Source organism: Urocitellus parryii, chromosome 8 (assembly GCF_045843805.1).
Source record: "Urocitellus parryii isolate mUroPar1 chromosome 8, mUroPar1.hap1, whole genome shotgun sequence".
NCBI lineage: Eukaryota > Metazoa > Chordata > Mammalia > Rodentia > Sciuridae > Urocitellus > Urocitellus parryii.
In genome coordinates, this window is record NC_135538.1 from 71,980,511 (window position 1) to 72,256,915 (window position 276,405).

General features: G+C 35.5%; 5 protein-coding genes and 1 pseudogene across 9 annotated transcripts; 3 read left to right on the forward strand and 3 right to left on the reverse strand.

Annotated features, from left to right (window-relative positions):
* Positions 1 to 35,561: 35,561 nt before the first annotated feature.
* On the forward strand, positions 35,562 to 55,755 carry Akirin2 (akirin 2). Its single transcript, XM_026411429.2, has 5 exons — positions 35,562 to 35,822; positions 49,644 to 49,787; positions 51,593 to 51,742; positions 52,716 to 52,787; positions 53,053 to 55,755. Exons 1-5 carry the CDS (start codon positions 35,588 to 35,590, stop codon positions 53,061 to 53,063), a joined length of 612 nt encoding a protein of 203 aa, XP_026267214.1. The 5' UTR covers positions 35,562 to 35,587; the 3' UTR covers positions 53,064 to 55,755.
* Positions 55,756 to 57,274: 1,519 nt separating this feature from the next.
* Orc3 (origin recognition complex subunit 3) lies at positions 57,275 to 112,588 on the reverse strand. Of its 3 annotated transcripts, none has more exons than XM_026411407.2 (20): positions 112,515 to 112,588; positions 109,040 to 109,094; positions 103,278 to 103,375; positions 100,803 to 100,947; positions 97,887 to 97,991; positions 96,771 to 96,922; positions 95,415 to 95,545; positions 93,072 to 93,231; positions 91,414 to 91,527; positions 87,784 to 87,917; positions 87,266 to 87,329; positions 77,431 to 77,547; positions 76,494 to 76,573; positions 68,468 to 68,601; positions 65,562 to 65,641; positions 64,379 to 64,479; positions 60,331 to 60,472; positions 59,390 to 59,506; positions 58,569 to 58,648; positions 57,275 to 57,602 (listed from the first exon to the last, which is right to left on the reverse strand). In XM_026411407.2, exons 1-20 carry the CDS (start codon positions 112,536 to 112,538, stop codon positions 57,497 to 57,499), a joined length of 2,139 nt encoding a protein of 712 aa, XP_026267192.1. In that variant the 5' UTR covers positions 112,539 to 112,588; the 3' UTR covers positions 57,275 to 57,496. The 3 variants fall into 3 exon arrangements, with proteins under 3 accessions (XP_026267192.1, XP_026267184.1, XP_026267178.1); XM_026411399.2 differs by having other exon boundaries at positions 57,276 to 57,602; positions 65,562 to 65,638; positions 95,415 to 95,548; XM_026411393.2 differs by having other exon boundaries at positions 57,276 to 57,602; positions 95,415 to 95,548.
* Positions 112,589 to 112,709: 121 nt separating this feature from the next.
* Positions 112,710 to 173,735, forward strand: Rars2 (arginyl-tRNA synthetase 2, mitochondrial). 2 transcript variants are annotated; one of them, XM_026411364.2, is made up of 20 exons: positions 112,710 to 112,757; positions 128,561 to 128,634; positions 133,713 to 133,815; positions 135,295 to 135,378; positions 137,817 to 137,914; positions 144,199 to 144,254; positions 147,353 to 147,436; positions 151,303 to 151,379; positions 158,545 to 158,703; positions 160,012 to 160,118; positions 163,904 to 163,999; positions 166,424 to 166,484; positions 168,017 to 168,093; positions 168,550 to 168,674; positions 169,243 to 169,310; positions 169,393 to 169,502; positions 169,971 to 170,066; positions 170,927 to 171,001; positions 172,698 to 172,761; positions 173,415 to 173,735. In XM_026411364.2, exons 1-20 carry the CDS (start codon positions 112,722 to 112,724, stop codon positions 173,499 to 173,501), a joined length of 1,737 nt encoding a protein of 578 aa, XP_026267149.1. In that variant the 5' UTR covers positions 112,710 to 112,721; the 3' UTR covers positions 173,502 to 173,735. The 2 variants fall into 2 exon arrangements, with proteins under 2 accessions (XP_026267149.1, XP_026267160.1); XM_026411375.1 differs by lacking the exon at positions 170,927 to 171,001.
* A 1,316-nt stretch (positions 173,736 to 175,051) lies between these two features.
* Positions 175,052 to 206,052, reverse strand: Slc35a1 (solute carrier family 35 member A1). 2 transcript variants are annotated; one of them, XM_026411304.2, is made up of 8 exons: positions 205,989 to 206,052; positions 201,527 to 201,704; positions 185,051 to 185,210; positions 184,716 to 184,868; positions 181,010 to 181,076; positions 178,898 to 179,074; positions 178,327 to 178,461; positions 175,052 to 175,919 (listed from the first exon to the last, which is right to left on the reverse strand). In XM_026411304.2, exons 1-8 carry the CDS (start codon positions 206,002 to 206,004, stop codon positions 175,792 to 175,794), a joined length of 1,014 nt encoding a protein of 337 aa, XP_026267089.1. In that variant the 5' UTR covers positions 206,005 to 206,052; the 3' UTR covers positions 175,052 to 175,791. The 2 variants fall into 2 exon arrangements, with proteins under 2 accessions (XP_026267089.1, XP_026267096.1); XM_026411311.1 differs by lacking the exons at positions 201,527 to 201,704; positions 205,989 to 206,052 and adding an exon at positions 190,372 to 190,455.
* Positions 206,053 to 213,150: 7,098 nt separating this feature from the next.
* On the reverse strand, positions 213,151 to 249,927 carry Cfap206 (cilia and flagella associated protein 206). The gene is made up of 12 exons (XM_026411233.2): positions 249,820 to 249,927; positions 248,790 to 248,873; positions 242,251 to 242,341; positions 240,345 to 240,533; positions 239,583 to 239,741; positions 237,988 to 238,196; positions 231,841 to 231,960; positions 230,577 to 230,775; positions 229,809 to 229,949; positions 226,412 to 226,605; positions 217,089 to 217,232; positions 213,151 to 213,381 (listed from the first exon to the last, which is right to left on the reverse strand). The coding sequence occupies exons 1-12, from the start codon at positions 249,925 to 249,927 to the stop codon at positions 213,151 to 213,153; spliced, it is 1,869 nt and encodes a 622-aa protein (XP_026267018.1).
* LOC113198022 (S-adenosylmethionine decarboxylase proenzyme pseudogene) lies at positions 221,781 to 222,449 on the forward strand (annotated as a pseudogene).
* Positions 249,928 to 276,405: the final 26,478 nt, after the last annotated feature.

Below are 276,405 nucleotides of genomic sequence, written 5' to 3' on the forward strand. Positions count from 1 at the left end.
GGTTGGAGAGAGAAAGGAGAGGAGTTGATATGTATTTGATTTTTCCTTTGGGGCAGAAAGTGGCCCTCTAATATGCTGCCTAAGCTATTTTGCTGGGAGTGTTTCTGCTGTTTTCCTTTAATTTTAACGTGCAGTTATTTTGATTCTTTATGAGAAACCATCAGAAAGAATTTCCTTGTCCAGGAGTAGGGGACAGAGGGGCAGGTCCTGTTCCAACCTCTACTTACTTCTCTCCCACTTCTCCTACCCTGGGCCTGTCATGGATTCAGCACTGATCATACTCCTTCTTCCACACCCAAAGAAATCTGTAACAGAAGACTTCTGAGAATATCAAAAGCCTTCTGGGCATAAGAATCAAGGTCTATCTAGGCCTTTCACTCACCCTGAAAAAGCTACCTAAATTGAGAACATTCTAGAAACTAAGACCAAGGAAATATGAAAGGAAATATGGCTTCTCATTTTTAGTGGAAAAATTGAAGCAAGATTTGCTCAAGTTCTGTCCGGTGAATGCTAAAGGGAGCCTCACATTGTGAGCTCCATCATCCCCCAAAGAATAAGAAAGTGAAGTTAGTCAATCCCAAAAAAACAAATGCCAAATGTTTTCTCTGATATAAGGAGGCTGATTCAGCTAATCCCAAAAAAACAAATGCCAAATGTTTTTCTCTGATATAAGGAGGCTGATTCATAGTCGGGTAGGGAGGGGGCATGGGAGGAGTAGAGGAACTCTAGATAGGGCAGAGGAGTGGGAGGGGAAGGAAGGGAACATGGGATTAGAAATGATGGTGGAATGTGATGGACATCATTATCCAAAGTACATGTATGAAGAAATGAATTGGTGAGAGTATACTTTGTATACAACCAAAGATATGAAAAATTGTGCTTTATATGTGTAATAAAATTTGCAATGCATTCCACTGTCATATATAAATTTAAAAAAATTAATTAAAAAAAAGAAAGCAGAAGCAGAACAAAACAAAAGATTCCTATACTTCAGAGGCCTTTCTCAACACAGAATGTCTGATGCATAGTGAACTGAGGTTATCTTCATTAGAGTTGCACAGAACTGGGGTAGCCAGCAAATGTTCTGACTACCAAAGAATCTGGAGATAGTTTTGAACTCCAAAGTGCCCTCCCTTGTTTAATTCTTAGGAAAAGATATTGACACTATAGCACAGAGTATTGTCTTTGTTGCTATGAGGACTTTAGAAAGAGAGATGAGTAATATAGTCTTGTTTTTGGAGTTTATCTTCTAGTTGGAAGGTGTGTGTGTGTGTGTGTGTGTGTGTGTGTGTGTGTGTAAAATGCAAAGAATAAATCAAGAACATGTTGGGGTTCTCAAAAACCTGTTATGGGAGTAGTGTCTGTGGTATTTTGAAAATTTTATTTAATACTTATTTTTTAGTTTTCAGCAGACACAACATCTTTGTTTGTATGTGGTACTGAGGATCGAACCTGGGCCGCACGCATGCCAGGCGAGCGCACTACAGCTTGAGCCACATCCCCAGCCCTGAAAATTTTATTAATGAGTAGATTAAAGATACAAATGATTATAAACATACTCTCTTGATCAGAAGGAGATTCCAGTCTAGTGAGAAAGCTAGATAAACTGAACACAATGAACAAGACAGGAGTCATAAGAGATGGAACACTGAGAAAACAGAATAACTAGCTCTTCTCAGGAAATTCCAGGACACTTCCACATTTGAACTGGGTCACCAAATGTGGTAGTTTTCAAATATATCACAAATTCTGGACACTCCTGCTTTCAACTTCCGTCCCTTCAAGTGTGGGCTGGGCTTAGTCACTTATCTCCTAATGACACTAATAGAATATTGTAGAAGTAACAGTGTGTGTTAGTTCCAAGACTTATCAATAGCATTGTGGCTTCCTCCTTACTCTCTTCCTTGATTATTCATTCAGAGGGAAGCCAGCTGCCCTGTTCTGTGAACTCTCAAGAAGCTCCTTGAAGAGAACCATGTGGCAGTTATTGAGGAACCCAGGTCTCCTGCCAACAGCCATGTGTGTAGCCATCTTGGAAGTGACTCCTCTAGTTTCATCTTCTGATGTCTGCAAGCCAGCCAACATCTTGACTGCAACTGCATGAGAGACCTTGAACCAGAACCACACAGCATAGCCACTCCAGACTCCCTGACTATGAGATGATAAAGGTTTATGGTTGGTTTTGGTCATTTTTCGAATAATTTGTTATGCGGCAGTAGATTTCTGATACACAAACTGATGAGTATCAGTTTGCCATTTTGGCAGGAGGGAAGGATCTAACTAAAGAACTTTTAGTTAGAACTAAAAGTGAATGGTTAAGTGTAACTGGAGTGTAAGATATGTAGTTGTGGTGCCTAAGCTTTTACTGTATTGGCGATTGCCCTCAGGCTTCTTAAAAGTGGAATATTTTTAAATAAATAAATATTATTAAATCTGGTTTCCCATGGCATTCAGAAAAAAATAAATAAATTCCTTGACATGGCCTAAAAGCTAATTCTCTAACTTGCCTTGAGCCACAGTGCCCCTAGGATGCTACACCTAAATCAAACTGGTTTTCTTCTGATCCTTTGTTCCCACCAGAAATTTTGTGCACAGTGTCTTCTGCCTAGAGTGATCTTCTCTTCACCTTTCTTCCAACTGTTTCCTTCTCTTGCAGGGTTCAGCCTGACTGTATCTCCAAGGAGACCCCCTCCAGGAAGACCCCTTTCCTGGCTGGCACACGTATTTGTTGTTGTTTTGCAGCCTTTGTGTGTTTCCTCCACAGGAGGAATTACTCTGCAAAGTTATAGTAGGTGCCTGTTTGCATGTTGTTGTCTGTCTTCCCCTCCAAAGAGTACCTTCCATTATGCTAGGGACCACATTGAACTTGTATATGGTAGCATCTCCTATTCTTGGCATGGTGCCTGGCATACAGTAGGTACTCAATAAATATTTATTGTGACTCTTTGCTCTTTCCTCCTCTGTAGTGAAACCGTTGTAGTATTCCCATTTTAAGTCTATTTGCCTTTGTTATCCCCATCTCAGAGAGAAGAAAATGAGGTGAAATTCTACAACAAGTACTGAAAATCTGGTCTGTTCAGTCTTGTGGAACTTTATATTTTATATTATTTGATGATCACCTCTTTCATGTTTGAATAATAATTTGTTTATAGGATAGAGAAAGCATTAGGAAACACCCTGTCCAGCTCATAGAACATATCTCCCTTCCCTGCCTCCACTCTCAGAAAACTTTTTAATGAAAAAATATTTAAAATATACTGAACAATAGAAAGAAGAGTACAGTGAGCATCCATTTCCAATAAATCAGGATATTATCTTAGGTAACACAATACCGTTATCACACCTAACAAAATTTGAGTCATTCCTATTATCATCTAATATCCAGTTTCCTCTTTGAATTTATTTTATATCTGGTTTGTTAAAAGCAGGAACCAAACAAGAAATACACATTGCATCTTGGCATAAGGATCCCATGTCTCTTCAAATATAAAACAGTCTCTTTCTTTCTCCTTCCTTTTTATATGACTTTGATTGGTTGAGAAGTATGGATCAGATGCCTTATAGAATGTCCCAACCGCTAGATTTGTGTGATTGTTTCCTTCTGGAACTGCTTCATGTGTTCTTTGATTCTCTATATTTCTTATAAACTAAAATGTGGATATAAAAGTTTGATTAGATGTAGATAAAACATTTTGGCAGCAATACTTCACAGATAAAGGCCTATACTTCATATTACTTCATATCAAGTGATATATAATTTATTCTAGAGTCTCATTATTAGTGATACCCAAACTGGTCACTGGGCTTGGGTGGTGACCCCCAGATTTCACCATTGTAAAATTCTGCTTTTCCCCCTTGTGAATGGCAAGGCACCTAAGGAGTGATCTTTTGGTGTCATGCAAATATACAATGGACTTTGTTCCCATTTTGCAGGATACCCAAAGTCTGGAAGCATGTCATGTGTGGGAATGCAGGTAGGCGAGGGACAGCAGAGCCCAGGCTTCCTTGTGGTACTGTTCACTTCTTTGTCCATTCCAGCTGTGCCATGCTGGCCATGAGGCCTACATGTGCTCAGCAAGTGATCACTTGGACTTGACCTATATCAATAAATTCACAGTAGGAAGAGGCATGGGATACAAGAAACTTTATTAAAAACAACTTTCCTTTTAATACCACTAGAAGGTTATATATTAGGAAATTTAAAGGGACCCAAGACTTAAAGATACAATGCTCAGGGAAAAACACAGTAGACTAAATTGTACATAAACTATGATTAAAATAAAACACAATATAATTCAGGGGGAAAAAACAGAAAATACATCTGTTAATGACATTTGTGATGGGAAAATGAGAATTTTTCAATTTTCTGTAATACAGTATTGTTGTGTTACTTTACAATAAAATAATACATTTGTAAATAAAGAAGTAAAAGACAAGTAAGATGATATGTGAAGAAAAACAATCATGAATAACAATGTGAACCAAAAGCATCAGAGATGAAACGAATTCAAATTTTGTAACTCAATACTTTTTACATTGATGTTTGTAAGGCAAATTTAAAATGTCATCACATTCCATCCATGAGTACTTCAGCATACATCACTGAAATGTGAAAAAAGATCATTTTTCTACAGAGCTAAAATAAGATTGTCTAGCTGAACAAAATTATGGTGAACTTTTTACTATCACCTAATTTTTTTCTTCCTTCCTTCCTTCCTTCCTTCCTTCCTTCCTTCCTTCCTTCTTTCCTTCCTTTCTTTCTTTCTTTTTGGCACTGGGGATTAAACCCTGGGGAGCTTTACCACTGAGCCACATTCCCAGCCCTATTTTTATATTTTATTTAGAAACAGTGTCCCATGGAGTTGCTTAGAGCCTCAGTAAATTGCTGAGACTGGCTTTAAACTCATGATCCTCCTGCCTCTGCCTCACAAGCTTCTGGGATTATAGGCACACACCACTATGCTGGACTATCCTCTAATATTTAGCCTACATTCAAAGTTTCTTCCAATTATTCCTCTAATGTCTTTTATACCTGGTTTTCTAAAATGAGATCTAAACCAGAGAAATGGGTTTTCAAATGATCAAACAAAAAACTTGAAAATAGTATATTACTTTAGATACAGACTGTTTTTTCTTAATTTCTATCTTATCCAAAAAGATATATTGAAAAAGAAATAATTGTTTGCTGTCATTGCAGTAAATGGATGTCTCATGAATTTGCAAGCTCTCTCAGTTCTAAAATTTACAATCACTGCTAACATTTACACCCTCACAGTTCTCAAGTCCTCTTTAGCAAGAAATAAATCTTAAAATCTTTATAAGTTTTAACGTACTTATTCATCAATTGAACGCCAGGGGTGAATCTTGCCAGTGACCCAGAAGCAAAAGCAGAATCAGGTCCTCAGAAGCCAGTATCGCCTCAGCAGAAGAAGCAAAGCTAAGCAGGTGCAGTGGAACATACCTGTAATCCCAACTACTCCTGAGACAGAGGCAGGAGAGTCACAAGTTTGAGGCAAACCTCTGCAATTTAGCAAGACTCTGCCAAAATAAAAAATAGCAAAGGCTGGGGATGTGGCTCAGTGGTGCAACATCACTAGGTAGATGGCAATAGGATGTTATAATGACACTTTAAAGTTTCCACTTGGAGTCTGTTAATTTTTCCAAAAGCACAAAAAAAGTATACATTTGTTTAACTGTTCCCTACCCAGATAAAAGTAAAAGAGGATAAACAAGTAAAAGAGGATAAACCAAGACATGAAATCATATATCTTTCATCCTTCTGTACCCCACAGATTCAGGTTTTTTTAAAAAATAATAAGCAGGGCTGGGGATGTGGCTCAAGCGGTAGCGCGCTAGCCTGGCATGCGTGCGGCCCGGGTTCGATCCTCAGCACCACATACAAACAAAGATGTTGTGTCCGCCGAGAACTAAGAAAAAATAAATAAATATTAAAAAATAAATAAATAAAGTGACACTTATCTTTAAAAAATAAATAAATAAAAAAAATAATAAGCAGCTATTTTATTTTTCTTCTAAATACTTCATATGAATGGCAAAAATAAGAAATTTATGTTTTTTGTTTTCATTTATTATTTTTATTTGGACAACATATATACATATGTACAAGATACCTACTGTCAGAATCCTCTTTTATAATTTCATTTGGTTTGCAAAAACAGGATAGTAAAATAATTTAGGTAGAAATTCATGTTTTAAATTAAACTTTCATTAAATACTAGAACATGTGTTATTTGAAAGAAGCAAGGAAATTTGTTCATAATTTCTTGTTTGTTTGTTTGTTTGTTTTGGTCTAAATATTGATCATTTGCTTGATCAATAAAATTGAAATATGTCATAATAATAGCTCCCCTTTATACTGAATCTTAAATCTGAGACCATAAAAATTTTTGTAAGTATTATCTACTTGCAAATAATAATGATCATTTTAAGAGCAGAAAAACTAAGAGGAGAAAATCACCTGCATACCCAAAATTACATGTGTCAAGAATAAAATCAATGGGGCTGGGAATGTGGCTAAGCAGTAGCGCGCTAGCCTGGCATGTGTGCGGCCTGGGGTTCGATCCTCAGCACCACATACAAACAAAGATGTGTCTGCTGAAAACTAAAAAATAAATATTAAAAATTCTCTCTCTCTCTCTCTCTCTCTCTCTCTCTCTCTCTCTCTCTCTCTTTAAAAAAAAAAAGAATAAAATCAAGAGTAAAATTTGGCCTAATCAAATTTTACTCTTTGACTTGATCAAAGTTCAAATATTGACAAATGGTCTTATTCTTAGACCCACAGTATTGCCCAAGAACATTTTGGATCCTCTAACACAAAAGCAATGAGTTCTGACTAGATATGTAGATTATTATTTTTTCTGTAACTTTATCATTCAGATATGAATCAATGGCATGGTTTATATGTGTGTTTATTATATCTTTTACTTTTTAGTAATTAGGCACACTTAAGGGACAGAAGAGTCTGGGTAATCAGTAACCCAGGAGAAATAGATATTGATAATTTATTATTCTTTTTTCATAAAGGTTATACATATTTGTTGTTGAAATTCTGAAAACCCAGAAAACACACACACACACACACACACACACACACAAAAGCAAATACAAATTACCTGTCCTACTTCCCTCTTCTAAATCTAGTTACCAGTATCAATTTTTATTTGCCTTACTAAACTTCTTGTCATGCATATGCTGCCCAGCTGTCATCTGGAATCTCCCTGGCCCTAAAGATGAAGACAAATTTGGCTCAAATCTATTTCTTGCATGTGAAAAGTCCTATAACTTCTTAAACCTTTCTGCAATTTCCTTTGAGCCTGGAAGCAGGTAGGAAGGAGGGAAATTTGAAGAGAACTATCACATGACCCCTCTAACTCTGAATTCTAGTTTTTTGTCTCTGCTAATTCCCTGTTCTCTGCTCAGGCAGTCCCTCTGTGGTTTATAAACACACACACACTAAATGGGAGGCCCTTCTGGGCCAGACTTTACTGAAATTTTGAGATCTAAGAAGATGAGAGAGTGATAGGGGTTTACTTCACTGCAATATACAGGACTTTCAATTATTTAATGTTTCTATTCTTAAACTCTATTAGCTTTTAACAATGTGAAGGTCAGCCACATGCCATTTTCCTGGGCTGTTTCTGCATCTTTACGGACCTGCCCAGAATTCACTCTACAGCTCTATTCCAAAAAACAACTCTTTCCATTTTATAATACTAAGCTATTCAGTTTTATCTATATCTCTAATCTAGAGTCTAAGGACAGAGAGCCTAGATTAAGATCCTGTGTTATGTCTTTAGGCAAATAAACTCTCAAAGCCTCAGCTTTCTCATTTGTAAAGTATTGATAGACCCTCTTTGTAGGCAAGCATTTAGTCATCAACTGGCACATTTAACAAACACAAGCTACTTTCACTTTTGAAAGACTATTTCCTCTGGCTGTATGAAGCCTGGAGAACCTATATTGACCTCTCCCGCACCCCTTCCCAGTGCCCAGAAGACTTACCTAAAGGAAGGATAAGACTTGGAGATAAAGAATACTTCTGATACTGGCACACCCCTCAGCAGCAATGTAATCAGGGACGGTCATGGGCAGGCTGTGTAGATGATTTCTCAAGAAGCTAACCCTGAGATGGAGTTTGTGGTGAAAAGGTTTCTTAGAAATCAATATCTGGGGGCTGGGGTTGTGGCTCAATTGGTAGCGCACTCGCCTAGAGTGTGTGAGGCACTGGGTTCGGTTCTCAGCACCACATAAATGTGAAATAAAGATACTGTGTCCACCTAAAAACTAAAGAAATAAATATTTAAATTAAAAAAAAAGAAATCAATAGATGTGGAAGGAAGCAAAATAGGGCTGAAACAATCAGTCATCCTGGTTTGCATGGAAGGGTTTCCTGGGTTGGAAACATTCAGTGCTAAAATTGGGAAAGTCCTGGGTAAACACAGACAGTGGTCACCCCAGCTGAGGCAGATGGTGAAATGTGATATAGCCTCCTCAAAGCTCCAGCTAAGGGGCTGGGATTGTGGCTCAGCGGTAGAGCACTCGCCTAGCACAGTGGAACCCAGGTTCGATCTTCAGCAACACATAAAAATAAAGGCATTGTGTTGTGTCCATCTACAAAAAAGATATTCTCTCTCTCTCTCTCTCTCTCTCTCTCTCTCTCTCTCTCTCTCTCAAAATAAAATAAAATAAAATAAAAAGTTCCTGCTAACCAGGCAGGGAGCTCTACTAAGGCTGTTACCCACCTGAACTATCCTATGTTGAGCTGAGATGACTGGGCCTTTATACCTTGCCTATGTCACCCAATGCAGGCTGCCCTGGAAAGACCATAACCATGAGTCAAACAGCTGAGGCAGACCCTGAAGGAGCTGACAGATGGAGGCATGGAGGCAGCTGAGCAGAAGGGTTTTTGAAGGAGGAATGTGGACAGTTCATCTCTGTGTCTATTGCAAACACAATCTTGTGCCTCAGTTTCCTTATCTGCAAAATGAGGGCAATGGTAAATGCATAGTATGGTTTTGAGGATTAAATGAGTCAATATTTATAAAACAATTAGAGTAAGCAGCAAACCCTAAGAATTAATATTTTACCAAATCAAGTGAACTGCTGGTATTTACTGTCAGATCCGAAATTCTTAGCCTTTGGTCTCCTTCATCAAATCACCACAGTAGTGTTCACTGTCACCTCAATCTGGTTGTAATGCACATGACTAGTCTGAAGACTAGTTTAAACTAACTGAATTTGACCACATATTTGTTAATTGGTTATAGCCCAGAAACTGGGCTGGTGGGGGCCATTTTCCATTATCTTTTTACTCTGATTTTTTAATGAGCTAGGAGACCTTCTCAACTTCCCATGCTACAATGTTTCTACTAGTAGACAATGGAAAAGATGAAGTGACAAGAAAAGTGACATAAAAATCAGTACACAAGGAAGAAATTCTAAGTTAAAAGTAGCTTTCCTGTGCATATGCACGAACGCACACACAAATTTAAGTATGAGAATTTGGAAGCAAGAGAGGAAACCATAAATGGAAGAATGACTAAGGATCAGTTTTAGCCTGGGTAGCTTTGGGATTATGAAGCTGATGATATAAAAGATCTTCACCCTGACTTCCCTTTCCTCCAAAATAAACGCTGACGTATAATCCCATCAGTTGACCACTGGCTTGCTTGTTCCTCCATTCTGAAGAAGCTAAAGCTGCTAAAAGTCATATGAATCACTTTATGAGCAAGAGCAGGAAATAGCACTCAGTTAAATTTTGGAGTATGGGATGTTGTTAGTATGCAAATACTTCCCTGCCCCATGAGCTGGACACAAATTACTTTTTATAGTAGCCTTTGGCTTTTCATTTACCTAGGAGGGAGTATGACGTAGCAGGGTTCCACACCCTCTTTTACCTGCATGATGTCCCTATGTGTCATCCAAACAGATGCTACTTAGAACAAGAGGATGGGTTATTTACTACCTCATCTCATCCAAAGAACTTAAACAAGTAAACAAACCAAAAAAAAAAAAAAAAGCCAATTTTACATACCATTTTAAAAAAACATCTAGATCTCGTTCAGCTTGTTCTGTTGAATTCCAAGCATTATCTGTCTAGGTTCCTTTGCCCAAACTGTTGGCACAAAAGGTGCAATTTTATCCTCGAAGCAGGGTGTTCCTCGGGCACTGAGCCAGTGTAGTTGGCTCATTCACTTCCTTTGCTGCTGAGTTTCTTCAGGGCTTTCTGCACATCAGAGGCTGATTACACAATAATTCAGGAGGCGAATATAAGCATTGCTTCTACTCTGACATTGGCTGCTCACCTCTTTCTGACCAAAACTGGTTTACTTCACCAAGGAAGCCACAGAATTTCCTTTATCTGAGATCCTTTCTAATTTTGTAATTACCACATTGGAGGTCTAAAGTACAAAGAAAGACTTCCTGCCCCCTCTGCAGGAAAAAATAACTGGGACTTTTGCAGTTTCTACTGGGGAACCAGGGCTGTCATGCATTGCTGCTTTTATAGTTTGTTTTTGGGTTTGTTTGATTTTTGTTTGTTTGTTTTGCAGTGCTGGGAATGAAACCCAGGGTCTTGCACATGTTAAGTATGTGCTCTACTACTGAGCTACACCCCAGCCCTTATTTTTTGTTTGATTTCTACTATTCATGCTGCTGAGCTTTTTTTGGCTCCAGTGGCCCAACTGAGCTCTGTCCCCTGGACAGGCATATACATGTATTTCTTTAGTGGAGGTGTTGTTGTGTATGACTGACACTTTCTCATCTTCCTGGTTCTTCTCAAGGACCACAGCATGCATTTCCTCTTCTAAAATTTTTGATCTGAGGCTCCTGGCCCAGGCCTGGGATGCCCACTCTGCCTCTTTCTCCAGGAATCACACAGAGGACCTTGATCTCAGATCCTAGCCATCTACACAAACCATTCCCAGGTATCTTGAAGGTCACATTCTTTTGTACCATGAAGAGATGCTAAGCTAGACTGCCTGTCCTTACAGGCAACTCCACAGAGACTTGGGGCTCTAACCCCAACAGTAATGGGCCAAGAGGGAACAGTTACATGCGGAATTTACATGCAGAATTATAGTACAGAAAGGCTTCCAGAAACCAGAGAGAGGAGAGTCAGGTTCAGCCCTCCCCTTTCCATCATGTGACCTGGAGATCCTCTTACCCACTAGAGGGGGACCTGGCCCAGGTTTCTCATTCAAGGACACAGGAAATAAAATGAGTAGGCTGGTGTTTGAGCAATTGATTCACTCACCTTTTTAGAATGCAAAGGACTCAAGATTAAGTTTTAGTCTTTCCATACACTTTGTACTCTATCCTTCCACTCTGCTGATAAAAATGGGGAAAATGAAAAAGAAAGCACAATATCTGGGGAAAATCTTTTATGTGCTCAGACTCAAATTTTATTTTGTGCACAGTAACCAAAATTGAATCTTATCTCAGAACTACTTGAGCTTTATAATTAATGCATGTTTAAAGTTTGATTATACAAGTAACAATGGAGTTTTTATATCCCCCCAAAAATAATTGGATAGATTTAGTATCTTTTCTCCTCACTATCTCTTTCATTCAGTTTCCATTTTCAATATAACCACCACTACCATGATCCTGCAATCTATTTCATATACATAAAAATGTGTTGGTTTATTTCATACACAGTTAAATATTTCAAATTAGTATATATATATATATATATATATATATATATATATATATATATATATCCCTTTGGATGTTTTGAACAATTGTTTGTCAGAAGATGAAAAGGGGGTAGACCCTTCGTCACAGTGCTGGAAGCAGATACTGATGGAGGGACCACCTTCTCCCTAAAAGCCCAATTATCCCTTGCATCCATTCTGAGTCATATGTCTCCTCTGTATCTCTTGCTATCTATCCTCACATAGCTTCCTTTCCTACCCCAGCCTCAAAATATCTCTCTTTTCTCCTCTAGGATTCCATTAGAGATAGGAGGAGCAAACTGAGAATCCCACGATGCTTCTTCAACAACCTAATCTCCCCAGAATGCATCTTTGGCTTGAAATCCAACTTAAGTGCTTACTGCTCCCTTGAAATGTCTCTTCCCTGTAAATCCTTTTGGGTCACTTTGGCAGCTTGTGAAATTTCTCCCTCAGAACATTCCTAGATGTCCCTGTCACTTCCACCACTCATCCCTTTCTTTGTCCTTTGATGAATTTTGAAAAAGATATAGGAGTTTTGCTACTCAGAAGCAAACTGTGTTTCCCAAAGGAACCATAATACAGATCCAAAAACAATGGAAATTTTGTCTCTAAAGACCTCTGAGGCATATCTGGTAATATTTTCTAGAGGAGAGATGTTTGAATGCTATTTGCAGAACTCAATCTGTGGGAATAATATTGCTTTATGATCTTTTATGAACCATAAGCTAGAATTGTTAAAATAACTACAGGTGGACAGATGCCAAATGGCAAAGCAGGGTGGAAAGTAGTGGTAAGAAGGGATTTTTACTGCTCCATTTACTCACAGAAAAACTCCACCCAATAATCTCTGCAAAGCAAGACTATAATATATTGAATCCTCCGTTGATCTCTAAAATCTTGGGCTTCTGAGTTAGGGTGAGTAAAATGTCCTGATTAAAGTCATTAAAATAAACACTGGTACAAGTGCCTAGGGAAAACTGGCAATGGTACTGCTGAGAAAGTCCCTAATTGTTCCATTTTCCTGAGACTCCATGCTTACGCTGACATTCTGGATCTTCTTGCTATAGAAGTTACCTGTATGAATACCCTGGGGTGTAGAGGAAGAAGATATGTGTAAGGAAACCTTCTGGCAAAGACAGGCTGCATCAGCATAGATTTCACAGGACAAACTGTGTTAAGCTATACTTCTCTACTTGTTGAAAAATACCATATGACAGTAACTGTGGAATCTTGAAAATAAAAATAAGGCTTCAAAAGTCTATTAGCTTGATTCTAAACTGTTCCCACCCTGAGGACACAGATAGGACAAGACTTGAATGATGAACTGGTTGAGTGAAGTCTATTTGCAGATATCTATTTGCATGAGTTGATTTGCATCAGGGGAGAAGGGAGGAGAGCCTCCTCCCTTGGAGAAAGAATCAGGAAATGGAAAAGACAGACAGCATCCTATTTGATCCCTCAGCTCTGTCCAATGTCTGAGACCTCAAAAGAGATGGGCTTTATGCAATCACTAAAGGAAGCCTAGGCCCATTTGTCCTACAGGTATCTTTATAAAGATAACTGTAGGACAAATGGGCCTAGGCTGAGGCACTGTGGGCCCAGGGGTGAGAGAATTTAAACACTGGGAGGCAATGGTGTCAATCTCATCATGCTTGGCACTGACCTAGGTACTGAGCCAACACCCAGCAAATGGATTCTTAGGTCATAGCCAATAGCACAGGAAGCAATAGAGAGGAACATGAGAACTGTTTCTGAGCACATAAGAGACAACTCTGGAGATTCTGGGAGAGACTTTGGCATTATGTAGACAGGAGAAAGAGCCAGTAAAACTTAGGATTTGTTATTAATGTGACCCTACTTACAACATTAGGCTGGTGAACAAGAAAAATAAATCAATTCTAAGTCCTTCAACCGAATATTAAATCATGAAAATAGGCATATTACTCAAGATTTTTAGTTGTAGACAACATAATCCATTCTCACTAGTTTAAAAATAAATGAATGTATTAAAGGGTGCCAGTATGTAGACTGTCTACAATTGATAGAGATTCATGCTCTAAGGCTATTTGGCAAGATGTTATATCCAAACCTTGCTGTTGGAAGGTTGGAGCATCACCTACACCAGCCTTGTGGCTATACCAATAACTACCCACCCCAACCCCTGCAAAGGATACCAACATTGCCAATTCTGTACCTGTGGCAAGTTTCACAGCTTCACCAGAAAACAGACTCTGCTTGACACCTGCTTTATTTTCCATGTCGCAGTCCTGCATGGCTGCATCTGAGCGGAAACTAGGTCACACATTTGTACCCTGGTTGCAAAAAAGACCCAAACAAAGTTCTCGTTTTACCCTGAGAAGGCAGGACTCACAGGTTCCCTTCATTTGGGAAGGACTTCCAAGAGATGATGAGTGACTATGAATATAACAAATGTCTACTGGGATGGCTATGAAATAATCAGGCAACCCAACACTTGCACTACAAGAGACAAGTGTTTAACTCCTTGCTGGTCAAGGAGACTTATAATTGGGACAGAAAATAGACCAAAAAAGGACTCCTCTGTAATAAAATAAAGTCTTCAGGTAGCACTCAATATATAAATTGCTTTTCCCCATCCTGAACACAAAGAGAGATATTCTTTGTGTCTCTCTAACCTCAATCTTCCAGGGTGTACCCAGGATCCTGGCAGCAGTTATTAGCACTGGGGAAAGACACATCCCCACCTTGTCATGGATTTGGGAAAATGTAGACAGAAAAAAAAATAAGGAAAACAACCTATTTGTTAAAGTGTGTGTACCACAAAACAAAAGATCTTCATACCAGACTTTAAATAAATGCAGATAGACAGAATGAGAACTCTCCCTAATCAGGAGGTCACATCAGTTGGGAGTGCCCAGGACCAGCAAAAAAGTAGATCTGCACAGAGCACAGAATCAAAGCTAAGAGGGGGAAAACGTGGATCTGAATGAGGACAGCAACTTTTCCCTAGCCAAAAATCATCAAAAACAGACATGCCCAATAGATTTTATCCTAGATACCAGATCTATGGATTAGTTGTGGCTACTTTCATTATCTTGCTGAGGACTACCAAGAAAACAAGTCCTTATGTAAACCCTTTTTCACATGATTGATATTTATAATTCTATGTTCCATTTTTCCCCTTATTTATTGAATCATAAACATCTTTTCATGTTGTTTAATCTTTTTATCTTGTGTGTTGTAGTGAGGTGGTTTGGGTTTTTAATCCACAGGGGGGGCCTACCACTGAGTTCCCAGTTCTTTTTTTTTTTTAATTTTTTTAAAATTTTAAGATATGGTCTCACTAATTTGCTGAGGCTGACCTTGAACTTGTGATCCTCCTGTCTCAGCCTTTCAAGGCAGTGGAGTTACAGGTGTGAGCTGGATAATTAGTGGAGAGAATGCAGAAAGTCATTCATCCTGTTTTGGGTTTTGAGATAAGACTTCAGTTTCCAAAAACATCATAAGAGTAGAAAGTTTTTCCACCCCAGAATATATTCAGTATGGATTGGGAAGTGTCTCAGGAAGAACAGGGAAGTTTGGAATGGAATTCCACTTAGGTTGAATAAGAAGAGGGTTAGTTGAAAGGCGGAGGTTATTATGGGGTTACAGTAAGCCAGTGCAGGAGATACAGCTGCTGGACATTATGGAACAAAGAAGTCCGCCCCTCCACTTTCTCCCCCTCTTTTTTCTCCCCCTCTTTTTCTTCTCCTCTTTCCTCTGTTTTTTTAAGGTGCATGGTTCTCTCTGTCTCTGGCATCTGTCTGCTCCATCCTTGTGCTTTAGTTCACAGACTGACTTTTTCTGCTGATTCATGGTTTCTCAGCTTCCCCTCTCTCGGGCTAGCAAGAGGTTTTGGCCTGCTGTGACAAGCCAGCTGGGCATGACCTTGCAGCTTGGCTGCTCACATTTAAATGACTCAGCCTCTTTGTCCCTATTCCAAATTCCTGGGAGAAAATGTGATCAACTGAGCTAAGGTCAGATGCCTACCCTTAGGTCAGTCACTGAGACTGTTAGGGCACAGTCACACAGTATGAAATACTGTTCCTCCTAGGGTTGGGAGGGTCTCTGAGGTGGAATGTGGGTAGAGAAGACGGAATGTTTGGCATCTTTGAGGCAGATATAAGGCTGAGAGAAGCTTGCCAATTGTGATAAAAAAGAGCATGGGGTTTGGAGTAAAAAAAAAAAAAAACTGCCATTTTTTTGACATGATACTGTAGACATCATTCCTAATCTCTCAAAGACTCATTTCCTCATATATAACCAGAGAGAGTTGAACAAGATGATCTCCCAATTCTCAGAGTCTATGATTGTTTTCATCTTGAGAATCTCATAATATAAGGAATGACCAACTTTAATATCAACAATTTGGCAGTTTTTATATAAACAATCATTCAAAAAATGATCTTTGCAATAAGTCCAGTGGAGTATTATCCCCAACCTTATCATTACTGTAAGCATTTTTGGAAGGCTTGTTAGATGAGCTAGCAATGCTGGAGTCCCCAGTTAGGCATTCAGCAAATATTTCTTGCTTTGGGGGGAATCCTAACAGAAAAGGAAAATAGACCAAGTACTGAAAGACTTTGCCTGTCCAGGTATTAGAGGCTTGACAAAGTAAGATGGTGAATAACTGCTTCAGTTCTAGTAGAAAATTCACTCAATGATCATGTTGCTGGTGAACAATATTCCAAAATCACTATTGGTAAACTGCCTGCTGCAAATGAAGATAAAAGACTATGTTAATTGGAATTGCTTTCTGCTTGTGCCAAATTAATACAGCTATCCTGTAGTATGTGAAATTGAGGAAATCTTGTAAAGTTGCCTACGTAGCAAGATTAATATTGCCCCTATTGAAATCCATTATGTTATCGAACACTTAGCATGATCCTATCAAGAAAAGAAGTATTCAAAGGAAAACACTTAAAAATAATAATAATTCCAGAGAGAATTTCAATTCCCCCAACCAATTTGAGTTTCTTAAAAAGAAAAAAAAAAGCCGTGAGGATCCACACAAACATGATTAACAGCAAATGTGTTTTGGAATTAACCCAGCCACCTCCAATTTTCCCAGTTTTGCCTCCAATTCTTCCTATATCAACCCCTCACTGGACTATACTCCTCAACTCCTATCATTTACCTGCCTCCTCTTTTCATATTTATATATAAACATGTATTATTTCTATATTTGAGCAGAAGTGTTCAACTCAACTTAATAGATTTCTATACTAGACGAGGAGGGTGCTTGGAGTTGTGAGAGCCAAATTCTTCAAGTGGGTTAGTTCTAATGTATTCTGTAGTGGAGCTGGTTTTTCTCTTGTCCACCCCTCAAGAACTCCTAATAACCCCAGGCCCTGGGCAGGGCAGCCTGTGTTGCCACCTTCTATGCTTGTGTGCCACTGGGAAAATGCTGGAATTTTTGTTGACCCTCTTTAATTTTAAAATATCAAATATTTCCCTTTAATATATGAAATTTATATTCTTTCTCACCCTCCAAAATAGAATGCCTTGTTACTTTTTTTCTGATTATGAAAACAATTCATACTTTTTTTAAAAATTTCAAACAATCCCTAGAAGAAAACCAAATGCTCAATGAATACCTGAAAAGATTCTGATCTTCACTAATAGTCAAAGAAATGCAAATTAACACAAAAATGTGAAGTGGTAATTTGTGGGGGGAGAGGGAATTAGATTGGCAATTATAAAAAAATAAAGATCATTGCAAGAAATGGAAATGGATACAGTAGGAAGTGAAAACTTTTCATAATTCCCAGAAACCACAGTTATCAGTTTGATATCTTCCAGATATATATCTACACAAAGGCAAATATATATATATATATAAATAAAATACTGCAAATATTGTGTGTATAGTATATAACAATTTGGTCATACTATCCACTATTTTTTTTAACTGTATGGATCTTAGGTAATCTTACATATGGATCCTTCTCATCCCTTTTAATGTTCCCTCTGCATTCTTTGCACCAAAATCTCCACCCTCCACCAAAGGACATTTATAATATTAAAAGTTTTTTTAAATACTAAAAATATTGCAATAAACACTCATGTACATATATGCTTTACATGTTCTAATGTTTCCTTAGGATAAATTCTTATAAGTAAAATTGTTAGGTTAAAGTTTATGCACATTTAAAATATCAAAACATGATGCCTAATAATGTACCAGAAAAAGTCATATCATTTTATATTCTCAGAGTTTCTTGCAATTATCTTTATTTTTTTTTATGATTGCCAATCTAGTTCCCTCTCCCCCCACAAATTACCACTTCACATTTTTGTGTTTATTTGCATTTCTTTGAATATTAGTGAAGATCAGAATCTTTTCAGGTATTCATTGGGCATTTGGTTCTCTTCTAGGAATTGTTTGAACCTGTGTGTCTCTACTGCTCCTCTCTGTTTCATGCCCCAACCCCTGTACATACACATCTTTGATCCTGAGAATATCAGGGCCAAGTACAGGACAGGAACCTTTTAAGTAAATTCCCTCTCCTGGGACTTTGGATTTCAGAACAAGGCTCTCTGCTCTGTTGCATTTAAATTAGAAAATTATGCAGAACCCTGCTGGGTCAGCCATTTTTGGGCACCCACATCATAAAGAAGAGAAAGTAGGGATTCCATCTCTTGGGTCCTCTTCTTCCTCCTGGGAGAAGTCTTTTCTACTGTCATTTAATAAAGCTTCTACTTTCCACTCTAAACTTGTCTCAGCATGCTTCTCTGGTGTTATACTTCAGCATTGGGGAAGCAAGGACTCGTCACCGATCAACAGCGGTAACAGATTGTAGGTTCCCCATCTTGGAGGTTCCCCACCGAGATCTACACCCAGACCACCTATCACTCAAATGGCTCTCCAGCCTGTTACTTCTCAATTGGACTTCTATCATGGGTCACTCGATAGACCCGATTTTTAAAAAGGGGGACTCCAAAACTGCTTGCTCAACACTGTCCCTTTTTTATGCTCGAATTTGGGGCCCCCAAAAGACCACCAGAGACCAAGATTGATGTAAGCAGCAAAGAGGTGTTTATTGTGAGCTAGCTTGGTCCTCTGCGCGCACACAGCAACTGGTGATGCTGAGAGGTCCCGAGCCCAGGGTTTGCAGCAGTTTTATACACTCTTTGGGGAAGGCAGGGACTTCACATACATCATAGCATCTCTTTGCAAATCACACACTGCGGGAAAATCATAAAACAATTCTAAAACATGATTAGCACATTCACTGGCGGGAACAAGTTGGGTAGGGGTGATTGGTTAGCACAAGAGAGGGATTCATTTGAACAGAGTGGTTTAAGCCATGAGGGGTGTTTGTGCTGAACTACATGGTTTCCCAACATGTTATCAACCACCATAAACTACTGGAAGGGTCATCTGGCATCCCAGGTATTTTCCCTGTCTCATGCTGATTGGTGGCTGCTAGGGGGTTGCTATGGGTCCCCACCTAGCCTGACTGAGTCAGGGCCACCTGGCCCAGCAGATCTCTCCTGTTATTTGTAGATAAACAACTCAGCAGGGTGGGTATGTGCCTAGGAGTGTTCTGTGGGTCTTTCCAAGGACAAGGGTCACGCCCCCTTTCTTGGACAGGCTTTGCTCTGAGGTAGAGGCTGGTTTTTCACTTTCAGCTGGAAAAAGCCAGAATGGTCATTGCCCCCTTTCCTTACAGCAGTAAGGAGTTCCCAAAATTAGAGGGGGGAATTAAGCCAGATTTACAGATAGGTAGTTAGTGTAGTTAGGTAAATCAGGTCTAACATCCAGTAAAATCAAGAATGAAGGCCATTGTTGGGAATGGAGTCCTGGAAAGAAGAGGAAAGAGGGAATTGAAAATGTCCCCAAGGCCCCGGAGCCCATCCCAAGGAAATGTTAATGAAGCAGCTTTCAGCAAACAAGGAGATGCTAATCCTAAAGCCCAACCAGCCCAGATTACTCCTTTGCCCCACCTGTCCTCCACCCTTTGGGCCTTCCCACCTACATTCCACCACTGCAAGATAACAGAACAAGGACAGGAATGCTGGGAAAGCTGAAAGTAGACCTTAGCTACAAAAGAGGGAAGACCTGGGATTCCACCTCTTGAGTCTCCTTCTTCCTCCGGGGAGAAGTCTTTTCTACTGTCCTTTAATAAAGCTTCTACTTTGCACTCTAAAAAAAAAAAAAAAAAAGAAGAAGAAGAAGAAGAAGAGGAGGAGGAGGAAGTAGATGTATAGAGAGGAAAGAAGCAGACATACCTTGGAAGCAGAAGAGATGAATCCCTGTGACCTTGATCACTGAAGAGAAACCAGCCTCTACCTCAGAGCAAAGCCTGTCCAAGGAAGGGGGTGTGACCCTTGTCCTTGGAAAGACTCACAGAGCACTCCTAGGCACATACCCACCCTGCTGAGTTGTTTATCTACAAATAACCTGAGAGAACTGCAGCACCAGGTGCCCTTGACTCAGGCTAAGTGAGGACCCCTGGCAACCCCCTAGCAGCCACCAATCAGCATGAGTCAGGGAAAATACCTGGGATGCCAGATGACCCTCCCAGTAGTTTATGGTGTTTGATAACTTGTTGGGAAACCATGTAGTTCAGCACAAACACCCCTCATGGCTTAAACCACTCTGTTCAAATGAATCCCCCTCTTGTACTAACCGATCACCCCTACCCAAATTGTTCCCGCCAGTCCTACCCAACTTGTTCCCGCCAGTGAATGTGCTAATCATGTTTTAGAGTTGTTTTATGATTTTCCCGAAGTGTGTGATAATTTTCTAAGAGATGCTATGATGTATGTGAAGTCCCTGCCTTCCCCAAAGAGTGTATAAAACTGCTGCAAACCCTGGGCTGGGGGCCTCTCAGCATCACCAGTTGCTGTGTGCGCACAGAGGACCTAGCTAGCTCGCAATAAACACCTCTTTGCTGCTTACATCAATCTTGGTCTCTGGTGGTCTTTTGGGGGTCCTGAAATCAAGCATAACACTGACTATCCACCAGACCTGTGAGAAAGCTCTGTATCTTGAAATTAGTTTGATTGAATTTCTGTTAAGATAAAGTAACATCACAAATTATTCTCCATGAGAATATTGACATGTGTGTTGGTGGGAGCAGGGGACAGGGGGATAGACTTGAAAGAATACTGGGATCTTAATTTTCTTCTGTCCTGGTTCCTAAACCCAAAGGAGTTATAAGAAATCTATGGGGCTGAGGTTGTGGCTCAGTGGTAGAGCGTTTGCCTAGCATTTATGAGACCCTGGGTTCGATTCTCAGCACCACATGAAAATATATAAAAATAAAGTCCATCAACAACTAAAAAAAAAGAAAGAAAGAAATCGCTCCCGAGCTTGGAAGGAATCTGAACAAAAGGTGCACAATGGGCCAAGTGTGTCTTTGCTCCACTAGTCCTTTGGTTTATTTTTTGAGGATTCCTCATCCAGGCAGACACTCACCCCTGCTACACAATCTCTGCAAGTCCTATCTCAGTATTGACCACTTTACCATAGTAATGGTTCCCTTTATTGAGCACTTACTGGGTACCTGCTAAGTGCTTTGCATACAAGAAATTATTGAACCAAATGTATATCATTGCTTAACTTAGCAAAAGAGGAAATGATAGCTTACGGAGGTTTAGTAAATTTCCCCCAAAACAGTTAGCTAAGAAAGTGGTGGAACAGGATTTTGGTTTCCACTGTCTAAATCTGCTGTACCTTCTGCTCCCCTGGCTGGCCTGGCTTAGCTGTTACAACACAGAATTTAGGATTCTGTGATTTCTGGAGAAGATCTGTGGTCTCCAAGATCATGGTTCCAGGCCTCTTCTGACTGCCACCTTCAAATCTTTGTCCTTCTCAGAACAACAGACCATTCATAGCCCCAAAGCTGGCAGCCTTTTGGGCTAAGTACAAGGAGTCCTCACTGCCCTTCCCCACATGAGGTGTATGGTGAGAACTTTTGCTGAATAAGTGAACTCTGAGGGCTACACAGGCTGCATCCTGAAGATGGGTTGGGGTCAGTCACCAAAGTTGTCCTCAGTCACCTCCCAACACTAGGCTGGTCCCTGAGACACAGGCTTCCCACTCCTTCCAGGTCTGTCTCTTTTATAAAAATGGGACAAAGGGCACTCATTTGCTCTTCCTATTAGCCCTAAGAGTTAGATACTGTAAACATCTCCATTTCACACATAAGTGAAATGGAGACCTAGATTAGCTGATATATTCAAGGTCTCATAGTGAGAAGTACCCCAGATTCCAATCCAAATGTCAAAGATGCCTTTGAATAGTTAATGAAAGCTGAGATTTGCTCCTCACAAAAAGTCACACATTTACAATTTTATATAGTTTCAGGGTTTCATCCTAAGGAATCCCTCTAGCACAGGTCAAGGGCTTTGTATTATAGGGATCCGAAAAGTCTGTTGTTTACAGGGACAGAGCAAGAAATGTTGAAGTGTGATGGAGCAGTAAGCCATGGAGAGTGCTTTTCTTTCCCAAAAGCATGCTGATGAAAACAACCAACCAAAGCAAATCCCCTCTGCAGGGCCAAGAAAACTCACTTGGGGCTGAACTGGATCTCAATACAATCCATAGCAACATCTGCTAGATGGTAGCACTGCTCCTTATTTGCTGTAGATCCAACAGACATTCCCCATGCTCCTAATATTTAAGAAAAGGTGTGTTGAACTGCTCTCCCAGTTCAGGGTGGATTTAGAGCCGATTCTATTCCAACTCTCCTCTTATAGGGTCTAGAGAAGCTGCCCGCTAGCCTCCTGCCACCCCTCCATCCAGGACCAGGACCCCAGCCTCCCATCTTTGGATTAAAACTGTCTGAAGATGTTCTGAGGGTGCAGCTGTTCAGATTGGATGAATCAATGGTACACCTCATGATATGGAGAGGGACTAGCTGACTCTCAGGGAGTTGATGCAGTTTCCAGTTCCTGCCTGGCTCCAAGGCATTGGAAGTTGCCCTGCTATGACTGAGCAGGGCCTAGTTTCTGTCTTCCTGGCCCCTTCAGCCCAGCTGTCTCTTTTCTGATTCCCTCTTATCTTTGTTCTTGCCCATGCCCACCCTTAGATGATAGGAATATTTTTCTAGTCCTTAGACAGCTGCCCCATCCCAGTATTGCCGATATTTTTTCTCAGTGGCACTTGCTTTATTTTCTTATTACTGCTTCAAAACAACTAGCATTATTTCCTTAATAGGTTTAGGCTTTTGGGAAATACAAAAGCTAAACACCGTTTCTCATTTCCACTAACATCCCTCCCCTGAAGCAATGAAGCTCCAGGATTACTCAGTGGAATAGAAGAAGATAGGGAGGAGAAGGGTGAAATGTGGGGAGAAAAAAGTTGCCACTAATAAATACTTTTTTCCCACATATTTTCCATCTTAAGATCCCTTTAAACTTTTTTTTTTTAAATTTGAAAGTAGCTTTTATTATTTTTTGACACATTATAATTGTATATAGTCACAAATACACAGTGATGTCACAATACATGTAATCAGTGTGGAATGATGGAATCAAGCTAATATACCCACCTTCTCAAACAGTTCTCATTTATTTCTCCATATAACTTAAACTTTGTTTACAACAAAGATAATCCCAAAGAGCTTGTTTATGTGGATTTTATATATATATGTGTGTGTGTGTGTGTGTGTTTATTGTTTTAGAAATTAAAATGGGCAAATGTTTAAAATGTTTATTAATTCATTAAAAATAATAAAGACATCGTGTGCTAATATAAATCATGTATTTTTTTTTTTAAAGAGAGTGAGAGAGGAGAGAGAGAGATAGATAGATAGAGAATTTTTAATATTTATTTTTTAGTTCTCGGCGGACACAACATCTTTGTTTGTATGTGGTACTGAGGATCGAACCCGGGCCGCACGCATGCCAGGCGAGCGCGCTACCGCTTGAGCCACATCCCCAGCCCAAATCATGTATTTTTTATTTTGAAAAGCTGTATTTTCCAAAACAAACAAAAAAGGAGTCAGTGAAAATAATGGCATTTTTTGTGTTTCTGTAAATCTTTTTAATATTTGACACAAGAGAAGGCAGCTGGATTCTCATAATTACTTCTGTAATCAGTATGTTGTGACATCACGTGCCATGTAACTTCTGGAGACTTCCCTGTATAGTTGGGAGTAAACAAGAGTGAAGGAAACAACATCTTAGTGTTTGATGAAACTACCTTTCCTGGAGGACTGCCTGAAAGGACCACACTTTAGAGAACTGTTGTTTCAGATTATGAAGTACAGTCAGTGTTAATCCTGGGAGGAAATATACTGGCCATCATCTAAAAGAGACCGAAGACACAGGGCTTAAGGGCACTAGTTTTTGTTTTTGTTTTTTCCTAAGTTTAAATCCCTGCTCCTCAACTTTCCAGAGTTGGGAAGGTTACTGAAATTTTCTAAAATTTAGATCTTGTACCAACAAGTAGAGAATAGTAGCTATTTTACTGTGTTACTCAGAATATAATGAAATACTTTCTGAACTTCATTAGTTTTAACTTTTGCCAAGTCCATGTTAGATCCAATCCTATCCTATCCTATTATTTTCTTTGCATCTCCCCAGATCTTTCTTTTTTTTTGGGGGGGGGAATGAGGGGATTGAACCCAGGGGTGCTTAACTTCTGAACTATATCAAACTATATCCCCAGTTCTTTTTATTTATTTTGAGACAAGATCTTGCTAAGTCACTGAGGTTGCGCTCAAACTTACCATCCTTCTGTCTCAGCCTCCTGAGTCAATGGGATCACAGGTGTGTACCACCACATTCGGTGCTCTTTTTAAAGTTAAATGTTTCAAAAGAAAACTTTATCTATTATAAATGGAAAATTACTTGTCCTAATTAAGGTACAATAAAAAATTTAAAAGAAAACTTAAAAGAACAAAACCCTGTTGCAAAGAGAAGTAAATCAATGTTAGAAAACCATTCAAGAACTGCACCTAAGGGAGATTGTCTACCAGATATAATCAGAAGGGGTCATGAGACTGGAAGAAGGAATAACTTTCTCACTATGTTATGCAATTGACTTCTGCCTTGCCCAGGCACCACTAACCCATTTCCTGTATTACTGCACACGTAGGAGACACTGAGATTATGCATGCACTTAGCTCAATGCCTGATACACAATGAGGACTCTACAATGTAGCTTTTGTCATCTTTTCTAATTTTTCCTTTTCTTTTCCCACAGGGGAAAATTACTCACCTAAATTACTCACCTAAGCCCATAGTCATTTGGTGGAGAACTATGACTGCATTGAGTGTTTTATGTCCCCAGCAGGGCCTCTGAACTGGGCTCTGCCACTTAGAACTGCATGATCTCTCTGTGCCTCAGTGTTCTCATCAGTAATATGGTGATAAAATAGTAGCTAATTCACAAGGTAAGAATAAATGGCTTAGAACCTGTAAAGCGCTTAGAATAGTGCCTGGCACATAGTCAACATTCTATATGTATTAGCTAATTAAACCTAGTTTGTATTAGCTTAATAGTATTCTTTCTTTTTCACCATGCTGGGTATGACAACAGTAGTCATCAACAAGTAGGTGAGTGAGAAAAGTTTTTAATCAAACTATCGAGGTCAAGAAACAGTTCCTTTCACCCCATCCAGATTAACCTGTATCTTTGTAAATAAAACAAAAATGAATTACTAATAAAAAGGGAAAATACAGAATACAAGATGACATTTAAAAATTGTTAAATTCAATAGACATATATTTCAATAGATCTAATCAGAGGGGAAAACATAAATTATAAAATTGTATACTCATTGCTTATTAAAGCCTGAGTGCAGGCAATTAATAAAGTCTTGCTTCACTACTTTTTTGTTGTTCTGCATTTATGACGAAACAAAAAGGAATGAAATAGCAATTCTCCATATCAAATGCAAGTGTGCACACTTGAAACAAACACCTTGTATTTTAATATCTCAAATTTTTCATGTTACAACTGAGCTTGCTTTTTACTTGTTAATTTATCCAATCTAGATTGGATAGGTGACAGAATTACTAACAGGGGATCATGCACATCTAAACAGCTGTTATGTTTTAATAACATTCTAATAGAGAAACCAGTAACAACAGCGGTAGGAGGATAAGAAAGGAAGAAAATAAATTAATTTCTGCAAGATTCAGATATTCATTTTCAACTTTTATCTAAAACACAGCATGTGATATTATACATTCCGCATTCATTTTCAATCCTTTAACAGTAGCCAGTACCAAAATTGATCTATAGCTAAATTTGAATTATCTTTGATAAGCAAATTAACAAGTGGAATTCTGGATTTTACAGTGTCCCAGTTGACAAATTTGACCTTAAATATTTGTACATTATTCTACTGCTACTGTGAAGTTCATTTCACATGTGACTTACCCATTCTAGTTCAACACCTGAACCATATCTGTTCAACAGGACTAGTCTGCTGGTGATGCCTTTTCATGTATGACTTTCAAATTTCTATTAAGTGTCTAAACTATCATTGTGGATTTATCTGTGTATTTGGGAACAAATCCACACAGATTACATTTTGAATACCATTAATACAGAGCACAGTACTGGAATGATGAGCTGCATAATTTTAGCTGGGTGGCAAGTGACACTCCAGGTTTCATCAAGACTATTTCCAATTCTGAAGAAAGTAGCTGTCTGCCATTCGAACATTTGCATCTTAGGTGAGAAATTTTTGAAAGGAAAACATCCTTTGCAATAAAGGCTTATTACAAGGCTTATCGAAAATGAGGGAAAATACAGAATACAAAGGAAACTGGTTCAGAATTAGTTCTTTCCTCTCAACCTGCAAAGCCATGGCCTTCTGTTCATGCCCACTGACTTGTACAATAATTTTTTTTTTCACTCACCTGTGAGTGCCTGCCAGAAGGGGTAGGCCCAGGTAGAGTTTATCTGTAACTGGAGCACCTACCACAGAGGTGTCCAGAGAAGTGGGCATATAATAAATACCCAACAAATATTTATTAGGTGAGCCATTTCTAAGAAGCTTAGCTTTCTTAAATCTTTGTTTGAGCACTGTGGAAAGATAGCCATGAGGGAAAGAAGGAACTGTTCAGCAGTTACTACTTCCCTGAGTTATAATTTCTTAAGACATAAACACAACATTCAGTTGTGTTGTTTCCTTTTAAACCCATTCTGAACTCTACTCTTGCAGGGTAGAATATTTATAGACAGAAATTCACTGGGCACAGTACACACACCTGCAATTCCAGCTCAGGAGGCTGAGGCAGGAGAATCTTAAATTCAAGGCCAGCTTCAGCAATTTAGTGAGAGACTCTGTCTCAGATAAAAAATAAAAAGGGCTGAGGATATAGCTCAGTGGTAACATGCCTTTGGGTTAAATCCTCAGTAGACCCCCCACCAAAACAAAATCCACCAGATATTGTCATTGACCCAGGTAAACATTTTTAGATTTTTCTGGACTCCTTTCCTTTATTCTACTTTCTTTCTAACACAGGGGGCATCTTAGTATCACTGAGACCTCAGGGAGGGCTTGGCATACACACCTGAGGACCATGGCAGAGTGTCATTAGCACATCTACCAAGGAAATGCTACCTAAGGAAACTAGAATATAACTTCTTAAATTAAATATAGTATGAATCACCTGGGGGATCTAGTTAAACTACAGCTTTGGATTCAGTAGCTCCACATGCCACTACCAGGTGGTGCCAATGCTTATGTTCCATGGGCCACATTTTGAAGAACAAGAAATAAAGAGGAATGAAAAGAACCTGAATTTCTGTCTATTTAAATGCTTGTTAGCAAACAAGTAAAGGATGTGGTTAATATAATTTAGCAATTGTTCTTGTATTGACTTGTAAATAAGTGCTAGCTGTTTGTAGACACAGTAAAAAAACTATTTAGGAAACTAATAAAGGTAATATGGACTGTATGTCATCCCACAAAACTCGATAGGAACTCATAATTGACTAAGACAGAAACATGTCTTTTAAAGCATGGTACTCAAATACCAGGTTCCATGGAGGAACAAAACACAGCGAAGCAGTCATAGGTGACATTCTTTTGTGGTGTCTGGAGCATATATTGAGATTTTCCTTTATGGACTACTTGTTCCCTTATGCTTTGTGAAATTTAAATTTATCCATCTCTTTTCTTTCAAGTTTCTTTGTTGTCCAAATCAATAGTGTGGAACACACATTTGGAATTTTATAAACTTAGGTAATAGTCACAACTCTGACCCATTTTAGACTATGTGACCTCAAGCATGACCCACAAGTTCAGTAGTAAAATGGGATTGACACTACTATCTTATAGGAATTTTATTAGGATATACTAAGAAAGTACCTGGGTCATGGATGAATCTCTATAATTAATGACTTTAATTCCCCCAAAATATAACCACCTTGGTTCTAACCCACCTACGTAAGTGAAATGTAAAGAGACACACTCTATAACCCAACTTGACTGATTTGAAACCTAGGTGTTCTCTGAGTTTGTACTCTAAAGTTATTTGTGTGCATATCTCCTCCACCAGACCATAAGCTTCCTTGAAATGGAAAAGTGTCTTTTTTCCTCCTGCTAGGCTTTGTGTTGCAAAACAGGATTTTAGACATAGTATAGTACTCCATACATGGTTGTTCTAACAAGGAAGACCACCCTAAGAGTTTAAAATGGTTTTTATGTGTACCACAACCTCATCTTTCATGTTACTATTCATATACCAAAATAAGCTGCCAACACACTAGCTTAACTAACCTGACCACTTTTGTAATTTAAAGGTAGAGTGTATTTTAGGAGTCAGAAATCAAACTGTAATCCTGATGTTAAGAGAAAATTCAAGTTGGGCCAATCGATTCTCTCTTCAATGAATAACTATGGCCTTTGTTCCAAAAGTGTCCTGTTTGTGTCAAAAGCATCCTGATCTTTGGATTAACCATGATCAAAATAATAAAGAAGAATTTCTAATTAGAATTGGAATGACAACTGGTGAATGGCTGGGAGTACCATTTTTGACAGTTTCAGTCTGAACCCTCATTCCTCTTTGTGAAGACATTTATGGGAAGAAGTCTTTGAAACAATGCAATAGAAGATAATGAGGAACCACCCTAGAAATGCAATCAGAAGTGAGAGTTAAGTTTATTACCCAGGAGTAAGAAAAGTCGATGTCACAGTAGCAGTCTACTTGGGAGTATAGGCACAGAGAGATGTGTGTGGAAGGGGACAGATGGCTCAGAAAATAGACCACAGCAGCCAAAATTGGCCACTGGCAGTCTGATGGACAAGAAGGTCCTCCTGAGATTCTTCCACTACTTCAGGCTTGGGATAATTTTGGAGTTCTTAGCATGAAAAATGACAGCATCATTTACTACAGGTTTGCTATATTGGGCACTATGGTGAGATGTACTGGTTTTGATGGTAATTGGTATGGCTTCTTTTCCCCCAGAAAAAAAAAAAATCCACATTATTATGATAAATGGAATTTTGAAAAAGAATCTTCAGGCAAATGTAAGGTAGAAAGTAAGCTTCTTTGAAGGTCAGAAGTATATCTTGTTCCCACAGACCCACTCCATGTCCCACTGCTCAAAGACAAATGCTGTAAGTATTTGCAGTAAGTATCTCCTTTAAGTCTAAGATGGGCACAAGTTCTTGGACTTAACTGGCCACCAAGAATAATTGCAGGAAACAAGTTTCAGATAAAATCAAGCAGTTTCTTGGGCACCCAGTGAAGTCCTACCTAGTCTTACACAGGCCTGGAGGGTTGCAAGTGACCAACAATTGGTCCCAGGGTAATGCTTGTTATCAGTTGGTAGGGTTGGAAAGCTCCTGCGGCTTCTTCCTCCATTTCCTTCACACTGCACACCTGCTGGCCCTTATAACAATGGGCTTGTAGGAAGAAGCCCCACACTGGGGAAGTGTAGGCATCATCTCTCTCCAAAAGTCTCATCAGAGAAGGTTCAAGGTGACATCATGGAAGCACAGGATCAAAGGCACAAGAGGGAACGAGAGCCTGACACAGACAGTGACACCAACTCTGAGTCGGGCCTGGACATAATCAGGACAATGGAACTGACACCTGCAGCAGAAGGTGTGAAGGCATTCTAGAACTAAATGATTGAATGGGGGCTAGGGGCAACCTTCAGGGCTTAAGATGCCACCAATGGCAAGATGGTGTGTTAAACTTTTTATCAAATTTTTGCTGTTTATTTTATGCCTGGCACTTGGCAGTGAATAGAAAATGAATGGTCCAAACTATTTCATATAACTTTCCAAACACCTGAAACTTTTGATTCCCTTGATCTTATATATGATCAATGTGATAATTTCCAATATATTTCCAATATATTTGTTAGATACTTCCAATATATTATTAGATACTTCCAATATATTTGTTAGATACTTGATGTGCTGCACTCCAAACCTAGTCTGTACTTTTCTTGATAACTTGGGGTCACCATCTTGTGTTCCTTATTTGACAGATAAAATGAAAGACACTGAGTAAACTTTGAATTTCAGCTAAACACAGTATGTGTGACATACTATACTATCAAATTATTCCTTGTTTATCTGAAATTCAAATTTAACTGGGCATCTTATTTTTACTTGTTAAATCTGGCAACCCTACCATTATTAAACAGTGATAATTGAGTTGCAGTTGAGATATGGTAGCAATATTTGTCCTGGAATCCTGTAGTTATTTTTTAATCACTTTCCTTGGTATCCAAAAATTGTATTGCTTGTTGAAGCTAGTGTGTTTTCAATTCCTGTTTCCTTTTCCTTCTATTTGATACTTCTAATGGATTTGGGCTGGGAAATAAGATCCTTAAACACTACTGATTTTCTGTAAAGAGTAGTTTCTGAGCAAGGCTTCAGGTACTTGAGGGTACACACTTAAGTATGCAAATTTTAAAGCAAGAACTTCTTAAAAATCTTGGTGTGTCCAGAGACTAATCAGTGGCTTCTTTCAAAGTCCCCTAAGATAAGTGAATCTCAGCTTATTTGCTGGAGTGCATTGTTCTCTTATATAAGGAGAAATCAGTCTCTGATGTAAAAGAGATTAAAACTATACAGGAGAATTTTCACTTATGTTTTTTACCCTTGCATAGGATTCTAGATGTTGTTCCTGAAAATTTTTAGAAAGAATGAGGCAGATTCTGATCCAGCTTGATCATAGGTAACCTTGCCTTGAGTCTCGGGACTGCACAAACAAGGTGACCTCTTGAAATCACTAGCAGAACACAGATGGTCTTTGACTTATGATGGTTCAAGTCACAAGTTTTAAACTTTAAAAAGGTGGTGTAAAAATTATATGCATTCAGTACAAATTGTTCTCTGAATTTTGATTGTTAATTTTACCCCCAACTAGTGATATGCAATAGAATACTAGCCAGCCACACATCAGGAAGGAAAACAAATGATACTCTACAGTGTACTGTATGGCGAGCTATGATGTTAGGTAGGTTAGAATGTATTAAATACATGTTCTACTTAAGATATTTTTACCTTATGGTGAGTTTATTATGATGTAGTCCCACCGTAAATCAAGGAACATGTGTATACAGTTCTGATTACTCTATGATCTAACAATCAACTCAAAACAATGAATACATCCAAAATGATGAAAACAAAAATTAACCAGCATCATATCTATAACATAAAATTCTGTATATTCCAAATATGATGCTTAGAAGAAATTTAGGCCAGACGGCAAATCATATGCAGAAGGAATTACAATGTCTTTTCTTCTCTAACTGCAGTCATTTACACAATCATTAAACAAAATTTTCTGTCCTAGGCAATCTTGTTTTGAATATAGATTTTTAAGTGGTTCCTGAATTAGATTGCTGTTCCTATTACTGAACCTATAATTACTCAAACTCAGCATGAAAAGTCAGCAAACACCTCTCTGTATTTTATGTATTTCTTTAATCCTTGTCATCATAAAAATTGTTTAAAAATGATTTATGGTGGGAAGAGGATCTTTAGGCTTAGGATGATAATACTTGGTGCTACTCAGCTATGTTTACTTTTATAGGCTTTAGTCAAAGAAGAATTAATCAGAATCAGATACTGGGGAATAACTTGGGAGATTTAAGAAAAGTCTAATACCAAGCAAAGATCAGTGTCTAGGTAAAACAGTTTGATTTTCTTTGGAGACTTTTGATAGTGTATGAAACAGAAAAATACCCGATGGTGGCAAAACCCTTCTAAATATTTCAAGTCTTTAAAACTTTCCTTTTACTCACAACAAGAGCAATTCTGATCTGTGTAGGTCACCAATAACTGCACTATATATTTAGATTCATGTGACCTGATTTAATTTACTAATGTGTGAAATGTAGTTTTCTTTTTCCCCTTCATCCACAAATAAAAATCCACTTATAAGTTGTTAAAAACTAGTTTTCAAATATTATTTTTATTTTCAATTTTAACGTAAGAAATATTTTTGTAGGTTTTATTTATCCTCTAACAGCTTTCTTGTACCCCTAAAAGCAGACACACACACACACACACACACACACACACACACACACAATATTTTTGGTACTGGGGATTGAACCCAGGGTGCTCTAGCACTGAGCTGCATCCCCAATTCTGCTATATACCCTATTTTTTTTTTTTTTAATATTGAGAAGGGTCTAGCTAAGTTGCCCAGGCTGGTCTCAAATTTGTAATCCTCCTGCCTCAGCCTCCCACCTCACTGGTATTACAGGCATACACCACCAGGCCTGATATAGTAGATACCTACCTTAAATGATAAGGATAATGGGGGCTAGCTATTAAGAGGAAGATGTAGCCAAAAAAAAAATGCTTAAGAAATATTTAGTGGATATTTACTGAAGTTTGCAAAGTTTTATGCTATTGGTAGGAGCAAACAGTGGTGGGAGAGGCAGATCCATCAACAGAGAATAATTTGGCAATGTGGTGAGGATAATAATGAAGATATTGAGATAAGTGTGTCTTTATGAATCTATAAAACCAACTCTGGAGGAGTTAATGCCTAGGCTGGATGTAAAGGCTAAGCAGTCAGGCAGTAAGTGTGGAACAGATAGTCTGAGCAAAGAGAAAGAAGTCAGGGAAGGGTCCATCTTGTACTCTTATTTTGTGAAGTAGCCTGTATAGTTCTTGGTAGAAGGAGAGGTGCCCCAGCCCTGTCAGTGTTAAATCTTGACAGCCTTTTGCAGATCTGCTGTGCAGTAGTGACCCCACAAGCAGTTATTATGACTAAACTGTCAAGTTTTCCAGATATCCCCATTAGCATTAAATGCACTTTTTCTTAATTTCCTAGGCAGTCTAGCGTATTTCAAATGATAATCACAGTCCCCCTAAATTAGCTTCCACAGCTGCCATAACAAAGAACTACAAACTGGTTGAGTTAAACTACAGAAATTTACTGGCTCCCAGTTCTGGAGAATAGAATTCTAAGACCATGGTATCATCAGGGTTGGTTCCTCCTGAGGGCTGTGAGGAAGAATCCATTCCATGTCTCTCTCTTGGTTCTAATGGCTTGTTGACAGTCTTTGGCTTTTGGTTGATCTCTGCCTTCATGTTCATATGGCATTCTGCCTGTCTTTTCCCACATTTCCCCTTTGTCCACATTTAAAAGGCTAACAGTCATATGGACTAAGGATCCATTCAACTCCAGTATGACCTCATCTTAAATAACTACTTTTTACTTTCCAAAGTTACATTCAACACAGTTCAACTTATAACACCCACCCCCAATCTAATTTTTTTTTTTTTTGATACTGGGGATTGAACCAAGTTTGATACTGGGGATTGATACTGGGGATTGAACTCAATTTACCATTGAGCTACATCACTCATTCATTTAATTATTTTATATTGAGACACAGTGTTGTGTGTCTCACTATGTTGCTCAGGCTGACCTCAAACTTCTGATCCTCCTGTCTCAGCCTCTGGAGTTGCTGAAATTACAGGTCTGTGCCACTACACTTGTCTTTTCTAATGTAAATTCTATCATGTAAAGTCAAATCCTAATTTCAGAAAATACTTAGATAAACAAATATTTTCTACTCATCTTTAAAATATGTATATTCTATTAATTTCACAGTATCATGGGTTTTATGAGTGTTTAGTAAAAGTTTACTTAATAGATGTCTTAGTTATTATTTCATTAAATGCTGGTCTTTGTAAAGACATTTTTTTTCAAACAGTATTATATCCTAAATTAAAATTATCGTGGCTTAGTTGTTGACACAGTGTGATCAAAACTTCTCATGGCTGAGGTATTTATTGGACAATTCTATAAAGTGAGAATATATTCAATTACTGTTCAAAACTGGTTACAAAGTGTACAAAATGGCTACAAAACATCTGTTGATTACTGAACAAAGGACAAGAGTAAATGAGCATTGGAAGTCAGTATTTGTTATTTATAATCATTTGATAATATGGCATTCACATAGTTTCGTATAGACTGCTGACAGAGACCATGGTAGAGGTCAATACAGTTTCTACATAAACCACTTTTTAAATTAATGCTGAACTCAATTCTTAGTTTAGGTACTTGATTAAAAATACAATTTTAAGAAATATCTTCCTCCTCTGTTTACACAATGGGTCCAATATCAATTACCTAGGCATATCCTTATGTATTCGGATATATATTATTTACTGTGCACAAGATATACACCAAATTTAACAGAGTTAATGCATTTACGGGTATCCCTTGCTTTTTACCCAGAGGAAATAATTTGGCTCTGTACTTTGTTCAAATCCTATTCATTTACAGAAACAAAGCTGGCTTTGCAGAATTAAATGTGTCGGCAAGCAGCTACTGAGAAGGGCAAAGCACAGAGTTCAGTCAAGGATAATGCAATCTGACACTAATTTGTTCTGTCTCATAATTTCAAATAGATGTTATAATCTGCATCATTTTCTGTCACTTCGATGTGACAAGTTTTGTTTTGGGCACTTTTGATACTGAAAGTAATCTCTCTTGAACTACTAGGTTGGCTGTTTTCTATGTCTCCCTTGTTAAACCACTGTGGGAGCAACTATGCCCGGAGTCTTACAGGTATCTTAAGTGGCTTAACTAGATTTCCTACTGGTTAGCTTCCCTTTCCCTCTCGCCGTCTCAGAGCCTTTTCTTTTTTCTCTTTAGCTCAGTTCCTTTTACTCTTTGGCTGTGTAGGGGATTTAAATTCCAACCCGGAACTCGGAATCGCTCTCCTTGCCCGACGGGAGTCGTAGTTTCTGTGACTCCTCCCTTACCATCTTTCACGCCGATTCCTCCCCACAGAGTAAAACCACAACTCCCAGAATGCACCCTCGAGTGGGCCCGCCTCTATGCGCAGGCGCCCTGAGGCCGCAGGATTTGAATCGGCGGCGTTGTTATTGACGCCATATTGGGGCCGGCGGCGGGTGGAAGAGTCGTACGGTGGAGGGGGAAGCGGTTGGACGTGTTCGTTTGAGCTCCTGCTGCCGCAGCCACCTCGCAATCCCTCCCCATCGGCCGCCGTTCCGAAGCTTCTGAACGTACTAGGGTCTATTGGAAACCGCGTTCCAGCCTCACACCCCTCTGGGCTGGTATCTACTTCTGAAGGAAGCCGGTCTCGGCGCAGGAGCGCCTCTGGCGCGGCGCAAAGCTCGAACGGACGGCTGGGGCAGCCGGAGCCTCTTCCCGGGGAGCGGTGCCTGAGGAGGCGGAAGAGCCCCCCTGACGCGGCTGGCGTGCGTGCCGCCACCGCCCCTCGCGTTCTCGCCCGGACCGGCCCTGGCCACTGCCCCTGCCGCGGAGGCAGCGGCGGCGGCGGCACCTCTTTACTCGGCCGGCGCTCCAACACCCACCTGGCTCCTCCCGATCCCGTCGGCTAGGCTCTCTTAGAGTCCCCGGTCTTCCCCCCCTTCCCTCGCCCTCCCCCTCCCCGACCCCACCCGAGCCGGGCGCCTCAGCTGCCTCCGGCCATGGCGTGCGGAGCCACTCTGAAAAGGACTCTGGATTTCGACCCGCTGCTGAGCCCGGCTTCCCCGAAGCGGAGGCGATGTACGCCATTGTCGGCGCCCACCTCGGCCGCTGCTTCCCCGTCGTCGGCGGCTGCAGCCACCGCCGCCTCCTTCTCGGCTGCGGCCGCCTCGCCGCAGAAGTATCTCCGAATGGAGCCGTCCCCCTTCGGCGATGTCTCCTCCCGCCTCACCACAGGTGGGACTGGGCCGGGTGGCTGCCAGGGTGGGCTTGGGGGCGCATGATGAAGCGGGTGGGGTGGGTGCTGGACTGTGGCCCTCGTTCTTAAATAAGTCGGGCGACCACATACATTTCTTTTAATTAGCCCCCAGAGGTATGGAGGCATAATGGACATGGCCTGATGTTAAGGGAGGGTAGTCGGGAGGTTGAGTGGGTAGGGGCCGTGTCGTGCCGGTATTGTGGAGAAGAGGAAGATCCTTTTCTTTGGGCGGAATCACTGGAATTGAGTGTTTCCGTAGTAAGTAGCTACCCAGCGGAAACGATCAGAGAGGTCGATATTACTCATAAATCAGGCGAGAGAAAGGTCACATTTCACCCGAATCTCGATGTCTGTTGGCCTGAATCAATTGGTTGCAGCTATTAACTCTGGGACTGGGTGGTTTGAGGCGAGACGGCAGCCCCTCCTCCAGTTCAGACATGGCTGATTTTAGTATAGAGGGGGTGGGGGGTGGGGATGGATGTCACTGGGGCGAGATCTAGGCCTGTCATTAATCACCCACAAGAACGCCACTTTGGCTGAGTCAAGACCTGTTTCCCTAGCAGGGTCAACAACAAAGAAAATGCTCTTCCCGAGTACTGTAATGTGATCACACTGGGTCTAGACCTTGGGAAATCTTGAACTTTTAGTGAAATACAAATTGTATTGAAAATTGGGGCTGAGTAGTTGCTTTTCCTTAGAAATGCCTTAATTTCTACTCAAAAAGTATGTTTAGAAAATAACTTAGCCTTAAAAATGAAAATAAAAACCTAAGATTCCAAGGGACTCCAGACTTATTTGCTTTTCATCTTGAAACATTTCCTGAAAGTGACTATGAGGAATGCCTTTGGCTGCTTTTTACAGCAAGTGTATGACCGGTTTTTTTTTTTTTTTTTTTGTACTTTGAATTCTGTGTGCCCCTGGCACAGTCCTAGGATAGGCTTTTGTGGACTTGAAGTGTAAATCCGTTTCCTTTGTGTGTAGCATTCAAAGGTTTTGTGTGTGAGCCTGTGGTAATATCACCCTTAGACAAAGCCTTTTCTTGGCTTGATTTTAAATGTCTTGTTATCATTAGCTTTTTAAAAAAGATGGAAATTATCTCTATATTTTGCAACTTGTATTTGGAATTGACTCTACTAAATGGGTTTTCTTAATGTCACTTTTTAAGATACCCTTTCCCAAATCCATGGAGAAACCTCAAATACCTAGATTACTATTTTTGCAATTAAATATTTGATCTGACTTTATGCTCTTTTAGAGTTGTAGCCACAGAATTTTATTTAATGAGGATACCTAAACTGTCTTTTATGTGAAGGCATTCACATAGGCATTGTTAGGCATTACTTAAAAACAAGAGAACCACCATTGACAAGAATGAGTTCCTTGTTGACATTTTGATTGTCTTTAGTGAAATATCTTGAAAATTGAAACATCATGGTATCTATACTTAACTACTAATAAAGCCATTTCAAAGTAGCTGGAATAAACCAGCAATAAATTTAACTGGAGGTAGTGGATTAATACAGTCTTAGGTTTGTGAGTTAAAAAATAACTAAATGCTGTTTAGTCCAGCATATAAACACCAGGGAGCTGTATAACATGTTCCCTCACTTTAATGGGAACTTAGAATTGTGATTCTTTTGCAAATTAGTCATTTCAGTGATATATTTGTAGCATTGATTAATACATTGGGCTCCTCATTATCTCAAATTTCAAATGAGTGAGCTGCAGTAGTAAAAATCAGAATAATTGCTATTGTTAAAGCCAGCTGATTCAAATTCACATTCAATTTCTGAAATGTTCTTATATTTTAATTTTCAAGGTGTTTTTTGACATCAATGTTGGAAGTTTGTTCATACCCTGGAGCCTAAAATCACATCCTAATTGATTTTTATTGAGTTTGCTAAAAATTATTTAGCTATTTCAGCTAATTGGAATATTAACTTATAATGTTGACTGGAGAAAAAGTTAAATTTGCTGAAGTTCTGATTTGCTAAATGTTAATTTTTTACTGTAATTTACGACACTGAAAAAAGGTGTCTTTTATGACCAGTTTGGGGTATGCTTCTGTCTTGTAATAATGTCATAATGGGAACTGTAGTATTATTCAGGTGTCCCAGAGCTTTCCCAGTTTTCCTGTTTCCAAACTTGAAAATAATTTTTTTCCAAGCACCCAACTTTTAGATTTTTATTTCAACAGTGGTGATTCCTAAAAAAAAAAACTTTGAGTGAATGCCCATCTTTAGCTGAAATAAATAGAACTAGGATTGGAAGTAGACAAGGCTTACTAAATTCAGATTGACAGATTGCTAGAATTGTTTTTTTTCACTTCAGTTTTCAGTGTAATTTAAATAAATTTAGAACTAGAGAACACATATATAGTATACAGTTTATCATCGTTCTCCTAAGGATACTTCCATACCAGTTATTTCTCATGGTGAAGCTTAAGTTATGATATGGGTTATTAGTAGTTTCAGGAACTGGGACATCTGCTTTAAACCCTAGTTATTATTCTAGTTATTATTTTAGTCATTCCAGGAAGGTGATTCCAAGTTTGACTTAATGACTGTTTTTATTTGTCAATATTTTTCAAACTGTTGAAATTTAATAACTGGGAAAAAAAGAATAGTGGAGCTGAAGGAAGTCAAGCTTGCTTTCTTATCCTCAAGACTTAGAGCTTTTATTGTCTTAATTAACACTGTGGGGTTTTTGTAGGAGCCCCTTACAGCATGTCTCAAACCTGTTTTTGGGACACCTGAGTTTACTAATTCAAAAGTACAGTCTAGGACAGGATCAACAAACTGGCTTTGCTTTTGTATTAGCTTGGGAACTAAGAACATTTTTAGTATTTTTTAAATAGTTGGAAAATTATTTTGTGATGCAGAAAGTGATAAAAATCAAATAGTGTCTATAAATAAAAATTTTTTTTTTTAATTTATTTTTTAGTTCTCGGCAGACACAACATCTTTGTTGGTATGTGGTGCTGAGGATCGAACCCGGGCCGCACGCATGCCAGGCGAGCGCGCTACCGCTTGAGCCACATCCCCAGCCCCTATAAATAAAAATTTTATTAGACACAGCTATGCTCGTTATTTTATGAAGTTCTGTTCATTGCAGATGATAATGGCAGGATAGAGTAGTGACATTATTTTGCCCTAGAGCTTTGAATTTGTTGACCGATCCTTTACAGGAAAAGTTTGTGTACTCTGGTTTAGGGTGTTAGCAGTGAGGCTTATAATACTCCTGTGTGTGTAAAGGAAAAAGAGGATGATGAGTGAAGATGGGTAGGGGGAGAGAAGCATTAAATATGGTTGCAGAAGTGAATGCCTCCCAAAACTTTTACTTCTGTTGAGTTCAGTGTAATTTAAATAAATTTAGAACTAGACAAGTTGAAAAGAAATTCAAAGTGTTCTATCCTTTTCTATTGGTTTTTGAAACATCTATATTATTATCATTTAGCCAAGATTGTCATGACATTCTCAAGAAGTTATTTTCATAAAACCAAAATATTATGCAACATTACAAGAGACTGTCAGTCAAATCCAACACATTGTTTTCATAATTGTGCAGTGAATTAATGGTCTGGTGAAGACAGCCTTCTGTAGATGTGTCAACTTCTTTCTCAGTTTGTTAGGCACATTAATACACATTGTTTATGGCTTGGTACCATTGCTCTAGTTTGTCTTAGGAATTGAGTTGGATGAAGAGTTAAATTCCTTTGTGAGAACTCATTGTATTTGCTGGAAACTTGCCATTAAAAATGGAAACTACAGCTTGTGAATGGGGAAGAGTTTACAGGAACATAGATTGTTCACTAGACATTGATTGCTTGCCTGCAAACAGAGACACCAGCTGGTTTAAATGAAATATAAATGGTTCTAGGCAAACAAATGAGATGTCTGTTGGAGGAGGCAACATCTCACTTCAGATGTCATTTATTTGAGCCAGAAGTGGTTTTTTTTTTTTTTTTAATATTTTGTGGTTATTTAGACAGCAGTTAACTTCTAATTTTTTAGTGGATTTGACAAATAAATGTTTTTAATGATCTTTGAATTATGGATTTTTAAACCTAATATTTTGTTTATGACTATATATGTAACTGCAGTTATTTCATAGTTCTACAAATTATGCCTTTAAGAATCCAAATTGGAATTGGGCTGTAGTTCAGCAGTACAGCAAGCTAGCATGCATGAAAACAATGACATGGTTTTTATCCTCAATACTGCAAAGTAGAAGAAAAAAAGAATCCTTTATGACCATTAAACAGTATAGTTATATTCATTTTGGGGGGGAGATGGAAGGTAGAAAAATGAAGCCAAACTTGAGCACAGAAAGTGGTTGTGGTATTTGACCTTCTAGCCCTAGAAAAGCAGCATAGAATAAATATACTTCTAGTTTTGTAGTTCAGAGGTTAGCTCCCTCTTTAGGTATGGATGCTATCAGCTCAGAACTACAGAAACATAATCTGAGATGTAAAGGAGAATAACTTCTTGTTATTGAATGGCTTTATAGGAAAAATAGGCTAAATATACTGAATATTACTCATATACGTCTTTCCTACTAAGTGTTGAGATGTAGGGATAAAAACACTTTAGTTTTGAAAGACTGAAAATAGAGAGATTAAGGGGAAGTGTCCAGTTTTGAGTATTTTTGCTATCTAAAAGAGAAGTTTTCTCCTACAAGAATGCAGAATAATAGCATGAGTTGAGTTTGCACCTTTTAGATAGTTGGTTCATGAAAATAGTAATGGCATTGGGGGTGGGTATTTAAAGTCCCTTATAACTGAATTTGGTAATTAGCAATTTGTGATTCTTGGAGCCCTTACCATTAACATTGTGCCTAATACAGATGACTCACAGAATGTTCTCTATGCATATGTGAATTTCTTGCCTTTGAGAAGATAACCTACTTTTTAAAAAGTATGAATGGGAAATACTTATTTAAATCTGTATGTACCAGCCTGGCATTTGTAGATATAACTAATTATAAATAGTGTAAAAATGGCCTCAGAGTTATTCTTATCTGTCATAATGTTTATCACAAATAAAACTTCAAAATGTTGAATTTTTTGAGTTATTCAGACCTTGGCATTTCCTAAGGCTCTTTGAGGTGCTAAAGTTTTGGGGAGGGGGGTTCAGTTTTGCGCATTAGTTCTGTATCACTTTTTTCTTTTTAGAACTTTTTTTTTAAGCACTTGAAATATACTTGTCAGTATTTTTTCTAGATGCTAAACATAAGACTGCCTGCATTCCAATATTATAAATAGTTTACAAAAATTTTACCATTATTATAGATTTGCTCATTTAAAGAAACATTTTCAAAACTTTACAGAATTTTGTGGAGAAAACATTTTGTAATGAAGTTCTAAGATATTTTATTTCTAAAAGAATTGAAAAAGATGAAATGGTATTGCAACTACATTAAACAGGGAATCCTTGAGATAATTTAAAATTCTAGTGTATGTTCCTTTGTTAATTTTGATATTTATTTTAGGATTGTTGTCAGATTTTTACAGTAAAATAGACTTTGTAATCTTGGGAAGGTAGAATTTTTAAGAGTGTGGTAGTGGTTGTGGTATTTGACCTTCTAGCCCTAGAAAAGCAGCATAGAATAAATATGCGTCTAGTTTTGTAGTATAGCTTACTTCTGTCTTTTCCTTTAAAAGTTGAGTAAGTCAGTTTTTTATCTGTGAGATGTCATGGGCAAATCATACTGAGATATACTAGTGCTTTGGAACATTGTGATTTTTATCAAAATTCTTTTCGTTAGAATTTGGGATTTAATTACATTCCTAGGTCTCATGTACTTCATTTTTTTTCCACTGTATTTAAAAATCTAAATTTCTCCTCTAATAAGTCACTTTTTCAAGTTCATCAGAATCCCTTTTGTGGTCTAAATTCTGTGCTGGCTAATCAAAGAACTATGTCTCTTGGGGCTGATAAATTGGCCATTATTGATGAATTCCATCCATAGGCTGGCTAAGCTTGAATAAAAAGTAACAAAGATTTTTTTTTAAAGGTGTTAAAGCTTGTTTATATTCTGACCTTGGCATTCATTTTCATTTTTGTTAAGGTTTATTCTTACAAAACTCCCTCCCAAAAAAGTCAAACGGAAGGGGAGAAAGGGACTTAGAAGAGTTAGTTTTTGTTTTTGTGTTTAAAATAAGACGGTGTTATTAAACTGACTTAGCAACTGAAGAATAGAATATGAAGTGGGATTTGAAGAAAGTCTATTTATCAAACATTACTGTTCCTGAAATTGCTTTTTAATTGTTAATAGGGGATTGTCTTGTTCTTAATGCTAAGATATAATTTTCTGGAAGAACTTTTTTATGATTTTTTAAAAAAATTGGCGCATTATGGTGGTACATAATGGTGGGATCTGTTGTTAGTACGTGTGCAAATATAACAATATAATTTGGCCAGTATTATTCCTGAGTATTTCCCCTTTCCTACTCCCTCTCCATGGTCCCTATCCTATACTGATTTCCTTTTGATTTTCATGAAGTCCCCTCTCCCCACCTTTCTTTTCCTTTTTCTTCTCTACCTCTGGAAGTACTTTTCTCAGTGTTAAAATTGGTTTAAAAGTGTGGGAGATTTTAGTTGCTATGCCAGGATTGGGGAATCTGGTGCTCATTGTAACAGCCTCCAGTGGCCCAAGGTAGATAATAGTACATTATCAGAGGCTGGCATTATAACGCCTTGTACATGTGTGGCAATGCTGACCTCATTTAGAATAATTCTTAACATTTAAAACAATAAGACATTCTCATAGGAGCTAAATACCTGTAGTAAGAGAAGATAGTGTAGAGCCACTTTAGCCATCCCTTAATATAAATTTAAATTTCTGGATGTAAAATGAAGATTTCTTACCTGTTTTGCTATAGCCAGTGATCATTGTTTCAGGGCTCTAGATGGAAATTATGCTCTATTATGTTTATTACCTTCTTGATAAGCAAACTGTTTGAAGTTTCAGGGTGTGAAAGAATTACTATGTAGTTGTTACCCCTCTGTTCTGACATCTGCTTTTTAAAAGTCAGTTTCCTCATTGTAATATATTGTAATTTTAGGTGCTTATGGAATACTGTAGTATTACGCTATTATACTGTAGTTTTACAGTACTAGAGAGCAATAGATATTAACAGCTTGTGTCCTGAAGTCAGAACCTTATCGACACTAACTTTTTAGAAACAAGACATTGAAGCAGAGTCTCATTTTTCTCATAAAAATATACACACCTGCCTCATTGAGTGAGGAAATAGTCAAAATAGAACAACCTCAAATGGAACTTTTAACATTGTCCCACAGTACCACATTTCAGTTAAATAACCTTGTCCTTAATAGAGGCCATCAAATTTTTAAGTTTCCCAATACCTATACTCTGACATTTGTGCCTATCCTATTTTTATTTTAGTTATCATTGAAGGTTAAAGGAAATGATGAAAGCCCTTTACACATTAAGGGAAGGATTCCCCCCCTCTCCAAAGGAACTTTATCCTCTTTATTATTTTTTTTTTTCTCAACTGGATCTTTGCTTTTGAAATGAAATATTCTCAGGCCTCCCTTTGGAAAATAAGTAAAACATCATCTTCCTCCTGCTGTCTTCCAGATTCCTCCACTTTAAAACCAAATTAAAAGAGCTTTCAAGTCACCTGCTTCTATTTCTCTGGTAATCAACTAATGCATTTGTGCTTCAGACAGCTCTTGTCAAGTCACCAGTGAATTCCATGGCACTTAGTTCTCTTGTTTGACCTTTTTTTAAATAGTATTCACCCTGTTGACATGCTCCTTTTTTTTCTTCTGTGTTCACAGTTTTCTTCCACCTCTCTGGCTGCTCTGTCTGTCTTCATCTGGCCATTAAATTTAGGAGTTCTTTAGTTTCAGGTTCAGTTCCATGCCTATCTTAATAGCTCCCTTGACACACATGATGCACAATAATTTATACCTTTAGTTCAGAGCATTTCTTTTTAGTTCTAGCCATGGGGAATTTGGACCTTTTATTGTCAGATTTTCCCAGTAGCCCCCCACCTCCCACCCGAAATCAGAATTTTTGTAAAATCTGTTGACTTTTGGCAATACTAGGGATCAGACCCTGGCCTTATACATGGTAGTTAAGCACTCAACGACTAAGCCACATCCCCAGCCCACAAATCTGTTGACTTTTAAAAGCTTACAAGTAATTTATAAAGTACATGGGATAAACAAAAGATGCCAGTGGGATTCCAATCAATTCCAACACAAGTTGTAATAGAAAAGTAAACACGTTTGTTAATCACCATAGTGATTGAATTTTAGAAAGAAAGTATGTTAGGAGAGATGACAGAAGCAGAATATATAGTGTCGTAGTAAATCTAGTAGGTCTATTCAATTTAAATTAATTTGCAGATTTTCCTAGATATGTCTAACTTAGAACTTACAAAACCATTCAGGTGAGGGTGATAAAATGAATTGAGCTCATTGGCTTAGGTATTTTTGTAATTATTCCAGCTGTCAATGCTTTCCTTCCCCTCCATTCACTAGTAAGAACTACCTTTTTTTTTTTTTTTTAAGTCACATTAAAAGAGTTACTTTAAACAAGGACTAGACACTAAAGTACCCATACATAGTTCCACACAAGTAATATAAATCAGTGATGGAAACTAGGTGGGTATTAGCAAATTCCAGTCTTGCTATGGACCAGCAGCTCTGCCCATCAGAATCTACATTTTAAGAAGATTACCCAATGTGGCCATAAATTCACACCTGTTTTTTTTTTTTTAAGTATTCAAGTTAAACAGGGCTTGATTTGGTCTGCAAGTCACCCATTTATAAATTCTGGTTTCCAGGTATACTCAATTTTGGTGGGTGTCGGGGTAGGCTGGGTAGTGCCCTAGCAAGTCATGATAGGAAGTGGGTTTGTACTTCAGCTTGATTGTGCTGCTCTAGAGTCTCAAAGAATTTGTTCTCTCAGTCTTTGCAGACTGGCTGAGATTCTAAATTTACATTATATTTTACTTTACAAGGTGTTCATTTTCTTACAGTAGGAAGAAAAATTATACTCACTACAAGGTCACAGTATACTATTTCATTGATACTAAATAGCCAGTGATAATTTATTTGACATAAGTGATTGGACTTGTCAGAATCCTATAGATAAATCTAAGTTACTTTGCCTTCATGCCTCAGGTGGGGTAGTAGGGTAAGAGCTGGACCTCTTGCTTCTGAACCAAATGGAACCAAATGTTTTCTGTAGCATGCGCACTTTGGGTTTTGAATTTTGGATGGTTCAATATCCTTTCTTTTCCCTGTTCACAGACTTAAAATCTCTTAGCTTGTAAGCTATTTGAGAAGATACCTGTAAGTAGTAAGATTCATGCTAATTTAGATAGCGGTTAAAATTTTAGCTGTACATTGACTATGTGATGTTAGAATTTGGTTCCAGATCCAAGAATATAAGAATTGCTTTAGTTTCTAAACAGATGTTCCTGGGAAAATAGCTGGTATTTGAAGGTGTATCTCCATAGTAACCTCCAATGTATATGTTTTTAATTTACAAAGTGGACACGACAATGTATAATATGCATTTCAAAACCACAGATTTGTTCTATTACTGTATTTGAAACAATTTCTTAGTTTTTGGTCTTAATATGGCTACTGTAGATTTTCTGAACTTAATTGTGTACAGATTTTTCTTATCATTTGTATCCCTATTTAGAAATGACAAACTTTCAGGACCTTTTTTTTTTTTTTTAGTTTTTTTTTTTAATGTTTTGTTTTTGAGGAGGGGCCTAGATACCCATTTTTACCCCAAAGATACTTCCTAGAGAAATAAATGCCAATCAAAGTGATATAAAAGGTTATCTCATACATATAAACTTAAAACTGCTCATGAAACATTAATGTTTGAGCTAGTAATGTCAGTGGGAAATTAAAGCTTTATGGGTCTGGAGCACAAATGAATTTCACATATTTTTTTTTTTTTTTAAATTCATGGATCCTAGAAAGGTATTTGTCACTTCTCTCTTCCCCAATTTGTGGTACTCCTTTAAACATATTTTTAGTTGGTTGTCTGTCCAAGCTCCTTGCCTTGAACAGTCCCATCTTGATACTGTTTTTCTTATTCTCATCAATTCAGCTGTTCAATTTTTTTTTTTAAATCCCATAACTACTTTCTCATGTTTGATTGTCAAATCTTATTCATTGTATCCAGGGATTTTAAGGCATCAGTGGAAACTAAAAAGAGGCTTTTGGGGGGTGAGTGTGTACCAGGGGTTGAACTCAGAGGCACACAACCACTGAGCCACATCCCCAGCCCTGTTTTGTACCTTATATTTAGTCACAGGTCTCACTAAGTTGATTGGTGCCTTGCTGTTGCTGAGGCTGGCTTTTGAACTCCTGCCTCAGCTGCTGAGACTATAGATTTGTGTCACTGTGCCCACCTGAGGCCCCACCTCCATTCACCTAAATTAAAATATATATATATATTGCAAAGGAATAAGTGCTGACTCATTGATATGACTTACCTATTACGGAGGGGACTTTTATTAGCAATCTTAGCAGCATTTACTAGATTGATGGATGAAAATCCCAGGGTCAGAATTTGCTGCTCTTTTACTTAACAGTTTAGAATAAAAGAGTAAGGTTTTTGAGATTTTAGCAGCTAATAATGCAAATGAAGCTTTGCCTTTTTTTAAATGGACTGTGTGTTGGCAACACAGTGTCAAATGTTGCATATTCTTAGAATATAATACTTAGAGTATGTAAATGTGCATAAACTTGCTAGTTTGATAAGAGATGGCTTGAGAGAACTTTTGGAGTGATGGATCTAAATAGCTTAAGTAGACAAGTATGGAAGGCATTCATCAAGCTGGTCTAGTAGCACCTGATGTCAAATATCTAGGTTTGGCCTATCAATATGAGTTGTAAAATACTGAATCTGGGAACATTTCTTGAGTTAATCATCTTTAAAACAGTTTAAACCCTTGAACTGTGAGCTTGAGGCTTGTAGTTAGCTGTTTGTGACTTGTGCTACTGAGATCTTGGCCAAGTTAAAACGGACAATTTTTCTGCATAACACTGTAGATCACGTTACCAGTATTAGAACATTTGAGGGCACAGTGTGGCTTAGATGACATAGTTGCATCATATTAGATGTGAAAAGCAGTACAGGCAGGCAGTAGCATTCAAAGTTCTTCAACTCTTTAACTGACAGTATCAAGTGTTGGCAAGGATGTAGAGCAGCTGGAACTCTTAATACAGTTAAGGTGGTAGGAATGCAAAGTGGTAAAATCACTCTGGAAAACATTTTGGTAGTTTCTTACAAACTAAAACCATTTGCTTATGAAGTCAATCCCATTCCTAGGTATTTACCTAAGAAAAATTAAAATATGTTCACCCTAAGACTGGTACGTGAATATTCATAATGGCCCTAAATTGAAAAGAATCCAAATGTCCTTTAATGGAATAAATTAGTACATACATGTATACGCCACAAAATAAAAAGAAATTACTGATTCATTCAACATAATACTTAATACAATGTAAAATCTATGTAAATAGTTGTTAGGTTATGTTTTTTATTTTTATTTTATTTTTTATTTTTTTTAGAGAGAAAATTTTTTAATATTTATTTTTTAGTTTTCGGCGGGCACAACATCTTTCTATGTGGTGCTGAGGATCGAACCAGGGCCGCACGCAAGCCAGGCGAGTGCGCTACCGCTTGAGCCACATCCCCAGCCCCCGGTTATGTTTTTTTAGAGAATAATGACAAGGAAAATGTACTACCTGTACAGCTTTATTTTTTAAAAATACTTTGCTCTCTGGTTGTTTAAATCTACAGATACAGAAGCCATGGATACAGAGGGTCAGCTGTAATAACAAGTTCAGTGTTGGCAAATGGTGGTTGTGTGTGTGTGTGGGTGGGGGAGGGTGTGAGATTAACTGCAAAGGAGGAGCCTGAGAAAACTTTTGGAGTGATGAAGGTTGTGATGGTTCCAAGACTGTATGTACTTTGTCTGAACTCAATCATACATTTAAATTGGTGAATTCTGTCATTTGTAAATTATACCTTAAAATTCTTGTTAGTGATGTCAGTTAAGTATCAGGTGATGTGGAGGTTTACAAAGATAAATTTCCAAAAAATTTACTGTATCGAAATCCTGGGTTTGTTGCAGACATTCTTTCCATATATTTTAGTTGTGCTTTCATTGATTTGGGTGTGAAGCCAGCAGCAAGGGAAGACTGAAGTAATCTGAGAATGGCTGTGTAATAATCAGTGAATATATACATATGTATGTGTCACACAAAAGGTAGATGTTGAAGTCAAGTTATTCTGAGCTAGTAGCTCCTTAAGTCTTTGGTTGTGAATAAAATTTAAGATGCACTGAATGATATATTTGATCAGGATGTTAGTACTAGCTTTGAACAGAAAGTGATAAGTGAGTGAAACTTGCTGCTTGTCATTATCAGAGATCAAAATATCACCTTTAAAACCTTTTAGAATATTATTACTGAAAGGAGTTCTGTTGTTTAAAAAAGTATTTATGCTTGCCCTGATTAATAAAGTATGTTGTATTAGTTTTATTGACACCTCTGATGAATATTAGGAAACCCATTTATATCTGGGTAAACTTATCATTCAATAGAGAGTAATTTTAATTCACACTGGTTAACTTCATTTTAAAATTATGAACTATTTCACCTAAATGGAAGACTGAAAGTAACATAACCCATATTCAACAAAATGTGAACACCTTAAAAAAATGTTAAATACTAAAGCCAACACAACCAAACTGAAGCTAAATCATTCCAATGTGTGCTTTTGTATTTAAACCACAAATTCATGTACAAACATTTTGTTTACAAAGTTAACTTATCTTTTGCAGCTTTTTTTTCCAGTTAAAATAATGCTTTAGGGAAGTTTTCATGTTTTAAAGCTTCACTGTACAATCAAATATTAAAAGTTATACTGTACTATGAACTTTTTATTAAGTTGTTGCAATTTCATTTTTGCTTAATCTTGTTTTGGATTAGGATTAGTAAGCATAGATAATTTATTAATTTGGGAGCAGTGGGGGTAGTGGAAACCTTAGGAACTTTTTGGAGAGGCCAAATGGTACCTATTTTGAATTAGAACTCTTTCTGAAATAAATCATACTGACTTAAAGACACACAGGACAAATTTTACCTATTTTAATGGCTGTGATTAAATATAACTGCATTGTGGTATAGTAGTACTTATTTATTAGGAGAGCCTGTTATACTCTACAAATGTTTTCCCCCAGAGATTGAGAGTGTTTTATTTACTGTTAATGCTGGAATATTCGTAGGTTCTTCCCAGCTTAATATTAATGGCCATAACTATTTTATATATGATGATATTTTAGTACCCACCTACTGTTACTTCTCACCAGTGTGTGTTGAGTATACAGAATCCTCCCTCTTTTAATTATTTATGGGCTTGGCAGTATATCTTCATTTAATAGTGCTAAATGTGATGAATAAATGAGCTTGAATTTGGTACTCTTAAGAATGTTTTTGTATTCCCTGACCATTATTTGGAATAGAAACTTTTTTTTTTTTTGCTAGTCAGTGTTCAAAGAAGTATTTCTGTTGAATAGCTGAATTCCAGGTGATGTGTATATGTGAGGTTTTTGAGCAAGTGTCTCAACATGTGCTGAAACGAATACCTCCAAAAATATCAGTTTTCTGTAATATCTGAATGGAATATTTGGATAGATTGGACCTACTAAATAATTGTTAGAAAGCTGACCTTTCTTTAACTTCAAAGTTTTTATCTTGCCAAATTTTAACTCTTTCTTTTAGAACAAATTCTGTACAACATAAAACAAGAGTATAAACGCATGCAGAAGAGAAGACATTTAGAAACTAGTTTCCAACAGACAGATCCAGGTTGTAGTTCTGATGCACAGCCACATGCATTTCTCCTCAGTGGACCAGCTTCACCAGGTAACAATAAACTTTAATACGTGAAAATAAATATTATTCACTATGGGGAAAGTTTAATCCAAAATCAAGCTCCTTTCTCCCCCAAGATTAATAATGTGTGTATATGCATGTGTGTAATGAATAATATCTTAAAAATATGGTACAAAATAAGTAATCACAACCTGGATTCCCACTAACCAAAGACAATCACCTAGCCTCCATTTTAAAGAAAATTTAACAGTATAGCCTATGCTTTATTAGGTAACTTGCATGGCGGATGCTCTGCCCTTTTATGGTTTTCCTTGATTACTTAACTGTCAATTACGAAGTTCTGTTAATAGGATTTAAAGAAATAACCCTGTATACATAATTGTCATACATTTGTTTTATTGGGATGGATTCCTGAAGGTGAATTCTTAACATATCTTGTTAGAGGGACTTATTTATTTGCAGATAAGCTTTATTTTTTAAAGGCAGAAAAAATAAGGGCTGTTTGAAGTATATAGGGGAAGCTGAAGCTTTTTGGCTGAAAGGGAGCCATCAAAAGTGGCTCTTCGAACATTCAAAGCCATAAAATAATCAAATAGAATTAGACCAGGAAAGCTGAAATTAAATATGGTAGTAACACCTCCCCGCCCCCCAGTATTGGGGACCAGATGTGAGTGGGTGAATCCCCAGGGTAAGAGGAGGTGAGGGTGGGACCTAGACTGTATCAACAAGAGACCAAGATCATTATCATTTCATTGTCAATTTACTTCTTAGATGATCAGTTAACAGGCAGCCTTCACAAAGGGGGAATTTGAAAGTAAGATAGTAATTATGAACTAAAGTTGGTATACTTTACTCTGGTAATAGATATGGGTGTAATAAATATAGTTAACTAACTGGTCCTAGCCATGCAGGTTGTAAGGAGCAAGAGAATTGAGAGGAATAGGAGGCACTGGGGGCACACAAAGCAAGATGAAAACAGTTGACAGCAGATGTGTGTGTGCTTGTGTGTTTATAAAGTACTTGCAATGATGTAACAGATGGCCATTGTAAACCTGAGTTCTCAAAAAGATAAATGTCAATACTTTTAAGCTGGGAGTAATGTTTTTGGAAGATCAAAGTGCCTTAAGTGATTCTTGAAGAGGAATGCATTTCTGAAGAAATTCTTTATATGAAGTATTTCACTCTCTGATAATGCCATATCTAGATTCCAGAATGTTCTCTAGAGTAAATTTCTATAAAGGGGATCATGCTGTACTTTAAAAAAAAATTATAAAGGATTTATTGTGCCAATAAAAAAATCTTTTTTTAAATGATGGGAAAACCCCTCTAAATTAGAGGAGTTTGGAAAATGAGGGTAGTACTTGTATAAAAATGGTGGAATAATCCCCAATTTCTTGTAAGACACTTACTAAATGTCTTTTTAAGTATGTAATTATTTGTTAACTCTTAATATAAAATTAAGTTGGTCATTATTTCTTTTTGGAAAGTTTGTAATCTGTTCACTAAAACCCTTTATAGTAGGATATGTGCTAGAATGGAGTTAAGTTTTATAATGGGACTCACCCGTCACTGTAATGTTTTAAAGCTTTGTTCACTCATCTGAGAATTTTCTTCTTATATTTTATTACCTCATGCTGTTTGTAGAGTCTCAAGCTGATAGAATTATTATTGCTTTTAAACCTGTTAGACTGCTTGGGAAATCCTATGCTAAAAACTGATTTTAAAATAGGATTTAATATCACTATCAAAAAATCTAGATGAAATCTCTTTAGATAGAAGATGCGTACTATCATGGCCCTAAATCATCAGGTGTTTTTTGTTCACATTGTATATAGGGACTTCATCTGCAACATCCTCACCATTAAAAAAAGAACAGCCCTTATTTACTCTAAGGCAGGTTGGGATGATCTGCGAACGTTTGTTGAAAGAACGCGAAGAGAAAGTTCGAGAGGAGTATGAAGAAATATTGAACACAAAACTTGCAGGTAACACATGAGTTTTAGAGTATCTCAGAAGCTCATTGTAAGCAGTGCATTATTTCCCATGTGTACATTGTATCAGTTAAATTACACTGTTCTGTACACTGGTACACCTGTTTTCTGGGAACAAGGAATTTCATTTTAATAAAGGACATCAACTGCCTTCTAGCTATGTACCACTTTAGTGACCTCAGGAAAGAGTTTTGTAGATTAGCAACAGTATTAGTGATTTTATATTTTTCTTTTCACATACGAATCCTGTGCTATTACTATTTGTTTAGTTGTGGATTTTTGGATTTATATCTTTCACAATAACTTTGTATATTTTTTTTAAAGAGAATTTTTTAATATTTATTTTTTTAGTTTCTGGTGGACACAACATTTTTATTTTTATGTGGTGCTGAGGATCAAACCTAGCGCCCCGCGCATGCCAGGTGAGCGCGCTACTGCTTGAGCCTCATCCCCAGCCCCAATAACTTTTTTTTTTTTTTAAGACAGGGAGGGAGGGAGAGAGGGAGGGAGGGAGAGAGAGAGAGAGAATTATTTTTTAGTTCTTGGCAGACACAACATCTTTGTATGTGGTGCTGAGGATTGAACCTGGGCCGCACGCATACCAGGCGAGGGCGCTACCGCTTGAGCCACATCCCCAGCCCCCCAATAACTTTGTTATCAATGTAAATATTTGAAATATCTAAATCGTGCAGCTTTTTAATGTATGGTAATTTGATCATAATGTTTCTAACTTTAAGCTCCAGATTTTTATTATAGCTATTAATTTGCTCATAATAATTTTTTTCTTGAGATCTGATTAAAAACATAGTTTTTTGGTTAGGCTTTGTTCACATATTTCCTCTCACTGTAATAAATTGCTGTTCATAGACAACTTAAAATAAAACTTAGATATTTTCTACTTGAAGAGTTATCTGATTTTATTAGGCCATTTTCAAGTCATGTGATGGACATGTCCCTTTATTTATAGAACAGTATGATGCATTTGTGAAGTTTACACATGATCAGATAATGCGACGATATGGAGAACAGCCTGCTAGTTGTAAGTACTTGCCTTTGAATTATAAATCGAAAACAAAAACATCTATTAAAGAGAAAATAATTATTTTTGTATTCAAGAATACACTTTTAACAGAAAATGATGGAGAAAAAGCCTGGAAGGAATAAGCACAAAACTTTTGTAAGGCTTACTTAATTATCTAGGGGCAGTATCTGGAACGAATATCTAATGTATTTTAATTTTGGTATGAAAATATTTAAATTTTGACCTGTTCTTTGCACTAATTTTCCTTTTCTCCCCTTTCTAGATGTTTCATGAATCAAGTTTTCTGCAATTGTGGGCTGCCTTATTTCTTGTTGAGTTGTTGCAGAAGGTCCCAATTTCGACATGCAACAATGCCAATATTCCCTGTGAATGCAGGTTATGTCAAGCTTTCGTCAGTGGCAACCACTCTTAGGCAGCAGCAACTGGTTTTGGAAATTTCCCTGATGTCAGTAACACCTGGATGTGGACCTTTGCTACCTGTATTAATACCAGTGGCCTCACTTTGCTGTATCATTACAATTTGGCTTCTCATATTAATATGTTTGAAAAGGATTAAAGCTGGTATTCTAGAACATGCCCTTCGTTGGTTGTGTAAATAAAACTGTAGAATGACACTTCAGATGAAGTTAGTGTGATTTTAATTGTGCACTACAACCAAACTGTAACCAGTTATTAATAATTTAGAATGTAATCCCAGGACAATATTGAGCAAATAGCCTACAGTACTTCCTGTCAAATAGTGAAGGAGGAGGGCATTTCTGTATTCCAGGACTTCTTGGGGTTTCAGAATGGGTTTATATGATTTTTCTTTTCCCTTTTTTTTTTTGGTAGTTTTATTTATTCTATCAGTCTTTTTAACAAATGTTTATTGCTGCATTTTTTTTCCAGTGTATCATTGTTTTACTGCCCTTGTAGTACTGGAATTTAGTTGGAAGAATAAAACATTTACTTCTATCCTGCTTGTTTTTTAAATGTACAAATGGGTAGTATTTGAATAAAGCCAGTGTTTTAAATGTAAGCATTTTCCAGGAGTCAATTAAGTAAATTTTTCTGGTAAGATTTAAAATTTGAGTGCTATTTCAAAAAGTTGCGTTCTGATTCTAAATTACTTCTGTAACTTGTAACATTTTCTGCATAATAATATATTACCTCATAGATAGAGGTAATAATATATAAGAGCTCTAGAATTTTTACCTAAAAGGCATCAATAGAATCCAATTTTAAGGACTTGATATTTGATGTGCAAGAAAGCATGACTCAGCAAATTTAACTCACTTTCCCTGAGTGGCTTCTAGACACAGCTTTCTTTCAATAAGTGAGCAAAAAAATGCTTCAGTGAATTTGTTGAAAACTAACAGCATATTTCCGCTGATTACCCAAATCCTAAATATACTGAAACATAAACCTTTATAAGTGATTCAGTTAGTAGAACAAGGGAAAAGTTTTTTCTTTATAATTTTAGCAATTTCACCAATTCTTCGAGACTCTTAAAAGGTAATGGCTCAGTACTACGATTCTCAATCTCAGCATTACTGACAATTTTGGCCAGATCATTCTTGGGATTGTACCTGTGTTCTGCAGGGAGTTTAACAAACAACATCCCCGGCCTCGACCACTGGATGCCAGTTACCCTCCTCAAGTTGTGACGACCATATGTCTCATTACTAAGTCCCAGCCAAGAAGTACCAGTTTAGTGGGTAACATTTTTAGGAGAGTGCAAACAGTAAGTTAAAATATGGAGGAATGGGAATACAGTGAATGTAAACATGCTTTAACAAACCTTGTTAACCTTAGGACAAAACTGGATATTCTTTTGTTAAATAAGCATTTGTGAATTTTCACTGATTAAAAATTTGTTAACAGCTGGGTTTTATGTTTGGAAGGCAAAATCAGCTGAAAGGGAAAAAAATGCTGGCAATCTGAAAAGTCATAAGAGTTTCAATTTTCGATATAACTTCATTAAACTTTCCTTCACAGCTAAATTTCTGCATTATTATCTTACCAAAAAGTTCTATCTTACATTTAAAATAAATAGTAGTCTAAGAGAATTCAAGAAAGTTAATGTACAGGATTCTTGGACTTAAAATTATGTGGACTCAGTAGTTGATTTACTTACTATAGTCCATATACCAATTTATCTCAGTGAAAAGAACTGTAATTAGCTACCTAGGGATTCTTAATTCCCAAAGAGACCCGAAATTCCTCATAATAAGTAGTCACATAATTCAGTGTACTATGTCATTATTTTAGTAAAAGGCAGTTATGATATAGAGCTGTACTTGCCTTACTGTGTTGAGTGAATGTGGTTAACAAGGGTACAAATAAGGTAGAATTATTTGTATTGTTGAGGAAAAATAGGCATTTGAAAAAAATATCGGAGGTTTAAAATATCAAGACTTTGACATGACTAATGAACATGATTTCTAAACAGACAGTGATTGAATTTACTACCTGAAGAGCTTTCTTCGTAAGGCTCCACCCCTAGAAACTGCATTAGAAGACCTAGGAAAGGAAGACCACTGGAATCGGTAAAATACATTTTACAGATATGATCCAAGCAGCTAGAGTTCCACTATTCTGCTCTAGTATTAATAAGTGAATATTCTGCTAAAGCCGAATTTTGTCCCTGTCTACTCTGTGATGCATTAGTACTATGTAAGAATTACATACACACTTGCATCACATACAAACTCACATCTCATTCAAAGACACAGTTCCAGCTATCTTCTCTCCTGCATCCGTTTTCTCTCTTGTAGATCATTCCCAAATAAAGAAAATGTTATTAAAAACCTTTTGATCCTATATTCCTCATCCAGCTATTACTCTTTACTGTTACTAAACTGAACTCAAAAGTTTTTCTAAACATCCTCCGATTTACTGCCTCTCTCCGCTTTCACCAACTTTTTTTAGTAGGGAAAAGCTCAAACACAGAAAAGTTGAAAGAATAGTCTGCTGACGTGTAAAAGTTATTAAAAATGCATCTCATAAAAACGTACTTCTACACAAATAAACTTGATACCATTACCCTATTTGAAATACTTATAACATCATATCCACATTGAGGTTCTCCCATTTGTCATAAGTTTTTTTATTAGTCCGTTCACCCTTGGGATTCAATCAAGAGTCTAACTGGGAAGACAGTCCCTTTTTGGATATTTGTGCTACCACTGATTTACTCTAGGCATCTGAAATAACTGTAGGCTAGAAGTTGGGCCTAAAAATTTTAATTTTCAGGTTAAAACTTCTGTGTCAGAACAAAGGTTGATACTATACAATGTATGGCCTTTCCAGGATTAGTGTCAATTTTGGACACAATCTGATCTGATAGGTGATGCCTATATTTAAGTCACTGAAGATTTTTGAAGTCTGATCATAAACAGCATTCAACCTTGAAACTCTTCAGTTGGCTTGTAAGATATTACACTTGCCGGATTTTCCTCTATTGGCTGCTGCTGCTCAGTCTTCTTTTGCCCACTCTTAATTTCCCTAAACATTAATAAATTCATAGGCATGTCCCAGAGCTTGACTATGGATTTATTACCTCAACATGGTTCAGTGCATGATATACATTTAGATTGCATGAATTCAGTAAGTGCATAGCAAAATTAAAGTAGGGTTACTTTTTCATCTCAGGAAATCTGTGCTTTCAGACAGATGTGAATTTGTTAGTCTTAAGACTAGTAATTTTATACTGTAAGATGAGTTTTAAAGTTTTCTAAATTTCATCTGGTGCTCATCTGTCATCTGAAAGCTGCAGGAAACCATACTGTACATATTAATGATGTCCTCATTAATACAACATGGGAGTACTGGGAAACCTGCCTCATGGCTGATGGCCTCAAAGAGGCAATAGATGAAAAATCCTTAAAATCATTTGTACATTGTTTACCTAGATTTTTACTACCCATTGTTTAAAAACAATAAAAAAATGTAGTTGAGGGCTCTTTGGAGGAAAATGACTAGAATATCAGAAAAAGCCTGGGTTAGTTATTGCTTAAAGATAAATCATAGAAACTCAATCTTGATTATCTTCATCATGTCCATTTGTTGGAGAATCTGCTTCATGCCCTGCTTCCAGGATTTTGATAAGTATTTTTTTTTTTTTTTTTTTTAGTTTACACTTTGTATATCACAAGTTCGTAACTTTCAAGTTGACAGTACTGTTATACCTATGCATAAGTGTTTACATTTTGCTGAAAAAGTTTTGGCACCTGAGGTGAAGACAGTAAGATACTATCCTGATCAATGCTACTATGGTAATGAATGGTCTTTCTAAAGATAAGAAACAAACTTGCAGGATATTTATGTTATGACTTACTGTACAATATACCAGTGAGGAAAGCCAATGCAAGAAATAGAGGAACAAGGTACATTTGTAATGTATACCAATTACAAATACTTTACATTACTGGATAAAGAAATTTATTCTATTTAGACAGCATAAGTCCAAGAATGATTTGGTTTAGTGATTTTGTACAATAATAATTCATGAGAGGTTTTAGTTATAATGCAAGCATGTTTATTTGTTAGATTCTAAAATATTACAAAGATTCTTTGATATAAACCTGCTTGAGATTAAAATTCTACTTTCTGGTTAAACACCAAAAGGGAGGGCTACACATTGTCTCTAATGGCATGTAAATATGACTAGTAGTCTCCTTCTTCCCTTAAGGTACACGATACAACTGGCTTCATTCATTAGCATTCTAACAGCCTCCCCATGTTAGCCTTGCTACATGGTCAGTCTTCTGTTTGGTAGGTTTTATAAATCCTAAAAGTTCTAGTTCAGAAACAGCTCTAATAAACCGAGCACTGCAAATTCTAGCTAAGGAAATTGGCCATGTTCTATTTTTGACAAAAAGGTTAAAATTTCAATGTTAAAATATTAGTTTGCAAACTAATACATAGCTGAAAAACATTCTTCCTAAATTACACTATAAATCTTACTGGAAAACATTACATGTAATTACAATCTATTGTCAATAAGACATTAATGGAAAGCACCCAAATCTAATTTTTCACATAGTATAAAAATTGCTACTTACTCCAGGGTGCGGTGGCGCACACCTGTAATCCCAGTGGCTCAGGAGGCTGAGACAGGAGGATCACAAGTTCAAAGTCAGCCTCAGCAACAGCAAGGCACTAAGCGGCTCAGTGAGACCCTGTCTCTAATAAAAATACAAAATAGGGCTGGGGATATGGCTCAGTGGATGAGTGCCCCTGAGTTCAGTCCCTGGTACCCCCCCCCCCCAAAAAAAAAAATTGCTACTCCCCACAACTTCTAAAAGTACAATAGAAAAGTAGAAAATTCATTGGGGCTGGGGATGAGGCTCAAGCGGTAGCACGCTTGCCTAGCATGCGTGGGGCGCTGGGTTCGATCCTCAGCACTACATAAAAATAAAATAAAGATGTTGTGTCCACTAAAAAACTAAAAAATATTAAAAAAATTCTCTCTTAAAATTCAATAATTATGGTTTCTTTTTTTGGTAAACTTTGAAATAACATAAATTTGACACCAAATAATATGGGTTTGACCTCATTGTAGATTAAATTCAGAATATTTACAAATTTAAGTTATTATTAGAATGGTATGGTTAATATTAACATGTCCTTATGAATCTACAATATAGACCTGGAGAAACTAAACTTTATTTTTTGAGGCTGGGGATTAAACTCTTGTCCTCTTGCATGCTAAACTCATGTTTTACCTCTAAGCCTGAGAAACTATGAACTTACACTCTGTAGCTGGACATTGTGGAATTGATTTTAAAAGGATACTGGATAATTTCATTCATCTCTTCTGTAGTTGCAGAATTTGATTCCATCTTTTCAGCAGCTGTCACAACTGTTGCAAAAGCCTTTTGAGTACATAAGACAGAAGAAAATAAAAATCTCCACAGTTGCCAAATATCTTTTACTACACTTCCTTTGATGGTACTATAATTAAGCCAGGCTTAATAATACTGTTGCTGCTGCTAATAGCTAGCACATTTCTTTTTTCTTTAAACCAAATTTCAGATTTTCAGAATTATACTCCATGATCATTTTAAATCAGTTATACATTAAAAGAGTACAAGGTAATGACTCCTTAATAATTTTGTTTCTGAGAACTAAGAAGTAGGCAAAGCAAAACAAGAAACAAAGCAAATTAATGTTAAAAGGCAGAATCCTGTATCCTCTTCTCAACCCCGCCAAGTATTCCTTATATTTCCTGATTGCTAAATCTATTGCACAATCATTCCAATTTTTTTTCATGAAAGTAAGGAAATGCTAGTTTAATACTATATTTTGTGGAATACCATAGAACTGACCTAACTGCTTAGCTTTGCTTAAATGCTAAGTACTAAGGTTAGATCACATACTTATTTTGACCTGGCATGAATATAGAATTGGCTTCATTTGAAGAATGAAGGATCAGAGAGCAGGAGATTTGGAGTGAGGATTGCTGATCGGCTATTTCCTAAAGAACTTTTGAAGTATGAGGCAATTTATGCTTTCCAAAAAAAACCAAGGCATTAAAAAAGGTAAAAGATGAGCTTGAAAGTATAAAAATATTCTATATATTCTATATACAGGTTTCTCTTTTCTCTCTGACCTACCTCTGACCAGTCCACAAGGTTGATTAGCCTGCTACACTCCAGGTGCAGTTTATAAGCTATGCAGATATCAGGGGCAATATTTGGAATGCAGCCTTCTTCACTTTTCAGAGCTTCATTCTAAAAAATAAGTGAAGTAAGGTAACCGCCTTTAAGAAAGGATAAATAACAAAATCTGATTACTAGTAAACTCCTCCTAACTTAAATTCAGTAAATTAGTAAGTAGAATCTTGGTTTTCTTTATTTAGTGAATGAACTCTTCAATAATTGTTAGCTAGTTCTTATTTAGGTTCAGGTCTTGGTCTAATACCTCCAACTCCTAGTTACTAGAGAAACAGTCCCAGGATGAGTACAAGCACATTTTTTACTTTAATCTTAAGTTATTTTTCAAGACCACAGTGCATTTCTAACTGTATAAAGTTTAAAGAACTCTGGGAATATTTATTAAAATGACTCTCAATATTTGCAATTAGCTTAATTCTAGCAATTTTTACATTATATTAATAAATATCAACATTTCACTACTACGGATATAAGTCATCTCTCAAAAGACAGTTCTCAACAATGCATATCATTCTGTAGAAACCACCTGTTTTTTCAACATATTTGAAATTATGGTTCTTTATTAAGAAACAAAGTCTCACATACATGAGCTGCACAGGATAGCCTACCTTCCCAAATGCTACTGAAATAATACTTTTCTTTTGTGAGCTACTACTAGCAAAGAAGATAAACTTTGTAAGTTTTACATTTGTGATTTATGTATCAAAAATAATTGATTATTATTGTTCTTTAAATATGAAATTATCCAAGCTTTCTACTACCACCAACCCTGAGCTTCTTATTCTCTGCTCATTAAAACAGAACTGAAAACTTGCAATATTTTTGTGGCAATGAAGCCTTGGCCTAAGCTCAGCTGTGAGAGATCAGAATCTGCTTCTTACCTTTATATAAAAATAAGGATCATTCAGTGCAGTGTGGAGGGCGATACGTGGAGCAGCATTTAAGTGCTCACGAAGAGTGTGGGCAGCACTGAAGTACACCACCTCGTGCAGAGGCTGAGTCTCAGGAGGCAGAAGGTATTCTCTGAAACATTCCAGTCAGGTTATCAGCTTTTAGGTTAGCATAGGTTTATTTTTAATAACAGTTTTGTCAATCCTCTATGAAGGGACTGAACAATTTATTAAAAAGCAAAATCAACAGCAAAAGAAACAAAATTCAAGTATTGGATCCAGGGCAAAAATCCATATAATACTTTTAAACACTACTTCTAGATTGTTTACAGTACAAGAAACTACATATCTCAGTTCTGAATTAAATCTTCAGAAACAAATGAGCATATATTACATTTCTTCTCACTTTAAAGTGGAATTTCTTAAAATATTAACAAATTTCTTAAATTAAAAATTATTCAGAAAACTGAGGTATCCATTCTCTAACACAGCAAGCATTTGGCTTTTTTGGCAATGTTATACAAAGCCTCAAGCCTGGAATTAATTTGAGGAAATTCATTTTGGATCACAAAAAATATTTTAGTTGATATCTTTTAAGGAAAGAGTTACTGTAAATATACTATGATTAGTTTTTACTTTAGCATCAGTAAAGGCTGCTAAAATTTTAGTTTCAGTGTGTTAAAAAACTTCAATAAGATATCAATTGTTAAAAAAGCCACATTATCTCAGAATTCTTTAATTTTTCACTTACAAGCTATATGGAAAATCAATTTTAATAAAATCTAAACTTTAAAAATAAGGCATTAAAAGGTTTACTTTGAATGTATGAGCCTAGGCCAGACACAATGGTGCAAACCTGTAATCCCAGTGGCTCAGGATGCTGAGGCAAGAGGATCTCAAGTTCAAAGCCAGCCTCAGCAAAAGTGAGGTGCTAAGCAACTCAGTGAGAATCTGTCTCAAAATAAAATACAAAATAGGGCCGGGCATGTGGCTCAGTGATCAAATGCCCCTGAGTTTAATACCCGGCCCTGGTACCTCTCCCCCAAAAAGTATGAGCCTATCAGCTGGTCTGTGACATGACAGTAACATTATTCTTAGGTGGCCTGGAGAGTAGTGAACTGGAATGGAGGTTTGGCATACACAATCGAAAACAGTAATAAGTTACAAACTAGATTAGTTAACTCACATGCCTTCATAATGAAGATTCCCAGGGCTTAATTCAGTCCTGAGCTTAAAGTCTGTTAGCCACATTACAGACTGTGTCAGCTCTTTTCCAATTAGTGTAGGCAGAGCAAATCAAGCAGCTACCCTAGTTCAGCCACAGGAGATGTTATTTCTCCTCTCCTGGAATAATGAAATAATTTCTCTTCTTCCTAACTTTCTGTCCTCCTTTTGGAAAAGTTACCACACTTCCTAGAAAAGCCTTCTATACTTGCTCTACTCTGGTTAGATCAGTGGTTTTGAAAAAAGATAGGAAGCAAAAGGACATTCAACATGCACATCATTCCTCACCATCTCTCTCCTCCTTTATCAAGAGCTCCTGACCTACTCATTCCATTTCTAGGTGCTGTTCCTTCTCCAGAGTCCACTGGAACAAAACCCATTTGCAAAGAGTATGATTTTGACTTGATCCTCACTAAAGACTAACATTTTTACTATCTCAATTACTCAAGACTGAGTTAAATTCGCTGAGAAAATGACTTCTGTGATGCTGACTGCCTCCTTGGATGGCTAGTTACCAATTTGTAATTACTGGCCATATAAACTCTTCCTATACCAATTTCATACAGTTATTCCCAAACATTATCATGGCTATCACTAAAAGACCTTGCTGAAGTTCTGCTAAGTAATAAAGACTGGATATTTAACAAGGCAATTGGATAGAGATAATTATAGAAACTCAAATTACTGTCTTACATTTGTATTTCCATTCCTTTTCCTGTCTTCAAGTAATGTTTAAAAACTCAGACAAATACCAAGTCAAAACACCTTTTCGAGATTCTCAAAGAATCTCCATCAAAAGGAAAATAAAGTATCTGCTTTATTTTGTTTCCACTAGGTTACATTCATTGAATAATAGTAATACACCAGCACCATACACAGGAATTTTTGTCCAATTGTATACCTGGGGATTGGCATAAAAATGCCATTGCTTGGGCAACTGATTTGATAAGAAAGAAGCAATGAATCTGGCACCAGAGTACTTTGTGATGTTCATCTGGATTTAGGTCAGAGTTTACAACAAATGTTAGACCTTTCCTCAAAGAGATACCTCTGAGGGAACTGTTAAGATTTTTATCAACAAGGGCTATAAAGTCAAAGCTTGATTTTGGTGAAAATAGCAACTTAAAAAGTGGCAGCTTTTTTTTCTTAATTCTTTGCATTTGGCAACTTAATCTCAGATCTGTCAGTATTTTTGCCAAGAGATGTTCCTGATCTACTGTGAACCTACCATCTCCTTAAGTCAATGGCTTATATTCTCCAGAACTCCAAACTCTATTCAAACATCTGTAGTGTTCTCCTTCAAGGCAATGTGCACAAATGGGGAGGGCCTTTTGGCAGATGTCAGGAGATTAGGACTATGTGACACAGGTAACCATACCTTTCTCTGGGCTTTAGCTGATATATGATTCCTCACTTCCTTTTAGTTTACAATCCTAATCTCTTTTTATGATAGAAAATCTTAGTAAAGATAATAAATTCTTATAGAATATTTTGTAGTTTCACAACAGAACACATTTCAATCATGCTCAGCATTATTTCAATAACTGTTCAGAAACATTAAAAAGTCAGGCATATTAGGTCAAAGATCATGAAAGGGGGAATGGATGGTTTTACTTCACAGCCTACGATTTGGAACTTGTAAGAACTCAGGAAACTGATGTCTGGCTTACAGATGATTCTAAATCACATGGAAAAATTCTTAGTCACAACTTGGCGAAAGGGAAGAGTCAAGAGCTTGGGGATAGAAACTATAAGAACAGAAAACCTCATAGGGCAGTTACTTCTATCAGTTCTAAAATGAAATTCTTGACCAGTACATCAGTTCAATATTGGAGTGCATCATTTTGTTATGATACATTTCTCTCTCTCTTGTCTTTATATATGACAGCAGAATGAATTACAGTTCATATGACACATTTCTCTTTAACCTTCTGCTTGTCATAATTTTGCCACTTTCATAGCATTAATAAATTCTTCCCAATAAACTAGAAACAATGATTCTGGCCCCATGATCTTAGAAAACGGAGACATCACTTTCTGGAAGAGCATGTTTATCTGTCAGAAAATCACTGTCTTCAATAACCGAGCAGCTGTTTTTTCCAGTACTTTTTTTCTGTTTAGTGAGTAATGTATGAACTGCCATTAAAAAATAATAAACTGATAATTATTGTTTTCTTTTTAACTATTAAATAATTTCCTTTTGTATACCTTTTTCTTTCTTTTCTTTTTCTTTTTTTTTTTTTTTTTTAAAGCATGAACCATAAAGCTGGCTTCTGGGCAATCCATGATTCAGAATAATCTGGATTTTCCAAGAAGGAATCATTGTAAAATAAATGGTTGATTGGTAGACTTCTGCATTTACTAAGTAGATGCCTCAACATGAATTTAATGCTGATTGTAGTTGCACTGTCTTTAGAATTAGACAAAATGGAACTGCATGGCTAGTTTGCTCAGCTTGTTTTCTGGGTTTGGCCCAAATCCAACATTCAGTACTAGTAAAGGTATAGCAATGCTGAAGTGTAATATAAACACTTTGTTATTTGAAAGGGGAAAACACTTTCTAACTCCCTGACTCTTCCCACCTGGCCTAATAAACTAAAAATTAAACTTAAACTGGTGTTCTTGAACAGACAGTAAAGAATAAGCTAAGTCATTTGATTAAGTATTTTAATAACAAACAAACAAAAAAAAAGGAATTGAAATTAAAATTCTAAGCTGGCCAGGAGAAAAAAAATCCTGGATTGGTGATGGACAGCTATTATGCCAGTATTATTTAAAAAAATAGCATGACTCATAAAAATAGCTAGAGACTCACCTCACCAGACAGTCAATGAAGTTCACAACTTTTTCTCTGAGTACTTCAAACCTGGTTTGCTTCTTACTTGTTCTTCTCAACTCCTTCATTTCCAATAAGGACTAAAAGGTGAAAGAATACCTTTCATGGTGATTCTGAGATAGAAAATTTTTCAGAGGGATCTCTGCTACTCAGGTGGAGATAGCGGATGCCCTTTGCTTAAGGAGGATGTACAGATCAAAATGGGTGTTACTTTTTTATTTGTAGGGTCTAGCAAGAATCTCTCCTCTCAGATGTACTGCTTTAAATATACATCAAGTGGGTTTTCAGGGAGAGAAGAAAGGGCAGTTCACTTTATTAGTAAGTTGTGTAGCAGAGTGCTCACTATTCACAACACATTAGTTCAAAGAAGAAAGGGAAAAAGAAAAGGAGGAAGAGATGAAGAAGAAGAGAACTATCATTACCATCACCCTGCATAAAGCCATACTAACAGAACAGATTCCATGTGTTTTCTTGTGAAGAATGAAACTTCATACTACATTTGTCTAACTTGGTATCATGGTAGAGAAAATTCTTCATTTTGACAATCAAGATCCTAAAGTTAGAACTATCTGAAAAACAATATGTTGCGGCTGGGGTTGTGGCTCAGCAGTAGAATACTCGCCAGCACATGTGAAGCACCACATATAAATAAATAAAATAAAGGTATTATATCTACCTCCAACTAAACAAACAAACAACCTTTTTTAAAAAAAGAATATTTTGGACATACTGTAGCTCAATTTGTGTTCTATATTATGAATATGCATGAAAAAAAACTAAAATAAATATCTAAAACTAATGAGTTAGGCTCTTTTGAATCTTTCAGTTTGATCAAACAGAAAAATAAATTCACCAGATAAATAATCAGATTCTTTTTTGTTGGGGGCAACCATGCTTCTACATTTCCCTTGTTGCTAGTTAATTCTGTTTCTCTGAGTCTATTGGAACAGTTTCCACCTGGTTGACTAGTAAATTGCAGAGTGCACTTGAGGATGGCAGTAGGATAAACAGGATTGATTTATAAGTAAGTCACAAAGTCTGTATTGTTCCTGGCTGTGGTTCAAAATGAAAACAAAAACATCCAGACAAATCTAGAGCACAAAGTGAAAAAGGGGAACATGACATGATGCAGCTAAAAGGAAAAAAAAAAAAGAGATCTGACCTTCTGAAGATGATAGAGATCTGTCTTCTGAAGGCCCTTTGGCTGTGACCCAGAAGCATCTTCTTCCTCTTTGGCATCTGCTTTTAATACAAAACAAATATATAGCAATTAGTGCAAATCCAAGACAAGAGAACAGTTGTACTAATCCAAAGGAAGTAAAATTTTCACCCATTTCTTTTTTTCAAATGTGGCAAGGGATCAAGGTTCCATCATATAAATGATATTTCTGCCAGAAACCGAAGGTCAATAAATGTTTCGTAATTTATGCTGTAGCGAGGTTTTTAAAACCTAGCTACTGAATTTAAAGTGTTACCATAATGAAAACAAAGCAATGAAACCAAACTCCCCTCAAATCAACAGCAGAAAGTCTCAAATATTTGTGCTATTATAAATACCTTTGTTAAAAATCATACAAACTTTAACCATTTTCCTTTGACTATATCAAGATTGTAAACAATATAATCTACAACCTGACAAATCTGGTTTTCAACCACCCGATTCACTATTTTTAATATAACATTGAGTATAAAGAGGGTAGTATGCAAAAGTTGTGAAATAATCCACTAACCAGTAATTGTTCAACTGCTCCTGTAGAGCATGAAGTTCTGATACCTTCTTCCAAGTGCGGGTATATTTTGGGAACCTGACACTTGCATGACACATGACCCAAATCTTACGACAGAAGGATGTAGCTACAGAATATATATGATTCTGAAAGAAATTTCTTTTAGCTATAAATAATTCCTTGCTCAAGGAAGATACTAGGTTAAAACATCTATTAAATTCTTTATTACATTTTATTAGCATGTAGCTGTCTTAAAGATAGAGCTGATATAATTTTCTGCCCTACTTAACCCTCCCTAACTGATAAGGAGCCAGAGATAGCATATAGTCAAATATTTCTATTTATTTAATGTGGGGAGTTTAAATTACAGTTTGTTACTAATGTTAACTTATTACTAAAAAATCAAGCCATTTCTTCAAGAGAGTGGTTTTGCTATAACTTGTAAAATTCTTTATTCTTTTAAAATTATTTTTATTTTGGGGGGTCCTGGGGATTAAACTTGGGCACTTGACAATTGAGCCACAAGTCCAGCCCAATTTTGTATTTTATTTAGAGACAGGGTCTCACTAAATTGCTTTGTACCTCTCCATTGCTAAGGCTGGCTTTGAACTCGAGATCCACCTGTCTCAGTTTCCTGAGCCACTGGGATTACAAGTGTGCATCAATGCACCTGGTGCAAATTCTTTATTCTTTAGGGTTCTAATCATCTTAATCTTCAAACTTCCCATTTGAAAAAACTGCATTCCTTTATATAGTGCTAGAATATCACAGAATTTATTCACTAGATTGAAAGTTACCTAATTTATCTTATATTCTTCTAGGTTTTTTGCCCTGTCTGTGTCCTTAAGGGTAGCCCCTCTCTGTGCATTAAATTTATGAATTGGTGAGAAAAAAACAAACCAAAATAAACAATAAGCTGGGCTGTGAAGAGAAGTGAGCTATTTAGTCTGGGTGCTGCCACTAGGTAGCTGTGCAGCCTCAAACAAGTCTTCATGGACTTCAGTTTTGATTGCAATTTGACTAAATTCTCTTAACTTCTTGATCTTAAAAATTTCCATGATCTGAAAAGTGGTTCAGATTATGCTATGGTGGTGAGAGAAATATAGGATGTGGAGGAATTCCTTTAATGCCCATGGAAAACTTCCTCATTCTGTCTATATCTGCCACTCTAGTCAGGGAAATTTTTGCTTTCACCTTCTAGAACTGAGCACCCATCAGGTGCTTTGTACTAGAGCTATAGGGAGACATGGAAAGATTTTCTGTAAAAAATGCTTTCTAAACCTAAAAGATTTTTTCTTGCCAGTACTGGGAATTGAACTCATGGTCTCACACATATAAGGCAATCAATCTACCACTGGGCTATATCCTCAGCACCCCCAGCCCTAAATCCAAAAGATTTTCAACAAGAAGAAATACTTGGGAAACATATAAAGGATTAAAATGGATATTCCAATTAAGATATTTTCACCATACCATCTCTATGTGCTTGTAAATACCAAACTACCTCCTTCCCCATATTTCATTAAAAACTTCACCTAAATAGGGGAAAAGTAAAAGTTACATAACCCATATTTTTCCTAGCATCATGTGCTGGTGCTAGAAATAAAGCAAGATAAAGCCCAGGAAAAGTTACTTATCAGTATCAATCTGTGGGTCCTATTAGAACACAGAAGACCTGAAGCACTAGGGAACAGAACATGACTAGCTACCTACACATAGTCAGGAACCCCAAGTATTCAGAAAATATAAATGATCATGTCACAGTCACCAAAATAAAAGAAACTCTGAACCTCCAATACTGAGGAGTGCCAGGTTGTCTCAGTTCATTTAGGACTGAAAGATTCAAGGTTCTGTAAATCCGATTAAAGCAAGCCCCATGCATATTTGGTAATCAGCATACTAATGAGCCTCACTGCTGTGAAAGCAGTGCATAGCTATTAATTTTTCAGGCTTACAAATGATTTATGTAGTCTTTTTGAAATCTATAAAGAACTTGATGAAATGTTTAAGAAAAAACATCTAAAAGGAGTCATCAATAGTGATGCCCTGCTACTCTCTAATCTTTTCCATTTCTTTTTGTTGCTTTTTTAAAGACAAGTCCTCCAAACTGTGTGTGTGAAGAAAAATAAAATTTTCCTGCCTGTTTGATACTCTTCATTGATTAAACCAAATCTAGAAGGGAAGCATTTGGTTAAGATGTGACATTCTCAGGCCTGGTATACTGAATGATCAAGAACTATTTTATCTCTTCATCTCTCAGCATATCAGGAGGGGTTTTCCATGTCCTTTTGGTTAAATGACTATCACAGCCAGTAGAGTTGGCAGGATATTATACTCTCACCATCGAGGCTCTGAAACTGGGCCAGGAACTCCTCTATTCTCTTTGCTGTGCTGCCAAGCTGCTTTTCAGAAGAGGATTTAAAAACCTTGAAACATTTCTGAAGTATGGTCATCAGATCATCCTTTGCCAACATCCTAGAAAAGAATCAGTGAAAGAAAATGTAATATAACTGCAAAATTTAAAAAATTCAAAAATATTTTCTATATATTAAATGTTTCTGTTTAGAAGAAAATGGTGTAAGTTCTTCCTTAGTAGCTACTGACGTTTTTGGGGAGAGATTTTCTTCAATGCTTGCTTTTGCAGAGCTGGGGATCCAACCCAAGGCCTTGTGCATGCTACGCAAGCCCTCTACCATTGAGTTATATCTCTTGCTTCAATTTTCTTCAACACATGTGACATTCAGAAGTACTCTTGAAGAGTTCTCATCATAATGCTTGGCTTTGAAAATATACAGAGATCTGGGTTCACAACCTAGCTTTGACACATACTATATTTGTAATGTAGTATGAATTTAGTAATACGGAGTGAGTTTACTATACACCTCTGATCCTAGGTTTGTTTTCTTGTCATATTTTGCATGTTAGATGGAGACTTATATGCATTTCAAGAATCCGGTATGGCAACTACGACACTTAAGGCATTTTATGTTAAGTTTCCTTTTCTTTCTGATGTGAATGTACAAGAATTCAGTAGAATTCAAGAATTTCTACTGAAGATCTGACTTGTTAAATGCAAGCTTGCTTCAAATGACCAAAAATATAAGTATCACTATCATTTTTCTAATTATTACCATTTAACTATATTTTAATCTCCTAAGGACTTTACGAACATCAGCCAGCAAATCCTCTGAACTTTAAACAAATCTTTGTTAGAAATGGAGAGTGAGGGGTTGGGGTTGTGGCTCAGTGGTAGAGTGATTGCCTAGCATGGGTGAGGCACTGGGTCCAATTCTTAGCACCACATATGAATAAATGAAATAAAGTCCATCAACAACTATAAAATATTTTAAAAAGAAAGAAAAATAATAATAATAAAAAAAGAAATGGAGAGTAAATATAGATAATCTAAAATTAGGATCCTGTTCTCAGAGTCATCATTTACAGGATTTCTCCATTAAGACTGTACTCAAATAACATCATCAAATGGAGCCAGGGTCAATACTAGTAATTATTAAGTGGTTGCATTACACAAGTATATAAATGATGTAAGGTTATAATTATTAAGATTAAGATCTAATATTAACCATAAAGACACAGTCAAATCCAGAATATGGTCATTTTGTAAAATAAACTTAAGTTTACAGAAACTGGTAGGGGTAGACAAAAAATTTTCCACAGTGTTAAGAAACAGCATAAAATATTCTCTTCTTTCTACAACAATTATCTAAAGCATAATCTTTTATCTGTGAATGAAAGACAGCTAATAGGTCAAAGAAAAATAGGCTAAGACATTTCATTCTTGATTACCCTAGAGATTAATTAAAGTTTCTTGCTTTCTATTGGTCAGATGAAATTAAACTGTTAAGAGAGTTAACTCAAAGCATTTGAACAATCCATTATACCTGAGCTTTAGCCTTACTCTAATAGACAAAGTCAGTATTTCCAGTGTCCAAGGATTCAAAGGCACTGGCTTGCTTGGAGGGGAGCAGAAGATGAGGTAATGCTGGCGGTCTAATCTATATCAGTAATACATTGAGGATTAACTTCCCAGCTATACACTGCCACATTTCTCCTCCACTTTGAGATACAAACAAAGGAACATGGAGGAAGGTCAAGTCTAGTCTATTATTAATCTTCAGTATGCAAAACCAAAAAAAGGTATTATGTCATATAATTTTGAAAACAGGCAAACTTTTGTAGTCATAACTTCTAATGTGCATTTGACTGAAAGAGGCAGATCTTTTACCTCAGATGTAAACTTTCTGAGATTCAGATATTTGTTACTCCTCTTACTGTTAGCCTAAGATTATGTTCTTTTTTTCTTCCTTCCGTGGTAATAAGGATTGAATCCAGTGCTTTGCACATGCTAGACAAGTACTCTACCACTGAACTATATATATCCTACCTTTTAAATTTTCAGACAAGGTCTTACTAAGTAAATCAGGCTGGCTTTAAATCTGCTATCCTCTGGCCTCTGTCTCCCAAGTAGCTGGAATTATAGGAGTGCACCACCCTGCCCAACTAAGATTATGTTCTTACTATTTCCAGAGTACTAGAAGATCTTATACCTTTTCAAGTACCTACTGGTTTCACACAAAACAAGATTTAATCTAAAGCTAATTAGAAATAATAATTTAATCAACCCAAAGAGTTATTAGTTAAAATCTTTTCCAGTAAAATTATACACACACAGAATCAACAAAGATATATATTCTCATTTCTATTATTCAACATCATTCTGGACTCTAGTTACTATAGTAAATTAAAAGAAGCAAGTAGTTCAAACAATAAAAAGGAAGATGAAATTTATTAGTTGCATATGATGTGACCAACTGTACAGTGATAAAATCTAAGTATGATAAAAATATTAGAGTAAAAGGGTAGATGAAAAAAGATAAACGTGTGTGGGTGTGTAAACATCCATATACACATAAGTAATACCTATATATTAAACTATGTAATGGAAAAAACAACATATTCAAAATGGCCTCAAAAACTGAAATGTGCCAAGAAGGTCATATCTTGATTCTTTCTGAAGACTTCATTCCTTCTCACTGAGACTCACCCATGTATATAATAATATAAGTGAAGAAGTAAGATAATCAACTAAATCTAAAGGAAGATGAGATGAACATGAATCTTCTCAGCCAGTTGAGCCTATGGTTGCTCAGCAGTATGGTGATGAACAACCTCAATAATAGGAACCACAAACTTAAAGTCAGGATATTATACCAGGTAGGAGAGAAAAAATGACGGAAAACCTGAGGTTCAGCAGTCTGACCTGGAAGCTGATCTCCAGGATCGGTCTAAGCCAAAGACTGGAAGTAAACAAAAAAATAATCTTGATGTCAAGAGGGGAGTCTGTATCAGACTTAGAGCCCACTAAAATGCCAGAAGCAGGTAGTGAAAAAATCAGACATTTAAATGAAGATGGGCTGAAAAAATGCAAACTGTTCTTATATTGGTTAACCAACTTGTAATTCTTTTAGTTTTACAGTTTTCTTAAAAAAAAAAAAAAGCAACAAAAATTGGAATATTCAGCAATGTACACTATAGCAAAATGTTTTAGACCTATAAAGTTATGAAAGCTCTGAATAAACGATTAACAGTTTAAGTTCTAATATTCAATATTATCAGATACAAATCATTCCAAATCAATCTACATTCTACCATTGTGTGAAACAAAATTCTGGTGGGTATATTTTAAAAGTTCAATAAGATTTATCTGGAAAAAATCATTTTTGATAAAGAAGAACAATGTGTTGTGTACTTTAGTGCAGGTATTGGGGTTGTTAATATATCAAAAAGTATAAGCTTCTGTGATTAAAATCAGATGGTCCTTACTGAAGAACAGATAGGTCAATAGAAGATACTAAAAATCCACAAAGAGATCAAGATATATATAGGGAAAAAGCACACTGACATACTAGTGTATGCTGATACAATAGTCTTTGTATTTTAGACTCAGAAATCTATATCTATATATTCATTTTGTGGAAATTATACAAATGTGTAAACAAACATATATGCTGTGATTACTGTTTGTAATGGGAATTTAAAACAACCTAAATATATATCCAAAAAAGAAATAATTAAAAGTTACACTTCTAGGGGCTGGGTATGTGACTCAGTGGTAGAGCACTTGCCTAGCATGTGCAAGCCACTGGGTTTGATCCTCGGCACCACTTAAATATGCATAAATAAAATAAAGGTATAAAAAATGCTGTATCTGTTAAAAAAAAGTTATGCTTCTAAAACACAGGATATTATATAAAGATAATAAATAATGAGATAGAACAATCTGTGTTACCACTGATGATGGCTAACACTTATATGCACACATATAATATTTACAATTCACTATGAAATAGTATTATTATTCCCACGTTAGAGATGAGAAAACAGAGGCACAAAGAATTTAAGTAACTTGTCCAGAGTCCCAAGGCTAGTAACTGGCAAACTTGGGATTTGAACTCAGACAATTTGGCTTGATATTCACGCTCTTGCTGACCATGTTATATACTGCATCACGAAACATTGTCACTATGTCCACGGTAGAACATTAGGTGCAAAACAAAATAACTACCATGACAAAAACCAAACCTTAACCACTAAATAATGGGGGTGGCTGGCAGATCATGTATTGTTAATGTATAGACTGTGGCTTTTACCCTGAGTGAAATGGGGAGTTAATGAAGGATTTTGACAAATGGAATGATATTACTAGCCATATTTTAAATGGACTATTCTGCCTTCTGTTTTGAGGAAAATCCTGTACAGAAGCAAATGGGGAAGCAGGAAAACCAGATAGAAGGCTCCTGTAATAACCCAGGTGAAAGATGATAACAACTTAAAACAAGATGGTAACAGTTAAAGAGGAGGAGGTTTGGATCCTGATAAATTTTTAAGGCAGAGCCCATGTCTTTAGCTTGAAGAACTGGAAGGATGCAGAAAAATGCTAGGTGTCAAGGGGATGATGAGGAATTCAGTTTTGAATAAGTCAACTTTGAAATGTGTACTGGATATCCAAATGGTGATATTAAATGGTATATGAACATAACAGTCTGGCGCTCACAAGAGAGCTGTGGGCTTATGACTAAGCTTCAGGTGCTGTAATGTTAGGATATCAGAGAGAAGAGAAAACACTAGAGAGACTGACAAGGAGCCTACACTGAGACAGGAGAAAGACAAAGAGGGTCTGAGTACTAAAAGTCATTAAGAAAGAAGTGATGACCTGTGTCAAATATGAATAATAAGCTAGACTACAGGTGCCCATCACCATTCCAGTCTCCTTATAAATACTCCTATGGCCATCAAATATTCATGAAGTAGATCAGTGGTTATTGAAACATGCCAGTTTCCACAGGGGGAAAAAGGATTTTTCATGAGAAATACCATCTTCAGTAACTTTTACAAAAAAATTTAAAAATATTTTATAAGATTTTCGTTTCTTAGCAAAACTTAATTCACATTTGATTTCCCTTTCTCACTATCCAAGTAATCATTATCTTTTGTGGAAGACTAAAAGTCACCATACATATAAGTAAAGTCAATGATACTGATGAGTATAACTTTTTTCCTCCAATACTGCGGACTGAACCCAGGGAAGCTTTACCACTGAATTACATCCCCAACACTTTTTAATTTTTTAAATATATATATATATATATATTTACTTGTAGATGGACACAATACCTAAGTTTTTTTTCCAAAGCAACACTCAGTGATGATTTTAATCTTAGTTCCTCTTATGAATTTAAGTTTGAAGATAGGGAGTAAGAATGCTTGGCTTTCTAAACTCAAATTATTCTTATGTAGAATGTCTAAACTGAAAAATGTCCTTGACTTCTTGTCCACATCTAATCTGTACAAAAGAGAAAAGACTAATTCCATTCTAGAGGTTCCCAGATTTCTTTCCTCTTCAGTAATGTCCAGATTCTTGTCTGTTCTTCCTATAGCAGCTATTCTGATTCCCAATGCTTTTTTATATTCCTACACTTTTCACCACTCATGTTTCTGACCTGAGCTTAGGAAAATGACTAAAATCTCATTTTCTATGTACGTTTCTTCTTTTATTCACATTCCCAAACCTATATTTTAGATTTTGATAAAGAACAGCAGCTGGTATAAATAGCTTTAGAGTCAGATCTGTATTAGAATTTTGGTCCCATCAACAGTTAAGTGATCTCAGGCAAGTCAATAAATCCTATCTGTGCTTCAGCTGCATCAGGGGTCAAGTGTGGCTAATCATACCTACCATAAGAGGAACTATATTAGATGGGAAAATTAACTAAAGTGCCTTAATGCAGTGTCTGGCACATCGCAAGCCTTCAATGAATGGTGGTTACTATTGTTATGTATGTTTGCTTACCCTATTTTTGAATTGTCATTCTTGATCCTTGACTATACCAAGATCAGCAGTGTTATGGAGGTTCAAAAGCAAAGGAACAACTTCCTACTTGACAAAGGAATCTATGAGTTTGAGCATATTTATATAAAAAAAGGAAGAAAATCACTAATCATGAAATTAGAACAAAAAAACTAGCAAGAACCAATTGGGTATTTAAGATAGACATGTTTACTTGAATATAAAGCAAAATAAATCTCAGAAATATTCTTGTTCAAGTTTATAAGTACATAGAAATCATTTATTGGGATTTTAAAAAATAGAATAAAAAATAGGTTTTCAGTAGCAATCAAGTTTCCATGGGGAGTTATTTTTCCAGATAGCATGAAATTAGTTTCATATCTTAACACTGCACCTGCTAAAGCACTAATATTTATATTAAGTTTTTGGACTTAATGTGCTTTAAGTGTGAATTTGCCTCCTACTATGCCCATCTGTTTTTTTCTGTGGACCAGAGGAAATGAGGACTTAAAAAAAAATTCAGTTTTTATATTTTAAAATATTTTCATATAAGCATTTATATCCACTGAGGAAAACTACAAGACTGTGTGCAGAAACTTAGTCACATTTGATTTCCCTTTCTCACTATCCAAGTGATCATTCTTTTATGGAAAACTAAAAGTCACCATACATATAAGAAGTAAAGTCAATGATACTGATGAGTATAATTTTTTCCCTGTAGTATTGTGGACTGAACCCAGGGATGCTTTATCACTGAGTTACAACCCCAACCCTTTTTAATTTTTTTTAATATATATTTTTTTACTTGTAGATGAATACAATACCTTTATTTTATTTGTTTATTTTTATGTGGTGCTGGGGATCGAACCCAGTGCCTCATGCATGCCAGGCAAGCACTCTACCCTTTATTTTTTATTTTGATACAGGGTCTAAGTTGCCTAACCTGGCCTCAAATCTGTGATCTTCCTGCCTCAGCATCCCAAATTGCTGGGATTATATGCAAGCACCACCATGCCTAGGAAAATATGAGTACAACTTTTTTTTTTTTTTTTTTTAAAGAGAGAGAGAGAGAATTTTAATATTTAGTTTTTAGTTTTCGGTGGACACAACATCTTTGTTTGTATGTGATGCTGAGGACTGAACCCGGGCTGCACGCATGCCAGGTGAGCGCTCTACCACTTGAGCCACATCCCCAGCCCCCTTTTTTTTTTTTTAATATTGTGTCCATCTTACTTTTTATTTATTTATTTTTTATTTTTCGGCAGACACAACATCTCTGTTTGTATGTGGTGCTGAGGATCGAACCCGGGCCGCACGCATGCCAGGCGAGCGCGCTACCGCTTGAGCCACATCCCCAGCCCATGAGTACAACTTTAAAAGATTTATTTGTCAGGGATGATAAGTGATCTTTTGATACCTGGTAATAATACTAGGACATCTTATTATATTAGATAAGTAATTATCCAATGTTAAAGTGTATAGGGCCAGTTTAGGTAGGCAAAGGCATCAAAGCCTTACTCCTTGTTACTTCCTAATCAAGGCCAGCCTTTGTGACCTCCTTCACAGGGTATATACAATTCAATGATGCCATTTCTCTACCCAATGAAGTCAGGGCCATGGCTGTCTTCCATGACTTAACTTTCCCTGCCATGATGTTAGGTTGACTGAATTAAAATAATCCCCATTTAAGCTCTTCTTGCATAGTGTCAATATATGACTAAACAATCACAGATTTTCCTTTAAAAATCAAAGCTCAAAAACAAGCAAAGAAATGAATGGTTGCTACATTAAAAACACCATCACCTATAAGCATGAATTCAAGAATATATGCCAGAAAAAAATGGATTGTTACTAGATTAAAAACACCACAGCTATAAGCATAAATTCAAGATATGGCTACTTACGAAACTTTTCGGCAGGCAGAGTTCTGGAGGAAGGTGTTTCTGGCAGGCTTAAAGCAGACAAAAAAAGAAAACAACAACAATAAAAAAAAACCTACCTCAGCAGCTGCAAGGCTGATGCATACTCCTCTGAATCCCATATGTTCTTTTCTAAACATGTGCAGTACAACTCTCTGATCTATAAGTGAACAACATTTGTGAGGAACTAAAAGTCATACAAGAAGTTATATTCTGCTAGTTTGCAAAATCATACATATAGAGCCAACACACACACACACACACAAAATTTATGTTATTAAAAGCTAATTTTTTTAGATGAAAAACAACCTTGGCATTTATTATATGGATCAGACTCTTCAAGAATGTAATTTTCATAAAAGTAAAATAAGAACATATAATATAAGGATTGGCTAATACCACTAGTTACCTGGCAGTAAGAAAATGATAAATGTGAGGGAAAAAAAGGCCCACTGAGGTTGAAAGCATCTCATAAACAAGTCTTTCTTATATACTTGTATTTGTTTCCCAAAACTTTAAGTTAAGGATCTGAAAGTTAGGAATTATTCCATTAACATCTACTCCATATATGGATTATAGCTTTAGGGTATAATACAAAAGTTAGCTGAGCATAATTCTGCAAGGTGCAGAACTGTCTCTTAATTCTTGGTGCAATGCAAGGTTAACCATTAAGCATTTTTCAGATTCCTTTTTCCAGTTCACTAAGAGTGGCAAATTAGCTCTCTGTATGTAGAGGTGAAAAAGAAATGCAAAACAAAGAAAATTTATATGCCTCAGCACAAATACATTGTAGGGGAAACAATACCACTGGGATTCATGTGGCTGTTTCTAGCTGTGGCCATAGAACAAACAACAAACACTGTTTCAATTACTAGTACTATGTACAACCGGAGTGGATTGTGCTCTTATTTTAAGAATTAGATCCATTTCAAATTCTGAAGCCTGGATGCTACAGGAATCAAAACAAGAAAGCACTGTTACTTCTATTTTATAGATTCCAAATGTGAAAGCCATTACCTGTCGACCCAGTGGGTACTTTGGAAGGGAAGAGGTGAAATTATGAAGACATCTCAAAACCAGAAAATAATTTGTATGGTAAACATGCAGATTTTCTAGTAAGGATTGTGTTTCCTCCTAAAAAATCACAGAGTACATTATTAATATTTAAGGCAGAAAAATAAACTAATAATAAAATCTACTTCATGGATATATGTACATATTTCTATAAATGTTTATTTATTTATTTATTTCTGGAAAATTAACAAGAAGAGTCACAACTACAAATCAGCCTCCTCAACTCATGAAAATTTGAAATACATATTAAATTCAGGATAAAGGCTGGGCATTTTTTATTTAGTCTTAAGTCTGGTGATATTTTATACATAGGAGAATTGATAATGGAATGTTATCTCCTGGTGTCTTTATCATTGCCACAATATCTTGGTCCTCCAAATTACAAGTGTGAAAGAGAGTACCTTATCATATTCCTGTCTATATGTCAATCACCTGTTATATGTTACAGGGAGGGAAGGTTCATTTGTCTTTCATCTCACTGGCTTGGAAGGGTGAAGACATTACCAGAGAGTACAGTACCAACATAATGAACAATTGACAAAGGTCTGCTTATAATTTTCTCAAGCACTTCCAGAGTGTGTCTGGAGGTGAAGAAGGAAACCTACAAGAAGCACCAGAGCTGATTCTGATAAATTTCTGATGTGCTAAGAATCTTCAAAACTGGTTTTTCTCAATTTATCACTGAGAAAAGAAAAATGAGAAAGAATTCTAAGGCCAAAAACAAGCTTTATAATTTTAGAATCCTGCAAGTGTAATAAGGTGAAAAGTATCTGAAGAAACCTATGGATGATAAATATTGGGGGAGAGAGGAGTGTTGGGATTTCTTATGAAATAGCACAGAAATGATTTTTAAAAACTATATCCTTCCAAGCATTTTGGGGGCTTTAATTACTTTTATAGCATTGTCTTAAGAGGATTATGATCTGTGGCATGCTCTTCAGTTTTTTTCTTCTCTCAGAAGTCAAAAAAAGAATTGATTGTGTATTGTCTTTCTTTCAGTAATATCTTGCAGATACCCATTATTTTTAGTGATCATCTTTGCAGAAAAAAACACCACATATATAAATAAATTCAAGCAAACTTCCTACATTTTTCTAAACTCTTATTCACTCAGAAATCAATTCCTTGGTCAATAATGTATGAGTCATTACCTAAAAATACAAGTCAAGTGAAAGAAAAACTTTTACTACCCAAATGGTTTTTCCTTCCATTGTTTAATTCGTAATTAAAAAAAAAAAGATTTCCTATCATAACAAAAGTAACCATAATCAAAGATTATTTAAATTTGATTTTTATAGTAGACCAAAACAAAGATCACATAATGCTATTAATTGTTCACCTTAATGTATGTTTAAATAGATTTTAAGTTGGGGAGGAATTGGTATATAAAAAAAGAAATCTACCACTGAATAATCACCATATTTCATGCTATTTGTACTACTTAGTTTCTTTTGCTTCATGGGGTAATTTTATGTACAGGAAACTAATCAATAAAAATGAATATTTTCACTGAATTTACTTGGATGAGAGCAGAAAATAAATACTTAACACAGTATAAGGCAATGTTGCATTATTTAAGGAACTATGTCCTGGAGCAAGTGCATGCTTCCTCTTTAGTTCTTTCATATTTCTCACTGTGTGTTATACCTCTGTGCTGAATGAAGTTTTCATATTTTAAAATATTTTGGATTGTTGATTTTTCTATACACAGCAGACTATTTCATCTTATGCTCAATGGAGGAAATGGAGGTCTAGTTCCAACACTGGGAAAAAAGCTACCTATGTTGAACCTTTCTAATGGATTTTTCAAAAGTAATTAGGACCATTCTAGATCTTTGCCTTCTGCACTGACTTTAAGAAAGATTCTGTTATTCATACATGTTTATTTATCAACTATAACAGAAAATATTACAAATGATTAACTTTTTCATGTAACTTGTCTTCTAAGTTCTCTGTCTTACTGAGATAACATTAATCTGCCAATGCCTTTACTTAACGAGAATAATTTCTAATATACTTTATGGGTACCATTTTATAAATTCAAACCTGTAAAAGGTTCTCATACATGAGAAAATTTCCTACTTAATATTTGATAGCAGCCTCACACTACACATATGCAAACACAAAGCCTGTTGAAATGTTAATCCTGGGGCTGGGGTTGTGGCTCAGGGGGAGAGAGCTTGCCTGGAATGTGTGAAGCTCTGGGTTTGATCCTCAGCACCACATAAAAATAAATAAACAAAATTAAGATATTGTGTCCATTTACAACTGAAAAATAAGTTAAAAATGTTAATCCTACTTTCTACTCATTACATTTTTCCTAAAGTATCTTTTCTATACACCAGTCAAAGTTGGTACCATTTTATTTCATAATTCTGTTTAGGATAATTTTTTTTTAACAAAGATATGCTTTGTCTACAAATATTAATTATTTCCCACAAATATGCTTTCTCTATTATTAAAACATGAAGACCATTTTATCTTTACTGAATTTTGAGACAGGTATAGCAACAGAAATATTTCTGTTATAAGAAAAAGAGAATAAGTACACAGCAGCCTCATTAACCTCAGGTCCTTCCATTTGCTCTTAGAATTCTCTTCCTCCAGATTCCTGTATGGCAGGCTCTGTAACTTCCTTTAGGTCTTTATTCAAAATTCACCTTTTTTACAGTGAGGCTCTTATCTAAAATTTCAACTCCACATTCCATGCACATCAAACTTCATTTTCCCCCATTCGGTTTCACTGTTTCGTTTTTAGTATTTATCACTAGCATAATATTTGACTTGTTTGTCTCCCTGATAGAGTGTAAGCTCCATGAGGTAGGGGTTTCATCTATTTTGATCATTTCTATATTCTCAGCGCCTAAATGAATAACTAGCACAGTAGGATCTCAAAAATTATTTGTTGAAATGAAGAAGTTTATTAATGAATGAGGGCCACCATTTGTCTCCTTTCTAAGTAAGAGCCACCACTCATTTTGCTGGATGTGGCCTAAATTTCTTAATTTTTTTTTTTTTGGGGGGGGATCCCAGGCATTGAACCTAGGGGTACTTAACCACTGAGCCACATCCCCATCCCTTTTTAAAATATTTTATTTAGAGAGAGGATCTCCCTAAGTTGCTAAGGGCCTCAAAAAGTTGCCGAGGCTAGCTTTGCACCTGTGATACTCCTACCTCAGCCTCCAGAGCCCCTGGGACAAATTTTTTAAGTTTTTTTAAGCAGAAGTCTGAATTTATAACATAAAATTTCTCAACCTGAAAATGTTGGCTCTGATTTTTAAAAATAATGATCTGAACCTAAAAAATCCATTTACATTAGGCTGTGAATTGCCACTCAGTGTGTAATATATCCTCTTAAATCTGTCATCTTAAATCTCATAAATCCTATCATTCATTCAAAAACCATTCTTACATGAGGTTGTTATCAGGGCTCCTATTATCACTTTGGAAAAGCCAGTGTGTATATAAAAATATATATAAGCAAAGAAAAAACAATCAGGCAAATTACATTTGCCATGATACTTTCGCTTTTTAAAAAAATTTCTCATCTAATTTCAGTCATATTTATCAATTTTGTATCTAGAATTGTATGGACGGGGATACACAATGACCTCAGGAAAACTTCAGAAAGTATGTGAAAAGGACTATAAATATTTGTTCTTTTTAGTCAATTCACTAACTATTAAAAACTGGTTAAACAACAGATTATATTGAATTTTAGAATTAAGAGTTATTAACTAAGAATACACTTCTTACTAATCATCTTGCTATATAACAAAGCCTTATTTTTCTCATCTGTGAGAAATGTTGGCTGGCAATATTTGCCAGACTTGACTCATCACCATATTACAGATATCTATGAGAGTGCCAAACCATGGCTTTCTCCTAGCACTTATATGTATGAGTGCTAGTCTTATCTCTCTCTGTCTTTTGTTCCTTGTACTCTTCCATGGCAGTGTGGATCAGGGAAGCACCTGATGAAGGCCTTGGATTTAAAGTGCTGATTCCTGATACTCTAATCTAATACCTAACTCATTGTATCATGTGTGACAGACTGTTATTTCCTTTATTCTTCTCTTTTCTAATTATTTTTTTCCTAATAGATTCATTATTTTTTTCTAATAGATTTTCCTTTTCTTTATGCCCTTTAGGTCTGTCAAAAGAAATAAAAGAGGTGGAGCAAAAGATGACAGGCAAGTCTCCACCAAACTTATGAACTAATTTTGTTCCTTTTGTTTACAAATCACCATTATAAGCATACTAAATGGTGAAAAAAAAAATCCTTGCTCTACCATTAACTTGTTCTATAACTCAGATATTTCACTTCCTTTCTCCTGGTTATAGTTTTTCATTTGTAACATGAAGGTGCTGACTTAGGTTACCTTTCTAGTAGTAATCTTTTTTTTCTTTATAATTCTAATAATAATCTATTACAATTCTAAGAAGTTTAAGACTCATTTTCCATTCTCAATGGATTTAAATCTGGTTGGCCTAATAGGCAGAGAAACACTACAACATTAACTGGTCAGAATAATAAAACTTCAAATGTCACCTGCAAGGGTGGAAGTTTTCTATACAGCACAAAGTTTAATTCTCAACACTCCACCCTTATCCCGCCCCAACTCAGTGCTGGGGACAGAACACAGGGCCTTGTGCACGTGAGGCAACCACTTTACTACTGACATATTCCCAGGCCTACAGTTTCTTTATCAGATGAAACTATGTCAAACAACTTTGATTTGAATTTAAGTACATAAACTGATTTCCTTAAATGAAGCATATGAAATTAGTCATTCATTAAATATGCTAAACATAATGTAACTTTTTCTTGACAGTATAGGATTAATATGAAGAGTAAATCATTACTAGTAATATACAGTATAACTGACACAAAGAGCACATCATTAAAACAGACCTAACCTTAGGTAAGATATTGGGACTTGATTTTTTTTCCCCTGAAAATCACTTCAAAATAAGGTGTGTATATATGTATGTGTGTATGTGTGTGTATACAAAGTATACAGTGACAAAATTATATACATAATTTTATTATATTTATATATAATTTTATTTGATGGGAAGAAGAGGACTGTTTCCCTTTCTTTAATTGAAACAGTAGAATATAGTAGGGCTCATACTTGGGCTGCTGGACATGGCAACCTAAATGCAAAGGCTAAAGTTGCCTCATACCATTTTCTTAAGACTTTTACAAATCACATTTATTATTTTTTTTGCCATGATATTTGAAAACCCCACTTCAGATTTCTCAAACACTAATAAAGTGTTATCTTGCACTAATTCTCAGTGAAGTATTTTACAAAGTATAGGGGATTTTGATGTAAGGCCAGGACATTAATGCCCCATCTTACTTTTACTACTTGTGACATTTTAGACAAGCAAGTTGATACAATCATTTGTGATTCTTTTCATCTACACAAAAGGATTTTTAAAAAATCTGTCTTATGTGGTGGCTGCACTGCATAAGATATGATGTATAAAAACTACCTACTAACTGGGACATTCCCACATGTCCCCCACCAACCCAAACATTTGCACAAAAGATACAAAAGGAAAAGAGTTTGTCACTTATTTAAAAACCTTAGTGTTTAGTCAGGCATGGTGACACCTGTAATCCCAGCCGCTTGGGGCAGGAAGAGTCCAAGTTCAAAGCCAGTCTCAGCAACTTAATTAGGCCCTAGGCAACTTAAAAGACCCTGTCTCAAAATAAAAAGGACTGGGGAAGTGACTCCATGGTTAAGTGCCCCTGGATTCACACCCTAGTACCAAAACAAGAACAACAACAAAAAACACCTTAGTATTTAAAAGCTGAGTGTTTTTGTATTAGCAGATAATGATGGCAATTATGCAAATATGATATGAGATCCCAATATTCTTCAAAGCTCTCCTCAGATGACTTGAAGCAAGTTAAAGCACAAATAATAAAAATAATTTCTGTAATTATAGTGAATTTCAAAGTTCTGTTCACTTTAATTTTTCATGAAATATATTTTTATAAGGGTTTTTTTTTTTTTTTTTGGAGAGAGGTCTCGCTAAGTTTCTTAGGGCCTTGCTAAACTGCTAATACTGGCCTCAAATATGCTATCCTCCTTCCTCAGCCTCTCAAGTCATTAGGATTATAGGCATGTGTCAACATGCCCAGCTTCACAAATCAACGTTTTAAAAGTTGAAAGGTCAAAAAAAAATCTGATTGCCAAAGCTCTATGGTGCAAAATATGTGAAAATATACCCAGTCCTTTATCTTGCCATTTCACCTACAACTTATAGTTGTCTAACATAATAACTAATGTATATTCAATTAAATTGATTTAGTACCAAACCTAATTTGGCACTAAAAATTTTAATGAGGAATCTGAATAATTTAACCCAGTCAAAAAAAATTATTACTAATACATTAAATAAAAAGTAAATAAAATCATAGAATCCTAGCACCAAAAGGAACCTTAAAGATTATGTGGTGAAATTTCTATTAAAGGCTTTGAAAGCTAGAGAGTCATCGTAAGTTTGAAGGGTGGAAGATTGTGCAAATTTATTCTGAATTATTGTTTTCACCACTATACTCAGCTGCACTGTACAATTATTTGAGGGACATACTACTTAGAAATGCAAAGCTGCAAAGAATCTTTAGTATTTCATCAGTTAATTTTCTGGCATTCTAATGACCCATTTTGGTGTAAAATTCTAGTGAATCTTCCATAAATGTTCAAGATTCAGTCAGCTGAATTTTTTCATTCTAAAAAAGTTTATTAAATACAAAGCTGGCATACTGTTCAGAAATAGTATCTACAATTTGGGGTCCATTATTTGTGAGGGAATTGTAGGGGTTTTTCAGTCAGAGGATAGAAAGAGATCAATCATTTGTTTACATTAGGACTTAATGGCTTAGTTCTATAATTAAGAAAATGAGGCACAGGGAAACAATCTATGCCTTCTACATAATCTAGTTCATTGCTTCTCAAAAGAGTGGTTTCCATATCAGCATAACCTATATAACCCAGAACCTTACAGAAATGCAAATTCTTGGGCCCCATCCCAAGATTATGAAAATAGGTATTCTGGGAAGGAGTCCAGAAATCTGTATTCTCACTAGCCCTATAGGTAATTCTGATGCACACTAAAGTTTGGGAGCCACTGGTTTAGTTCAACAGGGCAGAAAGCAAGGCATATTTTTAGGGCAAAAATAGTCAAGATAAAAAGAGTGGAAATTTCTGTGGAGTATATTTAGAGGTCTAGCTCTTAGAAATCTGAATGCAGAAAACTGATATAAAATGGATAACTCTAATGGTAGGCATATCTACATAATAGTTATTATATATACTATATATAGTATGTATATTGTAATATGTAAAACTATATATTACATTGATAGCTTAATTTTTATAACAAAAATGCATAATAGTAACTATTATTTGCACATGTAAAAGTTCTATTGTTATATTTGTTTTCAACTCATTTTCACTTGCTGAATAAGCTTTGATTATTAAATCTATGAGGAAATCATACTAGGAATTATTATTATTCCATTCTATTGATAAGGAAATTAAGCTTTAAATAAGGTTAAGTGATTTTTTTTTTAAGTACACATAGTATAAGATTTCTAAGGTCAAGATCAGGATTTTGCTATGTATCATGCAGTACCATATTACTGAATATTATGCATTTCTATAGAACTATAAAACAGAAACATTACACTGAGGATAAAATATTCAAAGATATTTTTATTCTAAACTAAAAAAATCATACTCATTTTTTTTTTTTTTTTTTACAGAGGTATTTTCTGTTCTTTGAATTAACCAGGTAGCCTATAGAAGACATTTTTAAAGTAAGGGTACAATCATTGTGTTTCTTCATATTTCTCACTGCTCAAGTTTCAAAAAAGTATATTCTTAAATGATAAAAAATACACTCCTAAAATCAACACAACAAAGATAATAACAAGCAAGGTTGATAGTGCAACAAGTATGGTATAAATGAAATGCATAGAAAATATTTTTAAAAATCACTGAAAAAATAATCATCAAGCCATTTTTATAATAGATTAAACATCCCCCCCATTATCTCAAAATTAAAGGATACTCTAAATCTATTTTTTTTAACTAATGCATTTACTAATGCACTTGGCAACTAGCTGACTCAACAAAGAGCTAAACTAGCTAATCTTAAAAGATTCCGTAACCACACATATATCCTTTCCCACTGCTTCTTAAATTTCCTTTTGACCAGATGTACTTGATTGTGATTTAAGGACTTCCTGTACTGCTCTTGAAAATGTTACAGGGATTAAAAATGATTACTGAACCCAATTTAGAAGTGATTATATATTATAGCTCATTGTGGATTCTGCAATAGAAAATAATGTTTAATCCAAGCCATTCTCAATATTTCAGATTTTTATATTGTAGGTAAATTAGTATTTAAAACTATACAGAGCCATATGTGGTGGCGCATGCCTGTAATCCCAGTGGCTTGGGAGGCTGAGGCAGGAGGATCAAAGCCAGCTTCAGGAAAAGTTAGGCACTAAGCAACTCAGTGAGACCCTGTCTCTAAATAAAATAGGGCTGGGATGTGGCTCAGTGCTGGAGTGCCCCCGAGTTCTACACCCTGTGCTCCCTCCAAAAAACAAACTATACAGAATATGGGTCCTCTCGGATAAAAATTTGTTCAAAATTTAGAAAAAGAGCTATAGATATAGCTCAGTGGTTAAGCCAAGCATGTATAAAGCCCTAGGTTCAACACCTGACACTGGAAAAATGAATAAAGAAAAATTAAAAATAAAAATTTGAAAACAGTATGTATCAGCAAAAGTTACACTTAGCACTAAGGCTTATCTTCAAGTTCATCTTAATTTTATTATAATTTTCTAGTAAGTTTTTCTTAGAAAAGCATGAGGAGTATGAATGAGACATTATGTTTCTGAATGTCCATCACCAAGGGACTTGTTAAATAAAATATACATTCATTCAACAGAATACTGTACCTACAACTTTTTCCAAGATTAAGTATAAACCAAAACAAGACTACAAAATAAGTGTTATCCTATACTTCTTGTAAGAAGGAAGGAGTCCCAAAATATATATAATTACTTGTATACATGGACACTAACTCTAGAATGATATAAGAGAGTAGTAACACTGGACATATCTAGTGAAGGAAAATGGGTAGTTAGCAGATGTGGTAAAAGGTTTCTCCCTATTCCTTCGCCTTCTGAATCACATATCATGTCCAAGTATTATTTATTCAAGAATGAAAAAAAAAAATCTCCTACTTTTGATAGTCCCTCTCTTAGATGGCTAACTCATAACTTTTAAAGATCATTACCTCTTTCCTGGTACTATATTATCAATATATAATATACTTTCCAATCAAATCAATACCCACTCAACAGTATGTGACTGAGCCATCTGGCTTCTACATGCTTTTATTAGAGCCTTTAAAAATGAATATTAAAAAGAGATTGCCTACTGCTATGTCAAAAGAAATCCACACAGTATCTCTACATAGTAGATCTAAAAGTGCTTCCAAAATAGAACAGAAGAGAAATCAAATGTTCTTAATATTTTATCTTGATAGGAAAAATCTTCTTTCAGAGTTGAGATTTTACATTATCTTTAATATTCACATTCCTAACTACCAATATTTAGAACATCATACAAACATAGGATATACAAATATATTTAATAAAATTAAACATCAACAAATATTTATATGCATATTCTTTTTCATGAAGGAGAATGAAACTGAAACACATTCATATTCCTACCTTCAAAAATCTCTCATTGGTCAACAGTGCAACTTGCTTTTCTGAAACTTGCTTTTCCACATACCTAAAAATGTTTCCATCCAATACACAAAAAGAGAAAATTGAACATTTTACATATTTTAATAACATTGGGAAAAATAATAGCTACCTAGAGTGGTAGCCATATTTGTTTCATTTCTTCTAAAAAATAATTTAAGGTGATAGTGATGATTTAATGATAAAAACTTCTCGTATCAGCTACATTTAAGAATCTAATCATAAGGTCACATAACCCAGAAATAAGAAATATTATGTCTACAAAGTAACTGAAAATTATGTTCCTTTGAAAAAATATTTTGATTTATGCTAAATTTTCTAATCTAACAAACCCCATCACTAAAAACAAAATGGTTTTAAATTGTGCTCAACAAAATAAAGATTATTTTTCCATTCTTTACTTCAAAAACAACTGTATCCAAGGTCCCTTTTATTTCCAAAATCTAATATAAGATGTGCTAAACATGTACTTCTCTTTTTACCTTCTGAATGATGGAAGACGACGGATGTTTTCACATTGATGAGCTGATAAAAAATTTATTCTTCTCTTGGCTTCTGGGAGACTGCAGCACAGAACACTTAGGGGCTGGGAATAAAAATGCTCTAGTAGAGAAAGCTGAAAGAAATGTTAAGATTAAATATACTTATTATATTTTGGCAGTAAATCTTTTGCCCTATATCTGCTCAATTTTAAGTTTCCTTTAAAAAAGTATTTATGGCACTAATATTTTTAATAACAACACAACACTATAAACAGCACATAAATGACTACATACTTCTATTATTTTTAAGGCTCCAATTTTGTGGACAAGATCAGAAAATAATAATCTCAGAAATATAAACTAAAAAAACTAATATAAATGGATAATTAGCTATCTGCAGAAACAATTCACAATGACTATAAATGTGATATGGATGGGACTGGTCACACTGGGGTGTGACCTTGATCTAACATATGCCTCAATACTCATAAGAATTATGATACCAAGCTAAAATTAGTATAAAATCTGGTCTGTTAAAATAAATAAAAATGCCACATGGTAAAACTGTACCTACTGATAAAAAAGAATAATGAAAATTTATCTCTGAAAATTCAGTTTTATTCCATGGATAAAAATACAGCACAGTGTCTGTTAGATATAAATATTCTAATAGAATGTTGTGGTTTCCCCAGAAGGAAGAATAATTTTCCAAATTCTAACATTTCTTGCAAGACAAATTTAAAAAACTACCCAAATATTCATTACTCTGATTCTAAACAATTTTCTCAGGACAAGTATTATTTTTCCAGATAATCTTATTACTAGGAATATAGTTCCTTAAATAGTGGAGAGAACAATTTTTTTGGGGGGGGTTCCTCAAGAGTAAATCTTTCTGATTACTGGAAAAAATAGCATTCCCCACAACAAATTAACATGTTAGTTTAGTTACATATCAATCTTAAAGTACTTGGTTGGTATGGATCAGCAATCTTGGACCTGATCCTTTTTAGGTAAACTGATGAATTTCTGAGCCAAGAGAGTCAAGGAAGAAATAGCCACGCCAAAAACAAATCTTTCAAAATAGCCTATTCTCTAAAGGCTGTCAGGAGGCAAAGGGCCAGCCTAACATAGAAACAAGTTCAAAACAGAAAGTAACTGTTCATGCCAAGTGATAAATTATTTTTTAACATATTAATCTAATCATCTTTTTTACTAATTTATCTTTTCCAATTATACTAATGTGACAGTGTTTGTTTCAATGTTAACACTACTTTTTAAACATTAGAAAAATAAAAACCAAGCAAGATAAGGAACATGCTTGGGAAGAAGAATGGGAGGACAGCACATATATCATAATACAGCTATAAATAGGAAAAGACCCCAAATATCACTTAACTGTTTTGTCCAAGAGTATTTTCAATACCTGTTCAATTACCAAGGTAGTTAATATATCAGCCCAACGGGGAGAGAGCTTAAACACATACAGAATGATTACACGCTCTATTGCACCTACTCACAGGACTTACAAATATTTTCCACTGATGATTAGGAAATGGACAAATACTCTGGAACCTAAACACTGCCACTTATTACCTACTGGACTTTGGCAAAGCTGCTTAACCTAAACCTCAATTGCTTCATGTACAAAACTGAAGATAATCTTCATTATTAAGTGTTTGATACAAAGGAAGTGCTTAGGAAATCATCAGGAACCTATAAAAGCATCTGACTGCCTTATTTACAGGTGAGAAAACAGAGACCAAGAGATTAAGTAACCTGGTTAAAATCCTTTTCTGTATTCACTTTCTAAAGGTATTTAAGACTCCAGTTTATATTTTCTGAAACTTTTTTTTCTTTTGACTTCACTGGTACTATACTTTGTATTGGCTTTCCTTGTTTTTAGTCTCCTTTTCTGTTGCTCTTACATGTCAGCTTGCCTTAGGGTTCTACCCTTACTCTTTTCTCACACTGAGTAACACTACATCCTTACCACATGACCCTAACCATCACTTTTTAATGTTAAGTACTAAATACCAATTCTTACTCCTAATCTTTCTCCCAAGCACCAATCTTTATATCCAACATACTCCTAAATTAATCACATGCAATAAAACAAAACAAACAGAAAAATCCCAGCCTTTTCTCACAACAAACCTACTATTCACCCTGGATTGACATGTACAACTAATGGTACCAACCTCCAATCTACCTGCCAAGCTACAGCCTGTGTGTCACCTTGTTCCTCTTACACATCCTACCATCAGCTTAGTGTCAAGATTCTACTGATTCTCTCATCCTCCCATATTTCTTTCTCTCTAGTTCCATTGTCATCACATTAGTGTAGATTGTCATATTTTGTCAGATTTCTGCAATAGCTTTCTAATATAACAGCTTCCTCTCCTGTTGCCTTTGCATGACATAGTCTTCCAATTTTGACCTGGCCAGCTCCTACCAAGAGCTTTTATTCTCCTATGGAACCCCAAGGCAGGTTTCTTTCATAATACTTTCTACACAAAACTATAATTGTGGCTTTACTCCTCCCTCACTTTAGAAAATGTGCAATTTGAAGGCAGAGACTGCTTTTTCTTCTGTTTATCTAGGGATCAGCACAGTGCTTAACTTACCAAAGGCTCTTGATATATATTTATGAGTAAATGAATGAAATGAAATATAGAAGAAATTTAGGAGGTTATTATATCAATATCATTTAATTTCATATATTGCTAAGGTAATAATGATTTCTTGATTTAAAATAATCTTTAAATAGTCAATGTTGAAAAAAAGAACATGTATTAACCATAAGAAACCACTATAATATTTCATGTAATGCAAGAACACATAAGAGAAATAATTTATGATCTTCAAAGCACTACACAAAGATGAGTATTATCATATGGCACTTTTGCACTGAAGGTTACCAACATCTATGTCTTAATAAACTTGACCATGATCACATTTGCTAAGATAATTTAGTTATTTGCCAAAATCAGGAAATAATATTAACTTTTAAATAACTGGAGAATAGGGTCTTTTTTATGTTGAGTAAATATGATGTTACATTAAAAAATTAACTTCTAGTAATTCATGAAAACCAAAAGAAAATGCATTCACAGTATACAAGAATACACACATAAACACATAACTATATGTGCAAAGGATATCAAACTATAGTGTACAATCTATGTTTGAATAGCATAGGAACTACAAATATGCAGCAGCAGCAGCAGTGACCATATGAGATATGCAAAGCTGAAAATGTTTACTCTCTGGCCTATTACAAAAGTTAGTTGATCCCTTCCATATGGCATTTCTTGGGCAGAAAATCTATAAGCTTTGAGAACATTCAGCAAGTTCTAAAAAAAAGTCCTTTCCTCTCTACCCACTAAATGTTTAAGAATCACTAGAATGAGGAGTGTTTTTTTGCATTACTGATATCCTAACTAATGTATCCTCTACATTTTATTTCAAGGTGACAAAGGAATGGTAGAACCTAGAATAAAATAACTTAAATTTATGTATTCTAGATTTTGACATTTATTTAGCCTTACCACACTAAATAAAGTCAGTCTGAAATAACATTCCACTTATTAAAAAACAGATTGTGAGTTACTAACTCATTTACTGTCTTACCTGAAGTCCTTTTACAAAGTTCTGAATTGAGAAATCATGATACAAAAAGATGTTTGTTAGAATCTGTAACACTTTTTCACTTATTTTAAAGGGAAACTGAGCTGTAAGTAGTAGCTGAAAGAGATAAAGGGCATGGAAGAGTCCTTATTAGTCTTTACTCTTAAAACATAAAATGTAAATAATAAGACAATGACACAGTAAATATGAAAACGACAATAGCTAGTTTTTTCAGGTTGAATATCAATCAAAATTTTAATTTATACAACAGTAACAACGACAAAAGGAAGCAATTTATACTATGTCCTCACATCCAAAGATATCCACCATCCTCCATCTAATTCCTAATTTTTAGAAATACTGCCTATTATTTACATAATTCTTTTTCTCACACCAGAAACCACTGAAGAAGTTGCAGGTTTTGGCAATTCTTGTTACCTGATAAGATTTCTTTTTTATCCCTGATTCAAATTAATGAAGAGTAACAGATTAGGTACTGTTGAATAAGAAACAAAATTAATACATTTTTACTTTAAAGATATGGAAACCTGAATTTGTATTAAGTGGTTAATTTTCTTTTCTTTTCTTTCTTTCCTTCCTTTCTTAAAAAAAAATATTTTCTTAAACAAAAACTCAGTTGTAGAAGACCAACTGAATTTAGCTACAGCCAAGCTGTATTAAATATTTCACCTGGAAAATTTTCCCCAGAAGTGTCAATAAATCAGATGGACATCACTTTTATGAAAAAATGTATAGAAGTAATTAGTAAATAAGTGGATTGGTGGTCACAAGCATCATAAAACAAATTTTAAAGGAGTCTAGAAAAAAAAAATCTGTGGAAGGTCAACACTAAAGAATCATATTTCTGTGGTGCAAGCCTGTAATCCCAGCAGCTCAGGAGGCCGAGGCAGGGGGATTGGGAGTTCAAAGCCAGCCTCAGCAACTTGGTGAGGCGCTAAGCAACTCAGTGAGAACCTATCTCTAAATAAAATACAAAAATAGGCTGGGGGGGCTGGGGATGTGGCTCAAGCGGTAGCTCGCTCGCCTGGCAAGCGTGTGGCCTGGGTTCGATCCTCAGCACCACATACAAACAAAAGATGTTGGTCCGCCGAAAAAATAAAAAATAAATATTAAAAAAAAATAGGCTGGGGATATGGCTCAGTGGTTGACTGCTTCTGGACTCAATCCTTAGTACAAAAAAAAAAAAAAGTCATACTAGAAATTAATGCCTGAGAAAGTTCTAGCATTTATCTATTCTCAAGAGTAACATGACAATCAGAAAAGAGTCCACTAACCACTTCAAATCATTTTTTAAAAAGGTAAAATCAAAACATACTGGTATTGTTACTAGGAAGTCTACACATTCTGTAAAAATTTATTTTTAAAAGCCTACAATTTTCCAGAGTAATAATAGGTAAGAGATATAAATGCACAGATAGATATGATCACTCATTTCATAAAGCTTGTATTTTATCTGAACAGGCAATTCTATTAAAATATCAGTATAAAATTATAAAATCATTAAATAAAATATTAAAATACATAAAGATATATGCTGTATAAAATATATAAAGAGATTTAGAGATTTATCATTTACATACACAATTATTCCTGAGGTTTTCCTTTTACCCTATGTCACTGGTAAAACTTTTTCTTTTTACCTTATCAAGTACTGTCGTCAGGTGCTCTTTGCAAGGCAAAGACTGGAATAGTTCTATACATAATAGAGATGATACTGCGTGAGGAAGCAATCGGTGGATGATAATAGGAGATGTGGCGATTCCAAAAATGAGTATTAGTGGAAATTCATGCAGATGTTGACTAATTTTCAAAATATAAAAATGAAATTTCTTTAGCAAATATATTTAACACATTGCAAGATAAGACTAGCTTTATTTTAATGCCTACTTTAAAGACATTGCTAATGAGTATCATTCTAAATATTAAAATTTTCTATGTCATTCATTCTCTTGTTAAAAGTAATACAAAAGGTTCTTTTGTAGACAGTATAACTCTGAATCAATCTATTAATGAATGCTTTCATTTTATAAATAAGGTCACCAAGATCTGGAAAGATCAAGTACTTTCCAATAAGGTTATAAAATGTAAATTAATTGAAAATGTACTAGGGACTACTCAATTTATCTTTTCACGTGAAGTTTCAGCTTCACCTACAGTCTTTCTCACTGTTGGCCACACAGTCTGTTTTCAGAGTTCACTCACATGAAGCTCAGTAATTTCCAGGTAGCTTATTCTATATTTGGACACTTAAAAAAAGACAGTTACCTAGCCATTATAGCTAATAGTTAAAAGATGTTTCTTACACACTTTTTAATGGACATTACTAAAAAATGTTCCATTCCTTCCTCTCATTCTTAAATTCTCAAGCAAACCAAATATAATATATTCTTAGCGTTACTGGAATGAACACAAATGATTTCTCCAGAGTAAAAAGGCACTATTTTTGAAGGCTAGTACAAGTCAAAGCCCTGTGTATCGTGGCTGATGATTCGCCCACTCTTCCTGCTAGTCCTGCTTTGTAGTATTCTAGATGCATGCAGTTCTATTTTCATAGGAGTAAAGTACCTCAACTCTTATTATCATAAATTTTCTTTATTTTTGATGGCTAATGTGGTTCCAGGTGTAAGCTATAAAAACTAGTATTTTTTTTTTTTTTTTTGGTCACTATACTGTACTGTGTACTTGCCCAGCATGGTAAACACAGTGTCAGCATTAAGAAAAGTCCTAGGTCAAGGGCCAAAGAATGCATGCAGCTCAGTGATAGAACATTTGCCTAGCATGCATGAGGCCTTGAGTTCAAACCCCAGCAATGCAAAAAAAATAAAATGCACTAAAGAAAAGTCGTGGACTGTAAACTCTTAGGATCAATGGGGGAAGAATATACTATCAAAATAAGAATCCTTAATATGTTAGTAAATTATAATTCAATATAGCTTTAGACAATTATAGGTATAACTATGAAGGCAAGTTGACATATAGAAAACACCAAAGTAATTATATCCTAAAAAGGATACTATGAGAAATACATGTCATATGGTTTTAAGTTATATTAGTTACCTTAATTCTTGGTCTCACAGGATTACCTTGAAGATTCAATGACACTACTTTTATAGTTTGGATATTTAATGTCCCCTAAAAACCTCATTAGTTAAGCAACAAAATAATGTTCAGAGGTGAAATGATTAGATTATGAGAGCTGTAACCTCATTAGTGGATTAACCCATCTGATTGATGACTAACTTAAAAGAACTACTGGGTTTGGTAAAAGTAGGCAGGGGTGGGGTGCCAAATCAGGTGGATCAATGGGGGCATGGCTTTGAACTAAATCTTGTTCCTAGCCTCTCTCTCTTTCTCTGTATTTCCTGGCAGCTTTCTTCCACCATGCCCTTTCCCATTCTGTTCTGCCTTACATTGGACCCAGAGGAATGGAGTCAGCCAATCATGGACTGAACGTATGAACCTCTTAAACCATGAGCCCAAAATAAACTTCCTTCTCTAAGTTGTTCATGACGGGTATTTTGGTCACAGTGATGAAAACCTGATTAATCCAATCACAAAAGTGGTTTCTTACTAGAAATATTACATAAATATAAGATGACTTAGAAAACAAGTCTTGGTCAGTAAAGCTATATGTAACTCAGAGCCTCTAAAGTTAGGTAACAGAAAATAAAGCCCGATAAAATATCAGTCTGCAATAGTTTATCCATTTAATGGACAAATAAGAGACAGACAACCTTGATAAGACAAACTACACTTTAAACTACCTTACCATGATAATTAATAACAGACTAAATTTGTCTTTGATTCTCACTGGGGTCCAAAAGCAAATGACAAATCTGGTATGAGGTCTTTGAACATTCAATTATACAAACTTGAAATCACTATGAATTTCATTAAATTGGTCTTTTTAAATGGAGATTATGTTAAAAGTATTGCTTTCTTAAAGAGAATTTTACCCCAAAGCTAAGTGATATACCATCTACCTGCTGATAATTATGAAGTCTTGGAGTATTTTTGTGGTGAAGCTTTCCATGTCCTTTAAGATAAGCACAACAGGAGGAGACTGCCACTTGCTAGAAGTTGTCCTCTTTTTGCCTGATATTTTTGGGTCTGTCTTCTTTCAAGCCATTATGGAAAGAAGTAATTAAAAGTAAGCCTTACCACCCAAACAATGCTACAATGCCACATGTTGATAAATCTCTCTTCATATTTCACAGATAGTGTTCCCCACCCCCTGCTCCATAGATAAATAGCAATTCCTTTCAATAGTTACTAGCAGAATCTTTGTCTGTCATGGGAATAATAACCAAGAAGAAAAAGGCTTGGTAAGAACTATAACTCATATGAAATATCTATAACTCATATGAAATATAAATATTTCATATGAGTTATAGATATTTATATTTGCTGCTGGGAAAATGACAAAAAAATCATGGGAAGAGAAAATTTTCTACAAAATTGACTTTTTTGTGGGTATAGTTATATTTTGCTTTGCTTAAGGTAAGAATTAGTGTCTTTTAATTAAAAAGCATAATGAAAAGCACTATTTGCTACTCTGTTACTATGAAATGTCAAGCTTGAAAAGGATCCTAAATATCTGGTTCAAGCCCAATCTTTTGAGTATATCAGACATAAATTATATTTGATTTATCAAAAATCCAAAATTGAGGAACCAATTAATTGTATAACCAATTAATACAATTAAGGTATTATATAGTAAGCATTAGAACTAGTCCCTATATAAGTTAAAATGAAGCTTATAATGATTTCTGTAAAAATGCTGACTAGAAAATGTCACCACAATACTTTTTTGTCCATATCTGGTACAAAGCATTAGAAATTAAGGCTGTGGTTTTATAGCACAGTTGCCAAGGAATCACCTATATTGTTAAGACCTCTGAGCATGGAACAAATTACATTCTTAGAAAAATAATATATGATCATTCCCTATAGGATCACGTTGACGGTGGCAACTGGCAGCATGGTTCTACTGCGCAGAAGTAAATACAAGGATCTTTAAGAGGTAATATATTAAAGTTACAGCCACTGTTAGAGATACAAAGAATCAACTCCTGATGCTATCTTTTTGCCACTAGAATATATTTTTCCACAAATACAAGATCCTTGTAAAAACTTAACCACTTATCAAGAATTAGGCTACATATTAATAAAAGAACACTTTTAATTAAATTCTAATAGCCTTAGGAAAAATAAAAAGCTTCTACTAAATTGGCACCTTGTGCTGTTTATTAGAACAAAAAAATTGTATGTTTAATATAATTCCAGGCTCCATCAATCATGTGTCAACACTGTGGAAGAGAATCATTGGTGTATGTTACCTGTGTGACAGTCATATACCAGCTAGAAAGTGAATCCATTGAACAATGTGTAATTTTCTGGGTGACCTGAATACTTTCCTTCTCTTTGGGTTTTGCATCTACACAGCAGTCCATCAATTGTGAGATCAACTTTTGCAAAAAATGTTTCATATCTGTAAAACACAAAAAGAAAGCTTATTTCCTTTTAAAATGAAAGCCCTTGAGACTTCTTCTTCCACTTATTATATCAGTAGAATGCATTTTTCTATACTTAGCATCAATACAGATAACATTTAACATATTAACTATTAATGCTCTTTAGCACTAATACTTAAATTTCATTAGTTCATACTAAGAGCATACCAAAGTTTATATGAATCATCTATGATAAAAATGTTACCTAAGTAAAATGAATAAACATGGAAACTACAAATTATTTTAGAAATAGTATACATTTAAGGTACAATGTACAAAAAAAGGATTTCAAAGTCTCTAAAAATAGATCAAAAGTATTATTTACATGAATTATCCTACTCATTACAAATCTTCCTTTATAATAATTTTAAAAGATATTTTTAGGGCTTTTACATAATTCTAATCACTTTATGATTATGAAAGTAATACATACACAAAAGTATTGTATCAATCCAAATCCAAACAGAATTTACTGTATTAGTGTACATATCCTTTATGGTTTGATGGCTCTGCCAATAAACTTTTTTTTTTTAAAACTAATGTTGGCCTTTTAAAGTGCGGAAAATAAGATAATTTATGACTATAAATATGAGCTTATGGAATCTACTCTCTATTGGTCTAAGAGCTTCCCATTTTCTAACTTCTAGTTTCCTGTTTCAAACCTTTCCATTTATTAAAACTTTCACTGGGTTAAGGAACACATCTTGCAAAATGCATTGGCAGTGAAGCTGATATGGCAGGAATGGAGCCAGAAAAAAGGAAGCAAATTTGGCAAAGAATACTGCATTAGTCAAGATTACTTTGAGAGCCACTAAAACTCAGCCTGACTATGCTCTTTCCACAAATAAAAATGGATTAAGAAAGCCAGAAAGAGAAAGCGAAGAACAGAAGAATTCTGTTAACACTTCACCAAGGTATCATGGCATTTACATGATAAATTACCTGGACAATCTTTAGCTTGCAATGAGACTACATATGGTGTGACATTATTCTGGAGGGCCTGTGTTAAGCTTCTGAATATTAAATCATGATCTGTAACATTCACACCTGTGGAGTAATACATCAATATTATACCATCATTTTTAGAAATGCTTTTTTTTGAGATAATTTTTTAATATTTATTTTTTAGTAATGCTTTTACAACAAAAGTTATTTCATGCATCAAGCAAACTGCTAAGTGAAACATTTTAAAAACAGGATTCATAATAGAAACCAAGAAAATATACCACATAAATGAAGAAATAGCCATTAATAGATTACCTAAATGTTCATACCACAATGAAGCTTTACAGATCCTGAAAGTCCTCCAAAGGCTCATCTCTGTGTTAAAAGCTTAGTCTCTAGCTGTGGCAATTACTGAGAGGTCATGGAACCTTTAGAAGGTGGGGGTCTAATGGAAGGATGTTAGATCACTGGGGTGATACCCTTGAAAGGAAGGTTGGGACCCTGGCCCCATTTCTCTCTGCTTCAAGCCAACATGAAGTTAGCTTTGTGCCACTACGTGCTCCCCATCAAAATGTACTGCCCCAGCATGAGCCCAGCAACAAGCCAAGTGACCACAGACTGAAACCTCTGAAACCACGAGACAAAATAAACTTTTCTTCCTTATAAATTATCTCAATATTTTCACAGTATTAGGAAGCTACACAGCTTTGTAACAGTTGTTTTTTGTTCAAAAAATATTTATCACAATTCCTCTTTTAAAAAATTACTACAGATATGTAGTCAACCTTTGAAAATATCTTAGGAATAATTTCATTACTTAGTCAAAATTCATAAAGATCTCTTTAATCAAACACAAGGGGCTACGGAATCCAGCCTTATTATGTCCCTGATTTAACAACTAAGGAGAATCTAACTATAATTCTATTAGCAATCATAGTACTAGATACATAGAAAAAGTCTGTACTAAGCTAATTCTTGGGGGTAGAGCCTAAAAATAAATTAAAACTATATGATTTTGATATTTACCAAACTCTCCGTTCTCATTCCTGCAAGTCAATTTTAGTGCATAGTAAGAACTGGGTGGAAATTTCCCTACCACTTTGGGAATAATTCTATTAATTGACATCTTGCCTAACAATCTGATTTCTAGAAAGTCCCTTCTACTTGGGCAGACACCAGCAGCACACATTTTCGAACCGTGGTAGTACTTCCACGGCTTAGAAAGAAAAATTTCAGAATCATTCATGCCAGCAATAAGCACTACCCCTGCCAAAAGACAAAACATAAGAATATTATTTTTTAACTTTTTTTGAATTTTTTTCCAGACTCTTTTTTTTTTTAAATCGCTATATGTACCTTTTTGAAAACAGAGTATGTGCAACTGTACCTAACCACTCTTTGAGTGCAGAATTATTTTATGGTATCATACTGTTTCTAGCATTCATCATAGTCTTTGATTGTAATACTGCATGTCTGGACATATTTGGGAGTTCAGTTAAACACTGGCTCATCCTGTCTTTCATTAACTAACTTTATGAGCTCTAAATAACATTGTGTTTCTTAAAACAATAAACCTGTCTATTGCAAATAGGATAATTAACAATGTCTTTAACTGGAAAAATGTTCTCCTCAAACCATGATTTTGAAAAATGCAATTTCCATTAGCTTTTCTTTTTTGGCAGGGCTTTAAATCTCTCACAGCAAGCTTTCAAGCTATCCCTCTTGACTGTGCCTCCTTTCTCCATCTCTAATTGTTGTAACATCTCTAATTGCTGTAACCTGGCAGTAAAAAAAAAAAAAGCATCTAATAGAACAAGTAGTCATCACTAGGTCAAAGTTTCTCATCCATAAATGAAAGGTGTTTAATTAGACAGCAGGCTGTTCTGGAATGCTGGTCCACAGCATTATAAAAATCACTCCATTAAGTCTTATTACTCAGGGTGGTCTTGAGATCAGCAGTATGGCATCATCTGGAAACCTGTTAGAAATGCAGGATTTCAGGCCTCATCCCAGATCTAAAAGAACAAAAATCTGGATCCTCTTATGGTTATTTGTAATGACATCACCATGTAAGAAATACTGTCCTCAATATCAGGAATAAGATTTGAGTAATGAAGAGTATTAGAAGAAGTATTAAACAAGAGAATTAATTTCTTTTATTAAAGCCTATTAGTATAACAAACCTTAAATAAACAAATTGGAAGTGAAATGAAAAGCATATTTAAAACCCAAATAAATTCTACTTTATTTTCAAAAGGAGAGAGAAATTTGCAGGGATATGGGTGTAGATCAGTGGTAAAACATGCACTCAGCATACATGAGGTCCCAGGTTCAACCTCCAGCATCAAAAAAAAAAAAAAGGGGGGAAATGTTCAAAAAGATGTTTAACAGAGATGAGATATAGTGATAAATATTTAAGAAATTTACAGCAGGCAATTTGTAAGCAGTTTATACACAAGCCATCCAAATCTCTTCCTAGGCAATTAATATAAAAATAATTAAACAATCTGACATTGAAAACTAAGAACATGGAATGTTATAATCTCACTCCAGATATGGTTTTTAAAAAAGGTACAATAATCTTATCTACTAACACACTGGTCGTTTATTACCAAATCCAAATCTCATATGCTCCCATACATGTATAAGAAAAAAAGAATAAAACAAATAGTTTCCCTTGTGACAAAAAGTTGAAAAGAGCACTAGCTGAATCAATTTCTTTTAATTTTCAGTGCTATGATCAGTATTATGAAGTTTTATTGGTTTTAAAAGTATGCAAACTATAGTATGTTTAATTTTATAAAGAAAAGACATAAAAGGTCTTTATTAGAAAAGTTGGTCCCCATTATTCTCAACAATACAACCAATTAAAAAAATACATACATGTGTGAACAAACAGAGGAACATACATACCAAGAACAAGAGCAGCAACTGGAATTTCTCTATGTTTTATTTGATGTCCCCAGTCTCTTGAATTCTTCTTAAATCCAGTATGAGATTTTTGCAGAAATTCAATTAGACTGTCAAACAGATTTTTATTTAATTCTTCCTGTAGTCGCTACAAAGAAAGAAATTTTATGAATCATTATTCTGAGTAGTAATCTGAGGTGTCTTTCCTGGTGTTGGGATATTCTAATTTTCTTTTCCCTTTGACTGTTCAAAAATTTTAGTCTATGAAATAAACTAACAATAGATTAAGAGGAAGAATAAAGCATATAAAGGTATTAACATACCATGAGTCACACAAAGTATGAGACTAAAAGGCAAGATGGTTGAAGCTTAAATTTCATTTTGAGATACAGAAAGAAATAGGGGCTTGGGCCTGCTGAGGGTATATGAGTATGGGGGCAGTGGCAACATGTTATAAAAGGTGGAAAGAAAATGCACCAAAGAAAGATTATATAGGTAACCTTATTTTATCATTACATAGATAACAGTCATTAGAAGGCCACCTGTGGTAATTTCTGGCTGGGCTAGGTGTCAGATTCCAAATCTCTCCTTCCAGAGGAAAGATCTTTCCTAGGGAGATGGGAGGTGTCAGAGAGAAAAGCATCTGCCTGAATTCATAGTTTACTTCACTAATGTAGACAGATATAAATTTATTTTTACACAGCAGATTTTCAGAGCCATTCCCATGTCTGAACCTCTTGGAATAACCATCAGAAAATATGATAAAGAAGACTATTTTGGGGTGCCCTATTTTGATCTTCCTCACTGATTTTAGAAGGAAAATTATCAATGATTCAATTCAAATATTACATAAAAAAATGACCAAAATGATTGAAATATAGATAAAATAAAAAGTTAAATCGCTAGTGATTAGTGCTTTGAATTCCCCCATTTTAAAATTCCTCTAATTTATTCATTCAATATTTATTTATCACCTTATGAATGAAAGCATTCTTTATCCTAAAAAAAAAAAAAAGAAGAAATTAGACAAGAAAACTTGCAACTAAAACACACAACAATTGATAAGAGCAGAAGCATCTAATGTAAGCTGAGAAGGTAATAAATTTGAATTAAGCCATTAGCAGATGATAGAGGAGAGACAGGAGACACAGGAAAGTTAGAAGGAATGAGGACTTAGGGATGCAAGGAAGGAAGAAAGCACTCAACATCTGGAGAACCACAGATATAGCTAAGCATAAAAAACATAAGAAGTGCTAAAAAAAGGAAAATGGACAAAATGTAAGAGTCTAGACCAATAACAAATATATATGATGTTTAAAGATTTGGATTTTATGGGCCGAGTTGTGGCTCAGAGGTAGAGTGCTTGCCTAGCATGCAGGAGGCACTGGGTTCGATCCTCAGCACCAAATAAAAACAAAATATTGTGCCTACCTATAACTAAAAAATAAATATTAAAAAAGACTTTAATTTTATCCTGTATGCTACTGAAGGAATGCTCAGAGGGTTAATCTGGTAGCACTGTGAATGCCAGATGAAGAATCAGGGAAGGGGAAAGACAGTGGAATGAATCTGATGTAACTTTCCTATGTACACAAATGAATATACCACAGTGAATCTCAACATCATGTACATCCATAAGACTGGAATACTAATTAGAATAAGATATATTCAATGTTTGTATAATAAATACTTCAAAGTAGACTACTGTCATGCATTAATTAAAAAGGAAAAAAAAAAAAAGAATCAGGGAGGCTGTACTGGCAAAGGTGCTGTATGAAAAACTCCAGTAGACTGGCATAGGATTGTTTGAGGGCCAAAAGAACTTACAACAGATCTGAAAGATTTGACATCAGTTAGGGACACCAATGGGGGAAATTTTGACAATCCAGTTTAAAAAGGAAAAAGGCTTAAACTGTAAACCACAAAGTCAAATATCTTTAAGGATTACATGGAACATACAAACAAGCAAAGCTACTAGGTGAAAAGCAATAAAGATTAGTAGAAAGCAGTAACAAGATGGAAGTTCATAGGTCTCTCCAAAGCATTCAACTGTTTGTGTAACAACATGTTGGTCAAACAGAACAAGTCATTAGCTTAAGATGTTGGCCCTAGAGCTACCAACTTGCTACACTGGAGAAATGCTTTGTTCGGAGCTGTAATATAAAGAGCTTGGTAATGATATAAAAATAAAGGAGTGATGGAGTTTAGAAATAGCTTAATTTAACACCTGTGTAACTTGCTAAATGAATGGAGAAGAGTGCCACCACCTGAAAGCTCCTTGCCTTACCAGCTATCGTGCTCCAATACCTAAAGCTATGCCTGATATTTAGAACATGAGGAGTTTTTTTTCCTAGTTTATGAAGATTATTGACCAATATTTCCTATATTTCATTAATACTCATAAATTGATGGAAGGATGGGAAGCAACAAACATGGGATTTACAGTACTAAGAGAAATGTTAACAAAAAAGCATTCACCTCAGTTTCACATTTCATCTGTTCCCACATCAAGTGATAAGTTTCGAATCGAAGCTTGCTGTCCTCAGACTCATTTTTGCCTTTATTAAAATAGTCCTCTAAAAACACAGAAAGAAGTAAGTTGGTTTCTTTTCTAATACAGTAAAGTTAGAAACTGTGTGCAAAGCCACAGTAAGTGACTGAGGTGGAATTTTTTTGCTTTATGCACCAGTGTAAATCTATATCTATTTGGAGATAAATATCTGTATATCTACATATAGATACATATATTTGAAATAAGAAATATTCCCTATTCATTGTATTTAATTTTGTTTATATATCTTATTTTTGTGTTAATATATCTTTAAGATTAACAATATCTTTATCTTTGGGGAGGGGGGTTTATACCTGGGATTGAACTCAGGGGCACTCAATCACTGAGCCACATCCCCAGTCCTATTCTGTATTTTGTTTAGACAGGGTCTCACTGAATTGCTTAGTGCCTCACTTTTGCTGAGGATAGCTTTGAACTAGTCCTCCCAACTCAGCCTCCAGAGCCATTGGGATTACAGGCATATGCCATGACACCCAGCAACAATATCTTTAAATTTTAAATTGTATTTCTCCATTACTTTTGAATTTCTAACAGTTTTATTTAATGGTTTTTGGCCTGAGGTATATACAATTAATATTAATTTTTGTTTTTATCCTACAATCTCATATATTTTACTTTCACATGTTTGCTTTGAAATATCTATTAAATGACTCTTCCTATTAATATTCTTATTTTTTATTCTATTGACAGTTTAGTCCAGCCTTTCTTTTAGTCTTTCTGTATTATTTTATATACTTTCCTCCAATGTCAAAATACCTTTTATTGCAATGGCTTTCAAACTCTCTAAAACCACTATCCACATTAAGGAATACATTTTATATTATAATCTGATACACATATGCATAATAGAAACAAAAGAAAAGTTCCACAGAACAATTTTATTCTTATGTAATAGCAAACATTTTCTTTTCTGTTTCACGGACCACTAAATCAATTTCATAACTAACCTGTGCATTATGACCAGTTTGAAAAAAAACAGATTTATTCATTCCATGAATCATCCTTTCTCTCACTGATGTGAGATACCCTTTTAGTCTAAATATTTCTATATACTTTAAACTACTTTTGAACTTCATCTTTGGTTCTACTGAATGCAATTCTATTTCTATACCAATTCTGAACTGTTTAAATTACTGCCACTTTTTGTATGTTAGGACATTTTAGTACTGACTACATCTAGGTCTTTCTCACATTGCCACCAAACAATGTTATTCTTCAAAAAAATTTAAAAGCTTAGGCTGTCCCATCAAATTAATTTATAGCAATTTTACCACTTCTCAAAAACAATTACAGGGGCTGGGGATGTGGCTCAAGTGGTAGCGTGCTCGCCTGGCATGCGTGCGGCCCGGGTTCGATTCTCAGCACCACATACCAACAAAGATGTTGTGTCTGCCGATAACTAAAAAATAAATATTAAAATTCTCTCTCTCTCTTTCTCTCTCTCCCTCTCTCTTTAAAAAAAAAAATTACACTGAAATTTTGACTAAATAATATCAAATTTATAGACTGATTTGAGAAATAACATGTTTAAGATGTTTTTAAAAATTCACACCCAAAAGCATCATATATCTCTTCCTTATTCAAATATTTTACAATCTTTATAGTTTTCTATATTCCTTCATATTTCTTGTTGCTTAAGGGTAGATATTTTATCACAAAAGTGAAAGTTTTAATGGTATTAAATTTCTACCACTTGGGCTGGGGTGTGGCTCAGCGATAGAGGACTTGCCTAGCTCATTCGAGGCCCTGGGTTTGATCCTCAGCACCATATAAAATAAATAAATAAAACAACGGTATTTTGTCCAATCAGAACTAAAAAATAAATATTAACTAACTAAATAAATTCCTATCACTCATATTCTAACATCACGTTCCAAAGTTAATTGATAGTTGATTGGAAGTTCCTTTCATATTAAGGAACTTTCCTTCTAATTGTAGCAGATTCAGTTCTTAACAAATATTGAGTTGTGATTTTATCAAACATCTTAGAAAACATTCAAGTCATCACCTGATAAAATGACAGTTATAGTACTGAAATGCAAACAAACAAACAAAATAACCAACACTATTAAGAGACAAAACCGCATAACAAGATAGCCTTAGAAAGTCCATCATTATTACCTTACATTTTTTTAGAGGAGGGAAAAAAACTGAGAAAGCATAGTTTCTTTGGGACTACGTTTATAAGGGTGTCAAGCTCTTGATCACAGTTTGTTCATCTATTAACGAGAAACTATAAGTCATATTCTCTACCTACCATTACCCCCCAAATTAGACCATTATTTCAATATTTTTATTCCTGAGTACAGATTTCAGCTAGTCTCAGATTAAAGGATTAACATCTTATCACATGATGGTTTAGTAAAGTCCCATTTTACACATTCAAGCTGTTCAATTCCTTAAACAATGGTATTCAAAACTAATACATGGGTATGCTTGCATTTACATCATCATTTTTCCACTGGGATTAATTTCCACAGTGCTGAATAATGAATATAAACACTCCTGGGCCCCAATCCGAGACCTTCTAATTCAGTTGATCCAGGCTGAGATCTGGCATGGGTATTTTTAATCCAATTAGGTTCCATCCTACCATTTATGGGATAGTTATAAAAACTTATTGAGTAGGTATCTTTAAAATTAATATTTATGTTTTTATTTATTTATTTTTTTAAAGAGAGAGAGAGTGAGAGAGAGAGCATTTTAATATTTATTTATTTATTTATTTAAGTTATGTGGTGCTGAGGATCAAACCCAGGCCGCACGCATGCCAGGCGAGCGCGCTACCGCTTGAGCCACATCCCCAGCCCCAGTATATTTATGTTTTTAGAGTTCTATTCTTTTGAGAAAATAGGTGAATCATTGGTGATAATATTAATGATATCATTATTTTTAATTATAGTAAATTTAATTTATAGTAAATTATATAATAAGCTCTAGGTTATAGTTTTCAGTTGACATTGAAAATTATCAATTTCATTGAAATATTTGCAGAATTGAAAACTTGGAACTTAATGGGTTAAATTTTTTTCCAAATTGAAATCTGAATAAGGACTGTGGATTGTATCCATATCAGTTTTCTGGTTGTGAAAATGTACTATAGTTACATAAGATATGATCACTGGCAACAAACAGATAAAGGGTACAAGAGAACTATCACTACTAGTTCTTACAATCACATGTGAATTTATAATTTAATTATAAATTAATTAAATTTAAAAAAGCTCCCCAAGTAATTCTAATGTGCAGCTATGAAAGAGAACCAGTGCAATGAACATTCTGTATTTAACACTAACATTCTGATTTATTTGAAGATGTCCTATTATCTTGATCATTAAATAGGTATCTAGAAATAAATGAAAAAAGTGAAGATGGTATCTTTTTTCAATAATTTTTAAGGTATAATTTGCAAATACACCCATTTTAACAACTTGGTAAGTTCTGGCTCAATATATACTCATATAACTACTCCTAAATATAGAACTCAAAATAGAGAACATTTTCATAACTGCAAATAGTTTCCTTTTGTCCTTTTAAAAAAAAAAAAATTTTTAGTTGTAAATGGACACAATATCTTTGTTGTTGTTGTTGTTGTTGCTGGGGATTGAACCTAAAGACTTGTGCATACCAAGCAAGCACTCTACTGACTGAGCTATACCCCCAGCACTCCACAATATTTTTTTATGTAGTGCTGAGGATCGAACCTAGTGCCTCACACCTGTGCAGCAAGTGCTTCTACCAATGACCTACAGCCCCAGCCCCTCCTTTTATACTTTTCTAATCAACTCCTCCTACCTTATGAAGCCACCAAGACTTTTAAGAAAAATCTGGGTTTTGTTTCTTAGGTACTGGGGATTGAAGTCAGGAGCATTTAATCACTGAGCCATATCACCAGCCCTTTTCATATTTTATTTAGAGACAGGGTCTCACTAAGTTGCTTAGGGCCTTGTTAAGTTGCTGAGGCCACCTCTGAACACCGATCCTCCTACCTCCTGAGCCACAGGGATTACGGGCATGTGCCAGTGTTCAGCTGGGTTTTTTTTTTTTTTCTTAATGTCTTTTCTCTTTTTACCCACATGTGTTTCTAAGTGATTAAAATCTACTGCTTTAATAATATGATTCTGTGAATCTGCGATTTAAATCCATCTGCTAAATAATTTATTAAATTCTAGTTGGAATAAAGAGTAACAACAACAGTGCAAGACCCCCTGTGCATATGAGATAGAAAGCACAAACTGGTAGAAAGGGTAAAAAACAAAAAACAAACAAACAAACAAAAAACATAAGAGGCAGCAACTCTGGGCCACCTAAAAATATGTAACAGATATGTTTGCAGTTTTTTCCCCTCCTTCAGGCTACTGAGGTCTGGGAGTCTCAGAACATGACTATAAGGATGAGTTGGTGACGTCACGCTCCCTGATAATACAGATATTATTGTCTCACAAACTTCTGCATGTCAGTTTTTACAGGCATGAAAAGCGAAGAGAAAAACTTCTTAATAAGCCAGTCTAGTCTTTCATTCTATAGACAAGAAACCTGGGGAAAGCCAAAAGAGCCATGAAAAGGTCATACAACTAGTTAGGGTCAGGACCATTCTCCAAGTTTCTTCAATTCTAGTCCCAGTTATTCCAAACCTTGTGCTTCCATAATCTGGCAGAATTATTGTAACAAATCCACACCATGTTTTTGTTTTTTCCCCCTCAACATGTATTAGTGTGCACAACCCTTATCCCTGAATTAGAACATACATCATTCTTTTTAATACCCATGTAGTTACTAAGCCCTTTACTATATGTTCCATACATGTGACTTTTCTTTCATCTTATCAAGTTTATTTATAAAATGAATCATGTCAAATTTTTAAAAATGTTCAAATTTAATTCAGAAATATATTTAAATTATATTTAATTCATATATTTAATTCAGAAATACTTTAATTCAGGAATAATTCCTATATAATTTTCACTAGAAAATAAATGTAAATTTGGATTTTTTCTTTTGTTTGGTTTCCACATCATTTTATTTTCTATTATTTCTACTATCATTAGACATCTATTGCTAATCAGCATTTATAATTGATTTGATTATTTAATTATTTAATCAAAGTCCAAAATATTTTCCTAGGATAAACTGATGCTCATTTTTCTTTCTTTCATTTTTTTTTTTTTTTTTGGTACCAGGGATTTTAACCAAAGGGTACTTGACCACTAAGCCACAACCCCAGCTCTTTTTATTTTTTGAGATAGGGTCTTGCTAAATTGCTTATGGCCTCACTAAATTGCTGAGGCTGGTTTTGAACTTGTGATCTTTCTCTCTCAGCCTCCTGAACTGCTGGGATTTCAGGCAAGCAGCTGGGATTACAGGCATGGTAGCCTGGCTAATTTTCATTTCTGAAGTTGTGCATGAAGAAACAATGGCAGAGAAGTCATCAAGAGAAATGTATTTCACAGTTTGCCCCATGAAGATATATTTACATTCCCTTTTAGATTAGAACGCTAGGGTGCATATTTATCTTTTGACAAATGCCTAGGAAAATAACCTTTAATTAATAGGCTAAGTCAGTCAAGCTTAGAAAAGAGAATTACTAAATTCAATTAGATTTAGTTCTTAAAGTTTAAAAAGACATGAAGGAAGAAAAACTAAGAGATTTGATGTTAAGACACCTTACCTATTGGCACAGAGATTTTCCTTTTCTTGAAGTTTGGTTTAAACACAAAACAGCCCTTAAAAAAGAAAAAAGCATAAAGTCAATGTAGCCACGGAACTGACAAATCTGATTAACCAAATATTTTATGGCTTTTTTATAAAAGATGTTTATTTCAGGTTCTAAGAAATCACATCACGTCATTCTGAATTACAGAAGGAAAATCTTAAAACAACCATCCATTCCTTTATCCTTCTTCCTATGGAATGCTCTGGTAGATCTTTAGGTTTACTCTTTGGGACCTACTCTGATAGACAAAGGAAATAAAAGCTGATGAAACTGATTTCCAGAAAGTTTCCATTTTAATAAAATTTAAGACTATGTTGTTAGTGTCCTAAGTCACAGGGGCCTTATCTCAGGGAGTCCCAATATGTGAGGTCTGGTCACTTGCCCCAAAAATCAAATGGAAAAGGCAATAAAGAAGGAAAGGAATTTTATTTATTACAGCCATACTGGGAAGACAAGGGGAAGCAAGTATCCTCTGCCAGGTCTTCTGGGGTACTAACATGAGCTTCAGGTTTAAACAGTAGACCGTATAAAAGAGTAAGTATGCACAGTTAAGCAGACTTGGTTAAACTGTGATCTGGTTTGTCATTATCTCAGGTTCTGTGAAGTTCTGCTGACTCCAGGGGAGTCATTATTACTTGAGGAAGCAATTTGGTTTCCATTAAAAAATGACTGCTTCTTTTCTGTAGGCAGACTTAGTTGCTGTCACAGGATAACTGGTTCTGCTTAGGGGGTGCAGTCACATTGTGGGACAATCTTCCTGAAATGTCCAAAAATCGTAAAAATATCTTAGTCACTATTATCTTGGTGTCTTTAGTCTTGAAGAGGGCCAAGAGATTTTAGGCAAATTTAGGACTAACTGACCTTGTACTACCAGTTTTCAGATGGACACTCCTTAAGTGATTAACACATCTATACAGAGTTGAGTAGGAATATGACCAAAAGTTCAAGATTATAAAGGTGGCAGGCAGAAAAACAAAAGCAGTAATTCCTAACAATTTATCCTTTTAGTTACCCATCAGACACCTTCAGGCCCAACTGAAGAGTCAATGCTTTAAAGTAAAAGCATCTTCTAAGACCTTATTACAAGAGGAGAAATAACATTAAGATGAAGATCAAGAAAATTGAAAGTAGGGCTGGGGATGTAGCTCAGTGGCACAGTGCTTGCCTAGCATGTGCACAAGACCCTGTGTACAACAGTAGCACTTTACCATTCCAAAAGAAGTCCTTATTATTTAACTAAACTCTAAGTACTTAGAACTTTGACAAGCAAATAGAAAACTCTATCATTTTATCCTACAACTTTCTTCAACCAATAAAAGTCTTATTAATTTATCCACTAAAGTTTGACTCAAAACTAACCTTGTCTGTGAAACCTTTCCCAAGTCCCTAGTGAGAAATGTTCCTTTCCTTAGATCTCACAGTACTTTAACATCTTCATTTGGCTTTGTTTTGAATTACTTTCACTGTAAATCAATTATTTTGGGTGTAAATCAATTATTTTGGGGTGTGTCTCTCCAAGTAAACAGTGAACATCTTCAGAATAAAGACTGTATTTTATTTATAATTATTTCCTCAATATTTAGAATAGTGCTAACATGTACATTAGGCAGTCAGTATTTAGAAGGAATGAATGTTTGCAAATTAATGTTCTTGGCAATTTCATAACTATATTCATTGGAATTATGTACCACTGGTCTAATGTAATAATATACTGATCCTAGTGTATCCTACCAATCCTAAAGTCACACTTTATAAATACCTTCTTAAAGATTTCATTTATATGGAAAATTTAAAAAAGAATAAAAGAAATTTACCTACAAAGTCATCTCAGGATAGTGTAAGAGATAACTGTGCAAAATATAAAGTGGCCATTTGGATTCCAGGTTCAAATTTAAAACTGTGCCGTATGTTCTTATTTTTGCAACTAGTGGAGCTATGTGAAATACACATTTTTAGGGCTGGGGATGTGGCTCAAGCGGTAGCACGCTCGCCTGGCATGCGTGCGGCCCGGGTTCGATCCTCAGCACCACATACAAAGATGTTGTGTCTGCCGAAAACTAAAAAATAAATATTAAAATTCTCTCTCTCTCTCTAAAAAAAGAAAAAAAATGTCTTGGTGTTTGGAACAAAAATAGTGCCTACTGTTATATGGCATTGTGAACTCTTTAAAAAAAAGAGAAATAAACATATTTAGAAAAATCATATGGTATAATGACAAGCTTGTCATTTCATCCTTTCCATATGGACCTACAATGCAGTAAAAGAAAGGTGCTCTTAAAGAAACAAGATAGGAAGAGTACTTAGAATGGATTCTAATATCAGGCAATGGTAGTAATATGGTTAATCACTTCGAACTGCTAGTAAAGTGATGGTGTTAGATAGGAAGGAAGAAATCTAGAAGGAGGGCAACAGCCACAAAACATCATAAGGACAGAGAAGTGAAAGTACTTAGAGGTTAAAAAACAAAATGACAGAAACTTCATATATCTGTTCTGACATGGTAGCCATGGTCACATGCAGTTATTAAGTGCTTGAAATGTGGCTAGTACAAATGAGAAACTGAATTTTTAAATTAAATATTATTTTAAATTTAAATTTAGCCACACGTGGCTAGTGAATACTTCATAGGACAATACAACTCCAGGATTTATCTTCTTGCCCACTACATTTTGACTTGCAAACCCTTACCACCTAGGTTTACCTTATGAAGGAGGTCTATATGATCCCGCCCTCACACCTACATTACTTTTCCAATCTTATTTTCCCTAATGTTCCTACTTTCTCCAATTTTGATGACACTGACTTTGCAATTTCTTTACAATACTTTATTTTTTGCTGTCTAGTCCCTGCCCTCCCTTCCCCCCACCGCCAAAGAAACATGTTCTCTTTGTTCTCCATCCTCAAAACCCATGCCTGACAAACTTCTAGTCATTTTTTTGTAGGTCTCAGCCAAAGTGTCAGTTTCTCCAAAAAGTCTTCGCCAACCCTTAACAATCTATATTAGGTTCTTCTCTCTCGTCCATCTCAGAACTTTTTTCTTTCACAAGTGATCATCAGCCTGTTAGTGTCTCTCTTAAGTGCAGGAACAAGTCTAATTTGTTTACCTCTGTATCTTAGTACCTATCGGAGTGCTTTGGCGCAACAGTAAACATGAAGGAAAAAGTAGGGGAGAACGGGGCACATTCTCTGGGCATCCGACCTCCACGAATCAGGACTTAAAAACCCACCCTGGCTGCATTGCAAGGCAGATCAGCGACCTCGTTCCCCAAAGTTGGCCTCAACTAAACCTGAGGCAAAGACGCCTGAACTGTCTGCCTCTCCCTCCCATGGAGCCAGGGAACAGAGAGGCCTGTATAACTTCCACTAAATCCCTTCTCCAAAGAGGAATGAGGCGGCGGTGAGGCCTGGGTGAGCACCCGCCCAGACGTACCTTGGACACGGAGGACGTGGCCATGGTCCTACCGCCCGGTAGGTTGCGGATACACTCAGGATTTCCCGCGCGCCCTCGCGGCAGCAGGGTAAAGGTTAAAGGCGGGCCGTTCGGCTCTTTGATTAGCTGGCGCGGCCGTCCGGGGCTGGCTTCCGGTGTGCAGAGGCGGGGCGTTCAGAAAAGGGAGGAGCGAGGCCAGAGCCAGAAATGGCGTGTGGCTTCCGCAGATCCATTGCCAGCCAGGTACGGATCCTCTAGCGGGCGGAACAGGGACTCCGCGAGGCGGGGGACCCCAAGCCCATTAGCAGCTGCAGGCGGTCACTCAGTGGGAGGGTCGGTTCCGCGAAACTCTGTTTGTTTCTGCAGCTTCATCCCTTTTCTCTCGAGGTGCAGAGGAGAGTCATGTGGAGGGTCAGGAATAAGGCAGAGATCGTTTTCTCAGGGTGAAAAGTAAACTTTGAAAGGTACTTGTTGCTTCCCTCGCTCCTTTTCTTTTTATTTTTTAAATGTATTTTTTAGTTGTTGATGAACCTTCATTTTATTTTTATATGGTGCTGAGGATTGAACCCAGTTCCTGACACATGCTAGGCAAGTGCTCTACTACTGAGCTACACCCCCAGCCGCCTCCCTCCCCCCTTTTCAATCCACCTTTTTCCATGTTTTACTTGGGTGACGCACTACCTGGATAGAATGTCTTTGGGCCATGATTAGACTCCAAAGAAATGAATGCTCCACACACTTAGTGAAGTTGATAATGGATCTGAATTGCTATCAAAAGGATCTAGCATAAAAGCTTGTTGTTTCTCTTGCAGTCCTTAGGACAATTTACCCTAGAAATATTTTGGTAAATCCCAAAAGTAAATGAGTCTGTGCCTTTTTGATTTGGAGGCATTGATGAGTAAAAACTGCAGAATCAATCTGGAATTTATTAAAAAGAAATTTTAAAATTCACTGAATATCTTTGTAATTTTGTTGCAAGGAAAGTTTCCATTGTGGCCTTGACAAATTCATTTCCTTTTTATTAATGACATATTTTGCCTGGTATATAATTTACTTTAGCTCATTTTCGCTGTTTGTAGGCATTTTGGGGAAATCCTTCTGTCTTTGTCTTCAAGCTTATAGATGTACTGCTGTGTCCCCTGCTAGCTAGCTCCTCTAATACCACCTTTTAATAAGTCAAAGCTGAGTTTATTGCTTGCTGGGGTAAGGCAAAACACCACCTCATCAGACTTCTCCTAGTGCCTAAATTGGGAAAGCAAGATCAGATTTATTGAGAATCTTATGTATGGGATAAGGCTGATCTTTCAGCAGCAGAGTATGGGAGGGGATTGGGTCTGAAGGCTCAATTAGAACTGGATACTGATCTTGATAAAACAGTTTGTCATTGGTGGAAAGGGCAGGGCAAAGGTTCTTACAACATAAAGATGCTTTCTATTAAAGAACTGAGATTTTCCATAAAGCTCCTGTGAAAATCAAGTTATTTAGGCAGCAGTCTCCAGAACTGTTACATTATGCTGATGAAGATAAAAAAAATAGTCATGTTAATGTAGAGAGTAAACTGTCTCTGAGGTAGGTAGTTTGGGTCCTCAGTATTCAGCAGATGCTTTGTATTCTCAACCCACAGGTCAAAATAGTGCTATGATCAGAAACATAATTGTTTTTAGTTTTGCAAAGGTTGTATTCTTCCTCATAAAGAAGGTAAGATGGAGGAACAGGAACAAATAGTTATTAAGCTACTTTGACTTTTTTAAGCCCATGGTAACCCTTTGGTGTAGTTTACATAATAATATTATGCAATTGAACACATGGAGATCTGGAGATATTAAGTAACCTACCCAAGGCCACATGGATAGTAAATTAAAGTGATTTTATGAATTGAAATCTAATTTAAAAACCATTTTTTTTCTATAAATTGCTATTTAGTTTGTGAAATCAAGAAGCACAATCTAGTCACTAAAAAGAATTTGTGCAGACTGGGGTTGTAGCTCAGTGGTAGAGCACTTGCCTACCATGTGTAAAGCACTGGGTTCAAGTCTCAGCACCATATATAACTAATAAAATAAAAGTCCATTGACAATGAAAAAAATATTTTAAAAAAGAATTTATGGATATATATGGCAACATAAATTAACCAAATATGTATTTATCTGATTATGGAGTGTTTGAGGGATTGAGTAAAAGTTGAGGATAAATAAAAATGTGTGTACTTGTACAAATGAGGAGCTCTTTGCTAGTTTAGGAATGAAGGAAATATTATATGATAATGACACAATTATTAAGCAGACTTTGAATAATGAGCCTAGAGTTTTCTAACAACTATCCCAAAGTTGAAATTGAATGTTTTCTGCCCTGGAGTGGCTCCAGACCAGCATGGGGAACAGATGTGAACAGATAATTGCAGTGCACTCTGTAACCACTATATTAGAAACTTATGCAAAAGAGAACTTAAAGAAGAAGGCTTTATGTCATGGGAGGCTTTGTGGAAAACAAGATGATGGGGCTCCATCTTGAAGGGGGAATGAGTAGCAGTGTGCCAAGTGAATAGGAGGTTGGCAAGGTGTAGGTGTTCTAAGAAGAGAGGATGCAGACATACTGACATATGGAAAGCATGGTATGTTCATGTAACCAGAGTATTTGGATATGACTAAAATTTAGATTATACTTCACCTCAGTAAGTTCTATTAGTTTTAACTTTGGAAATACATCTTGGAGCCAAACAGTCTTTCCCATTACTGCTTCTTCCTCTCCCTATCCCAAACCAAGCCACCATTATCTACACTGACTTCTTATGGGTTTGTTTCTATTTATTCCTCCCTTTCATCCATTTTACATATATCAAAAAAGTGACTTTTAAAATGTAAATCAAATCATATTACTTATCCTTCTACATTTCACAAACTCTACACCAGAACTTAAACATCTTTTTAAATTCATTCCTCTATTCTTTCTGTAAGGTCTAACCAAAATGTTATTTTCTATCTCTTTAACCCACCAAGGTCTTTTCATTCTCATTGCATAGATTATTCCCTGTGTCTAAAAGAAATGCACTTTGCATATGCCATAACCCATTATGCAAGGTAAAGGTTTAACAAATAGTACTTATAATGTGTATGTGTTCACTTTTTTTGCTTTATACTACTTCATTTTTCAAAAATGGTAGTTGGAACTCATTGGATTTATTCCCAGCTGATAACATATAGTTTAAGAGTATATCCTCCAGTTCTCCATCTCAGTCCCTTGTTTGCTTCTATAATAACATTATAAGTGAGTAATTATTTTGTTTTGATGTATATTTCCTCTATAATATTTTTTGAAGACAGAGAACACTTCTTATTCATTGTTATTTCCCCCACCTCAGCAAAGTGCCTGGAACATAGAAGATATACATACCTGAAGAATGAACATGAGAATATATATTGAGATATAATATAAAAACTATAATTTCACTGTATGAGTTCATGATTTTAAAGTGAGATGACATGGTAATAGTGAAAAGAACTAAAATTCCAGCCCTATCACTTTCGTGACAAACTCTTGGCAAATTAACCTGATGGCTGTAAGATGATGGTGTTGATTCGAGTTTATGGATTGTTACATAAAATTAATAGTTGTGGTGATATAAGTATTAGCTACTATTTATGGAATGCTTGAAACATGGAGTTTATGGATTGTTACATAAAATTAATAGTTGTGGTGATATAAGTATTAGCTACTATTTATGGAATGTTTGTAACATGGAGTGTTTTGCATAACTTTAGGGCTATTGATAAGATTTAATGAAGTAGGGCAAGGTGGCACCCGGCCATAAAGCCAGCAACTCAGGAAACAGCAGCAGGAGGCTTGCAAGTTCAAGGCCAACTTGGGCAATTTAGCAAGACCCTGTCAAAAAATAAAAAGGAGGGGAAACTGGAGATTTCAGCTCAGTTTCAGAGCATCTTTGGGTTCAATTCTCAGTGTACACAGGGGTGAAAAAAAGATAAAAGTTCTATTAAGATAATATTACAGAAAGTGCTTCGTGTCAAGAACTGAAGGGTCTGTGATTTTAATTTACATGTTAACCTACCATAGTTCAGAGATGGTGGCAGAAAACATGAGACTTTATTATTCATAGCAATAGCAATAGCTGGAAAATGAACATTACTAAAGCTTTGGCATTAGTAAGTTTAAGTTCAGCTTGTTCTTTTATTAACCTTTAATTTTGAAGTAATTTCAAACTTACAGATAATAGTACTGAGATTTCCATATCCCCTAGATTAACTAGGTTGGCTGATTATTGACATTTCACATTTGCTTCATCATTCTGTCTAGATTATTTTTTCCTGTTTCATTTGAGAGTGGGATTCATATACATGCTCCTTTACCTCTTGATACATTATCATTTTTAAGAACAAATCTCATCTGACATATCATTAGTACAGTTATTAGATTCAGTGACATTGATATAAAACTTTAATCTTCAGTCTACATTGCAGTTTTGTTGATTTTTCAAGTGTAGTATCGCAAATTGCATTTAGTTGTCATGTAACTGGTACATTTTAAGTAGCCTTAAGGTCTCTTTATTAACTTTTATCTCCATAATTTAGTAAAGAAGATACACTGCTAACAAGCAAATGGGAATACAAGCCTCTTTGACTCTACTGACAGGTTTTATTATCAGCTTTTAGGTGTGGCCTCAAGAAGCAATTAAATTTGATGATCAATTATTGTCACCTAGTTCTGAGGTGAAATTTTGGGAAGATATTCATCCACATTCAGGTCAGCAACAGAATTGACTGAATTATCTAGGTATATGATTTGAGTTGCTATGATTTCAATGAGCACCTCCCTCCCAAAGACCTATATGGAAAGGTTTGATTCCCCAGAGTGACAGTATTGGGAGATGCTGTGAATCTTTAGGAGGTAAGGTGTGGTAGGAGGTTGTTAGGTTATTGGAGGCTTATCCTCATAAGGGACTGTGGGACTGTAGGCAGTCCTCCCTCTCTTCCCATCCCTCAACCCCTTTCCTGGTGTGAGATATAAGCTTTTGTTCCATCCTCTGCTCCTACCATGATGTGCCCTCATCAGAGGCTTAAGTCAGTGAGCCACCCATCTTGGACTCAAACCTCCAGAACCATGATCCAAAATAATCTTTCTTACCCAAGTAACCTGTGTCAGATATTTTATTATCCTGATGTGAACCTAATACACTTACTCTCTTATAGCCCACTAGCATTCAGTTCTGCTTAAAATCACAAGTATGAAAGTGATGCTGTTTTTTTTTTTTTTCATTTTAAGTAATTGGTGATAACTTGCCCTCCAAGTCCTTTGGGAAGTTCCCTTCTGAACCCTAAAGTTTGCTTGATTCTTGTTTGTGTCTTGGAACTATTCTAGGCCTTTTCCTAAGGAAAATTTTCTTCAAATTGGAAAACAGATGTGCTGTTGGTGGCAAATGTACAGAAACCTCATTGTATAAGAGTCAGGGGTGAAGAATAACCAGGGGTAATGGACAATTTAAGTATTTTACAATACGGAAGCGATGTCAGCTCTACCACTTTTAGCAATGTCTAATTGCTAATGAATATGGATCTCTTTTTTCATCAACACTATTAAAGTTTGTGTGCAATTGCCATAGATTTTGATTGTAAACTCAGGAAGCTTAGCTCCTAACTCAATTTACACCTGTCTTGATCGAGACTGATTATTTGTTTGACTTCATCATCAGTATCTAGGTACTAAAGATAGGAATTATGTTTGCTTGTGTGTTGAGGGCCACAGCCGACTCGGATGACGCATGGCATTTTTGCCAGAAGTAGTGGTTGAGAGGTGAAGCCAGCGAGTTCTTGCGGAGTTCCCATTGAGTTCCAGTTGAGCTCTCTTCAGGATTCCCAGAGAGTTCCCATTGGTTGGGGAAGTGCTAGAGGAGGGATATTTCCGGTGGCTGGGTCCTGGGCGAGCCTCGTGGCGTTAGGGGAGAATTCCCGGGGAGCGTGTGTGGAGTGTGCTGGTGGAGTTCAGAAATAAAGTTTGTTCCTGCTTCAGTGGCTCGTGATTTGTGCCCAGCCAGACTGCGGCACTTGTGTGCCAGAGAAACAAGTAGTTTAGAACTGCCCCTAAGCTCATTAATGCTTTAGCCCCTGGGAGCTAAAGATTCTATTGGAATCTCTGTTCTTAGGTTTCCAAATTTAAGGCTTAGAATTGTGCTTGGTATATTGCAAGCACTGAATACATATTAGTCATTATTATATTGTGTATTAGAATCTCTGGTTTGAGGTTCTGAAACCAGATTAGCAGTTGAGAGTTTTCACTTTTAACATGCATTTAAGAAGTGCTCCCAGCTTTCAGCCTCAGGTTTGCTCCTCATTCAATCATGTTGTTAAGTTTACTTCTCAAGGATTATGTCTAATATTTTGTATACTTTATTCTGTTAAAATTTTCAGCTTTACTGTTATAGTCTTCTTTTATTATTTTTCTTTCATTGAGTAACCTTTTGGCGTATTCTTCTCTGTGAAACTTTTTTCTTTCATCAGTTTGAAGCGCCAAGTAGTTAATGATGGGTGGATTCTTATACCTGGACTAAAGCCCAATGCCGGAAGAAACAGCTTTACCTGAAGATGAGGAAAAAAACTCTGCAGCTAAGGAAACCCATAGGCCACATTCCCATCAGAGAAAGCTCTGAATGCAATTTGAGAGACAGTTAAAGTCTTATTATTTCCAGAATAATTCTGAACATATGAGAATATAAGTAAATTAAAAGCCATTCTCTCTGGCATTTGAGAACTTGATTGTGGTTTTCAATTTCTTCCTCACCCCCCATTTGAGAGATACACCTCTAATTAAAAATATTTGCAGGGTCTGGGCATTGTTAAAATGAGAGTGTTATAGTTTAAATATGAGGTATCCCCCCCAAAACTCCTATGTTGATTCAGGAATGTTTAGAGATGAAATGATTATATTTTGAGAGCTATAATTTACTTGATGGATTAATCCATTTGATGGCTTAATAATTTGAACAAATTATTACTGGGTGGTAGTGGTAGGCAGGTGAGGCATGGCTAGGGGAAGTAATTCACTGGGGGGCATGCCCTTGGGGATTATATCTTCTCTCCTTTGCTGCTACTCTCATCTCCTTTCTGGCAGTTAGGAGCAAAGCAGCTTTCCTCTGCCATTCTCTTCCACTATATTTCTGTGTCACCTCAGGCCCAGAGTAATGGAGTCAACCAGCCATGAACTGAACCTCTGAAATTGTGAGCTCAAAATAAGCTTTTTCTCCTCTAACTTCTTTTTGTCAGATATTTTGGTCACAGCATTGTAAAGCAGACTAATAAAAGAGAACTGGTATCTCTCTAAGCAATGATTCTCAAGCTTTGAATTCAGACTAGAATCACCTGAGAAGCATTCAAAACTACCTAAACTCAGGCCAATTGACTGAGGTGGGATGGTGTTTTCATATTATCAGGTGATTCTGATATTCATCTAGGCTTGATAATGTCTACCCACAGGTGACCCAGAGGCAAAAAGGGGTAGTACAGAAATCCCCATATGTTACTGCACGTGAGAATCAGCTGAGGAACTTTTTTAAAGTCTTCTGCCCAGATCACATCTCAAACTTATTAAATCAGAATATTTGGGGCTGGGGATGTGGCTCAAGCGGTAGCACGCTCGCCTGGTATGTGTGCAGCCTGGGTTCGATCCTCAGCACCACATACAGACAAAAGATGTTGTGTCCACCAAATACTGAAAAATAAATATTAAAAATTTTCTCTCTCTCTCTCTCTGTCCCTCTCTCCCCTCTCTCTCTCTCCTCTCTCTCACTCTTAAAAAAAAAAAGAATATTTGCACGTGGGAGGATGGCATTAGTGTTTTCTAAAGATCCCCAAGTCATTCCAAATTGCAGCAAAGTGTTGTAACCACTGTGTAGTAATTAAGAATATGATCATGGAGCTGGGTATGATGCCACAAGCCTGTAATCACATTGCCTCAGGAGGCTGAAGCAAGGGGTTCGCAAGTTCAAAGCCAGCCTCAGCAATTTAGCAAGGTCCTAGGTAACTCAATGAGACCTTGTTGCTAAATAAAATATTAAAAAAGGACTGGGGATGTGGCTCAGAGGTTAAGTGTCCCTGGGTTCAAATGCCACAGTCTGGCTGGGCACAAAATCACGAGCCACTCAAGCAGGAACAAACTTTATTTTAAAAACTCCTGCAAATGCCACGCACGGGGCCTTCTAAGGGGACATGCTACACCAACAGGAAATCCCTCCTCCGGAATTCCCTCCTACCTCACTTCCCCAACCAATGGGAACTCTCCGGGAGTCCTGCAAGAGCTCCAAAGTAGCAGGCCAAGGCAAACAGCAGGGGTCTAATCTCCAATTGAATGCAGATCTTAACATAATCATTATCATCTCAATGGCTTGCTGGGGTCACCTTTCAACCAAAAATGCTATGTGTCATTCCTACTTGGCTATGGCTCTCAGCAAATCCCCAGTACCAGTGTGTATGTATGTATGTATGTGTATATATATAGATGACCATGGAAGACTCCATTGTATGATCCTTTTTTGATTTGTAAGTTCTCTGTATCTCATCTGTGAAATCTAGAAAATTATCTAGCTAACTTATAAGCTGGTCATAAGGATATGGCTAAATTATGCATATAGAATGCTTAGAATTGTATTTAGCCTTTTGTATATATTCAGTAAATATTAGCCCTTCTACAGCCAGGTTCTTGTGAGTGCTAATGGTCTCACAAGGCATAAGGATCATATTAGCCCAGGAGTTCAAGCCAGCCTGGGCAACTTAGTGAGAACCTGTTTCAAAAAAAGAAACAAAACAACAACAAAAATATCCCAGTTATAAGTAATCATCATCATGAATGTTGACTTTTTTTTTTTTAGATATATTTCTATGCAGATATACAGCCAGAAAAAAAGGAAGATAGAAAGGAAGACTTGATGGACATACCTTTTATAAAAACTGAGTTATGTTGTAATGAGTTTTTATTTTTAGGGTTTCTTAAATTTTACAACAGAAAATGTCCAGCATTAAAGTATAATGTTATGATTCCTCATGTACTCCTTACTGAAATGCCATTTTAAATAACAAGTATTAGTTTTGCTTTAAATAAAAAAGAAGCCAAAGTGCTATTTTTAAAATTTCAATATATTTGCTAAATGAAGTCTCTACAGATAAGGGATTGTGAAAGACATTTTAATTTGGAGTGTGTTTTTAAAGGGTCTTGATTCAAATTTAGTATTAATCTCTGCCATGGGTGATGGGGCCATTAGCACTCACAATTGGTTTAATAACTTTCCTCTATCTCTCTAATTTGCATTGGGTAACTTTCTTGCTCAAAATTTATAATATAGAGAGTCTATTTATTAACTGTTTCTCTCCTACTTGTCTCTTGGTCATTTTATATTGAATTGAGTGAGATGTTTACTGCCAGTCTTTTCCCCAGCATGTGGCCTACTTGAATTCTTTGCAAGCAGGCTTTTCAAACAGGACTTGTGCTGCCTTTTCTTTAAAAAGAAATCTTGAGAGCTCAGTATCAAAGGGAGGGTCTACTTTTAGAAATTACTTTTTAGATATAACATTAAAATAGATTATTAAATTATGTCAAAATCTTTTTAGGAAAACAACAAAAGAATAATACCAGATTATTTAGCTCTGAATTTGAATTTTCTCTCCTGATACTGTAGAGGCAAATGCACAGAACCTCCCAGTCTTGTTAGCTTTCTAATTTTTATGTGTCAGCTAATTCATATTAAATGACATAATATAACTGAGCAGATGAAAATATCATTAGTAAATTATTTGCTTTAACCAATCAGGATCTTTGTGATTAGGTAACATGACTACAGAATATATTTATTTTATTTACCATGGAGTTTTCTTGATAGTGTGCTTTATTTTTTAGGTTTAGTAACTTAACCAGCATACATTTCAGTATTGAGTTTTCTCTATTATCTTTTCTTTGTGATAATTTATTTTGATCTATAATTTGTTTTTTTAATAAAATATTTAATCATGGAGAAAAATATAATTAATTTCTATCTGCTCACCACCCAACTTGAAAGATAAAATATTAAAAATACTATTTAAGTTATCTGATACTGATACCGCTGTTGACCGGTGACGAGTTCTTGCTTCCCTGATGTTGAAGAATAACGCCAAAGAAGCACGCCAAGGCAAGGTCAGAGTAGAAATTAGAAGTTTATTAAAGGACAGCAGAAAAGACTTCTCCGGGAGGAAGAAGGGGACCCAAGAGGTGGAATCCATGGAAGTGCAGTTGTTTCCCCTTTTTATAGTTTTGGTGATGGAATGTAGGTTGGAAGGCCCGAGGGGTGGGACACAGGTGGGCCAAAGAAGTAGTCTGAGCAGGAAGGACTTCATTAACACTTCTTTGAGGTGGACTTTGGCCTAGGGCCTTTTCGGGACTTCATTAACATTCCATGAGTTGTCCTGTTTTCCCTGAGTCATTCTCAGCATGGCCTCCATTTTAGATTTCACTTGATATTAGACCCGATTTACCTAACTACACTGACTACCTAACTTTAAATCTGGCTTCAATACCCATCCCTAGTTGCAAACTCTTTTCTCACATTAGAGGTAAGGTCTGTCCTGAAATTTGTGTTTATAGGCTTGTGAGTAACACTCACTACCTATGAATATTTCCCTAAGTAGTATTATTTTGCAAGTTACTACTATTATATTGTAAGGGTCCGGCAGAGCATTGGAGGAAGAGACCACACAAGAGACCAGCTTCATGCAATAGGCAGGAGGGAGTTTATTGAACCAGCATGCTGGGGCTCAAGGCTCACTCAGGAAGGGAGAGCAGCCCAGAGCCCAGAGCAGAGGTCAAGCAGAGCTTAAGTACACTTTTTGGAGAGGGTAGGGGGCTTTGCATACATCAGAACAAATCATCTTGAGGCGCGGGAAAATTGAACAACAACCCTGAGCCATGATTAGTACATTTATTGGCGGGAACAGTCTGGGCAGGGGCGATTGGTCACCCCTGAGCTGGGTACACATGTAAACTGATTGGTTTTGTGGCCTGGATGCTTACGTCTGAGCTATTTGGAGCCCTTAGCTAATAAACAACCAGGGAATCAATGGAAATATTTACTGGGCAGTTCAGGTATTGTTCTAACAGCTACAGAGATTACAGGTTCCTGGGGTAGCAGAGGAATTTTAACAATACTTGGCCTATTATTATTATTTTTAGCCCAAGCCTTTCAATTTAGAAACTTTACAATGCCCAATCTTTTACACTTTAACTCAGACTCTTGCAGCTTAGAGTCAGCTTAGAAATTTTACCTTTACAATATAAATGATATCAAACTAATCTTTCTGAAGCTTGAAGTTTTTGGGTTGTTTGGATCAATTTTAAAAGATTCATCTGTAATAATGCAAACAAATCTACTTCAATTTTACTGCTAAATGGTATGTAATTGCAGTAATATACTAAGATTTAGATTTGGTTCTTTATTTCAGGGAAGTTTTCCTTTTTATTGAATATTGTGCCTCATTGCCCATCACCTTGGTCATACCTCTGATTGCAGCTGCCATTTGTGTAAAGAGGTTCCATGTATGCTTACACATTCACTTATTGCTAACAGTACTTCATTCTGCCTGAAGTTTGCTGGGCCTAGCATAGGCTTATCTCCAGTATGGCACAGTTATTTTGGATAGCAATTCAAAAGGTGTTGTGTATAAAAATTTAGCCCCAATTGTCTATAGCAGTGACCTTGATGACACAATCTTACACTGTCTTTTTCTCTTCCCTCTTCTCAGTCTATCCCTTCTTTCTTCAGGAAGATATATATATATATATATATATAATCTATCTATCTATCTAATCTGTATCTCTATATATATATCTGTGAATATGTTTTGGTTTTCTTGGGTTTTTCTAATTTCATCTCTGTAACTGCTGAGATCAAGTGGGAAGTCCCACCAAATGAGGTTGCTGTATTTGACTTCAGAATCTTTTTTTTTTTTTTTTTTTTAACTAGAGATTAAACCCAGGGGGCTTACCCACTGAGAGCCACATAAATTTATTTTTATTATTTTGAGACAGTCTTGCTAAGTTGCCAAGGCTAGCCTCGGACTTGCCATCCTCCTGCCTCAGCCTCCCAAGTGGCTAGAATTACAGGCATATGCTTCCACCATGTGTGGCCCCTCAGAATATTTTTTTGTTGTTTTTTCTTCCCTTGACTATCACTTTCAAAACTTGTGACTTTGGCCTTTGTCTCTCTGTTTTTAGGTTTGCTGCTAGAGAATCGATCTGCCTGCCTTTCTGTCAGCTTGCCTGCCAGTCTTTGTTCTTTTCTGTGGTTTAGAACAACAATTTTCTTAATTTTGAATTGTGTTGTCCCAAATTTTATTTTTCTGACCCCTTTAATGGCTACTCATTAAAACCTGAATTCTCTGATTATGTTAGTTCTTCTGTGTAATATTTTTTTGTTTTCAATTATAAATATTCTCTTTGTGATTATGGTTATTAGTTTTATGGTGAAGGTTTGATAATTTAATTTAAATTTTATCTTCCCATTTAATCTTTTTTCATTTTGTCTTTTAGTTCTCTTTTACCCTATTCATAATCTGAGTAAGTTCCAAATCCTGGAGCATTTGTAAAGAATGTCTTTTGTTGGATTATATTTTTCTTCTGGACCGAGTTATTTGATCTCTTATATGATGCATTCTTTGCATTTTGTCTTTCAATTTGCCCTCCCTCCTCCTCCCTTTCTCTCCCTTAGTTTGTTTGCCTGTTTGCAATGCTTGATCTTTTTCAGTTGGTCATGCTTGACAGCTCTGCCCAACTTTGTTTTTTTTTTTTTTTTTTTTAAGAGAGAGAGAGAATTTTATTTATTTTTTTAGTTTTTTCGGCGGACACAACATCTTCGTTGTATGTGGTGCTGAGGATCGAACCCGGGCCGCACGCATGCCAGGCGAGCGCTCTACCGCTTGAGCCACATCTCCAGCCCAGCCAACTTTGTATTTGTTTGCCTATTGCATGAGTGACTTCTTCATTCCTTATACATTTGTTCTTTGCTCTCCTCACTTTTGTGGTTGCAAAAATATAAACTATAATTTTCTACTCTATCTTCTTTTGTCTCTCTCTTCAGTAGGTCATAGTGACCTACATAGCATTCCTGAATTCTGACTGGGCATATTTAGTTTTTACTAACTAGCCCTGATGTTTTCAGTACTCCTTAAAAAAAAAAAAAAAAAAAATCCCTTCTGATTCTTACTGCATACACAGCATCATCTCAAAGTTTGCTCCCAAAGTTTGCTCCCATAATTGGGAAGGCCTCTGTGTGTTACCCTAGAATCTTTTTTCTGGAAAGTGCCAGAATTCCCTTCCCTATTTTATTCATTCTCTTCTGTAGCTTGGCAGCATCTCCCAGTCATAAGACGAATGGAATTCATTCAATTTGTTTCTCTCCAGATTTGAGTTATTAATGAAAATTATTATTTAATTTCTCTGACTTCTGACACATGAGGCCCAAGATAGGTAGCTCATCAAATAGTATTGCCCCATTCTGTGTCAAAATTGCAGAATCTTCCCTTGGCTTGCTAGCCCTTTTGAAGTTTTATGAATTTGGGCTGTTTATATTTTGTGTATTTGCTGCTGGAGAACCAAGCTACCTACTTATTCACTTTCTCTCTTATTTCCTTTGTTCCTTTTATTTTTAATTTGATATTGGGCGAGAGACAATTACGTGAGTCACTACTTAATTTCAGAAGTCTTTCTTTGAATTTTTTTTTAAATGTGGGCAAATATATATACCATAAAATATATCATTGTAAGCATTTAGGGTGGTTTTGATTTGCATTTCTCTGACTGCTAGAGATGGTGAGCATTTTTTCCATGTACTTGTTGATTGATTGTGTGTCCTCCTCTGAGAAGGGTCTGTTCAGGTCCTTGGCCCATTTGTTGATTGGGTTATTTGTTTCCTTATTGTTTAATTTTTTGAGTTCTTTGTATACTCTGGATATTAGGGCTCTATCTGAAGTGTGAGGAGTAAAAATTTATTCCCAGGATGTAGGCTCCCTATTTACCTCTCTTATTGTTTCTCTTGCTGAGAAAAAACTTTTTAGTTTGAGTAAATCCCATTTGTTAATTCTTGTTTTTAACTCTTGTGCTATGGGTCATCTATTAAGGAATTTGGAGCCCGACCCCACAATATGTAGATTAGAGCCAACCTTTTCTTCTATCAAACGCAGAGTCTCTATTTTGATATCAAGCTCCTTGATCCATTTTGAGTTAACTTTTGTGCATGGCGAGAGAAAGGGATTCAGATTCATTTTGTTGCATATGAATTTCCAGTTTTCCCAGCACCGTTTGTTGAAGATGCTGTCCTTTCTCCATTGCATGTTTTTAGCTATCCTTTCTTCATTGCATGCTTTTAGCACCTTTGTCAAATATAAGATACTTGTAATTTTCTGTATTGGTCTCTGTGTCCTCTATTCTGTACCATTGGTCCACCCGTCTGTTTTGATACCAATACCATGCTGTTTTTGTTACTATTGCTCTGTAGTATAGTTTGAAGTCTGGTATTGGTATACCGCCTGTTTCACTCTTCCTGCTTAGAATTGCTTTTGCTATTCTGGGTCTTTTATTTTTCCAAATGAATTTCATGATTTCTTCTTTTTTTTTTTTAATGTCTTTCTAAGTCATCAGTGAACCTTTATTTTATTTATTATTTATATATGGTGCTGAGAATTAATTCCAGTGCCTCACACATTCTAAGCAAGTGCTCTACCACTGAGCCATAACCCAGCCCTGAGGTTTCTTTTTAAGTATTGGCTTTTCTTTCTGTGATTTTAATTTTAGACTCTCCCATCTGAGAATCACCCTTCATTCTTATCTGCTCTGCAGACTGACTGAGTGGCCACCCTGAATTTCTCCCTAGTCTGTGGTACAGTCTCACTTATATGCTCAGACTGCCCCATGGTGTGGGCACCTACTGATCTGGTGAAAAGTAGAGTTTAAGTAACTGGTGTTGGGTATTCAAAAAGCCTATACCAAGAACAAGACAAAAAAAGAAATTGTGAAACATGAAAATACAAAGTTAAGGGACTGGGGTTGTAACTCAGTGATAGAGCGCTTGCCTTCCATGCGTGAGGCACTGGGTTCAATCCTCAGCATCACATAGAAATAAATAAATATAATAAAGTTATTGTGTTCATCTACAACCAAAAAAATTAAAAAAAAAAAAAAAAAGAAAGAAAGAAAAAACACGAGGTAAACTTCCAGGATTCCTAGTCTATCACTTAGGAAGTCCAGAATAGTCTTTTTTAAGCTGTCACTTATTCCCTACTTCAACTGTTTCTTCTGGGGAGCAGTGGAGCATCCTCCCTGTGCCAGATTAGCTTGCCATTTCTGATGTTTTCTACTCAGATTGCAAACTTGTTGAACAGCAGCATGGTTTTTCTTTAAACCTAGTGGGAAAATGTCTTTTGGCTCTGACAGGTGCTTCCCTTCCCCCACTGAGCCAAAGCACACCTGACACTGCCACCATCTGTTGCTTTTATTGTCTTTCTATTGTAGAAGCTAATATTTTTGGTTTTAACCTAATTGCTAGGTCACTGAGTTGCCTACCAGTGTTTTCCCACAATCTTTCTGCCATAGTTTGCTACTGCAAAACTGCTATTTTAATTCATTCTTATGGAGCTGCTATGATATTGTGGGTTTCTCTGATTCACATTTTCCCTCTTATAGCTAAACTAAAATCTATACTTTTTCCTAAACTTTGTTTTAAATTTATAAAGACAAAATTCATCCTGAAATGAATTTGTTTACTACTTTATGGTCAAACCGTCCCTTCACCCTCAACTCCTGGCAAACACAAATCTATTCTACAACCTTATAGTTTGAGTTTTCTAGAATGTCAAGTAAATAGAATTATAAACTATATAATCTTTGGAATCTGGCTTCTTTTACTTAGCATAATGTCCATTTATGTTGGCGTGTCAGTTGTTTATTCTTTTTATTTTTAAGTAGTAGTATGAATATGGAACAAATATTATCTACAGTCTTACCCTATTTTGTTCTTTTTGACTTAGCTTTCCAGAGTGCTGGATCTTCCACCAGAAAACTTGATCAAATCAATATCTGCAGTTCCAATTTCCAGGAAAGAGTTAAGTATAATTAATACATTTATAGCAATCTATAATGTTCTCAAATTTGTTGAATAAAAAAAATTGTTACTCTTCAATTTATGGAATAGTCTTTGAAGTGAATTATAAGATGTGATTCATTATATTCAACTTATTAGTGTAATCAACAATAAAATTAAAATCTGTATTGGATACTCTGATGAGACAGGTAATATTCTTACATTAATTATTTTTATGCTTGCTTATGCTTGCAGTGATAGTCGTGTCAAAGTCTTTGGTAATGAGGTTTAAATTTGAACATCTACATATTGTTTTATCTATGGGGTGTCTGGAACCTCAGGCACCAAGGGACCACCGTATTGTCAGTTAATAATGACATATTTGCCACATAGTAGGCATTGAGCCCCAAGGTTTTGAAAGAGGTAACAATGTAATTACTGGTAGCAATATGTCCTTGTATTTCATTCCCTTAATTATGTCAAGACTTTTAGCATAAGATGAATATTCCTGTTCTCAGGATAGAACAAAGAAATAAATGGAAAGGGAAGATAGAGGCTACATTTGACCTTGTAGTAAAAGAGAACACCTATAAAATGGCCTACTGCATCTTCCTTTATGTGAATTCCAAGAACAGAGGCAACAAGGGACCAAGGGGCTCTCATAATTATATGTAAATTTATGTAGTTTTCCACATCAGTTACTTATTTCATAAAATCTGTAATTTGCATTCTGCATAATAAGGGTAATCTCTTAATTTTAATGTCTTTTCAAAGACCTCTAATAAACTAAACTATTTTGACCCATCTTTTGAATAGGATTGCCTTTGCTTGCCTTTGCTTTAATAATCCAAAGTACTAAGATTTTGGTTTATAAATAATAAATATTGAGAACCACTTCAAAAATTTTCTGAGCCACAAGTCTAAAATTCTCCATATTGAGGAAACCTTTACTGTTTTGCTATAATAAATCCAGAGTATCCCTTACAGTTAAAAACCAAGTCTCACTGTTCCATATTTCTGACTTTATATTAGAATGCTATTAAGTGCTAGGAGAATTAAGAAATATTGTTTTTTGCTGGCATAGATTAGGTAATATAAAATGAACCATTTGCTCAGGTCTGCTAGTTCTCCATGTATTTTCAGCTATGGTGAACTTCCTATATAATAACATTGATTTTATTAGAATTGAGAGCATTGTCATAAGTCAGTAGTACTCAAAGCCTGTGGCTTTCACATTAACCAACACAACAACCTTCAGAAGTTAGTGGAAAAGTAGCTATTGCTTTTTTAAACTTACTGGTTTTAATTTTTAAAAAATGAAAGTAAGAGCCGGAGCAGTGACACTCACCTGTAATTCCAGTGGCTCAGGAGGCTGAGGCAGGAGGATCATGAGTTCAAAGCCAGCCTCAACAGCAGTGAGGAGCTAAGCAACTCAGTGAGACCCTGTTTCTGAAAAAAAAAAACAAAAAAACAAAAATAGAGCTGGGGATGTGGCTCAGTGGGAGTGTCCCTGAATTCAATCCCCAGTATCCCCACCCCCCCAAAAAATGAAAGTAAGAGGGATTAATTTCATAAAACTATAGAGTGCAAAACAATCTCTTTAAGGAAATTCAGGAAAATACAGAAGAATAAGAAAAATAAAGTCCCAATAATCTTACTATAGTAGGTAACTGATTTTAGGAAGTTAGTGTATTTTTCATTTCTTTGTCTTTGAATATGTTTTTCAGATTAAAAAAAAAGCTACAAAACTATATAAGATTTTTTTAACCTTTTTCCTTGACATCACTTTTTTTGTAATATTCTGTTATTCTACTGTTGATAGACATTTACGTTGTTTTCAGTTTTAAAATTTTTATACATAATTCACATGCAAGAATTATCTCTTCAAATAGACAAAGCAAAACCAAAAGTTCTTTTTGGGTGTATGATTAAAAGTTCCCCAAAGGGAACCAACCCAGATGCCCTTCAATAGATGAATGGATAAAAAAAGTGGCATTTATACACAATGGAGTATTACATGGCACTAAAAATGACAAAATCATGGAATTTGCAGGGAAATGGATGGCATTAGAGCAGATTATGCTAAGTGAAGCTGGCCAATCCCTAAAAAACAAATGCCAAATGTCTTCTTTGATATAATGAGAGCAACTAAGAACAGACCAGGGAGGAAGAGCAGGAGGAAAAGATTAACATTAAACAGAGACATGAGGTGGGAGGGAAAGGGAGAGAAAAGGGAAATTGCATGGAAATGAAGGGAGACCCTCATTGTTATACAAAATTACATATGAGGTTGTGAGGGGAATGGAAAAAAAAAAAACAAGGAGAGAAATGAATTACAGTAGATGGGGTAAAGAGAGAAGATGGGAGGGAAGGGGAGGGGGGATGGTAGAGGATAGGAAAGGTAGCAGAATACAACAGTTACTAATATGGCATTATGTAAAAATGTGGATGTGATTCTGCAATCTGTATACGGGGTAAAATGGGAGTTCATAACCCACTTGAATCTAATGTATGAAATATGATATGTCAAGAGCTTTGTAATGTTTTGAACAACCAATTAAAAAAAAATGTTCCCCAAAAGGGGCAACTGGGAAGTAGATGGAAATCTGGTTGATCTCCCTCACTTCCTTCTCTTTTGCACCTTTGGTAGTGATAGGTAACCCTTCATATAATTTCAGAATTTATGTTTTAAATATTCTTAGTTTAATAAGTTGGTATTAATCATTGTTAACAAACTAAAAGGATCAATTTTTTTGTCCTTCTGCCACTGAACTAATTAGAAATATTTATGATTCCATGGAGATTATACAATTTTTAAATTAAATTATTAGTGTGTTATACCTTACAAATGCTTGTAACTCTTCATAATTTTACACTATTTTTTAAAAAATTGTATGATTTCTTTGTGTTTCCTGGATGTTTGAGAGTCTGAGTCATATTAAATCTTCTCTAAAACATCCAAGGTATGTATCAACATACAATAATTTAATCTTTGATGTATTCAAATCTGTATTTCAGTTAATATTATTATCAGGGCTCTTACTACTTTTTATTTACATTATTTTCTATAATTGGTATATATCTTTGAATTTGTTATTCTGCTTTTTATGTTATTCCCATGTTGTTAACTAGTTTAGTTCCCCATGATTGGCATAAATACTTGACTGAACTATGAAGAGTTCTTTGGTAAGAATAAATACGTTCAAACCTTAAAAGAATTTCATGATTTTTAGAAAATTGAATTATCATGTACTATAAAGTAGAAAAAGACTTTCCCAGAGGTCAGTGCTGATACTATTTAACATTTTCATTTAACATCATAACTAGGATTAATATAATTCATAACCAAGACTTGATTTCTAAACAACACTGTGAAGTAGATTCCATTGTCATCACCATTTTACTGAGTACTGAGAGATTAAGCAACTTCTCCAACATCACACAGGCACGGATTTGTAGATGAACTTGGGTCTGTGGTGACAGCTTAGATGTCAGCAGATGAGTTGGGTTGGTCTGTGTTAGCCACTCTGAATAATGGATTAAGGCCCCCGGGAAAATTCTTTTTAGTTTTTTCTTGGTATCCGGGATTGAACCCAGGGGCGCTTAACCTGAGCCACATCCCCAGCCTTTTAACTTTTTTGAGACAGGGTCTTGCTGATTTGCTGAGGCTAGTCTCAGACTTCAGGTCCTTCTGCCTTAGCCTCCCAAGTCAATAGCATTTCAAGCATGCACCACTGTATCTCACAAGGCCCAGGAAAATTCTTAATGATTATCATAGACTTTTAAAATCTGATGTTAACCAGAAGTCACACAGGAATTTTTAGATATTTCCCTGATAACCATAAGTGATAAGGAAGTCACTTGTGCCCCTCTAAAGTGTGCCCTTCTCATGTGAGTGACATATGTGCTAGACAGAGAATGGACAAACCACGTACTATACTCATGAAGTCCTATTCTCTATTCTCTTATTAAACATCAAAAGATGTTAGTGTAATTATACAGATGTATGTTGATTTAAAAACTATTTTGTAGATCTTGAACTTTTGTACATTTTAAATCTACAGAAAAATTTGTAGAGAATAATAAAACACTTGTGGTCACTTTCTGAATTAAGTTTTTTCCATATTTTTTCATTTTTATTTATTTATTTTTTGAGAGGAGAAGGATGGCTCTTGATTTTTAGTAATAAAATGTTACAAATACTGTTCAAGTCACTGAAATGTACTTCTTTGATTCCATTCCCTACTTTCTTTCCTTAGACAGAACTGCTCTCATCAAGCAAATGTTGATTTTCACTCATTGCTGGTGTTGTATTTGTTTTTGCATTGTTTCATCATCAACCGAATGAAAAGGATAAGTGGCAGTGTCTGTTTTATGAACTACTGAGTATTCAGAATGAATTTTTTTCCCTCGTGTTGAAACTCAAGTTCTATATATATATATATATATATATATATTTTTTTTTTTTTTTTTTTTTTTTTTGTCATTTGGAAGTCAGTGGGGGAGCAAGAGTTAGAAGCAAGCATTTGGAGTAGTATAGGAAGCATCATAGGAAGAGGCCAAAAGACCTGAACTTTTGTCTGCATCTGCTTAGTTGCATTAGAATTTGACAGGAGGGCTGGGGATGTGGCTCAAGTGGTAGCGCGCTCGCCTGGCATGCGTGCAGCCCAGGTTCGATCCTCAACACCACATACAAAAACAAAGATGTTGTGTCCGCCGATAATTGAAAAATAAATATTAAAAAATTCTCTCTCTCTCTCTCTCTCTCTCTCTCTCTCTCTCTCTTTAAAAAAAAAAAAAAGAAGAAGAATTTGACAGGAGACATTTAATTTCCCAGACACCTCTGTCTATTTCACAGAGATATCATAAAGTTACAATTACATAACAGAAAAGGAAAAATTTTATAAAATGTTAAAAGAAAAAAGTTTTTAAATAAATACAAGGTGATTTCTAATTTCCTTGCTTTTAATTTTGAAAACAAAATGCCTTTTTCGATAAAATCATTTTCATATGAAAAATACGCAATGATTAACCTTTGTTAAACTTGTAATGCTTCTAAGATAACAACAGCTCTTTCTCATTTCAATTTCTGTCTTTAGAGAAGTAGCTGACTTTCAGCTATCTGTGGATTCTTTACTGGAAAATAGCAATGATCACATAAGACCAGATATTCAAGTTCAAGCCAAGAAACTGGCAGAGAAGGTATTTTAGCACTATTATCTCTATTTAACATTATAATAAATTTAGCATTTTAAAGGAAAAAAGAGTGCTCTGCAGGGTTTCTCATCTGTAATAATGAATTTAATAGTGTTTCTTTTTTATCTTAGAAAATATCATTTAAATTCATTTTAGCCCTGTACTACTATAAGGTTACAATGATTTTTCAAGTTATTTATAAAGCATTCCTCTTGAGCTGACAATGTTCAATTTTTTGATTAAGTACTTCAAAGTAGGACTGAAGTGTTAATTAAATTTACAGATTGAAGCTGGGTGGACTTCTGAATTTTGGAGAACAAGCTTGATAAATTAGAGCTGTGGGTTGCAATTTTTAAAATGAGTTTCTGAGAAGAACATTAAAATATGAGAAGAAATGATTAAATGTAAATGGAATCATGATTACAGGGAAGAAGTGTTTAGATGATTTCATAAAACTTAAGTATTTCTAAGTTCCCTGGTGGGTTTTATTTATTTTAAAAGATTGTAGAGAATGACCAAATCTAAATTTTTTTTAAAAATATTTATTTATTTATTTATTTATTTATTTATTTAGTATTTATTTTTTTATTTATTTAGTAGTTGGACACAATATCTTTATTTTGTTTATTTTTATGTGGTGCTGAGGATCGAACCCAGGGCCTTGCACGTGCTAGGTGAGTGCTCTACCGCTGAGCCACGATCCCAGCCCGACCAAATCTAAATTGTTAGTGTAATATCCTCAGCAAAAACAGATATTAGATAAGTTTTGTTGCTTTGTTAATGGGGTTATTATTTGTGACACAAGAGGTATCTGGGATCTCTGAAGATTGGAACAATGAAAGTCACTGTCAAGGAAAAAGATTTGTGAGGAATGAGTATGATAAAGTAACTTTGATAACTTGGTAGATATTTATTTGATAATAAAAATCACCTAAGATTTTTACTAGGAAGTACACCAGGAGTAGAATTAATCTAATTAGGATATTTAATCCCTTTCTTCCTATTTCTTGTCTCAAAAATATAGACTAGAAGTTCTTCAGTAAACACTGGCACATCTTTAGTTCTATAGGTTTATCAAGGAGTTTGAACATCTAGGTGGTTAAGAAGGGTGGGCATGAGCAGAGAAGACAGACTAAATTATTTACATGCTTTGTGTTAGTTCAAAAGATTTAGTTAGGATCTGACCCAATGTCGTGTTCTGTGGCTCTTGAGTAAGGGGAAGTGCTTATTGTAAGACAAATGGAGAATTTGAGGTGAAGGAAAGACAAAGGGGAAAGGAGATACTCTGAATACAAAATAGCATTTCTAATAAGGAAAAAAAGAAAATGTATTTACCTAAGTAAAGTGGAGGAACTGAAGATTGGCTAAGGCCCAGGTCCACCTGTAATGACTGAAAGAGGTAACTCAGCTTGACTTTGTCAGCCAGTTGTAGTATTAGAACTGTATGTCTCATTGGGCCTATTTCATAATATGCTTACTTTCTAGCTGAAATGTGATACAGTGGTGAGTGAAATCAGCACTGGTCCAGGAACTGTGAATTTCAAAATAAACAGAGAACTACTAACAAAGGTAAGAATGAGTTATTGTCCAGCCATTGTACATTCATTCTCTTCTTTAATTGCACTGATCTTCCTCCTGCTCTGAAACTCATTGTACACACAACCTTTGCATATATTGATCTTTGCATGGAGTGCCATCTGAGTTTAACAGCCTGTTGGATCTTGAGATTTTCTTGGCAGTAGATTTCTGATCTTTTTATATTCTCCTATAGCACTCTATATCTCTCCTTTATAGAACCTACCATAGTTGATATTTAAATTCCTTTTATTTGTTTAATACCACTTTCCCTTTAAACTCTTATCCCCTTAGGGTTAATAGCATCTGATTTTTTCACTGTTGGATCTCCATAGTTTTTTAGCAGTGTCTAGCATATAGTAGACACTGGATCGATATTTATTGAATGAATACATCAGTTTTGTATTGACTCCAAGAAAGGGATGCTAGTTTCTACTCTCTGGTATTCTATAGTCTTGTTCGAAACATAAGATGTATACAGAAGAAATCATAAGACAGCTTTTTCTTTTAATAAGACAATAAATATTAGGCCTGCAAAAGGGCAGTTAATACAGTAACATAAGAAAATTCAGAGATAAAATTCAGAATAAACTTACAATAATCTGAATATGGACTCCTTCTCACTAATGTTTACCTCTCCACTTGCAGTCTTCTTATCCACATGTTTTTAAAGTATTAATGTTTATTGGGCCCCTAGTATATGATAGGCACTATTCAATTTAACATCTGTATATTAATCCTTTCTCTATTTCCTATTGATTGTATAGAGTATTATTTTCTCTGTGTCATTGTACAAATAAATACTATTTCTGAACCTTAGTTTTGCATTAAATGGAAAATGTTGCCCATCTTCAAGATTATGAGACTACAAAGATAATATAAAAACTCCTAGTCTTGAACCAACTAGCACTCTGAGGATGTGTCTTCTTGTGGGATTTTTGGTCTTGGTGGTTTGTTTTGCAGTGCTGGGAATCAGACCCAGGACTTCACTCCACACATGCTAGGCAAGTGCTCTACCACTAAGCTACAATCCGCAGCCACCTGTGGATGCACCTTAAATGTTTGTTGTATGTGTTATTTTACTTCCTGCTGCTCCCATCTCTGCCTATTCTGTCTTATAACCATCTTAACCAGTTCTTTAATAATAAAATTTTTCACATCATGAACTACATTTTTAGGACTCAAAATGCAGTTGATGAATCAAAACCAATTTAAGAGTGAATAAAAAGCTTAGCAACAGTAATTTCACAACCTAATTTTGGGAGGTTTTGTTGTGGTGATGGTTTGCGGTACCAGGGATTGATCCCAGGGGCACTTAACAGCTGAGCCACATCCTCAGCTCTTTTGAGACAGTGTCTCACTAAGTTACTTATGGTATCACTAAATTGCGGAGTGTGGCAGGCTTTGTATTTGTAATCCTCCTGCTTTATCCTCCAAATCACTGGGATTATAGGCATGAGCCACCGTGTTCAGCTTACATCCTACTTTATTTATTTATTTATCATAGTTGGACACAATACCTTTATTTTATTTATTTATATGTGGTGCTATGGATTGAACCCAGCGCCTCACACATGCTAGGCAAGCACTCTACCACTGAGCCACAACCCCAGCCCAACATCCTACTTTTTGAAAGACACATCATCACCATTAGCAAAAAACAAAGTATAAGTTCGTGAACTATACAACAATTCTGTTAGTAGCTAAAAATTAACCTAGAAGGTTTTAGAAGTTTCTGCAGGATTTCCTTATTTTATACTGTGTAGCCAATAGCCATTTAACTATGTGTTTTTATATTGTTTTCCTACCATTGCTGGTGAACTTTAGTACCATAAGAGCTGCAACACTGTGTGCAGCACTTAACACATTCACTGGGGAGTGGGAAAAGTTTTTGCTACATGACTTAATAGCAGTACCTTAGGAAAGTTACTTAACCTGTCTTTATTTTTCTTTCCTCATTCTAGAAGTAGTACTTATCTCTGAAGCTATTATAAGAATTAAATAAATTGATACATGATTATATATAAGAATTAAATAATTATCCCATACATAGCATAGTCCTTGGCACTTAATAAACACTAGATGCTGCTTTTGATTTTGTTATTATTTACTGTGGGACTTCTGTAGTTACCTAACCTCATTAAGCCTCAGTTTCCTCATCTTTGTCTACATCATTGGCTACTATAAGGATGAATAGGTGTGATTTGTGAACATAGAAAGCCCCGTCAGAGTTAATTCCTGTAAAGACTGCTGTGACTAGCATTAGCAACAGGGAGGTTTTTGCTGGAAATGATGCTGCTGACAGCGCTATAAAATTTTCAGTTTCTTCAATTAGAATGGACAAATTAGCAACATTTAATTCTTAGTTACAAAGTAATTAAGAACATTGCAATTTTATTCTATTGTTAAATCCCACTCCTTTTATATTTCAGGCTGTGTTACATCAAGTAATTGAAGATGGCTCAAAATATGGACTAAAAAGTGAACTTTTCTCTGGTCTTCCCCCAAGGAAGGTTGTGGTTGAATTCAGGTGAGTGACCATCCATCTTTGGGTAGATTAATCAAGTTGACTAGACAGGAAGTGTTCCACCCCCTTCTTTTGGAGTCTCACTAAATTACATGTGGAAAAGTTGCAAAATAGTGACATTATATTATCTTCTTAAGATCATGGTGAATCAATCATTATACCATTAATAAAATGAATAAAAATGGATTTGGGGCCTCCAGTTTAAAAAATATCTAGAATTATTTATTCATTTTTTAAAGAATTTTAAAGTAAGCTGATTACCAGAGAATACAGCCTTGCAGTTTTTGTGATATATATATATTTTTTAGTTGTAGTTGGACACAATACCTTTTGTGTGTTGCTGAGGATCAAACCCAGCGCCTCACACGTGCTAGGCGAGAGCTCTACTGCTGAGCCACAACCCCAGCCTCTGTAATATATTCTTTTGATTAACAGAAAATAGCTAGAAGTTTTAATATGCCTCTAAATAGTCTTCATTTTACTTTCTAATATACTGTCAGTACAACTCTCAAATATTTGCACTGTTCTGAAATAACCAAAAATATAAAGGGAACACTAAGAACTAACAACTTCGTAGTATAGCTGACAGGTTGACAGCTCAAGAAAACTATGAGATAGTATTTTTTTTTTTTTTTCCTAAACAATGAAAAGTCTTGATGAACTGCTTTTTCACTTAGGAAGATGAAACTTGCTAGGGCCTTTTGTCTTTTTGTGTATTTATTCTTGTGGAGAATTTTTAAGAAACAATATGGGAAATATTTTATGTTTACTACCTCATTGTAATTTATAATAATAACTTTTAAACTTAGTTATGATCACCAACTGGATAAGCAGAGAAAGTGGTTTTTTTTCAGATTCCACATGTGTATTATCTGCCACTCATTATTGTTCTTAGAAAGGGTAAGTCCTATAAGAATCAGATTCGACAGTTTATGTTTTAGTCAGCTTTTTTGCTGCTATGACTGAAGACCTGACAAGAACAATTTTAGAGGAGGAAAAGTTTATTTGGAGCTTATGGTTACAGAGGTCTCAGTCCATAGACAGCCAGCTCCATTCCTTAGGCTCATGGTGAGGCAGATCATCATGGCAAAAGAGTGTAGCAGAAGGAAGTGGCTCACATGATGATCAGGAAGAGAGAGAGAGAGAGAGAGAGAGACTCCACTTGCCAGATACAAATATATACTCCAGAGGTACGCCCCCAAGTATCTACCTCCTCTAGCCATACTCTATCCACCTTTAGTTACTACTCAGTTAATCCCATCAGGTGATAAATTTACTGATTGGGTTAAGACTCTCATACCCCAATCATTTTTCCTCTGAACCTCCTTGCATAGTCTCACACATGAGGTTTTGAGGGACACCTCACATCCAAACCATAACAGTTTATGATGGGACTAATTGAGTGAACTACTGCTCCATGGAGCAGATGGTTATGGATGAATCTTACACTCTCAGTGTAGCACCATCATATTTAAATTTGAATTTAAATGTTTGTTGCATGACAAAGAGGAAAGGGACTTCCTATATCCATCCTCATACCAGAGAAGAGCTACACTAAATCCATCTCTCTAAGAAAGTGGCCTATCCTTTTAGTCCTCTCTTCTTGAATAAGAAAGCACTACAACATTAAAAGGAGATTTGCAAACTTTAGTCCATGGACAAAATTCAGCCTGCCACCTGTTTGTTTGTTGTTGTTGTTTATTAATTTTTTATTTATATATGACAGCAGAATGCACTACAATTCTTATTATAGATATGGAGCATAATTTTTCATATATCTGGTTGTAAACAAAATATATTCACACCAATTTGTGTCTTCATACATGTACTTTGAATAATGATGTCCAAGATATTCCACCACCATTTCCATCCCTGCATTCTAATCCCCAGCACCACACACACATACACACACACACACACAAAATACACTGCCGCCTGTTTTTGTTAATAGTTTAATCAAGACACAGTCATGCACATTCCTTTGTATTTCATCTACAATGTTCCTTTCATATTACAGAGGCAGGTGAGCAGAGTAGAACTATTTGAATTTAGTAGTTGAGACAGAGATCACATGGCCCAAAAGCCTATTAAAAATAGTTTCTGTTTAAGAAAATGTTTGCCAGATATTGATTAGTGCCAACAACCACTTTAGTGGATGAACTATTAAAATGAACCATATGAACTAGATGTATGCAGTGATTCTTCTACTTTTCTGAGGTCACTTATATAACTAACTACTGGTCATTTGGAGATTTTAGTGAGGCTAGAAATCTAAGGTAGTGCATTGTCCAGGCTTCTCTCTCTGTCCACATTCTCTCCAGCAATATGCCAGGCCTCTTTACAAAGGTGTTCAGGACTCTAAGTGAAAGCATCTAGAACATCACTTCTCTGAGTCTTCTGATTGAAGCAAGTCACAAGATCACCTCCAGGTTCAGAGGGAAGAAAGTATGCTATATCTCTTAATGGTGAAAATGGCAAAGAATTTATGGCAATGTATAATTATTTTTCATTCATGTCTTTTAAATTGAGGAAGGACACAGTTTTCTTCTCTGGGGAGGTACTTAGTACCATATTATTGTTAACCTCCTTTGGATTACCTAACCAACAGGTAAAAGAAAACTAGGAGGTCTGCAGTATAGAATCTACTACCATGCTTTTATCCTTCAAATAATAGCATTGTAAATTTCTTGCAACTTGCCACTGGTCTTCACTTTTAACATCTTCTGCATTTTTATTTCACCTTCCCCATCCCTTCTCCCCAACTGAGTTCTCAAAATACCTTTCCTCACTGATTTCTTGGCTTTTTTCCTAAGTTTATGTTTCCCATATAGTACTTTTTTTCTTTTTCTTTTTAAAAAACATCTAAAGATAACCTGTTCTTGTTGAGTTATGTATTTGTAGGCTTTTGTATGGCAGTTTGTTTATGGATTTACTTCTCTCTGCTTTTTTCCTAAAGCAATTAAAGAAGGATGAATTTTGTTCAAGTGAACATTTGAATGTGGTGAAGGCAGAGTCTATCTTATCAGCTAGCATTTCTCTCTGATGGTTTTTATCTTTCGTTGTTGGGAGTCATTGCTCCTCCCTCCCTTGGAAGTTTTCCATATGTTCCAGCAGTCACCATTATGATTTCAAAGTAGAGACAGCAGGTGGGGAACAGGTTCAAAATTTACTATTTTAAAAAAAATGTTCTTGAATTTCTTTTGAAAACGAGAGAGGGCTGGGGATGTGGCTCAAGCGGTAGCGCGCTCGCCTGGCATGCATGTGGCCCGGGTTCGATCCTCAGCACCACATACCAACAAAGATGTTGTGTCTGCCGAGAACTAAAAAAAAAAAAAAAAAGAAAAAAAAAAAGAAAACGAGAGATGTGGGATAATTTTTTTTTAATATATAGTATCTTGAATACAGAGAAGGGAATTTTTTTCTAAAAAACCAAAAATTGTAATCTTGGTTTTCAAGAGACTTTCCCCTAAACTAAGATGATAATATTAGATTAAGTAAATTGCCCAGGTTCATAGAGCTAACTCTGATTGTATATATTTTTACTGCCTCCCTAACAGAGTGTAGGTTGTCATGTTATTTTTGTCAGATCTAGGAGCAGTATGATAAAGTGCCTGGGTACATGGCTGTCTTTCATAGACTTGGTATAAGACTTGAAACTAACTACTGTTGCTTCTCTTCTAAGTTAGTCTTCCCCGTTCAGTACAGATCATATCTGCTAGAGTACAGTTAGCTGGAGCAGCATTTTCTCTTCTTTCTTCCTTTTTTCTCAGGTCCCTTTCCAGCCTGCTGTTTCAAAATGTGAGCTGTTATTCTTAAAAAACAGATTAGGCATGTCTAATTAGTAAAATGGGAATCTGGGAAGTCGGAGTAGCAGTTCTATTAGTAATTGATGCAGTGATCTTAAATGGGACAATTTATTTCTTTCATCTCTTGTTTGTTCTTTCTTATAAAATTAAAATAATTACATGAAATAATTTAACAAAAGTAAGTAAATTATTTGTGAAAATGATTTAGCAATTGTAACTCATAATGGTTATTTTGTTGCCTGAGGAATTGAATTTATCTTTTCCATTTTATTGTATTCCTTTCTCAGGAGGAATGTGATGTAAGAAAATGACAAATTGATGATTTCAGTGGACATTCTGTCAAAGCTTGAAGATGTAGATAGATTCAGTTTTTCTATTTAATCTTAGGAAAAAACTACAAAGATCTGTGAAAGTTTTTTTTTTTTTAGATATTATAAGTATCCAAATACAATTCACCATATTTAAGCATATAATTTGGTGAATTTGGGCAAAGGTGTATAGGTTATGCTATTATGGGTTACCTAACCAACAGGTAAAAGAAAACTAGGAGGGCTGCAGTATAGAATCTACTACCATAATCCACAATTATACTATAGAACTGTGTGTCTATTGTTTCTTCCATGATATTGACTTTTGTCTTTATCTGTATTACTTCCAGTTATCCTGCTTACTTTGGATTTAGTTTTTCCCACTTTTGCTAGTTTCTTAACAAGCATTATTGATTTAAAATCTTTTTGTCTAATATAAACATTTCATGCTACAGATTTTTCTGCTTTTGCTGTGTCCCACAAATTTACTGGGAAGACATTAATGTGATACAATCCAGTGACTGATCTTATTTGCTCTCATTCTCTGATTACAGTTCTTGATTGCCTGTTGTCCAGTTTGGAAACCAGTGTTTCAATTTTTTTGTTTGTTTTCTGACTACTTTAAGGCAAGAATAAATGCAATCTTTGATTTTCTCTTTTGGTGGTAAATAATAGATACGTATTTTTTCAAGTCTATAGAATGAAATTTACTTTTTTCCTAAATGCTTGAATGAACATATATGTAGTTTTGTAATGCTGTAATTGTATGCACATATCTGTAGAATCAAGTTTTTAAATTATAATACTCTTTAAAAGGGTATATAACAAAGCCTTGGAGACCAAACAAAATTTAAACTCTCATTTACCAGCTATGTTAGCTGGAATCTTCTTTATATTGAAAAACTTAATGACATTTTTAAGTGTACACAAAACAGATCAGTTTGGAGTATTAAATGAATTAATGCATGTAAAATGCATGGCAGAAAATAAGTCCTCTAGAAGCATTTACCATAGTTAAATGATTGATTTCAGTCAGCTTCTTGAGCACACATAGAAATGATTGATCTGTTGATTGAGAATTTGGAATGATGAATCAGTCCTAATTATTCTGGGAGGTTTCATTAAAAAATATTACATTTAAAATTTTTTTTTCTGATAACAGTGAATATTAGCATATATAACTCATGAACAAAATTTCTTTGGGTTCCTTAATACTTTTATCCATAGTTATTATTGGTGCCTTATCGTTGTACATAGTGGTGAGATTCATTGTTACATATTCATTCATGCATACAGTATAACAATATAATTTGGCCAGTATTATTCTCTAGTATTTTCTCTTACCTTCTCCATCTCCCTCCCCACTCCCCCTGGTCACTGTTCTCTGCTCTTCTGATCTCCCTTTAATTTTCATGAGATTTCCTACCACCACCTTTTCCTTTTTCCTCTGCTAGCTTCCACATGTGAGAGAAAACATTTAACCCATAACTTTTTGAATCTGGCTTATTTCACCTAACATAGTGTTCTCAAGTTCCATCCATTTTCCTGCAAATGACATAATTTCATTTTTCTTTATGCTGAATAAAACTTTACTGTGTATATATACCAGATTTTCTTTACCCATTCATCTGTTGATAGACATTTAGACTGGTTCCATAGTATGGGTATTGTGAATTGTGCTACTATAAATATAGGCATGCATGTATTGCTATAGTATAATGGCTTTAATTCTTTAAGATAAATACTGAGGAGTAGTATAACTGGGTCATATGATGGTTCCATTCTTAGCTTTTGAGGATCCTCAGCATTTTTTAAGAGAATAAAAATTTGAAAACTTGTACACTAAACTCAATTCCCAGTGCTCTGTATTGTTTGTTAATCAAAACTATCTCTAAACTTAGTCTTTTAAATCAATCCTTAAATATATCTGCTTTATAGGTGAGCTATTTCTGTGTGTTCTATTAATTCATGAACCATAGTATCAATGTCACTAAGATGATTCTTTCTGAATTCGAATTTATCTTTACATGTCTAATTTTTACCTTTTCTCTGCCCTAAATTGCCAGAGTCCCTAGTACCTAATTATGTCAATTTATGGAAGCATGACCTAATTAATTCATAGAACTCTTTTTCTTAGAATTAAAAAAATAATAATTTTTGCAATTATTTGCAGTTCGCCTAATGTTGCCAAAAAATTTCATGTTGGACATTTGCGTTCCACCATCATAGGTAAGTGCTTACTTTCACATAAAATACCAAACATGCCTTTGGGAAAATATATGTAAATACATAGTAATGGTTTAATGATAAATGAAAAGGGGGGACAGAAAAATTTAAATCAGTATGAGCCTAATGCAACTTAAATATTACATGAAATGGGAAGAATTGGTTTAGAAATTTAAAAAATAATTTCAAAACCAAAGATTAACTTAGAAATTGTTTTTAACTGGCATCTATGTTATGATTTTAACTTTTAAAAAATGTGTGTGCATATGGAGAACTGAAAAATGCAAAATAAAAATAGTTATGTGGGAATGATAGTAATCCTCCAGATTTTTCTCTTCATATATTTAAGAAAGAAAATCTCAGTAAAGTGAGCACTAACTGAAATATGCAAGACAGGAAGTTAAAACAGGACTATTCTAAACAGAGATTACCATAATACTGCATAGCGTAATGCTTCAGTGTATAATATGGTTTTATTTATTTAAAGCATTACATTTTGCAGAAGTCCAATTTAAAACTTAGAGTTTTATATTATATTAGAAATGGAAAGCACTTTAAAGTCTATCTCATCTAATCTCTCTTCCAGAGTAGAAATCTATTGCATGCTCAAGAGAGTCACTTAACTCATACTTGAATACTTTTAAAAATTGGTGGAATTAATACGTATGTCATAGAGTATCATTGATATAGGGTCAACTCTCATTGAGTTTTTGAGCAGCATTTTAAGAGAGGAATACAGTAAAGTTTTTTTAATAGTTAAAGAAAATATTTGAACCAAGAAGAGGTATTACTTATTGAGAACTTACCATTCCAAATTCCAAGTGTTTTCATGTATTACCTCACTTTATGTCACAGCAACCCTGGTGTGAAAGTACTGTTAATCTGGTTTATGGATCAAGAAACTTAAATACCAAAAGTAACTTTCCCAAGATCACATGGCTAGTAAGTATTGTAGCCAGGACTTAAAATTTGTCTAATTCCAAAAGCCTAGGTGTAGACATTTAATTGAATATAGAAGATAACATATAGATAAGATAGTAGCAAAATAGACATTATCTGAGTTGTAGCTGAAGAAGTGGGTTCTTGTTGCTGGGACTATGTAGATTTGGATGGTCTAGAAATAGAGAAGTTGCCAAAGACAATAGCTGTAGTAATTTAAGTCAGGCACATGTATCAGTGAAGGTTTATTTGCAGAAAACAAAATTGACTCTTAACTTAAATCAGGAAAGGATTTATTATGTGATATTGAGTGGTTTACAAAGTTGTTAGGAGAGCTGAATAAGCTTTTGATTGAGCCGACAAAAATGGAGCTCATAATTACATCATCGGGGTTGATTATTAAGGGGGCTCCTAGCTCTTCTGCTGTTACTTCTACTGCTCTAGACTCACCAGAGTGGTGGCACACACTTGTAAACCCAGTGACTTGGGAGGCTGAGGCAGAAGGATGCAAGTATGAAGCCAGCCTCAGCAGTATAGTGAGACCCTGTCCCAAAAAATTAAACAGTGTTTGCAGAGGATGGGGAGATGCATGCTGGGGTGTATGTTGATGTTAGAACAACCCCAGGATTCAATCTTCAGGACTGGAGAGAGTAGAAAATAGAAGTATACTGACATGGTCACAATTGAAAGACTGCTACTGCTCGTGTCATGTTTTCTAAAATACATATAGGCAAAAGAAACAACCCTATAGCCTTTCTTTCAACTCCCTTAAATGTCACGAGAGTACACTAGCACTTCTGTTAGTGGTGCCACAAAAAAACAAAACCTATAACTGTGCTTGTCAGAAAAAAATAGAAGTAATTCATTCCCCTTCTAAATCTCATGCAAAGTCTGTTTGATTACCCAAACCTAGAGGATTTCTGGAACCCTACCACAAAAAAATCTGGGAAATACACTTAAAAAAAAAAAAAAAGGTTTCTAGCCTCTTCAGTACATAAGGGCATACCAAAGGGAGAGTTAAACAGATGTTGAGTCTCATCAAACCACATCAGCAGTACATGAAGGTAAAAGTCTTGGACTACTGCATACTGTTAAGGATGCAGAGGATGGACTTTAGTGATTGAAAGATATTGAAAAAGCTATTTAGAAAAAAAGAATATTTATTCCCCATGTTCTTAGGGTATAATCAAATAATATATTTCTTTTTCTTTTGTCAATATTGAACCCACAGGCACTTTACCACTGAGCTACATCCCCAGCCCTTTTTATTATTTTGAGACAGGGTCTTGCTAAGTTTTTTAGGGCCTTGCTAACTTGCTGAGGCTGGCCTCAAACTTGGGATCCTCCTGCCTCTGCCTTCCCAGTCACTGGTATTATGGGCTAGCACCACTGTGCCTGGCCAAATTATTTATTTCTTGTTAATCACTAAAATTCTGTTATTTTTCTATTCTTGGAATTGACTAGGAATAGCAGTTATTCTAATATGTGTCCCAATCTACATTAGTAACATTGTTGAAAAGTCTGTTCTTAGCTGGACATAGTGGGGCATGCCTGTAATCCCACTAACTCAGGAGGCTAAGGCAGTTCATGGCCAGCCTCAAACAACTTCATAAGACCCTTTCTCAAAATAAAATGTAAAGCTGGGCATAATGGAGCATGCCTATAATCCTATTGGCTTGAGAAGCTGAGGCAGGAGGATTGAGAGTTCAAAGCCAGCAAAAGTGTGGCAATAAACAACTCAGACCCTGTCTGTAAATTTAAAAAATACAAAATAGAGCTGGGTATGTGGCTCAGTAGTCGAGTGCCCCTGAATTTCATCCCCAGTACCTAAAAAGAGGAAAAAAAAAAAAAAAAAAAAACAGTAAAAAGGGGTGGGTATGCAGGTCAACATTAAAGCGCCTCTGGGTTCAAAGAAGAAGAAGGAAAAAAGTCTGTTCTTGTAAAAATGGTGAGATTCTTTGAAAAATTACTTTCCTTTTAAAAGTAATTCCTTACTTCCTTTCATAGCATAGATGAAAACAATATTTTTTTAATGAAAAAGATTGAGTTGGCAAATTTTATGAAAAGAATTTTTTTGTTATACTTTGACAATAGAGAAGATATAGTTCTTAAGCCAAAATTAGTAACAAAAATAAGAAACTATATTTTTTACTGATTACTAGGAAATTTTATAGCAAATCTCAAAGAAGCTTTAGGACATCAAGTAACAAGAATAAACTACCTTGGAGACTGGGGTATGCAATTCGGTAAGTGCATTTGAGATTTTTTTTTCATTTCATTTTAAAGTTTAATTTTTAAAATATCTCATCATTTTTTCATCTGAACAGATTATTGGCACAATCTCACTGCATGCAATAGTGTGCACTGTGTGGTTTCTTACATTGTTTTTGTGGTGCTAAGTATCAAACCCAGGGCCTCAGATATGTGTAGCACATGTTCTACCATTAAGTTATATCCCTAGCCCATAATCTTATTTTATTTATTAAGACTTAATTCTCACCACACATGTTTTGGGAAGGAAACTTCACAATTAGAGCAAGACCTGAGGTAGGGAAGTAGATAGGAGTTTTTGTTTGTTTATTTTGTTTTGTTTATATATGACAGCAGAATGTATTATAATTCTTATTACACATATAGAGCACAATTTTTCATATCTCTGGTTGTATCCAAAGTATATTCACACCACATGTCTTCATACATGTACTCTGGATAATGATCATCACATTCCACCATCAGTGTTTTTTTTTTTTTTTTTTTTTTTAATTTTTTAGTTCTCGGCGGACACAACATCTTTGTTGGTATGTGGTGCTGAGGATCGAACCCGGGCCGCACGCATGCCAGGCGAACGCGCTACCGCTTGAGCCACATCCCCAGCCCACCATCAGTGTTTTAATAAAGAAAAATTGCATACATTTATTGGTGAGGGCAGAAATAAATCTAGCTATATACACTTCTCAACCACATTCCTGTTTTTTTAATAAATCTAGTGAGGTCTAGCCCACATGAAATGGGATCTGTTATTACCATGGACAAATGACCTAGAAGAAAAAGTGTGATACTTTGGCTTCCCCAAAACTAAACTAATAGATAAACAAATAAGGCTGGTTGTAGTAACTATACAGTGATAGTGGATGGAAGTCAAAAGGAAAAAAGCCCAAACAGTTAAGCACCACAAATTGTCTTTCTTCTTGCCAGTTAACTAGGAACTATTCCTAGTTCATATAAACCAGTCATCCTGGGGGAGGGCAAGATTAGTGAAGATGTATGGTAGCAGTAGTGAGGAGATGGTAGCATGTGAATACAAACTTTTCATGTTTTTAAGATGCAGCCATATTGTCCACATCTGTAAAGCATTCTCTGTTGTGCAGACACACCCTTGCCTGCCAGCACCACTCATATAGTCTTTTGTTTTATTGCATTCTTTTGTGGGCCTCTCTCCCCTGCTAGATAAGTTCTGTGAAAGTGTGGACTGTGTCTTAATTACTTTTGTATCTGTAATGTTTGGTAAATAAGAGGCACTCAGAATGATGAACGAAACTCCTGGGAAGTGTTTTACAATACTAATAAAAAAAAAAAACTAGGTAATATTTTAACACTTCTATGAAAGTATGCAATGCATGTTGCCAGTTCTGAAATTCACTGATACTCTTATGTTCCACATCCAGTGAAATAAATTCATAGTTTCTAAAAGAAAGTCTAGTTCATTTGAAGAAATATTTTCATAGATTTATCATGATCTTCTCTTATGAATATTATCCTTTAGGTAATAAAAATCTTTTTCAGATACTAGAACGGGTTGACTCTGTTAATAGTACCCCTAATATCACTATGAAGGAATCAGGAAAAATGCCCTGGATTTTGAAAATGCACCTGCAGTTCACAACAGCTGGTAGTAAAAGGTTTAGGCCTGAGGCTCAACAGTCAGACTAATAGATGGTATCCGCATTATATTAGTTTAACTGATTTAGGCATTTCACAGTCATTAGCAAATATGTGATTATGGTTTTCATTAAATTTTAGCTGCAGGATTTTATTATAGTGGTTTTTCTCTGAAGGACTACTGTGGTTAATGATCTGTCAGCATTTCCATTATAACCATCATTGTTCAGGAGTTAAAATTTTGCTGTTTCAGCTATCCCCGTTTGAAAGTTGGCAGATGGCTCCTGAGAGCAGAATTAGTTTTTAAACATGATTAGATTGAATGTTAAATGGAATGGCCTTTACTTATTCCCATTTCTGCTTTTGTAGAACACACTACTCATTGTTCCATGCCCTGCTCCCCACCCCCCCCTTTTTTTTTGCTTGTAAGTGAATAGATCTTTAGTTATTATTTCTAAGTTCCAAAGGCATTATATATAACCATGTTTAGTAGCATTACACATTCTTCTGAGCCTGAAAAATGTACTTCAGCAAGGCCCTTTATTTCTGAAGTTTTGTAATTGACATGGTTGTAGAAACAGATTGACTTTCAAAATAATAAACTACATATTTCTCTTAGCTCAGGCTACATATGTCCTTTCAAACTGAAATTATTTTATATTAAAACCTCTTAAGAATCTCTTTTTGTTTGTTTGTTTGTTTCTTTCTTTGTTTTGGTACTAGGGATTGAACTCAGGGGGTACTGAACCACTCAGCCACATCCCCAGCCCTATTTTGTATTTTATTTAGAGATAGGGTCTCCCTGAGTTGTTTGGGGCCTCGCCTAAATTCCTGAGGCTGACTTTGAACTTGTGATCCTCCTGCCTCAGTCTCCTGAGCCTCTGGGATTACAGGCATTCACCACCACGCCTGGCTGAATCTCTTCTTTTTAAATATCTTTAGTTGTAGATGGACACAATACTTTTATTTTATTTATTTATTTTTATGTGGTGCTGAATTTTGAACCCAGTGCCTCATGCATGTGAGGCAATCACTCCACCACTTAGCTACAACCCTAGCCCAAAAATCTCTTAAAAATATATATGTTCGGGCTGGGGATATGGCTCAAGGGGTAGCGCGCTCGCCTGGCATGCGTGCGACCCGGGTTCAATCCTCAGCACCACATACCAACAAAGATGTTGTGTCCGCCGAGAACTAAAAAATAAATATTAAAAATTCTCTCTCTCTCTCTCTCTCTCCTCTCTCACTCTCTCTTAAAAAATATATATATATATATATATTCACAGTCCACAATGGGAATTTCCATTCCTAGTTTGCAAACCTTATTTAGTATTAAAAAAAATTCAGAATAGCACTATTCCTGAACCCTTAACTTATCATCAAAGACTGAAAAAAAATATGTGTGTTTAAATAAAAGAATTTGTCATTTAGCTACTATGAATGGAAGAAGTAATCAGATATGTTTTGAATTTTATCTTTTTTGGTTTTCTTCAATTTAAAAACTAATATTAAGGGAGGCAGAGGCAGGAAGATTGCAAGTTTGAGGTCACCTCAGCAACTTAGTGAGGCCCTAAGTTTAGTGAGATCCTGTCTTAAAATAAAAAGGGTTGGGAGTGTACTTCAGTGCTAAAGCACTCCTGGGTTAAATTACCTGTATATGTATGTGTATGTATGTATAAATAAATAAACAAATAAGGCGGTGGGGGGGGATATAGCTTAACGGCAGAATGCAACTAAGTTTAATGTCTATTACCTGGGCTGGGGGACTAATATTATAACACCAAGCCCGTTACTACTTTTGTGTGTTACTTTCACACCTACAAGTTCAAAAAAAGTTTTAAATCATTTCCCATCTGTTTGTTTTCACAAATTTTGAGTGTCTAGCATCTCAGAGTAACTGCTCAATAAATGTTTCTTATTGTCTGCTAGGGAGTTGTTGAACACTGTTAATACAAAGATGAAAATAGTTATAGACCCTGCCTTTGAGTTCATAGTCTTGGTTTCTGTGAAGTAATATCAGTGATCTATTTATTATACAGTATTGCCTATGTCATTCAATATATTGAATTTAAGTATCCATTTACAGGATAACAGAAGGTTGAAAATGTATTTTGCAATAGTTCTCAGGGTACATAAATATGAGATGTTGATCTTATACAACTGCCCTTTTCCTGCCACAACTATTCTCTACTGTTCCATTTTATAATTTTTCATTTATGGATTATCATGGTAGGTCTTCTGGGAACAGGCTTCCAACTGTTTGGCTATGAAGAAAAACTCCAGTCCAATCCTTTGCAGCATCTCTTTGAAGTAAGTTGGCAAGAAGCCATTTTAGAAAATGCATCAAAGTTCTGTGCAATTTGGTAGCCAGTTTGATCCTAGAGGTTTAGAAATATGTTCCTTAAAATAAGGAACAAAAAATCAAAAGTATTGCTTTCATATTTCTAGCTTGTTCATTTCATTTCCAAATCCAAGTGTTTCTGTTATTACTTTTTTAGTTGATCAGAGACATTATTTCCCAGATATAGAATCTTCTTAGAATAAACACATAGGATATAGCAGATTAGACACTGAGAAATTTCTCTGTTTTCTGTCAGTTGATGTATTGCAGCTTTCTAATAGTAGTAATAAGTGTCATTCATTTAGACTTGTAACACATGAATGTTTCTGGTTTTGTTGTTTTGTGGGGGTTTTTTTTGGTTTTTTTTTTTTTTAGTGTAGAGAAAGGCACATGTGTTTCCCTCTGAATTTGTGTATACTTTTTTCCTTTGTCATCCAGTTCATTTTCCTGACTCTTTACCCAATGTAAACTCCTTTCTATTCTTCATTTAGTCCTCTTGATACTTTATTTCTCTGTCTTCTAGCTTCCATCTTTCCTGGAGTTCATTAGTAAACCTCTTCCTCTCTGAGTAATTTCCATGGATGAGTTTCTTTTGCATTGTCCCAATTGCTCTCTCTGCTGTTTCTGGACCTCACCAAGAAAACACAGATACAGTGCCAGCCAATGTGACATACCAGGGAGTCAGATCAAAAGATGTTCTGCCTGTGCATCAGGAAGAGCATTTGCCAAAATAATACTATACTTCCCAGACAGAGCCATCAAGAGCAGTTTTTCATTTTCCTTTTCATTATATGATTTTCTTTTGCAGCTGGCTTTGCCATTATAATTGAACAAATTCTACTTCTAAAAGACCTTTAAAGGTTTGTCATTTTCTCGTGAGTCCATGCCCTCACTATACTTTAAATGTATACATTTTGATTTATATTAACTAGATTTCTCTTTCCCTTTAAAAATTTTGTTGATAGACAAGAATTTAAAAATTAATAATTCTTGGGCTTGAGGTTGTGGCTCAGTGGCAGAGTGCTTGCCTAGAATGTGTGAGGCACTGGGTTCAAGTCTCAGCACCACATAAAAATAAATAAATAAAAAAGGTCCATTGACAACTAAAAATTTTTTTTAAAAATTAATGATTCTTGGTTATCTATAAATAAAGTGCCTGGAATTTTTACTACTTTATGATTTTAGCATTTGAATAATGGTATTTTTTACCATAAGTTTAGCAAACCTTTTATCAAATCCAGGCCCATAGAGATACTGCATGGCACAAAAATATACAAATATTTGCTTGGAGACCTTGTATTATAGATTTATAGTAGAGTCTGACACCTGAAAGTTACTCCTTAAATCTCTTTCCTAACCCAACTTGAAGTTTGTATTTAATCCTGCAAATAGTAAGCCTTTTTTTCCTATAATATTTTATTTTATTTTATTTATTTTTTCCCTGAAGAATCTCAAAACTTTTATTATAAACATTAGTGGCAAAAAATATTGGTGTTTTGGTCCAGCATAGTGAGGGGGAATTTTAAGCTTGAGAAAAAAATATTCTGCACTCAATTGCCTTGGAATCTATATGTTATAATCACCAACTTCAATCTATAAATTAACAACCAGACTTGCATTTCCTAGAATTGACTAATGGTCTCCATCTCCCAGTAGACTTAGTTAACTACTACTGGGTTGTCCAAATTGTTTCCTTTCCTGATTAGTCATGGAAGAATAATTTTGGCCCATCTGGTGTTGTAACCTGAAAATCCACGATTCAGAACATCACATCTTCTGAGTGATGGAGTCCCCGAAAAGCAACACTCGAGGCCAAGGCAGAGAGCTCCCACCAGACATCCCCGCACAGGCCGCCATACTACTGCGCGCTGAATGCCGAGTCCAGCCTGTAATATTTTAAATATTTTAGTCATATCTATTCTCAAACTCCAAAGAAGCATAAGCATGTTTCTTTTTATGCTGCTTAGTATGTTTTCTGCCTTTTGAGATTCATAAAAATAGTGGGAGATTAGCCGGGCACAGTGGCACATGCCTGTAATCCCAGTGGCTTGGGAAGCCGAGGCAGAAGGATCACAAGTTCAAAGCCAGCCTCAGCAAAAACGAGGTGCCAAGCAACTTAGTGAGACCCTGTCTCTAAATAAAATACAAAATAGGGCTGAGGATGTGGCTCAGTGGTCAAGTGCCCCTGAGTTCAATCCCTAGTACCCAAACAATAAAAATATTGGGAGATTGGCACCTATGTTAGAGGTTATTAGTTGATCTATACTCTTATAAGGGCAGGACTTTTCCTGTGAACAACTAAAATCTCAAGGAACATTGATGTTGCTTTCATTATTCGTCTTGTGCCTAATAGAATCAGGGATCAGTGTTTTACAGATGATAAAAGGCAATTGAGGTAGACACCATCTTGCTATTGGGAATTAAGCAAATACACTTATGAGAACACTCACCTGTTCTCCTCCAGTACAGAGAACATGCAGAGCCTATAATAGCACTTCCAGGCTATTACATATATGCTAATTTTTGCAGATCCAGTTTTCATTTACGAATTAGTTGTCAACTGTGGAAATCTTTCATTATCGACTTTCAGGGTAATAAGGACATTTTTCTTTTTCTTTATGGTGGTTTTTTTTTAAGCTTTAAGCAAATATTAAAGAATATTATTCTGTTCCTAAAGGAAAATCTGAAAGTCATATAACAACTGTGTTTATTTGCTAATTGAAAGGCCCCCTTCAGTGTCTCCTCTGGCATAGATACTAACACAAAGTATCCCCATCTGCATCTCAGATGATCAGAGTCAAGGATAGTGATTCTAACCTTGGTTTCTAGTCTGTTGGTAAATTATGTCAGTAGTAGCTTATGGGAAGTAAACTTTTAGGTCAGTCTACATTTACCCTTTCTTATTTGTGAATATCTGCTTTCTCAAACCTTTAGTTGAACCACTTTTTCATCCTTGTCAAATTGTAGTTAGTCATGAACTCTTTGAGAGGAATATCCATGTCTTCCTGATCTTTTTTTTAAATTTTGTTTATTTATTTTTATATGATATTGAGGATCGAACACAGTGCCTCACACAAGCGAGGCAAGTGCTCTGCCGCTGAGCCACAATCTCAGCTCTTCCTGATATTTTACCCCCAGCCCCAGACACAATGCCTTGCAATAAATGTTTGAATGGATTTTATCTCATAGTTCTTTTTCTCCTTTCCTTGTTTTTATTTCTGTTGTGCAATACAAAACCTAATTGTTAATCCAGAGATTAACAATTATTATTATTATAGGATACACTAATTACTATGTATTAGAATCTAGCATACTTTGTTAATTGTTTTCAGTTCACTAATGAACTGAAGGACCAGACCCAGATCTTTTCTTTGGTTGCATTACAAAAATAGAATTTTCCTTTCTTTCATCCTCTAGTAGTGTTCCAGGGACACAGTTAGCACTTCAGTTTTGGTAGTTTAAACCTTCTGGTTTATTTGTGCTGAATTTGGCTTAACTACTACTGACATAATTTACCAGTACACCAGAAACCAAGGTTAGAATCACTATCCCTGACTCTGATCATCTAAGATGTAGATGGGGATACTTTGTGTTACTATCTATGCCACAGGAGACACTGAAGGGGGCCCTTCAATTAGCAAATATTTTCTACCTAATAAAGTTCCCTAGACTCTAATGTTGTTATATACCTTTCAGATTTTCCTTTAGGAACAGAATAACACTAGCAGATTTTGTAGACTAGCTTCCTCTAAATTGTGCCATGATCAGTATCCCCCAGTTTCAGGTTCTCTCCTAGATTAGACATAATATTATACAATAGATTTAGCATTTCTTTCTGTGGTGAGTATTTTTAATACTCAGTCATTTCTTTACTGTATTTCCATTTTGGTACCAATGTTTCACTGCTGGTTTTCTCTTTACCTGTACTGCATTATTTTCACCAGACATCTGTGTTGTACAGAGAATCAGGGCTTTTGTTGATCAGCATTTGAAACATTGTCTTTAATTTGTTTATTTTTGTTATGAAACAGGAAAGTAAATTTGTAACAGTTCCCATATCCACCTTGAATTGGCTGATGATAAATAACTTATTTGTTACTTAAAATTCACACTAGTCATAAAGTTTGGAACACTTGTCAAAAAGCCTTTTTATTTTTATCATAGAGTAATTTCTTATGGTGAAAAGTTAACTTGTATTAAATCTGGGTCATTGATATGTCATTTTATGTTTTAATAATACTTCTTTAAATTCATTTCTCATTTTCTTTTTAGATAGAATCTATTTGATAACTCCCAACATGGTACCTTTAAGAATATGTAATCTGCCTGTCGTGATGGTACTTGTAGTGCCAGCAACTTCTGGAGGCTGAGGCAGGAAGATCACAAGTTCAAGGCCTGCCTCAGCAACTTAGAGAGACCCTGTCTAAAAATTTAAAAAAAAAAAAAAAAAAAAAATTAAAAGGACTGGGAGAGAGAAGGGCTGGGGTTATGGCTCAGTGGCATAGCGCTTGCCTAGCATGTGTGAAGCACTGGGTTCAATTCTCAGCACCACATATAAATAATTGAATAAAACAAGGGCCCCTCAACAACTAAAAAATTTTTTAAAAAGGACTGGAAACTTAGCTCTGTGGTTAAGCACCCCAGGGTTCAATCCCCAGTGCAAAAAAAAAAAAAAAAAAAACATAGATAGATCGATCTTTTTAAGAAGGTTTGAGAATTTAGCTTGTTGTTTATTCATATGGATTTTGATGATCATAGAAAAATTCCTCTGAAATAAGTACAACCTCTTGTAAGTGATAAATATCATACCAATAAAGTGTGTTCAGTATTCTAGTATGCACAAATAGTATAAATTTTTCCCAAGTTCAAACTGATCCCCACACATTCTGTATCATTATGTCTCCCCTGCCCTTTTCTAAAAGGATTTGAGGTAATTGCAGTGATATGCATTTAGTAAAGAAAACTAGAACATTGGAGGATAATGCATCACTAATAATATTGTATTAACTGATCTGATCCTGAGTTTCCTATATGATTAGCCAAGAAAAAATAGTGGCAAGTAGAAAGATTGTGCAAGATCAAAGCACTAATTTGATTAATTAGAATGTTTACTTGCTCTTGCTTTTAAAAACATGGAAGTAGAATCTATTCTTCAAGAGACAATATTTTCTACGTAATATTAGACTTTCAAAACGATTTTCAAGCTCAGGTAAAGAAAATTATTTATTTAAGACTAAGTTGATTTTTGTCATGGGAATACTTATGCAGTTAGAAGTTCTTATTCTGTAAAATATATATGTTCAAAAGTTCAAAGTTTCTTTTTTGTTGTTAGGGTTAGCATGGATGTTACCCCTTAGTAACATTCATATAATCTGAGCCTAGTTATCACTTTTAAGAGTAGTTTGAGTCAATTTAAGTCATTATTAGGGACTCCCAGCCTCCTAGATCACACAAAGTTCCCTAGACTCTACTGTGCATCCTAGGACCGTCATAGAGGACTATTTTTGCATTCAGTCCGAACTGATCTCTGATAAGCTTAGCATCCCCAGTCTGTGTGATGCCTTGGAGGCACACAACTTTATTGGTGTGGCAGAGTTCATCTGGGAGATCACAGCTCTGCTCCAGGTCTACTGGCCTAAAGGCTAGCCTCTCTGTGTAGGCAAACTGGGAACCATTTTCCTCTGAGGGCCTGCCATCACCCAGGGACTTCCCAGCTTTGGCTACTCCTGGAAGTGTTCCCCATCCTCTGCCCAGTCTAGATAATTCTTTTTTCCTCTTTCCCGGCTTTCTCCCCAGAGCCACACCTTTCTACCCTACCCCTGCTTCTTCAGACTATCTCAGTGTCCTGAGTCCTCTACATAGAATAAGGTTGAAAACACCTAGCAAGAACAAAATATACATTAGTAGCTTAGTAAATACCTCTACCCACTGAAGTATAAAAAAAAAAAAAGACTTTTTCAACATAAAAAGTATGTTTATTAGGTACTAGTTTATATTGATCTATAAGGAGTTAATAATTATCACTCTTGAATAAAGATAAAAGACATAATAGATGTGAATTATATATATATGTACACCAAATAAAGAGATTCCAAACGTTAAAAGAGGATAAATAGAGTTAAAAATACTATTCATACACTACTAAAAATGTATTAAGGAGAAGAAATTTGATGACTGATGAATTAATTAGTTCATGTGAATTTTTCTTACCTAGCAAGTTTTGACTTTATTGATAAGTTTTAGTTAATAAATTTCTTTAATATTTCTCTTAACATTCAGAATTTGACTCAACTTGCAGTTCTCTAAGAAAACAATTTGTCTCCTTTTTTTGCAATATTGGGAATTGTGTTGAGGCAATTTAGCACCCTAGATCAAAATAAAATAAATAACTTAGTGGTAAAGCACCCCAGGGTTCAATTCCGGGTACCAAATAAATAAATAAATCAGCATTTTGTAGGTAGGAGACAGGAAATGACTTACTCTAAACCAGGGTTGTGGTGGTAGTGGTGCATAATTACACATAATAGTGAGCTTCATTGTAAACCAGACTTTCTTCACCCAGGGGCCTCTGAATATGGGTGGGAAGAAAAAGTTTCACTTTGGCTTTTTCACTATCTATAAGAAATGGGCATTTTCTTCCATTACTGTATCACAAATTTTTAAAAATTATTTTGTTAAGTGCATTTTAATGTAATTTTTCCTTTGTAACTCCATGAATTTTTTGCATTTAGAAACTTTTTTTGTTTGTTCATTTTTGTTTTGTCTATCCAGGATTGAATCTAGGGATACTTAACCACTAAGCCACATTGACAGCCCTTTTTATTTTTATTTTGAGAAAGAGCCTTACTAAGTTGCTGAGGCTAGCCTTGAACTTGCAATCCTCCTGTCTCAGTCTCCTGAGTTGCTGGGATTATATGTGTGTACCTCCATATCTGGCCAACATTTAGAAACATTTTGAGAAGAGGTTTATAGGCTTTATTAAGGGCCTATGGCTAAAAGAAGAAAAAATGTTACCCTCTATTATGAGGACAGTAAGAACTGAGAAATCTCTGAATTGTGCTTTGCTTTCTTCTTTTCACTGGAGATAATAATATCTGGTAATGAACTTCACTTAACATACTGTTATACTTTTAGGTTTATGTACAAGTTAATAAAGAAGCAGCAGACAATAAAAATATAGCAAAATTGGCCCATGAATTCTTCCAACGATTAGAACTGGGTGACATCCAAGCACTTTCACTGTGGCAAAGATTTCGGGACTTGAGCATTGAAGAGTACATTCGGATTTACCAGGTACCTGTTTGCCCCCTGAACCCTTCTGTGATATGGTACAACTCACTGGCACTATTGCTTAATGAAGCTGCTGCTTAAGCTCATATTTAAGAATAGATTTCTGGTTGAGTTGGAAATGAGGACTCTAATGTTGTTCTTTGGGCTGGGAGTTCAAGCTACAAAATAATCCTGAGGTGATGTCAGATGACAGTTTCTAATACTTCTTTTCAGTCTGGTTTTCCTATCCTCTCTCTTATCATGCCTTCACTTAATTTTTTCTTCTTTTACCTCCTTAGGCCTGTATATGATGGTTATAAATTCATTCATTTAATAAACATTTGCTAGGGAAGGTATTCAACAATGAATAAAAGAGAAAAATTTTTGCTGTCATGGACCTTACATTGTAGCATGGAGCAAAACAAGTTAAAGGTAGAGTGAAGTAAACAAGAAATATATATAGTCTGTTAGATGGTGTTAGGTGGTAAGATCAATCATATATGTTCTGTGACTAGTGTGAGGAAAGATTTTGTAAGAAGTCTACTTATTTGAAGTAAATAAGCAAGATAAAGAACAGTAGGAGGGGCTGGGGATGTGGCTCAAGCGGTAGCGCACTCACCTGGCATGCGTGCAGCCCGGGTTCAATCCTCAGCACCACACACAAACAAAGATGTTGTGTCCGCCGAGAACTAAAAAATAAATAAATATTAAAAAAAAAAAAAAAGAACAGTAGGAAAGGAAATCAAAGAGGATGAAGGGTGGGATGTTATGTGGGCCATTCTCCAGGGCTATATAGTATGGCTTTCTGCTATGATAGAAGTATTCTGTATCTGTGATGTCCATTATGGTAACTGCTAACCACATGTCACGTTTCAGCCCTTGAAGGATGAGTAGTACAACTAAGAAAGTAAATTCTATTTTACTTAATTCCAATTTATATTGAATAGCACAGTATCATTGTGAGGACTTGACCTGTGTAGTAGCGCAGGCCTGTAATCCCAGCAGCTTGGGGGCCTAAGGCAGGAGAATTGCAAGTTTAAGGCAAGCCTCAGTAACTTAGGGAGGCCTTAAGCAACTTATTGAGACCCTGTCTCAAAGTAAAATATAAAAAGGGCCAGGGAATTGGGGATGTGGCTCAGTGGTTAAGTGCCCTGGGACCAAAAAAAAACAAACAAACAAAAAAAATTGTTCTTTTTAATAGGAGTAACTTGAGCTAATTTTTACTTTTCCCATCTACATTACAGATTGTAAAACCTCCTTAATTTTGTTTTACTGTAAGATAATTGGAGATTTAACTAACATTTTGTTTGTTTTCTTTCTGAACCCTTTTAGCGTTTAGGAATATACTTTGATGAATACTCAGGAGAATCATTTTATCGTGAAAAATCTCAAGAAGTCTTAAAGTTGCTGGAAAGTAAAGGACTCCTACAGAAAACGATGTAAGATCAGGTTATGATTTTTTTAGTTACGCATTTTTTGAAATTGGTGTTGCTGTATTCTTTCAATAAGAATAACAAAATGCATGGTGCAGCCGTTCTGGCTTTTTCTCATAGTGCTTTTTTTTTTTTTCTTTCTTTCTTTTTCTGTTTAAAGTACTTTGCCACATGCTTTTGCTGTCAGCAAAAGTCTGGTAAGGGTGGGAGAAAAGGTATTATCTGTTCTTTATATGAGAGGGAACTGAAACACAGAAAATGTAAGTGAACTGCCTTGAGTCACACAAACTGATAAGATGTAACTTTAAAAGGAAGTAGAACTACTTCTTAAGACTCAACCTTATCTTTTTTAAAAAAAACTCTATCCTTTTCAAAAAAGGTTTAAGGAAGCTTGGATTTAAGGAGTAAAAGTGAACAAATCAGGTAGTAGGGTAGGAAATAAAGTCAGAGGTATTGTTAGTGCATCCCTACTGGTATTGTTTTCTTGTATATATTTAATATATTATGTAGAATCATTTTATTTTTAAAAAATCATTTTTAATTGACAAAAGAGAAATTGCATGTACTTATGGTATATGTATGTCTTAATGTATGTATACATTGTTGAGTGTCTAAATTTAAGCTAGTTAACATACTTGACTGTGATGAGAATGAACTCTCTGAAAATCATCTCTCACAGCTGTGATGACATTTAAAATCTATTCTCTTAGCAATTTTCAGTTTATTATACATTATTATTAATTATAGTCACCATATAATAGATCTCCAGATCCTTCTTCCTGTCTGACTGCAACTTTGTACCCTTTAACATCTCATTCCCTATCCCTGGTATACTCTGCTTCTGAGTTAGATTCTTTTAGATTTCACATATAGGTGAGATCATATAAGTTTGTTTTTCTGTGTTTGGCTTATTTCTCTGAGCATGATTTTCTTCAGACTTATCCATGTTGTCAAAATGACAAGGTTTTCTTTTAAGGCTGGATAGTTTTCCATGGTGTGTGTATATATATGCCACATTTCTTATATCCATCTCCTGTTAGCAAACAACTTGGGTTGACTACATATCTTGGCTATAATGGATAAAGCTGCAGTGAATGTGACAGTGCAGATATCCCTTCAACATACTGATTTCATTTCCTTTGGATGTGTACCCAAAAATAAGATCATAGTGGATCATAATGGATCATAGTGTAATTCTGCCTGTAAAATTTTTTTAAAGAACCACCATATTGTTTTCCATAGTAACGTACTAATTTATAATCCTACCAGCATTATATAAGGATTTCTTTTGTCCACATCCTTACCAACACTTGTTTTTTGTTTTGATAAAAACTGCTCTAAGAGGTCGATGAGCACTCACTGTGGTTTTCATTTGCATTTCCCTTATGGTTAGTGATGTCAAGCACCTTTTCATATACCTGTTAGCCTTTCGTGTCTTCTTTTGAGAACTGTCTCTACAAGTCCTTTGTACATTTTTAATCATATTATTTGTTTTCTTTCTGTTGACATTTGAGTTTTCCTTATATATTCCTGATATTAACCCCTCATCAGATACATGATTTGCAAATACTTTCTCCCATTCTGTAGATTATCTCTTTACTCTGTTGATTGTTTTCCTTAGCTCTGTTGATTGAAGCTTTTTAGTTTGATGTTTCATTTGTCTATTTTTACTTTTTTTTGCCTGGGCTTTTAGGATCACAAGCAAGAAATCTAATAATTTTATAATTTCAGGTCTTTTGTTTGTCTTTAAATCATTTTGTACATGGGGTGAGATAAGGGTCCAGCTCCATTATTCGGCTTGTAAATATCGAGTTTTCCCAATAATATTTATTTATGAGATGGACCTTTCCCCATTGTGTAATCCTGGCATCTCTATTGAAGGTCAATTGATTATAAATGTGTGGTTTTTATCTAGGCTTTCTGTTTTGTTCCACTGGTCTATATGTCTCTTTTGAAATAGTATAATCCTGTTTGGGTTACTATAATTTTTAGTAGATTTTAAGATGACTGGTGTAATTTCTCTAGCTTTTTTCTCTTTTCCTTAAGAGTTTTGTGGCTATTTGGGATCTTTTGTTTTTCCATAGGAATTTTAGGATTTTTTTTCTATGAAAAATGTTAGGATTTTGATAAGGAATGTACTGAATCTGTAGATCTGTAGTTTGAACATTTAAAAAATATTGTTCCAATCAGTGAACATAGATTATCTTTTCAGGTATTTGTCTTAATTTCTTGCATCATTTTATAATTTTCACTGTACAAATCTTTCACCTTATTTAAATTTATTCCAAAGTATTTTAAATTTGTTGATGCTACTGCAAATGGAATTATTTTTCTTTATTTCACTTTTAGCTAGTTCATTATTGGTGTACAGAAATTCTTTTGGGTTTTGTTAGTTAGTTTTGTATTACGCAGCTTTACTAAATTTGTTTATTCTAGCAGTTTCTTGGTGAACAGTTTAGGATTTTCTATATAGAAGATCTTGTTTCCTATGAAGAAAGACTGTTTAACTTCTTTTCCAATTCAGATGGCTTATATTTCATTTGCTTGCCTAATTGCTCTTTAGTTTAGCTTTTAGCTTCCTGTCAGCTGAGCAGAGAAATAGTGCAAATCACAGGAGCCCAGGCAACTGTAATACAGAAGCATACCAGTTGCTTACAATTGTCACTTTTCATAGTCCCAAAGCAAAATTTCTCCTGTCATCTTTATAAAGAAGACATGAAAAATGTAGTCAATAGCATCATCAGTAATGCTCTTAAGGAAAATTTTAAAATTGTTATATATAAATTCCAGTTTTTCAGCTGGGTGTGGTGGCACACACATAATCAACCTGCTCAGGAGGCTGAGGAAGGAGTATTCCAAGCTAGAGACCAGCCAGGGTAACTTAGTGATATCCTTTCTGAAAAAAAAAAAAAAAAAAAGGTGGGAGGCCAGGGCAGAGGATGTAACAAGGTGTTTGCCTAGCCCATGTGAGATCCTGTGTTCAATCCCCAATACAGCCAAAAGAAAAAATCAGTTTTAATTTTTGGTCAAGCAAAAATACAATAAAATTCTATGGTTTTTAATGCTGAGGAATACTTTCTAGCATGTTAAAAGTTAGTCTAATATTAATGTATAAAATCCAATTAGAAAAAGAGTTTATGATATTTCATAGTTAAAACTCAGTTGTAATCTCATTTTTAAACTAGCCATATTAAAATTTTTACCTGAGTAACTTAGTCAGTGTTACAGATTTTAAAAATATAGGATGGACTGGGGTTATAGCTCAGTGGTAGAGCACATGCCTAGCTTGTGTGAGGCACTGGGTTCAATTCTTGACACCACATATAAATAAATAAATAAATAAAATAAAGGTCCATTGACAACTGAAAGAAAACAATTTTAGAAATATATATATGTGTGTGTGTGTATCATGACCAAACATTAATTATGTCATACCCACTTTTTTTTTTTTTAATACCAGGAATTGAACCCAGGGGTGCTTAACCACTGAGCCACATCCCAGCTCTTTACATTTTATTTAAAGATAGGGTCTCACTAAGTTGCTGAGGCTGGCTATGAACTTGTGATCCTCCTACCTCAGCATCCCGAGCCTCTAGGATTACAGGGATGTGCCACCATGCCCACTTTTAATAGATTCTCAATCAGAGTTCTTACTTCTTGGTTTTTTGTCCATTGCTTGTTATAGGTTGAATTGAAAAGGCTTATTGCTATTTGATTTGCCAGACGTGATGTTATAGATGTACTTTTTGAAGTTATAATTTGTTTCAGAGTTGCCTTTTTTGCATTTCTAGAAAAGGAACAGCTGTAGTAGATCTCTCTGGGAATGGTGACCCCTCTTCAATTTGTACTGTAATGCGAAGTGATGGGACTTCTCTCTATGCAACCAGGTTTGTTGCGTCTGCAGGGGGAAACATTGGAACATATGTATGACTTGGTGTTCTTTTCCTAGGATCAATGCCAAAATAATCATTTCATCCTCAAAAATCTATAGGATTTCCACACTAGAATACATTGTTTTACAAACTATAAAACTGAATTTCTTCATAATCAACTACTATGTATTTTTACAATTGTACATGGTGGGCAATTGTACTAAAAGGTGACCAAGTTAGCTTAGTTCTGTCCTCATACATTAAAGATCATTTTATATGGACATTAATACCAGAACTCATTATGATTATGGTAAAGTAGACCAAGAGAGATGTAGCCCTGTTGCTTTTGTGTGTGTGTGTGTGTGTGTGTGTGTGTGTGTGTATTTTTTTTTTTCACCCATCTCCATGATTCATCTCAGGGAAGGGAACATTCTCTGATGATCAGTAAGAACTGAGTTTAAACCCAACATTATTTTGGGGATAAATCTAGTAGGAAAAAGAGTCAGAACAATAAATAGTCATACAAGCAAGCATGACCATACCCAAGCACTACTGGCAAAAGGCTCCAGTGTCTCCCAGGCAAGAATTTTATATTCTAAGTCACAAACCACTTTTGTTGTTGTTTTACGGTCCTGGGGATGAACGTAGAACTTCATGCATACCAGTTAAGCTACATCCCCAGCCTCTACACAAACTACTTTTGAAGCATAAAGTCATATTATTATTGGCAGTAACTATAATCATTTATTGCAAACAACTTTAAACAACCAGTCTTTTAATTATCCCTAGAACATTCATCTGTTTCTATTACTTGAATTTTTTTTGTGCCAGCAAATTATCTCTTGACCAGTGGTTAAAAGAAATGTCCATTCAGAATGAAAATTCATATCTGAAAGACTACAACTATCTTGATCTGTTTTTGTGGACTATCATTAGGTCTAGAATTTCAATATTACTACTTTGGGGAAAAAGAAAAAAATTCCTTGGAACAGAGGATGTATGACAGAGTCCCCACTGCTACTCTGATCTGGAATCTTTTTCACTCTTTCATTATGTCTAGATATTTCTATATATTTACTTTAACACCTGTACTTTCTCTTTTTTCTTTGGGGAAATAATTCTCCCTTTGCTATACTGGGTTCCTTATAGAATACCTCTATATGTGAGGATGTGAATTAAAGGAGTTGTTGGAGCAGAAAAGAAAAGTGCAGGAGAATACTGCAAAAAGCACAGAGCATGGGTCTGAGACATGGATTATTTGTTCTGGCACCACAACTATCACTTCCCTATCCAGGCTATGGTTCCCTGCTTTATGAAGTGGCAGACCTGGACTAAAATCACCTGGCATTTCTTCCAGCTTTCAAATTCAGTTTCTATAAACTCAACCTAGAACTGTTTCTTACATTTTCTTTTATTCTTTGTTTCAAGAGGTTTCTTTTATTTTGTCCTTGGCTAAAACCAAAAGTTTAATGGGACTATGAGGTTGTGACATCATTTTTGTAATAATCTTCTTCACTAGTATTTCTCAACCTTTTATTATCATAATCCCTCTCAAGAATCTTGTTAGCTATAGTTTACCTAACTGCAACCCTCATGAATTTTTAATGCCACAGCTCTGCTGTATATTTGTGTATACTGTAGCATATTTAAGCTGTATAAAGAACAAGATTGTCTTGCCCCTCAGAAACCAGTTTTTGCCTTTAGTGAGAATGCATATTCTGTGCATGAGATGGGTACTGATGATAATCTTCCAACATTTCAAAAGATTTAAGAATTTTTTTCAATCCTTCCAGTATTATGTATTAACCAAAACAGTTTTAATATTCAGCTTTAGTATCATTTTGATAATCTTGGACTTATACTTTTATAGTTTATGGTTTACTTTTTATTATTTTACACTATGTTCAAAGTAAATACTTCGTATTTAATTAGAGATAAAAGAGGTAGGTGTAATTTTTATCAAAGGACTTATGGACTTTTAATATACACTATAAGGTATGGCTTCTGAGTAGTCCAAGATTTTGAAGATCCTTAATAGTACTAGTAGAAGAGTGCTTAGATGATACCTCTTTAGCTACTATATCATCTATATTTAAATTATTTAATTGTCATAAATGTGACACTTAGGGTTTTTTTTTTTTGTAAACATTTACCTAGAAGATACTTTGCCTGTAGCTATTATAGTTTTTATTATTACTTGTTTCAGAGCTTTGCTTATTTATTTATTAGTTTCTCCAGAGCTTTTCTTATTACTACTTTTCTTAAACCTGTTTTGTATCAAAAGTATTTATGTATTAGGACTATACAAGCATGTATCCTATATTTTGGACTATTGGATAATATAGTAGTTCTTAAATAGAAAAGTTTTGTTGTTATTAAATAGGTAAAATTAGTTATTATTAAATCTATATAACTCTTAATTTATGGCCATTTTTTCAGAGATATAGCAGCTGCTATAGATCGAATGGACAAGTATAATTTTGATACAATGATTTATGTGGTAAGTAATCACAATAAAGATCAAAAGGTTATGACCCCTACATCATGAAAAGAGCAGAGATAGAAATTATATACCATGTTGAAAAATACTGAAAAATAATTTTGTCAAACTCAAAATTCAACATTAAATATAGTTAAGGTAGCAACCTTTTTTATATGTGGTGCTGAGAATCAAACCCAGTGCTTCATACATGCTAGGCAAAGCTCTATCACTGAGCTACAACCCCAGCCTGGCAACCTCTATTTTAGAACGACTTGTGTGTGTGTGTGTGTGTGTGTGTGTGTGTGTGTGTGTGTGTGTGTGTGTATGGTGCTGGGGATTGAATCCAGGGTCTTGTACATGCAAGGCAAACACTCTCCAATTGAACTATATCCTCAGTCCCTAGAAAGATTTTTTTTTAACTTAAAAATGAAAAAGTTCACATTGCTTTATAGTAAAAACATTGCATAAATCAGGAAAATTGTTATGTGAAATTAATAAATTGCACTGTAATGCAGTTGTTTTTAAAGAATTTTTTGTTTTCTAATAGTTTATCTCACAAAAAGTTTTAAAACAGTACTTTTCACCCACCTATCCCCAAAGGTAATATTTTACCATTGACATTTGTAAAGACCTTGTTCAGATTTCACCAATTTTTACACCTCTCATCTGTGAGTTGGTTTTCATTAAATTTTATCATGTGCATAGATTTATGTAACCATCACCACATTTACAACATGAAATTTTTCTTTCACAAAGCATACTTTCTGGTGATCTGCCACCAAAAAGTTAGTTTTCCTCCAACCCTAACCCTGTAATATAAATGGAATCATACAGTATGTAACCTTTTGAGATCAGCTTTATTCGCCCACTATAATGAATGTTCTTGAGATTTATCCAAGCTGTTTTGTCAGTAATGTTTTGTTTTGTTTTGTTTTAATGACTGAGTTATCTAGTTTGTTCTCCCCTTTCCTTCCATTTCATGTGCAATCTCTCTTTTTATTAAAAAAGTTGCCATCAAACATCTTTTTATTTATTTTTCATTACTGGGGACTAAACCCAAGGCCCTATACATGCCGTGGCAAGCCCTCTACCACTGAGCTACACCCCCAGACTTTTTAAAATTTTATTTTGAGACAGGGTCTTGCTATGTTGCCCAGATGTCAAACTTGAGATCTTCCTGTCTGAGCCCCTAAAGTAGCTGGGATTACAGTATGCACCACCATGCCTGACTCAAACATCTTTTTAAAGTTTGTCTTTGGTCTTCTTGAAAATAAACATCATAATAGCTGAGAGAGAGAGATTTAAATAGAAATCACAGAAAATTAAAGTTCATATTTCCTCTTGACTTGATGGAGTACTATGGCCCTTATTTCCCTCTCTTAAGAGTACTCAGTTTAGATATTTTTTTATAGGCATCCCCTTTTCATATTTAGATTAAACATATTGATTGACAATGACTTTAGTCTGTCAAAACTGTTAATTTGATTCAGGTCCAACCTAGTTTTGTATAATTATTACTGTATTTTTATTTTAAATATTTTTTTCCCAAGACAGATAAAGGGCAAAAAAAGCATTTTCAGCAAGTATTCCAAATGCTGAAGATCATGGGATATGATTGGGCAGAAAGGTAATGTCTGCATGGTTCTTAATTGCTGCCCAGGGTCACTAAGTATTAGGTCCGCTAAGCCTGAAAATGTACCTAGAGAGATTTTTATTCAGACTTCAGATCTTTGTTTTAAGTTTTAGGGTGGAGAAGCGGAGTTGATTTTTATATTAATTTATGTTCTGATAGTATGTTTTTGTTAGATATTTGCCATCACTGTCTAGATTTTCAGAATTCTGAATTCCCCTCTTTAAAAGCAACTAGTAGTTTAATCACCTGCTAGTGGTTATCTTATAAAATAAAGCTCTCTGTTTAGTATGTTTGGGGCTTCAACAAGTCACATCTTGTTTTATTTTATTAATTTTTAAAACTTCACCATGAGGGGTAGTTTGTGTTCCTCTCTGGGAAGAATATTTTGGTATACTCAGGATTACCAGTTCTTTTTTAGCTTTCTGTTGACTAAATGCCTGTGAATTTCAGGTGCCACCACGTGCCCTTTGGAGTAGTCCAAGGAATGAAGACAAGAAGGGGAGATGTCACTTTTCTGGAAGATGTCTTAAATGAGATTCGACTAAGGATGCTACAGAATATGGCTTCCATTAAAAGTAAATTCACATTTTGTTGTTGAAGTCATACCTTACATGCTACTTTTATGTTTTACTAGACTTTCAGGCAATGTGATATAATTGTCTGCTGAACTTTCCCTGGCCATGTCAAAAGTAGCTTTCACTGATTTTTAGATGCCCAAGGTAACAGACCTGCTGCTCATGAATTGTTTATTTTAATAATCTGAATAGAATCTTAATCTTCTTTTCATGGACAGTTCAGGCATCGTCATTCTGTTGTCTGGGTTATTGTGTGAGGTTCCTATGTTACAAATTAGAGACAGGTCACAAGCTCTTATGGATTTATTTAATCTCCCTTAGAAAAATAAGTGTCAGCTATTCTAATATCTTACAAGGCATATCTGTAGGAAAAATAAATTCTTATTTCTTCCCTTTAATGAGGCAGGAAAAGTAAAAATTAGCCTAAACTAGGAAGGTAAAGTGCCCACTCTGAACTTGTTTGGTTTTAATTGTCAGCATGCATTTTTGGCAGATTTTTTCCTCCACCTCTATCTGTGATCTTGGCAGTGTCAGGCAGGTTAAAGAGAGCTGCCTTTGTCTATTTCAGCAACTAAAGAACTCGAGAACCCACAAGAGACTGCAGAGAGGGTTGGGCTCGCAGCGCTCATTATTCAGGTCTGTTTAGATCTCTTCTTATGAGACCTTTTTGTCTGGTATTAGAACAAATCCTAGGGCTAAAGATTTACTGTCATTGTAGGACTTCAGAGGTTTACTCTTATCGGATTATCAGTTCAGCTGGGATCGTGTTTTCCAGAGTCGTGGGGATACAGGAGTCTTCCTTCAGTACACGCATGCCCGCCTCCACAGGTGAAGAGAGACCACAGGGAAACCACTGCCCTCCCCTAGGTTGGGACCTGGGTGTTGTAGTTCCAAGACCAATAGCAGGCCCTGTTTGTTGGGTTTTTCTAGCATCTCCTATTCAAAACCAGTTAAAGCACAACAAACCTCCTGTTGTTTTTAAATATTTATTAAGCACCTACAAGAAATGCCTTTATGTATATTAACCTTAATTAGTTCAAAATCATGCTGCCAAAGAATGTATTATTGCCTACATTTTACAGATATAGAAACAAATCGAGAATTTGAGGATTCAAATTGAGATTCAATTTTAATTTCTCAATTGAGAAAATGGAGGATTCAGGTCTTAAATATGTTAGCACTGAAGTTTAGGTCTATGTTAAGGAGATCAAGATGGTATATTTGAGGTAATGTTCATCACCTACAGTTATGTGTGTGTCCTTAGATGAAGTCTATGATGTTTTTAACTTATAATAGTTTGGAAGAGACTTTTGGATCTGGTTATCTGAATGACCTCAACACTGCTTGCTTACAAGAGCCACAGTCTGTTTCAATTCTCCAGCATCTTCTCAGGTATGATTTTTTTTGGTATTACCAAGTCTGCTTCTGCTAATTGAATTAACTGTTGGTTGGTATTTTTGCTGACCACTAAAAAGTATGCCCCAAAAGTGTTTTTTCTGCCTTTTGAGAGAAGATGAAGGGCATTACTCAAGATCAGTCTTTGAGTCTTAAAAAAAGGCTATCACCTCTGAATTAGCAGAAATGCCTGGCATCTACTAGCCCATTGTTTGGGCAAGTAAAGCCTGATAAAAGCATAAACTTATGGTTTTAGAAAAGAGCACCTTCTCACCCTGATAAGGAAAAATCCTCCCTTTGTGCAGCTTCTAAAAGGCCATACATCCTTCACTTGCTTGCTGGCTTCAGCTCACAGTCTCAAATAAATCTGCCTGTCTGATGCCCCCACACTGGGCAGGAGGCCATACCTGTTAGACTTGTTAACATAGATCAGTCCCAAGAAGAATGTGGGTAGCTGAAAATAAGGCAGTTTTATTTGATTGCCAAACAGTAAAATTTACTCATGGGCAGCTAATTTGTGAAGGAAAATAAAACAACCTGATTTTCTTAGCCTTGAAGGTAGATTTTGTAGATTATGTTCCTCAAGTTGGCTGGAGGCTTTGTACATTCATTTTAACAGCCATGATATGTCTGCTCTGGACTAGGCCTAAGGGGTAGCAAGATGATTTACAAAGTCCCTGCATCAGGAATTTGTAAGAAAAATATGCATTTACCTTCAGATGTGCACAAGTCTTTTTCCATATGCCCTCTACACTTAATGATATCAAGTAAGTCTTTTCATCCAAGGTCTCTTAACAACTTAGAGTAATGTGTGCATAGTCTGTCTCTGCCAGCCCTCCCTATCATCTTTCTTTTAGGTTCGACGAGGTGCTTTTTAAATCATCTCAGGACCTTCAACCCAGGCACATTGTTAGTTACCTTCTAACTCTAAGGTATTTGATAATTTTCCTATTTTCAGGCATTAATGACATTTGAGACCTGATCCAACAATGAACATTTCTTTCATCTAAAGATTTCCTATAAATAGACAGATCCCTTGCCCTAAAAAATTGATGGTTTTGCTGCAAGTTACAGGAATTTTTGCCAATTAGCAATTCAGTTTCATTTGTTCATCAGTGACATAAAGTATAGTCACTATAGTCAAATGAATAGGGACAACTACCCACGATGATCTGGGTAGTTACGGCACAGTGCATATTTGTTGTGATAGAGTGAACATAAAAGACAATTTTAGCTCAGACCTGGAGGATCAGAAGGGACTTCTCAGGGGAAAGCAGTAGATATTAATCAGGAGAAGCATGTATCTAGGAAGAAGGAAAAAGCAGAGTTGAGCAAGAACTACAAGGATATTCCTGGAAGGGATGACAGATGATGTCTGTACACGCCTCTTTGCCATGTACTTTTTGCTATTTAGATTTTCAGGGCAGTGGGTCCATAAAAGTATTTTAAGCAGAGGCACAGAAACATCAAGTCAGCTAGAGAGAGGGTAGAGATTGAATTGGGAGGCAAATCAGTGAAACTCCGATAGAAATTTTGTGGTTATTTTAAAACCTTTGAATAGAAGTTGATTCTACTTTTACATAGCAACAGTATTAACTTCCTATAAGCAATTTTTTAATTTTTTTTTAGATGTAGATGGACATGATACATTTATTTATTTGTATGTGGTGCTAAGGATCAAACCCAGTGCCTCACACATGCTAGGCAAGCACTTTACCACTGAGCCACTGCCACAGCCCCTCCCATAAGCTATTTAAGAAAGGAAATTTTGCTTTTACTCAATATCTACTAAATTGGATACTTAGTTGAACTATTTTTTTTTCAGTTATAGATAGACACTAGACACAATTATTTATTTTAATGTGATTCTGAGGATCAAACCCAGTGCCTCACATATGCTAGGTAAGTGCTCTATTGCTGAGCTCCAAACCCAGCCTTAGGACTATTTTCTTGACTAAATTTTTTTTTTCCTTAATATACAGAGGAAATAAAGCCAGAAAATCTTAGGAAATGTCAGTCATTAAATGAATATCCTAAGCATCATTTCTCTGGGACATTGTTCTACTTGCTGCCATACCTGAATAGAAAAGGTGTTTTAAAGAAGAGTAGCTTGTGTGTGTAGAATGGATTGATAACTAGTCTCTAGCCCACCTCCTCACTCTACACAGGGAAAACGCCGTGGCATATTATACTTTTTAATTTTAAAGATTGTCCAAGTAAGTAAAAAGTTGTTAGAAAGGAATAACCTATATTTGTAAAACTAGCAATGAGGGCTGGGGACGTAGCTCAGTTGGTAAAGTACTTGCCTCACATGCACAAGGCTCTGGGTTCAATCCCCAGCCCCCCCCCACACACACAAAATAAATAAATGGAGAAACTAGCAATGAAATTATAATATCAAGAACTTGGTAATAGAACCAAGACCAAAATTTAAAACTTGAGTTGTGTTTTAGTTTGTTTTAGAAAAGCAGTGAACTTCAGTCTCAGCTTTACAACTTTGGATACCTCCTTTAGTGCTTCTAAATTTTGACTTATTCCAATTTGAGGGAAAAGAATTAGATATAACATGAACTTGATAACAGGAAATTTCTTCTTGTTCCAATGATGATTTCTCTCTTTCTGTTTTAGTCATCTTGCAGCTGTGGCACACAAAACACTCCAAATAAAAGACAGTCCTCCTGATGTGGCTGGGGTAGGTTATAATGAGCGTCTTTCCTCTGGAATCCTTAGCAGCCTCAGACCAAGATTCCAAAATATTAGTAGAATTTTATCAAATAACATTTTATTATTACATTATAGAAATGTATTTTCTGATTCAGGTAATAATTAAGAATTGGAGTCTAACAACGAATGTTCATAAACTAAGAAACACATTTTCCTACTCCGGTATAGAGTTAAAAAGTTCAACCATTCTCACTCCATAAATGCCTTCTGTACTAGTCTTGCTGTAAGGGATTCAAGAATTTGTTCCCTTACCTAAACTCTAGGGCACTTGAAATATTATTCCTACTTTAAATTAGAAGTTAGAATTGCTTCTAAAACTTGCTGGTGCAGTGGCACATGTCTGTAATCCCAGCAGCTCTGGAGGCTGAGGCAGGAGGATCAAGAATTGAAAGCCAGCCTTAGCAAAAGCAAGGCACTAAGCTACTCAGTGGGACCCTGTTTCTATATAAAATTCAAAAAAGTTAGGGCTAGGGATGTGGTTCAGTGGTTGAATGCCTCTGAGTTCAATCCCCAGTATCTCTACTCCCCCCAAAATTATTTCTCTTCTAAAACCATTCTTATTTATTTACTTACAGGTAGCATGTTATTGAACATCTAATCATTCTTTGGTTTATTTTGTAGGCCAGACTTCATCTTTTCAAAGCTGTCCGTTCTGTCTTGGCCAATGGAATGAAACTTCTTGGAATAATTCCTGTATGTAGAATGTAATTTGTAATTAAAATGGTGTTTTAAAATGCTAAGTGAATTTCAGTTATTTGTTTTTAGATGAAATACGTATGACTTACCAACTTATTTAATCCTTATCCTTAACAAAGTAATGTGAGTTCCCTCATGGTCAGTAGGTACTTAGAATTTGTAAAACTAAGTTGTGTCATTTTAAACTCAAAATATCGTGGTCTAATGGGGATAAAGAATTTAAACTATGACTTGACGTTTCTTATAGTGTCATTCTTCCAGAAATTAATTTTGGGCAGGCAGGGGGGAATCAAGGATTGAACTCAGGGGCCCTCGACCACTAAGCCACATCCCCAGCCATATTTTATATTTTATTTAGAGACAGCAAGAGCACCTCACTCTTGCTGAGGCTGACTTTGAACTCGTAATCCTCTTGCCTCAGCCTCCCAAGCCGTTGGTAGTCATGGCTAGTTCTGAAAAATAAGATTAAAAAAAAATTAAGCATCTTTTTGGCAGTATAGCTGACAACTCCCAGAGAGAACCTACCTCACACTTACCTTTTAGTTGATACATACTGGCAGCTTCCTATGTTAACTTCAGGCTGAATATATTTGAATAGCAAGAAAATTAATTGTACAGACATTCACAAAATGCAGTCCAATAGTTAAACTGTATTTGATGAGGAATTAAAAAAAAAAACTTTCTGTATCTACATATTTGTTATGTAGATTTTGTGTGACTTGATGCAATAACATGAGCTTGATTTAGATGAGTAGGATGTGATTTGTTTGATCAGCATGGCCATCCTCTGCCAGCATTTTCATTCACATCTTTTGTAAGTCATTCTAAGTGTTGCTAGTAGAAGTTTTCTGAATATGAAAATTTTCATCTCTTTTTATGAAGAAAAACAATATGAGTCAAAGTTTCTCCGGTTGGAATAACCATTGTTTTATATTGGCAAGTATGGTTTACCTTCATCTAGAAGACTCATCCCTACAGTCTCAATTTTAAGTGAGTTAGCTTCCATACTACTTTCTGCTTAAAATTCCCTTAGCACAAACATCCACAGAATAAAAATGTATAATAGGTACAACCAGAGATATGAAAAATTGTGCTGTCTATGTGTAATAAGAATTGCAATGCATTCCACTGTCGTTTATTTTTTAAAAATCAATTAAAAAAATGTACAATAGGAACATGTTTTATATGTGCATGCAGTATCATCCCTCTACACTTCTGAGACATTTTCTCCTTCCCAGATCAATTTGAATCTTAAGTGATATGACACATGGACAGTAATGGTTAGAGCAAAGTCTTCACAAAAGCAGGTCCCTGAAAAAAGACTCATTAATTTCTACAACCAAGAACCCTATAACTCTGATTGCTATTATTTAGATTTATTTGGTTTTGTTTCACTTAAACCACGTTTATAGATATTATTTGCGAACAAAGAACCTTGATATGATTCTACATGCTGAAAGAAATTGGTTTGGTTTTCTATGTTTTTGCATTCTTAATGGTCATATCTACATTACAAAAAAAGTGATTAAACAGAATTCATATAAATAAGTTTATTGCTGAATTTCCCAATTAACATTATAGAAACTTTTTTAAAAACACTGAAATTTAACAAATTATTGAGAGCCCAACATTTAACCATACTTTATAAAAAAAAGTATAAAAGTGACATTAGAAATGTTTTTGAAAAAAAGTATACCTTCTAAGAGGAAAGAAATATGAACCAGACAATGAATGGCACAAATACAGCACTAAGTACTCAGTCACCACCCAGAATCATCGTCTGAGTTATGAAATAGATTCCATTACACATTCAAGTTTGTTTCTGAACCAGCTTGTCTCGTTTCTGACTCTTTAAAGAGCTAGGTCTTTACTGCTGCTGGGACACAATATTGTATGTGAACTGGAGAACAAGGAAGGGCCATCCTTCTCCCCTGGTACCTGAACAAGAGAACAGTTAGTACAGAAATGGCTTTGGCACTTTAACCCTTGAACATTGTCCCACACCTTGTTACTTGAATATTGTAGCTTCACATGATTTTAATACCATATCATCTCCATACTTTTAATATACATTATTTATATATACAGTAATAAAATTCCTTCATTCTAAACAGTACAGCTTGAACCCAAACAGGCTCACGTTAAATCTCTGTATTAACAGTTCATTCATATAGCTTTCTTCTTGATTCTTATGTCATACCGTTAATTGGTTCTCAGTTTAATCTACCTTCCAAGATTGACTTAAGGCTCTAGTTTAATGCAAATAGTTTAGTGATAGTAGAAATCTCTCCTGAGGCTCAAATCACACTCCAATGATTCTCTCTTTTGAAGCTGTTTCACCCTGTTGGATGGATGTAGTGTCTTGTCTAGGTAATCCATAGAGATATATGGAAACACATACAAGAAGAGTACCTAGAGCAAAGGTAAGTGCTGAGAAGGAGGCAAAAAAAGAAAAAGAAAAGTTTAATTTGTGTTTGTGCTTTTAAAGCTCTATAACAATAAATTTCTGAAAATTTTAAATTAAGTATTTATACTATCATAAGAAATAAAGCTAAAGATTCTGTTTTTATGATGGTAATATTTAGAAAGTTTGTCCATTCTAGCACAAAGGAAAAAGGGGTGACATTCACTGATCACTGAGAAAGAATAGCTTCTATAATTTGAATATAAAATATAAATACATTGAATGCAAAAAAATAAAAGCAGTGTGTGGGGCTGAAGTTGTGGCTCAGTTGTAGAGCGCTTGCCTAGCATGTGTGGGGCACTGGGTTTGATTCTCAGCACTGCATATAAATAAATAAAATAAAGGTCCATTGACAATTTAAAAATATTCTTAAAAAATACAGTGTGATGTGGCTTTTCCATGATATCAGAAATATGGAAAAGTTTAGAGTAAAATACACTTGAACAAAATTCAGAGTTAGGTGACCAATTATTCAAACCACTGAAAATTTCTGAATGGGAAGAGATAAAGTGGTGATTTAGTGTATAAAATTACATGTCCTGCAATACTTTTTAAATCTTTATTCTGAAAATCAGAATACAAAAAACGGAATTACCACTTGTCAAAACTTGGCATGTAAGCATTATATAAATAAATGCTTATGATGAAATTCCATTAAAAATAGAACCATATTCTATATCGAGTATACAATGGCAGCGTCTTAATAGCTTTTTAAAAAATGGCATGCAGAGAAATGACATCAAGCTATGATTTTAATTCACCCCTAAAGAGAAAAGACCAGCTTTGCTTTCAAAAAAGAGGGGCAGTTTTTAATCTTACATCTAAATAGTTAACTGAAAGCATTTTACACTATTACCAGATTTTCTTCAGGAGCAAGGACATAAGAACAAATCAGAACTACAATTAAAAGTTCACCTAACAAACAAAAAAATCACCCAAATCAGGTAAGAAAAACATCTATGGAATGTCTGGAGATATCTAACACTGAAGTTTTAAGTGGTTAGCTTTATACAGGTTACTTACTATGAATCAGGCAGATTCCCTGCAAAACAACCCCAGGAGATAGTGATGTTATTCCCATTTTACAGATGACGAAACAAACATAGGTTATGTAACTTCTCCAAGGTTATACAACTAATAAATGGTACAAGCTAGATTTGAATCATACTATTAAATGGTTTTCTGCAGCATTACTGTTTATCTACCTGCATTTGTAAAAGGAATAAATTCTAAAATTAAATGTAAATACAGGCCAGGCCTATACTTAACAGACATTTGATAGATTTTCCTTGTGTGTTAGTTTTATAATATAGAACTGGTCAATAGTGAAAATGATTATATAGCATAAAGCACCCTAAAAATATTTACTGCTTAAGTAGTTCAGAAGCCAACTGAATGGCAGGAAACTTATATTAGAAGGACTAACATAGCAGTGGTGTCAGAAAGCTAGCTATAATATTTAACTTATATTAATTACATGAGAACAAAAATGTTTAAATGAAAAAAATAAATCTTTATAAAACAGAAAATAAAAATCTAGACTTGGATTATTTTCAAAACCAATTCACACCTAACCAAGTCCAAAACAGGAAAATATAAGCTAAAGAAGGAGATGAAAATGTTTTCTGTTTTCTTCAAAATAATCCTAACTAATTTAATCCAAGTATCATTTTCTTGAGTACCATTCATATTAGTTGTCCCCAAGAATCTATGGGGCATTGAATCATACTATAAAATGGTTTTCTGCAAAATTACTGTTTACCTATTCCTATTGTAAGAGGAATATCAAAATTTGTACATGTTCTAGTCCCATATATTAAGTGGCATATTTGCATGCAACCTACAGACATCCTTCTGTATACTTAATTTATAGGTTACTTACCATACCTAATGCAATGTAAGTGGTTATATAAATAGCTGCTCTACTAGATATAGTTCAGAGGATAATGACAAGAAAAAGTCTGTACAGATGCATTTTTCCCCCAAATTTTTTCTAATGGCTGATTGAATTCATGGATGCAGAACCCACAGATAGGGAGGGCCTACTGTTCACCCTGATCATTCAGATCATCATGTATCTAACATCTCTGAAACAGAGAAGCCATGATTGCAAAAAAAAAAAAAAAAAAAAAAAAAAAAGCTCTTTTTAATAACTAAGCAGTCCCCATAAAACCCAGCATCCCTCAGCTTCAGCTCTAGGACCATTTAAAAAGCCTAACTATTGCCTCCTTACATTCCACATAATTGTGATTTGTAGTAAGAAAACTAGGAATTTCTACAAACAGCACAGCCAACTGCCATTTTTAATGAGATGAGTGAATCAGTAGGTGAAAGGTTCTTCCATTTTAACAACTAATATAAACTAAGACATACTTATCTGTAATCCAAACAGCATCACTGAAGCAATGGTAGAAAGGACAATGGCTGCTGCTGCAGAAAAGCCTTTCATAATGTTGTCTGTGTACTTGACCACAACAGAAGTATAGAGACCTCCAACACTTGCAAGAACTTGAGATAGAGAAAGAGAAAAATCTTAACACTCAAATAAATAAAACATTTCATAATGATGAGCTAATTTCATTCAGAGATGCTACACTAATTTACCTAGAAAAAATACTATTTTCCTTAGAAGCAGTCAACTGAGAGTTTGTACTAAAAGTATAGTAGTTCCTTCATAAATGTTTCTTGGATGCTTAATAATCTATTACTAAATTGTAAACATTTATTGCTATCACATTTGACACCTTTGATTATGAAAGAAAATTGTTTTGGGGTAGAGTGCCACAAAAGAAAGTCAATAAAACCAAAATTATATTTTTGAACTGATATTCACAGTATCAAAAGAATAATGTCAAATGCTATAAAGGTTTAAAGCAGATATCTAACCTTAAAAAAAAAAAAGTAAAAAGGATCTACTCATAACCTTTAATTCCTGGATACTTACAGATAACAAACCAGACATAATATGTGTAACCATAGAAAAATCCTTTTTCTTTAATTTCAGCTCCATCTGACAAGTAGGCGCCAACTAATGTCACAACAATTCCTGACAGATACATTTGAATGTTTCTCACCCAAAGGGAAGTGTCAGAACTCTTTAAGACTTTTTCAAAATACACTCCTGAAATAAGAAAATTAGACAAGAATATATTAAAGATATTATTATGAATTAATTTAAAACATCTCATTTAGAACATACCCCAGAGATATATAAAGTATATGATTTGAGGCACAAACATTTATTATGTAGGTTATGACACGATATACTGAATATTACAAATGTGCACTTTTACACCAAACATGAGGTTTAATAACTAAGAGTAACTTTAAAAGCTATATTTGACAGGAGACTATTAAATTATTGTTAAGAACAGTTTCTGCCTTTATTGTAGCAGTAAGATAGATCACAAAAGCTTATTAATGCCACTAAAAGACTCGCATTGGTCAGCCAAAAAAACTATACTATTAAATTATCTTAATCACACCCTTGTTGCAAAATAACCATAAAATCACCAGTTAAGAGTTTTTCCAGTGACATATCCAAAATAAAATTTGAATAGGACTTGCTGAGTAAAGACATCTTCCTATATAAGTTCATATAATGTCAGAAGGACCATAAACTAGATAATAAACTTTGTGTATATGTGCATTTTTCCCCAAGTTGTGGGTCCATCATTTTTTTGTTTTGAGATACTCAAAGTTAGTATGATTCCCCAGACTAGAAGTCGCACACCAGTATTAAGTTTTTTATTTAAATGAATGCATGTTTGACAAGGAATTTAAGATTTTTAGATATAAATACCATGTTAGACTTAGGAACTGGTTCTCAAGTAATCATCAACCAAAACGTTTAATGAAAAATGATTTTTTTTTATGAAAGTATGTTAGAAAGAGCCAAAGAATGGGGGGGAAACTGCAAAATAGATATACTTATTTCTACTTTTGATTTTATTTCTGCAAAAACTACTTAATTATTCAGTGCTTAGTTTTTCTGATTATAATATTCTAATTATTAAGTTAGTTATTCAAATAATAATTCTTCCCAGCATAGAAGAATATTCTCAATTGTGTATTGATGCGCTGATTTAAATACAGCGGTGGACACAAAGTATTTAATTGTTCAAAAAGTTTGCTAAAAATCAAAAGTATATTATTTGGGGAAGGGTGACTATTTCTGTTTCTGATTTGTTGGCTCCTAAGAAAAAAAGTTTAGCATGATACTGGTTAATTAAGTATAGTCTGCTTCTAAAACACCTATTTCAAGTAGTATATTTCCATATTCTACCTGTCTTCCTAGTCAAAAATAAAAAGTCCTAACACTTGAAATAGGTACAAATAACAAAAAAAAAATAGGTATAACTAATATATTCTTAAAGAGGTTCAAGTTTTATTTCTGTTGAAAATATTTCTAAAACACATTTCATTTCTCACATTGCACTTTAGCATTCATTATCTTTTCTTTATTCATTGGAGTTGTCCCTACACATATGTCCCCAGACTTTCTGTTTTCTTGATGGTAGTGATTTTATGTTCTCTTCTCTCCCTTTTTAGATACTATGATTTTGTATGTTTTCTGAGTTATACTCCATCCACCTCCTCTTTCTGTTCTGTAACTCCTAGTCTGTTGAAGCAGAGGACAACTTGAGGCTATAGGCAAAACAGACACCAAGCTGGTCAACAATAACATCCTACTGGAGCTAGCATATACAGGAAAATTAGAAAATGTATTTTGAGCTCTCTGAAGGCCAATTTCTTCCATTTTTCAGGAGTCTGTTTTCATTTACTTCTGGATTGTTGGCTAGAGTGAGATAGTCAAAGATGAAAAAAGTATGTTCTTAGAAAGCTAACTGCAAGTCTGAATAATAACTGAGGTCTGAACTGAGTCAAACAAGGCCACACATTTACTAGAAATAACAGCTGACACAAAACTATAAGATGATAAAGCTTTAATGAGAATAAAATTGTTATGACAAAGCAAGATAAATTAGGTCCATTTTTAAAAGTTTTGACTTCAAAAAAATGTAACAACAGGTAAAATGATATTTCCATAACTTACCTGCAAACCCTGAGCACAATACAGCAATTGCTATAGCACCAAACCCTAATAATGGATTCTGTTCCACCTGAAATATTAATTTAAAAGTTACTTTCAGTCGCTAACAAATAGAATTTATCCAACAGTCCACACAAATGAATTAAAAAATCAGTGGTACAGTTCTACCAAAAAGTATATTCATATCAGGTATTCTATAGAATAAGACAGGACCAAACAAAACATAAAGACCGTTCCAGAAATTAACCAGAACACTTAAGTTAAAATGTATCCCTAAAATCAGACATAAGATATGCATAATATGACATGAATATCTTCTGTTTCCTAATACCAATAACTAGCATAGAATTTTGCATAGTTAGCCTGAACCTTAATTTTCATTTGTCACCACCCTAATTCATACACTTTATAGCATCAATCCTAGAACTTATTTATTCCCTAACAGCTTGAGGATGAAGTGCTGGTTTTGAGACTCCCCTCTTTATCAAATATAGTATAACTTCTGTACCAAAATCAGTGCTGTATATTGAATTAATAAATATGATGATGATACACAGGTCTGGCTGTTAAATAATTTCACGTATAGGAAAACTGACAAATATACACTGGGAGACATGTGCCAATAGATATATGTAAATAGGGCCCCAATCTACTGTTTCAACTTTATTTTCTCTTTCTTCCCTAAATTAATCTCCAGGAGTTTTCATCTGTCTCTCCTGAAAGATACTGTTTCAATGTTGCTGAAATTAGAGGGCTGACACTTGGCTATAATGTAACAAGAAGAATACACCTTGTTCAAAATAAATAAGCCTAATGTAAGGATAGTAAGTACCTGAGAGAGAAAGCTTGGTCTAAAATGTTTGTATGATGATTAAAGGAGAAACAGAAGACACTGTAGACCAGTGGTTCTCAAAGTATGGTCCCTGGACCAGCAGCAGCAGCATCACCTGGGAATTTATTAGAAATGAAAGTTGTCAGGCCCTACCCCAGACCTACTGAACCATAAGCTATGGGAATGGGCCCAGCAATCTGTTTTAAATAACCTTCCAGTTGCTTCTGATAAATGCTAAAATTTAAGAGCCACTGCTATACTATAAACTGATTAACATAGATGCTTTCCTAGTAAGATCACAAGACTGGCATAAATACTAGGAAAAAAATCTTACTGTGAGATTATCACTAAATCTGCTGAGAAGTTCAGACTAGTAAAAATCAGTGTCTAATAACTTCTTGACTTGCTTTCCTGCCAATTTAGTCTCTACAGTTAGGAAAAACAGTGATAAAAACAGCTTCTCTGGACTTAAATTCTGATAAGAACTGATAGATGATGAGGTAGACATAACAGAAACTTTGGAAGAAAGCAACCTTTTTATCCTAGCATGAGTGATAGCCAGACACAACAAGTTAAAGGACATGCACACTGTTCTTGAATAAACAGAATTTAATAAACTTCCAGTTAATTCCATGGCTAGTGGGATGATGGTTCGAGACATATTATGAGTTTCTGAAGAATGAGGTACTGATGAAGAGTTAAAAAGAACACATAAAGAAATCAACATGACCGCTGGGGTTGGTGGCACACGCCTGTAATCTCAGTGACTTGGGAGACTGAGGCAGGAGGATCATAGACTTGAGGCCAGCCATGGCAACTTGAGACTCTATCTCAAAAAATAAAAAGGGATAGGGAGTCTAGCTCAGTTATAGAAGGCCCCTGGGTTCAATCCCCAGTATCACCGAAAACACAACAAAAAAAGCAACATGACTCCTTGAGGGCAACTTCACTGAATTCTGATTATAGGAACAAAAGAACTGAGGTGCAGATCACCAAGAGGAATATATAATAAGGAATTTCAAAACAGTATCAAGAAACTAAAAAATCAGAATAAATAGGGCCTTATAAAAAATACCTTAAAACATTAAAGAGAAGTGATGTCCAAGACTTCTGATTTGCTATTATAAGAATACCTTGCTAAGTAAGTTCAGAAGTCTCTTTACCAAGAAATTCAGAAATAGAATAATGCTAGTACTAAGTGATCATAGCTAATATTGTTGTATAGAGTACTAGCCAAATGTTAAAGCAGACTTAGATGACTTGAACTTATGTCTAATGGTCATCATTGGAAAACAGTGTGGTTTCCTATTACTGTTAGATATGAGGTGTCCCCAAAAGCTCATGTGTGAGACAATGCAAGAATTTTCAGAGGTGAAATGATCAGGTTATGCTTTAGCTGGGTGGTAGCTGTAGTCAGTTAGGGTGTGGCTGGAGGAGTTGGGTCACTGAGGGTTTGACTTTGTGGTTTATATTTTGTTCTCTCTTGCTTAAAATATTACAGAATGTTCTAGAGTGGCCCAAAGTAGGGTAACCTGCCCTATAACTTGCTTTAGCTAACACCTTTTTTATATACATTACCTATGTGAGGTGAACCTAACACCTTTTCTATTGGTGTGAGGTATCAAAGTTAATATTTAACATTTAAAGGTTTGCTCTCAAATTATTCCTCTACAGTTTTATAACTGAATTAAATGTGTAGTGCATATCTGATAAATGTTTTGAAATGTCACCAAGAACATGAGCATGCTTCCACATCATCTAAAGGTAATAAATACTAATCTAAAACACATTTTCTGAAAATGGACAGTTTTCTACCAATTTAAAGAGGAACAAACTTGCTACTTTTATAAGTTCTCTTCACATTCCTGGCTGCCTTCTCTTATGTCTAAGAGAACCACAGTCCATTTGTTAAAAGTTGAAGCAAGGTATTCAGTTGTAGAGAGAAATCCCTTACTTTTAGAAAATCATTCACTTGAGTTTCTCTTCCTACTTCTTCTTGGGGAAGAGTTATCAGTTATTAATGATAGAGGCATAGAGTGTTTTCTTAAAAATCAGGTATGTAGGGCTGGTGATGTGGCTCAAGCGGTAGCGCGATCGCCTGGCATGCGTGCGGCCTGGGTTCGATCCTCAATACCACATACAAAGATGTTGTGTCCGCCAAAAACTAAAAAAAATAAATATTAAAAAATTCTCTCTCTCTCTCTCTCATCTTAAAAAAAAAAACAACAACTCTTAAACGAGTTGTCTATACACATGGTTTCCATGTCTCATTTCCTATTCACTCTTTAAAAAAAAAAAATCAGGTATGTATCTTAACATTCACTCTTAAAAACTTTTTAAAGGGCTTTTTTTTTTTTTTTTTTTTTTGCCTATTATTGTCAGCGAACAGAATACTCATCCCCTGTCATCCCTATCATTGACAGAATATGTGCCAAAATATGAGAGACTGAGTTGAGAAAGAATGCAAACTAGATGGGCAAAGTCTTCCTTAATATATATAGTCTAAAAAAGTCTACAAGTTCTTAATATATTCACCATATGGAAGTTGGCACAGTTGTAATCACAAATTAGCTACTAACTATCTTCAGACAAGTTACTTCACCTCTTTGAAAATATTATATTTTGTCATCCATAAAAGAAAGGGGATATTGTCTAAGGTACCTTCTGAATATAAAATGCACTTTAATACTTTTCTCTAAGAATAAAAGACAATAAGTATTACTATCCTTTATAATAGTATAATGCTAAGGGGGTAAAAGTCTATCAATTAGGCAAAGTTTATTTAAAATCATAGAAATTTAATCATACAATTTGATGTCTGAGTATATAAGATAGGAAGCTTTCTATTTTAGTTATGGTATGCATTTTATTTCTTACCACCACTTTTGTAGCTTGAGCTGGTTTCCACTGTACAAGGGTGACTCCGCCACACAGCATAAAAACTGAAATCCATTGTAATTTGCTGAGTGTCCGGTTTAACATTAAAACAGTACATAAAGCAGTGCAGGGAATCTTCAATTGGTAGGTCACCTGGAAACAAAAACAATTAATAAATTCAGCAAAAATTAGCCTCTAACACAAATATATTATTTCTGATGCCATTAACAGAAGTATTGAGAAAAAATATTTCATAACATGAAGAATAAAAACCTTCCTACTCTAAAAGTATTTTTTAAAATTCAGAGCCTTTGATTATCATTAATGCCGCTTACCTGGTATACTGCTGCATCCAGATTGCTAAGAGCTAGGAAAGCCATGTTGTTCTGAACGGCATACACTAATGATGGCACACTTAACTTCATCAGTTCCTTGGGGCTCCCCAAGACGTTTTCACTTAAAGATGTCTTGAATCTACCCAGACTACCAGTTTCTCTTTGAAAAGAAAAGTAGGAGATGAAAGGGTGGTAAGGTAGAAAATTTTAAAACATGGTTTAATAAGATTCCTATCACATAGGATAGTAATACTGTGTTAGGTCTACTGATATAATGTAGCACACTTTAAAAAATAATTTCCAACTAATTTTATATTTATTCAAAGAAGCATATTAATGATACATTCCCATTTTAAAAATTAAAATTTCCCAAGCACATGCTGTAATTGTAATTCTAGCTATTCAAGAAGCTGAGGCAGGAGGATTCCAAGTTTCAGGCCAGCCTAGGCAATTTAGCAAGGCCCTTTATGAAAATAAAAAATTTAAAGAGCTGCAATGTAGCTCAATGCTACATAGAGGACCCCTGGGGTTGAATTCTTAGTACCATAAAAAATATTTTTTAAAATTCTACTTTTGTTATTAATTTTTTTTTTACTTCCCCTCCCTCAATCCTCCCTCTTCCATGAGGGATCCAATTCTTACCCAGGGCCTACCAGGCTATTTCCAAAAACTGGGAAGTAAAGACTGACATGGGAGCTCCATCATTATTAATTTCTATGTGATGATAACTAGGTTCATGACCATCAACTTCTGGTCAAATATCTAGGAGTTTCTAAGAATATTAGGTAATAAGATATCAGGAAACAGAATTGCTAATAGAGATTACCTACTTAAAAAATCCTCTGCCACTTTACCATATTGCATTAAGTTCACTCTTTTAATTGATCAGACCATATTTTTAATAGTCTTTTTTTTCCCAAATTACACTTTAAGAGCAAAAAAAGAAAAAGGCTACAATAGAATGGAAGTTACTTAGATTAGTGATCAAGTCAACATTATTTGTAAATTAACTTTGCTTATAAAATAGACATAAATATATATGCATAGTCTCACAAAATTTAAGTCAAACCTGTATAATTCTATAAGAAATCTGAATAATTTACTAATCTCAACAACAGTAACCTATATCTGTAATGTACAAAAAGTTTACCACCCGACTGCACATTGATTATGCATGCTCTTAACTATCCTTATTTTTGCTTAGGTGGATTGGCTAATCTGGCTCATATTTCCTGTACTGTAAATCAGTTTATTTATTTCCTGAAAATAAAAATAAAGCAATATTTCATAATAAGCATCAATATCTCCCAAAAAGTGCTTTATCAAAATGGTTCTGAATGTAACATACAATACCCTTATTGAGGGCCATAATACTGTTTTGGTAAGACAGCTCTATTTTATGGTAATCAGAATGTGCCTCTGTATTTTGGGTTAACAAATTAAAATCAACAGGTGCAAACTCAATTTTTCATATTTAAATAATGGAAAAATAATTAAGTTCTGAGGGTAAGCAAAACTTCATTATGTCAAATTTATACCTGTAGCATTAGTCTATCCCCCAAGAAAATGATTAAGACAGTAAATTTGGCCTAGACCACAGAAACAAAACTTATCCTTCTTAATTACACATCATTTTTCACTGCCAAATTCAACAACCTCCACACCACAATGTTAATCTATATGCTGAAAAGTAATACACGTATAACTTGTTAGTGAACTACAACCTATAGCAGAAGTGGGAAGGGGAATACCAAAAGGATTGTTCTACTGAAAAGATTTGGCTTTTGTTTTTGTTTTGTGGTACTGGGGATAGAACCCAAGACCTTGTCCATGGTAGGCAAGCACCCCACCATTGAGCTATACCCCAACCCTTTGTTGCTTCTTTAAAAAATTTCAGATGTCCTACTTACTTTCTTGACATGTTAAAGGGAATATAGGGAATAATTTTTTTAAAGAATGTTTTCTCAATTATAAATTTGTAGGAAAAAAAAGATTAAATTAAAAAAAAAGTGCCACAGAGGTCTAACCCAAGAAACCATCTTTAATGATGATGAGTTAGGAAACATAAGTAAACATAATTCACTAACCAGAATCACATGAAATCATACAGGCTATGTGAAGTACAGGAAACTACTTTTAGAAGGGTAAAATCGGAGTAACACACCCTAACGGAACTACTGAGGTATCATTTGTACAAATACCTCCATACTCCACCTCCTCCTGTATCCATTTATCTCTAACAAAAAGTTCTTCTAGCTGACTTCATAGGTTACAACATAGTGACTATTCCTTTCCTTAATCACCAGCTAAGGCAATGCCATTTTACCTCCACCCCTCAGAGATGGAAACCTTCATGGTACTAGTGGCTTTTTTGGCTGTCCAGAGAACAAGAGTTGGCCTCTGTACTGTCAGAATATGGGTCACTTAAGGATCAAATTGCTAGTCTGTATAACCACAAGACCTGGATGAATAAAGGTTGTGTGATCCCTTTCCTCCCTGTCAATTTTTCTATATCTTACCTCCCACTTTTTCAGTTTTTACGTAAGAAGGGCTTTGCAGACAATCTGGTAACTCTTTTTCCTTCCATGTAACGAACCAGTAAAGTGCTGTGTAAGGATTAACCACCATTTTTTCATCTTTTTTGGCCATACATAATCTACTTATTGGATGCTTAAAAGCTATTTTTCTTAGAATCAGGAAGGTTTAGGTATCTTTTTCTGGCACCTTCTCTAATACATTAGTAGAGAAGCCAAAGTATACCAGAATTCTAATTACTAGAAAGCTCCAATTTCGCTGCAGTACCTCAGAATTATAGCAACATTACATAATTATACATAAGATAGTTTTGAAATAAGTTACAGAAGCTTAAGACCAAAAGCTCAAGAACAACAACAACAACCAAAAAAGTAGAAAGACTTACGAGGTATATGGAAGAATAAGTGGAAATCTTACCACACAAAGTTTCAAAGAAGGGGTATTATTAAGTATTAATCAGATGAAATCCTGCTAATTTATTAAGAGTACAGACTTACAGCTGCTTAGCTTTACTCACTAAAGTTTATTTAAAAAAAATAAATAAAAGTAACAGGAACAAATACCTACCAGAAAATACTAGTAAATCACCTTTCCTTTTGTTTTACTATTAAGAAACAATTGATGCTAAATATACTACAGCCTAATATACTATAGAAATAATAAATAAAACCTAAAGGTTGTTTATCCTGGCTTTTTTTGGTGGGGGGAGTCAAATCAAAAAATACCTTTTAATAAATACCTTTTGTTAAAAACGAATTTATTAAATTTAATAGGAAGAAAAAAAAAGCCATCCTGGAGGCATCACAATACCTGAATTTAAATTATATTACAGGGCTATAGTAACAAAAAATGCATGGTAGTGGCATAAAAATAGACACATAAACCAGTGGTACAGAATAGAAGACACATAGATAAACCTACACAGATAATAGTCATCTATCGGATCCTGGACAAAGGTGCCAAAAACATACATTGGAGAAAAGACAGCCTTTTTAACAAATGGTGCTGGGAAAAGTGATTATCCATCTGTAGAAGACTGAAACTAGACCCTTATCTCTCACCCTGCACAAAAATCAACTCAAAATGGATCAAAGACCTCAGAATTAGACCAGAAATTATGCAGCTCAGAAGAAAACAAAGAGTCAACACTCTAGTACACTCTAAATGACTTCCTCAAAAGGACCTCTAAAGCTCAGGAAATAATGCTTAGAGTTAATAAATGGGATGGCATGAAATTAACAAGCTGTATAGCAGAGGAAATAATTAGGAATGTGAAGAGAGAACCTACAGAATGGGAGAATATCTTCACTAGCTACTTTTCTGACAGAGGATTCATATCTAGAATATATAAAGAACTTAAAAACACTCAACAAATCAAATAACACAATAGACAAATGAATTAAAGACGTTTCTCAAAAGAAGAAATATAAGTGGCCAACAAGTATGTGAAAAAATATTCATTATCATTAGCAATTAGGGAAATGCAAATCAAACTACACCAAGATTTCATCTGGCACCAGTCATAGTAGCAGTCATCAAGAATGCAAATAATAATAAATGGTGGAGAGGATGTAGAGAAAAAAAGAACAATTTTTTTACACTGTTGGTGGGATTATAAATTAGTACAACCACTTAAAGAAAATCAGGGTGGAGTTTCCTTTAAAAACTAGGCATAGAAAGACCATATAACCACTATACCATTGGTATTTATTGAATTAAAGTCATCATACTGCAATGATAAATGCACACCTATGTTTATAGCACCAGAACGCTGCAGTCTGGCTGCAGCAAACTAACTGGGGGATGACGAGGAACTTGTGAAGGTTGATACAGCAGGAGTGGGAACCGTTTATTGTAGGACAGTAGGGGTATATATACATGACTAATTACACACAGCTTATCTTAATTAACATAAACTAGATACAGCAGTCAACCAATAAGGAATCATCATCTTAATGATTACACACAGCTTAACTTAATTAACATAAACCAGATAAAGCAGTCAACCAATAAGGAATCCTCATCATAATGGTTACACACAGCTTAACTTAATTGACTTAATCTAGACATAGCAGTTAGTCATTAAGGAATCTATCATCTTAATGGCTCGCTGGCCTTACTTCACAAACCCACTCCCTCTGGCAAAGTGCTAGGTGCCATCTTGACTTGTTTGCGGACCCTAACAGCAGAATCCACAATAACCAAACTATGGAACCAGTCTAGGTTCCATCCATGGATAAATGGATAAAGAAAATGTGGTATAAATGCACAATGGACTTTTATTCAGCCATAAAGAAAAAGAAATTATGTCATTTGCAGGACAAAGAATGGGACTAGAGACCATTATGTTAAGTGAAATAAGCCAAACTCAAAAAAGATCAAGGGTCATATGTTGTTTTCTCTCATATGTGGAAGCTAAAAGAGGGAGGAAAAAGGGAAAAAAAAGGTGGGGGCAGAGATCTCATGAAAATCAAAGGGAGATCATTAAAGGAAAGGGACCAGGAACAGGGATAAAAAGTGGGGAGGGGAGGAGGAAGTGCTAGGAAGTGATATTGGCCAAATTGTATATTGTGTGCATGTATGAATATGCAACAAATCCCATCACTATGTACAACTATAATACATCAATTTAAAAATGTGGAAAGAGGGAAAAAAAAACAAATGACTTTGCTAGAATCATATATCATGAAAAAGCTTTTTAGATATAGTCTTTCCCTATTAAATTTCCTACTTGAACTATTTGTTTCTTATCATTGGAATAGAATTCATGTGCAACCTTTTGTTACCTGAAGAAGTCCTGAAGCTCCATGTTGAATGTAGAGAGATTCCACTGATGCCTCCCCACCTAAATTTACTATCAACTGACTGAAACCAATTCTTTCTGACCTATTTTTGGGTCAAAAACAGGCCTCATTCTTCCAACTCTTGATCTGATGAGAACTACTAGAAGGCATAAAATCCTGGGCTAATTTACCGAGGCACTGTAAAAAATGAAGGCAGCACAAGTTACTTGTGAGGGTAAGAAATTTTAATTTTGTTTACAAATTTCTTATCATCTGCAAAGTTTAATATATTTAACTCACATAAAAGATTTTGAGTGGCTACGTATAAAAATCAATAATGTGGTTAATTAAAATCAATAAAGTGGTCAATTTGAGGACAATAGTACCCACCATATGAGACATATGACTCTTATTTCCCATGACCCTGAACCCATTATAGCATTTGTACAAAGAGTTGGTGAAACATAATCCCACAAGAGAAATAAATAGATCCAGAAAATCTGTAACATAGGTATTTGACAGCTCCATTAATTTATTCTAGATAATATTGTAAAAGAGTAAAAGAATATTCTCTGATCTTAATATAGGTAAGTAGTTCAAAGATTTAAGATACATTTGGTTTATTACTAAGACACACCCAAAGTGTACATACGTTAACATTTACACATCTGCTAGGTTTAGTCTTCATAGACTGTGGTGAGTAGCAAACAATAAAAAGTTGACTTTGTCCTGAGGTGGTTTCACTTCCGTTTCTGTCCACCAACAGAGACTGGTGTATATGGTACACCCATATATGGAATACCATGCAGCTTTAAAGAATGAGGCAGATTTCTAATGGATTGACATGACACAAATGCGTGAAAAAGTGTAAAAAAGATAAAATATTTAATTATAAAAAAAGAAAATACAGTGTATCTCACACACATTATCCAGCAATCTCTTCCACATAACTAGTATTCATCAATTAGACCATATAAACCTTATCTATCCAAGTAGCTATCCATTAATTCTTACCCACATCCTCTTTTTATATTTGCAGTTCTAACTTAACTTCTGATTGAAATAAGTATAATTCCATATTCCAAAAGTTATAAGTAACTGCAATAGCTCTAAGTAAAACCAATAAGAATGCAAGAATCCTAAATTAAGTGGAAACAGAAACCAAAAATACCTGTCATTATTTCAAATGAATAATGAAATTATACTGAAGAAGGAAAAAGAATTAACCAAAATATCCTAAAACAACATTTTTACTATATGCTCTAAAACTAGAAACAAAAACCACTACTACAAACACTGAACTTTAATTAGTAGGTGTATTTTTCAAAAGTATGTATTAGAAATTCTGAAACTATTATGTATTCTAGGATTGAAAAATAAATATCTTGAAGATAATGGAAACTAGATTCATAACCATTATGAGTAAAGGGAAGATTAGTAAACTCTGTAGTGCTGAATCATAAATTGTAGGTATCAATCAATATGTAACTCATTGTTATACAGAGATGTAGATAGGCGTGTGTGTATACACACATGCATATATTCCCTAACTATTTGCTGAAAGGTCTAGAAGCAAGGATAATGCAGTAGCAATATTACCACCTAGTGTCTAGATTCTGGTTTCTAAATACCATTCTGGAGGGAAAAAAAGAAAGAAAGGAACAAGAAATCCTTGAAGAAATGTATGATTCAGGGTTGAAGCACCAAAAATACAAAATAAACCTTCAAAACTTGCTATGCTAAAAAGTTCAGTTCAGAAACTAATGGGGCGGGAGGGGGGGTGTACTAAGCATCAAAATAATAATAATAATAATGAATTCTAACCCATACAATAAAATAATCCATTAGCATTATTTTATTATACTGGGGCTGATAGGGAGCTCTTCAGAGTAGAAAAACAATGAATAAATGCACAAGGAATATTGAGATATTAGGAAATGATGGCATATTAGGAATTCTTTTTATGGAGGGAGGGGTTACTGGGGATTGAACTCATGGGCACTCAACCATTGAGCCACATCCCCAGCCCTATTTGGTCTTTTATTTAGAGACAGGTCTCACTGAGTTGCTTAACACCTTGCATTTGCTGAGGCTGGCCTTGAACACCCAATCCTGCCTCAGCCTCCTAAGCCGATGGGATTACAGGCATGCACCACCATAACTGGCATCAGGAATTCATTTGACAGTATCAATGGACAATAAGACTAATGGATAAAAGCATAATGATAAAGAGAATATTTAGCTAGTCTCAAACTACCTCACCATAAGATACTTGTTAATTACAACAAGTAAATTGGTAACTTCAGAGAAACCCAACAGATAACTACCTTAATCAAGAAATCAAAGTTAAGTCAATAGAAACAGGACTAATAAATGCCATGTACATCATAATATGTTGCACTGAGAAGGATGCATCTTTCTGTGATATTCCTAACCCCCGCAAAAAAAAACCCTAAATGTAATCTTAAGAGGCAGTCAACAAATTAATTTGAAAGATATTATACAAAATAAATGGCCCATGCCTTTTAACAGTGTTAAGGACACATGAAAAAGAAAAAAGGAACTGTGTGAGATTAATGGAAGCTAGATATATGACAACTAAATGCAGAGTGGGATCCTGGAGTGGACTGCAATTCAGGAAAAATAATCTTACTAGAAAGGACATTAGCAGGGCAACTGACAGAATTTATCTAAGGTCTGCAAACTACATAATGGTATTATATCAGTATTGATGTCTCAAATTTGATAATTATAAGCGAATGACCTTATTCTAAAAGTATGATTTATCATTATGTGTCATGTGCTATAGACCAGATATTTGTTTATATATCCCCTGCCCCCATATTTATATATTGATGCCCTAATCCCCAAATTGATGGTATTTAGAGGTGGGGGGCCTTAGGTTTAGATGAAGTCATGAAGATGAAGTCTCCAAGATGGGATTAGTGTCTTCTAAGAAGAGGAAGCTGTAGGTAAATCAGGAAAAGGGCCTTCACAGAAGACTGAACTGCCTGCACCTTACATTTAGACCACTCCCTCTTCCCAAGCCTCTGAATCATGGGAAATAAATGTTTACTGTTTAAGCTACCCAGTCTATGGTATTTTGTTATAGCAATCTGAGAACATATGGTAAAAATGTTAACATTTGTAAATAACAATCTGAATTAAGACACAGGATAAACTGTTAATATTTGGAAATAAAGTTAAAATTTAAAAAAATAAATTATTGGAAACTACTTAAATGTCTAACACTTTCAAATGCTTTTCTTTGTCCTAACTAACCAACAGACTTTTCAATTATTTCATTGTTCTGAAAAATTCATAATTTGAAAATTAGAGATCAGACATCTTGTTTTCTACTCCTGTCACTGCCAGTTACTTTCTAGGCACTTTTGGCAAATTAAAACTTTTCCCTTAGCCTAAGATTTCTAATAAGAGCAATTAATAGCAACAGCTGACATGGACAATCAGGAATGAAATGAAAATCAGCTGTATTTACCTGCATGTTTCCTTCATCTTTCTCTAAGGGGGGACATGAAACATTGTTTCCTTAACCCAGTCTCAAATGCAATGATTCCGAATGTCTGAAGGCAATAAATTTAGTTGCTGCAGTCTTTAAAAAAAAAAAAAAAAAAGGATGTTTGGCACTTCTCATAACTGTTTGATGGTGATTAACAGCAGGTATCCTACAATGTGGAGTTACTTGCTTTCTAAAGAAATGAAATCATGAGGTTAAATGCATTTTTTCACAGTAGTCATTTTTCTAGAGCAATTTTAGCTTATAGCAATAAAATGTTTTCAGTGGCTCCTCGTATTTATCACAATTTTCTTAGCTTTCACATCAAAGTATGCACCTCTGCCTTTTGTTCTTTTCCCATGGCCTGAGAAAATGTGATTTGATTTTTTCCCTAAAGAAATAAAAATAAAATCCATAGTCTCTATTGCCCCAATATGTATCAGGCACTCTTCACTGAAACCAATTTCTTTTTTACATGAAGTTAAATATCCCCAAAGTTTCAAGTGAATTGCATTCATAATTTTTAGTTTACTCTCTTTTAAATATTATGAATGTGTAGGGCAAAGAAGAGATGTAGGATCAGAATTAAGCTATTATCTTCCAGCATTTTATTGGGCCAGCTATACTTTTCAGCCTACACAGGTTTTGCCTACTAATCTGAATGTTAGGACACCCATGCCTTAGGGATTACAACCCTTCTACATCTGCCTTAGTGAAAAGATAAAGGGAAGAAAAAGAATCAAGGAGAATTAATGTCTCAGCCATCTGACCTAGATTGCCATCATAGGTTCTGTCTAAATAGTATTTCCTAATTATAGAAACCCTCTTCCACCTCAGATTCTGACAGATTGACCTTTCATTTAAAACATGGACACTATAGTTGATTGTCCCCCAGATACCATGTGTTAAAAGCCTGATCTCCAGCTTGGTGTTATTGGTGGTAGAATCTTAAAGATATGTGGCCTGGTGGAAAGCCCTTAAATCATTGAGGGCATGCCTTTGAAGGGGACAATGGGACTCCAGCCCTTCATTGCTCTCTATCGCTTCCTGGCCATGAGGTGAGTAGCTTTATTCCACCGTGTATTCCTGCTAGGATTTGTTGCCTTATTACAGAAGCAAAAGCAAAGGGCCAACCTATCATGGACTGCAAAGTAAATATGAACCAGACTAAACCTTTCTTTTTATAAGTTGATTATCTCAGGTATTTTGTTATAGTGACAGAAAGTTAAGAAACACTGGCCCTGGAACCTAAATAATTTGGGCAGGTCAATCTGCTAGAGATTATATTATCCCTTTTCAGGCTCAAAGTTCTCACTCTTCAGATCTCTAAAGGTTCACCAGGAATTATGACTGAAGCTTCAACTGCCTATGCTTAAATTATTGGCACCCAAAGAGTCTAATCTATTCTCTTTGATTGACCTTATATTTACCCTAGCATGCTCAAATTACTTCTTCACAAAGTTCTAAAGCACTAACCTCAGATCAGACTTACTCTCCTGATTATTCTTAATGAAACTAACTTCCACTTGTTGAAACAGACTGCATCTGTTTTTTTTTTTTTAGAGAGAGAGAATTTTTTAATATTTATTTTTAGTTTTCTGTGGACACAACATCTTTATTTTATTTTTATGTGGTGCTGAGGATCAAACCCAGCGCCCTGCGCATGCCAGGCAATCGCGTTACCACTTGAGCCACATCTCCAGCCCATGATATATTTCTTCTGGGGTTTCTAGCTATCCTGTCCAGAAAAGAGAATGCTTTAACATGTATGAAGTCAAATGACGTAAGTATGAAAACTTTTTACAAAACCACTCTTTTTAACAATCTATTTTAATCCTATGTTATTAAATACTTTTTATGTGATAAGGACTCTCAGATTTATTTATTCAATCCAGACCTGTCTTCTGAGTTCCAGACCCATTAAATCAAACTGCCTGTTCTCCATGCCCACTTAGATGTCCAATGTCCTTAAAAACTTTATATCTACTCAAAATTAAATTGTTAGTATTTTCTTTTCCCCAAATCTGTTTTTCTTCCTCAGAAAAAAGCAACTAACCAGGTATAATAGTAGGAAACATGGATATGATTTTGGATACTTCCCTTTCTCTTACCTTATAGTCGATCCTCTTTATTCATAGACTGTGTATGTGTGAATTCTCCTACTCTCTAAAATTTATTTGTAACCCCCTAATCAATAATTGCAGTGCTCTTTCAGAGGTGCCAAAAAATCACATCATCCAACATGCACATTATTGCCACATTTTTCATAATTTTAATGCTTTTTGTTAGTCATTTTGCTGTTTAAAATGGCCCCCAAGCACAGGGCTAAAGTGCTACTTAGTGTTCTAAGTGTAAGAAGGCTACAATATGGCATTATGGAAAAAATATATAATGGATAAGCTTCTTCAGACATGAATGATAGTGCTTTTGGCCATGAGTTTAATGATTATTAATCAACAATGTGTATTAAATGTGTTAGATTTCTGTTACTATATAGCAAAATACCTGAGCTAATCATAGAGAGGGTTTATTATGGCTCATATTTATGGAGGTTTCAGTCTATGATTGGTTTGCTCCATTGCTTTTAGCTAGGCCAGCATATCATGGTTAGAGTGCATGGCAGAGCAAAACCACCCATCTAATGGTCAAGAAAAAAAGAGAAAAAAAGGAAACCAGCATCCCATAGTACCCTTCAAGGTCATGTCCTTGGGCTGGAGATGTGGCTCAAGCGGTAGCGTGATTGCCTGGCATGCATGCGGCCCGGGTTCGATCCTCAGCACCACATACAAACAAAAATGTTGTGTCTGCCAAATACTAAAAAATAAATATTAAAATTCTCTCTCTCTCTCTCACTCTCTCTCATTCTCTCTTTAAAAAAAAAAAAAAAAGATTAAAAAAAAAAAAAAAGGCCATGTCCTCAGTGTCCTAAAGACTTCTCTTAAAGAGTTCCTCTGTCTCCTAAGAGTGCCAGGCTGAGGACCAAGTCTTTAACGCATGGGCCTTTAGGAGATAGTTAAGATCCAAATTAGAGTGCTAAAGTGTCTTTAATGAAACACACATAAAGCAAGGTTATATATAGATCAGTTGACAAAAAATGTGACCAAAGGCTCATAGGAACCAAAACCTGTATTTCCCCTAGTAGCAACAGTTTCACATTCACTAATTCAGTGCTGATGATGACTTCATAAAATATAACTCCTATAGATAATGAGAACTGACTACACAAACCCAACTCTAGGTCCTATAGATTATATGTCCAGAGCAGAACTCAAATCCATTAACTTCTCTTCAATACTGTGCTGTCATCATAGGCCATTATAATAAGTTTCCCTCCTTCCCACTCAGACATTTCACTGCGCTTCCAAACTGTCCAATCCATACCTTTAAAAGGGTCAATATGACTCTCAAAGCAAAATGGGCTACCATGTTAGTCCCCAATTTAAACTGCTCAATGATTATGCTGAAGAGCAAACCCCTAAATCTTTTAACAGGTCCACAAGATACCCTTTTATACCCTGATGAATTTTTCTGCCTTAAGAATCTCTGTTCTCTTTGCACCCTCTCTACTTAATTTGTAATTCAATCTTCAGGTCTACCGCTAATTGTAACTTCCTCAAAGAGGAAACCCCCCAATCCAATAAAGTCCCTCTGTTATACTTGTTTACAGTACTTTCTACTTTTCCTTCCTAATACCACCAACTTTTTTCTTATTATTATATTTGGTTTCCAATACACCATAAATTCTATGAGGGCAGAACTATGCCTTTTTAGTTTGCAACTTTATTTCTTGCATCTAGAACAGTGTTAAGCTTACAATTTTGGCTTGATAAATAACTGCTAAATAAATGAATGAACCTAACTACCCCATTACCTTTTTTTTTCCCCCAGTCCTAAAAATTGAACTCAGAGCCTCACACATACTAGGCAAGCACTTCACCACTGAGCTACATTCCCAACCCTTATTTTTATTGTGAGATGGCCTCATTAAGTTGCTCAGCCTGCCCTCAAACAGGATTCTCCTTCCACATCCTCCCAAGTAGCTGAGATTTCAGACATACACCAATGCACAGGATCCACTACATTTTATTAACAATATCTTGAAACAATCTTAGCATGATTATATGTTTAAAATGTTAGGAGGAATGAAGCACTGATTATTTGGATGTGGCAGTGATATTTCTCTGTACATGAAATTTAATTATAAAATGCTAAGAATTGCTGGTGCCACTTCAATGAGTCTCTGTCCTCCAACCCTGTCTAAAATTATATATAATATAAAATGATACAGATTTTAATAATTAACCAAGACTAAACATATTATTAAGTAAAAAAGCATTACTTAAAGACCATGCTAAATAAACAGCCAAGCTGAAGGATTCTATAATGAAATTAAACTTTGCATAGTTCAGATAAAATTGAAGTTCTAGGATAATAGTTGTGTCAATGCCACAAAATTGTTGTAGTTCATAATAGGGTAAGAGCAAAAAGCTTTTACTTCGTTTGAAAGTTTTTTCCACTTAAATAGTAACCCAAGACCTTTAGTTATTTCTAATGTAATCCTTCTACATTCTCCCATAATATCTCAACACTGTCACCCTTACCATCAAATGATAACAGTATTACTTCCACTTTAAATACAAAGAAAAAACTAATTTCACCATTTAGCTCTAGAAAATTATTTTAGCATTATATAAGAAAAAGTTTTCAAATATAACAATTTTTATTACTTGTATATAACAGATCATCTCATAAATTTTTCAAGTAACAAATATTTTCTATGATAGAAGTCTCACCATCACAGCAAAGTACTGACATCCAAACTGTGTTTTTTATCAAACTGTTTAACACCTTGTCTGCCTTTGAACTACTTATTTTTTTAAATGACCTGCTTTTACATGTACACAAAGAAATGTTGGTGTTGAAGTGTCTGTTTTGACTTTCTTGCACACTTCAAACCACTAAACCTAGAAGTTTTCCATTTGCAGCAACTCTTAACTGTCCAATACATTCTTAGTGGCCCAAAGAGTCTTATTATTTTATTCATCTTTCTCATAATCTAAATACTTCAGGTGAATTATTACAAGCTAGTTGTCCTTTCAAATACACAACCAATTTTCAGCATTTTTACTATGTATCTTTCCCAAACTGATAGTTGTACTTTAGTTTCATTATCCATTCTTATCATATATTGCTGAAGAAGCAATCACAATGTTCTATAACATTTCATTTTGCAGCCATAAATCTGTGACCTCATAATAATTCTTTATCTTTCACTCTTTTACCATTTCTGTAAGTTAATATTTTCAGATATCCTCATAAAAGTAAACCCAAAAATGTTCCCCCAAAAAACATTTTTCTTGTATGAATATTTGGTATTCAGTTTTTACCAATGTATTTTGAATAAATAGTATTTTTTCAGTAAATTTCTCCAAGAAAATTAATAGTCAGCCTAAAATTCACTAGTTTCAAATGCATCTCACTTCTTTCACACTTTCTAAGTTTTTTTTATGTATGTGCTTGCTTTTCTAATAAATTCCTTGTGTTTTAAATTATTCTTCTCCATGACCAAATTCTTGATAGTTACATAAAATCAAATGTCAAAACCAAAACTCTATCTCATAATTCTTTACTTTTTTACCTACTGTGCCTGGTCTTTGTGTGCAAGTTGCTGGCAACAGACACTGCAACTATTGATTGATAATGATGATGAATTATAGTATTTGGTTTTTCCACACTGTTGTTATTTCAGCACCATCATTTGACTAGCCTGATCAATTTTAAGAAATTTTTGTGATTTTGTTTTGACATAATTACCAAAAAAAATTTCCACTAAACAACTTAACCATACTCATAACGCTGATAACTAATCAAAACTAAGAAATACTAAACACCAAGCAATGCAAACCTGGAAAAGAACCAAAATAAAACAGAAAATCAATGTAGGTAGATTGGCAGAAAACTAGCACAACTATTGTTATACCAAAGGCTTCTTACTCTTTTATTGGTTTCTGAAAATTTTAACAGCTACAAAATAAACTGAACCATTTAAATTTAAAATTTAAAACAGCTAATATTATACTCTGACAGTCCTATTTAATTCCTGAGTTACAGTTTTTTGTTGCTTTGAAAGTTGGGGAACCCTATACTTTTCTTAAAAGAAGCTGTCTTGGGCTGGAGTTGTGGCTCAGTGGTACAGTGCTTGCCTAGTATGTGTGAGGCACTGGGTTCAATTCTCAGCACCACATATAAATAAATGAATAAAATAAAGGTCCATCAACATCTAAAAAAATTTTTTTAAAAAAGAGCTAAGCCTTAAGATTCTATTAATTTATGAATTCAAAGGTTGTTAAATGGAACTTGTTCTGGAATTTTAAACATGGAGATATTTGCATGTGAAACGCTGCCTTTTAAAGGTATGATTAGACATCTCATTTAAAATCTTCATGTGAAAGAATTTTACATAACGCAGGATTTTACTGTACTTGCAAACCTAATAAATTAGGCTTCCTCAGTATCTCTGCCTACTAGATAAGTTTTACACTCAAATACATTAAAGTCTTCTATCATCCAACTTTAAGTAATTTTTGTTCTTTTTTCCCTCCCCAAATCATTCTTTTTCACGTGATCATTTAAAACCATGTGTTTACTTTTTTTGTCTCTTCCACTAAAACTATATTCCAAGAAGGGAGAGACCTTATCTAGCTCATTTATAGCTATATACCAGCATTCAATATAGAAACTATCACATAGAAACTACTCAATAAAAATTTAAGAATCTAGAAATGAGTCTGGAACTACTTAAATGTAACTTGTCTATTTCTTTAAAACCTACATACATGCTATTCCTTACCACTTCCCCACTTTCACCAATACACATTTTGAGCCTGTATGAACTATGACCTGTCCTAATGATTCAAAGAGGTCCCCATCAGCTGGGCACAGTGGCACATGTCTGTAATCCCAGTGCTTGGGAGGCTGAGGCAAGAGTATTGCAAGTTCAAAGCCAGCCTCAGCATCTTAGCGAGGCCCTAAGCAACTCAGCAAGAGCCTATCTGTAAACAAATATTAAAAGGGGCTGGGGATATGGTTCAGTGGTTAAGTGCTCCTGGGTTCAATCCCAAGTACAAAAAAGATGTCATGAAAATCAATTAGCACAGTGCCTAGCACTTCATACAGGAAACACTTAAGAAATGTTTATTAGTATCCTTATATCCTCTATAACAGAGGTCAGCAATGTTTTCTGTAAGGGTCAAACAGTAAATATTTTAGGCTATCTGAGACATACAGTCTCTATTGCAACAAAAATAGGAAGCAATCTGCATTTGGCCCATGGACCAGAGTTTGCCAACCCCTGGTGTAGAGCAGGGTTCTTCAACCTCAGCATTACTGATATTTGGGGCTGGATAACTATTTACTGTAGAGAGCTGCTGTGGATTATAGGATATTTAGCAGCATTCTTGCAGACTTCATAAGATGCCAACAGCATCCCCCAATCTATCCTGGAGGACAAAATCACCCCTATTTGAGAAACACTGCTCTAAAACAATCAAACATGAAATGATGTAACTTGAATTTTTAGGTAAGGATAATACCTTATCTAAGAAAATAATAATTTAACACACTGAAAGTGTTTATACTTACTTAGCTAGAAGTCCCACACTTAGAAATAACTTTATAACTTCTGTAATACACACAGCTGTGGTTGAAAAGTAGAGTTCTTTTTCTGTTGTCCTCGTGTATCTTAAAGCTATAGTATAAGCTGCAGCCACCAAGGTCATCACTGTCAAGCAGTATAATTTGAATAGTAAACTGACATTTTCTGGAAAATACGTGAAACAAAAATATTATTTAGCAGACAATATTATGTATATAAAAGCTAATCAATTACTTATAGCCCAAAATGCTTTCCAATTTCTGGCACAAAATACATTTTAAACACATACATACATACATATATATTTAATTCCAGGTACTGTCCCAATGTCAGTAAACATTTCATTTCTTGTACCAGGCCCAGGCAGACCTACATATAATTTAAATGAGTACAATACATGTAGCATGTGAAAAACTTCAAATGTCAAAAAACACTAACTTATCTCTGGCATACCATACTTTTTAAGGCAGAAGTACTTTGTATAATCATTATTAGAGTATTTGCCAGTTAATCTTTTTTTTTCAGTTGTAAATGGACACAATACCTTTATTTTATCTACTTATTATTTTTTTAAAGTGGTGCTGAGGAATGAACCCAGTGCCTTATACATGCCAAGCAAGCACTCTACCTCTGAACCACAATCCCAGCCCACCAGTTAACTTTCGTTAACCAGAACCACACATTACATTCCATAGATATTCCAGTTAAATGAGGTTTTTATCTAAAAGGACATGGTACCAAAGTTGGAAAATTTCCCTTTTTTTCAGCAATTTTGAAACATCAGCCACCAACACACCTCACTACCTTCTTGAAAATATAACATGAAATATTACTTTTGACGAAAAAAATATATATCCTAATTATTTAGGGAAAATTATTAAGTTGTCAAAAATCCTATTTTGAAATAATACCTTCCATTAACTGAACATGAAACACAGATGACTTTACATATTAATACCACTTAGGTATAGATTTTGTTCAGTGTTCCAATCGATTGCAAGGTTCTGTGGCATACTAACTAGTTTATTATAAATTATAATTGTAATTATCTTTATGATTACAAACTTTGAAAGCAAAGCATGAAAGCAATTGCAATATATATTTCAAATTTAAATACAGCAGAAAATAAAAAGGGATAATTGAATGACAAAATAGAACTTTTTCAAAATCAAAAAATTATATCTAGCCTCTCATTTCACTGTATTAAACAAAAAATAATTCATAACAAAAAAGAGGATTAAGAACAAAGCTCTACAAAACTTGAAATGCAGGAAATACACAACTTATAGACATTCAATTTAAAAACTGCCTGCAAGTATATCTTAGCAGCTGCTATTATTCAAGCACCAGAGTCAATTCTACCATTTTAATAAAATCACAAGCTGGGTACCAGGTTTTTCTCATACTTCCTACTCTCACACTGCCAACACCCAAGGCTCAAATTATTTCTTTCAAGAAAAAAATTTGGGATTTCATGTAATATAAATTATAATTTAGTATAATGTGATCCAGTCATGAGAATGGAATTATTTGGGAGAGGTTCTATTTTGTTTACTTAGTGTTCAAATTCGAGTATTCTGTCATGAGATCAACTGCAAAAATAAACAGGAGGCTGATTTGGCCAGTGGGTCAATGCTTTGCCAACTCTAGGTTAAGAATCAGAGAGACATGGATAGGGTGACTCCAGGCTCTTTTTGTAACTAACCTTTGTGCTAAATGTTCTGTTGTTCACTGCTTTGGAAGCCTAACCACAATTCAGAAATGACTTTTGTTGGAAAATAAAATAGGTATTTCAAAGAGATTACCTTTAAATATGTTAACATAGAATAACCTACCAAGGAAACAGTTTCTTTGATTTACATATTTTCCCAAGAGTAAATTAAAAAATTTGTAAAAAATTTGTAAGTAGCAGGCAAATTTTTAAAATTACAGGTCTTAACTGAAAAGTATTATGGTAGAACAGAAGAAATGGATCTTATTTAAAGTTTATTTAAAGTTTAAGCTTTCTTTCCAAAAGATCTGAGAAGCCAAAAAGCAATGTGTAAAAGGAAGTAAAGGAGACTACTACAATACTTGCTTTGTTCTAAAACTTTCCAACAGCAGGGAAAAATGTATTACTTCAAAAACAAACAGCAATAGGGCTGGAGGTATGGCTCAGTGGCGAGCACTTGCCTAGCATAGGTGAGGGCCAGTTTCAATCCCGAAGACCTAAAAAAAAAAATTAATCAAAAACAAAATAACGTTGAATTAATCAGTACAGGAGAAAGCACTTCTCTAGATTGGGGAGAGCAAACAACACTGTTGCTCATTTTTATTTGGCCTGTGAGCTCAGAATAGTTTTACATTCTTAAAAAATAGTTGAAAAAAATTTTTAAAACACTTTATAACATAAAAATTATATGACTCAAATTTCAGCATCCATTCATGAAGTTTTATTGGAACACAGCCACACTTACTCCTTACAATTAGTTTTGGCTACATTTTGTCCTACAATTTCAGGGTTGAGTAGTTACACAAAGATCATCAGCCCTTAACAGAAAGTTTGCCCACCTGTGTCCTAGATTATCAATACTTTCACAAAGAGAGGTTAGAACTGCCAAATTCAAATCTACTTTATTTTAGCTTTTATATAGTGTCCTGATTCTGAAAATAATAAGAGTGAATGTTTAAACACTAAACCTAATATCTGTAGCCTAGAAACATATTCTGACCTAGAACATTATTTTGTCATCAACTTCAAAAAAAATAACTATTTGCATAGTGGTTATATAAGTAGGAAAGTAATCGTAAGTTTAGATACTTGTAAAACATGTAGAATTTGGGTATATAGTGCCATTTTAGAAACATTTCAACTTTTTAAAACTAAGATTTTAAGTATGATTGCCTCTGACATTCCATTCACAAATTGTCCGGAATGAAATTTCAGTTATAAGGAATGTTAACCTTTTTGGGATTCACTTTAAACTTTCCTATGAATTCAATCATGCCCAAGGCCAGTAACTACAAACCACATTCACAACTCAACTGGCAGCCACATTTTAATCCTACTTTGTGCCCTGCTTCTCACAAAGCTCCCATTAGCTCCTACACAAAATTTTTTTCTGTGTTAGAAATGTCCCAGAAAGAAATTTACACTCTGGAATTAGATGGTTTTTTTTCCCATCATGTTTTAGGGGTGACATTATTTGTAATACCTGATCTCAGATAAATCCTTTGTGAATATCAGGAAGCTATGAAAACTAATTTTTGTTAGGATTATACATTTCCACAGGTATATCAGACTCAGGAACATGTACAGGCAATAAGCCTGAATCTGTCAATTGTTATTATTTCGGGTAATGATTTGACTTCTGTAATTTTTAAGTGTTAATCTATCATTAATCTTGCTATCCCCATTCCATACTTGTTATCAAAACAGTTCTTTTTTCCTTTATGTCCTGTATTGCTACACAAAAGACTCAAGGGGGAGGGGGGGGGAAACACTCAAGATTTATTTGAAATGGAATAATACATAGAGAAGCATATGCAACTACAGACAACGCCCCTGGGCAGGGCCTGATGATAAATGTAGACTTCCCAACAAGGTAAATAACTTGGCACTCTTGCAAAAAGGTATTCTTTAAATATTTGCTCGTTTATTTTGTGGTGAAGCTCAATGCTCCATGAAGAAAGGGTGGAGAAGGTACAAAGGTGTCATTCAGCCTCTCCTAGCTACTAATCTATAGTACAAAAATTCAGCTCTCGTCCCAACTTATATAAACCTCTAGCAAAACCCAAGTGCTGCGAGTTAATTAGACTCACCTTCTTTAAATGGCAATTAGTGACCAAATATTATTGCTCTAATGTGCCATCCCTTGGGGGAGGGAGGTGGACCTCATTTTTCACCCAAAATACCAGTGTTCCTTCTAACTAAGTACAACATTTTCCTTGGGAAGAACTCTTAATGACAGCTTTTTCTATTTCGATATGGATAAAGTGCTGTTTTAATGTCTCCATAATGTTTAGGTCTCTGAACGTCCGTCCGTCCGTAGGGAAGAAGGCACAGGCGAGACCTCAGGGGGTGGCGCCGACCAGGACAGGGAACTGTCCAGTCTCATGATGGGTGAAGCAGATCCAGCCCGGGCCCGTCGCCTCGGCCCTTCTCCGGGTCTTCTGCAGCCCTGGCCAGACAGAATCCTATTCCCACCCACTACCAGCTCCTGGAGATTGGCGCAGTCTAGCCCGCAGAGCCCATCGCACAGAGGGTAGCCGCAGCGGGAATCTGGCAGTACTGACCGCCAGCGAGCGAGTCAACACCAACTCCTGACACCCGACGCCTACGCCCCGCAAGGGCCCACCGACGCGGAGGGTACCGCCGCCCGACAGGTGCGGAGCAGCACTGGCAGTATCCTGCCGCCCAATGTTGCCCGCACTACCACACCACCACCACTCCCTGCAGCCCGGCCTCACCTCTGGGAGCAGCCATGGCGCTCCGACAGCCCGGCGCGGAACTGACGCGCACCCCCTCCGCGCACTCAGCGCAAGACGCGAGGGACCGCCCCCACGACCATAGAGACGGCACCGCTCGGCCTAGAGCGCCCCGCCGCCGCCAGCCAGCCGGCTTCCCTCCCTGCAGAGCACCGAGATCAGGCTCAAGGATCCGCGCTGCTCCTGAAAAGGATGGAGGCTTCTACGGTTGAGTACTTCGTGACAAGTGTTGAAACTCTGTCCAACACGCAGTTCTCTAAACCTCAACTCCCAGTGGGCTAAGGAAGCGAAGTCAAGGGAACTGAGCATTGCCTTCTGGGAATTGGAGTCCTCACATAGATGGCAAATAAAAATTTGGAGTTGCCTTGGTGATTCTTTTCTGTCAGAGCTATTAGAGAAGCTAGCAGACTTCCTAAAGCACAGAAGCTACTTTCAACAACTTTTATAAATTCGACTTCTCTCGTTGCTTTCCATTGTTACCTCCTGCGTAAATCTAGTACAATTGGTATTACATATACCTCAAAAGTCCTGAGTTTGAGTCCTTATCGTCAACATTTGCCACTGATTGTATCTAACCAGACATTCTCTCTGATCCTGGGAAAACAGACCTCAAAAACATTAAGCAGGCATTTCAACCACTATAATCTCTGCTTTCACTAGAGGGTGTTAATTAGTGTGAGCTAATTCTTACATATTTTTATTGCTACAAAAGACATTCTACTTCATGGATATGAAACTTGACTAGGTTTTGTTAAACTCCTATCCTAACAAAATCATCCCAAACTTGTCAAACTTCAGACAAGGTCAAGTTCATTGACCCATTCTGATGAGGAAAATAGAACACCAGAGGAACCATAAGATATCTCAGGAAATGAAGGAAATAAGATTTATAGAATTGGGGGGAAGGATGGACTTAAGTGAAATTTAAGAGTATATGACAATCAAAGCTAGGCTGTGTGTAAAGAGGTCAACATCATACCTGGACTATAATGTCAGGGTCCTGTTTCTTGGAAATTACAAAGTTACTATATATGTAGAATGTTGTAATCAGGTGCCCCTTCCATGAAGCAAGCCTTTACCAGTTAAGTTGGACATTGAGACTGCTACTCTGTGTCAAAGTAACTTAGATCCTCCAAGCAAGAGTAGAATGTTTCATTCTTACAGATATAATTTCAAGCAACATGTTTCCTTATATTGTACAATTTTAAAGAACAAATTTTTCAGTGATAAAGAAAATAAACAAAGACGATTGTTACACTTTATAGCTTCACCATATTCTTGGCAGAAATATTGTCTCCTGTTAACCTTTCAGCTGACTTTATTTGTGTTTGTTATACTAGCCCAATTAGTAAACAAGCAGATATTTACAATCTTAAGTCTGGGCTATTTTTTTACTTTCTCATTAAATTATTATTCTAAGTCTCATGAAAAACATTGGTTTCATGTCTCTCTTATATATGCCTAGTTTTCTTTACAACCCTGGTTAGAGCAAGAAACAGCAGTCTTCAAGATATGAGGCACAAGTTTACATTTGTCCGATATGCCAAGCTTAACAGTACTTCAAGCATCTGTTGCTATTGCCACTTGAGACACTAATGATATTCCTGATTGTCACTAGCAAACTACAGTATCTTCTATGTCTGCTCTTAATGAATTGTATAAAAGGAAGCTCAATAGTACATCCATTGGTAATAAAAGAATGAACGTAAACAAAGAGCAATAAGTAACACCTTAAGGCTTAAGGTAACTAATGCTAAATTCAAATAGAGTAGATATTTAATAGGTTATTAAGTATGATAATGTTTGAAGTGTAGTAAGCAGTTAATCATAAACAATACACAGACAAATATAGATACCTAAATATAATTGTTTCCATAAGTTTAAGCATGTTACTCTTGTTCTGCTATTAAGAAAATCACCCAAAAACTAATTTGCTAGATTATTGTTATTTAAAACAATTCTTTCTGTGGCTTAATATTATTAGAAACAAGTCAAAAGAAATGTTGTATTTTATAGTTGATAAAAATTAAAAGATACAGGAAGTAATGTAAAATCCAGTGACCAGAATATGGGAGTTAAACATGAATAATAATTATTGATATTCAAACATTTCTTATTTGAGTTTAACTCACTCTTGCTTCTGCTTCCTCTTTTATCATTAATCTTATTTTTCTTTTCCTGCTCAACAGTCACTGATATGTAATCTGTACCTACTTCTACCATTTTCTGTTTAACTTGCTGAAATCTTACTTTTACTCTAGCCAGCTCTTAAAAGGGATCTCATCAGTTGCCTACCCTATCAAGCTTTTCTAATTCTTCATTCTCTTTGGTTATTGAAATTCATAATGTGCTAAGCATAATGTGTCAGGTACTAATTGAGAGCTATAAAACAAAAAGTGAAAGAAGAAGGGGGTATGATGGTTAATTTTTTATTGTCAACCTGATTGAATTGAAAAATGACTAGGAAATGAGTAAAGCACATTTTTGGGTGCATCTGTGAGAGTTTCCAGAGCTGAGTGCCATGTGGAACAACAAACTAGGGGAATGGCTACCACCCTTGAAATGTGGGTAGCACTGTCCAGTAGGCTGAGGGAATGGATAGAACAAAACACGAAGAAGGAGGAAGCCCACCAGCACATGTAGGTGGTTTTTCTATTGCTGCTGTCATCACACATGGATATCAGACTTCAGTTTCTTCAGTCTTTCCATGTGGACGCTCACCAGCAATTCTTCAGAGAATTTCCAGGCCTTCGACCTTGAACTGTGGCTACATTAATGGTCCCTCTTTTTCTGGGGCTTCCAGTTTATTGGACTGAGCAGCTACTGGTTTCTCTGGCTCTCCAACATGCAATCATTGTGGGACTATTCAGCCTCCAATAGTGTAAACCAATCACACACACACACACACACACACACACACACACTCATTCATTCTATTATTCATTCTATATAAACATATTCATTTTATTGGTTCTGTTCCTTTGGAGAACCCTGACTCAGACAGGGGGTACAGTAGAAATTAATGCTGGAGATTCTCTTCTCCCTTGACCAAGTTGACAAAGCACTTACCTCTTAAGTGCTTCACATGTATTAACTCATTTATTAATTCTCCTGACAACGGAATAGTTAGATACTATTACTATCCTCATTTATACCGAAGAAACTAGAAACTGTGGCAAAGAGACATTAAGTAACACATCTAGTAAATAGAGCTAGACCCTTTTTTGTGACCACAGAGATTCCTAATATATATTTCTTACTCTCTTGGTTGGTACACATCGTATTCTGTCTCCTCTTCCACCTCATTCCCTCCCATTCCTATGAGGATATATTCCAAAATTATCTTTGTCTGCCCCAAATATCTTTCATTATATACTATTCTCATGATCCTTTAAACTCAAATGTTTAAGTGTTGAATATTTCTATCTTTTTTGATCAAGTGCCTCTCTCAATTATCGTTGGTATCCAAGGGCAGAAACCTTGAGATAACTGATTTTTTTCCTTCCCTTTCTTGAGATGGTATGTCCCCTTAATTAAATGTAACATTTGTCCCTTCACATCATATATTACTGCATGTCCCAATTCTTACAATAGCTTCCAAGCAACCCTCACCAATTCCAGTATCACTCTCCCACAATTAGTCTGCTGTTCAAGAATCTACAGTGGTTTCCTAATGTCCTACTACAAGAAGGCAAACATAACTTTCTCAAAATCCTGCAAAAAGTATACCAATTCTATCCCTTTTGATTTCCCAAAGTTTCCCCCCAAAATAATCTCCTCTTCCTCTCTTTTACTCCCTTTTGTAATATTTACTTAATACTGTACTCCTTATCAACTCCTGCTTTTGAATATTAAAATAATCAAAACCCTGTTCTAGTTTGTCCCTTTATTCATTCTTTTTTAAAAATCATTCATTCAACAAGATACTATACAAATGCCAAAGACATAAAGATGACTAAAATAGTTCAAATCTCAAGAAATTCACAATCTAACAGAAACAATATAGATGAACACCAAATTATACACTAATTTATTTTAAGGGCTACAGTAATAATAGGAATAAAATCCAATGAAAATCCAAAGAAGGAAGCAATTAATTTTTTCACAGTATATGGGGAAAAACCTAACTATGAAAGGAAAAATCTTATCAGGCTATTGATGGCAAACAAAATTTCATGGTGACTATGGAGTACATTCCAGGTGACAGAGTGAAGAGGAAGTGTAAGAGTGGTGGCATTAAAGACTATGACCTATTTGAAGAGTTTTGGATCAACTTGGCATGTGCAGAAAGTATGAGAGGAGCAGAAGATGAAACTAGAAGATAATGGAAAGCATATTTTGAAAAGTTTTATAAAATATGGGAAGCAGTTTATACTTTATCTCCTAGGTAATGGACACGAGTCTTAATAGGTTTTTAAGCAAATGAGGTGAAGGTTGAGGGGAAGAGGCCAGGTGTCATCATCAGATTTATGTGTTAAATATATGTATTACCCTAATGAATCATATAAGCAATAGAGGCAGCAGTGACCTAGAAAATAGGAAAATGTCCTGAACTATAGCAGTGGTTATAATACATGAAATTTAAAGACATCTCAAGCCAAATTAACATGGCTTAATGACTAGTTAAACATAGGGAATGTGAGAGAAAGAGAATCAAGTTTTTAATGTATGCTAGTGAGTAGAGAGTGATGCCTTTGATCATAGAAGTAAATAAAGAGGAAGAAAGAAATTTGGCAAAAAGAATCATTTCAGTCTGTGACATGCTGTTATGACGGTAACAATCTGCAACATAGGGCTGGAAATCTTTAGAGTGAATAGACAGTGGAGGTCCTGGGAGATGATGCATTTACAATCTGATCTAGCTCCCTTTATTCTGGTTCTTGCATATACGAAGTGACTTTCTGATACTAAGGCTGGCTTTTCAAATAGGATTTGTTAATTTTGTTAATTTGACCATTCTAATTCCAGTCCTAAAATAACCCCAACCATTCTTTTTCTATGTTTATTTATTTATTTTTTTCTCCTGGTACCAGGGATTCAACCCAGGGGCAGTCAACCACTGAGCCACATCCCCAGCCCTATTTTGTATTTTATTTAAGAGACAGAGTCTTGCTGAATTGCTTAGGGCCTCACTAAATTACTGAGGCTGGCTTTGAACTCACGATCCTCCTATCTCAGCCTCCTGAACCACTGGGATTACAAGCATGTGCCACCACACCGGCTAGTTCTTTTAAATTCTATTTTGAGATAGGGTCTAAGATGCTAAAATTGGCTTCAAACTTGTAATCCTCCTGCTTCAGCCTACCAAGTTGCTGGGATTACAGACATGTGCCACTGTGCCTGCCTGTGTTTTAGAATCTTGAAGAACCAAATGAGGGCAAACTGAACAGATAAGAATCAAATTTTTAATTTTTAAGATTAATAATAGCTACAATCACCCTATCTTTCCCTCCCCTCAAGGATTTGCCTTAACAGTTAGCAAGCCAACCTGCTTTAACATTATTTTTAATGTTATGAAAATCATGACAGTTTACAAGTAGGTATGTTTAAAGTTCTTTGTTATAATCTCTGTTGAGGGCTGGGGATGTGGCTCAAGCGGTAGCGCGCTCGCCTGGCATGCGTGCGGCCCGGGTTGGATCCTCAGCACCACATACCAACAAAGATGTTGTGTCCGCCGAGAACTAAAAAATAAATATTAAAAATTCTCTCTCCTCTCTCTCTCTCTCCTCTCTCACTCTCTCTTTAAAAAAAAAAATCTCTGTTGAAAGTGGATTTCAAAGAATATCCATGTTATAAATAACTTTAGCCTAAATAGAAAACAATTATACAAATGCCTTAGTAAAATTACTTATGCAAAAAAATATGCTAACTATTAACCTATTAAAGCAACCTTAACAGGCCCTCCATCTAGAACCTTTCTTATCCATGAGTTGGAATTAGAATTATGTAAGGCAGTAGTAAAATTACAGATCTTAAATTTAGCAATCAGAGCCAAAAGTGTGGCATACACCTGCAATTCCAGTCACACGGGAGGCTGAGGCAGGAGGATCATAAATTTAAGGCTAGCCTCTGCAACTTAGCAAGACCCTTTCTCAAAATGGAAAAAAAAAAAAGGTTGGGGGTATAGCTAAGTGGTAAAGCCCCTCTAGGTTAAATCCCCAGTACCACAAAATAAATAAATATTTTTTATATGTGCATATACATAACTTGTTATATACATATAATTATGTTAATATATATTTATATATATAAATTTGATCATCAGTAATTCACTGGGGCCCTCAACATACCTGCCTATAGGAATGGGCAAACAAACAGAGGAATGAAATAGGCCTGTAAGGCTCCGGGAATTGAATTAGACAGTGGAGAATTACAAGTGAAAAGTCAAAGCTACTATTTAGAGAAATGCTAGTTAAGTGTTCTCAGACATTCTATTTTTTTTTTCAAAGATCCAGAAATCCAGATTTCAGGTAAAATTTCCAGGTTTTAAGAGTGATTATGTTACCCAGGTGGTGGCACAGGCCTATAATTTCAGGAAGCTGAGGCAAAAGCAAGTTGCAGGTCAGCCTTGGCAACTTGGGAGACCCTCATCAACTTAGCAAGACCCCATCTCAAATAAAAAATAAATAAAAAGGACAGGAGATTTAGCTCAGTGGTAAACTGTCTCTGGATTCAATCCCCAGTACCAAAAACCAAAGAGTCATCTTGCAGACCTTTGCTCTAATTGTTCCAAACAGTAAGATTTTATTATACAGCAATTTAATCTATGCTATCATTACATAGCTAGTAAAACTGAAAATATTGATTGGGTTTTAAAATTTTAATGTTTTACATTAAATGCAACTTTAGAAATAAATAGTCTCCACTTCTAGTGACATTATCTTATATTATTATTATCTAAATGGCATAATTTCAATCTTTGCGCTGCCAAACTTTTTCTAAAAGATAAAACAAAGACAAAAGGACAGAATTTGACTTCCCAACTTTAATACAATGAAAAGGTGTTACAGAAAATAACTTCTAGTTTGTTGTAGCAATAGCATGTGCCATCTTCTACAAAATTAATTTTCATGGAGGTAAAAATACTTTTAGGTATTTGTCATTGTTCATAATTGGGTAACATTTTCAAAAATGTGATCTTCCTCTAGGTTTCATCAACAGCTCTTGTTAGGTTCACCTTGACTGCATGGGTAGTTTTGCTTCGTCCCCCTCGAAGACCAGCTATGTAAATCTGGGGCTTGGGTACTCGAGTGCTGCCCTCCCTATTCGACTGGGTGCTAGCATCTTTGAGAGGGTACACCTGTGAGCAATTTTCTCTTCTCATGTGACTAAGATCAGTTTGTACTGAGTGAGTAATTTTCTGACGCAAATTGGCCTAAGCAGAAAAAGAAAACAGGAATTAACATTTCTCTGAAGAACAGAATATGAAATATCATCACGTACAATTAATTATCTGCCTATCTTTTTTTCAACTGACAAAAATTTAATCCTGTAACAGCATTTTTATTTAAGAGTTATTTAAGAGAAATCAGAATATGAGTTTAATTTTTTAAATTTTTTATTGGTACATTATAATTACATATAATAGTAGAACTCACTGTTACATATTTGTACATTCATATAACAATATAACTCAGTTTCATTCCCCAGTACCTCCTCATCTCTCCCCCATTCCCTCTTCCTCTATTCTACTGATTAACATAGCATTTTTCTCTTTTTCATTTTTGTCATTGTTTTTTTCTGTTTTTTTTTGTGTGTGTGTGTGTGTGTGTGCTTTTGGGTTTTTTTTTTTAGCAAGCAAGAAGTAGGTTTATTGTGCAAGCAACAAAGATATAAAGTTAGACTTCTCTGGAGAGAAGGGGCCCCAGAGCTGGAAATCCAACACAGCATTTTTCTATAAAATATCAGAATGTTAGAAAATTTAAAACATAATAGAAAATTAAATGTCCTTTACTAAGAAGTAGAAAAATATATAAAATGTGGAAAATGGACCCAAAAAGAACATACAGATCCAGAGTTACAATGAGCTCAATTAATTTTTAAAATATTTCTAATTCCTTTATTATTATATTTTGAGATTCATATGACCTGGATTTTTTCCACCATACATGTTTTATTTTTTTAAAGATAAAAGTTTCAGATTTATATTGTCTATAAAATAGTCTTCACCCTGTTTTAGTATTAAAAAACTGTTGTTTTCAGATTATATTTTACAATATTCTTCATTTTGCTTACTCCCTTGATTATTAAACATGAGGTTAAACATATTACACAAGTTGGGAAGCAAAGAGAAGATAATTATTATTTTTTTTTTTTTAAAGAGAGAGTGAGAGAGGAGAGAGAGAATTTTTAATATTTATTTTTTAGTTCTCGGCGGACACAACATCTTTGTTGGTATGTGGTGCTGAGGATCGAACCCTGGTCGCACGCATACCAGGCGAGGGTGCTACCGCTTGAGCCACATCCCCAGCCCCAAGAGAAGATAATTAAAAGGAAGATAAGGGTAGGGGTGTAGCTCAGAGGTAGAGCACTTGCCCACCTTGTGTGAAGCCCTGGGTTCAATCCCTAGTGCTGAAAAGAAAAAATAAGGAGGCTAATGATTGATCAGATTATGCAAAAAACCAAGGAAAACCTCAGAAGGCATTAGAGCATGTAAATGAAGAAGGTGACTAAAGGAAACACCTGGGATTAAAGGAAACACATCAGAGTTTGGGAGACTGAGAATCCAAACTACTTCCTCTACACACACAGTTTACATTAATGTGATTTTATCATTTCATTGTCTTCACTAGAATAATTTAACAATTCCAAGAGCCTCTTGCCCAAGTAAATCACTTGACTGTTTATTAAAGAACATCCTAAAAGACAGTCAACTCTTCAGTAGTAAGCATCAATACACAGTTTAAGCTCAAAGATTCTTTTTATCTTTTGTCTCAAAAATCTTCATTTCGTAATTCCCACCAATGCTGGACTGCTTCTTCTTTTTCTTTTTCTTTTTTTTTTAAAGGTAATGAATCCAGAAAACAGCTAAAGGCAAGAACCCATTTAGACATTATCTTTTTTTAAATTTTTTTTAAAGAGAGAGAGAGAGAATTTTTAATATTTATTTTTCAGTTTTCGGTGGACACAACATCTTTGTTTTATATGTGGTGCTGAGGATCGAACCCGGGCCGCACGCATGCCAGGCGAGCACGCTACCGCTTGAGCCACATCCCCAGCCCTGGACTGCTTTTTCTTGATCCCTACCCAAAACTATTCAGACCCCCATTCAACCCTCTAACCCACCTAAGGCATCAAAAGACCTGCCTTAACAAACTTAAGATTCTCAATAAATTCTGAATTTGCTACTCCTCCTCTGAGACACTGCCAATGTTCTGCTGAGGTGGTATCTCCCTGGCAGCTATAAAACAGTAAACTTAGCTTTGTCTAATCAACAGGATGGATTGGTAATACTCAGGAAGCATGACATTCAACATGATGCAATTCTAGGGGATAATTAGGTCTGAGGTGGAAATAAGAATCAAGTGGTGATTTAGGGATAGGAATGTGAAGTTTAGCCCTCTGAATATATTGCCTTAACATTTCCATACTTATCCTGCCCCCTCTTCCTCTCAAAATCATGTTCTACCATTGCTCCCTACATTTGACTCTTTGTATATCAAGACCAACTTAAGGTGTTACCTAATTTAGCAGAATTTTTATTTCACTTCTCTTACCACTTTCCAAGGTTTTTAGTGTAACAGTATCACTTGCTAGACAATTAGCCCCTGAAGAACAAGGTAGTGTTACCCAGTAAGTGTTTGATGAACTCAAGTGAGTTTAGTAAATAACAGAAAAGAATATGGGAAAGTGGGCATTTCTACAGAAGAGTAACTGACAGGAATGCTAACGGAACACTGGTTTGAAATATATATATGAGGAAGCTGATCCTTCCTCATCCCAGGAAATTGGGTAACTTAAAAGCTACCACCAGAGACGGTGGCAACAGAAATGATGTTAATTAGTGGGAAGGCTGTTAGAGGTTGAATATGTAAGAGGAACAAAGGCTAGATCATATATGACAATTGAACTCTCTGACTCAACACCTCTACATCAACCAGTCTGGGAACCCAAAAGATAACCTCTGTAGCCATAGCAACTGGCCCAGAATGGGCAGGACTTGGCCAGCTTCCCCCCCCCCCCGCTTTTTTTGGCCCCAACTCTTAATTAACCAAAGAAAGTCAAATATATTCACCAAACCAGATCTCATAAGATGCCCTGCTTCTTGTTAGATTGCCTCCAGTTTCCCCATATCATCAACCTCATCCAAGAAAACTAAAACTTTTCCCCTTTTCTCACTATAGTTTTTCCATTCCCTGACTGCTTTTTGAGTTTGCCAAACTCAAGTAATGATGCTGACTCCCTTGCCCCAGCTATCTCTGAGTAAACAGCCTCCATGGATTCACATTTGAGACAGCTTCATTTATTTCCACACCTGATTTCAGTTAAAGAAATGGGTAAAACATACTAACAAAATGCTACAAATATTTTTACAAATTATTTCATTCATACTGCAACTATTTGATGTTTAAAATTATAAGAAACTATAAATAGATACAAATTGGGGGGATTTCACTGAGTTGGATAGGGATGAGAGTTTCAAAGACAGGCTTTAAGAATAAGGCACTTGTTGTGATTAGGGTGACTGAGAATCAAAAGGATGATAGTCCAGCGTCTCGACAAAAAAGGTTGACAGTAAGAGGAGAAAATAGATGATTTAACCTAAAAAGTTCCCAAACTGAAGGCTATGCTTTAAATGATTAGAATAAGTTAAGAGAGCTTTACAAACTAGCTCCAAGTTTTAAAACTATCAAGACACTTTGTAGTTACTGGTAGATGTCATTTGAGAGTAGTTTCATGCTTCTGTATCTTTATATATGCTTAAAGTTAGAAGACAATCTTACCAAGTAAAGCTGGCTAACATAATTTTTTATGTTAGCAAAGAACTGTATAGGACTCATTTTATATAAATAACTTATCAAATCTATGAACACATTAAAATTACTCAAGTTGTGAATATTTTTTAAAAATATTGTCACAAACCAATTTTATAGCTTTTCTTCTTAATTCCCATTCATTCCATTCATATGCTCTCACAATTGTTGGTGGCAGTATATGTGTATCTGTCTGTGTACTACTTTCACACTTCGTAATTGGTTTTATATAATGTTTGTCAACATCTCTCACCTAAAAAAAGAGTTTTGTAATTAGTACTTATAAAAAATAAACATTATTTATAGATAACTAGACAAATGTAGCTAAAACTGAAAATAAATTAAAAATCAAGAATTTTTGAACATGAAATCTACTTGTTAATACCAGCAGAGAAAATAAAACTCAAAATTGATGAGATAAACATAATTATTCTTCTGAACATTATAGCTTTGTGCATGATTTGTAAACTTAATGTAGGAGTTGTATTTTGGAGGAGGAAAACATCCTTCCTTTCCTTGAGAAATTCAATTGCTCCTCCCCATGTTCCATAATCAGTGGATTAAGTGGAAATGTGTTAGAAATGGATAGAAATTAAAAATAGCTATTAAATGCTAGGTATAAATCACCTTTGTTTAAATCTTGAACTTTATACATAGAAGATTACTGAAGGCTTTTCAGAGACAGGGTTGGGTTTTATTTTTAGTGGAATGTACTGTTTTGGGGCTGGGGTGCCCAATATTCAGTATTCAGTAATTCCAGACTAAGGAAGATATGGTTATGCTGCATGTGACAGTGTTGGAGGGAGTGGCAGAGAGTTAAGGAACTTGAATCATAATAAAGATGAGAGAGAATACATTAAGTTTAAGCACCAAATAATCACAAAGTACCTACCATTTGATGCACTGTTGGCCTTTAAAATTATCTTATGAATGGTGTGTTGATAAAAATATACTAAAACATAATGATTAAAAGTACTATATAATACAAGGAAATGGTAAATAAATAAGACAATAAACTCTCTATGAACTATACAAAGAGAAAATGAGCTTCCATAAATATTGAAGGTCACTAGAGAACAGCTGGATATTAAATAGGCTTAAAGAAAGGGAAATACAAAACCAGGTGTGTAGGGAAAATTTACCTTATGGAAACTGCAGGATCTACAGACAACATATGGTTATCTGATTCTAGGCTTTGTCTTTGAGCTATTTTACAACTCTGTACATTGTAAATAAGTGATAACAAGGCCAAATAATTTTTGACTATAGACATGTAAAATTTGTCCTAACTTTTTTTGTATGTGTGGTACTGAGGATTGAACCCAGGGCCTCATTCATACTACACAAGTGCTTTACCACTAAGCTACATCCCTGGCCCTGTCTGTACTTCAAATGACTTCCTTTTATCCATGTAGGAAAAAAAAAATCAATGTTGCCTTTATTTTCACATTAATTTGAATATTTCTGGTCTAAAAATGTGTGCGTTTTTAGGATTCTCTTTTAAACCAATCAAAACATCTGTCTGAGCAGGGGGTTAGGGACACACACCTGTAATCCTAATGGCTTGGGGACTGAGGCAGGAAGATTGCAAGTTCAAAGCCAGCCTCAACAATTTAACAAGGCCCTTAGCAACTTGGCAAGACCCTGTCTCAAAATAGAATATAAAAAAAAAAAAAAAAGGACTGGAGATGTGGCTCAGTGTTTAAGTGCCCCTGGGGGTTCCATTCCTGGTACTTAAAAAAAAAAGTCTGACTGATTCTCTCACTGACCAACAAATAGGTTATACTGTTTAAAACATGTTCATTTTTATATCTCCATGAGAATCATAATTTTATACATTCTTTAAAAAATTTTTTTTTAACAAATAGAAGACCAGGTTAGTTTGAACAAGTCTGAGACCAGTATACAACTCATTGTTTTTCTGACACTGAGAGGTCATGGTGAGAATTAAAGAAAAATAAAAAAGGACATGTAGGCCTTGAATGCCAAGCCAAGGAGTTTGGATTCCATCTTATAAATTAAAGTCCTAAATAATTTTAAATTCAGAGTAGAATGATAAATGAAATTGTTCCAATCTGCAGAAAAATTACTCATTAAAAATTTGTTTATATATATTTCTTCCATAAATTTTAAAGTATTGGTCCTTTTTTTGAATATTTTTTCTAAATTAGAATTTTATATAACATAGTATCTAATGAGGCACAAAATGACACGTATTAAACATAAGATAGTGACACTTATAATGCTCATCAAAAAGAATTATGATCTTCAGGGACTATAACTTGTACAAATTTAAGAACCACTAACTTAAGAAAACTGATTTGGTCTTAATTGGAAAAAAAGAAACATACTAGTTATGTTAGGGGCCAGAAATAACTTTGAGGCTTTTTGTGATAAGAAGTCATATTATACCTCCAAAATAATATATAAAATGTAAATAACATACATATAACATATTTTCATGTATTTTTATTCAAAAGAAATATATATGTGGCATTTATAAAATAATAAGTTAATAAGTGTAAATAACCTATAAACTAAAGAAGAAATCCTTTAAAAAGGAAATACTTAGAACTAAACAATGGTGAAAATAACTGTTTAGGGCTGGGGTTGTGGCTCAGTGGTAAAGCGCTTGCCTAGCATGTGTGAGACACTGGGTTCAATTCTCAGCACCACATATAAATAATAATTTTTTCTTAAAAAAAGGGTCCATCAACAACTAAAAAAAAATTTTAAAAATTAAAGGACAAAATTCCTTTAAAAAATAACTGTTTAGAAGTATAAGTAGTAGAGTGAAAAGAAAATTTATTTTATTGCATAAAAAGGCTAAAAATTAATGAGCTTAGTATCTATTTGAGGAATTAGAAAATAAACAGAATGAAATAAAGCAATTAGATAAAGGGAAATAAAAAATATCAGAGCAGAAAATAGGAAATGAAAGCAAAGATAAAATGGGATCAACAACGCCAATAGCTAATTCTTTAAAAAAACTGAGAAAATAGTTCTTTGGCAAGATTAACCAAAACTAAAATCAAAATGAACAATCATTGAAATAAAATGACATACTAAAAAACTGTAAAAATCCTCTAGCAAGATTAATTGAAAGAAAAAGAGAGAAGACTAAAAATGAACTATATTTAGACCTAAAACAGACATAAGATAATGTGAAGAATAAAAAAGAATATTGTGAAATCTTCATAAGTAAAGAACTTAAATGTGAATAATTTCCTAGAAAAATTAAACTCTCTAATACAAAAAGAAATAGAACTATACTTGAAAAATCCTATAATCACAAAAGTATTTAAAATTGGTAGTCAAATGAGTAGTTATAATTTTTATAATCAAAGAAGTCCAGTGGAGACAGGGATATAGTTCAGCTGGAAAAGTGCTTGCCTTGCATGCACAGACCCTGAGTTCAATCCTAGCACCAGAGAAGGGTGGTGGGGTAGGAAGGGACCCAGAAAGCTTTATAAGCATACTTTACCAGATAATTCCAATACTAAATAAACATAGAAAAGAAAATATAATTATTTACACTCAATACTAAGACATGTATATCAACCTTGATATCAAAACAAGAAAAGCGAGTAAGGAGAAAGAAATGCATAGGTCAGTCTCACACAGAAATACAGATGTAAAATTTAAAATTTCCAAAGAAAAATAAAAAATATGACCAATGAATACATTTTTTAAAATAAAATGAACCAGGACCAGGTTATATTGATCCAAGGAAAAAAATTTTGGCTTCATCTTAGAAATAAATTAATATACAGGGCCAGGGTTATGACTCAGTGGTAGAGTGCTTGCCTAGCACACGTGGAACTGGTTTCAATCCTGGCACCACATAAAAATAAACAAAATAAAGATATTGTGTCCATCTACAACTTAAAAAAAAGTTTTTAAAATAATATACAGGAATTCATCACTTTTACCCACATTAAAGGGTAAAAGTCACACCATAATCTCAAAAAAACATAGAAACTGTTGATATAATTCAATAACCATTCATATAAAAAAGTTTCAGCAACTAAGATTAAAAGGGAAACCTTAACCTGATAAAACAAAATCCATGAAAAATGAAATACAATCATGAAATATCAAAAATATCTTTCTGAGATAAGAAAGAAGACAGTGGTACCCACTTTAACCATTTCTATTTAATATTGTACTAAGGTTGCTTTTCAGTGCAGTAAGGTAAGAAAAAAGCATAAAATATATACTACACTGTATGTGTGTGTGTCCAGCAGAATACATATGTTATATATGATGCGGTAGGGTTGATAAAAACACACTAAAACATAATTAGAAGTGTTGTACAATATAAGGAAATTGTAAATAATGAGACAATAAGCTCTCTATGGATAATACAAAGAGAAAACTAACTTCCATAGGTACTGAAGATCACTGGAGAATAGCTGGGACATTAAATTGCTGCCAGAATTTTATGTCCAATTAAATCCATTTTCTAGAATGTATTCTCACTGGTATATTTATATTTATATATATGGGGATATATATATATAAATATACACCATATAGGGCTCACAGTATGGCCCTTGATTTACATTAGCTAGTACTTCTAACTGGGAAATAATAAAGACTACAGAGATTAACTATATCTGCCTCTATTCTCCAAGTCCAAAAAGAGCTGAGAAATTTTTATTAATCTTTTATTTTAAAAAACAACATAAATTAACAGTAAAAATTAAAGGACACTGGAACTTCAGTAACATACCTAAAACAATCTGTAGCAGTGGTAGAAGAGATTTCATTTAGCTGTTGATTGTTCTCTAGTCTCACAATGATTGAAGCTGCACATTTTTCAAAGGGACAGAGAAGCTGCTGGAGGTCTGAGCTCTCCTGGCAGCAATCCAATACAAACTAAGGATCTGGAGGTCTTTGCCATCCCAGGATCTGAGTGTGACATATTTTTGAAGGATGTGTGATGTTCGATTGTAAGTGTGACAAAAACTGACAAGTAGGAAGCTTATGTACTCAGAGTCAAATGCTTGCATCCAAGTGATGTTTAATTTTGAAGATGTGATACTATCATTTGCTGAAAATATTGGTTCCCATGTTGAAGCTTTCTAGGAATTATAGTGGGTTTGACTCATTTAACTCTTCTCTTACACTTCCAAGAATTTCATGATGCCTTGTCACCACAGCTACCCACACCAGGCTTTCCAGGAACAAAGAGAGTTTCTTAATGCAATCTTCCTAAGTAGAACAAGTGTAGCAGGGTTCATGAATTCTGACTGTTGGCATTTGTATACTCTGGATTTCCCAGATAGGTGGATAATCAGACAGATTAAACCTGAAAACTCTGATGCCTGACAGAGCAGTTATGGATCAGTTCTACATGAAAGATGGTGTTTTAGCAGAGGATGTCACTTAGGAGAATATAATTAGTGGCATAATACCTGGTTTTTATGGTTTCGATATGATGTATTCCCCAAAAGCTCATATGTAAGACAATGCAAGAAAGTTTAGAGATGAGATGACTGGATTTTAAGAATCTTAATCTAATCAGTATATTAATCCCCTGATAGGGATTAACTGGGTGGTAACTATAGATTAATTGGGTATGGCTAGAGGAGGTGGATTACTAAGGATATGCCTTTGAGGTTTATATTTTGTTGTTGTAAGGGAGAGCTCTTTTTTCTGCTTCCTGGTGCAATGTCCTGAGCTGCTTTCCTGTGTCACATCCTTCTGCCCTGATGTTCTGCCCCACTTCTAGCCCAGAGTGATGGAGTTTGCCCTCTACAGACTTAGACCTCTGAAACCAAGAGAGCCAAATAAACTTTTCCTCCTCTAAAATTGTTCTTGTCAGGTTTTTGGTCACAGCAGCAAGAAAGCTGACCAAAATACTGATTCTGTGATTAATGCTCATTGTTAAATCACTGAGGGAATTCAGTGAATAGAATAAAATTGAATGGAACTTGACTACTGACTTCACTACAGAACCAGAATTTCTTTTTTAGCTTTGAAACAAACTTAAGTCAGACATCCTATGATGACTTGATTAGGAAAGTCATGGAAGTCTTCAAATAGGAAAATTTGCGAATACCATTTGTAATCAGAGTTCTAAATGTCACACAGTACTTTCTTCACTCCAAAAGACTAAAGGTTGAAGGACTGAAAACTGAAGAAACAACAACAGTGAAGTTGATTAGCAAAAAATGCAAAAAGAGAAAAAACATAGGCAGTGGTAGCTGCTTTCTAGAGATTGATACCCTGGGGCTGTGATTTCCATAACCATCATGTTTTAGTTACACAAGCCCTAGATGGAATGATAGTGCAATCATTTTGAATTGTATGTATTATTATATCAAGGAGCTAGATATCTTGCATGAAAGCTTTTTCCTGTGTTTAAGTATTCTATGCCATTCTTGCTATGAAATTGAAATGTTTATAGAAAAAAACCCTGCTATATGAAACTTTACAATGCTTGAGAAAACAATTCAGTTTGGTTTATACACAGTGTAATATTTTTCCAGGTATCATCCAGAATTCCCCACAGGGTTTTCTTCTTCATTAAATACTGGTCTCAGAATAACCATCTGGGACAGTAAATTGCTACCAGAATTTAATATCCAGTTAAATCCATTTTCTAGAATGTATTCTCACTGATGTTACTGAAATCAATTTCTTCTTCATATAGACACTTTTTGCAATAGCAACTAAAGTTTTTCTTCAAAGAGTAGCATCTTCTTTTAGAAAATTATTATAGTTATTCATTTTGTGTTACTATTTTAAAACTATTTATCCCCCCAATTTGAAGTTTTCTAATTGACTTCTTTTTCTCACCATGATGTCCCCTCATTTTATTTTCCCCCTGAATAAAGTAATACACTATTTTTAAAAATATACAAAATCTGGGTAAAACAACTATTACTGTTTGCTGATATTATGACTGCTCATATTGAAAAAACTAACAGACTCAAAATATCAATAGACTCTCAATAAGACTCTTGAAACTAATAAAGGAGTTTAATAAGATTGCTAAATATGAAGTCAATACGCAGAATTAACCTCATTTTCATAATATAAGCAATAATCAATTAAAATTGAATTCTAAAAATCAACAGCATTTAAAATAGCAACCAATAACAAAGTCTCTACAAATAAATCTAACAAAATATGTATAGCCGTTTCTAGGAAAAATTATAAAACTACATTGAAATTTTAGGATAGGGAGACAAAGTTGTAAAAATGTCAGAACTTTTTTTACTTATCTACATATACAAGGCAATTTCAACCACAATTCCTTCAAGGTTTCTTTATGAAACTTGACAATGTACTTCTCAAATATATATGAAATGTAAGAGTTAAGTAAAGCCAAGACTTTTTAGAGAATACAGGGTGAGAGAACTTACTCTATTCAGATATCAAGACACATTATAAAGCTTTAAGATATCAGTACAGAAATTGTTTTAAAATTGTGCAATTATGCACAGAGCAGTGACAAACATCTGTAATTCCAGTGTCTTAGGAGGCCGAGGCAGGAGGATCACAAGTTCAAAGCCAGCCCCAGCAACTTGGCAAGGCTCTGTGTCAAAATAAAGAAAACGGTTGGGGATGCAGCTCGGTGGTAAAGCACCCCTGGGTTAAATCTCCAGTACAAAAACCAAACCAAACAAAACCCTTTAAAATATCCAAATACATTAAAGTCCTAAACATGAAAAATAAAACAGAAGAAAATATAAAACAATCACCTTAGGAAAGACAAGGATTTCTAAAACAAGACTTCAAAAACAATACAGACTTTAAAGAGAAAAATTAATAGATATGACTATATTAAAATTAAAAAGGTGTTTTCAATAAAGAACTTCATTGACAAAGTTAATAGAGAAATTACAGACTTAGAAAAATGTGTATAGCTTATAAATGATTAATATTTAGAATAGATAAAGAATTGCTAATCAACAAATTAAAAACAGAAAATATATGAAAAAAATGGCCAGAATTGATATGCAGAATACTTGATATACCGAAGGGGAAACCTGAATGACTAAATACATGTAAAAAGAGATGCTGAACTTTATCTTACTTTCAGAAAAATACACAATGAAACAAGACCACTTTAATCAAATTGTCAAACTTATAAACTAAGTAATAGCAAATGCTGGCAGGATTATGTGTGACAAGTTTCATATGCTCAAGTTAAATTGGTGCAATCATTTTCAGAGTAACCTCTCTGTTGAGCCAAATATTGTAAGTCTACCATTTGGTCCCCATATAGAAGGACACTAAACAGACAAGGCCAATATCTTGCCACAATAGGAGGAAGCTATATCTCTCAGCAGAATTGTTTGATTCAAAAATAAACCGAAATGTCACAAAACAGAGTGACACACAATCTCTCAGAACAATGACAACTGAACTGTCCAGAGTCCTGACCGCCACATCTCCATCCCACCCCCACCCCAAATGACACTCAGCCCTCACTTTCTTTCAGATCTTCCCACCAATGTATTCAGACTACCTCTGTGCTTCACTGTCACCAGCCCAACAGTTGCTTGGATCCCTCCTGGCCAGATGAGTGGTACCAAAATTCATCTGCTTCATAGTTAAATGTGGATAAAAATAGCAAACACTAAACATTTGAAATCATGTTATTTCAAAATGGTTTTTATTTTAGTGTGTTTAAAAGCTAAATGAAAGAAAGGAGAGACAGAATGAAGAATTAAAAGGTATACAATGATGATGAGAGCAAAAGAGAAAAGAACAAGAAAATTATACGGTTTTAGAATGTGATCTCCACAAAGGCAGGGATTTTTATCTGTTTTGTTCACAGCTAATTTCCTTTGTGCCATGATTAGGGGCTCGATAAATATCTGATGAATGAATGAAAGAACAGGCATAGGCATACAAGAAATATATATTTTTTAAATATTTTTTTAGTTGTAGTTGGATACAATACCTTTATTTTATTTATTTATTTTTATGTGGTACTAAGGATTGAACCCAGCAGCTTGCTCGTGGTAGGGGAGCACTCTACTGCTGAGCCACAACCCCAGTCCCAAGAAATATCTTTGATCCATTTTGTGGTCTTTCAGCCTACTAGGAATTAAACCCATTAAATTGTTTTGCAGCTCTGAATATAAGTACGTTGTCATCTATGTTATCTGTGCTGAACTCTATTCATTTTTAGATGTGGAACTATAGTCTCAACTATTCAATTAAATACTCTTTTTCTTTCAGAGTTTTCAAATCTATTAATTCATCAGTTTTACTCTATATTTTATTTCATTATTCTTTGCATATTCCATTATTTTCCATCCTCAGATGTGAATCCCTTTCAGATAACCTATAAAGACCCTAATCTGAACTTGTCACTGCCTGAACTTGGGAACTATTCTAAAGTAAAGTATAACTTATATAAAATACACTTCTAAATTTCATAAATTCTTAAATATTATTCCTGCTTACCTGAGAATATGGAACAAGTGTTTCAAACTGTTGATGAAGTTCCAGTAGCTGAATTAACTCTGCATTTTTTTTGGCTTTTTCTTTAATTAAACCAATATAATATTCAGGATTTTCTGCAAATGAATATGCAGCTTCTCTAGTACTGAATGTGTAATACTTCTCTTTATATTTCAAAATTCCAATTGTTGGATTTCCTAAAATTGAGGAAAAGAATTGAATTAGGTATGAAATATTAAATGATTCATGTTGGCCATATACCTATAGAACCATTCTTAGTACATCCTATTTTAACAAAGTTTTGTTAAAATGTTATAGTTCACAACTTTAAACTACATACTTTATTAAGCGATGTTTTATGTGAAACTCATATTAAATTATTTTTTAGTTTTTATTTAAAGTATGGTTTTAACTTATTTTAGTTAGAAGTACCATCCACTCTCTGGATGAAAGATATTTAGGAATCCCTTATGAAAAGCTAGTCCTTTAGCAGATTTTTCAAATCTATTTTAACTATTAAAGGTATGTTTTTAAAATGACTGTGAAAACTACAAAAATGGGACATCTTTTGCAAAATACAAATTTGCATGCTGTGAAATATTTCCACTGTGAAAAGACTCTATACAGAATATAGTATAATATCCACATAATTTGTAAAATTTATATAGAAAGCAGTAATACTGTCTTATTCATTTATTCTTTCATTTATTCAACAAATATTTATTGACTCAGTTTTTGGCATTAAGTATATGGAGGAAAACAAAATCCCTGCTCTAAACAAATCAGAAATATATAATAGGCCAAAGTGTGATCAGCATTATAGTGGGGGCATTAAACACATAATAAAAAAAGGAGATGAGATGGATATTTAAACTGGGTAATTAGGGAACACTTGGTAAAGTGAAGGAGGAAGATGTACAGCTATGAGGGGATGGGGTGAGGAGATAAAGCTTTAAAGGTCTTAGGGAATCCCAACTGAAAGGCTGTAAAGTGAAAGTGAATTTAGAATTTTCAAGAACAGTCTGGGTGTGGATCTCTAGTCCCAGGAACTCAGCTGACAGGAAGATTACTTAAGCCCACTAGTTTAAGATCAGCCTGAATGACATAGCAGGATCCTATTAATAAAAGAAAGAAAGTAAGTTCAAGAACAGCAAGGAGTCCACTGCAGCTGTAGTAGTATGAATGAGGGACAGATAGGCAGTGAAGTCACCTAAAAAGGATCATAACTGGTAAGCCAGTGCCACTTTGGCATTCAAGCCATGTGGTCTGCACTCCCAAATGCAAGGAAGGAAGTCCTATTGAATGCCTCTGAGGTAATGCAGGTGGCTGCTGCCCCCAAAATAACATAGTAAATAGAAATAATTCAATAAACAGAAGTGAAGTAGTCAGGACCAGCTTATCCAGAGGGGTGTCTGAATTTCACAGTCCTGCAAGCCCTTATATTTTCCTATTTCTCCCTCTTTCTTAGAATCATAGTTGTTAGGGGCTGGGGATGTGGCTCAAGCGGTAACGCGCTCGCCTGGCATGCGTGCGGCCCGGGTTCGATCCTCAGCACCACATACCAACAAAGATGTTGTGTCCGCCGAGAACTAAAAAATAAATATTAAAAATTCTCTCTCTCTCTCTCTCTCTCTCTCTCTCTCTCTCTCTCTCTCTCTCTCTCTCTCTCTCTCTCTCTCTCTCTCTCTCTCTCTTTAAAAAAAAAAAAAGAATCATAGTTGTTAGGAGCTGGATGAGACCCCCCCAGACCTCCTGCTTGATACTTTCTGTTTTCCTAAGGGGAAACTGAGTTCACAGGAGGCATGAAATTTGCTAAAGGTTACCTGTTCATAAATGGTACAATTAGGACAAGAAACCTGAATCATCCTGAATCCTAGCTCATAGCATTTCAACTGCATCATGCTACCTCTTCATTACCACCCACATCCATGTTTCTGTGTGTGCGTCTCTTATGCCCCATTCTCTTCCTTCTAGAACAAAGGAAGGAAGGGATAGAGCAAGGGAGAGAGATATGAATAGAAGAAGGAAGGAAAAGAAACCACCTGTATTCCACTGCTTTTTATTTCTGCATAGTTCTTGATTATTTTATCCCCAGTATCACTGATTGTCACAGGGCCTCAGAATACTATTATCTCATGTCCCCATGGTAAACCCTTTTCACTTCCACTATGAAAAAAAAAATGCCATAAAAATGAGCCAACTTGTATGTCCTTTCTAGCATGTATGCACACAATTCCAATAATTCTTCATAAAGAAAAGAGCAATACCCAATTATGAAACATAACAAATGTAGTATGGAAAAGAAAAGAGAATAAAAGGAAGAGGTTAACAGTGTAGATGAGTAACAATTCTGTCAAACTGTTTTCATTGTAGCCCTACCAGGCTTCTTATTGTCAATTTATACAGTATTTTTTGGATAATAATTTATTTCATCTCAGTGTCTCATTTACTCTATTTTGGAGAAGCTCTAATAATCTACATAATAGATTAGCCATTTCCTTAGTAGGATCTTAGAGGGAAATAGTGATCTATGTTAATGAAATATAACTACAAAATGACAAAGACTATTTTTAAATAAATTCATGAGTCATTAAGTTTTGCTCTGTCAGTAATTCTTTAGAAGATGATATATTTTTAGTAATTTTGTATGACTTTCTGTAATCTTTCAGTGGGGCATTGAATTATTCCCTTTCTATGGTACCATAGCATCTACTTTTTATAATACAATTGAGCATTCCTAATCTGAAAATCTAAAATATGAAATGCTCCAAAATCTGAAACTTTTTGAATGCCAACATGATGTCATGAGTATAAAATTCCATACCTAACTTCATATGACAGGTCATAATTAAAACTCAGGCCCACTAAGATTATATTAGACTGTGTATATGATGTATAGGAAACACAAATGTATTCTCTATTTTGCTGGGTCTCATCCTCAAGATATCCCCCTTTATATGTGTGTGTGTGTGTGTGTGTGTGTGTGTGTGTGTGTGTGTGTGTGTATGCAAATGTTCCAAAATCCAAGCATTTCAGGCAAGAAATACTCATTCTGTATACATATTCTATCACTTTCATTTAAAGTCTCTCGTTCATGTCAATGTACCAAATTATACTCTAAGCACCTCCAAGACAAAGATATTGTCTAGATCATTTTTGCAGCTCCTTTCCTAGAGTTCACCATCTAATTCCATCACGTTTTAAAATATGAATATGTCAGTGACAATGTCAGGTGACTGGTTAAACTACTGAGGACACTAATCAAAATAGTTTATTCTGAAAGCTAGTCCACAAACTGGCCAGTACAATGAAGATGGGCTGGGAGAAGGGAGGCAAAAAAGTTTTCATACAGAGAAAAAAATTGGGGAAGAGGAAAACAATATTATTTCCAATAATATACCTGGAAGGAGAAGACCATCTGTTGTAGCAAATGTGTAACCACAAAATCCCCGATACTGAATTAATAACTTTTCAAAATTTGCTGTTGTTTCTGGGAAAAGCCATTCCAGTTTTTTGAAGTCTGTCAAACGTACTCTATCTTCTAAAATGAAAAACGAACACAGGAAAAGTTTTCATCCAGTGAGAAGACTAAAATTTCCAAATAAATCATTATTAACTCATTTTAAATATTAACTTATTGTTCTTTTCCTGACAAAAACTTGATACTCACAAAGTCAATGCATCTCTTGAAGGGCTTAAGCTCAATTAACTTTAAAGGACTAAAATTTATCGATTTATAAATTCTCAACATGAATCTAAAGTAGATATAGAGCAAATAATGTTTTATTTATTTTTTTTTATTGTTGGTTGACAAATAATGTTTTAAAAAATAAAACTTTTTTTACAACAAATACAGTAAGGATTAATATCTTTTTCTACTCCATATCAATAACAAAACTACTAATTCTGTGATAGAAACACATTCACACAAAAAATCATTGTTAACCAAAACATGAAGAATAATTACATAAGAAGTGGTTATTGCCAGCTAGTAAGCTATCCAGTTGACATATTCTGTTTGCCACACTGTCTATAATGAACATTAGTATTTTATAATTAAGAAAGATGTCTAATGCTTTATCAGAAAGATGTAACATGAAAAATTTAAAACAAAAGAGTGACTTCATTATAGAGATAATTTTAGAAAAAAAATAATGGTTTCCATTACCCATATGTTCTTTTATTCTACACACATCTGTTTTCACTGTCACATCATCAAGAAGACCTTGCATTATTCTGTCAGGAAAAAGAAGTTCATGAGCACCCAGAAATGGCTCCAGGTGACTGGTTAAACTACTGAGGACGCTAATCAAAACAGTTTCATCCTGAAAGCTAGTCCACAGATTGGCCAGTGAAATGAAGATGGGCTAGAAGAAGAAGAAAAAAAGTTCAAAATAGAACTATATGATAAAATTATAAAGCATTGTACTCTTAAAAATAAATACAATGTTATTTGTAAAGAAATTAATTCTTCCTTAAGTCAACCAAAAATCTCAGGGAACTAGACAATAGACTAGAAAGAAACCGGACTTACAAATTACGAGAAAATAAATTCATTTTATTTCAAAGCATTTTATTTTGGTATGATGGTTATAAAGTTAATTTAGTCAAAAAGAGTCACACACATTTGATGACCTAAGAAAGTTTTATGAACATTTCATCTAAAAAGGTCAAGGGAAAAATAAATATACTTTTTTTAAAAAAAAAAAGTTAAATATGACTCATTATGGTAGATTTATCTGGCCTAATCATAATTCAAAAGATTTTGAATTAAAGATTTTGATCAGTAAACTAAAATGTCTTTTATTTAAAGTAAAGATTACTGATTTACAGAACAAATGAAAAATCAATCAGGCCCTGCATATAAGCTGAACAACTTAGCCTTTTGTTTCTCTGTTTTTAAAACCAAACATTGAAAAGAACTGCAGAAGGTAGAAGAATCTCAAATGGTCTATATAATATACATGAACTTTTTTTACCTGCTTGTTCAGATAAGGGCTGTTGAGTTCATTCAAGAAATAGTACAGAGAATCAGAAAGTCAATAGAACAGCATTCATGGTAAACAAAGAGATTATTATCTGTCTCTTTAGAAAGGTCACAAGTTACATCATCTCTGTGCTAGAGGCAACTTCTGACCTGCTACTATGAATAGATTTCCAACACAGTACTACAGATTATTTCTGTTATCATAGTCAATACTAATATTATCTCACTGTAGATCTGAATTTCCTTTAGCAGCAATTGCTCATAGAGAATGCTCTCATCCAATATACCTCAGATACTACTATAAAATAACTATAAAGAACAGGATCAACTTATATAAAACTGTTATGTTAAATAACTGAATATAATTATAAGGATTTCTGATCCAATTTTATAGTACTCAAGAAATTTACCCTTAATACGGTCAAAATTGATGACAAGTACTTACAAAGACTTGTGATGTTGGGATAGCTGTTCTTGATTTTACAGTGGATTTTAAAAGTTCCAATTGGGCTCCTAACTGTTTTATCATAATTTCCACTTCTTGGGCACAAGTAATTATATCTGACTATGAAGACAACATAATTTACATTAATATTTTTATAATTTCACTAAAAAAATCACATGTTTTAACTCCACCTGTTCCCCACATCCTCTGAGGGTAAGCTCAGTGACAGGGGCTCTATTCTCTATGGTAATCCTCAACAACTAGAATAGCACTGGCATATGGACGATGCCCCAGAAATATTTGTGGGATTTGTGAGTCTTTTGACATACTATGAATATAACTTTTCTTAAATGTACACAGGTATACTAAAATATTAAATCTAATTCCTGAGAAGTGGATCCCCATGAATCTACTTTATATAGTTATACGGCTATTATTTCCCCATTACCCAGTGATAACATTAATGAAGTATTTCTCTGAAAACTATTTTGACATCAAGAACTAATAAATTACAGAAATTCTTAAACGTCACAGCATTAAAAGAAAAATTTTTATAGAAATTGAGGGTCTGAAAATAAGTTGCTAAATTTGAAATAACTATAAAACACTTGTTTTATTTGCAAGCACCATATAAAATATATATAAATGCCAAGAAGAGGTAGATATGAATAAGGAAAAACAAAGAATAGAAAGGTAAGTAAGGCTGGACACAGTGGGGCACAAAGAATAGAAAGGTAAGTAAGGCTGGGCACAGTGGGGCACAAAGAATAGAAAGGTAAGTAAGGCTGGGCACAGCGTGAGTGTCTGAGACAGGAGGATCCTGAGTTCAGAACCAGCCTCAGCAACTTAACAAGACCCTAAGCAACTTGGCAAGACCCTGTGTCTAAATAAAATACAATAAAAAGGCTGGGGATATAACTCAGTGGTTAAGCAGCCCTGGTTCAATTCCCAGTACCCAAAAAACAAAAACAAAAATGGAAAAAAAAGGTAAGTAAATTTCTCAAGTATATATAACTAATAAGGGGTAGAATTACATTTCTACCCTAAACCATCTGAGAGCCCAGCTTTTATCCATTATATTGCAGTGCCTAAGATGGGACCAGAAATAGCAATGGTTTGGGTTTATCAGTACAGTATAAAAGAATGGCACTTATTTGAAAAAAGTATATTGAATCCTTGGACATCTGTAGTTTAAATTCTACACAGATAATTTTAAATTACAAAAATGAAATGTCAAATATTATTATCAAATATTATTATTGTTCTTAAATAGAACATGCATCTTGCTTTAATTTTACCCACACTGCTATTTAAGCATTCTCTGGGTTCAGTCTCCCATATAACATTTTCTATCATATCTAACAAGTCTCTTATCTGCCCCAGAGTTTTTCCCACCATGCTTGTTATTGTTGTTTTTGGAATCAAATGTAAAAATGCAATCTTTAAAGGCTTTTTAGATTTGTGCAACAAGCCAACAACACACATATACAGAAATAAATCTGCATATGTTCTCCAAAGTAAAAGTTGCATCTGACACATAACACTTATAAAACCTACAATGAAAGATGCTCTAGATTCCCTATACTCAAGCTATGTTTTCAGGGTCTATTCACAGAGTAGGCAGGCACAAATAACTTTTTGACTTTTTTTTCCAGTAATGGCCTAGGACAAAAACTCTATTTATATTTTACCAAAAAGAACTTATTTACAAAAGTAGAGTTTTAGTTGTAATGTTAGTCCTCTAGGGATACCATTGCTTAAGTTTTTTTGCTTTTGTCTGTTTGTTTGTTCATTTTTGTTATAACACACTCAAATGTTTAAGGAAAGTATATGATCCCACCACCATATTTCTGTATCTCCTCTCTTCCTTCTTCTTCTTCTTCTTTTTTTTTCTTCCTTCTTCTTCTTCTTCTTTTTTTTTCTTCCTTCTTCTTTTTTTTTTTTTTTTTTTTTTTTTTTGATTGTAAGTCCTCATACTTTCTTCCATGGGCAATTTTCCTACAAGTCTCATCAAACTCATAAAAGACAGAAAAATGATGGTTTCCAGTGGACAGAGAGAAGGGGACATATGGAGTCAATAATCAACAGGTATGAAGTTTCAGTTCTGCAAGATGAATAAACTTTAGGGATCTGCTTCCACCATAGTGCCTATAGTTAGTAATATTGTTCTGAACTCTTAAAATGTGTTAACAGCATAAATCTCATGTTAAATGTACAATAAAATAAATTAAGCACACATTCCATCTGATTTTTTACTTACATTATTGGAAAAAAATCAAGATGCTGGGTGTTGCCTAATCCCTGCATGTACTTTGCATGCAAGGCAAACACTACCAACTGAACTATATCCCCAGCCCTTCTACAAAAATCTTGACTTGCAGGTTTTCAGAAATGTTCTGTCAGACACAATTTTTCCTTGCATAATAACAATAAGCAGCTTTCTTTCTTTGGTAACTGCCTTGCACTTAAAAACCCCACAGAATATGGAATTCTGTTCTCTCAGCTAAGACAGTCAGCAAGACTGTGATTGCTGCCCATCCTGCCACCGCCCGCCTTTTCTTTTCCAGAATACATGAATTTGTTCACTGCAACAGATACAAAACTAAATCAGAACAAAATAAAATAACTCACTACCCAAGTTACACTTGGATTTTTTAAATGTTTATGTAAACGGAATGCAGCTTTGGCAAGAAATAATTTTTTTAAATCAAAATCAATACTTCAAAAAATTTTACAAATATCCTTTTAGATAATGTGACTTTTGAAAAAGGATATTTATAGGTTTCAAGACATGAAAAAATCTCAGCTAAATACAAAATGGCATATTTTGTAGCCTAGAGATAATGCTGATTAAACCAATATTCATTCTATATTAACTAAAACTAAGAAAGATTGATGGGGAAGGACTGATAGTTCAAAAACAAAACAACAGACATTTTGAGCACCAAAGGGTCAGAAAGTTTTAAGAAAATTTGTCCTAACCCTAACTTAAAGTAGTACTAAACAGCCATGAAGAGTGCTAAAATAAGAAAACTAAACCTTCTCAATAACATGAGCAGCAAGAAGCTTGGAAATGAGATAGTGTCTGGAAAAATAACATCTCCTCAGCTTGTTCCCCCACCAAAATGGAATCAGAGCTCTTCTGCTAGGGCCCCAACAGTGATGATGATGGAAATCATCATCATGATCATAAATGTATGGAATTATTACTATGTAAATATACTGTCCTACATTATTTACATAGTGGAGAATATTCTACAGATATGCAAACCATGACACTGGGAAGTTAAGCAACTTCTTTAGGATGCAGATCTAGCAAGCAGCACATCAGGACTGGAGCCCATGCAATCTGCTTGCAGAGCCAACACTTGTCACTTGTACGCTCCATTCACTGTCCCTCTAAGCTGCAAGAGGTGGAACTCCAGTGAGAATTTAAGACCAAGTTAGTAGGTTGAACATGATTCCTGATCAAAAGCTGGGAGAAAACACTCCACAATGAACAAGATTCTCTGAAACATCTTCACAATATTTATTCCCAAGGATCTCCCCTCCAAATATAGACAATAAAAGTGAATGTGAATTTTGACTCCCATGAACCAACATTTCACTTCAAGACAAATTGATTTAAAAACCCTGTTGGTATCTGACTAGTTACATAAGGCTGAAATCAATGTTAAGGGAATATCTGTGAATCAGGATGATTTGATTTTTTTTAATCTTTATTTTACTTACTTATTTATTTATTTTTATGTGGTGCTGAGGCTTGAACCCAGCGCCTCACACATGTTAGGCAAGCGCTCTATCACTGAGCCACAACCCCAGCCCCAGGATGATTTGATTTTGAATAACTGATTTACAGTCCTTCTTTCCAAAGGCAATTAATAGGCCAGTTGTGAGGACCCCTAGTTTCTTGCAATGAAGTCTTGTCATCAGGATGCTTCTCTTTGTACTGTATAGCTAGGTAATGAGAGATGACAGACCAAGAACATCCAAAAGTGTACTAAGCCATTAAAAATAAAGTTAGGAAGAGGGGGCCAAAACACATACTATTCTATCCCTCAAGAAATTAGTATTCACTCATATGAAAGACAGTTCCATTAACCCTGAGTGTCAGAGTTATTAGAAAGCAGAGGATGTGTAAAGTGGGAATATAGCTTGCTGTCATACAGTTGTGACATTATGATATATATATTTTGGCTTACATCCATAGTCCCTGGCTTATAACTCCCTCCCCCAAAGCAGGCCATAGAAATCAGAATTTCTCTTCCCCAAGGAAGATCAGAGACATTCTAATCTTCCCTTGCCTTTTTGTCTTAGAACTGGCTATAAAGAAATTCTCTAACTTGTCTGACAGCTGTTACTAAGACCTTCCTCATTCCAGGAGTTTTGTCACATACCCTAGAGAAAGGAACACTGCACAGAGAGGCTAAGAAGAATCTAAATATACAGGCCTCACTGAGTTTCCCCACCCAATCTATTAGCAATCACGCCTACATAATGAAATCTCTATAAAAACCCAAGAGAACTGGATTCAAAGAGCTCCCAGATAGCTAAACACATGAAGGTTCCTAGAGGGTGGCACACCAAGACAGAGATGGCCTGGAAGCTCTGTGCCCCTTCTCCCATGCCTTACCCTAGGCATCTGTGTCCCTTATAATCGCTTTTATTTAAAAAAAAAAAAAAAAAACTAATAAATGAGTTTTCCTGAGTGCTGTGAGCCACTTGAGCAAATTAATCAAACCCAAGGAAGAAGTTGAGGAACCCCAATTTATAGCTGGTGGGTCAGAAGCATGGGTAAGACAATTTGGGACTTACACTGTCATCTAAATTGCAGGGGAAGGGGGCAGTCTTGGGGACTGAGCCCTCAACTTGTGGGATCTGATGCTGTCTCCAGGTGCATAGTCTCAGAATCGAAATGAATTGGAAGGTACCCAGTTGGTATTCACTGCAGAATTGCTTGCTTGCTAGTAGGGATAAAGTCCCACAACTTTTGAGGACAGAGAAGTCTTTGATTAATTATGGTATGAGAGCAAAGGGAAAACAGGCACTTTGCTTTTCCTGGTGACACACAGGGGTAGTTAATAAACTGTGTTCCCTGGAAGGCCAGGATGGCCTGGCATATTCCTCTGTGAAAGGGTCTTCCAATTCATTCATATAAATATGTTTTATATTTTTAAGATTTTGAGTTAGTTTCTATCCAAAAAAAAAGTGCATTGCTGTTTTTAAAAAGATTTTAACTATCACAAAGATTATAACTATCACATGTTTTAAAAAATGGTAGACTTTGACAGTAATGTGTTATTGATATGTGGTCTCTAGAAAAGTCACTAATCAATCCTTCTATATATTTTCATTTCTATTTGTAAAAACAAATTTCAAAAGCATTCTTCTTAAGAAACTCGTTTGGATGCTGAAAAGTAACAGAACAGTCTAGCAAGGGAAAGAACTCTATAAAAATCAGAACAAAATTTTTTAAAATAGCTTTTAAAATGGAAAAAATTAGAGTCCTCTCTGAGGGGATCCATTCTATCCCTTGAGAGTATTCCCTTTTTCTATCTCTTCTAATAAACTTTGCTATTCTTTTACTAAAAAAAAAAAATTCTACCAGTTTTTATAAGAACAGCAAATTATTATACAAAAATTGAGTGTCAACTATCTGCCAAACAATGTTAGACACTTCTTCTGAATAAAACAACATGGTATTGCTCTCCTACACATACATATATTATTGCTTAAACATACCATGTTAACAATCATACTATCAAGTACCAAAGAGAATCAACAACTATAAAAATCAAAATCCAACTTTCCCATTTCTATTTTAATTTCTGGCTCTACCTATGCAATATAAACTGAGAAGCAACTGAGTTTGCTTCCTTTCATTAGTGATTTGGTTCTTTTTTTTTTTTTTTAAGAGAGAGTGAGAGAGAGAGGGGGACAGAGAGAGAGAGACAGAATTTTAACATTTATTTATTTTTTCTTAGTTCTCCGCGGGCACAACATCTTCGTTGGTATGTGGTGCTGAGGATCGAACCCGGCCGCATGCACGCCAGGCGAGCGCGCTACTGCTTGAGCCACATCCCCAGCCCAGTGACTTGGTTCTAAAGAGGTTATGTATAAAGACCAGAACTTGTAAAATTAACTCACCAAAATGATCTGAAGGAAGATCTCATATTGTCGTACGTTATACAATGCCTCCTTTAACATATATGGCTCGAGTTCTTTACTCATGAGTGGGTTCTTTGTTACCTTCTCAAGGATGGCTGTGTAGCGATATACCTGGTCCTGGGCAATCTGAAGTTGGGAATCAATATGTTGAGTGGTGGCTGGGATTGCTTCATGTAGAATAGCTGGCACTGTTTGTAAGTATATAAAAGACAGGTATGAGGGTGGTTAAGAACAAGAGAGAGCCAGGCATGGTGGCTCAGCCTGTAATCCCAGGAGTTAGGGAGCCTGAGGCAAGAGGATTTCAAATTCAAGGCCAAGGCTCAGCAATTTAGTGAGGCCCTCAGCAATTTAGTAAGACCTGTCTCACATTAAAATGAAAAGAGTTTAGGGATTAACTCAGTGGTAAAGTGTTTCTGGGTACAATCCCCAGTAAAAATAATAATAATAGTTAAGAAAAAAAAAAGGCCCAGAAAGTAGTCATATTTTAAGCACTGAGTGGAGTTAGTTTTTAATAACAGTAAGCCATGTGTTTCATGGGTCCCACAGCATGAAGAATACAAAAAGAACCTATCCAAACAAAAGATATTATCAGAGTGCCACTAAAAACAGACGAGTTTAAAGAAAAGGTAGGCTTCAACAGTATGTGTTGTTGACCATGTGGTCCCTAGAAAAGCCACTGTCTGATCAATCCTTCTATATACCTTCTTTTCTATTTGTAAAAACAAATTTCAAAAGCATTTTTTGTAAGAAATTCATTGGATGCTGAAAAGAAACAGAATAGTCTATCAAGGGAGGGAAGTTTATAAAGAATGGAAACTGAACTTTTTAACACAGCTTAAAAATAAAATTTTTAAAATGGAAAAACTTAGAGAATGTGGCTCAGAGGTACAACACTTGCCTAGTATGCACAAGACCTTTGGTTCAATCCCCAGCTCTGCAAATAAATAAATAAATAAATAATACTCTGCTGCTAGTACTGATATCTAGTGACCAGTGGTCTGGTAAAAGACACCAACACCTTATCACCTGCAGGAATACCAAATTCATAAGAAATCACTTCTACTGGTAGGTCCTTAATTAACTATTTCAAAAGCACATTCAAATTTATAAAGAATTATTTTTGTAATAACAATACAGTAGATGTTCCTCAATTTAAAGATTTGCCTAAATATCTCTTTTTGGACCTTCTCATTCCATTAACAGCACCAACAACTGTTTTCTTTCCAGAATGATGTTTGGTTTTATATCACTGAGTTTTACTTTCTTCGGTTGATTTGGAGTAAACACAAATCTCCACTGAATTGGAGAGGCTAGCCTTTGGGCAGGAACCACATTCCTTTACTGATTCACTTTCCCACACTAACTTCATGGTACATAAAATTCAAAGTCTTGCCTCAGCAAAAGTAAAAAAAAATTACTACACACTATGGACACTAGTTTTTCCTAAGGAACAGTCAAAACTACAAATCTTAAATCTCAGCATGCCAGTCATGCATTGTGTATTATATTCCTCTCTGTGCAGGCTGAATTTTAAACATCCATAACCCCTAGAATTAACCTAATGATACACTTACAATCATCAATGCCTTCTCCTCCTTTTCCACAGTCTCTGTTAAATAAGCGAATTCCAGTAACAATCATAGTGAGTTCTTTCAGCTGGCGTTCTTTGTCCTTTTTAGTAAGAGTCAGAAATGTCCCCAGTTCAGAATGAGGAAAAACACTCTGTAGTGCAGCTAAAATAAACCACAGAATATGAAAACAAACTGATAGAATAAAGATATCAGAACTTAGATTATAAATTTCTTTCCTTCAGCAGAAAGTTAAGAGACTTGGCTTTGTACTGTTCCCTATACAATGCTTCACATTTCTGATACCTGATTACAGAATGAATGCATGGCAAAATTTATCATACATCAGAGCTGGACTACTAAAACTAATGATATTGTCTAGTAAGCATCCAAATTACTGCTAGAATTTTTTGGCACTAGGTCTTAAAACAAACTTTCTAAATAGGGCTTGGAGTAGAAAAATCTATGCTGTTAGATAATTATGGAGAAAAGCCATAGGAGGTCTAGACATCTTGCCTATTCCTCATTTTTAAGTATAAAAGAGGACAATAGGCTCATGATATGTACAGCCCTAAGAAAATGAACAGTTCTTCCCTTCAGGTGCCACGTCGTATAAAAAGAGTCTGGGTAAGTTTTAACTTCTTATTTGTCTTTATTTTTTTTCCAGATAAAAAGGGAACTTCAATCTTTTAACACTTAAACACATTTTATAAAATATAATGATCATGTATGCTCACGTATACAATGGAAATCACTTATATTTTTTACCTGTTGCCTCTCTGACAATCTTGATGTCTGTAGGGGATCCAAGCCCAGAGCGTAGCAACACATAGCTGACAATCTTCCTGTAAAGGCTTTCCAATTCTTCTCTAGCACATGCTCTATTATCTGTAATTTCTCTGCTAACAGAGCCTAATCTAGACTCCAGGACCCGGTGATGTTCTTCAAGAAATTCTTCTAAAATTGGCAAATGATAACATTGCATACATTTGATATTTAGGATTCTCATTTGAGGATGAGAGAAAAACTGCTTAAGTATGGCAACTGTACTGTTTAAAAACAAATACTTTCTTAAGATGTAAAAATGAAATTAAAAACAGTGAATAAGTAACCTCAAGACAAAAATCCAGTGGGAAACGTGTATACAGTGATTTAAATAGAGTACTTTATCAAAACACACAAAAGGGCTGGGGTTGTAGCTCAGTGGTAGAGTATGTGTATTTCTATTTTAGTTCCAGATAAATTTTTCTCTGAATAATATTACTGATAATATGATATTACATCAAAAACTGTGTCTCTCCTCTTTCTTCCTTTGCTGTGCTAAGGTAAAAGCATAATTGAGGCAAAAGACCATCTTTACCAGCAATACAATTCTTGCCACTGACTCAATAAGACATCCTGTATTACTATTACAAGGGCAATGATTCACATTTCAATCATGCACACTTCATACCAAATCTTACCACAAAAGAAACTGAAAGCTTTTTTTGCAAATAAAAAATACATATATTAAATTTCCTCAATTCCATGATTATTTTATTGCTTTAAATTTCATTATTATTTTAAAATTGTTTTTGTATGTGTAGATGAACAGAATGCCTTTATTTATGTTTACATGGTGCTAAAGATCAAACCCATTACCTCAGACCTGCTAGGCAAGCGCTCTGCCACTGAGCTACAGCCCCAGCCCAAAATTCATTATTATTAAGCAAAAAAGCAAGATATATAATTAGTTATGTAGGATAACTAAAGCACTAATGCCTAGAGACAAAAAAAATAGTTAATAATGAATTCATTACAGCAAGAAAAAAACAGAGAAATTTATTTTCCTTTTTCTCATTCCCAACTTGTCTTTGATGCATGCACTTTCATTTATATTATGATAAAATTCTGAATTTAAATTTCCCACAATTTCTTTCATTTTCAGGTAGTTACATAATTTAGGAATTATGAGATGATAAACTAGGAATAAGAAAATATACAAATTTTAAAAACTTAACTTCAATGAGTTGGATGCTTTCATTTCTAATTATAATGTATCAGTGCTATGAAGGTTAAAAACCAATAGACTGAGAAATAATTTTTAGGAGCATAAAAATTTAAATTGACTTTTAACACTTACAAAAGCCACTGGTATTTTTTTCATTTAGCATGTTCATCATTATTATCCTTCAAAGATTATAGTTTGTATACAAAAGTACTTAGTTTTGAAGGCTTTGTCTCTAGACCATGGTATTATTGGAAGGTGGTACAACCTTTAAAAGGATTAGTGAAAGGTCTTTGGGCTCAAAGAAAGCATGCCCTGGAGGGCACTGTGGGACCCCACTCTTTTCCACTCTTTCACTGGCCAACCAATGAGGTGAATGGTTTTGTTCTAGAGTCACATGTCCCCACCATGATAGGCCACCAAAGGCCTAAAGAAACTGGATCAACCAATCTTGGACTGAAACCTTAAATCTGTGAGTCAAAGGAAATCTTTTCTTTGTATAAGTTATCTCAGATAATTTTAATAGTGACAGAAAACTTCTTAATACATCAAAGTTGGAAAACATTTCAAAAGACTGACAAGGAAAATAATTTCATAAACATTTAAATTTATTGTCAACCAATGAAACTTTCTCACCTGAAATACAACATAACTTTTAAAAGCATTGAAGTAGATAGATAATGTTACCTCGACTTGTGTAATTCATATCAAAGTAGACTTGCATCTTAATGGTGTCCAGAGATGGATTTTTATTATCCAGTAGTCGAGCCACACAAAGCTAGAAAATAATAGCAATGTTTCTATTACATTTTCTAAAACACTAAAGTATCTTCTAAGATAGCTCCAAAATTAAAGGCAAAAGTCAAGAGCTCCTTTTATTATTTTTTCTCCTTGAGGATTTCAGGCTCTATATTTTATCCAACTAGCAACAACGTATTATGTGATAAGTTATTTCCCTTGAGTTAACTTAAATCACCTCAGGTGGCTAATAGTCTAGTTGAAGGCAAGAAGCTTGACTTTGGTGGTTAGCCCAAGCAGTTAAAACATGGATAAATGTTCCATGAAGCTTATACTCCAGTCTAGAACTCTCCTGGAGTTCCTCATTACTATTTATTTTACTAATATTCCTTTGGCAATGCTGGAGGTCACATGCATTTTACTAAAAAGAAAAAACTATTGCAACTACCTTCTTCTCTTCACCCAATTTTAATGGCTCTACTTTCCTGTTTCAAAATTTTTTCTTCTGATTTGTGTTCTCCCATCCCCTGATCCCAAATAGATGGCTCATTCCCCCTTCTGTCACACTTCTTTAGACTGGATGATCAAATTAAATTTTCTTTCCTTCTCTCCACTACTAACCTCCCTCCCCTACTCTCTTCCCTTCTCACCTCTTAGGAGCAGGGAGAATGCAAGACTGAGGATCTGATAACTGTCTTTAATGGAAACCTGTGCACCTGGATTCCTCCAGGTAAGAGAAGTACTGTTCTAAAATTAGACTTTATTAAAAAAAATTAGCTCATCCATGTGACTTTGGGAAAAAGGGAAACAATTTCCATCATTTGAATTTTTTATTTTTGTTCTAATTAGTTATATATGACAATAGAATGCATTTTGACACATCATACATAAATATATAACTTTTCATTCTTCTGGTTGTACATGATGTAGAGTTACACAGGTCATGTAGTTACATATGCACATAGGGTAATAATGTCCAATTCATTCTACTATCATTCCTACCTCTATACCCCTTCCCCTTTCTTCATTTCCCTGTGTCTAATCCAAAGTACCTCTATTCTTCCTGAGCCCCCAAACATACTTATTGTGAATTAGCATCTGCGTATCAGAGAAAACATTTGGCCTTTCTTTGGGATTGGCTTATTTCACTTAGCATGATAGCTTCCAGTTCCATCCATTTACTGGCTAATGCCATAATTCCATTCTTCTTTAAGATTGAATAGTATTCTATTATGTATATATACCACATTTTCTTTATCCATTCATCTGTTGCCCTTCAACAGATGAATGGAACTAGCACCTAGGTTGATTCTAGTTAAGCTATTGTGGATTGAGCTGCTATAAACATTGATATGGCTGTGTCACTACAGTACACTGATTTTAAGTCCTTTGAGTATAAACCGAGGAGTGGGATAACTGGTCAAATGGTGGTTCCACTCCAAGTTTTCTGAGGAATCTCCATATTGCTTTCCATAGTGGTTGCAACAATTTGCAATTTTACCAGCAATGTATGAATGTATCTTTTACCCCACATCCTCACCAACATTTATTGTTGCCTGTATTCTTGATGATTGTCATTCTGACTGGAATGAGATGGAATCTCAGTGTAGTTTTGATTTGCATTTCTCTAATTGCTAGAGATGTTGAACATTTTTTCATATATTTGTTGATCAATTGTATTTCTTCTTCTATGAAGTGTCTGTTCAGTTCCTTAGCCCATTTATTGATTGGGTTATTTGTTTTTTGGGGTGTTAAGTTTTTTGAGTTCTTTATATATCCTGGGAGATTAATAGTCTATCTGAGGTGCAGGTGGAAAAGATTTTCTCCCATTCTGTAGGCTCTCTCTTCATGTTCTTGAATGTTTCCTTTGCTGTGAAGAAACTTTTTAGTTTGATTCCATCACATTCATTGATTCCTTTTTTCTAATTTGTTCTAATTAGTTATACATGACAGTAGAACGCACCTCAACACATTATACATAAATGGAGTATAACTTCCCCTTCTTCTGGTTGTATATGATGTAGAATCACATCGGTCGTGTAGTCATATATGCACATAGGGTAATAATGTCTGATTCATTTTACTGTGCTTTGTACCCCCATACCAATTCACACCAATTACTATCTTTACCTCCCTTCATTCCCTTCACTCCCCTCTGCCTGATCCAAAGTAATTCTATTGTTCAGTAACTCTCCTCACCCCCTTATTGTGAATTAGCATCTTCATATCACAGAAAACATTGGGCTTTTGGTTTGAGGGAACTGCCTTATTTTGCTTAGCATGATAGTCTCCAGTTCCATCCATTCACTGAAAAATGCCATGATTTCATTCTTTAAGGTTGAGTTATATTCCATTGTATATATACCATATATTTATCCATTCATCTGGTGAAGGACACCTAGGTTGGTATTTTTTTTAATGTTATGGTATTTATTCTTTATTTTTATGTGGTGTTGAGGATGGAACCCAGTGACTCTACCGCTGAGCCACGGCCCCAGCCTGGGTTGATACATTTATTGATTCTTGATTTTACTTCCTGCATTTTAGGAGTCTTGTTAAGGAAGTCAGTTCCTAAGTGACATGGTGGCAGTTTGGGCCTACTTTTTCTATTACGTGTAGGGTCTCTGTACTAGTGCCTAAATCCTTGATAATAGACAGGGTTTAATTGCATTTTGCTACATATGAATTTCCAGTTTCATCATTTGAATTTTGATATTCATTGAGTTTTTATGTACCTGACATTAAAGGTACATTGAGTTCAATTCATTCCAACTTAGTTGAGTTGGAGAAATGAAAAACAATTCTTCTTGAGCCATAAAAAGAAGAAAAATTTATTTTCTGCTCCTTCTTAATTCTCCTCGATGTCTTCCCAATAAAATTTCTGACAAACCATTACAACCATTTCCCCTATTGCCAAGAACAAGCTTTCTATCACATTTTAAATCAGCTGAGAAAAGAGCTAGCTCTAGGTAGTTTCGTGAAATCATGGAATCTCTCCTACATAATCATCCTGACAAAATATTCCCCAGCTCCAGGCTTACAAACGTATTCCTGACCCCTACAGTTTCTGCAGATAGACCTGTCCTCCACTAAGTGAACTGCTGGTTGAAATAAAAAATGGGGATGGTGACATTTTCCCCTGCCATTTTCTTTTCTTTTGTTTTTTTATTTTTTGTACTTGTAGCAACTGTTCACTTTTTTATTTTTTTAATTAATTTTTTTATTTATATGTGACAGTGGAATGCATTACAATTCTTATTACACATATAGAGCACAATGTTTCATATCTCTGGTTGTATATAACGTGTATTCACACCAATTCCTATCTTCATACACGTACTTTCAATAATAATGTCCATCACATTCCACTATCATTTCTAACCCCATGCCCCCTCCCTTCCCCTCCAACCCCTCTGCCCTATCTAGAGTTCATCTATTCCTCCCATGCTCCCTCTCCCTACCCCACTATGAATCACACTCCTTGTATCAGAGAAGGCATTTGGTTTTTTGGGATTGGCTAACTTCACTTAGCATTATCTTCTCTAACTCCATCTATTTACCTGCAAATGCCATGATTTTATTTTCTCTTTTATTATTGAGTAATATTCCATTGCCACATTTTTTTAATCCATTCATCTATTGAAGGGCTTTTAGGTTGGTTCCACAGTTTAGCTATTGTGAATTGTGCTGCTATAAACATTTATGTGTCTATGTCCCTATAATATGCTGTTTTTAAGTCCTTTGGGTATAGACAGATATCTGGGTCAAATAGCGGTTCCATTCCCAGTTTTCCAAGGAATCGCCATAACTACTTTCCATATTGGCTGCACCAATTTGCAGTCCTACCAGCAATGTATGAGATAACTGTATTTGTGTAGATTTGTCTCTGTGTCCTCTATTCTGTACCTTTGGTCTACCATTCTATTTTGGTGTCAACACCATGGTGTTTTTATTACTATTGCTCTATAGTATAGTGTAAGTTCTGGTATAGTGATGCCTCCTGCTTCACTCTTCCTGCTAAGGATTGTTTTAGCTATTCTGGGTCTCTTCTTTTTCCAGATGAATTTCTTGACTGCTTTTTCTATTTCTATGAGGAATATCATTGGGATTTGGATTGCAATTGCATTAAATCTGTATAGTGCTTTTGGTAGTATGGTCATTTTGATAATATTAATTCTGCCTATCCAAGAGCAAGGTAGATCTTTCCATCCTCTAAGGTCTTTTTTTGATTTCTTTCTTTAGGGTTCTATAATTGTCATTATATAGATCTTTCACCTCTTTAATTAAGTGGTTTCCCAAGTATTTAAAAAGCATTTGACAAAATGCAGCACCCCTTCATGCTCAAAACACTAGAAAAATTAGGGATATCAGCAACATATCTCAACATCAAAAAGGCTATCTATGCCAAACCCCAGGTCAACATCATTCTAATGGAGAAAAATTAAAGACATTCCCTCTAAAAACTGGAACAAGACAGGAATGCCCTCTTTTTTTTTTTTTTTTTGCTTTAGTATATTGAACATCTTTCTAAAATAAACTATGAGAAAGCCATTCTAATTCAGTGGAAGAGATGCTGAAGGATTCAAGATTAACATCCATTATTAGCAATGTAAAACGGAGGGAAAGATCCTTGAATTGTGCTCGTAGAATTCTGCCCCCATGGGAGATGGAAGGGTCAAGCTGAAAGCCATCAATGGGAAAGATGAAGAAAGATGGGCTCTCAGAGCAGGGGTTTCTGGCTAGAAGCTGTTCCTTGCTCACTGGGTCAATTTTTTCACCCAGCCCCCTCAGGCTGATTCTCTAGGCTAAGATGGTTGAGATGGTGTTTGCTGTAGTCGAGAAAGAAAGTGGCTGGCTGAACCCAGGGATAGTGCTGAAAAGCTTCCCCGAGTCACGCTTGGCTCAGGCTTCTCCATGGAAGATGGACAGGGGGAAGGGAGGTGCTGGCACCAAGTGAGGGCTTGGCACAGGAGGAATGCCCTCTTTCACCACTTCTATTTAACATAGTTCTTGAAACACTGGCCAGAGAAATTAGATAGACAAAAGAAATTAATGGGATACACATAGGAAAAGAAGAACTCAAATTGGCACTATTTACTGATGATGATTCTATACCTAAAAGACCCTAAAAGCTCCACCAGAAAACTTCTGGAACTAGTAAATGAATTCAGCAAAGTAGCAGGATATAAAATCAACACCCATAAATCAAAGGCATTTCTGTGTATCGGTGACAAATCCTCAGAAATGGAAATGAGGAAAACCTACCCCATTTATAATGGCCTCGAAAAAATAAAATATAATACTTGGGAATCAACTTAATGTAATGAGAGAGGTTAAGGTTCTATATATTGAAAAGTATAGAACCCTAAAGAAAGAAGTCAAAGAAGACCTTAGAAGATGGAAAGATCTACCTTGCTCTTGCATAGGAAGAATTAATATTATCAAAATGACCATACTACCAAAAGCACTATACAGATTTAATGCAATTGCAATCCAAATCCCAATGACATTCCTCATAGAAATAGAAAAAGCAATCATGAAATTTATCCCATGTCATTTTCAAGAGCCCAGGAAAACATCCATATACAAGTCTGGGAACATTTGTTTCAAGTCAACTGCATGAAGGAATTAAGTTCATTAAGCCCAGGAGAAAAATAAAAAAGTTGAATTTTTAGGAAATTCAGATTAAGGAATTCAATTCAGTGAGTCAAATGTAAAATATATGAACAATATTAAACGTCTAAAGTTCTTGCCTTTTAAAAACTGGTTTTCAGACACATCTATTTGATTTATAACTATGGATTATTTTGCTTTGGCTTTAATTTATTCTTTAGGATTGAAAAACATAAATTACACTGAATCATTATGAATCTTAATTTATTACTATTTAACTTTACCAGTATAGGTAGAAGACAAACCAGTTAATAATGCTCTCAATGTAACTAATTAGTAAGGTAACACTCAGATATTGTGGCAGACACTATTTCCTGCTCAGTGATCATGCCCCTCCTTCCTAATAGAGTCCTAATTTGGGTTGAGGCAAAGATTTCTTTGAGAATGAAAAAAGAAAATCAGTGTCCCAGGGTCATATAAAGTATCTTTTTGGCCAATAAATGTAAGCATATGGAAGGGATTCTGAGAAAACTATTATTCTCTGGAAAGAAAGTAACAGATCCAGTTGGCACACATATTATATTTGCCCTTTTCCTTTTCCTCTTCTTTCTTCCCACAAGTAGAATAGCTATCTTATGACCAAAAAATGGGAAGAAAAATTGGATGAAAAGCATCTGTCAAGGGGATGGGTAGACCAGGAAGACAGAAAGAATAGCCTATGCATCTCGAGACATTATTTTATGAGAAAAATAAATCCTTCATTTGTACCTCTATTGTGTGAAGTTTTTCTTTTTCATGCAGCTAAAGGCAATAATGGTAACACAAATATTATATTTAAAATTGAAAATAACTCCAGTTTTGAGGAATATAATTACCTTAACAAGTTTCTGCACATCACTTTTCATGAGGGTTCTATCCATGTTAAAGCCATTACTTGGATCCAGGACAACAGCTTTCACCTGAGAGTAGGAAGAGTTCATCAAGCAATTTTATTTTATATTATCATGAAATTAACTTACTGTGCTTCCTTCTTTTAAACAACTACCTCTTGATTACTCAAAAATGATTTTTTAGGTATTTTTCCTATGATCCAACTCATCAACTCCTTCAATACAGGGTGAAGAAAGGGAGTAGTAAACATCAAATCTGAAAATGGTGCTAGAAAAATTAGATGGGGAGGGGTTGGGGTTGTAGCTCAGTGGCAGAGTGCTTGCCTAGCATGTGTGAGGCACTAGGTTCGATTCTCAGTACTGTATGCAAATAAGTAAAATAAGGGTCCATTAACACTTAAAAATATATTTTTAAAAAGGGTATATGGGGAAATAAGTTAAAAGCAATGGTAAGATTTTAGATTGGAAAACTATGGTAAATTTAATCATATTTTCATTGTGTATTAGTAGTTAACCAAACAATAACAGATACACCCAGAAACTCAAGTTGAGGCAGTAAGATCACAAGTTCCAGGCCAGTCTGGGTGACTTAATAAGGCCCTGTCCAGAAAAGAAGGAAGGAAAGAAGGAAAGAAAGGAAAAAATGATAAGTATGTAGGTATGGAAGGAAGGGAATGGCAGCAGGGAGGCTGGGGATGTAGCTTAGTGGTAAAGCACTTGGCAAGCAACAGGTCCTGGGTTCCATTCCCAGCAGCACAAAGAGAGAGAGAGAGAGAGAGAGAGAGAGAGAGAGAGAGAGAGAAACTAAAAATTTTTAAAAATCTTACAAATTAAAAAAAAAATTGACATGCTTTCCAGACATTTAAAAGTTATTTTTCACTAACTTGTCTGAAGAGGTCAGTTTGTTTTCAACTAAAAAACATCTAGGAAAGCTTCACAGAATTTTAAGGGAAAAATGGAGACCACACTAAAAAATGTTAATAAAGAAATAATTTGCAACAACAGTCATTCTTACCATAAAAGCAACCAGAGTTTCAGAAACAATCTCCCCATGAGCTGCACATTCTTGTCCTATTTCTCGTATGATATTCTTTATAACACTTTCTGCTTGAGTGAGAGGCATTCTGGCTAAATAAAACAATGATTTGTTTTTTTAATAATTGCAGTTATATATTAATTTTTCTCTTCAGGTTTCTCCACTATTTATAAGGAGACATAATACTATTTGTTAACTTATTGCTATTTAATTATTAGCATCTAGGCCCCTCCTGTTTATCTTTTTAAATGAAGGGCTTTAGAGGTTTAGCACTATTTGAAGGAAAAAAATGAAGAAACTTAACCCCCTGATCCCCTATGAAGGCAGCACAGTACAGCCTAAAAAAGGAAATGTTTATTAATGCTATTCCAGCACATCCAGTTAATGACCTTTCAAATCTAAGGGAATTTGGGGGAAAACAATTTGTTCAGGTCATTGAAATTCTCTTTTCTGCACATCCAAGTTGGAATATTAACTCTATTTAAGAAAAAACACTAAAGGAAAAAAAATCAGTTAATTATCATAGAAAAAATGAATTCCTGGTTATTAATTTCACTTATTGGAACAGCAGTCCACTTTACCATTTGAATATAGCCTTTGCTGCTCTGCCACTGCAAATTATTTTTAAAATGGACATGTTTCTTTCTCTTCCTTTCTCCCAGCTCTCCTCTAATCTCACTCTGTCCCTAATCTCAAGGGAAACAGGATTACCTTTCCTGCCCATTTTAGGCAGATTTATTTGTCCTGAGTACACACCCATCATAGGAAAGCAGTAACCCAGATTTGGGAGATGGTAGAAGATTTCAGAAATTCCCAAATTAACAAGTGAATTAAACTCCAACTGAGTGGAACCTAGTCTTTGAATCACCTCTTTAAAAGCCCAGCATTCTGGCTGATGGGCAGAATCACTGCCTCTGGAACAGGAGTCCCGCGTGTTTCTCATTTGTTAACAAAGCAATAAAACATCTTTTTCCTTTTACTCAAAAACTGTCGTTGGGCTGGGGTTGTAGCTCAGTGGTGAAGCGCTTACCTCTCGTGAGTGAGGCACTGGATTTGATCCTCAGCACCACATAAAAACAAAACAAAGGTATTGTGTCTATCTACAATTAAAAATAAATAAATAAATAAATAAATATCTCAACAACAACAACCCAACCACGTCCTCATTGTTGTATTGGCATCAGGGACAAGGACCAAGCTTTCGATGACATTATAAACCAGGAAAGAGTGGTAGGTTTTAATCAAGCTTCCTCATTTTCCTGATTATCAGTTTGAGGAACTTAGCTTGTAGAGAATAACAAACGCTACTCTAGGTAAAATTGACGCTCAGCATCAGCACGGGGAGGATAGGTAAGTGGCATTTGGCGTTTTGTCTAGGAACACACGGCTTTCAAAGTGACCTGGCCATAACTGAGGTCTGGGCACTTGCTTCACCCTTTGGGAGATAGTTCCCTCACCTGGGGGGGGGGGGGAGGAAACTATTAGTCCCTCTAACGGAGTTATTGAGGACTAAGTGAATTCATATATTTAGTAGCTAAAAATGTGCATAGCATAAGGTAAGCGGTTAAAACAGTCGTTTTGAAATAAGAAGCCAAAGAACGTGGCCGCGCAAGTGTGGCATGGGTGTGAGACTGTGAAGGACGCCCCTCACAGGTTGGGTGTGAGACCTGCGCCTGGAAGGCTCAGGCGCCCCTGCAGCGCGGCTAAGAGGTCTGACCTGGGCGCCTCCGGCCGGAAGCGGCCCCCGTTCCCTCCGGCCCTCTCAGCGGCCGCGGGGTCCTCCAGCAGCCCCGGCTCTGCCCGCAGCACCACGCTCGCTCCTCACAGGGTGCCCCGGCAGTTCAGGGCGCGGAGCCCCGAGTGGCCTGACCTTGGCTGGAGCGGAAAGCAGAAGCCGTGGCTGCGCCGACCCTACCTCCAAGCTTTCGCTGAGGCCTTCGCGGCCGCAGGGAGATCTTCGCTACCGCCGCGTTACCATGGAGATCTAACGCTGTGGGTGGGCCCCGAGTGTGGGTGGGGCCTGTGGGCGAGGCGCGCTCCTCTGGGAGTTCCTTTCCCCAGAGAGGGCGGGAGAGTTAAAACCAAAGAAACCGGAGGACTGGAATCTCAGACGGAGAAAGGCACGTTCGCTCGGGCCACACCTCAAAGGTTAAGATGTGGACACGAAGGTTTTAAACCAGAATATGAACTTGCTAGCGCGGGAACCTAGAGGATGACTTAAAAGCGGAGGGATGGAGGGGTGAGGGAAAAGATTGGGATCCTTAATAGGCTTCTTATAAAAGTATCTAGTTTTAAAAAATAATGCAGTTTTATTTAATGCACTGTTACTGAAAGGGGGTCTGTAACGGGGTGCTCCAAAATTCCCAAGGTTTACAAATGAAACTGCATATTTAAACAAATTAAACTGCACATTTTAGAAGCACAGGATAAGGACCCTCTGTGTAGGAGTAGGGATAATGTCGTTTTCTCACTTAAAAATAATGTTCGTTATGCTCACCTTCAAATATGAAAGTGTGGAACAAGGTTGAACAGACATTAACAACAGAGTCTCAAATAACTAAGGCTTATTTTTAAACAGTAATTTTCTCAAATTGTGAACGCAATTCGCATAGTATACTTAAGGGTGTTCGGAGATTAGTAGACATAACACAAAACTCAAGAATACACAGGTCAATGTGCAGTAAATTTTATTTATTTCTTCCTAGAAAACTTCCTGAAACGTAGATGAAGCCTATGTTAAAATAGATGTTCAAGGCAGCAATTTTTGTAATAGCACAACACTGGAAATCCAAACATCTGATATTTAAGGAATATTGATAAAAAGAAATGTTAATCATTAAAAATAATATGAACAATAACTTTGTGTGTGTTTTGTATTTTTAAAATTCAAATGCAAAAATTATACATAATATAAACTCAACTATAGTCGCATGCACATCATATATAAAAAGTTCAGAACTGGGGTTGTAGCTCAGTGGTGAGCGTTTGCCTCACAAACAATGGGTTCAAACCTCAGCACAAGGTATTGTGTTCAACTACTTCTAAAAAATAAATTTAAAAAAAATTCTGGCTATTTATAGATGCGGAATTCAATTAAGTATACAAATATACTTAATATGTAAAGTATATATTACTTATAAGTTAAAACATTAAATATTTTTAAGATGGTAAGAATAATTTCATCATGTTAAGTATAATTTTAAACTAGTACAAACCCTGGCATAAATACTTCCTTATGTGTCTGATACTGCTAATTCCCTATTCAGTATCATTTTCTTCTCCCTCCTTACTAACTCTGTACTGAGAATGATAGTATATTCACTCTCTCTCTCTCTCTCTCTCTCTCTCTCTCTCTCTCTCTCTCTCTCTCTCACACACACACACACACACTCTCTCTCTCTCTCTCTCTCTCTCTCTCTCTCTCATCCCCCCACCTTGGTTGTAGATAGACACAATATCTTCATTTTTATGTGGTGCTAAGGATTAAACCCAGTGACTCACGCTTGCAAGGCAAACACTCTACCTTTGAGCTACAACCCCAGCCCAATAGTACTCTCTTGAAAACAAAAAAGATCTCTCAACCCCCTTTTCAGCAAGGTGTGTCCTGTAACTTGGTCCTGGCCAATGGAATGTGAATGTAATCACTGAATGAGGAATCTGGGGAAAGCCTTGTCATTTTATGTCTATATCCTCCCTTTTCCTTCTGAAATGAGAATAATATTTTGACTAAAACTCCAGTATCCTTATTATGAATGTGAAGATGAGGGTCACACCCTAAAGGTAGAAGAACAAAAATTAAAAAGGAGTCTGAATTCTGGTGAAATCACAAGGAGTCCATTTCAGCTTCATGTTTAGCTACTCCAGATTTCCTGTAACATCAGAGAAAATAAACTTAATCTCACTAAGACTTAAGACAAATTCTATATGCAGCCAAACTGAATCTCTGCTATAACAGTTATGACTTTAGAAATATTGTTTAGTTTTTATATTCTCCCTAATTCTTTATTTCTCCCTGCAGCCACACCCTTGCCCCGGACTTGGGTGGAGTATCCTTCCCTGCACCTTGACCTTTAGCTTAGCCATAAGACTTGCTTTGGCCAGTGAGATCTGATGGAGGTGATGATGTGCCAAATTCAGAGTCAATGCATTAGGACCACATAAGTCTAATACTAATAATTTCTCTCTTGAGCTTGTGTAATTGCCATGAGAACATAGACTGACCAGCTCTTTGGTCCCAAGAGAAGAATGAGATGCATATGCACAGAATTGCCTGAACTAATTTGTTTGTTTGTCTTGGAGATTGAACCCAAAATTTCATGCATACTAAGCAAGCTCATATATATACATTTTTTAGAACCTTATGGTTATATATATAGTTTGTCAGGATTCATCCAACTGGAAATTGATTTCAGTTCATGATCCCTCCTTTTCCCTCACCATTTTCCCTCTTGTTCTCCCCATTTCTCCTTCCTCTACTCCACTAAACTTCCTTTTGCTCACCTACTAATTTTTATTTGATTGGTTCTTTATGTTATTCTATTCTTCCATCATCCTTTTCTTTATTTTACTCTAGCTTCCGCATATGAGAAAAAACATTCAACCTTTGAGTTTCTGAGTTTGGCTAATTTCACTTGGCATGATATTCTCCATTTCCATCAATACAGGCAAATGCCATAATCTCATTCTTTTTAATGCCTGAGTAGAACTCCATTATACATATAACATAATTTCTCAATCCATTCATCTATTGACAGGCATCTGCATTGATTCCATAATTTAGCTATTGTGAATTGTGCTGATATAAACATTGATGTGGCTGTGTTGCTGTAGTTTGCCACTTTTAGATCTTTTGGGAGAATTCCCAGGATTAGGATAGCTGGGTCATATGGAGTTTATATCCCTAGTTTTTTGGGGAATCTCCAAACTGGCTAAGCAAGTATTCTACCACTGAGCTACATCCTCAGCCCTGGATTGACCTTTCAGTGAAATAAAGAGATGACTAACTGTGCCCAGTACAGAACAGCCAAATTATAAATGTGTGAAAATAAATGAGTATTGTTTTAAACCACTGAGGTTTTGAGTGGCTTAGTATATTGTATTATTGTGGTAATAGTTCATTTGCAAACTTGTTAATGATCCAAATTTCTCATTTATAAAATATTTAATAGTATATATCTCAGAATTGTTGTGAGAATAAAAAAGTAATCCTCATAAAGCATTTAGTAGGTTAGGTGTAGACAAAAAGATCAGGTACTCCAGGGATAATTTTGCACTACCACTATGTAATGACTACCCAGCAGTCTTCATTGAATTCTTTAGTTTCCACAAAGGACTGTCCACTGTTGCTGGTCAGAGTTTGCAAGTCTCCCTGCCAGCTCTGGGAATTATCTAGCTTACAATTCCCTGGTCATTCTATAATTGGTTCTGTGACTTTTCAATGTATGCATGCACAGCCAAGTATTTAGGAAACACTCAGATTTCTGAAGTTCCTTCAGTTTTTTGGTTTGGGGGGTTTTGTTTTGTTTTGTTTTGTTTTTGCATAGCTTCACCAATGAGACCAGGGCAAAGGACAGGTATTGATTATCAAAGAAAAAGAAACAGGTAAATATCACTTCCCCATTAACTAGTTGCTAACAGCCTCTGGGGGAGCAGAAGAATCACACTTTCCAACACAAGCAATCACACCCTGGATGGCTCTCTTCCTGCCTTTTGGTCACTTTTGGTCAGTTAGGCATGAGAAGAAAGGAAACCTAAAATCTATAAAGGGGCAAGATACCCCCTCTCCCTCCAGCACCAGCTCTGCTGGTTCCCATGCTCTCTGGAGGAGTCTTTCTTCTTTCCTGTGTCTCTGTCTCTGTCTCTGTCTCTCCCTCTTCCTGTCCCTCCCCTGTTTCTTAAATAAAATTTACTTTGCTCTTGCCTTGGCATTTCTTGGTATGTGCTCTTCAACGCTGGGGGAATGAGGACCTGACCTGATTTTTAAAACCTGTATCAGCTTCACCCCCTCAAAACTGCCTGAAAATTCCAGCTTCCTCTGCATCTGTGAATTCTGACCTCTGTTCCCTCAATTCTTCCAGCGTCTGGGATCTGGAAATTGCCTCCTTACAGATAGTTGAGAAAATCATGGTGTTTAACTCATTTGTTTCCTCTTGATCAGGTGTCATATCACTGTGCTGTTTTCCAGTGTCTGAAAACATTTGTTTTAGATGTTCTGGTTCAGTTTCTAGTTGTTCGTGGCAGGAATTTAAATCCAGTTCTTGTGTCCATCATGGCCAGAAGTAGAATCTGTTGTTGTTGTTGTTTTTACAGATTCATATATTTCTATTTTATCAAAATGTAACAATTTAAATTCGTTGGGAAACTTGCTAACAGTCCTGACATTCACACATGTTCAGATCAAAATGACACATGACCATCTGATTGTCAACATGACCAACTTCTGTCAACACAGACCATCACTATCTTTCTCAAAGAAGAGTCTGAGCCTATTAATGCCAGACATTCAATAACATGTAGCAAATGCATAAACTGAGGTCCTCATCACTGATGTAATGCCATTCAGAAGCCATGTTTTCATTTTTTTCCATCAATAACAAAGGATCTGATAGTTCTGAACTGTGGCAAATAATATTTCCATTTTCTTCACATTCCTATACCTAGTTAAACTTTTATTTTTTTATTTTAGGTATACATGACAGTAGAATGTATTTGGACATATTATACATACATGGGGTATAATCCATTATAATTTTGGTCCCTTTCTTGCGGTTGAACATGATGTGAAGTTACACTGATCATGTATTCACATATGAAAATAGGAAAGTATGTCCAATTCATTCTACTGTCTTTCCTATTCCTATCCCCCCCTTCCCTTCATTTCCCTTTGTCTAATCCAATAAACTTCTACACTTCCCCTCCCTACCTTCCCTTGTTATGGATTAGCATCCACATATCAAAGAGAACATTCAGCCTTTGGTTTTAGGGGACTGGATTATTTTGCTTAGCATGATACTCTCCAGTTCCATCCATTTACTGGCAAATGCCATAAGTTCATTTTTCTTTATGGCTGAGCAATATTCCATTGTGTATATATACCACATTTTCTTTATCCATTCATCTGTTGAAGGGACCCTAGTTTGGCTCCAAAGCTTAGCTATTGTGAATTGAGCTGTGTCATCATAGTATGCTGATTTTAAGTTCTTTGGGTATATGCAGAGGGATGGGATAACTGGGTTCCATTCCAAGTTTTTGAAGGAATCTCCATACTGCTCTCCAGTGTGGTTGTACCAGTTTGCAGTCCCACTAGCAATGAATAAATCTTTTCCCCCACATCCCTACCAATTATTTGTATTCTTGAAAATTGCCATTCTGACTGGAGTGAAATGGAATCTCAGTGTAGTTTTAATATGCATTTCTCTAATTGCTAGAAATATTGAACATTTTTCATATATTTTTGACCATTCATATTTCTTCTAGAAGTAGAATCTTGAATAATCTCAAAGAGAAAATGATGGGAGATAGTCATGTAGGAGGATAGAAGAATGAGCTTATTCAAAGACTTCAGTAATTTTCAGTAGCTACTGGGAAGCAATGAATGCTCATCTGTGGGTTAGAATCATGAAGTTAAAAGCAATCTGCCCACTTAAGTGATTTTCTTCAGAAACTGTTCAGCAGTTCAGGAACAGCATGGGAAGAATAGTCTGCAACTGGGGTGTAGCCAGAGGTGCTGTGAGTGCATTTGACTCTGCATGGGTCAACATCAGCAATTTTGTAATTCTTTAGAAATTGTAAAACCTAAGCTAAAGTGCCCATCTGCTAACATATATAATTAACATTAGGAAGAATAGAGTTTACAAAACTATTTCACAGATAGATAATAACTCATCTGTTCCTTAAAATGTCCTCAAAAGGAAATGAACTGTGTTTTCATTTTATAGATACGGAAATCAAGATTCAGAGGCTATGAGAGACTAGCCTGAGATGATGAAACTGCCAAGTCACAGAGCTCTCTTATTTTTATTGCTCTAATAGGAGTTAAAATTTGAGAAGAACTCTTCTAGGCTTGTGAGAAAAGTTCTAGCCTTTTTCCCTAGGGGGAAAAAATGCACAAACCTCCTGATTTTGCATATAATTACGAGAATTCACAGATTTCATGAAGCTCACACATCAGTAGGATCTTGGTTTTAAAAAATCTTTATCTTTGGCCTGGGGTAGAGTGTTTGCACAGCATTTGGGTTTGATCCTCAGCATGGAAGAAGAAAAAAAAGCCTAAAGCCTCATCTTCAATCTGTCCCTGTACAGGTTAAAATATATATAAACAATTGTTATTGTTTATATGTAAGTATATAATTTATATGTAACTAAATGAACAATTATATAATTGTTCACTTTATAATTATTTATTCCACAATGCATATGTTATGCTGACTTTTTAAAATGTATGTTATATTTCATAATTAAAAATTAAAGTCACAATTAAGTAGAACTTCTCTACTTTTAATTATGCTTTTTGGCTACCAACCATTAAAACAGAGCTATATTTTAAACAAAAATCCTCCAAAGTTAAAAAATACAGATATTGTGCTTTTTACTCTGTTGTGCTGTTGTTGTTCTTCTTTTTGTCTTCTTTTTTTTTTTTAACATAGCTACTGTTAACCTATGTAAAATACATGGCGTTTCAATTTTAAAACTGTGAAAATCACAGAGTACTGTAATTAGCTGGGATTTTTTCTCCTTTTCCAGTTTAACTTTTCTTTTCCATAAAGAGGCTGAATAATGGCTGAGTTTTCAGGGCAATGATGAGAAAGAAATTGTGGAACAAGCAAGACAGTGCAAGTCACCCTAATTCTAGCTTCTCCTGGGATAAGCAGGAGCTATTTTTGTCTGCTTTTCCATATCCTTTCAGGCAAGAGGCTCACAAGGGCATTTCTTAATCATCTCCCTTACACATATTCCTTTTTAGAAGTTACTTACGTGGGCACAAGTATGGAAAAGAAAAATAAAGCACACAGTTGAGTTTTCTGATACTAAAATAGCATAGCCTCTAAGGTCATTTATCAGGCCCTTAGAAATGTACTTTCCTGTGTGAGATTCATCCATCTTTAAGGGTAAGAGAAAGAATGAGTAAGAGCATTAATTTCTTACTTCCCTTGTCTTCCTCCATCACTCCAGTCAGTCAGTGAGGAAACTGAAGAACTTAGCATCAATTTTCATAGCCAAAATCAGGGAGAGGAAAATGGGATTTTCCAAGCATGTAAGTTACTACTCTTTCACATATTACAAAAGAAACCAAAATTACAAGAAAACAAAATGAAAAAGAAACGAATCAATGAATTCTGGCATATTCATACCCAAGCCTCTTTTAAAAGGTGGGTATTGAACCCTGCCTGACGCCAAGACCACCAACTCCAATTTTAAATCAAATTAAATCAAGCTTGTATTTGTGTACACAAAAGCTGGCAAATGACTGTCTCACCCGAAATCCCAGCCAGAGAACAGCACCCCAGCTCTCCAGGAACAAGGTTTTATAGCACAAAGAGTTGCAAAGGGGGGTGTCTTGAGAACTTACAGATAATAGGATTTTGACAAGCATAATACAAAGGTAGATAGTAGGTTAAGATCTACATGGCATGATATTTCAAGGTAGGGAGTAAATGCAGATCCCAACATAGAATTTATGAGGTGCCACTGAGGTTTTGGAGAGGGTTGTTATCTGGTCAGGAGAAGCCAGGCATGGGTGAGTTCAAGGCATGGGCAGGAATCCCAAACAAGTTTAGAAATCACAGTAATTTATAGTAAAACAGAAATTAACTTTTCATGATTTTTGTGACAAGATGGCTCCCAGTCTTAAGATGGAATTCGGCTGGGTTCTTCAGTGAGGGCCCTTATTTCTTAGAATTATAAATCAGGCACAGTTTCACACACATGGTCTTAATCAGGAAGACAGGATCCGAAGCATAAGAACCTTTGCTTTTATAGCATCTGTGGCAGAGATTCTCAACTCTAGAGACCCAAGGGAAAACATATTGGCAACACAGATGCATTCTGATTTGCCTTGTTTGTTTATTTACACACATGAATGCATTGCTGTGGTGTCATTGTTGAGGTGTCCAGTTGGGGTCCAAGTTCTTGGTGTCCCAAAGAATTGAGCAAGACACACAGAAGTACAGATGTATTGAAAGTAGCATTCCATTAAGTAGAATGGAATATACCGAGCAAGAGAGGGAGGCTCAGTCCCCAATGTCTGGAAGTTAGTGTCTTATATGCTGAGCTGTGAGGTGTTCTCTTTCCTGATTGAAGACCTTACCCCATTTGCTCCCATTGGTCACTTTACGATTAGAATATGTTCTACTTTCTCCCCTTTGGTTAGTTTAGAAAACCTGATTAGAATACCGTCTACTTTACTCTGGGCAGGGGAGCATGGGTGGAATGGAGGAACTTCAGATTGGACAAAGGGGAGGGAGGGGAAGGGATAACAGGATTGAACAAAGGGGAAAGGAGGGGGCATGGGAATAGGAAAGATGGTGGAATGAGTTAGACATCATTACCCCAAGTACATATTTGAAGACATGAATGGTGTGAAAATACTTTGTGTATCACCAGTGACTTGAAAAATTGTGCTCTACCTGTGTAATATGAAATGAATTATATTCTGCTGTCATATATAACAAATCAGAATAAATAAATAATTTAATTTTTAAAAATGCTGCCTAATTTACCCTATTGGTCATTTTAAATTAAGGAACTTATGGTGACAGCTGTCATGGTAATAAGACCTAAGTGGCAGGAGTTGTCATATAACAGGACTTATCACAAACAGGGACATGATGACCCCTCTCCCTGACTGGTTGTCCAGCAACATCTTTTTTATACCCTGCCTCCACATCTTGGCATCCCTGAATTCCTGCCTAACAGTGTAGCTTTGCTTGAAGGTGAATTTCTTCTGTCTTTTGTCCACCCACTCCCACACCTGTCTCCTCAATCCTTAACTAAAGACCAAGTCTTATGTCTCTTGAATTAATTCACTTTATTTCAGTTTATGCATTTATTAAAGTAACAATATTTTTCTCACCTGGATTACTGCAAAAGCAGCTAATTGAGCTTGCTTTCTTTGGTCTTACACTCCTTCCTCCATCTTGGAGGAGTAGACCTATAATAAAATGGCCTTAAAAAAAATATATATATATGATTATGTCATTCTCCTGTTTGAAATCTTTTGAAGGCTTCTGAATGGGCCTTGTGTAAATCCAGAGTCCTAGGGAAGCCATACCAGGCCCTTCATGGTTAGACCTCAGCTCCTCCACCCGAACTGAGTTCTCACAACTACTTCCCTTTTCCACCAAACCATACTCTTTCCATTCTCTGACCATGTTGAATTCACGAGTTGTTTCAAAATGTCCAGTTCTCTCTGACCTGAAGACCTTTGCATAGAGTTTACTTTATCTGAATGACCTCTTTCCTCTTCACCTGGTCAGTCTCTCCATGTCCTTGGAAGCCATCTCTTCTATGAAAGTTTGTCTGACCCACCAATTATGAGTTTAGGGTTCTAAACAGTCACTTCTACCTACTTTCAAAATATTTTTACCATGCTAAAAGGAATATTCCATACCAATCAAGCAGTCACTCCCCATTCCACTTCTCCTACTGTGATTTATCCCTGGCAAAGCTCAGTTACTTTATGGAAGTCTGTTTTCTTGTCTTTCTCTCACAATAGACCACAGCTCCTTGAGGGCAGCGAATATCTTGTTGAGTCCCCAGCACCTACAAACAGAGACTGGGATGTCATAGTTGGCAGAGTATTGGGATAGGGAGGTAAGTATAGGAGAAGGTGGGCGAAAAAAGAGGAGAAATTTTAGATGTCTTTAAATGAATGTCTTTACCAAAGGGTTTGAAAGATTTCAGAAGGAAAATATAATTTTGGAGAAAAGCAGAGGTATTTGAAGTACAGGGTTTCAGAAGAAGTGCTTCCTGTGACTATTTCAGCTGTGGATTTCCTGCCTTGGGATCCCATGAACTCTGAAGCATCCCTTTATGCATTTCTCAGGAGGAGAGATTGCTCTTGGCCTCCTCTTCCTCTCACGCCCCAAACTAGAGTCAGCAAGGTTGCCAGTGCTTGAGTTAGCTGAGCTAACTGACCCAGAGCATTAAATTTCTTGGGAAAGCAGGTATTGAATGTGAGGATGGGGCCTCAATTTGAATTATGTCTTTGTGAATCTTCCCATCCTAGGGGGCACTATTGCATGGCTCTCAAGGGCAAACTTCAATTTGTTGTTGTTGTTTAAATTTTTTAATTGTTCTTTTTTGATATACATGACAGTAGAGTGTATTTTGACGTATTACACATACATGGAGTATAACTTCCCACTCTTATACATGATGTGGAGTTACACTGGTAGTGTATTCATATATGAAAAAAGGAAAGTTATGTCCAGTTCATTCTACTGTCTTTCCTATTCCCTTCCCCCTCCCTTCCCTTCATTCCCCTTTGTCTAATCCAGTGAACTTCTATTCCTCCCTCCCCTTTATTGGGTGTTAACATCCACATATCAGAGAGAACATTTAGCCTTTGGTTTTGGGGGATTGGTTTATTTCACTTACCATGATAGTCTCCAGTTGCATTCATTTACCAGCAAATGCCATAATTTCATTCTTCTTTATGACTGAGTAATATTCCATTGTGTATATATTCTACATTTTCTTTATCCATTCATCTGTTGAAAGGCAACAGATGAATGGAACCAGCACTGAGGCTGATTTCATAGTTAAGGTATTGTGAATTGAGCTGCTATAAACATTGATGTGGCCGCATCATTGCAGTATGCAATTTTAAGTCCTTTGGGTATATGCCAAGGAGTGGGGCAATTTCAGTTTGAAATTGTCTAAACTTTTATTAGAGAAAGAATATTTTCTCAATTATCAAGGAATCTGCCTTGCTTTGTAGTGCATAAGTCCTCAATTTTGTGAGGAGAAAATTTTTTGATCTCCTTCCAGCTTTGCTGAAATTCTAAAAGAGCTGCATTCCACTTTTAGCAGTTGTTTTTGTGCAACTGAATAAACTCTGGGGATTCTATCAGATTATTTCAATTCAGTTGTCTCTCAGTTGGGAAGGGCTGGGTTACAAGCAGGAAGACAGTAACATATCATCTGAGTGACTCCTCTACACTTCAAGCTCATTATTATTAACACTAATCTCTCCAAACCTGTTCTGTTCTCTGCATTCTTTATTATGATGAATTGGCACTGATTTTACAGTATGCCCAAACCTGTTTATGGTAATCCCACCACTCTCCTTACTGTACCCTTCACACTCAGACATGTCATAAGCCTGCCCATTCTACCTGCTTAGCATGTCTCCTATCCCTTCCCTTCCCTAATTGTATGCCCTAACTCAGGCCTGTTACTAGAATGTCCTAAGTGTATTTGTTTCGACTTTATTATTACAGTGCTGGGGGTTGCACTCAGGGACTTGTGTGTGTTAGGCCAATGCTGAGCTACATCCCCAGCTCCTGCCTTGTCTAATATGGTAGCTGCTAACCAATGAAGCTATTTAAATTTAGTTAAAATTAAATGAAATTAAAAGTTCAGTTCTTCAGTTATAGTAGCCACATATGGCTGGTGGCTACTGTATTGGACAGGAAGATAGAGACCATTTTCTTCATTGCAGAAAGTTCTGTCAGACATTTCTCATCCCTGCTGCACTTGAACTCAAACTTTCAGGGGACTCCTTCCTTCAAATTCGTTTTGACTGAAGTGACTTCCTTTAATTTGATACTTGTCCAGCCCAATTGTGCCCTTCAAAACAGTTCAAATGTTCTATCCAGTTAATTCTTTCCCATCCAAACATCTCTCCTCTGTACAATTGGTCACTTCCTCATTTGAGTTTCCATTGCCCTCCTGCACACTTCTACCAGAGCGTCCCTAACACTCCCTGTCATCTCTTAGTAGTCACATCTTTTCCCCTTTACTACAGTGTGAGCTTTGGGTGGGGACAGGGCCCCAACCTTACTCATCTTTGTATCCACCCCTCCTAGAAGAATGCCTGGCATACACAATATGCTACTAACTATTTTGTGGAATGAGTAAACAGTGCAAAGAGATATTAAAAGATCAAGATTCTATCAGACTTCAGAAACACAGAACACCCATTTTAAATTTCTTGCTGACAGTTAAAAACCTTGAAGAGGAAATGTTTTCAGACAAATCATCAAAATACTGTATATCTTTTAAATTACAGTCTTATGCTAGATTTGTGTTCCACTTAAAATTAATACACGAGAGCCTTGACAATTTGAGAGGATAATTGAGGTGGTTTGACAGGTTAGTGAGTTAAGGCTTGACAGCACACAGAAACAATTCTGGCTTTAGTAAGTATTAGGTACACACTGTATAAAAAGCTTGAGAATTTGACTAGTCAATCAAGTATCTATTAAGCATCTAGGCTTAAAAATCACTTATTGGGACATTTTTCCATTATAAAAGCAACACATGCTTTTTAAGGAAAAACCTTATCACCTGCAGTTTCATTAAAAGATGAACATTGTTAACATGTTTGGGTGCTTAAACATTTTGTACTGATTCATGTTTGTTTTAACTTCCTGTCATACCTTGCACTGTTCTTTCTCTCAAGGTTACAACAGACATTTTCACATCTGATTAGGAACTATTTTTAAAAACTACATAATATGCATTGAGTGGCAGTGTTATAATTTACTGAAGTACTCCAGTTGTTGATTATTTCCCATGTTTTCAAGTTTTCACCATTATAAATGACACTAGAACAGACATCTTTCAAAATACAATATTTTTGTATTGCATGTAACTTCTTCAGGGAAGATTTCCAGATGGGAACTTTCTGAGCATTTTTAAAATCTGCTTCATTTTACTGCTTTTTTCCTGGTACCTAGAACAGTGCCCAGCACATGGGAGGTATTAATATTTATAGACATATTAGAAGTAAAACACATTAGAAACTCTTTAACATCAGAGAAATTTCTGAGACAAGAAGGATATAAAGACCAAATTGTGGGAAGAGACTTGCTTGGATGGAAGGTAGGAAACTCATGATGAGAATAAAACCTGAAAGAAATAGAGAAGGCAGTGTTGAGGGACTCGGAAAAGCAAAAAAACAGAATATGAACTGAAAAATCTGGTCATTTCATGTTCATCACAGTGTAACAATGTTTCAAAACATTTAAACTTAATAGACATTTAAATTTGATTTATCAAACTTCACTTTATGATTAGTACATTTTGTATCCTTCAAAGAAACCTTTGCCTACTCAAAAGATATGAACAAGGTGTATTGTTTTGCCTTTTTCATTGAGATATGTAATAGAAATTACTTTTGTGTTTGGTCAATTTTTATTTTTTTCCATATAGATATTTTTTTCCATATGGTTCCACTTGGTCTGGAACAATTTATTTGAAACTGTGTTCTTTCCCCATCACTTGTTTCCCCGTCTCTTGTTTGTCTTAATCAAGTATATGTACACGCATGGTATGTTGGTCTGTTTGGACATTGTTAGCACAAATGACACACACAAGATGAAGGCGGTAGACAGGAAGCAAACCTTGGATGGACAGGCTTTTCTTTATTCAGTACTCAGCAGAGGGTGGAATCAGTTGAGAAAACAACTAGCCTGGCTAGTTTTGGGGTCAGAAAATGGGAGCAGGCTGAAGCCAGGGTTCTGGGTCATAGAGGCTTCATTAGGGTGGGACAGGAGGGTGATTCCTGGGATTCATTTTATTGGGGTCCCTGCTGATTCATTAGGGTAGGGCAGAAATGTGAATAGGGAATTTCCTGGGGCTTAAGGTATTGGGGTCAGGTGACCCATTAGGGTGAGGGGTCAGATGCCAGTCAGGTAAGAGTTCCTTTTGTGTTCCTTTGCTCTGGCTGAGGCCTGGGATTTTAAATGACAATAACTTAGGGAAAATGTTCTTGGACTTATTTTCCATATTCTTCAGACATTCTATTCCATGTTTCAGAAAAGAATATTTTAGAACAGTATAGAATATTCTAGAATACTCTAGAAAGAATGTGTTATATCAATGCCATATTATATAAATTACTATAGCATTGCAATAAATCTTGATAAGAGCAAAGTTCTTTTTATTCTTCTTTAGATAGTATTGGCTAGTTTTGGCTCTTTGCCCTTTCATATAAAATTTAAAATCATCTGTGATTCTCACTTTTCCTGATCTGTACAATAGTGCTTATAAACCATTTGGTCATTATGGTATTTAAACTATTTAATATACAGAAAACTCTTAGGCATGGTGGTACATGCCTGTAATCCCAGTGGCTCCGGTGGTTGAGACAGGATTGCAAGTTCAAAGCCACCAATTTAGCAAAGTGCTAAGCAACTTAGCAAGACTGACTCAAAATAAAAAAGAGTTGGGGATGTAGCTCAGTGTTTAAGCACACCTGGGTTCAATCAATGGTACCAAAAGAAAAAGAAAAAAGAAAACTCTTAAGAGCAAGCCTGGAACAAGGTTATCACTCAAGAAAAAATGGTAGCAGTTGTTGTAAAAAAAAAAAAATCTCAAAGAGGGAGAATGTAATACAGCAGATAGGCGGTATGTGCATGCATACATGTGTGCGACTGTGTGTGGGGTGTGTGTGTATGTGTGTGTGTGTGTGTGTATGTGTGTGTGTGTTTTCAATGATATACATCTCTTCCTGAAAAACAGAGGTTTAACCAGAGGTGCATGGGGAGCTTCAAAGGTGGTGTGGACCTGACTTTTGTTTATACAGGTAGTATTATTTTCTGAAGAGAGGTTTCAACAGATTCTCAAAGGGTTTTTTGATTCCAGAAATGTTGAGAGGTTCAGATCATGGAAAAGATAGGATGAGAACAAGGTATAGGGCAGTGGGAGACTCCTGTTCAACAATCTCAGACCTCGTATTCTCCATCTTCTCATTGAATCAAACTGTTGGACAGAAGCGCTCAGGAATACAGCACAGTGGTGACATTAAGCAGAAGCATGGGGGTGGGTTCTTCAGACTCATATTCTTCCTCATTCATTCTTATTCAATCTAAGAAGAAGGAGTAGTGTGCTTTGTGAATGCAGCTTCTAGACAAATTCCCAGCCTCCTGCAGTATGAGGCTGCCTCCAGCCTATCCTTCACAGAACATCTGAGAGTAACCAAAAAATAAAAGGAAATTCATAGGGTGGTTTTAGGGAAAAGAGAGTAAGGCTGGCCAATCAACTGGCAGAGGTGGAATTGATAGGCCAAGTAACCCTTCTGGTTTCCTCATTTTATAAAACCATAAAAGGAACATATTGAACCAGAAGAGTCCAAGTAATCTAGTCCCGTAATCCTATCATTTTAATTTTTTTGGCGGCCCAGATTTGCTTCATTTGTGTACTTCCTCCAGCAGAACTCCCAAACAGGAATCTTGCACAGCTCAGATGGACATGGAGATATGGGGTAGGACAATGAATATTAATGTATATTTTCTGACTTCCAAGCTGGCCAGGATGGAGCTATTTTACCAATTATGGAATTTCAGGAGGTCCACTAGACTACTACGACCACTTCTGACCCTGAGATGGAGCAGAGATCTGTGCAGTCTAAATATCAAGGAATGGTGAAATGGAAAGTTTCTTTTTGTGGGATATCAGTGCTGTTAGTAAAGTTGAATTCTAATTTTGAAATGGCTAAAATTCCAAATTTGTGATGTCTATAGCATGTATGAGTGAGGTACTGTTAAAGCCAAATGGCAATCTTTATGAGAGAACTAATGGGAATGTGTTCTTCCAAGGTTCTGACTTTCTTTCCTAGATGGAAAAAGAATCAGATTATCATCCTCAAGAGATAAGCATAGTTCCTAAGAAGGAAGAAGTTCCTTCCTGCTGCATTAATGTCATTTATGTCATTTTTCATAGCAGTGTAAGAATTGTTTCCAAATTCAGCCTCAATGATTACAATATGTGACCACTATTCAAATAACTTAAATGATTTCCTATGTAGAACACAGAGCTTTTCTCATCTATGTGTAAGGGAGCCACCTGGTGTCAAAATAGAACTCTGCAACCACCATGCATTGATTCAGATGGAGAATTTTGCAGAATTCAAGAAGCTGACATCAAGTAATTTTAGGAGAAAGTGAACCACAGTACCCTCTGTTTTGGAAGTCAGAAAATATAATTAAGCTCTTATCCATTTATTACACTTTGAAATTCTCAAAGAGGGTGTGATACGCTGGAATTAGCAACATGGTCTGTAGCAAAAAATGTTTCTGCCAATTTTCTTCTTGGTGGTTTTGTAATGTTATTCTTCCCCCTGGACTCGTTTTTGCCTGTCCCAGTCCTACCCAACCTGGAAGTCAACTAAGTCTTACTCCTCCCTGAATATTGCCCACACCTCTAGCTCATAGAGGCCTCTCCTGCCTGCTTGGACCCTAACACTCTGCTTGATCCCTGAGCCACAACTTGAGGAAACTGGCACTTTCTCAAACAAACGCTGCTTCATCATGACATACACAAATAGCATTTACCATATGCCAACACTCTAGTAAGCACTTTAATTAACTCATTTAATTTTTTAACTATCCTAAGAAGTATTTTGGGGGGGCGAGGGGTACCAGGGATTGAACTCAGGGGCACTCAACCACTGAGCCACATTTCCAGCCCTATTCTGTATTTTATTTAGAGACAGGGACTCACTGAGTTGCTTAGCACCTTGCTGTTGTTGGGGCTGGCTTTGAACTCACCGTTCCTCCTGCCTCAGTCTCCTGAGCAGCTGGGATTACAGGTGTATGCCACTGTGCCCAGCCTAAGAGGTATTTTTATGATCCCCATTTTGGAAAAGAGGAAACTGAGACCTAAAAGTTTTTCTTTTAATTGCCCAAGGCCATCAAGGGTATTAAACAATGGCACCAAGATTTAAACCCTTGCCATCTGCCTCCATGGCTTCCTCATAAGAACCCAGTGGATGGAGACTATGTTCTAAAATTCATTTGACGTTCCCAAAGTACCTAGCTAAGTGACAGTATATTAGGGATTGATTGTCATAGTTTTATTATAGTTTACCAATTTTCTAGCATAAGTCCCAAGAAAGAAGGTAGTTTTTCCCAATTTATCAGGTTGATAAAAGAGCAAGTCCAAAGGATACTAATAGAATAATAGGGAACTTATGCTGCACACATACTATTAGCCTGGCACTGTGATACATGTTTTATATATTATTTAATTCTTACAATAAGTCATTTCAGAGAGGTACCATTATGCATATTTTGTAAATGAGAAAACTGAAGCACAGAGAGGTGAAGTACCTTGCCTGAGATCACAGCCTATGCCTGATCTATATACTATCATCTCATACCTCCTGTGTCAGGACGTTTATTTGCAAGGGCATTCAGAAATTGTGTAGAATATACCATGAGAAAGATGTCCTCTGCTATTGAGCAAAAACTCTTTATCTTGCAGGATTAGTACAGGACAAAGACTCTCTGTACAAGGTCTGCACATTCCCAACCATGGATGGCTCTTCTCACTAATTATTGTCACCATCACTGAGCCAACCTCGTGGGGGCACTGCTCACCTTTAACCCTGCTTTTATTTGCTTGCCTTTTAAACTCAAAGCAATCCTGAGGCAAGACTGGGACATTTCCATCAGATTTGACTAAATGCCAGAGTAATCAGGCCAATGGGGAAAGAGCACAGCACAGAGCACCATAGTCTGGTTACACAACGGGGCCTGTGCGCACTCGACAGCATGAAGAAACTGGCCCCTAGAGGGGTGGGTCCAGAAGAGGTGGAAGTTTCCTGTGATGAGAATTCAGAGTTCCTGTTTCCTATAAGCCCTCTTGCTCCAAATGTGATCGACACTGGAGATAACCACTTTGCCAGAGAGATGCCTCCTTTTCAGCCCCTTGCTCTAGGAATGAGACCCATTACAAAACATTTTATTTAGAGACAGGGTTTCACTGGCCAAGCTACTTCAACTCTCTAAGTCTTAATTATATCACTTATCAAAAATAGTGTTTTGGGGCTGGGGATGTGGCTCAAGCGGTAGCCCGCTCGCCTGGCATGCGTGTGGCCCAGATTTGATACTCAGCACCACATACAAACAAAGATGTTGTGTCTGCCAAAAACTAAAATGTAAATAAAATATTTTTTAAAAATAGTGTTGAGCTCATAGAGTTGTGGTTGAGGTGAAAGGAGACAAGGCTGAAAAATGATTAATGCAGAATCCGGCATGCTAAGTGCTTACTAAAAGCATCGCTTTTTATTAGCTAATTATATCATTATTACTCCTAAAATTCAGGTATTCTGATTCAGCCTCGTGTCTTTTCTACTACTAAACTGCATATCCCCTGAAGAAAAAAAAATAAATATAGGTTCTTTAATTATTGATTTGAAATGTTATTGATGTTTTATCCAAACTCAATATAGTGTCTACTCACTCCCCAGACATCTGGTCACTCAAGTCCTCATGTGTCTACCCAGGTGACATCATATTGGCCACAGATAGTCCTTTGAGAAATGGACATCGCTTACTTGACATCGCTTACTTAGGAAGACCCTACAACCATTTTACCTCTTCTGATCCATAAAATAGGGATGAGAATGCTCCTCAGACACAACTGGAAGCTCATGACAGATATGAAGTCACTTTGAAAAGCGAAATATCTGCAGTAAAATTAGGCATCCAATGGAGTTAGAGAAGATAATACTAAGTGAAGTTAGCCAATCCCAAATAACCGAATGCCCAATGTTTTCTCTGATATAAGGAGGCTGATTCATAGTGGGATAGGGAGCAGGAGCATGGGAGGAATAGACGAACTCTAGATAGGGCAGAGGGGTGGGAGGGGAAGGCAGGGGGCATGGGGTAATTAATGATGGTTGAATATGATGATTATTATTGTCCAAAGTACATGTATGTAGACCCGAATTGGTGTGAATATACTTTGTATACAACCAGAGATATGAAAATTTGTGCTCTATATAATGTAATAAGAATAGTAATGCATTCCACTGTTGTATATTAAAAAATTAATTAATTAATTTTAAAAACTAGGCATCCAAAAAACTGTTTTTTGTGGGGTTTTTTTGCAAAAATTAGGCAACTCCTAAGATCATTATCTATTTGTAGGCTTTGAGAGTTGGGTTATTATGTAAACTTTGATCCAAATAAAATCTTTAGTTCTTTTTGATATTTAGAAGAGCAAACAGTTTAGGAAAGTGTCTGAATGGTGGAATGTGAAAGAATTTGTCAGGGATGTGAACAAATGAAGGAACCTTCTGAAGCTTCCTGCGTGCTGTGTGCCTAAGTGTAACCCACCCCTGTGTCTGTCCTTTGTGGACTCTCCCTACCTACCTTCACTTTCTCTCCTTTCTTTCCCATCTTCCTTTCCTCCTCCTACCTTTCTGCTCTCTCCCCACCAGGCCTTTCCCTCTCACTTTGTTCTGGAGGATGTTATTTAATATTAGCTTCTACATGGATAAAACATTTCTGCTTCATACACTTAATATTATATTATTCTTTTATTTGTGTAGATTGTTCCACATTATCTGAGAAGAAAGAATTAAATATAAAGGACTTTATTATTTGCAAAGTTCTTTCACTTGTGTTATCTTGTTAATACTTAGGTTCTCTCAAAATCCTATTAGAAAATAGCATTTCAAATTACAGCAATAGATAATGATAGCAAAAAAGCTTTCATTCTGTTTTTCCTTAATAGTCAGATGTCTCTCAACTGAGCCATAGGGGAGCTTCCTGCCTTGGGGATGTGGAGTTTCACTTGGTTGATTTAGTTCTCTATTCTCTGATGTCGCTGTGGACATCTTCCTCTGGCCCATTTTGCAGATGTTCATGATCATGATATTGCCTGTAAAATAAATTCCCAATTCTCTAGCAGGGTGTTAGAAAGCCTCTATGATTAACCCCTGATCTTTCATTCCGACTTCATTTCTCACAAGCCCCCTCTTGGTACCACACTAGATTACATTTTCCTAGTTGTGCCTTTCCTCATACATTTCTCTCTGCTTAGATGACCCTACTTTTTTCCTCAGCAGACCTGACAATTGAAATTGGACTTGTGCTTCAAGGCCCAGAGATAAACTAGCTGCCAGGCTTCTTGGAATTCCCACTGCCTTTTGTTCATACCTCAGTTGGGCCCTCCCCAAATTAGGCATCGTGTTCTATTCTTACAGTTTGTGAACCTATCACCTCCCACTACTGTCTAATGTTTCCCTAGGCCCCTCAAACCTAGCACAATGACTATAGACACTAGGTTTTTCTGTGAATGTGTTGTGAATGATTGAATCTACTGTCTTCATCAAAATTCCCTAAGAGCTGGGAACAACAACAACAACAACAAAACAAGGTTTTAAAAGATTTCATTTATATTTCTATTCCATTTAAGAATTAAGTCACCTTCCTTATTTGGTACCAGATTTTACTTTAGCATATATGACATGATTTCAATATGTCACTGCTGAGTGTTTCTCTGCCTAAAATCAAAGTTCTGGAAAAAAATAAAAACCATCTGCCATAGGTACTTATTCAGGCACTGCATATAAGTGTAAGGATTCATCAAACATGACTCTGAATCTGATGCCAACTTTTAAGAAAGCTGTGATATGGCCTCAAGGCTGCCTGTACTTTTAAATTTCAGCCATCTAGAAAATGCTCCAAATTATGCATTTCTCTGCAATGGGTCATAAAATGTGACATTGATGTTACGGAAAAAAATACATTTGGATCTATAATTGAAAGAAAAACTGATGGTATTTTTAGGAAAAGCCTCTCTAACTGAAGAAAATAGGAATAGGTTATAAAATTACTTTATTGGGGTTTTATTAAGACTCAAGCCATCTGATCCACTAATGTCTCAAGTTTATACCAGGGTGACATTATCATAACCACAGATGGTCCTTTGGGAGGTAGATATCACTCAGGAAGAAAAGTAATATATTTGTGGCTCAGATTTCTTAGCAACATAAGAAATTAATTTTGCTAAAATTCAAAAGTGATTTCTTGAAATGTTACTGTGTTTTCCATTTTCAAGTTCAGAAAAATTTCCCCAGTCAAGATGTTCTCGTTTTTTCCTTTTATAACCTTTTATGACCTTACAAAATGGCAACACTTTTTCTCTTATAGGACATACTATGTTTAAAAAGAAACAATTTTTTTAACAGAGGCAGAAATACTAAGTTGAATTTATGTAAAGTAGGCACCAGTGAAGCAAGCTAGGTGGCCTCTGCCCTGGATTATAAAGGGAAAGCTGTGAAGATGTGTTCATAATGAAGGAGATAGCATCGTCACCTTTCCTGTCTTCTCCATCCCCTTCTCCCTCTGCAGAAAACCTCAGTGTCCTCCACGACTTCCTTAATGATATCTAAGCACAAATACAATCCTTCTCCAAAAAGGGTCACACATGCTTTCCTTTTAAGTAGAAATGAGGGTAGGTGTTCAATAAAAATTTCCCAAAACTGAGTTTCTGGCTTTTCAGAAGGGATGGAACACAAGTTAAATCTTCATAAACACCACTTGGGAGTTAAAGCAAGTTTATGTATTTGTTCTTTATTAAAATGATATCTGAGGTCTTCCTTCTTCTCTTTACCTGTAGCTTTTCAACATGGGTCCTCCCTGACCCCCATCTCATTTCTTGCCCTACCTGTTCCACAAATAAATAGCAAGGTGAACATTAAAGTTTTATTATAGCATGAGGGACATTTTTGATGATTTGTATTTGAAGTACTTTAGAAGTTCATTTTGGGCAACTTGCCAGAGACTTTTTAGAGGTTTGTTTTTTTGTTTGTTTTTACCCAGGATTAAACTTGGGACACTCAGTCACTGAGTCAAATTCCCAGCCCTATTTTGTATTTGATTTAGAGACGGGGTCTCACTGAATTGTTTATTGCCTTGCTTTTGCTGAGGCTGGCTTTGAACTCCCCATCCTCCTGCCTCAGCCTCCCAAGCCACTGGGATTATAGGAGTACACCACCATGCCTGGCTTAGAGTTTTAACACTAAAACTATTTCTTCTAGGTGTTCCATATCATCACTCTCCTTTTATTAATGAAGTAGATTTAAGCTTGGAAGGTTGGTCAGTTTAACAAAGCACTTTGTAATTCTTGTAGTTATATATTAGGTAGTGAGGCCTTCGTGACAACCTGGTTCATATAGATTTCTTATTCTTATTTCAGAGAATCAAACTTTATCACCTTTGATGATTTAATAATTTTTTTAAATTTTAACCACTAGGTCAAAAGAAGGGTCCAACTTTTCTGAACCTAGTCCAAGATAACTACCTAATGAGTCCAAACTTAATAATAGTAGTTGGCATATTATCTCACAAATATGTCACTATATTTACATTGAGATTTAAAGATATCCTACTCTGTGTGTGTGTGTGTGTGTGTGTGTGTGCATGTGGAGATATTATATAGTCTCTGACTTATAAAGTTTTCAACACATTCACTAGAAACTGTACTTCAATTTTTTTAAAAAAAATTTTTAATTGTAGATGGACACAATACCTTTATTTTTATCTTTATGTGGTGCTGAGGATCAAACGTGGTGTCTTACACATGCAAGGCGACCACTCTACCACTGAGCTACAACCCCAGCCAATGTACTTCAATTTAATTTGAATCTTTCCCCAGCTAGCAAGATGATGCTCATACTCTATAGGGATTCTGAACAGCAGCATCAAACTGCAGCTTCCAGTCAAGCAAGGGATCACAAGATAAAACAACCAATAGTCTATGGTGTACTGTGTTGCTATGATATTTGGTAAGTTAGATGTACTAAATGCATTTTTCATTAAATGCAGTTTTTACTTGATATTTCTTACAATGAATTTATCAATTTACCACAGTGAATTGAGGAGCATCTATTATATATGCATTTTTTTTATCCAATATGCACATTATATCCATGGCACTAAATACCATCTGCAGATGAAATTGATTAATCATTTAGATGTCTGATAATTATTCCAAATGCCTGATATTTTCCTCAAAACAAGCTCCATCTGCAGCTTTCCCATTGAGTCAACAGCAACCCCAGCCTCGGATTATTCGGTTGGTTTTCTTGACTCATGTTCTACACCCAGTGCTGACCACTGCTGACCATGTCCTGGCCACCAGAATCTCTCCTGGAAACCACTGCCATTTGATGCTCTACTTCGACCTTGTCTCTTACAGTCTATTTTCACAGAGCACTAGAGGAATCCTTTTAAATTGTAACTCATGCCACTCACCTCAAAACCCTAAAATGGTTCCCCATCCCTCAGAAGATATGTCAATGTCTGTACAAGTCCTACATTGATTGGCTCCCATTTCCTTCCTGTTATTCCGGTTCATTCTGCTTAGACTCCCTGGTCTCTCTGCACTCACCAGACACACTTTTGCCTTGGAAATGGTTTTAGCTCCCTCCACCTGGAACTCTTTCTCTCAGATTCTGTTTTGGCTAACTCCCTCGCCTCTAAGTCTTTGTTCAAATCTTGCCTCCTTCTTTCCACTCCCAGCCCTCTGATCTCCCATACCCTGCTCTATTTTCTCTTTTACCCATAGAACTTTCCAGTTTCCAATATACTCTATAGTATTTGTTGTTTATTGGCAGTTTGCCTTAATAGGAGGTAAACTACACTATGGTTGAGATCTTTTTCTATTTTACTTACAATAAATACTAACTATAGTATGATGCCTAACACAGAAGATTCTCAAAAAGTATTTGTTGAATATGTGAATAAATTATACTCTATGTGCTGTTTTGCATCTTGACTTTCCACTTAACAGCATATTCATTTAACATATGTTCTTAAAAAATTCTTTTTTTAGGAGAAATACAAATTTATTAAGAACTTTCTCTGCTATCCCAAAAGCATGGGAGAAAGGACAGAGAAGAGCAAGGCAGGGGAAAGTGTCCTAGGAAAAACAGTCTCTAATGTCTCTTCCAGGTGGGGGTAGAGGGGGCACCTTGTCTCCAGGCGGCTCCTGATGCCTTCCTGATTGGAATCCATAGGGAGAAGCCAGAGGCAGTCCATGCCTGGCTGAGGCTCATGCCATGATGTCAGGATCCATGAGCTGTCCATTGGTTTTGTGTCTGTCTCAGTTGTCCACTTTCGCTGGAGCCACTTTGTTCCTGAATACAGGTCTGTCCTCCAGGCCACAGGCAGCAACATCTTCATAGAATACAGGTAGCCACCCTTCTAGCCCTTGGTGTCATCACGGGTACAGGATGTGGTCCCTCCATCGGGTTGCCTGGTAGAGGAGGAGTTTTCTTCTGACAATGTACCCTGGGAGGACTTGCTGCTCTCTGCATCCCACCCACTTATGATTGTCCAGGAGCTGGGTGTGGAGGGTGCTGGGACACGCTGGGAGGCTGTGCTGGGAGTGGGGGTCCTCACATGCAGGCTGCGGAGAGGAATGGCAGGCAGGCTGGCTCTTCTACCATCCTTCTGCCCTGATTGCTTAGTGGTCTCAGGCAGCTGACAGAGGGCAAGAAGAAGGAGGCGAGAAGGGCAAGCTCACTGGCAATCCTCTTTGGGTGGAGAGGGTGGGTGGGTGGAGTATGGGCAAGGTTCTTCTGAATGCACAGGCTTAACT

Bases quoted from the DNA above. Each gene is read 5' to 3' on its own strand.
- Akirin2 (XM_026411429.2), top strand. From the start codon at position 35,588: ATGGCGTGCGGAGCCACTCTGAAAAGGACTCTGGATTTCGACCCGCTG. The intron at 35,823-49,643 runs GTGGGACTGGGC...TCTTTCTTTTAG, and splicing joins CTCCTCCCGCCTCACCACAG to AACAAATTCTGTACAACATA. The intron at 51,743-52,715 runs GTAACACATGAG...CTTTATTTATAG, and splicing joins ATTGAACACAAAACTTGCAG to AACAGTATGATGCATTTGTG.
- Cfap206 (XM_026411233.2), bottom strand. From the start codon at position 249,927: ATGCCTCTCACTCAAGCAGAAAGTGTTATAAAGAATATCATACGAGAA. The intron at 248,874-249,819 runs GTAAGAATGACT...TCCTACTCTCAG, and splicing joins AAACTCTGGTTGCTTTTATG to GTGAAAGCTGTTGTCCTGGA. The intron at 239,742-240,344 runs GTAAAAAATATA...GGTTTATTTTAG, and splicing joins GATTGTCAGAGAGGCAACAG to CTGCACTACAGAGTGTTTTT.
- Orc3 (XM_026411393.2), bottom strand. From the start codon at position 112,538: ATGGCCACGTCCTCCGTGTCCAAG. The intron at 76,574-77,430 runs GTAATGGCTTTC...GTTCACTTATAG, and splicing joins AGTACCCACTGGGTCGACAG to ATCAGAGAGTTGTACTGCAC. The intron at 65,642-68,467 runs GTGAGAGTATAA...TTGTATTAAAAG, and splicing joins CCAGTTTCAGAGCCTCGATG to CAGATGCCAAAGAGGAAGAA.
- Slc35a1 (XM_026411304.2), bottom strand. The intron at 184,869-185,050 runs GTAAGCGGCATT...TTTTGTTTCCAG, and splicing joins TGGATGCAGCAGTATACCAG to GTGACCTACCAATTGAAGAT. The intron at 181,077-184,715 runs GTAAGAAATAAA...TTAATATTTCAG, and splicing joins CTCAAGCTACAAAAGTGGTG to GTGGAACAGAATCCATTATT.
- Rars2 (XM_026411364.2), top strand. From the start codon at position 112,722: ATGGCGTGTGGCTTCCGCAGATCCATTGCCAGCCAG. The intron at 112,758-128,560 runs GTACGGATCCTC...TTTTTGACTTAG, and splicing joins GCAGATCCATTGCCAGCCAG to CTTTCCAGAGTGCTGGATCT. The intron at 168,094-168,549 runs GTAATGTCTGCA...TGTGAATTTCAG, and splicing joins GGATATGATTGGGCAGAAAG to GTGCCACCACGTGCCCTTTG.